At 40.7% G+C, this 288,358-nt stretch overlaps 1 protein-coding gene across 2 annotated transcripts; it reads left to right on the top strand.

Annotated features, from left to right (window-relative positions):
- Positions 1 to 69,455: 69,455 nt before the first annotated feature.
- On the top strand, positions 69,456 to 277,181 carry TAFA1 (TAFA chemokine like family member 1). 2 transcript variants are annotated; one of them, XM_014871751.2, is made up of 5 exons: positions 69,456 to 69,916; positions 72,006 to 72,126; positions 236,172 to 236,312; positions 271,729 to 271,853; positions 276,314 to 277,181. In XM_014871751.2, exons 2-5 carry the CDS (start codon positions 72,009 to 72,011, stop codon positions 276,329 to 276,331), a joined length of 402 nt encoding a protein of 133 aa, XP_014727237.1. In that variant the 5' UTR covers positions 69,456 to 69,916; positions 72,006 to 72,008; the 3' UTR covers positions 276,332 to 277,181. The 2 variants fall into 2 exon arrangements, with proteins under 2 accessions (XP_014727237.1, XP_088027412.1); XM_088171286.1 differs by having other exon boundaries at positions 69,459 to 69,916; positions 236,175 to 236,312.
- The last annotated feature ends 11,177 nt before the right edge of the window (positions 277,182 to 288,358 follow it).

Raw genomic sequence — 288,358 nt, 5'->3', positions numbered from 1 at the left:
TAGACTTTGATATCTGATCATGTCTAGACAGCCTCTGTCCCTGCCTTTTAAAGACAGTCGTCAAATGCTTTGCATCAATAATTTGAAATGCTGCTGTTTTCAGGACGTTGAACATTAATGTCACCTCCCTGGGTCCCAAGCGCCTGCCTATTCCACACTTGTTATTTTTAGGTAATAATGGATAGTTGCTTGTGTTTAGTTTTAATAATCATGCAGAACCAGCAGCTTCAATATCTGAATAAACTGCCTCACAAATTAATCCGTGCAGAACAAAGCTGTTTTAAGTCTATGACAGCCGATAAAGTCGTTTGTGATGCATTATCTCTGCTCCCTGCTAAAGACTAGTGCGAGCTGCGGAGATGGAAGAAAATTTTATTAGAAATCAAATTCTCTGGGACTTTTTGCCAAACTGTAAAACTGGATTTTATACATTATACATGATCATTTAATGTAAGCCTTAAAATTTCAGAGGATTATTTGAGACTACAAGCTTTAGGGAATTAAGAGACAGAGCTGACAATGGAATTGCCCTTGTGATTGGAAGCAGCCCTGGCTAGGTTAGATGCCTTGCAGGCAGTCATAGTGCAAATTTCTCTTACTGGCAAATAGTATCTAAGTCTTTGAACAGAACTGAACTGTTTGTGGTTGAATTGTAATAAACTTCCCTTAGTTCAGCTAGTCACTTGTTAGGCATTTAAATTGTATGGTTGTAGGAAATAGCTGAATTATGTGCAGCAGTTTTGCATCAGCTTATCAATGCAGAAGGAACTGACCATAGCTATCATTAATTTTTTTTCATTTTTTTTATATTGGATATGGAAAAAAAATAGTTGCATATAGAGCTAGCTATTCCTCTTGCTTCTGATTATTCTCATATTACATTTAACTCTATCATCTATCTGTTCAACAAATCTGTGTCCCTAAAGCATTTATGAAAATAGCATGGGGTAGAAGCTGACATATTAATGCTGATAGATATGCAGAGATAGTGAGTGTTTTGAACATAGCACATTGTAGATGTGAAGACCTTAGTATAGAAATGATCTCCTGAGTAAAATCTATGTGAGATATATAGGAGTTGCAACACAGAATATTGGCTTATTGCACTCCATAGATTTGAAACCATCTCTCTTGGATGGCAGTGGAAAACTTCAATATAGTTACATGAATTATAAATGATGTCTGATTCTCTTGTTGAAGTAGGTACTGTATGTTTTTCTAACATAGGCCCTTCAGCCTTTAAAAAGCTCCTTGATATGTGCAAAGGCGAATGATCTGCATTTGGAAACATTTACTGCTGTCAATATCTTTGTGTAAATTTTGTACCCTACTGGAAATATTTTTGTTTTAATTAGGGGTGCCACAGTCATTCCCTTAAAGTCACGGCTTTTAAACAATTAGTTTGGATATGAAATTGATCTGGAAGAAATAATACTCGCAAAGATGCAGTGTAGGAAACCAGAATTGATTCAAGGCGACAATTCCTAAATGGTTCAGACATTTTGGTGCCTTGAAATGAACATCTTTTCTGTCAGCACAGGAATATAATAATGTACAACACGGCAGTTCAAAGACAAGAAATCATCACTTTGCTGATCGGATTCTCAGCAGTGATACAATTTACATTCTTTTAGATGTCTTTGTATTGCTTTTATTGCGAAACAGTGAAACTGGAAGTGCCTATTGCCGGCCTGAGATATTAACCCTTCATCATAATTACAGTAATGACCTCAGGACATGAATAACTGGATAAAATTCTGAAGGCTTTTGGACAGGATCTTTTAGATTCTACAGTGATGATGAAATTGTTTGGAGCATGTGAGGTTCCAGTTAATTCATCAACCAGCAGAGCTTTTAAACTCTGCATGCACTTCCTTAGGGCTGGATCCAGATGACTTTTTCCATAGTGAATAGAGCCACAGACCCTTCATAGCCCAGAGTGAATTTAGTAATTTTGGCATAGTGAGGCAGATCTATGCCTAGGCTGAGAATCTGACTTAAAAACTGAAGTGTTGCACTTGGCCAGAAATGTGCAAGTGGCTTCTTATTAAGTTGAACCCTGAAGATTTTGTCCCTGCATAGATCTCATCACAATATCAGCTGGGGGAAGTGGCTGCTTGCAGAGCTGTATCTGTAATTCCTGGAAAGCACTGCCCTCAATATGAACAGTCAGGCTGGGAATAATGGAACTGGTAGGCAAGGCATTAGCCAAACTACCCTAGCAGAGGTCAGTCAAGGATAAAGGAAGCTTGGCAGACTGCTTGATGTAAGAATTGCTTTTTGCAAAAAGGGCTTAATGGAAAATAGAATGCATTTCCTGAAAGGACAAACTGATAAGGATGCAGTGAAAAGGGTTTTTATGTGTGCCAAGAACAGAAGGTGGCCCTGACTGGAGTGTGCCAGTGGGAATGACTTTTACTATGATTCAGGCCCATGCAAATGTGGGCAGGCTGTGCACAGACTCCAGAAAATCTGAAAGATGTTCACCTGACTTAAAGAGGATATTGTCAGAATTGGGTTGCTCTAGAAACTGTCTGGTTCCAGCCCTTGCAGTGCCTGTCATTCAGCTACTCCAAAATTAAATGTGAATCACAAACCTAATACATTTCCCAGTCTGATGGCATAACTTGAGTCATTATCATTGAAGGCTTGCCCTAAAAAAGTGTGTGAAGAGCATCATGGTAAAGAGTCTGAGCAGTTCAGTGGCAGAGGGCCAGTGTGACAGCACAGGAACATGCCCAGAGTCACCTGTGCAAGGGGTGGCCACTGAGGGACTGAAAAACAGGGCACAGACTTGAAAACATCCTGAGGTCTTCTAAAAGAACCACAAGTTTCAAAAAGGAGCTTAACAGAGTTTGGAAAGAAAAATGGAACCAAATAAGGGGAAAGTTGCCTGCAACATTATGTTATCTAAGCTCTGACAGGGCACTTTTTCATCACAGATCTCAAGACATCTTAAACCTAGAGATAAATATCATTATTTCTGTTGCATAGCTTGGGAAACCCAGAGAAAGAGGAGATTCTACTTACCTATTCTCATTCAAAGCTGAGTCTAAAGCTGGAAAAGATGGATTTCCTAATTCAATCCATGCCTGCTATCATGTGACCCCTAAGTCACAGATGAATGAACTGTAAAATATAGAAGAACAAGTTGATGAATATTAAAGTCATGTTTGAAATATTTGAACTGATATTTTTGCACCTTGATCTCTCTTCTTACTGCACCCAACTGCCTTTCATTTTCTGCTGCCTGTGTGCTATGCTTTTTTTTCATATACATGATATAGTTTAGCTCTGCTAATGATTTTAAGGAAATTGTTCAATTTTTGTTCTGCATTCCTTTGATGATTCTGTACCAAAATCAATTATAAATTCCAGACGATGTTGAGGTTTTATACAAATTATAAGCCAGATTCCATGTTAGAGTAGGCTGATTAAAATGAAATAACTGGAACAATGTCTATTTATCCTATAAAATATTGTTATATTATTATTATTGTTAGTGCCGCTGTCATTTTCAGACTTCATTTCTACAAGTTCAAAGCCTTCATCTAGAAAATATGCCTTTTTTTCCAATTCAAGGCCCTCATTGCTGTCATTTCTTAGTGGAAATGCAGCCTGTTCAGTGCTCCTGCACCCTCAAAGGGAGCTGATAGGAACTGATGGAGTGTTGCAAATGCAGACCCAGAGGAGGTGTTTTTACAAAAGAGAAAACATGGAGTGTATTGCAAATACATTGTCAGAAGATGTTATGTCTTCTTATTTTAGTGAACAGTGATCCCTCCATGTCACAGGCCAACTACCTGTATGTACAGAGAACATGTACCTGGAGCAGTGTGTTTGCTGCACAGCAGTGCAGGGACAATTTCCAGTTCATGAACCTTTAATTGCAGCATGTAGCGTCACCAAAAAAATCTCATCTGATTTTTTTTTCTTTTTATTCTGAAGCAGTTTTTTTATGAAAATAGGAGGAGGGGAAATGGGCACTGTGAGCAAAGGAGCCTCCAGCAGGTTGTTCTGGCTACCCTTTGTGGTGCATGTGTGCCTTCTCACTGATGCTGAAGAGGGGATTTAGGTGCTGCTCCTGAGGACATAATGACAGCAGGAGGCTGGCCCTGGTGCTTGTCCCTGCACCACAGCAGTGAGTGATGAATGTGTGCTCCTGGGAAATGCCCTCCTCAGGGACAGGGATGGTGAACGTGGGGCAGCTGACATTCTTGTTCCACCCTGCTCTTAGTAAGGAAAATATCTTCCAAAAAGCTGAAAAACGTTGACCAGAAATCCCATTTTTCCTTAGGAAACGAGTTCAGCTCATTGAACTAGTTAGAAGACGTGATGAGAGCCCAAATGCTGATGCAGGCAGGTGGGTGCAGCAGTCCTGCATTTTCTGTTTGCTGCAAACACCCCAGAGGGGCACTTTGAGGGAGTTCTGCACTTGGATTTTCACTGCAGCAAAGTGAGGTACGTGGGGCTGGAGTGAGGATAAACAGCAAATCAGTGACCACAGACCCTTTAGTGAGCTAAAGACAGAAATTGAATGAAGGCTTTTGTCACTCTGGAATGCAGAAATACTTAACTGTCTCCTGAATGGGTGAGAGGGTGACTGTAAGATGGGATGACAGATACTTGGAGTAAGCAGGAACATTTGAGTTCTTAAAACAGATTTCACTGAAATCATCTGATATTTTAAGTATGTTATCACTTGGTCAAATTAGAAACAGATTTCTCCCCTTTTTTTACCCTTATTTCCACCAGACTTTTCCTAAGAGATTACAAAATAACTCCTGTCAGGGTCATGTGTTTGTGCGGTGCTAAATATTAGGGAAGTCAGTATTTGATCATAACACTTAAAGCAGCAATTTGTCATTGAACAAAATTCACCTTTTAAAAAAGCAAATGGCAACTGGTTGCCTCTGGGTTTGAAACCTCAGGAAAAGTTGTTAGGTTGAAATTTGCCTCTGTTGACCATGAGTCGATATTTCAACTCTATTTATCCTAAAAAAAATGAGGAAGATATACTTTAGCCTTTTGGGAGCTAAGGAAAGCCATTTTCACTTCTGCCCTCCTGCCTCTGGAGCAGGCACGTTTGCTATCCCTGGTCCATGAACAGGGGATATGGACTGAGTAAGAGGGAACAGATGGAGATTGCACACTTAAAGAAGAGGAAAGAGGAACATTGGGAAGTGCTGTGGTGTGGACAGGAAGAAATGGGGGTATGGTGGAGCAGAACAATTCTTAATTCATTCCCTTGTACACACAGTTGTGCATGGCAGCTAAAGAAATAGGAAATGTAGAAATCCTCATAGGGGGTTCATTCACTAAATATTCCTTCATATTTAAGAACATGGTTTAGAGATCTTCCATTTCTATTGTATTTATCCTTTTGCATTAGCAAATGACTACTTTGCCTTTCCCATTACCTGGTTTGTCATTTTTCAACTAATCACACTATGTTGGAATGCACACAAACTAAGTACAATAAACCTAAAAGTATATAGTGCAGAAAATACAAAGGATCTCAAATAGCTTCACATAAAATAATATCTAGTAGCTTTAAAACTGAGCTGCATTTAAGGCTGGAAAAGTCAGCCTAAAAAGATAAGATTTCAATTTTGTCTTTAATGAATCCACTGAATCTGCATTTCTGATGTCAAGTAGAAGCGAATTCTGTAGCTCTCATGAATAGCAAGCAAAAGCCCTAAAGCTATGAGAATTTAGTATGAATCTTTTATTTTGCATGTCTGAGATTTTTAAAAATATATTTCTTTTCAAATGTTCTGAAATCTCTGTGGATTTTTGATCATACGACTTTCATGGGATTTTATTTCCCATAATTGTCCTTACATACCAAATTACTAAATGAAACATTCTCCTGGAAAAATACTGTTAGCACAACAAATAGCTTTGAAATGACAGCCATGATTCTTTGGAGTAGAATGCTTTTAAGTGGAAAAAGTTCCTTGCTGTACTGCTTTCTCTTTGAAAAAAACCCAGTCATTCAAGAGAAGCTGTGGTACATGTGATGAATGTATATGAGTGTATACTTAGAATTATGTGTCAAAAAAAGAAATACAAATGAAAGATCATCCAGGAGATTTCAGTGCTGAGTCTGCTGCTGTAGGGTCATTAACCCAACTTAGAGTGCTCAGAGATGAAGAGAGGAGAGGAAGAATGATTTTATTACTAAAGTTCAAGAAATCTACATTAATTCCAACCTTTTTGGCATTTTCTGTCCTCCACTGCCAGTGACCAATGTCCAACAGATTCCCTGTCTTCTTTTGTCTGTCTGATAGGCTTCACTTACCAACTTTTTGGGACAATTGAGGTCTCCTTTTCTGTGACTGTAGGGTGGAGCTGAAATTGAGAATTTCCTTCAGAACTGTTGAGTGTAAGAAAATAGATAAATACAGTGATACAGCAAGACATAACACCCCAGACTGATAACACAGTTATTACTATTGCTGTGGTAAACTTCTCTCCCTCCTTCTGCCAGTGAACTCTTCTGCATGGCTGCAATCCCCCTGTGAGCCTATATTGCTGTGACTGCAGAGTTTATCAGAATATCTAAGGTAGCCCTGGACCACCACTGCAGCCCCCAGAACAGGGTTCATTTCAAGCCCAGTGCCAAATCCACTGAGATGGATGGTGCTTTTTGTGACTGCCACATTTTTTGCTCCCTGAGCCAGCTGGTTGAACAGAAGGGGGGTAATCCATTGAAAGAGCTGATGGCTCTTACTTAGACAACTTCATCTTTGCACCACCTGCAGGAGAAAAATGCCAGTAAGGGGCTAAATTCTCTGCAATATTTCATTTACACTTGCATACTTCCATCTATAGCCAGGAGTGCTAGAAAAATAGTAAGAACTCTTCAGTTCCTTGTGTTATTCTGTCCAGAGAAGAAGGAATAACAACCCAGCTTCTCTTGTCCCCCTGGCTGTGCTCTAGCAGGGTTGAGGGGGTTTCAGTGCTTGTGGTGAGGTTTGGGAGCACAGAACCACTGCAGCACACGCCAGCTCTGATCCAGGTATGCACTCTTGCCAACTGTGCTGCCTTGCAGAGAGGGAATTCTGCTCCTGGCAGAGAAAAATATATGTGTCAGGCACATGATTACAGAAGGGCAGATTTCAATTGTCTGGTTCTTCCTAAATTCCAGCAGCTGTTATTAATATTTGAATAATGTTTCTAGTGTGCTTCATGTGGACTTGGCAAGCTCTGTCTTCCAATTCCCTCTGCAAACTCCTAAGCCATGTGCTTCTGTAGTGCCATGTTCAGCCTCCTCTCAAGTCATGGAGCTGAGAGCATGAGAACCATTTCCTGGGCATGGCTTAGAGCAGGCTTGGGGTTTCTCTTCCATCTGTTAGCAGGAGCCTCCAACTTTCTGATCCCACCCCCAGCCCCAGAATAGCATCTGTTCTGGTGAGCATATCCAGTGAGATGCTACTCACCAAAGAGCACTCCAGCCTGCATGTAAGGCACAAACTAGTAAGGAAACATGCTCTGCAAGGATCTACCCTGTCCAGTTTTGCTCCTTGTAAGGGACAATGAAATTCTGTTTCCTTTGATTGCAAAGTCCCAGGAAAGGTTGTAGGTGGGTACAAGAATCACAGATCACAGTATTTGATATTTAGTTTTGATTGCTGCTAGCTGAACTTCTTTCCCTTTTAAAGAGTTGCTAATGATCATCAGAATCTCCTGGGGTTTCCTAGAAATTGTCCCCTTTCCACAGGGAGCAGATAAAGTGATTATAAAATGATAAAAATGATAAAAATGAGCGATCCCTTAAGGGTGGTCATAGATCTGTGGTGTCCCTTGCTCCATCTCCATTCCTCCCAGCACAAACAGTGCTACCATGGTAAATTCACTTTGTGCTTATTCACTTTGTGCTGCCGTGAAATACCTTTGGCTCTCAGGTGCTGGATTGATACCAGATTGTTTCTGGGAGGTCAGAGCTCACACTGTCAAGAGAGATGCAAGTGAGCAAGTACAGCACAGGCACAGATTTATCAGGGATGGTAAACTGGTAATAACTTTCCCTAAACTTTGTACCATCACTTGCTGTTCATCCCTTACTGCTTTCATTTTAAAGTTATATCTGAGTCCATTAGAGTCACATCCATCAAACCCTGGGCAGAATATAACATTTTTCTTCTAACTCTGTTCCCTGATGCCTCAGCCCTAGACTACACCTGCATGGGTAAAACATGCCCACAAGAACCTGAATGTCCAGTGCTAAATAACCAATGCTTTCCAGTGGGGGAGGAAAAAAGCATCCAGCAATTTGTAATCCTTTCCAAATGAGAGTGTGCAGCAGAATCAGGAGCACCTGGGTGGAAGCAGAAGTACCTGACACTGCACCTGGATGGGAAATGGGTTTCCTAGTCTGAAGCAGTTTATAAAATTTTAGAAATAATAATTTTAAAGTAAGATAAAATTGAAAATGAAAAAATCCAAAGTGACTGATCATCTTATGCTATCTTCCTTAAGCTTCTTGTTTCAATAATTCTGAAAATACTGACAGTCTATTAGACCAGGAAATGAAACTTCTTGGCAAACAAGGTATTTGCTAATTTCGGTATTTTGTGTGAGTCAGAAATGTGTGGAGGGAAATATATTGAAACTAACCCTGTCTTGTGAACTCTTTCATATTACATAACTGACATTTGCCAATAAAAAAATGTTACATCATATGGTTTCTGAAAACATCCAAAAGAAAAGGCATTAAAAGCTACTGCAAACACTTTCCCACAGAGCTTTGAAGGCCACTGATCACACTGGATTTTCACAATGGTCATTGTGACAAATGTCTCTTTGTGTCTAACAGCAACTAATTGCAAAATAATCATGTTCATTTATGAACTTAGGCATTTCTGCATAATTTCCTTGATCACAGAGCTACTTTCTTCCATTTCTTTTTATTTCGTGCTTTCAGCTCCTTGGTGAAAGCAAGTTGATGGAAAAATCCAACTCTTTGATATGGGAGTACAGCTTCTAGAAATCAGTAAAAAAGTTATGTTTCCCTTGATAGCATTTTCACACCCACATGTATTCAAAACTCTTAAAATGTTCATTTTGGCTTCTGGAAAGTACTTGTAAAGTGAAAATTATGGTTACAGGATTAGAATTATGGTGTTCAAAATTTACAAAGTAGTCTTATTTAATTACCCACAATTGTCTGTTTTTCTTCTTACTGAGAAATAGTGTGTTACAGGTTCACAGGATTTCCTTTGAGTTATGCTAAAAAACCTTGCACATTACTTATTTGCTCAGTGCATTTTTGAACTGAAGCATTTAATGTTGGAAAATAAGCAGCAAATATATCATAGTTAATTGGAGAAAAAGATTTTGGGAAAGAATTTGAGCTTCTGTGACAGCTTTAAAGTTTAAAGATTTTATTGTCATGATTTCTGTGACCTATGTTGAATTCCAATTATATTAAATGAGCAAAACATGTTAAGAGTTAAGGAAAGTTCCAAGAGACAAAATAATTGGATCAAATGTGTGAGCAATGTGAAGAATGGAAATTCCTGCTTAACTAGCCTGTATTGATAGCAGGTCATTCAAGGATCTCCATGGTAACAGTGAAAAAATATGCAGATATTTTTAATTTTCAGAAAGTTCTTTATTAAAATCAATATGACTCCTGAGAAGAGTCTAAACACAAAGTTCCAAGAATTTGAGTGGGCAGTGAAGAGTCAAGGACATAATCCACTAAGAATTGAATGTCCTTTTTGGAGTGATTCTAGTTATTTCTGGGTCTAGATCTTCAGCAGTAGATCACTGATGATTCAAGGTGTGGAAGCCAGGGGGCTGATCCTCAGTGAAGCAAATCTCTGCAGAGAAAAGGATATTCTTTTGAATTGGTTTCACCCACAGCTTTTAGCTCTGTAACTGGGAAGTTATAAAGCCAAAAGAAATGGATGACGTCTTATTGTTCTGGAAGCTTCTAAAGATATTTTAGTGACAGTGCCTCTAAAATAAAAACTTTACAGTTTCCACTTATCCCATATTATTTTATGTAAATCAGAAGGAGGAGAAGAGATGTGGCATTCTCTAGGTGACAATAAAATAAAGCATTGCTCTGAAATTGTCACACTGATCCCATTTAGAACAAAGTGAAATAACACATTGAGAGCTTCTTTGTGGAGACAGAACTGTTGAAATGAATTGGTTTGGGGAAAAGACACTGAACTAGAAGCTGACCTGAATTACAGCTACAAAGTCAGGACTTCGCCTGGGTGAAAAGTCAGGATGGATGCACAGAGTATTGGCTGGTCCTGGCAGCTTGTTTAAAGTCACAGGTGTGACTGTGGTGGGAAAACTGCCCCAGCTGGTCTGTCCCTCTGGACTGCTCTGCCCTGGATGAGCACAGACACTCTCTTGTGCAGAGGCTTTTGAAAAAGTCAGATACAGATTAATTTTTCTTTTGCTTCTCTGGGGAGAGCTGTAAAGACCTGGTGTTTCCTTGTAGTGAAACCTGCCTAGTCCTGCAGTGCCCTGCAGAGGTGTGAGAGAATCCTGTGCTGGCCAAGGACAATGGACAAAGCCAGCCAAGACTTTCCCCAGCAGTCTGAAAGGAAGTTGGCTTGGAGCTGTTACAAGGATCTTCCTCTATCACTCTCCAAGAAGATAAGAGGTGACCCTGTAGCCATATCAGGTCCTTTATGTGTTTATTTATCTGCTGCTGTCCCACGTCTGGCTTTTGTCCCACAAAGGGAAGCCCTAGCACAGGAATTGTTGTGTGCATTAAACAATGTCTGTGCCCTGTGTATTATTATCAGACCACGGGGCATCTCTTCACTAAATTTTTGGTCCAATAATCATCTTGGTGTCATAGCACCAAATGACACAGAGGAAGACTGTTTTTGCTCTGACTGCATCTTGTGGCCAATCTTCCCACTCTTGAAGCCAGTGTAAAGCCAGGGGTCTGGCAGTCACAGGATTTCAGTGGTCCCTTACTCAGAATGTCTTTGGGACCAGTATGGGGAGAGGGAGGGTGTGTGTCACAAAAAAAGTCCCAGGTCACAGAGAGATAATGAAACAGAGGATGTTATCAGAAGTTAAGGCTGTCTTAGCTTTTCAGCACCAAATGTGGTTTCTTTGTGGAGATATTTCCAGTAATGACACATGGTGGCTGGTAGGTTGTGTATTCAGCCCCCCCAATTAGCTGTCTTTGCATGAGGTCCAATTTTATCAAATTAAATAGAATGAAATTCAAGACAGATGCTACCTGCTGATGAAGATACTGTGGTACAAATCCTACATGATTTCTTTGACAAAACCCCAAAGGCTGAAAAATCCAGATTGTGGTTTAGTTACAGCTAGAGTTAAAAATTATACTCATCTAACTTCCAGTATCAAAAGATCTGTTCACTTGTCCTCTCTTACAAAAGTGGTCACAACCTGGAAACATTCAGAGCTGGTTTTATTACATCTTGCTTCAAAGTCCTTGCAGTTGTTCCAAGGTCTCTTTGTTATTAGAATATTCCAACTTGGCATAGCCCAGCTCATAGTATTTCTATCATCAATAAATTTTCTCTGAAAAAAAAAAAAGGAGATATGAAATAGAAACTATTCTGGACAAATGGGTAGCAAGAATTATGACATGAGTTATTCTCCATCTCATAATTCAACTTCTCTTCAGGATGCAGCAGAGTTGGTGTGGTGTGCCCTGTGGCACCTCCCTGAACCAGAAATTCTCTTTTCAATGTGGCTTTGTAGATGCATAGAGCTTCTGTTTACCTCTGCTGTGAGTGTGTAAAGGGATCACCTGAGCCCACAAACCTGGGAGCTTCTGCCACAGAGGGATCTCAGCACCTGCCTGCCCCATGCCAAACACTGTGATCTCAGTTGGTTTTCCCCTCATGAGTGGGTGAAAAACCAGAAAAGAAATATTACAGTGTTTACAATGGTTGAGAGTTAGCTTTACTAATAAATTAATATTATCTGGACAAATCATGTCCAAACCTTAAAAAAAAAAAAAGTAGAACTTTCTCTAAAGTTTTTTTCAACAAAATGCTTGAAGCATGCATCTCTGTCAGCACAGATCCCCCTCTCCATTGTGTGTACATATGCAATTCAAGCTACCCATTATGTCAAGGATGTGGAATGGAAAGAAAAGTGTGAAGACTGTTTCCCACATATGTTGAGAAAAAATCTGCAGCAGGCAATAAAGAATCTGGTAAGAGGAAAAGTATCTGAAGTTATGTTACAAGGTAAAAGATGAGACTGTGGCTGTGAAAGCAAACTAAAACAAGAGGAGATAAAATACCTTTTTACCAGATAAAGTGATAGTACTGTGATGCCACAGTGTGTTTGAAGCGTTGTGGGAAGGGAATTTTAAGGGCTTGGAACCTGGCCCAGCTGCCTTTGCTGATCTTACACAAATTCCTCTCTCAAATAACCATATAAATGTAATTCTGACCAGGAGAGCACCCAGCCAATGAAAGCCAGAAAGTCTGAATCAGGAAAGGTTGCATTAGCCTAAGAAGGAGCAAGATGTTTTGCACAATGGGATTTACAGGCCAGGGAAGGAATCCCCACTTGGAGCTGTAACACTGGAGAGTTGTAAATAAATACTTGGAGAATACACTTCACTTGGCAATGATAATGTGCTGCCTAAAGTATGTTGGATGGGCTTTAAATATTACATGTGAATCCCAGGCCTGTCTTGTAATAATTTTAGAAAATATCCATAATCTTGTCATTTTAACAGCAGAACAACTTTTCTGGCCTTTTCATCTTTCTTGGTGTATTAGGAGCTGAGAAATGTGGGCTTTCTCCACATAAAAATTTCATTTGCTGTTGTTATTGCTTTTGCAGCTGTGCAAGTAACAGTCGACTTGCTTTCAGACAAGCAAAGTAAATTAAGAAAATATGAAGATCCAAGCACAATAAAGCTACTTTGGAGTCATTACAAGACATAAATATAGAACAAATCTAAGGTCAAATCCCGGTCTGGCATCAACAGTCACACCTCCAGCCTCTACAAGAAATGCCTGCAAACATCAGGGTTAACCTCATCTATCAATCAAAATTTGGATTGATTGGAAAATAGTGTTAGACTTTGGAAAACAACATTAACACTACAACAGAATCACAGAATCATCAGTGAAAGGTTCTTGTCAACATGACTTCCATTCATTTATTCCACAATACAAAAGCAGCATTACTGTGCATGCAGATGAAGGCTACTAGGTTTTGTACAACATATAGAATGTGAAACAAAGCTGATTCACTTTTCTACTTCCAAATTTGCCCTAAATTAAAGAATAAGTAGTAAAAGGAATGCATGGACAGGAAAAACAATTAGGGAAATTTTTTTACCAGGAAGAAATGTGCTCACTTTCAGCTAGTGTCACTGTGACTTTTGAAATATGCTTGCAAGAAAACAATTTGTTCTTTAGATATTAAAAGATACTCAGCCTGTTGCTGTCAACAATGCAAGATGGGCAAGTGACACAATTCCTGCCTGAGCTAAATGAATGGTTAGAATATATATGGATATCTTTTTTTGTTCCATTTATCCCATACCTTTGATATTGCTGCATGGTAAAGGTCATGGTAACAGCTGAATCTTTCTTTTCCTATTATTACAGCAGTGCCTAATTAAATTAATCTGGAGCTGTTCTCTGACAGCAGTTCTTTCCCCCTTAAACTAGGGGCTGACAGATTTAATCTGATCAAGAACTCCAATGATTGTTTTCTTCCTTCCTGACTATTCATTTTATATACAGTTGTACTTACATTTTTTTTCTGTTTGATACAATCGACATGCCATTTATTTGCTTAGCAATCCATACTGCTAAGTTTATCTCCTCTCACTTTGGCTGCAGAGCAGCATTTCCAGCATGAACTGTAACCATCCCATCCCAGCAGCGATGGGGAGGGAGCAAACATTGGACTGGGGGTGGGAAAGGGAATTCTCATGTTAGTCGTGATGCAGTGTGTAACTACAGGCAGGTCACTTCCCCTCCGTGTCCTCCCCTGTTTTATCTGCCTTGACACACAGCTCTGATCTTGCAATAGGGCTCTGTGTGTGTGTTTCTGTCCTGCTGAATGTCCACATGGCAGACAGGTGGGGCAGAGGCTCCATCCACAATTGCAGCTTTCAGCTCCCAGGTGCAAACCTCAGCGGTGCCGTGTGAAAACCGAGCCCTTTGCTGCACAACAGGGACGAAGGAGCTGTGTGAAATGCAGCCTCTGCTTCGTTTTGTAACCTCTGCAGTCGGGTGTGTTAATGGGGGGGTTACAGTCTCTTCCACTCCTTTCTGCTTTATCTGCTCAGGGAATAAACAAAGATGCTGCACACACATCCCCCCAAAGCAGAGGAGATTCTGCAGGAAGCTATTCAGTGTGGAAGCCATAAATCACCCGAGAAATGAGTGTCACTTCCATGGCCTGTGCTATATGAGGGCTTCCTTAGATAACAAACACTCCCAAGGAGAAGGTAGAAATGGCTTCTTATGGCCGAGACTGCAAAAATGCAACATTTTGCTGTGGAAGAGGGGGGCTCTGGCACGGCTCCCACACTTAAATTATCACCAAAGGCAGGAGGGTGAACATGAAAATGGGGAAATAGTAAGGCAGAGAAGAAGAAAGCTAGAAAGAAAAAAGAAAACCACACAAAACTCGAGCTGTTAATCACATCCCTATGTTGATAAAATATTTATGAGATCTCATTCAATTAATTAGAATAAACTATGTAACACTGCAGGAAACAAATTGAAAATTTAATAAAGTAAGTTCACTTCCAATTTCTTTTGAAGAAAGAAGCTAATTATATTTAGTTCTGTAATTATAACTTTAATTAAAATATAATGCAAAATATTTCATAGAGTGAATACAGTTCTGTGATAGAAAATGGAACCTTCAAGACAACTTGCTCCTCAGACAATGATTCATAACAATTTTACATGAACATTTTAATATACTTGTTTTTAAAATCTTTTGGGGTAATTTTAATATAAATCCATCTTAGAAGTGTTCATTAGTGTTAGCTTTTACTTAAAACATAGTGGTTTACCTCCCTGCCTCTCTCCAGAAATGTTTCTTCACTCTGTGTTAGGGATGTGTATTTTACTCACTCTATTTAAACCAGACACATTCTTTATTTATACTTGCCTATTGCAGCCAGCAGAACCCAATTTTTATTTAGAGAATAATTTCAAAACACATTGTAAAGTATATCCACATAGCAGCTGCCTTCACCTGAGCAACAAGGAAAGAAAATGCCTCAGGCAGAGAGATCCAGGCAGCATGAGGAAATTTGGATCTGGCAATATAGAATGAGAACACTGACAAAATGACCTTTCAGTGATGTTTTCAGTGATGATGATTTAATAGCAAGAGAGTCTTCTAGGCTGGTATAAAATGAATTTGTCTTTAGGACTAAAAAATAATTTTACAAATAATTTCTAACACACAATCCCACTCTATTCTGCCCTGGCACAGCCTCGCTGTGAGATTTTGGGCACCACAATATAAAAAAGACATTAAGATACTAGGAAACATCCAAAGGGGGCCATGAGGATGGTGAAGGGTCTGGAGGGGAAGGCAAATGAGGAGCAGCTGATGGCACTTGGTTATCTCAGCCTGGAGAAGAGAGGGGAGACCTCAATGGAGTCTTCAATATCTTCACAAGGGGCAACACCAATCTCTGCTTTTGTGCCCAGTGGCAGAAACCCTGGGAATGGCCTGAAATTTTATCAGGAGAGGTTTGGGTTGGGTATCAGGAAAAGGTGTTTGGGCACTGAACAGGCTCCCAGGGCAGTGGTCACAGCCTGACAGAGCTCCAGTGTTTGGACATCACTCTCAGGCACAGGGTGTGATTCTTGGGATTTCCTGTGCAGAGCCAAGGCATGGACTTTGATGGTCCTTGTGGGTCCCATCCAACTCAGAGTACTCTGTGAACTATAGATTTTCAGTGCTAAGGAAAACTCCTTCTGTTCTCTTGAAGAGGATCAGCTGTAATGAGAGTGAGTCAGTGATAGCAGTGTTAATTGAACAAAACAGGAACTGAAAATAGAACAGTTTGAAGAAAATGCTGGATTGACATATGCTGTTTTCGTACATTTGTTGAACATTATTGAGCATTTCTAGCGCAGTAATGGGAGAGTAGGAAAATATCTGGGAGTGTTTATTTGATGGAGTTTACATTACACAGCCTGCAATAGAGCCACAGCAGCGTTCTGTGATCTTTCTGATCATCCAGTTGGGGTTTTTTTCTCCTCTTTGCCAAGGAAGTTGTTATGATCAGAACTGACCACTGTGTGAGTAGAGCTGGCATTTCCAGGTCTGTCTAATGAACACTGCACAGTGGCAGTGACACCCTGATCCTGTCAGAGTGGATCACAGGCTGTGGCACTATTCCTGAAGGAACTGCAGGGCTGACTCCTTTTCTGAGGCCATGACTGGATGCTTTAATCTCTCACAGTCTTTAGTTTGCTCTGCCTGGTGAGTCAATTGGGGTGCTGGCTAGTCATCCCCTTCACCATAAAACCTTTTGTCCTTCAGTCCCTTTTCATGATGGAATTTCCTCATCTCAAGGAGAATAACTGAGGACACCCGCTCAGAGCTGGCTCACTTAATCCCTCGTTGGCAGGACTGGCCCTCCAGTGACATTTCAATCACCCTGAAGAACTGAAAAGCTAAAGATCTGGGATGGGGGACTCATCCAGATGAAAATCAATACAAAGTCAATGAAAATGAATCAGGACGTAATTTGTATCACCACTGAATTTATTGGAATTGCTGCCATGTCTGATCTTAATTAATCCTTTAAATAACGTTCAAATATGATTACTTGCTGACACATTTATACAGACACAACATTTGTTTGTACCCTTCATCCACAAATAAACTCATTGAACAGGCAAAGCTGTCTTAGGGAAAGCTAATTTAAAAAATAAAAAAAAAGAAACTTAAGCCCCCTATACTTTGCCAACACACAACGGGGTTGAAAAGCAGTGGGGGTTTGGTTTTGAACTACAAGGACTAAGCATGATGAGCAGAGGGTCAGATGAACATTTACTTTGAGTTGGTTAGTGTAGAATTACTTATTGTATCTTTGTCATCAGATGGTGGCATCAGATCCTCCCATACAGACAATAATTTATGCTGGGTTTTTAAGTGATTAGAGAATTAGGGGCTCAGCTCCAATTAATTAAATTTGCAGAAAGATGTGGTTTATATTCTTTTTTTCCTGTTGGTTCTCTAGTATAGCATAGAAACCGACTGTGGGTGAAAATTATCTTCTGCTGGGTGTTATGGTTATGATTTGCAAAGGCCTTTCTGAAGTGTCTGCTACCAAAGTATCATCTTTAATCTAAATATAATACTCTGTGAGTTCTGCCAGGAATCTACTACACAACTGTTTTCCCTTTTTTTTCCCCCATCTCTCTGATCTTCTGCCTGTCTAGTTTACATAACTTCTACACTTTGCTGCAGGAATTAACCTTTATGGTATGTCTATACATTACCCAAAAAAAAGAGGTGTTAATCTCAGTGGGGGCCTCTGGACAGAATTATCCTGCAAGGAAGAATTTAATCTCTAACATGTCTGACCCTGTTGTTTTCAATGCTCCTCTGCATCCAGAGGAAAACTAATAACAAAGAGAAACAGACTCAGTTGTCATAGAGGAGATGTGAATACTTAAATAGCTGTCTGCTCTCTTTCATATTTTTAAGACTTAAAGGTTCATGTTTTTTTTTTCCCTGCCTGTGTTAAATGAAAACATCTTTACTTGATATTCATCATTCTACAATGGCCATTTTATCACCTAGACAACATGAATAAAAGTTATTATTCTTACTCATTAGTCACTCAGTCAGGGAAAAGAGAAAAATTGAGCATTTTAGAACATTTTACTTTTCTGTCATTTTAGAGTAAATGACACTCCTAAATGATGGCCAGTCAAACCTACAGAATCTATTAGTAACTTGATAATAAGTGTGAAGGGATGCTGAGACCCAAAGGAGTCTTAAAGTGGCATTTATCAGGCATGTCACATCATTGCTAGTGGTAATAAAAGCATTTTTGTTTTATGCTGCTGCGTCTATAGAGGATAATATTTTTTGTGCTATAGCCAAAAGTGATATTGCTACATTCATCACACTGTTTGATATGAAATAGCCTAAAAGCACTGGAAATTGCCTATCATTATTTGTTTCTTCCTTTTTTTTTTCCCCTAATCAAGGAGCCTTCTCCAGCGGTGAGAAAAGTTTTCTCTTCAACATGGACACACAACAACTGTAACATTTCTCCATTAGAAATCTGACCCTTTGTTTCTAGCACCATCTTAAAGTTTTAGTGTCGTTTCAAGAAGAACATTTATGATTAACTCATTTCATTTTCACTTGGTCTTTCCTTATGGCAATAAAGTTCAGTGTGTTTGGTTTGCTGTTACAGCCTTTCCTGGCAAAACCTTCACTGGCTGTTGGGAAAATTCTGTGTGTTTGGAGACTGCAAGGTGGTGACTTTGAATGCTGGCTTCCAAGTGCTGAAAATCAGAAAGCAATCAGTTGCCTGTGAAAGTGCTAAAATTATTTGTTTTTTTCCTCTTTATCTGATATTTTAAATAAGATAATTTAAACAAAGGCAGGTCACCAGGGGCAACTGGGAAGATCCCTGTGCTACAGTCCTGGTGTAGAAACCCCTGGTGAAGGGCTGGTGTTCACTGCTTATATTGCTGAAAATGGTTTTCCCTGCTGGCACATAGCTACTGATGATAGAAACTAAACTCTTCAGGGGGCAGTTCCTGAGTTATGTAAATTTTATTTCTGGTCTGAAAGACACAATGAGACAAACTTTTTTTGTGTAGCCTTGGCTGGTGGCACTGTGGGAAATTATTGCTGTGTTGAGAACTCAGTGAATGACTGTGATAGATTCTGTTCTTCCTGAAAAACAAAATACAATGATAGCAGTAACTACATGTTAAAAATGAAAAAGACCCCACCCTAAAACCAAACAAAATCCACACCTAGAAGGTTCTCTCTTTTCAGTTTTCTTCCTTGGCAGTGAAAACAATCCATCAGTTATGTTGGATTGATGGGTCAACCAGTCATGACCTTGTGCTCTGTATCCCCTTTACAGCTGCTGTAAATTTGCATGAGAAACTTGTACTGTTTCCTATGGAATTATAAGACTGGGTAGACAAATGCATCACAGAAGCTCGTTTAATAGCAGAGAGGAAACATAACATTTATCATATTGAATTCTTTCCCTGAGATATTCATCATTTGCATGTAAAAATGCCATCTGATTTTCTCCCTCATAAACCGAGTGTGATGTTTTCCTGTTTTCCTGTTGTTATTTTGGTATGGATTTAAATCTGTCACTTTTAAGAACTTATGCTTTTTAAGTCCCACTGCACTTAAGTAGTAAAAAAATGGGATTTTGAAGGACTGGCGAAGTTGAAATACTCTTTGTGGAGTGTGCTTGTGCAGCACAGTAGATTTTATAATTCCTCGAGTCTGTTCTGGTGTTGGGGTTGCTCTTTGAAGCTAAATTCTGCCCTGACCATTTCTTTCAGAATAGAGGATTTGTCATATTGACTGGGTCTGTTAAGATCTGGCATGTCTTATTAACACCCTTCAGCAAAGCATCCCACTCTTTGTCTGAAGCACACAGCCAGGCAAGGCTGTTAGAGCAGCCAGAGCCACCTTTGCACTTCTTAGGGGCACGATGCTGCCAACACTGTGAATAGCTCCCAGCACTTCCCTCACATTCATCTTATTCTGCCTTTGTGACGTGCTGACATATCAGCTGACTCCATGGGACATTCAGTCCAGTCAGAGGATGATTCTATGACAACTTAGTTCAGGTTTTTAGGAGCTCGTGTAGCCAGACAATAATAAAAGGCATAACATGCAGGAATGTGGAAAGGCACCACAAATGCAGAAATGCTATACCTTTAGTACAGATCCACATTTAGAATGGGTCAACAGCTTATTCCTGCCTTTTTCTTCCTTATTATATAATTATTGCTCATTTTTGCAATTAACGACTGGCAGATGAAGCAGACTGTCACTTTGAGGTGAAATATAATCACTTGTAGAGTATGGTGCTAAGGAATGCCCCCAAACATAAATTAATTTGTAAGTAAGACTAATTTACTGAACTCAAGAACTCTCTGGATGAAGCTGTTCAGCCTTCCAGGAGATATAACATGCCTCAAAACACTGGTTGAAATATCCATCTGTTTAACAACCTGCAGATCACACTGAGAAATCAGACTCATAGAACAGTTTGGGTTGGAAGGGACATTTAGAGGCCATCTAGTCCAACCCCCTGCAATGAGCAGGGGTATCTTCAACTAGCTCAGGTTTCTCAGAGCCCCATCCAACTCGACCTAAAATTCCCACCACACCCATGCCAGTGTTTCACCAGACTCACCACAAAACATTTATTTTTATTTCTAGTGTGAATCTACCCTCTTTTGTTTAAAACTGATACCCCTTGTCCTATTGCTACAAGCCCCATTAAAAGCATGCTCCAATCTTTCATATAAGCCCCCTTTAAGCATGGAAAGGCTTCAATAACATGTCCCAGGAGTTTTCTCCAGGCTAAACAACCCCAATTCTCTCAGCCTTTCCTCGTAGGAAATAAGTTCCAACTCTGATCATTTTATGAATAAACTCATATCACCCTGCACAGGCTCTATTTCTTCTATGTTCCTTTCCCCAACAGTCTGTCTTTCTGAAGCTGTTTCTGGCAGAGATCAGTTTGGTTGGCCTTAGGGTGACTGTTGTGGGTGCTGCTTTCTGCCACTGGCTGTTTTCCTAACCATTCCTTACCCCTTATTCTGGTAGTATTTGCTGATTTATTTCTGTAAAATAATGCATGCACTAGCAGACAGTTCTGTAATAATCATGTCTCAGCAGTTGTCTTTGGTCACCAGTAATGAGAAGAAAGGGATGAGCTTGAGAAAATGCTCTAATTAGTTCCTGTAGATCAGAGCACTTCTCAGCTGAAATAAGCCATGTGTCTTCCCAGAGCTAATGTCACTGCACTTAAAAGTGGGGGTTTCTGGAGGAAAGAAATTGCAGAATGTTTTAATGGACAAACCAATATAATTTTGTTATGCAAAACAAACAAACTGCAGTAGACCGAGGAGAGGAAGTTCAGGGCTTGTGTCTGAAAATCTCAAAATCAAATATGCTTGTATTTATGTATTTATGTTATGTATTTATAGCTCATATTTAGTTTGCTGTGATCTCTGCTCTTTGGCTGTTTTCAGACTGGGTTTCCTAAGCTGTTTGCAAAAATTTTCCTTTTGTTTATTTAATCCTCAATTTCTTACTTGCTGGTTTCAAACGTGACTCCCTCTCTCTGGATTTGAACTAAGTGAAATGACACACTCTTTCTTTCATTAGTAGTTTCCTGCAAATCTTGAGATGTTTGCAAAGGATCCATGAATTTATTGTGCAAGCAATTGCGAGCAAAGACAATTTCTCTATGTGAGCACAGTGAAATTTCACCAGGAGCAAGCCACAGATGTCTTTCCCTGAGACAGCTTGCCATTTGTTAGAGGAAACAGTTTGAAGCTTCTGAAATTCACTCCTTCCAGGAGCAGCTGCCTCAGTCCTGTGCATGTTGTGGTGAGTAAGGCAGGTGTGTGTGCATTGCTGTCACCCCCTGCACACACTCGTCTCTGTGCCCTCACTTTAATTTATCTACCCCTGCCCTCTTTAGACAGAAGAGAAGAAGAGCTGGCTTTTTCCTGCCCACCTATTTCTTGGCATACATTTACCACTTTCCTTCAGGGCTGTTTCCTCTCCCTCTTACCATAAGAATGAGTTGTCAGACAAGGATCATCTACTCCAATCCATCTGCACTTGGCAAGAAACAATACCTGGGAAGGAATATAAACTCTCTTCTCTAAACTCTTGCTGGGAAATACTTTTTCTGATATTAGGTTGAATGTTTTGCTGTTTTTGTTTAGTCTGGTTGAGAGTGGCTTATAAAGTTTGGACATAGCAATATTTTTTCATCCAGGCAAGTGGAGACTCTCTGGATTTGAACAGATATCTGAATTCCTAAGTTCTCCTTTCTTGCAAAACTTGACGTAAGAACTGATATCCTGAAACAGTTTAGCTCACATAGAGTTAAAGCTGGAAAATGAAAATGAGTATCTCTAAAGTCCTTATTTTTTACTGGATGTTTCTAACTACAAGACAAATTTTCCTAACTAAATGGGAATGAAGGATATCAGGTACAGCTTATCAACTATACTGATAACACATCATTGTATTTATTATCCAACTTACAGAGAGTATTCTGTTCACTTGATAGAGAAGAGAGCCAGATGCATTGTGTTCTGTTGAAGTTTTGAGTGTTAAAATGCTACCATCCTTAAAAAGAAAACTAGTGAATGTTTTTGCATGTTCACCAGTTTGCTGCAGTCTTGTATTACTTGTGAAACATATGTGATGGCATTTCTGGGACAATCCTGCATTCAGAAAACTTGGCATTTCCTTCTTCTTGAAGAGGCACATCCACTGCTGACATTACCAATGGTGCATAAACCAGCAGTGATAAATTAGACATTGCATTTCCCAGTCTAACTCTGAATGATTGTTTTGAGAGACACCTCAATTTCTTCAGTTGTTCCTATAGCATCTTTGTACAGTCTGTGTGTGTGTAGCTCCAAATCAAAGCTGATGAAGGTAGGAGGAATGTAGAAAGATGGAAGAGTAATGTTTACAGGAAAAGAGCTGAGAAAAGGAGATTTTCACTTATCTGGACAGGTGGATTGCTGTGGATGGCAATATTTGATGGAAGACCCATGCAAATGTCAGGCAGGAAAGCAATACATTCTGACAGCTCTCAGAGATCTAACAGAAAGATGCCTCTGAAAGGTAAAGTGAAGATCTACAGCAGCAAACACCTTCAGTGCTTTCTGTGGAGATGTGGCAGGTAAGACAGAGTAGAAATTGGATGCTTTGGTACAACATTTCTAAAATCTTTCTGGAAATGGAAAGTAAGGAGGGGAATTGTTAAGCAGACTTTTTGCAGATCTGCAACCCAGATACTTGAGCCAGACAGGAAAAAAAAAAAAAAAAGATACAATTTCTAGTGAATTTATTGCTTTTCTATATTACTCAAAGCTTGAATAAGCAAGTTGTCAACTGTAGCTCACAGGGACAGTGAAGAAAAATAGAAGACAAGGCTATGACAGGTTGGGGTGTTGGGACTGAATACAGAAAGGGAGAACATCTGTGAGCTGAATTTGAACAGATTCCAGGCAGCTGATGCAAACATGTCACCTCCCAATCTCTCTGCACAAAGGAACTTACATGGTCAAAAATCATCTGGTCACACAGAAAAGTGAATACTGCAGAATGGTTTGAAGAAGTTCAGTGTTGTGACCTTTCTACTTGGGAAGAGTGATACACATAATAACTCAGATAACCACTGTTCCTACTGCCTCACTCATTCTTGTATGAAAAACAAGATTCGTGCTTATCTTTCTGGATCACAGTTTATATTCTAGTTGGAAGGCATCTGTAAATGAATCGTGCTTCTAAGACCTTATCTCCTTGTTTAGCCCCTTCTCCTGGGTAAGTAAGAGATGATACAAAGCAGCCCCTGCACCTGCAGAGGAGCAGAGCCTGCTTTCCCAAGTGGAGGAAGAGGGCAGTGTTTCTTTCAGTTCTAAGCTTGCCATTTCAAGGAGAAAGGGGCAGTATGAGTGAAATAGCTAAGATGCTAATTTGGAGGAGGATTTTTATCCCAAGTAGAGACGCTTCAGATGGGATAAGCCAGAAATTCTCAGTCTTGCCCACACAGGGAAATATCAGAACCACAGATTTAAAGGAGGAAGCATGTATCTATCTAAGGTGTGTTTTCTAGCACTTAATTTTTATATCTACATAAATTTCTGGTCGCTTTGTGGGTAACTGTTTGCATCCACCCATCTGACTAACCTTTGCAAAACTCTCACATACAGGTGCAGCCAGGAGGATAAGTATTTAGAGCAGCACTTTGCATCAATTCTTTTCAGCTTAGCCATGAATGAGAATTGTGTAGATACTAAGATATAGGTTATACCCTGCTACTGAATTATATCAGATTTAAGTTACTCAGAGTTATTGCCTCAAAACCTGTGAGCATTTGAAAAACTGATTCTAAGTATAGTGCTGTGTTCCATCTCAGTTTCCATCACTAGACATCCAGAGTATTTGGTAATGTGAATCTCAAAACCTGAATTTTTTTCCCATTTATTCTTGAAGTTCTTCTCCTTTGAAATCCCACATTAAGCAGAGGTTGCTGGTTAGTTTTTTGTTAGGTGAGCTAGCATGTTATTTATATCACTTTATCCTGCTCTGCTGTCCATCTAAATCATCCCTGACTTAAATATCACACATAAATAGTGTATTTTATAACATGAAATGGGAATGATTGCTATCTGGCCAAGTGGAACTGAAATAAAACCCCACAGTTTGTGATAATAGCTTCAGAGTGTGTCCCGAGGGCTGGTAAGCTACTGCCGTTCTATCGATTTCAAGATATTGCATACAAGTTCTTAAAATGTGTTATTAAATAGGATTTTCTCCTGTTATTTGCTATGAATAGAATGTGAAACACCCCCCAAAATGCCATGGCAGAAGGAGAGCTGAGGAGGCAGGTGAGTGCCACTCAAGTCACTGTACTACTGATGATGCCACCTTACTCCAGCAGAGCTGGCTTTGTTTGAAGCACAGCCACAGCAGCTCACAGGTGAACCTCTCAATTTTATTGCATGCCAAGTTCATCCTCCTTTGACTCTTTATTGAGAATTTTAATCCTGCAATTTAATGGAAATGAATTTCAGCCACTGGCTTTTGCATCGCTTTCTAATAGCTGTAAAATTGCCCAGGTTCTTTGGAAATTGCCCAAGAAGCATGAACTACAACAAACCTTCGGAAAATATTGTTATAAGTTCCAGATGCTCTTAGCAGTGTTTCCAACAGCCTTTGGTGATAAAGGCTGGAAGCTTTCCAAAGCTGGTAAATGCATCTAATTCCCTCCAGATCCAGCAGCTACAACATCCTCCCTTGGAGCCTTCAGCCAGAAGCTCACTGCACTTCTGTTGGGTAGCTCAGACTTTCCTTTAGCAGATGATCAGAATGTAATCACGTTAGCAGTGAATTTTACATTAAAGCAATCCCAAAAATACTACCAATCACTTTAAGTTTATGAACCACATCTCTCAGAAATGAACCTGAGTAACAGGAATTGTGTGAGAGTCAGATAATCCTTCCAGCTGCAGAGAATTCTTCTAGCAATTGTTTTAAGATGTTATTGTGGGATGAAAGCACTGCTTCAGCTGTCCAGCAGTTATAGATGAGGCTTTTTCTTACCCAGCACTTCTTTTTCTGGCAATCACCTGATCATCTGTGTATTTTAATCTGATGCTGTAATGGTCTACCTCAGTTTTTCTCTTACTGCTTTTCAGCCCAGAGGCATTTTATATAATTTACTTGCATTTCCTATTGCTTCCCTATTATACATTTCCCATTATGATGATCTCTATTGAATGGTACTTGATCTTAAAGATACTGCAATTATTTTAGCCACATGAATTTCAGCCTTGATGGGGTGCAGTGCAGGATTGCTATTTTGTCTAATAGTAGATTTTCTATGTTAAATTTTTTCATTTGACCTGTGCCACAGAGGATTCAATCCTAATAGCTGCAGAATGTTTGGAAGTGAGCCCATGAGTGGCTGTATCCAAGCTGTAAGAGCCCACCAAGTCCACCTGCCCACTCAAGGCATGGCTGGGGACAGTAAAATCAACTCTGACAGCTAAATCCAATTGGAATATCTGCAGGGAAAACCAAGAGCAAATATCTGTTCAGCTTCAGAGCTCAACTAAGCTGTAGCTGCCAATCTTGAGTCCTTTTTCACGGGATGGGACAACCTAGGCAGACACAGGTTTGTGTATGGACAAGTCCAAAACAGTCAGTAAAGGCTTCAACAGTCATCTGAAGGATTAAATTTGGATTGCAAGTGCACCTAGACCTCCCAGCTCTACCTGATCCTGACTGACATGTTTTCCTTGTCTTTGCAGGGATAGCAGAACATTTTATGAAAGATTGCTAAACTCAATTCGTTTTCTAAGTCAGTGCATTACATGAACCAGTCTCAGGTTTTGTTACAGACCAAACAGAAAACCAGTGAGTGTAGTGGCCATCCAGTTATCCCCACCGTGGTGGCATCTGCCACCCGTGTGACAGGTGACAAGCTGGGGGCAGCTGCCTCTTGATCCCATCCTGCTGTGTGGGGCACAGTCCCATGGTGTGCATTGATGGTTTAGGAGCCTGAACATCTGTGTATACAGATATCCAAATCTGTAATCCACAGGGGATCTTTTCTAGGTCGTGCATTGAGATCAGTTTTCTTCTAAAGGGTTTTATCTCTGTGGTTCTACATGAGATTGTGGAGAGGTTTTCTTACTCCAGATCCTGTTCTGGCAGAAATTTCAGTGCAATCAGATGACCTGGCTCTAGTCTCATACAGATGCATTTTTAATCTCCCCTTTGTAGGACAACTCTAAAAGCCACTAAATGCTAGAAAAGCAATGAAGATAAATCTGTCAGCAAAACTTTTAAGAGATTTTTTTTTTACTTTCACCTGCTTCCAATAACTCATTGGTGCATGGATAATTAGACTCTGAAGCTGTGTACTCTGCTTGTGATTTAGGTTTTAAATATGGACAGGCTTCAAAATGGAGTGTTAGACCGCACTAACAATGTTTTTCATCACACAAACTCTAAATTTTGTGTGTAAAACTGTATTTTCTTGCAATTTTTCTTCAGTGTTTGTGGTGACTGTAATGTCACCATCTGTTCAAGAAGAAATAGCTCAGATGTGTCAGAGACATTAAACCCATATAATGTTCCAAAATTTCACATTATGATAAATCTATTTGTTTTCATTTAATATATGTCTATACTAGTTATTGTTTGTAGTCAGAATGCCCAACTATAGGAGTCATAAGTGAGAAACTCGAGACTGGTTGGATATTTGAGGTGAAATTTTCCAGGGAAGTTGAAAGCAGATTTTTTTCTGACTTCGGTTTGCAATGTTTCTTAAATTAGCTCTAAAAATTACCTGCTTATTTTGGGCCTCTTTAATAAAACCCTTCAGTTCAGAACACACATTGCCTTAGCTGATCATGTGTTCAGCTGTAGCAAACCTCAACCTTGATGCTTTAGTGAGCAGGATGCTTTTATTTTATCCTTGTCTGATACAGTCTGCCAAAGACAGGATTATACCAGGTGTAAGGTCTTACACCTTGGCAAATGCAGTTTTCAAGCCTAGATTTTATGACTAAAAAAATTCATTGTGCATACTGGTTTTATCTAGTGACTTTTGGGTCAGTGACCCCTTTGAAAAATCAATCATAGACCTTTTTTGTGCAATAACTGTTCCTATTCTTACAATATTTATAATGAGAATTATTTAAAGAGATCCCTTTATGTAAAGGAATATTTGCCAAACAGATTGCACATGAAGCAATGTTTATGACATCTATTTGCAAGCTGCTTGATTCTATAAAAATATCCAACAGAACTGATGTCCCCTTTGGAAGCATTCAAACCAAACTGGAACCTACAAGGGGGACCAGATTTGATTACATATTGACAGGATCCTCTTCTGGTGTTCAAATCCACCAGTCTGTGCAATCTTATGGGTTTTAAACCCTTTGATTCAATCTGTGTCTAAAGCACACGAAATTCCTTCTGCCATGAAGAATCCTTCTCTTTGACAGGATGAATTAGAATTATTGAATCCCAGAATGGTTTGTGTTGGAAGGGACCTTAAAGCCCATCTTGTGCCATGGGCAGGGACACCTTCCACTGTCCCAAGCTGCTCCAAGCCCTGTCCAATCTGGCCTTGGACATTCCAGGGATCCAGGGGCAGCCACAGCTTCTCTGGGCACCCTGTGCCAGGGCCAGCCCACCCTCCCAGGGAAGAATTCCTTCCCAATATCCCGTTTAAACCTCTCTCAGTTTAAAGCCTGTCACTACATGCTCTTGTCAGAAGTCCCTCTCCAGCTCTCTCAGAGCCCCTTCAGCTGCTGGAACATCTCCCCAGAGCCTTCCCTTCTCCAGGCTGAGCAGCCCCAGCTCTCCCAGCTGAATGCCTTCCCTTGACAAAGCTCCAGAGTTTGTCACAATGTTCAATATCAGGTAACAGAAAAGAATGAAGCTGTGCTAACGGTGATATTTGCATCAACAAAAGAATGCTGTCAGCTCTGTGCCTCTTGTGAGGTTCTCAACAATTTCTGTCTTCAAAGCTTCATTACAACCTTTCATATTTTGTCCCAAATAGAGTTTCAACCCTCACACTGTGATTTTAATACATTCTCCTGCCAGCAGGGAGCTGCTGCAGCCACTGCAGGTTCAGGAGCAGTTGCAGACATCAGAACAGGGCGTGAAGGTCTGACTGGGGAGCTGTTCAGCCTTGCAGATATTTTTAGGTGGATGAACATCTCACTTAGGGTGATTGTAGAAATACTTTTAAAGAAATTTACATAATAGTTCCCTTCCATGTTCCAGAAGGAATATTTCTCAAGATTAATGTTGCAGAAGTTATAAACAGTGCCTGTACTGAGTACCTAATGATGACAGCCAGCCAGAAAATCAGTGCTCAGATTGTGCCAAGACTCTTCCCCATAAGTGTTCTCTTACCTAGTCTTCTGAATCTGGCCATTATTGGATAGAAAGATTAGGTCTTCTGTAGCAAAGGCTATTTTCCTAAATACTGACATAATAAAAAAAAAGATGGAAAAGACACGAGGACAATAATAGGCTCATATCTAATTAAGACAAACAAAATATTTGCCAGTAATCACCTCACTAGAGGGTGATAGGTTGTAATTCTCCTTCAAGAAATAATTTGAATTTAAGGTTTAAATTTGATTTACCAAAATGGCCAAGCACTGGATAGATAAAGATTTTATTAAATTAGCTAGGTAATAAATCTGCTTAATCTCACTCTAATATAAACCAGCCATCAAGTCCATAAATGCAGTAATTTTCCTTCTGGCAGCCAGGCCAGTTTCTGGAAGTGCTGAGTGGGAATGGATGTACCCTGATATATTGAAATAGTTCCTCAGTTGTGTCTACAGCAGCTATTCAGTGTAAGGAACCTGACACATACTTCAGGATCAGACGTTATTTGAAGAAATAGTTGTGTTTTAGAACAATTTGTCTCACTTTGAAGAAGAATCAGTGCAACAGAAATATTAATTCTTTCTAGCTGGGCAAGAGAGTAAAAGGCAGCAGGTGGGACTCAAAGAGCTTGTAAGTTTGGAGGTCAGGAGTTCTCCTGAGATACTGCATCATGGAAGATTTTGTCAGTTCAGCAATTCCTTTATTAAAACAAATAAACAAAGGGAAAAAAACGATACTAACAATGCTAATAAAGCACAAATCTGTGCGAGTTGTGGTATGTAAAGTTCAAGCTGAAATCTAAAGCAAGCTTCAGCAGTTTACATTAAATGCAGTATTTCAAAATCAGATACTTTAGTGTCGCTACAAAATGAAAGTAGGAGATAATAATCCTCAAAACCCCTAAGGCTGCCTTTTTTTTTTTTTTTTTTTTGAGCAATTTCAACCAAGACCTTAATCAGTACAAGAAAATGGGTGAAAAAGGCTTTAGGCATGTATAAAACAACCCAAAAATCATAGTGACAAATCTCATGCAATGGACAGGATCGGATAATATATGCAGCCCTGTCAAAATCCTTTTCTACACTGACTTAAACGAGTCTCTGGGCATGTGAACTCAAGCATGTGAAGAAGCAAGAAAACATTTCTAGAGGAGTTTAGTTTCTTCATGACCTGTTGAGATTGTTCTCTTAGCTCACTTTAGCATAAGATACTAACAGCTGTCTCAGGTATAAAGTAACAGGTGCTAAAAAAACCATAGAATAATTATAGAGAAGGTGAGATCAGAGGTCAGATCCCTACCTCTTAAAATAGTTTTGTCTCCTGTCATGCTGTCACTCATCTCTCAAGTAGTGGTTGGTACCTAAAACCAGAAGGACTGCATAAAAAGTATAATGGTGTAAACCAATTGCTCCCATATGCAAAAAGGGGGAAAATAGTGTTTGACCCCTATGAGCTGACTGGCGTATGTCTGGAAGTGTGAGATTTAATTAAACAGATGGTAGCATACATTACCACTTCAGAAATGTGATTAATCATTATAAATGTTCTAGGTCCTTTAAAAGAATGACTAGAGCATCTGGCTATGCACACTGAAACAGTGAACACCCACCTGACAGGAATCCATCTCCATAAGGTAGATGATACTTGTGTTTATGTTAATTATTTGGAATCTTTATGCTTCAGTTGAACGAATGAGTTCTGGCACATTCTTTTAAATAAGGCAGATTCATTCTGATGTTAGACTGCATTTAGATTCTACCCACTGGTGAATTTTAGCATCAACAAAAAAGCATGAAGTAATAAAATCCAACCTTAACCCAGCAGTTTTCAAAGATCCTGGAGCTGAAATTTGATATAGAATTTCAGACTCATTTCAAAACAGCTCTCGTGTTACATTACACACACATGTGATCCAGCTTTATCAGAGGTCAGTGATCACAATTGCTGCCTGGCTGAAGTCCTCTGATGTTCATACATGTGATCCTATCACTCCTAACCACAGTCCAGGTATCTCTGGAGTTATTCCTCTTGTAGGTTCTTGGCAAGTGCCTGTCACCTTGCATGTGTCTCTGAGGAGGCAGCATGAACACAGGGAGAGCTTGGCTGCTCTGGTCAGCTCCTTCTGGGTGCCTTTGGTTACAAGCCTGGTGATTTATTTGCTTCAAATAGATATTATATTTTTTAGTCTTCTATATTTATCCACGTTCTGTCATTTAGTTCCATCTGCTGTTCATGGGAAAATGGAGTCTTTATTTTAGAATCCAAACTGCTGTCAGCTTGAGGCTTTCAGAGACTGGCAGTGCTTAGAGCTGGACAGGACCTTTGTTTTCAGTCTGTTCTCTGTTTTTAGTCTAGAATCATGCATTCTACAATTCTATTCTATGAGTCTTTGCCTCTTAGTTCATTTTTTTTTTCTCCAGTTGCACATTGCTGGCTGATATCCAAAGTATGCAGCAATCATGCAGGAGGTGTTTGGTGCCTTGCAGGGTGGGGAGATGCCCATGCAGCTCTCTGGGCTTCCTCTTCTCGGGAATATTTTAATATGCTCAGAGAAATAAGAGATAAGACAAGCCTGAGACTGAATTACAGTCATCAGGTCAGAGCCAGCATTCTAAAACAAGTAGTGTAGGCTTAGTTGCCAACCTATATTGGTTTTCACTTGCTAAAAATCCCAGTAAGAGCCAAAGGTACTCCAACAAGCCAGTTTGCTGTTCCTCTTGCTCAGCAGATCAATGGATTAATATTCTCTCTAATTTTCATAGGGCTCTGAAAGGCTTACAGAAATAAACTTGCTGTAGAGGATCACCTTCCAGTTTCCGTGCATTTATAAATGCCATCTGTTCATATCTGAGAGCTGGGTGTTATGGTAACCTGAGTGCTCAGACTCGAGCTAATTGCAGAGTACATGCCCATGCTCAGGGAGCACAGATGCATGTGGGTGCAAAACGCTGGCACGGGGATGGCACAGGGAAAATCCAGAATATGGGAAGCCTTTGGATGGATCCCTCCTGCCATAATGGTGTGCTTGGAAGCAAGGAGGTCACATCCTCCACTGCCCCAGGAAGCAAGGATGCTTCCTTATATTACTGCCAGAGGCCAGGTAACAAATTGTCTGCTTTCTTTCACAGTGTGGATTGAACTTTGGGGGGAAAATAAGGGCAGGGTGGAGCCTCTGTGCTGAAATTTTATTTTTCATATAAACTTTGAGATGCCTTGTGTGTGATTCAATGTGAAAGTACCACAAGTTCATTCCATCTGTACAAAGAGAAGCTCATGATCACTGTGGCTAGGAAGTGAATTTGAATCATCCTGCACACAACTCAGGGTGCCTTTACTGAATTTCTAAGATTATTCTTCCCAGAAAATAATTTGGCATAGGTACACAGCATTTTTCCAAATGCCTTGTGCTTTTAAAAGTTCTTTCTGCATATGGCCACATAAATCTAATAAAAGTTAATAAAACAATTTCCAAAAGCTGGACAGGTGCACGGCCTCATTCCCCATAGTTGACTCTTGCATTAATCAGTATCCTGCTCCTGTTTTCCTGCTTTGTGCATCCATTAATTATGGATCAATTATTCAATTCTTTAGGAATTCAGGTGAGCCCTGGGCTACTGAGTTGTGAAATTAAAGCAATGCCACAATGAACAGGGAAGAACATACATTTACTTCAGAGCCATCCTCCTTCTGTACTGATATTCCTGGGACAAAAGTGTTTTTCTTCAGTCAATAATTAAGGCAATTGGTGTGGTTGTCCTTTTTCCCCACTCTGCTTCCAACTCTTCCAGCATGTTATTTATCAAGATCTTCTTTCTGAGTGGCAATCTTTCCCTACTTTTTAATGGCACAATCAAAATCTGAAAGCCAAATGCCTGTTATCACTGCAGGCACAATTCACTCAGCCCTGAATGTTTCCAAAACGAAGCATGGCACAATTACCAAAATGACAACTGCTGTACAAAGTGAATCTTGTACTTCAGCAAAATGCAGCCACCAAGGGTCAGCTCAACAAACAGAGCATTAATTTTCTATTTGACATGCTGGAGAAGGTTTCAGTCCAAACGGAGAGCAGTGGCTTCTCAGCTTCTGGGAGCAGGAGGAGAAGCACTCTCCATCACATTGTTCATTTTGCAGTCACCCTCTTTCTTATGACAGCACTTTGATTCCTCCAATATGTAGCTGGTTAAATCAGTTTACCTTTGAGGAGTGAAATTTCTGGTGACAAGTCTTTTGCTAGTAAGAATTGTTTGCTTTTGAGAAATGCTCTCCAGTGTAAGAATCTGAATAAATTTGAAACAAAATATTTACACAAAATCGAACTATGCTAACAAATGAAGATAATGGCCTGTTTTTCATTGCCTTACCCTTTGTTCAGTCATCTACATCAATCAAGTTAATCAATTAAGCAAATTACAGGAAAGATCTAATACTTTATACCTTTTTTCTTTTTTTTTTTTTTTTTTCCATGGAGAAGAAAGGGAAATTAAGCTGATATTGTTTTCAAATATCTGTTCTTCTGCTAAAGTGCCAGGTCTTTATAGAGTGCTGTATTCAATGCACAGTCTCCCTGGTAATAACTGCTGTATTGTAATTTACCTTTAACAATGCAGCAGGAAGTCAGCTCTCTATACATACTGAGCAACGTCTGTGCTGCTGAGAACCAACCTGCTGCTGTCAGAATTCTTTAAAACCTCAGGACAAGGGGAGCAAACCAGTTTGGGCAAAGATTTCCTTCAGTTCCTTTACAAAATGATTCTTCTGTGCTGTGTGACAAAGGATTGATCACACCTCTGACCTGAGGCTCCCTTGGTTATCTCAGTAAAACACTATTTAGAACAATCAAATTCAGGACCCCAGCCTTCCTCTCTTATTAGTGAGAAAACTTTTAGGGCTTCTAGTTCATTTGTGAAACCAAAGCTGGATATGGGATGATGCATAGTTTTAATCCTTACTTTACACTCTGATCTTCTAGATGAACACATTTTGTTGTCTGATTTCCAGAGAGGTCATCATGACCTCCTGTGGTGGGAAAGATTGCCTTCTGTCATATGCTCTGTGCAGCTTAAAGTGTTTATTTTGTAACTTTTTTTTAATGTTGTAGCATTTAAAATGGGAATAAAACTTACTTTAGTGTAGTCACATAGCAATATTTTTTGGATCATGTAACTAGCCTACAACAGTGGGCTATTTAGGCTGGGTTTGTTCACATAATACTTCCAGAAGTTCTCTCTGAGCACGAAGTAATAGCATATCCAGGAATTCAGACAAACTTTTTGGTCGCATGATTGACACTGAGTTACAATATAGAGACTTTTTCTAAATTAAAATTATTAACCTTTGAAAAAACTGTGTTGAAAGTTAGTTTGTCAATTTAGAAATGAAAGGGTAAAGCTCCCCCTAGTCTATTTTGAAAGCTGCAGCCTACACATATTTGCAAGTTTCTCCCAGAAAATACTGCTCAGGTGTAATAGCTGCCAGAGGATGGTGAGACAGTGCACTGCTCTGGTGTTAGTCATTCATTGACAAACTGCCTGCTTTTGCCACTAGATTTATACAGCCATTTAAAGAGAGGAAATTCAGGAGCTGCAGACTAAACTAGAGCAGCATAATGTGCTATTTCTCCATCTAATGGAAATGTCGGCTTCCGTGGTCACTCTTCTGTCTGCCCATGAAATTCTGTGCCTTGAAAGGCAGGCATGTTTTATATAGGACAAATCTAATTAAAAGGGCTTTTTTTCCCCTCCTTCTAAGGGAGCATTTTTTAGGTCCTTTATTATCTGTCTGTACAAGGTTTAGCCCCACTCTCAAGGCCAGACTTGTCCATCCTCACTGATGGTCACACTGTCCATGTGTGGGCTCCCTAGAGAGGGATCTCAGCTTTGTTCATTCCATGCTCTGTCTGCAAGGAACAACAGTAAACTCCAGGCCAGCCTTCTTCAGAGTTCAAACCAATGAAGATATCTGAACACAGACAGCTTCAACTTCCCTGTGCTGGAATCATAACAGTCCTATGGATGAGTTTGCCCAAGTCTGCTCCCAAACCAGAACTCATCTTGCAGTACAGACACAACAGGATCACTTACAGAAGTTGGTTTGTGCAGGAATCAGGGGCTGCAAGCTTAGAAAAGGTGCATCTTTGGACCTCAGTTCAGCAGTCCTTTTAATGGGGCCAGTCATATCAGCTTCAAAAAGCACCTTGAGCAATTTAGATAAGCCATTTAGCAAGCAGTGCTATTAATAGGCTCTGACAGCCAAAGGGGGATAACACTTCTCACTGCTATAAATTAAAGGAGAGTTTTTCCTTTTCTCATGAGGAGTTGGAATAGTGTTAGCAAACACATTTCCTGATTGCTTTTTCCTTTCTGTCTAACTTCAGAATACATCACTTTGGGGACTGTATCACTTCCTGAATTGCTCCTGTTTGCCTGCTCTGTCAGCAGTCTGGGATGCAGCCCGTGACATTTTTCACTCCTTGTCTCAGAGGCACATGGTGCTGAGTCCTGCCCAGATGCTCCTGCAAGCCTTTCTGTGAAGTCTAAGGATAGAGCTGTTCAGCTGAGTGATACTCATAGCAAGAGAGGCAGCCTTGAGAAAGAAAATCAGACTGAAAGCAGCAGCCTTGCCTCAGATGTTGCAAACAGTGGAAGAAGAACTTGATTTCAATTTAAAGGGCACTTCTTCTTTGCCAGTTCTGAAGTGCAGCGTGCGGTAATAAGAGATGATTATGCCACAGAATAACCTGAATATAGTCACTGAAGCAGGGTGAAATTAAAACAGATTTCTTCATATAAGGCATAATGTAATGATTTCTGTCATGCTTACAGCCAGCAATGAAATTAGCAACTCATTACATACCCAAACTAAGCAAATATTTAAGGCTGCAGGTAGTAGATAAGTAATAAAATCAAAGCCAGTCTAAGGACCCAAAGGCTGAGTGCCTTTCCTACTTTACGCATTAGAGCAGAATAGAAGAAAGTAGAAATAAACATCCACCTGCTCTGAGCACCCTGCCAATTATTTCAAACTACAAACTCAAAATGCAATATGAACTCCCTCCTTCTAGCAAAGCACAATACCCACTCAGATATTCCTACCCCTCCTTTCTAACCAGCGCTTGAATTCATTTCTCTTTCTCCCAGTGCCAGGTCGAGTAGATGAATATTGCAAGCACTGCTGATAGATGCAATAGCAAAGCATTCCTTTCCTCATTTTTCAATGAAAAGTAGGGAATGCTGCCTAAAGTGCAATGAGAACATGTTACAGTGTCTGTTTTTAGAAACAGGCTTGTAAATTACCAGGCTTTTGTTCCTTGTTCTGACTTTTCTTAAGAGACTTCTTTTCCTTTTCTTTTCTGTGCTTAGCTACTTGTTAATATTTTGACCTAAGAACTTCTTCTGTGCTCTCTTCTGCCTTTTAACTCCCTAAAGCTTGAGAGGATGAGTAGCAATATCGCTTTTAGCAGGAGGAAAGTATTTGAAAAGCTGCTGACGTTCTTGCTGTTTAACCACTACATCTTCCTCTCCTTTAATCTCACTAGAGGTCAAGTTTGACATTATGTCATGTATTATCCTGAAATAATTAACACCTTAATAGTTAAAATTCTTAATATATAATTTTACAGGTATTGGCACCATTATTTAGATATAAACCAAAAAAACCCTGTTTTTCCCAGACATATAAGAGTGGTTCTGTGTTACAACAATATTATGAAACCACAGATGAAAACCTATCACCCTGGAAATCTATGGCAGAACTTTTAGTGTGCTAGTACTTATACTTTCAAACAAATTAAGTGCCTGAATCTCTTTGAAAAACTCAAATCAGTCACAGACGTTGTCATTACAACATACAGATGGTTTGGGTGGGTCCGTGAATCTCTTTACAGATGTGATCCCACGACAGTGAGAGCAGAATTTAACAAAGGATTGCTGAAAGAATTCAAGAGATTCAGATGTCCACATCCATGATTTCTCCTTCTACTCCCTCTACAAATATTTCCCATTCATGCCTCATCTGACTGCCCACAGCTGGGTGTAAGGCTGCAGACACACATTCTCTTCTGGAGCATCTGTGCTGCTGAAAGAGGTTCTGCCCACAGCTCACACCCATCTGTCTCCTCTCCCTCTTACTCCATCTCTAGTTTTCTAAAGTCACCTCATTCCCTCCAAGCCTTCCAGATGTCTATCCCAATCTCACTGATATTACCAAGAACCACTGAAGGCTGAGCCACAAAGTAGGAAATGTAGAATTCTTTCACTGAAAGGGAAAAATATTATTTTTCCTTTCCTAATTAAGGGAAATAAATGCAAAGGATGAGATGTATTTCTTTCAGCTTAAAGTCCAGGGCAGAAGGTGGATTTCTCATTGGCATCACTTTGTTGTTTCCTTCATTTTTTTATACAACAAAAATCCAGCATGGTGAATGTACACTGTTTTTCAGGCTGTGCTGCAGAGGAACCACCCCTTCTCCAGGGGATGCACACAATCCCCAGCCATGAGAGGATCTCTGTACCTTTCCATCTCCCCTACTCCAGGATGTACCCCTGAGGTTTTGGTAAAATCTATGGTGTGTAAGCCCTGAGCTGCAACTTGATGTACATATTTTTGCTGTTTCATTTCAGGAGACATGCACACTTGGTGCATAAATAAATCTGCAGGTGACTACACCAGATGAAATATTAATAAAAACTCCTCCTTTCCGTTTCTGCCATACCTCTGGTGATTCTTTGCATCCATACAAACCAGGTAAGTGACTTTCTGAGCTGCAGCAGATGCTGCCTCTTCTTTCTGGTCCCTCATGTGTCCCTGCTGCTGCTCTGGAGTCCTGGCTGGCTGCTCCAGTGATTTTGGTCTCTGTGTGTGCCTCAGGCTCGCTGCTGTGCACAGCAGCCTCCTGCTCACCACAGGATGGATTCCCTGAAACCCCTCTCTGGTCAGCTTTAGTTGCTCTGTTGATCAGGAACGTTGTTCCTGATCCCAAAATGGACATCTGGCAAATGCCCTTGCAGCATGGACTGAGAATAAACAGATGCTCTCACTCACGGGGAATGTCTTGGCTTAATCAAAAGGTGTTGTGTAGCCTTTTTCATATTAATAAAATTGTCTTTTAAACATAATTCAGAGAAAGCTTTGATACACAACTTGCCTTCTCTGTTTTATAAAAAGGCTGAAAAGTGAATGCTTCAGCATTTCTAGATTGTTCCTTTCCATTGTTTGAGTTGCAGCAAACAGTGAGGTGTTACTCACAAATACCTTTGTTTGGATGTAAAAGCTTATTTGAAACAGCATCAAGACTTTCTTGCTTGGCCAACGAAAAGGGAGAAAAAAATTATGGATGAGGCTTCTAAAATTCCATACTCAGTGCCTTTTAGTATTGCAATGTTCTTGAGATTCCTTCCAGATATATTGTCAGATTTAGAAGTGAGTAAAGGTGAACTTTATTCAATAAGTTCATGATAATGGTATTTCATAGGTTTGGGCTTGCGATTAATGGATTGTAAATTTATACTTTAAGGCTAGAAGAACATGATCATATAAATTGTCTTATTTGAAGTTAACAGGGCTGTTCTTTGAAGAAAAATGCCACTCAGCAGAACACTTAAATATATGCATAGCTCTAAGCATATGTTTAAGTTCAAATGAAGTCAATCTTTTGGTTTTAAGAGAGCTTGACTGTTCTTAGGTTCCTTAAAACATTTATATTAATATATAGGGTGGCTGCTGCAGTAGCCTTGGGGTGTCATTAATGATTTAAAAACAATAGTCTTTCTAAGCACTCATGAACATTAGGTAAGAGAACTACTATTAGTTGGCAACAAGGTTAAAGCCTTAAAAACTCTGTCTTCTGATATGTTTATTAAACTTTCATATGTATTTTGCAGATGCAAAGGAGAGCATTTAACTCCATACCAGCTGCTGAAGACTGGTACCTGCTGCCAAGTGTTGTAAATAAAAAGTTGCTGGAGTGCAGTTCAAGAATGGTAGTAAGGAAAGGATTTGCTATTGCTAATATTTCTGCCTACATTATCAGGTAAGAAAAGTATTGTGTATTAGCTCTGAAAATCATTTTCCCTGGGTTATTTTGGAATATCCTTTCCCTCACAGACTAATAGTACGTTGTGGAAGGATGGGAAGGAACTCTCTGTGGTCATACTTCTCTGTAGTGACACAGCACAGTGTGATGAAGGAGCATTGCTGACACAGCAGCCCCTTCATCTCCCTTACAGCAAAAACTGCTCTGTATAAGAACAGTTTGAAGGCAGAAATTAATTTATTATATTTCTGTAAGAAAGACACCTGATGTCTTAATTATAAGAAACCAATACAAAACAAACAGAAACATTCTGCATTATTAAACAAGGGTACAGAGGTTGAATGTATTTTTTGCTCTATACACGTAGGAGACTGTATATACAAAGGAAACTTTTAAAGTAAGACTTCTAAATCTGGCTCTCAAGGTCCTTATCATAGGTAATCTATCAAGAAACACAAAACAAACAGCATAGTTAATCCCCTGCTTCTGAAGTGTATCTGCAGGTTACGTGGCAGCACAAAGCAATCACATGCTCCACAGAGCATCCTTTCCCTCACTGAGAGAAAATCAGCCCATAATTTTTTTCTCCCCTTTAAATTCCAAGTTAATTTTTACTCCAGGTCTTTGCATATCAGCAGCCACTCCTCTCTCCAAAACTGAAGGAGAGCACTTCTACATTGGTGTTTGGTGTTCACACCTTAAATCAGCCCCAAACCAACTGATTTCCTTTAGCAAGGAGCTCCATTCACTTCCAAGAGGTGAATGGCAGGTTACACAGCAAAGCTTACAGTCCCTTTTGGCCTTTTATCTTAAGTAAGAATTATGAAGGGCAGAGCAGCAGTGATGATGATTGATCAAGTCTAACCCCTTTATATTTGGGCAAACCTCCTGGTCGTCATTTTACATGGTTTTGTAAATGACCAGGTACACCCATAAAACCATGGAGGGGGATGGTCTGTGAGCAGATAACCCCAGAGCCCTTAGTGGTCATTTCTCACCTGGAGCACGAATTCTGCTCTATAACATTTGTTTGCTGTGGTCTTGGAAAACGCCATTCTCATTTGCACAGATGGGTTGATAATATGACATCTTTTAAAGTTCTGTTCCACATAAATGCACAGAAGTAGTGAGTTCATATCACCAGGCTTTCTGCTGGACACTAAGTGGTGCAATTCAGAAGAAATTCAATACTGCCTCTTTTTTAAAGATAGGTGCATTTTCATGCATTGAAAATAACAAAAGTCCTTCTCTGGCTGTGGGTATTGAGAATTAGTATAATGGAAAAATGTTGATGAAATCACAGATATACTGCACTGGGCAGTGCTTTAATATCTTTTTTTTTTTTCTTTATTCCCTAAAGAGATGCATATTTTAATTTAAAAGCTCTGGAAAAATGAAAAAGAAGACAGTAGTGCCATCACCAACAGAATGTAAATACCAGAGGCCTCATTCAAACATTTTCAGGCTTTTGTACAGCAAAGCTATGAAGGGCTCAGAAATGTACAGTATCAGAAATGTAAGTTTTTAATATTGCTGTTCTGCTCCAGTGAATGGACATAAATATGATATTTATAAAGTTTTGTGTTTGTCACACGAGGACCCAGTGTAAAACCTATTAAGTTCATGGTTAGAAATATGTTCTGCTCCTTTTCCAAATTCCAGTCTGTAATCTGGAAGTCAAAACACATATTTTCTATCACAGGCATTGACAATAAAGATGAAGATTCAATGCCAAATTAGGGCCTAATCAATGCCTCAATACCTCGGATTTTAATGCACCTGCCCAAGACTAACACTTATTTAACAGCTTTTAGGATGCTGATGCAAAGGAGGCAACTTACATTCCCCTCTTACCTTGGACTTGGCTCTCAGGAGCTCAGAAGGGTCAAAATAATTTCTGTTGTAATAGTCAGTAGGATAAGGTGAGTGTTGTCTGAAAAGGACATAGGGCACAGGAAAAGGTGCTGTTCTTACAGCTTCTTTTCCAGCTGGAACCACAGTTTGAGTTGTAATGGATACTCTTTTGTTCTCATACACAAAATTCTCTCTGAGATGAGGTGAGGGAGCTGTGAGCGAGTTATCCTCTGGATATTCATTGATTTCAGCTGGGAAAATAGAACATAGCAGTAGTCCACCCCTACTGAACAGTGAACAGAGCTGTCTAGAATTAATATTTTACATTCATTATGCTATGAGAAAATAAGGCAAGTGTGATCAAGCAATGTGGCATTTACAGGCTTGCTGCTATGAAAGTTCAGAGCTGTTGTGACATAAATGATTTTATGATTTTCCAACAGAAAGATGTAGATATTTGTTTTGGGAGATCATCTCACTGAATATTTGGCACTTCTTAATAATAGTTGGAAATCAACCTTTTTCTTTCTTTTTTTTTTTTTTTTTTTTTTTTTTTTTTGAATTACAGAAATTACAGAAACAATATAAGGTCGGCATGTGAGTCGTCTGGTAATTCTTACAAATTTCTTTTGCTTTCAGTTCTTCCTTGAATTAAAAAAATGAAATTCTGGTGAATGGAAATTTCTTCTGACGGTATTTAGAGAAGCATTTCTGTAGCTGCAGCTTAGCGTGGATGCTAAGGAATAACAGAAACTTTTTAAATTATAGAACTAATTACCCACACGCAGCTGATCAAACACTTTGCACTTCTAGCTGTGAGCACAGCTCCCCACATCTGTTGGCCTCTCCCTGGGTAAATCTGCACTGCAGTTGCTGCTGTGAATGTTATGGAGTGGAGACACACCAAAGGCAGCATTAAACTAACAAGCCTTGGATTTGTTACATGACAACACAAAGCTTAGTGGTGGCTTTTTGCCTGCAGTCCTACCCAGCCACTTGCTGGGTGTTGGAGCCAGCAGAGGGTTTGGGGTGACACAGAGCTGGGCAGCTGCAGCTGCTGCCAGTGCTAAAGGCTAAGGCTGCTTGTCCTTCACAGCCTCTTTCCTCTCCTGTTTTTCGGAGGTTTTTTTGGTTTTTTTTAAGCTGCTTCAGAAAGCTCACTGGACCCATGGATTTGCACTTAATGTTCTTGGAAAACAAAGGGGTGACTGTGAATAGGCACACCATCAAAAAGGGAAAGAGTTCAGGCAGACTTGAGGTAATTTATGCCTCCATGTAAAAGCTGAGTATCCTTGAGTTGTACAAAGTAAAAGAGGAAATCTGTTAAGATAGGCGCAGTGTCCTGTTGAGTACATTGTATTGTGGCTGATATTTAACGTTGAAAATCTCCTTCTCTCACTTAGATCATCAGGACTCCTAGAGCTGCAGGATAGAAGCACAATAAATATCCAATGTTCTCACACAAACAGACTGTATGAAGAGTTGTTAGACTGCAAGAGCAATCTTCCTGCACACACAGAGATTTCCACCTGCAGGGCTGGAGCCTCTGGAACCTCTGTCATCCGTGTGCCCTGGCAAACCCTCCACTCCTGTCCTGTGTGCAGTCACTGCCTTGTGCCACATGTCCAGCTTTATGCACATCCATCATTATAGAAATACGGTGTTGTGTTTCGTGTTTATGCATAAGAATAGTGCTACAAAGCTTTGTGGTGCTCCATATTCTCTTTGCAAGCAGAAAAGAAGAAGCACTAGCATCCCTTTTCTTCAGACTTCTGCCGGTTTTCCCCTTTCAGCATCAACAATCGTCAGCCCGTTGTTTAAAAATCCCTTGTGCTGTTTGTGGTGCCTAAAACTCTTGCTTGCTCTGACAAAAGGTTTTTTATTGATACTTTTTCCTCCACTGAATGAGAGAATAAGGGCTAGCAATTTTTGATTTAACCTCCTACCGCTGAGTTTTCAAATTTTATAGCGTTAACAAAAGGGAATGCATGTTTTCAGTGTTGAAAGCTCTGATTATACTATGGTAAAAATTTATAAAAATCAAAGGCAGGCAGACAATAGCAAGCTAGAGGTATGTGACTCTCTTTAACTGCTGGCCTCCTGTAATAGAAATGGAACTTTGTCAAGAAAGTAAGCTGTAAAGAGAGACTGTTCTACCAAGACTTAGACTGTATCCATTTTTTGATAGATTTAGTTAACCTACAAGGGAACAACAGTATTGACATATATCACTTTGAAAAATGCCAGCTGAACGAGGTATTTTTGTTTCCTGGGTTACGTGCTGAAGCCATGTCATTTGTTCTGTTTTTTTCAGTCCCTGCTAACACATTCTGTTCCTGTATTTTATGATTATATGTTCACTTTCTGAACTACCCCAGAGATATTGATTGCATTTTTTGGAGAATGAACAGTCAGTCTATATGAAATTATCGTTTTTGTTCCTATTTATGTAATATTTTGGACTAGAAACACAATTAGATGAGTAAAATTACTATCCTAAAAATCCTTTAAACATGGTGAATTAATTTTGGTAGGGAAGCTTCTGGTTCCATAGTTTTCCCTCCGCTGGCATAACACATAAGAAAGATTTACTCTCAAAGGAGGAAACTAATGAAATTAGTTAAATTTGGGTGTTGTCCCTGTGGGTTTTTCCTAATAATTAATCACTGCTAGATCCTGTGCCTTTCAAGTCTCCATCCTGGAAGGATAATGAATATTAAGGAAAGTAATCTTTAGGTTTTTTGAGTCTTCATTAAAACTAAGGATACAGCTGCCTGCTGAGACACCTCCTGATGCAGACACAGATCTGGGATTTTAAGGTTCAGGTCTGTTAAGATTCAGAGCATGCCCAGAACACCAAACCAATATGGTCAATGTCACTACTGCTGTTACTCACAGCTTGTTTGGGGAGAAGAGTTTGGGTCAGCCTTGTCAACAACGCTTGATGTGAACAAAGCTTTTACAAGAGAGCTGTTCTCTTTTCCTTTCATTCTCTTGTATCCTATTTCCTACAAGTGTAGTGGACATCTGTGTGGGCAAACTGTTCTGTGTGGTGTCCTGCTGACATCCCATCAAATCTGTCTGCTGGGAAGAATTCTACTGGTGTGGCTCAGGACCCTGATTTGAGCTTGCTGCTCACTCACTGCTCCCTTCCTAGGAAAGCCATCACTTGTTTAGGAAGGGAGCTTATTGTGTTGATAGCAGCACACAGCAGCTCTGCTCCCAGGCCAGTGCCAGAAAACAGATGTGTGATGTGCCCTATCCTTAGCAGATGGACATGCCATATTCCATTAAAAGTGGTTGTCCAACTTCCTCTCACATTGTGGGTGAACAGCTCTTCTTTTTTGCATCAAAGCCTGAAGAGGCAAAGAGTGAGCTCCTAGGGGAGGTAAGGAGCTCAAAGGAAGATTTCCCAGTGTCTCAGCACTGGATGATTGTGGCCCTTTCAGGGGTCTGTCTATCTGAGCTGTGCCCATTGTCTTGGCTGCTCTCACTCTGGGATTACTCTAATGCACATCCAAGGCTGAACTAATTCACTTTGCTTTTCCTAAGGCAGGTTTGGAGCCTGGCTAATGTGGTCATGGAGCATCTGGAATGGCTTGGGATGCATGAAGAGCAAGCTCCCATCTCCATAGAGCAAAGTCAGGACTAACAGGAATCCACCTTTTGTACCACTGACTTCCAGGAGTAGTTCCAGGAGAGCTCAGGAAGGAGCAGAAAGCTGCAGAGCAGCCTGAGAGCAGCTACACACATCACTGATGAGCTGGTTGGATGTCATGTTTGGGTGGGGTGCTTCCAGCCTGTGCTGCAGGTGCTGAACTGCTCCTGTGTTTTAAGGTCCCACTTGGTTCTGGTGCCATGAGTGATGCCATGGAATTTCATGGTTAAATGGTGTCATGGACTATTGTAAAGTTCTTTCTGATATTCAGGAGCAAAATTATTGCCATCCCACGAGCCTTTATAGGAAAGCTGAGGTGATCCATTTTTTATCATTTCAAGGTGTAACCAAAGGAACTAACCCCATTTTGGTGAACAGCTGAAAATGTTTACTATGGGAAAAAATGAAATAATTCTGAGAAACACTGCTTTTATAAAACACTTTGTGCTGAGAAGATGAGTCTGCTAGGAAAAGCACAGACAGGATTTTGCTGGAAGTGTGCCAGAGCAACATTGTCCCAAAATGATTGATTTGACTTCACTGTAAATTTGCTTAATCCAGATGAATGACTGGGCTTTGGGCTGGTTGGTATTTTAGGTGGAAATGATACAAAATGGGAGTTGAGTGGAAAAGATTTGTGAAAAGTCTTCATGGGTAAAGACTTAGACCCAAGCCAGCTCCCAAGGATGGTGGTTTTTCTGTCCCAAGTTATTCAGAAACCCAAACTGCAGGATTGCAGTGAATGGGTTTGATTTTAAGAGTCTACAGCACAATGTGAGACAATGGGCACATTAAAACCTACATTGAATTGAATAATGAATAATGAAACTACATAGAAATTGAATAATGCTGAATCAATACATGAATGGAAGTGTGTGACAGGGGTTGCTATGGCATCTCCTTTATTTAATAAAGGAATAAATAAAGGAATGGAAAGCTTCGTAAATGGTCTCAGCAGAAATTAGAGCTGCTCCTGGTGGCTCTAATATATGCAGTAGCATTTTTTGAAAATTAATTATCTTCCTCCATAAACAAGAAATGGGTTTTTTTGATCATTTAAAAAATTATTTTAATTTGCCTTAATTTATGCCAATTCCAGTTGAACTGTCCTGAAGCTTCACTTGGGGAATAGGGAAGTTCTGAGCAGAGAGCTGTACAAGTGTTCTGTTCAAATTTCTGTTTTGTGCTGGATGTGCCAGAGGACAGACAAAATACACCCCAAAATGCAGTTCCTTGGAGAATGTGGCACCTGAGCCTGAAAGAATTGAGCCCTTAATTTTAAGACTTGACTTAACAAAGAAGGGATAGTAACAGGATTTACTTGATGCCCCTGAGCTGGAAAACTCACATTTACATTCCAGATGAAGATGCCAGACCACATCCTCACATGTAAAATCAGGGCATCCATGGAATTAATTGAATGACACAATTTGAGTGTGGAGAGATGAAAACAAGTTATACACAACAGATTATTAATCTATGAAGTGATGATCTGGTTTTACTTGTCAAACATTCATTTTCTCATTTTGTCTTACCAGGATGTGATGATGTCACACCCATTGGAACAGTTTTGCCTGATCTGAGCTTTCAAGGTATTTAATTATGTGTAATCAATCATGTGCTGTAGTTCATCTTGGACAGGACAGTGCTGAAGATGCACATCACATCTTGTAGGTGTTCAGATATGTAATTTATTGGCAACAGATATTTATATTTTCCCAGTAGCATCTCTTATTGATAAAATCACAATTATTCTAGCAAACATTTCCATGCAAATGAACAGCAAAAGGACATATCATGGAAAAAGAAAATATAAAGACAATTTGGATGAAGCTTCTTGTTTTTTCTTCCCTTTAAAGGTTGAGTGAAGGTTTCTCTGTTCTTGAGCATTTGTTACCCCTTAAATGTAACACACCCACCACATCTACTGTTCCTGGAGAGTGTATCAACCTCTAAATGAATAATTTAAAGCTAAGTTAACTTTTCTGAGAAGGATTTTACTGAATAGATGTAACTGGTGCCCGCTAGTTATCACATTCCAGAGTACTTGATGAATAAATTATCTTTTTTTCCTCTAGCATGAAACAGTCCTAATTTTTGGAAATACATTTGCTCAAAATATCCAAAAAAAGTCAAATGCATTTTTAAGTGTGAAGAGCCTTCACTCACTTGAGTCACAGGCATCTATTTCCACAACAAAATGTAAAAAACCAAATGACAAATGATTAATGTTTTTCTTTTGTTTGCTTGCAGAACGAGACATTTTCATGTGCTTGATTTAAAGCTTATCAGCCACATGAAGGTCGTGCACCTCGTGTAGGTCAGGCAGATGAAGAACCCATCTTTCTCCAGATTTTTGTGAAAAGAGAAAATAGCTCATGGGGATATTTAAAAGTAGCCCAAAAAGTTCTTTTGAAAGGCTCTTTATTTCTTGGAGTTTGTCTGAGTTACAGCTGAGGAAAATGGAGCAGATTTATATGAAAACCCTTCACCCTGTGAGCTGTGGGACTGTGCAGCCTCCCTGTTATGAAAGGGATGCACTTCCAGTTACTTACAGTCAGTGAATTGCTGGAGTTAATTAAAAGTATAAATAATTTGCAACAAGAGGATGAATGTAGCTGGGGAAATTATTTGTCCATGTATTGACTGCAAGTGTATTTTTCAAGTTCTCCATGATCTGATTTTTTTTTCCCACGGGTGGGGAAAAAATTTGGGCCAGATCATTAATTGGAAACTCAGCACCATTTGAAGTGAATTCAGAAGTGCTGGACAGTTTTGCCTTTCTGTAAGTCTGAGGTAAATCAGCAAACAAACTTTGGCAGCTGAGTATTTTATTCTCAGTAATAAACTATACTTGAGAATGCATTTGCCTTCTTCTGTGCATTTGCACAGACACACTTTCCTTTGGCACGACGTCACTTTTCTGCCAAACTGTATTTTGAAATTTAATGAGAGGTTATAGGATGTTTATTGAGGTATTAATTGTTTTTCACTTATCCATTAGGCTGCATCTTTTTGCAAGACATTAAAACACCTTTTGACCAAAAAAATACCCAGTAGGAAAAGTTGTAGCCACCCTGATTCACAAGGAGATTTTACATGTGCCTCGGGTAGGGACAAATAAACAACTGAATTCACTATAATATCACTCCACACAACTTTCTCTTGCCACTAGTTAGGCCTTAATATACTTAGAAGGTTGCTCTTCTAATTTGAACTGTGTGAGACTTTGGCTGGAGGCTACTTCTGTGTCCCAGTGATAAAAGAAGACATAAAATAACCCAGTGCCTGATCATGCTCCCTGGCTGTCAGTGAATCATGTTTAATAGCATCTCCATTGCAGTTTTGGCCAATTTGCTTGCAATGGCATCCTTTTCCATGGGCTTGCTGCTCAGCAGGCCCTGAAGCAATCTATGAATAACTTTCCAACAGATGCTGTTTATGAATTGAAGCAAATGGCTTCCCTGTTTCTCTTTTTTCTCACTTCAATAATTTTCAGTTACATTACGATGAATATTTATAGTCCTATAGCAGTGCATAAAAATGGGAACAAGCAGACCTGTGCATTGTTTCATACGTGAGTGCTGTTCTAATGGCTTTTGCCTCGATGGTTTTAATGTTCTGCTGATGGACTGAAAAGAGAATGCAAATTGCAGATCAGTCACTTCCATTCACGGTTTTAGCAGACTGGGCATTGATGGAAGAGTGTATTAGGAGCAAGTGTAGTGCACCTGATCTTCTGGAAATAATACACCCCCTAACACAAGCCTACAGCACCTTCCTACTTGGCCTCATCTCCTGGAGTAATCCCAACTCTCTGCCTTGTTGAGTGCAGGAGTTTGCATTAGTGCACTCAGTTCCTACTGGGTGTGTGGGGTTTGTGTGGCCAGATTTTGGGAGTGGGGGGCTGCCAGAAGCTTCTCCCATCTCTGATGGAGCCAACACCAGCCAAGGCTGAGCCTAACAGTGACAGAGCCTCTGGGATAATATATTCAAGGAAAAGAGAAATATATCTGTGCAATGGAGACTGCAGCTGGAGGGAGAATATGAGAGAGAAGCAGCTCTGCAGGCACCAAGGTCAGTGAAGATGGGGAGAAGGAGGGGAGGAGGCATCCAGCCCTGGCCAACCCACTACACTGGATTCATCAGGCTGCAGGTAAAATGTTATGTGGCTTAGCATAAAACTAATGGTTAGTGGTAGAAATAGCCAGTGTTTCAAGTAATTCAGTTGGAAAGTGCAAAGGAGAAACTGGTTTGTGATCACCCATCATTCTCTAACAGAACAGTGCAAAATTCTTGTTCAATGCTAAAAAGGCCACTTTACAACATTTTATAATTCTGCAACAGTCCTTCAATGTTGTTTTGCCAAGAAAAGTAGTTAGATTTACAACTGTAGATGTTTATTGAGTTTTTTTCCAAGGGAACTGCTCTTGGTGGTGCTTCATTCATCTCCAAATGTCCGAACTACTTGTCATTTCTATTAAACAATAAAAGGGCTAAAGAAATAATGCTTTTTCTATCAAAGTAATTCCAAGATTAATAAACCCCTCTAACCTATTAGATACACTTGTACAAGCATATTGTCTATAAATCTATGCTAGATACAAAGCATGCATATTTAAATACAGAATATGTCAAATTGTGGCGTTTTCCACTGCTCTATAATAAATTCATTTATACAATAAAAATAATTGGAGATATGAATGACCACACACATTATTCACACTACACATCTTTAACACAGCAGTTTATTCCCAGTACAGAAGCTGGAAACAGGAAACAATCTGAACAATTTCTTGTATCCTAATGTGATGGCACTCATGTGGATTGCAGCTTTTACAGATCCTCTGTAAATAGAGCACACTAAATAAATACGACTGTTGTGCCTATGAAACCCAGACTGTGTGATTTCATCACTTTTGGCTTCCCATAAATGAATAAAAAGCATACACCATGCTAACTTACATTATCAATTGCTGTGTCAGAAAAGTAAACTGGAGATGTGCAGTGTGTCCTCAGTTCTAGGCCATTAAGTAGAAAAATAACACAATTACAGCCATGCCAACCTACACTTCTACACTTCTATTTCTTCAACATTCTGAAGTCTCTTCTAAAAGGCACAGATAGTAGAAGGCTGGACTTTTTAATGGACAGGATAAATTTGACGTTTGAAAACGTGCACTTGTTCCATTTTCCATCAAACCAGTGACTTGAGGAGTTGTCATGTTGGATTATTGGAGACCAGAGTCAGGCACCAGCTTTAGGTGTGGCTGCCCCCACTGGGTGCTGGGACCACACCTGTGGCTGTTCAGAGGTTCTGGCTCCAGCCTTTGACCCACTCATCTTCTTCTCTAGCCCTTGCCATCTGCTGCAATCTCCTTATAAACTCCTGGCACTTCTTTCCTGCTTCCTTTGCACCAGGAGAGTGCAATGTACCACTGTCCTTTCTCACATCTTTGCTGAGGTTTTTTTTCTGCTCTTCTCTAAGCAGTCCTGCATAAAGTATAGAATCATAAACATGTCCTTCCCTCGAGATTACATTTAATTAAGAAAGGTACCAAACCCACAGTAATGTAAAGGCCTAATTTGAATTTTTCTCTTTTTTTAAGAATGAAACAATGCAGTAAAATGTTGACTAGATACTCACAAAAATGTCTTCTTCCTGTCAATCACACACAGTGGGTTTTTATTTAATTATTCCATATAATTTATCTTCACAGTTCTCCCTATAACTCATTTCCACAGCTTCTTGCTTCTTGGACAGGTTATTGATCTAATGTGTGCAGAGGAGGTTTTTTAAAGTCAGTCTTTTAATAATAATTACCTATACACAAAATCAAGGAGTTTTTTAATAGAGGCAGTAGTAAAAATTTGATCAATGTGAGCATTACAGCATTAGGTCTTAAATTAATTGTTTCAGCTCACACTTTAGGTACCTTCGACATCGCTTCAATATCTGATCTTTCCAGAATTTTATCATGTAGGAAACATCATCTTCATAAATCACTGTCAGCTAAGAAAACATAAAACAAAGTAAGTGGCCTGAAAAATTTTCTAGGGGAAGTTGGGGACTGAACTAGATACTGGTCCTAGCTTCCAGGCCCATTATTACAAATATTACAATATTACAATAATTGTAATATTACAATATTACAAAAATACCAGGGAAAGCACTGAAAAAGCTCCACCCAAAACATTTGACAGAAATATTTGTAATGTGTTACAGATAATCTGCCATTGGGACATAGCAGAGATGAGTTATATTGGAAAGCAAGACTGAGTATATCTTAGAACTTTTTTTAGTTCACCACACAAATTCCTACTATTCCTAAGGAATATTACTGGAATATTGGACTAAGATTAAAAGCTTAAAGCCATTGCTCCCCCCTCATTAACATCAAGTGTTTTTTTTTTTCAAATTACCACAAATAATTTATTTTAAAAGAAAATTGAAGTAACATGTGGACAGTGAACTGGGAGGGTCAAGTGTAAAAACATTTTGCATCACACACTGCTCAGCTCCCCACTGCCCCTCAGGGATCATCACTCCCAGTGGCAAATCCCCTTTGGGAGCAGGAATAGCAGAGCAGTCAGTGTGCCCCACGAGACGTGAAGGAAGTGATAAAATGGGTGTTCTTTCCAGGAGGAAGACATAAAATGCACATAAATTCCTCCAAAGGGGTTTAATGGTGTGCACGTAGTTGTGAACTTGTGCACATTTAAACAATCACAATGCTGGGTGTTTTAATGAGTTGTTTATTACTGTGGACCATCCATTTGCCACACACCACGCAGGCTATAAATACTGATCAATATAAATTATTAATAAAATCAACCTCTTTTATCACTTTCTTTCCTGACATAAACTACAATGAGCTGAAAGTCCTACAAATGCTTTTAAGTGGTTCCCCCTCCACCCTCCCAGCACACACGAAGAAAGCATTTGATTTTATAAAGTAGTGGAAGTGCTTTTTCTGTGTCTAGAATAAATTTCCTCAGTGTTTCTATAGTGGAGACTAATAACCAAAGTGGCTTTGTTATTTTGTCATTACCTAACAAAAGGCTAACATGTTTTATCTATTAAAAAAATTGTATCTTTTCTTTTGTGTGTTTCATCTCAGCCTTGTTTTCTGCTATAGTTAATTACTTTTCTCATAGACAAAATAAACTCCATTAGTAGTAACAAGGGAGATCCAGATTAAGGGCTCAGGAAGGCTTGGATCTTAAAGTTAACATTATTGTGTGAGCTGGAATTTATCAATTTGGGATTTAAAATTAAACACCAAAAATGTTTTAGAAGCATGATTCATAGTCAAACCAAAATACTAGAATGTTTATTTGATTCCCTAGAAAAGGTAGTTGTCTTAACTTTATGGGAATTGTACTGGAAATCAAAAAGAATATGTCTTTAACGAAGCTAAATTTGAAACATCATGTGTGATAATTTCTTTTTTTTTTCTTTTTTCTTTTTTGCCTTTTCCAATGTGACAGGACTCAGACAAAAATGGCAGGATAATATCACAGATGTTTCTTTACAGCAGTCACTGGTATTGCTTATCCAAATGATGTTTTAATACAAACACACAACTGCTCCTTCTGTTTTATCATTGTCAAAATTTTGTTTCAAATGTAGTGAATGTGAGCAGATGTGGCACTGACAGTTTGCTTTCTCCACTGGGCTGCGTGGCAAGCTCGAGTCACATCTGCATTTTTAGAATATTTAATTCTGAGCCTTTTCCACCCAGTCTGGCACTCCTCAGTTGGCTGCTGTGGATGGGCTGGGGCTGTGCAGGAGATTTGGACAATTCCTGCAGCTCAGAGCTGGGCACTCAGCTCCCCCCATCATTCTGCTCCTGGCACCTCAGGTACCTCACTGATTTCTTGGACAGCATTAGGAAAACTCACTTTTCCAGCCACAGGTTGCCCCTGCAAGCTTTGATTGTGTTTATCACAGATTTTTCCTGATGTTTGCCATGGTACCAAGCATCCCTGACTGCTGCACCACTTTGGTTTCTGTCCCAGCTGTGCTCTCATAAAGCCAGTGGTAAGACTGGCTGCCAAAATCAGATGGATGGGAGTCTGCAGCCTCTGGGATGTCTGGAATTTCAGAGGAAGGGTGTTTCTTGTCAGGTGGAGGTGTTTGGGGCATTGGTGGAATTTGGGCAGGAGAGTCACTCAGATTCCAGCTAGCTAACCTATGGAAATGGGTAACCTTTGAATCTGGGGACCAGGCAGTGAGAAATCCCAAGGAAGAAACTGTTTCAGTATAACAACAGCTGAGGCCATAAACCACTGTGAAATAAATATACTTTATAAACATAAAGTGAAAAAGTAGTCCCTCACTTACAGTTTTTTATGTGATTTATGTCTTTAATTTATTTAAATCAGTGACCCATCAAATCCAGACACAAAATTAGAAATTCAGAAAAAAATTCAACAGCCATAAGGAAATACTGATGTTTTATTTGTACTCCTCCTGCAGTTGCCTCTCCATGTTATATGAATTTATCTCAAAATGAAGCACGATGAGAAATCATCTTGCCAGAATATTATTGATCTGTGATTTGGGTACCAGGCTCAATACCCTGTAGACACAGATGTGAAAGAGACAATTTACACCCTCTCAACCCCAAATTTTTCAGAGGGTACTTAGTTTCAGATATATAAATCTGTAAGCTTTTCACAGCAGTTTTGTGACCAAATCTATGCCACTTATATTACTTCTGGGATTTTTCAGTGAACCAAGAATGAGTCAGTATCCTTGAATAATCAGCTGGTCATGCTTTGAGAGCTGCTGATATCCGTGCACAGGGCCCAGAGGGTTCCACACACAGCCAGGCTGGGCTGGGAGGTGCTGAAGGGAAGGGGCTTCTTTTTTCTTATTCCTTTCTTTTTTTTTTTTCTCCCATTGGTTACAGTGGGATTTGGTTGGAGCTCAATAAATTCAACAACAAGTACCGGATCTTCAGCTGGTGTAAATTTCACACATTTGCTTCAAAAGCAGACGCTGCCTTTCACAGTGGGAATTTTCCTGCTATCTTGGGTATACACAATTTGCAAGTGCTGAAGTTGGAGTGTCCAGCTCTGTAACTTCAAAAAAGACACTCAGGTTTTCAGTGCTTAACTGGTGGCTGTACAGTAGTTTTCTCCCTGTTTCTACTGGCTTTGTTGTTGGCTAGCAAAATGATTATTTGTACAGACATTTTTCAGAAATGTGGGACCAAATTATGCCCACAGCGTTTGACTAAAACATGGTCCATGTGTCAGGACAAAGCCAAAAATTCACAGAATGGTATTTTCTTTGGCCAGCTCTGCTTAATTTAGGAAAACAAAATGTTTGTAACATTACAATCTGGCCGTTCCTACCAAAATAATCCAACTCTCTTTCAATATTTACAAGGGAAGCTACACCAATATATCAGCCATTAGTTGTTAAAAACCATGTATGAACACAGGAAAAAGGGAGTTTTAATTCTCTCCAAAACTTTGATTTCTTTTGTAGTCTCTGAGAAGTCGAATAAGCTGTTTGGCCCTGCAGTAGCCACTTGTTCAGGATATTGGTGGTGAGGAAGGAAGGGCTGGTGGGGTGGAGTGTGAGTATGGGCACATGGCCTGGATGAAGCCCCTCTCTCCATGGCTGCCTCAATAAAAAGCTAGCTCACTTTTGCAGCTTTGGAATTGCACTGCCCTGCAGAAGCTCTTTTGTCTTCCTTAGAAAGGAGTTAGTTCAGCTCATGAGCATATTTATTCCTTAGGAAGACATCTTTAGGATTAGACTCTTCGAAGTGCAACAAAGACAAGTTGCACTTTCTCAAGGCTAAGTCATTATATGTAAAAGCTCCTTCTGGAGTCTGGCCATTTAAAATATTTTAAAAGTATTCTTTTGTTAATAGGTTGAGCCATAAAGATGAGATAATGGCAGTCAAATATTTGTTCCTGTTCCACAATGATTATCTTTTTACCTTATCCATGTCAAGGAAGAGCTCTTAAATTCACAATGCAGATTTTTTTGCCAGTGCTTCTTTGGAGCTGTGCCCAGCTCCACACAAGGATAGCAGCTTCCTGAAGGATCACCAAACTCTGCTCTGGGACATGCTCATGGGAATTTCTTCCTCAGCAAGACAAGAGAAGGAAACTGAGGATTTCTGCAAGACAGGGAGCAGGATGTGATGCCTATTGTGCCCTCCATACTGTGGCATGGGAGTGGCACCTACTTGCAGCTGTACCTGTGCAGCCACTGCACATGGGCCATGGCAGCTCCACTGCTCTTCTCATTGCTGGGAACAAAATGAGAGAGAAAAGATGTTCTAGTTCCTCAGTTTTTCCAAAATATTAACCAGAATTTTTCAGCTGGTGCTTTTGAATTAAGAAGCTTCAGAAGCCGAATTAGCAGCACCATCAAACCTCAGCTCCAAGAGGAGCTGATAATTCTCTTTCCAATGTCATCTCCATTGACCTCAAAACGAGAGTTGCTTTTGCCATACTCTGTGGAATATGGAGCCCTCTAATGTCAAGAAACTGCAGTGGGTGAAACGTGTCCTCCCCAGCTCAGCTCCTCACCCCTGAGCAAGTTGTGGGTCCTGGCAGTTTCACTGTACTGTGCTGAAACACAGAGTGATCTCCTTGATGAATGAAAGATGTGTGGAATGTGTGCTGGCTCTACATGCAGATTACCACACTGATAACAGCTGACTCCACTGGTACTTCCCCATGCCCAAACCCAGCATTGCATCTTCAAGAAACTGATGTTTTTCTCTTTACAGATGATTTTTTACAACATTCCATCTAGCACCGATGAGAAATGAGGCAAATAAACACTGTGTGTTTCATGACAGTTTTGTTTGCAGAACAGATACAAGGCAAATTTCTGGGAGAAGCCAGGAAGTTGAAGTTAGAAATTAAATCCTGCCAAATCTTTAAAGATGAGGAAAATATGTAGTTACCAAAGAAACAAAGAGTATGAAGAGATAGCCATGGCATTGAAGCTCAAGCCTTGTCCAATGGCCAAAAGCAACAGCAAACTGTATTAATAGTAGAGAGCTTAGCATGTAACAATGAGAAAATCTGTAATAATAGCTTAAAAAGCCAGTCTAATTTTCCATGACCTTCCATAAGCCCAGTAATACTCATTAGTGTCTGCATGAATTTGTTAAACCTTCTCAGCATTGAAAAACATGACTTCATTCAATTTGGATTTGTTTGCATTTAAAACTTCCATATGCTGTAGCCTCCCTGGGAATGACAATAACTTGTATTTGAGGATTAAGGAAACACATAATATATTACACACCTCAATAACAGTAGCTAAATAGTGTAATCTACCAGATTTCAAAAAGCAATCAAATGCACAGATCCCTGCCCTTTTAAGTAAGAGAGTTTGCCTGTAAGAGAAGCATCCTGAATTTCTTAATTAAATGAAAAATGAGATGAATGCGAGTGAAGCTATGAGCTGATGCAGTTCCATTGTAATAGTAGTCTTTAATAGTTATTAATGATAACTGGGATAAACTGTTAGATATCATCCATGTGACATGAACAAATTATTAATACATGTATCTTAAGGAAAAGAACAAACCTTGGCTGAGACTTGGGTGGACTTGCAGGCTAAGAGAGTAGATACAATAAATTACAGGAATTGGGCATTTGCTTTGATTTTGGATATATTGTGTTTGAGCAAGGAACCCAGCATCTCACCAAGGAAAGAGCAAACTTACAGATTTCACAAGCTGTGATGAAATGCCCCTTTTGGCTCAGAATCCTCTGTTCACCCCTGACTAAATCCATTATGCTGCTCAAGCTGACATCGTGATTAAGAGAAAGTCATTCCATTTAATCATTAGGCAAACACAAGATGAGTGCTGGGTAGGTTTGGTAAACACGAAGCAGATCAGTTATTGCTCCTCAGGTGCTGATAGCACCAGCACCTGCCTTGTCTCCTGTGTTATCAGCACCCCTTTCTGCCACAGAGGCACTGCTTGGAGCTGCAACATCATAAACAAGAAGCCTTTGGGTATTTGCTTTTCTCTCTTTCAAATACACATAATTACTCAGCAATACCAGGATGGTTAAATTGCCCTTAGAGCCAAATGACTTTGAATTAAATTTCTTCTCTTAACTACATCAAAACCTGATGCATCACCAGTACCTGTGGAACTAATGCACCAGAAGAAAGGTGTTTGCTGGGGAGATATTTTGGCACCCACTTACAGCCTAAGGTGGATGGAATGCTCATCTTTCCCTCAGATCTGCAGCAGGATGGAGCTTTGCTCTGCTGCCATGCAGGGGTACCACTCAGGAGGTTGCATCTAAATCCTCCTAAAATGGATGTTCTGTCATTCTGCAAGAAACAGCCTCTGAACATCTCTCAGAATAGGAGTTTTGAGAAGCCCTAACTCACAAATTAATATTTTTCAGGCAATTCCTGTCATATTTATTATCACAATTACTATTATTACTGTTGGCATTTTTGCCCATAGTTGCTCATGCATTTTCACAGAGTGAGGATAGAATTGGAACCCAATTAATTTTTCCCAATTCTACTCTCACACCTCTGAAACCCAAGAAAGTCAGCAGTTGTCACCAGCCTGCCTATTATGCTTATTATTTTGTTTCCTGGTTCCCTCCCAAAGAGAGGCATCAAGATAAGGTTATTCTTGAGAGCTTGCTGTCATTTCCCTTTGTTTCCTGTTTGCAAGGAGCTGATGGTTGCAGGCTGGAGAAGGCTCCCAGCACATCAGCTGTCTGGATAAACTGAGGGAGCAGTTTAGCTGGAAATAAAACCTCCCGGAATCACTGGTTTAATGCTGTTTGCACGGCTTTTCCCTCTTCAGTTTGCAATCACTCTGACTTCAAAGAAGTGTTTTACAAGTTCCTACCTTCAGAGCTTTTTGGGTTTTTTTGCTTCAGAGTTTGTCCTGTCTTCCCTTCAGGTATTCTTACAAACAGCCTTACAACAACTGGTAAAGGGGAGGGAGGCATTGTATTGTTCTGATTCCCTTAAAGCAGCAACACCCCGAAAAACTGCAGGTCAATTACAGGTGCTGGGAGTTTTTTGCTATCTCCCCTCCTAGCTTATGTATTCCAGTTTAATACATCCTCACAACCGTGATTTTCCACGATCATAGTTAACATTTTGCCTTTTGAATGCAAAAAAGATGCATTTGCTGGTCTGTCTGGAAGCTGAGCCAGGGAACATTGTTCCCCACTTGGTAACACTTTAATGTTCTTGGTCTATTTGTTAAAATTTTGTTCAAATAAAACCTCAGCCAAAAGTGCTGTAGGGCTTTTTATATTAATCTTTCCAATGGCCTTGTTTAAAGCATGAATTTTCTTCAGGGACACTTGTATTAACTTATTTACTTATTATAAAGGACATTGAAGATTGAGAAAAATAAAGGCAAAGCTGCAGACTGCTGAGCTGAGAGACCCATATCAGTGTACAGTGAGGTACAGAGATTGTGGTTAGGATAAAAGTCTGGTCATGAAAAGTTACAAAACACTCATTGCCTTCGGGAAGATCAGCATTCCTCCAGTGTCTCTCTGCTGAGAACAGAGGTTCTCCTTCTTTGGCTAAACCTTGTTTCTAATTAAGTCACTGATTTCAACCTCACAGTGAACTTCATCTATTTTTGCCCTGCCACTAAAAATTAGACTGCTTTAAAATGAACTGTGAATTCTACAGAAATATTCTGGTTTAGACAAATTTGTCATTGAGTAACTGGGTATTTTTCGTTAAAAAGTCTCTGAGATCATGGCAGTGATTTTACACTGATCCTGAGAAAATTTCCCCTTCAGGCCCCTGTCTGAGTCTCCTGTTGGTTTGATTCATTGCAGATTTTCCCCTTATCGGATGAGTAGCTTGACCATTTGATTTTATTGTTGGTTTCTTTCCAGATGCCAGAAGTACTGAGTATTTAAATATATATCTGAAGTTCAGCAGGAAATTGAAAATTGATTCTCTACAGCAGTTATCTGAGATATGGTTCAAGTTCTCGCTTCAAGTTAGCCAGAGCAAAGAGCTGAAGCACTCTCTGGGGAAAACCAGCTTGACAGATATTCCAGAGTGATTTCTGTGGCATATTTGAAGAGAAATTCAGAAATTATGCTTTTGTTTAAAAAAGTCTCCTGTCGCCTCTTGGTTCTAGTAAATAAGTGCAGAGGGTAAGAAGGGAACAAAAAGGATTTTTAATTCCTTGATACTACACAGGCACCTTTCAGCAGAGACGTGTGATGAGGTGTCAGGTTGGTGATGCTCAGGTCCAGGCTCCCTGTGAGCTCCTTCAGCTGTGCTGGGGCATGGCCACAGGCTGCAGTCAAAGCTCAGACAGCTCTGCTGGATCTCATGGAGAAGGAGGAGGTGACATTCCCAAATATTTCAGTGAGAGTCAGCGTGTTGGGCAGGACCAGGATGACCAGCCCTGGCTGGAGCTGGGATTTCCACAGGGACAGACACGAGTGTGTGGGTGGCTGCTCCTGCAAGCACAATCCTCTGCTGGCTGCTGTTGGAAGCTCGTGTCTCAACCTCTGCCATGATACTGGAATTATCCTCTTTTAGTTTTCTGAGCAGTTCCCAAAGCTGCCTCATCCTGCTGAGGCAGAGGAGGCTCCAGTAGAGCCAAGTGCTTACTGTAAAAGTAAGTGGCTTGACATAAAGTCCTATTTTTACCCATGTTTCTATGAATTTGATATCCTAGCAAAGATGTACTGGCTCAGACTGATGCCCTTTGGCATTCTGAGCTATATAAAAATGAATGGTTAAAACAACATTTGGAAGAAGAGTTTATTGATGTTTTTTTCTCAGCAAAATTAATGAAACTATTCTTGGGTAAAATATTTACAAGACTATAAGAGCGACTTAGATACTTCCCTGCCTAAGTTTAATGTGTCTCCAGCACCACTTGCAGTGGTCACTTACCAAATATCTCTAGGCCTCCAGAACTTGGGATATGTGAGCCCTCAAACCCTTTTATGCTCTGGCAGGAGAGTGAATGAAGCAATGGTTCACTATTACAGGCCAGTGTTCAATACAGATTGATTTGGTTCTGCATATTTTGTTTAAAATGCATCTCCACACAAATGAGTCTGGTGTGTTCAAACGTCCTAAATAATCATGTTACCAAAATTCTCTAATAAATAAATTACCCTCAAAAATCTACTGGATTTACAAATAAATCTGCAGATTCTCTGTTCAGCAGCAGCAATAAATCCTTCCTCTATCACATACAGTGTTTACATTTGCCTAGGGGCTCTAAAACATTATGAGATGAAATGATTTTCCTGTTCCTTGGTGTCTGACTGCCATAGAATTTAAGTGTTTCATGAATTTAATTGTGAAGAGAACAGTTTAACATCTTTCAGCCCCCTGTGGGAAAATGGAAGGAGGAGCCAACTAGAGATTGGCCGGAAAATGATTCATATTTAAAATTTAACTATGATTATGTATCAGAGGAGGTTCACAAGGGCAGCAAATGACCCCATGCCCATTAAAGATCTGTGCAAACTGGCAAAAGAAGGATTTGGTATCATTAGTAGGGCTTAGCTTTCTGCTTGTGGTACAGCTGCATTCCAGGTTGCATAAATACCTTTATTTATGCAATATTAAGCCAATTTCCAGCATTTTCTTGAAAATCTATTAGTTGCTTTCAAGCTCTCTGAAAGGTTTTCTATTTCATTGCAGGAGAATTCATCTGCCATGCTCTGAAGAAGGTGTTTATACCTTTAGGCACAAAAAGTTTGCAAAAAGGCAGTTACAATCTTCTGCTGGAGCAGAGGTAGACAAAACAAAAAGTACTACTGTTGCTTAGATGTAAAAAGAACTCTGTTTTCAGTGGAAAAGATTGTCCTGACTTGCCTTGATTACTGAAATCAAGGAAAATATAACTTCAGTCTATCAAACCGTTTTTGTACCATTTAGGGAATGAAAGAGAGAATTGCTGCACAACCTGGGAAAGAAAACAAAACTACCAGTTGTACCTCCTTTAAACACACAGCCCTTCATAGTTTCATTTTCCCATCCCTATTTTGTCTTCTTGGTCCTCTTTTATTCACCTTTTTCTTTTCAAGAAATTCGAGAAGGAATTCTAATGTATTGTGTATGATTCTTTGTTCTGACTTCCCTGCTTGGTGTACAGAAGTCAAGGTGTGACTTGAACCACAATTTGATGTACAGAGCCTGCAGTGGATTCTTGGATTTTATTCAGGACTAAATGACAACAAAATCTTTGAAACCTGAGAAGAAGGTGGGGTAGTAAAAGGGATGTGTGGGAGAGGAGGAATATAAAAAAAGGATCAAACCAGATAAATTTCAGTTGGCAAGTGATAATATACTCTTCAGTTTCCTAGCATTAAATTTGTAGCTTCTAATGTATTTTAGTGATGGATTCTGCATCCAAGGAAACTTAATGTAAATTAGCTATTATAAATTTGTTTTCTAACAAGGAAAAAAAATTAAATATCATCTTATAAATTTTGGTAATGTGCTTGGTAGTGGAGCAGAATCAGCAGTAAGGAAAAGAATACTGCTGACAATTTCAGCAAAGAAGAAAATCAATCAAGTGTAATGTTCATCATTCCTTATTTGCTGGGATAATTTGATCCTGACATTCTGCACTGTGATGGGCATGGCTTGCTTTGTTCAAGATGTTTCCCATTTTGTGTCTTTAGGAGCTGTCTTCTTCCCTTGCCACCAACTTAATACCCATCCTTTTAACACACATGCATGGGAAACGAGTGTTTCCAGAGCTCCTGATTGTCCCAGCACCTCTCTGTGTGCAGCTGACACGAAGACAAATGAATCTGCTTGCAGGGACACATTGTCTGAAGCATTGCTTTGGTTCATTAAAGCAGTGCCTGAGCAGTGCTCAATAAATGCTCTTTATCGCTGAAAATTAGCAGTGGTGTGAGCAGCTCTGTTGAACTTTGCAGCTGGACTCAGGGTTAAGAACGGCAGGGTCTGAGTGTTGGGAATTGGAAAAAATAAAAACCTGAAATCAGAACAGCCTGGAGACTGGAGCATTCATTCCTGCATCTCTTTTAGGGTGGGACTGTGCATTAGCAGATGGCAGCCTAAAAACAATATGTGCTGAGAGAGCTGGAGATGTATGGCAAGATTTTCAACACCTACGCAAGCCTTCTGAGGAGTATTGTCTGTCAGGGGTGGCTCAGGAATTTACGAGTTGCTTTTGTGTGGATTTCTGCAGCTATTATCTGCACATGATCAGCCAGGAGATGTTGGAGGCAAATTCGAGGCAAATTTTTACAAAATGGAAAACGATAACTAGTCACAATATTAATCCCTAAGCTTTGATGTGAGCCTTGTAAAACACATCTAAAGCAGCCCAGGCCCCTCTTTATTGGTAGATTGTGGAGATGGGTTGGGTTGTGAGAGGCAGCAGAAAATTGTGACTGAAGAGCAAATCATGATCTTGCCATCTGCCTGGAAGGAACTATTATATAGGGTTTGCTGTCAATCAACCAACCTGTTTTGAAGCAAAGGCAGAACAGTATATGATTTTTTTTATCCTGCTCATTTCATGCACTAATTCCCTACTCAAACTCACGATTTCCAGCACCAGCACAGCACTCTGGGCTCTGGCTGCAGCTCCCTGCCCAGCCCAGCAAACAGGGAGGCGAGGTGTGGAAGAGAGTGCTTAGAGTGTTTTTCTTAAATAATGACAAAGCACATAGGTGTGATGAGCAATTAAATCTTAATTGTTTAAGCAATAGTATCAGGGAATATTGGCTGCTGTATGTCACACGCTCATGATAATTCTGACTTTTTTTTTGTTCCAGTGGCAGATCATTCCCCCAAACTCTCATGCCCACCCTCTTTAAGGGTGTCTTTTGTGTAGCTTTATGATTTTTTTTTGGTTGGTTGGGGATGGGTTTTTTCATGAACATAACTGAAGGCAAAAACTGTTGCTGTCTGCCTGCTTTATCTTTTCAAGGATTTTCCTACAAACCCTAGGCTATAGTATTGCACAGCAGTGTATTTCATCCATAACTGCATTTCCTCATGTAACATCTCTAGTCTGAGGATGTCCAAGCATGCTAAAATAGGTGTGTGGAAGCCACACTGTGCCCCTGCACAATCCAGGGCATTTTAGAAGTAATAAACTGAAGCATAATTTAATATAGAGTGATTCCATTTTAAGTGTCCAGACTGCAGGGGACCAGTAGCACAGAAACCTCTCAATTTGCTAATGTTTTTTTTTTTCCCCACCACTGTCTGTATTTATGATCAAGTGGAAGCAAATACATGTGTTTGCAAATCAGCTGTTTGGTCAATCCCCTGGTGTAATGTAAAAGCTGAGATTTGCTCTGCAGCTGAGGCCAAAGCAGAGCTAGAAGACTTTAAAGTGCTATTTTCAGGGTAGCACCTGGACTTAAAAAGTGCAATACTGCAGAGCTGATCTGGCCTCTTGCATTTTCCTTTGGCACCAGGCAAAGCTTCCTTTCCCAAAGAGGTGCTGGGCTATGCCAGGATGTGTGTTTGATGTGCCCTGGAGCTCCCAGCAGACAGACCTGGGTGTCTGGAAAACATTTCACAGCCAGGAGAGCCCTGAGCTCCCTGCAGAGCTCCTGGCACAGAACCACCCTGGCACATTTCCCCCATCAGCCTGGGTGTGCCGGAGCACTGGGGTTTACTCTAACCAAAACAACATTTTGCACCTGATGGTGTTTAGAGCCTTCAAATCAGCTCCTGCCTGTGTTCAGGTGGTTTGAGTTTATAAAAGCTCCCAGCAGGGGAGAAAGACACTGAGAGGAAGAGGAGGGTGGTAGGTTTTGTTGTCTTTGGAGCTGGGGAAGCAGCCAAAAGTTCTTAGAGAAAAACAGAAACAAGGACTAAACCTGCCTCTGGCTTCAGATCTGTTTTTTTGTGTTTTTTTTTTAAGGTGAGTCTTTGGGAAATCGAATTTTGTGGGTTGTGGAGTGCTTTCCTGGTTGTGTTCATGGTTTGGGCTTTGAGCTTTCATGGCTTGTTGGGGAAAGTTTTGCTTCTGATGGTGGTAGGGACTGGAAAAGGGTTGATGTGTTTTTGAGCTTTAGTTTGTGTAACAACATTTTGTATGGATTTGTCTGCTTTTCCTACACTTGAGGACTACTACAGGAGAAGGTGGAAGGCTGGCTGGGCTGGGGGAGTCTGCCATGGTGGAGAGAGAGGGGCTATCAAGCTGGGGCTGACTTGCTGCAATGTTTTAGGGGGAAATTTGTTTCCTAGATAGTCTTGTTTCTGTGCTGATGTCTGAAATATGTCAAATTTGATAGAGGGGGCCTCTTTTACCTGCTGTTGAAGCCTCCTTTTTTATTGCTTCAAGATAATGACAGAATTCACAGAATGGCTGGGGTTGGAAGTAGCCTCTGAAGACCATCCAGTTCAACCCTGCTCCTAAAGCTGCTGAAATAATAATAATGGAGACCTATTTTTTTATTAAGTTTAACTGAAATTTAGGAACATAGCAAGTGTAGAGGGAGTGACTATAACCCAGTGACCATATCTGAGCTCGCCATAGGAAAGTTGCTTCCCAAAGTTTCTAAATGCCTTTGCTTTTCTTGGATTTATTTTATTTATGTTGTAAATATTAATAACACCTGCATCTTCATGTAAAAGTTGACTTTTCAGCAGCAAAAGTTGGTGCTAAATCTCTGTTTGAGGGCTGATATTTGACATAATGAAAGTGATATATTAAATGCCAAATGTTCCCTCTGGCTATAGATGCACTAATTTTCATTTCATGAAGCCTCTGACCCATGATTTGTCCACAATAGGTGGGTCTTGCCTGTAATGTGGTTTTAGCTGGTCTGGAAAAGCAGCTGCAGCCTGACAAAAGGAATAGTTTGTTTTCAAACTGGGAATATTCCAATTGCGTTTTATGTAATGGGTTCATCCTGGCTCATTTGAGAATCAGCTGGAGGCACTGGATTTGTGCTGGGACAAATCTGGGAATCCATGAAACAATTCTGGATTTTCTGATCAGGATGATCTCTCCAGCTAATGTATAGATAAAGTATAATTGTATCACAAGAAGCCATGAGCTGTTATCAGTTCGTGGGATGTTTTAACTTGTGTTTCTTTGCTTTTTGGTATCTCTGAACTGAAACTAAATGGACAACTCATCTCTATTACATGATGGTTCTGTTTGCCTGCCATGATATCCTCAGCACAGTCATGTTTTGCTGGTTATATTTTAAATGTATTGAGTGCTATTGAAATTTTTATTTTTTTACATGTTGATACTGTACTGCACAGACAATTCATCTTGTTAATCCTTAGCAAGTGCTGATCTTGTCAGCTAATGGCAAGTTCTAGATAAGGGTTGAGACTTTTTGTGTGCATTGCCCTACATACTTTAAAAATAACTAGGACACAAACTTTTGTGATATAAACTTCCCTGACAAATATAGATGTGTTCTTTTTTCTTTCTCTCCCCTCTTAGGCTTTGGAAAACTGTAAAAAGCAGAATCACTGCCTCCCAAACACAGTAATTGTGCAGATCAGACATCCCTTTGAAAAGGAGTAGCCACACGTTTAAGGTAGGCTGGGAGGAACAACTGAGAATCCTTCCTTTTGTGTTCTGTTCTAATTTCTCCCTGCTTTTGTCAACATTCAGGCTTGTTGTTTAATTACTTGTTGTTTTCCAGTACAAACTTCTTATTGTGCTTATTGTTGTGGGGTTTTTTTGGTTAGTTTCTTTTTCCCTGTGCTTATGTCACCTTCCTGGTTGGATCTTTCCTGGTGTATTGGGGATGGTTGACAAAGCTGCTGCTCCTGCCAAGCAAGTTTGGTGTGGGAGAGGCAGAGCAGTGATGTGCCAGGAGATGAGAGGGAGGAAAGGAGCCCCCAGCTCTGGGTGCCCCGAGCAGCAGGAGAAGCATCTCCTGTGAGGCTGCTGTGCTGGTGCCTTGGCTGATCCTCCGCATCCACATGTCTGCACCTGGAAACAGCGAATCTCCAACATCCTGGGCTTGAAGTGGGACCAAAACTGTCTGAAGCAGCCCTGGGCTCCCATGGGAAGTGGCTGCCCTGCATGTATTGCTCAGCTCTGCTCTTTCAGGCTCTTGGTGTGCATGGTCTTTGTGTTGGTCAGGGCTGTGGTCACAGCCAGACAAATCCTTGGTGTTTATTCCCTTCATGAAAACTGTTGTATCTTTCTAGCTAAGCTTTTCTTGTTTGCCTCCAGGAAAAAAAAATCACTGCATTTTCTCTTGTTGCTGGAAAAAGTTATTGGACAAACAATAATAAAAAAAGAGCTATAGGAGAAGAAAACCTGACAATACAGACAGAAGGATTTAATGCTGTCATTGAAGACATAGGGAGGGAAAGAAATGGAATAGATTCAGTTTGGTCACTGAGATTGGATCAGGTATCCTCCAAGAGAGGGAGAAAAGTCATAAAGGCTGAGAAAAGGAAGTCTCGGGACAAGGAGGGTTTTCCTGGGAATATATCAAAAGTTCTAGATATAAAGTGGAGCACCTGGCTGAGCAGAGGGGATGTGCACACAGAACATTGCTGCACTCATGCATTGAATGTGGGTTTTTTTTGTCTGGCCCAAACTGTGTCCAGGGTGCTGGAAAACTATGTGCTGTGTCTGTACCAAAGAACTCTTCTTTGTGTTTCCTGTTCCACTAGGGGAAAGGAAAACAACCAAGAGCAAGAAACAGGGAGGCTCAGGGCCTTGGATGAGGATTTCTTGGCTGGTTTTGCTCTGGGCTTCACAGCATTGCTGTTCAGGCAATCACATGTAGGCAGCTCAATTTTCACATGCTCAGCTGCTGGTTTTCCATGTGGGATGGTTCCCAAAGGAGGGAAAACTCTGTGGGGAGGTGAGGGGCCAAGCAAAACTGCTCTGCCAGATTTTTGAAAAAGCTTCCACAAATGTTGTGAACCTAGGACGAGTGTCAGAAATCTGGCTTCTGATGGAATTGAGGTAAAATTTGCTGTGAGACTACACTTGGCTCACCTGGGAAGGAGCATTTAGGTAGGGAGGAGCTGCAGTGTGCAGTCTGTTGCCCAGACAGAGTCTGGGATATGGGAAGGAGCTTTGTAGGGTGGGTGGAAGCAGCTGGGAGGGGTGGAGAGCACAGTCTGTGAAAATCAAAGCTTCTCTGTCCCAGGAACACTAGAACTGAGGAATTTTGCATTTCCAAGGTGGTGAGCCTTCTCCAGACCCTGTGAAATATGAGCCTGGGATGTGTCGTGTTAAACCTCTTGATGGGGAAAAGGCAAGTGTAGGGGAGGAGGAGAGGGAGGCAGAGGAGGCAGAATACAGAGAGCAGAGGCCAGAGGCCCCTGTTTGGGTGCAAGCACCAATCTGCTGTCTGTGTGAGCCTGCCTGAGTTGCATATGCTGTCCTTTTCTGTGTGCTCAGAAAATTGTGATAAATAGAGGTCCAGGCAGGGAAGAGCATTTATTTTTATTTGCCTATTTTTGTCATTCACTTGACACCTCCAGATGAATGGTGGAAGCAGGAGAGAAAGGCTGTTCTTGTGCATGCAGCCCTGGGTGTGGGGCAGATTCTAAAGACAGCTGGATTCCTGCTGACCCCTTGCAACCTACCTTCACCTTGGAAATATCATCCAGTGTAATGGTCTGCTTGTGGCAGCTGTGCCAGCATCCCTGTGGAGTCTTTCAGTCAGAGCTGTGGACTGGCAGTTTCCATGCTCTCCAGCTGGGATAGCTCAGGTGCTGCTCTCTGTCCTCTCCTCTGTCCCATCAGGTACCAGAGTGGGGGTGGAAGGATCTCCTCCCGATACTTCAGCTCCCAGCAGTCAGACAGAGAGCACATAACCCACAGGGTGTTCTGCCCCTCTGCAGGGCATGGATTCATCATGCCCCAGCACTGCCAGGAGCTGCCATTCCGTGGACAACACCTTTAGTCCCATTTCCTTTTTGTCTAGAGACAAATTACTTTCAGCTTTCCCTTTTCATGAGAAAGCATTTTCAAGTGTGCAGACTGCTCACTTGTGTCTTTTTTCCCCTTCCAATTTTCTCTTTCCAGCATGCCAGTGTCAGTAGCCCCAATTCAACAGGGACCCAGGGGTGCTTGTAAAGCATCATCCCCTCCCTGTCAAAGCCAAGTGAGGAGGATGAAGTAAAGCCCCAAAGCATCGGGTGGATATGACACTGTGCTTAGCAAAGAGGGCAAGAGGAAAATGTTTGATGCCTTGTTGGTCCACTGAAAGTTAAAATTGGCAGCAAAGACATCAAAGCAGGTGTGGGGATGCTTCTGCAGGATTTGCCAAGGACTTCTGTGCTCCTGTCTGATGCTGGGAGCCAGGGCAGGGGAGAGGCTGCAAGCACAGCCTGTTTAATATTCTCTGTCTCTCTGATCTCCCCCCTACCCTACAGAAGCAACACGTCCCCTGTTTCTGCAGAGCTTGTCCTGAGCAATAGCAGCATCTGTCAGGGGTTATGGTGGCATTAGCCTCATGGAGCTGGGAGTTAGCAGTGCTTGGCAGAGTGACAGTTCTGCTGTACCTTACATAAATCTGTATCTTGCATAAATCTGTCTCTGCCTACTCTGCCAAGGTGTGTGGTCACCGTTTGTCTGATTCTTCTTGCTGCCCACAAGGCCTTTGTGTAGAAGATCATATTGCTTGAGAACCTTCATCTTTCTTCACTCCATACCTTTTCTCTTGTATCATTCCCACAAAGTCCTAAAAGGGACCTACCTTAAACAGGTGTTTATTTTCAATTAAATACCTGTCACCTGCTCCTCACAGGAACTGTAGAAGTCTCCCTGTATTGTTGTGGAATTGAATTCCTTGAGCCTCCCTGTGGCTTTGGCCCAAACCCCAGCATCCTCTTCCTGCTGACTCCTGCTCTGGGCTGTGCCTCACCCTGGGTACCCACAAGGTACCTACCTTGTTCATCAGTACTTCATGGTATTTTGTTGCCTCTCATCTGCTTTTTTTGAGCCTTCTAGACCCTTCTGAGCCCAAAAAATAATAACTACATCAGTTCTTTGCTGTCTTTCAGTGTCTAAGGAAATTCTACAGGAAAACAAGAAATCCCTTACTAAGCATATCATTATATCCCCAACCATACTTGTTCCATGTGTTTTCAAACAAAGCACCTGAAAAGAAAATGTTGGCCCCTTGAAAGCATCTCTGGTCACATGAGGCTTGGCCTGGGCCACTCTCTTGTCTCCATCTCTGCTCAGGGACATGGCCAGTGATCTCCTGTGTCACTTTGGCACACCCATCTGCCACCAATTGCTTCACTGTGTTAAGGCTGTAATAAAGACCTGTTCTGAGCATTGTGGCAGGCACCAGTATAACATTTCTGTTGGTCTGCAGGGCCAAGTCCTTGGGATGTATTGCCCAATAAAATACAGCAGCTCCAAAGGAGAGTGTGATCTGTCAGGTAAACTCATTGCACCTCTCAGTGAGAGTCTCCACTGAGACTTCCTCAGGTGCTGAGATGGAGGTACTTGAGTGTAAGAATACTTAGTGCTGGTATTATTTATGATTGTTTGGTGTCTTGTGCTGGTGAGCAGTGAAGGTGGCACACTCTTCTACCAGAGGTTATCCAGGGGGGGAAAAAATAATCCCGTACTGTGTTATAGCATACATCCTGAGCTCTTAAAATGGAAGTTTCTGTTTTGTCTCCAAGCCTTTTTTCTTTTGTAGGCAGACATAAGAGCTGTAATACCAAGTGAATGGTATGTACTAAGTCTATACAATGGCTCTTAAAAAAAAATAATTACATATGGTACAAGAGGGAGAGGAAACCACTCCATTCCTGTAAATGGCCACTTAAGATGTAGAGAATAAATAACTGCAATAAATAATCTGGTATAGCTGAGCTTTAGCATTTGGGAGTAAATCAGAGCTCTTTCCCCATTGTCTGCCTCGGAAATGGAGTTGGAAGGAAAGACTCCACTCAGAGTTGTGGCAAGGTGCTGGAGAGCCCCTGGGAGCGTGTAGGAGTCTCCTGCTCTCCCGTGTGCCTCGCTACCCTTCCCCGTTGGCAGGCGTGTGCCGCTCTCCGTGCGAGGGCAGAGACTCCCTTCAGTCTGGCTCTCCTCTCGTGAGCAAGTGCCAGAACAGCGCTGGGGAATCGAGGCTCTGCCGGCGGAGCCAGCGCATCCCCGGCTCTGCCCCTGCTGCGCATCCCTCCATCCCTCCCTCCCTCCCTTCATCCACCCATCCCTCCATCCATCCATCCATCCCCACCTGAGCGGCCGCTCCCCTGCGCCGTGCGGGCTCCGCTGCCGCTATTTAAATGCGGCTCGGGGTGTCTGTGTCGCTTTAAGGCACATGTGATGCTGCTCTCCCGGGCAGGGCTGTGCTGAGATCGGCTCGGGCACGGCAGCAGCAGCCGCGCTCCTCCCGCCGCCCGTGCGGAGCCGGCGCTCGCCGCTCCTCGCCCTCAACTCAGAATCGCCCCCAGACCGCTCCGAAAGGCTCCTCGAGCGGCAGGGCGATGCTAGGGAATGATTTAAAGGTGAAAATGAGAAGGTTTCCACCCCTCAAACCTTGGCCACTTTTCTGACGGCGGTCTGAGAGCTCAGATGTCTTCTTTACTCTGGGAACAGGATTTGTAACGGAAAAGAGATATTTTTTTTTTCTACTTTTAATCCTGATAAAGAAGATTATTGGGACGCTATAAAAGAAATCCCCTATTGTGGTACAGATGGATTTAAAAAAGTATTAGATCTTTCCGATGAACACTACTAGAGTGCTCTGCTCTTGGTTGGATTACTCAGGTAAGGAGCTTCCTCAGGATTTAAGATTCAGAAAGCAGATCTGAATCTCATCAGATAATAAGTGGAAAAAATTCACTGCTGTGTTTCTATACTAGCGATAAGATGATCTCTGGGTAAAATTGTGTGTGTGACAGTTTATTGATGAATGAGTACCTAAAGAAATGTTTTTAAGAAATATTGAGTTTGGGCAAAGGTAGTTTGGAATAGTGCAGTTTGAGAGAGATTTTTATATTTTTGAAAAAGCCCAGAAAAATTAATAATAAAGGCTGAGTGGGCAAAGTAAGTCTGCTGTCCATGTGCTAAGAACATGATACCGGAGGAAAGACACAGGAGCATTTAGCAGGTTATGGAAGTTTCGATCTTCGGCTGGGATTTTTAAAGTTCAGTTTAAATAACCTGAATACCTGAAATTCTCCTGCGTGAGACTCACCTTTCCCTTTGCCTTGTGGTATAAAAAGCACGGGAGCACCAATTATGACAAGAAGGTGTTAATTCCTGAAGACACGGGAAGCCTCCTGGGAGCTCCCTGATCTGAGGAGATTGAACCTATTTTGCAAGATAAATGGGTCTAAAAAGAGAGGAGAAAAAGTGTATTGTATACTGCAAAGCAAACAGTTGGAAATGAAATTAATTATACACCAAGCAGTGCATCAAGCACTCAGTACAGAGAAAGGAAGAGCCTCATGCTGATCAAAATAATGTTTTGGTACTCTCTATTAATTATACTTGTCAGTTTATGTGGTTCATTTCAACTAATTAGACTTAAAAAGCTTCCCAAAGACACTGCTGCTTTAAAACCAGGGCAAAAAAAAAAAAGGATTTATGTGCATATATTTTATTACCACAGCATTTCACTATTTTAATTGTTCATCTTCCTACGGTAGAAATCCCCTGATATTGCATGCAGGTATTTTTTTGGTTTTTTTTTTTTTTTTTGTCAAGGCATGATTTTTTTTCCATGTGAGAGATTTAATCTTTCAAAGTCTTTCTTGCTCTGTGAAAATGATGTTCAGCTGATTGGATTATTAGATAGAGAGCAGCATCCCGTCATTGGCTGAGTGAGGAGAGTGCCTGAAGTTTGATTAATTTGGCCATCTGAAATGCAGCAGAAGGTGCTGTTAAGGGAACTGGACGATGTGTAGCGTAGCTGAGCCTTGCAAACCTCCTGGTCCTTGCAGGCACTGAGAAAGAGCTGCTGAAGTTAACGAGTCACAGGGAAATTCAGTTACTACAGCCATCAACACAAGTATGAAAACACACACTCGTCTGCACTGGATGGCCAAGTGCACCAGCAGACAAAGAAATTGCCTTTTCCTTTTGCAAAGGGAATATTTTTAAAATCTTGACACAATCTGCTTTGTGGAAACATCAAATCTTCTATAGAACATATCTGAAAATCTGTCTGGTCATACTCCAGTCTTGTACATGCACAGGTCGAACAAAAGGAAGCTGATTTCATCTAGGGATTAGAACATAATTCTGAGAAACAATTACTTGGTTTGGTAGACAGAAGCATGATTAATAATTAATGCTTGCAAAAGCAAAAAAACCAAACAACGTACTGTTACGTTCTGGGTCAGTAATAACCTTTTTAGTTTTGGGGATGGAGTATTCTGGCAGTGTCTTGGATATCTGAGGTTGTTTTATGCCTTTCTGCAATGTGTTTAAAGCAGCTTTGATACTGTCTGGACCTCATGTTGGTTTTTCCAACTGCTGCTCTGAATTTTTAAAATTTGGTTTATATTTTTAACTCCCGTGTAAATTGAGCTATGGATCAGAGTGAAGATGTTTTCCAGCTTCTTTTTATATTGTGGTTTTTTAGTCCTCAGATTATTACAGTTTGATTTTTACCACTGAATTATTAAAGTTATCTAGGCTCCTGTGTTGATGTCTCTTTACCTCAGCTGTCCTTTTTGGGCATGACCTTTGTTGTACAACAATTGCATCCTGCAGGGGAGAATAATAACCAAAAGACATTTAGCAAAAGGAGTGAAAAAGAAAAATATAAAAGACACTGTTGTAATGGAAGCTGACTATTCTGCGTGCTGTAAGGCATTGGATAATAATGTGTGTCTAATATTTTGTTTAGAGAATGGCAGTGGTCTCTGCAATGTCCTGGGTCCTGTATTTGTGGATAAGTGCCTGTGCAATGCTGCTCTGTCAGGGGTCCCTCCATCACACTTTCCAGCAGCATCACCTGCACAGACCAGGTAGGACTGAGCTCAGCTCTGGGCTTGCAGGCTCTCTGCCCGTGCTCGTGTCTGTCTTGGTAAATGATTGACTCATCAAAATTCTTTTTATCATTTAAGTTTTATGAGTTGTTTGCCTTTTTATTGCACAGCATCTGTTTTTTTGGTGAGCCTAATGTGTGTTGTGCTTTGCCAATCCAATGTGGGAATATTCATCCTTTAATGTCATTTTCTAACAATTTCCCAAGGTAAGAATCCCATTCTGGTTAGGGGTTCCGTTTCTGTGTCCTTGTTTCTCTCTCCCCTTCTCCCCATTTGGTGAAGTTCTGGAAGCTCTGTAGAACCTGGGCACTGTGACAGCACAGCTTTGTGGAACTTTGGACTCATCTGACCCAAACTGGCCCCGGGCTTGTTCCTGAAACCACCAGCACCAAATCTCCCTCAGTGCCCCGTGTGAGCTGGAGGTCAGGTGTTGGCTTGGATTAAAGGAGACACTCTCACTCTCAGGTTCTCAAGTTTACCTCTGAAAATTGATGGGCCTGCAGAAGTGTGACCTGGGGGAGAATTTTGGATTGTGAATAGAGTGCAGTGCCTGTAAAGGCAGAACCAATCCCACAGGTTAGCAGTGGAGAACACAGCTCTCTTGGACTGCTGGGTCTGCAGGGACAGCACAGCAGTGGTTTTATCGTGTTTTTATTAATAGAAATGGATCACATAACCCCTTCAACTGCTAATTGCACTTTGAAGAATGTGCTATGCTAAAAATTGAGGTGGTGGCATTTTCTAGCACAGTATTTTCATCTGCTTAAAATTAGATGGGCCAAGAATGTCGTTTTGCCAAATATGAATTCAAAGAAAATGTGGGAGAGGCTTTAAGAGTTGTAGAAATGAAAGATGGAAAGTGTTAACTCACAGTTATGAGTCATTTTACAATGTAGAAATTAATATTTTAATGCTTTTTGATTGAATGACATCCCTTCAAAGATAGATTGTCTTGAACACAGGTTTTTAGTAACTTTAAAACTCAAAGTTTTCCCAAGTAGATTTCTTGCCCAGAAGTCATAGGTATTGGCATTGTCTTGGTTTGTTGTAATAAAACATAAATGTTATAGAGGAAAATCCCAAATCCTTACTAGGCCAGGTCTCAGTGCCTGTGTCAGAGCATCAGATTAACCAAGGGTGTTACCTTTACCCCCTGGCACTGAAAATGTAAGAATGCTTGAAGTTTGAGGCATGAGGGACTTATTTGGGACTTGCAGAGATTTATTATAATGCAATTATCAGTAATGCTGCTGGTTATTTGAGTGTGTCCCTAGTGAAGGAAAGGGGAAAAACAGCCCAGCTAAGCAGATATGTAAAAGGAAAATGTAATATCATTTTATGGAATCAGTTGAAACAAGTGACATTATGAGAAAAAATGAGAGCTGGGCAGATCCAGAGCTCTGCAACATTTGCCTAAGCTTGAAAAATCACCTTTTTTATGAAGCAAGAACAGCAAGACACTGAATGCATACCAAATGTTGGGGAAATGTGAAAAATGACAAAATCTTTCACTCAGGGATGTGCTACAGATAGAGTGAAGGTTTTACAGCTGCCTCATCACCTACTCAGAAGCAGCCAAGCTTTCCCTCCTGCGAGCCTGGCTCAGGCAGCTTCTCTGCACCCTACATGAATAAGATTGATGGTGTTCTGATCCCAGGCAGCCAATTTCAGTCTCTCAAGAAATAATCCACTACATTGACAGATGAGTGGAATTTGACATGATGTTCACCTCAAATTCAGATTGTGCTGCACCTGGGAAGTACCAGCCAGTGAGTGTCCTTTAGGGAAACTCTTAGATATTTTGGACGATTTCTGCTGTCACAACAGAAAATCAAGACAGTGTTTTTTTTATAAGGCCCTGAATTTGCAGTCTGCCAACTGAATGTGAAAGGTTGTACATAAAAGGGATGGAAATATGTTAACTAGCAAACTGAGTGATTTTAATGTATTCAACTGCAGTCCCTGAGCACACCCTATTTTTCATATTTATATTATTAGGAATGCGTAGCTTACTTTTAGTTAGAAACTGTGTAAGTAAGATTGAAATGTTCAGCCAAATAAAAGTGAATAAAAAAATGGATGCAGATGAGCCAAAGCATAATTTCAGTAATTTAATATTTTGTATATGAAATTTAAACTTATTGAATCATGACAAATAAGCTGTAATCACTAGTATGCTCAGCATACCTTTTCTTTCAGTTTGTGATCCTCCATTGATAATGAGCTGCTCTAAAATAAGAGAATTTGAGCAGTTCATCATGGGGCCACTTCGGTACAAGATAATTAAAAAGGCAGATTCCACCCCATCTTGTGCTTCTCATACTTGATGAATAGAAGAGTCTCACTGAGCACAGGAAGGTGCAGGTAAAAGATAAAATCCTTTCAGAGTGTATTTAGCATAATAAACTTGAACTGAACACAGTGGATTAGCACAGTGAATATATCCATCTGGACCATGGCAGTTAATCCAGTTTTGAAACCCTGGAAATCAAGGGCAATATATTAAAAGGTTAGTTTATCATCAGAGATTTCTGAGCTTGATCTTTTTTTTTTTTCCCTGAAACTTTCTTAAAGAAGTATCCAAATGGGCTGAAATAGATTTTTACATACTCTGCAATCACAGAAGCTTAAAGCCTCTTTCCAGTGCAGAATATTTTTTTTTTCATTTTTCTAATTCACTACTTCTTTATTCAGTTAGATGACTGAGCAGAAGGTATGAACCTGGAAACAAATGTGATAAACTGCTCTACATGACAGTATTTGTGATTGACTGTAGCTTTATTTTCTGTGAAATGTTGGCAGGTGGGCACAGGTAGTAAGGCCATAGTTAATACTGCTTGCTTATGAGATGAATTATGCTGTATTATTTGTGCCTGTTGATTAATTCTTTCTTGTCTCATTAACACGGTGAGAAGCTTGAGTGCTGCTCTTTAGTGCCCTTAAGTATTGGTGCCTGTTCCTTTTGACCTGGATAGGAGAGGAGGAGACCTGGGAGTAAACCTGCAGCAGCCCATTGCAGTGTAATTCCCCTTGGGCAATACTCATGGCTTTCTGCAGGGTTTTTTTATGCCTATATTTCATTTTCACAAAAATCATGTTAGGCAAAGGATGTGTGAAAGCATTCACAGGAAATAACTTTATGTGGAAACAAATCTCCATCTTCTTTGCAAGCTTGTCATTTCTGTGTGATTTAAGAAGAACAGTGGTAATGAAAAGAATTCCATGCTGGTTGTTTTAGTCTCTGAGATAGACACAGATGTAGGGCTGTTGAATTGGCCTGAGGGGTTAGAGTGCACATGTGATTTGCAGAGTTATCTGGTGCCTGTGATAGTTCATTGATCATCTGATTGACAGGATTGATCCTCCCAGCTGTAGGAAGTAGATGCTGGGATTTGGTGACACAACAAGATATTAGCAAAGTACAGGATTCAAGTTAAAAAAAAAATAAAAATGCAGCCATCGCCCTTTCAATCATGCAAATCTGTGCAAAATTTTGACTTTGTTCGATATTGGATCTGTCAGCTAATCATGGGTGACAACTCTGGCCATGTGTTACTTGGAAGGACATAGGATTCTCCTGTAAGTTTGTGCAAATGAAATCAGGCACTCATCAAGTTAGTCCTGTGTGCAGTGTAAAGATGTAAGGCAGACACAAGCAGAAAAAGGTACCCACTGTAGCAGTGCTGACATCTGCAAATATGTTAATTAAAAAAAGGCCTGTTCAGAGGAAGAAATCATGGACTGAATCAAGGCTGGAATTTTAGGATGCTAAACATGAAGTACTTTTATTGCAACAGTAGTTAATGATGTGCCTATTAAAAATCTTCTCAAGAAGTGATTCTCTGTACTACGTGTTGTGAGATGTTGTGAGATGGAAAAATCAGTCTCAAAGCAATTCTGCATCGACTAACAAGGAACATCAACCTAAGGATGCTCTGAGCGTGTTTCTCAGTAGACAGCATTGTGCAGAAACTCTAGTCTGTGGCTGTGAGCAAAAAATGTCTTAGTTCTGATCTTGGCCTTCCCACTGATTTTTTTTTTTTTTTTTTTAATAGCCTTGAGATAAACTGCATATTTTCACATTTCAAAAGGTCTGCTATTTTCATATGCCCCATATATGTGGCTATTCAGTTCAAAACGGGCAGGGTTTTGAATCTAATTCCTCAGCAAAGTGTAAATAAAATGTCTCTACTTCGTGGAACAATTGAGATTTGGAAGATGAGTTCAGCAGGATTTTTGCTCCTGATGCTGAGAGGAGCAAGTAGTAACTAGGTAGCTACTATATAAGAGTTTCTATGATTAGCAAGAATTGTGTTTCATTAATCACACGGTGTGAATGCAAACTGTTGCCTTCACTATTCAATGTTCAAATTGCCAGGCAGGAACACAGCCAGCTGTGGCCGTGAAAGGCGACAGCTATTGTTTCTTTCTGTGTTAATTAAAATGAGCAAATTTTTAAGTTCTAAGGTCTGATTCAGTTTTCATTGACACAAGCAAATGCCCAGGAAGCACCACAGTGCCCTGGTTTGTTCACAGTCAGAAAAATCCTGCTCACAAAGAGCTGTTCCAGTCACTCACTGGAAAGATCTCCCTGTGATACCTTTGTTATACACACCTGGCCTTCACAGGCTGCTCTTGAAAATGTGAAATTACCAACTGCTAACTGAAGAAATCCAGGTTGTAAGTACCTACTGTGCTCCTGGTCACATCCAAAATACATTTGGATGTATGTGGACACGTATTTTGTTTAGGAAGAGAACTGATGTGACAAAATCAACGCTTAAGCATGAAGTAGGGTTTCTAGCAGCATGATGGCAATGAACTGCCTGCTGTGCTTGTGTGATGGGCTTGTTTACAGCAGCAGACTTGATCAGAAGAATTGCATCCTGTGATTTTGATTTTTTGATTTATTTTTCTGAAAGAATCAAACTTCTGAAACAAAACCAGCGTGGCTCCAGGGTGTGGTTGCAGATAGGGTTAGCCATGGGGGTTTTTGGGGTCTGTAAGCTGTTAGTTGAGACACAGGGAAATAAAGGGGAAGGGATAGATTGGCATTGCTAGGGGTCAGGCAGTGGCAGGAGGAGAAGGGAAGCTGAGATCCTTAGAGCTTGGTGCAGGTGGAGGAGAGCTGTCCCCAGCCACTCTGCTGAGTGTGATCCTTGTTATGATCCAGGGAGATGGGGCAGCTCCATGGGCTGTGAACAGCAGCGTGGGCAGTGGGGCCCTGAGCAGCCCAGGGAGAATCCCCAGGAGCTGCTGGAAGTGTGGCTGCATTCCCTGCGGGTACCCATGGGAAGATGGTTTGTAAGGATAGTGCAGAAGACAATTTTCCTCAATGAATTACAGCTGTACTGATTCAGAGAAGTGGAGACAGCCTTGCCTGCCCAGTGAGGATGGGGATTGTAACAGAGTGGGAGTTATAACAGCTAGTCCAGAGTAAGTTACAATTGCAGTTTGGGATGGAGTTGCTGGCTGTGCTGTGAGGAGGAAGGGACGTGTTTGTAAAGGGACATAAGGTAAGAGATGCTGTGTGAGGGACAGACAGGGTTGGGCAGCTGGGTATGGGGCAGGCTGGGTTAGTCAGTCATGCCAAAGGAAACTTGGAGAGAGGAGAGAAAGAGTCAGAGCTGTGTGGAGCGCCTGAGAGAAAGCAGGTAAAGCTTTTAATAAAGGACTGATGATGGTGTCAGTCCAGTCCATCTCGACAGAATTACTACAGGTGCCCGTTCCTTGGGAGTGCACTCCCGTGGGCACCCTCACTGCACATCTTGTGCAGAGCAGCAATGGCAAAGTGCTCCCAGAGGGATAATGGGATGATGCCTCCTGCACGGGTGTTTTGACACTCTCTGTGCCCTGGTTGAGTCTCCCTGCTCTGCCCTTCCTCCTGGCCACTCCTGTCCCCATCCCTTGCCACTCCAGCTCTCCCTCAGGCATCTCTGCAGGTGCAAATCAAATCCCTCCTGCCCTGGGGAAAGAGGGGCCAAAAATCCCCTTTAGCAGTGCTGGCCCTGGCAGCATCTCCTGCTCCCACTGTGCTGAGCCTCCCTCTCCAAGAGCAGCCTTGGGGCCCTGGTGACTCATGCAGGGACCTTTCAGTGCACACCACCATTTGTAGCTCTCTGTCGTGGTGTTAAAGACTCTGAGAATTCATTCCGCGGTGGTGAAGTCCCCAGGAAAATTTGGCACCTACAAACATAAACCCCAAAGGCAAACTACATTGCTCAGCACTGAAGTATTTCTGCTGATAACATCAGAAATGTGCCTTTAATGATTAGCCTGCTTTAGTCTAAGGCTCATTTATATTTTAAAAGGTAATATTCTAGTGCATTGCTATATAAGATGGACATGTTTTCCCCTATAAGTTTGATATTATTTTATCCTGTACTGTCTATAATCTTTGTATTTCCTTCTGAATGTTTTTCTTTCCACTCAAACCAAACTTTGCTGTGAGCAAGATTATTTTTTCCTGGTGGAACTCGCCATTTTTTGCTGTTTTCAGATGCCCTGTACAGAACAGTTTTCTCCAGCTGAACTTATTCCTTTGCATGGGAGTGATGCTGGAGCTTTCTGTTCATTGTGCCCTGGGTAGGGACCACGAGGACTGCAGCACAGTTGGAATGTAAATTTATGAGACTCAGGCAGTGATGCACAATGAGGAATCGGGGGTGTAAATTAAGCTGAATGAAGTTACAAAGCCCAATGTTTCTGTGACTCATATTTCTACGCTCTATTTAGATTGTTTTTTGACATCTCTCTTGCCTTCTGTATTTCTTTTGGAGAAACAGTTTGCCTCTTTTCTCTCATAGTGGGTAAAGAAAACACTCCTGCCCTTCTTGAAAGGTCACTTCAGTGACAGCAGGGTACAGGATCACTGTTGCTATCATGATAATCAATAACTGTGTCCTTCTATTCCATTGTAATCCTTATTTTGAAAAAACAGCTTAGCTTGGGAGCTGAATTGATGGGAGGAATGGAACATTTTACTAGTTTTTGGATGATGTGAAAATGATTTCTTGAGAATCAGCAAATGAAGCACATGAACCATCTGTTGTCTGGGATGGGCACCCTTGTTGTGGTGCAGTGTCTCTGAGTTCCAAGTAACCCAGGGAATAACCTGCTCTCCATGAGCAGCTCCCTCCCAGCCACACGTGCTGGGAGATTTTTGGAACTGGGCACAAATATTTATTCCCTGAACAGTTAAGTTTTATTTGTATACCATGTACCTTAACCAGGCAACTAAAAACCAGCTTAAACAGTGATCCTTGTCTCTCGATTATCAGGAGAGCTGTTGGTTCAAGTTAAAGAATGTTCTTAATCCATCCTCGTGCAGGATCCAAAGATCCTGCTGGATTAATTTAGTTTGCTGTAGTTGACAAATCTGAACCAAGGACCCTCATTTTGAACCTACCAAAACACAGTGAGCAAAACACGCTGCCAATTAAACTGTGTACAAGTGAAAATTACATCTGTAAAGAACTTGATTAAAACCTCCTATGAATTGACATACCAGTTTGTTGGAAAGTGAGGAAACTGGGACCCTGATTTTTCTGTGTCAATAATGTCAGCAACCAAAGGCTCTGAAAATCAGCCTGGGAACAGGCAAGAGCCTCAGGATCTAAACTGCTGCACACCCTGATAAAACTTCATTTTTACTGTCCTCATTAATGCTCTCCAAAACTGCTGCTAAATATTTCTGGCAAGCAAGGCTTCAGTGCAATTGTACTGTGTTGTTCAGGATTTATTAATTATAATCTTTTCTTGCAGAGTCTATTTATATTTGATCATGACATTAATTGGTTGCCAAAACAAACTAGAGTTAATGGTGTTTAATTAAGTGGTTGAGAGCAAGCAAGGACATTTTATTTGGAAAATTGGTTTCATTGATTTACATGTTTGTTTCCTAAAAGATCATGCAGAAATGAAGGGAACCTATTGGTTAGCACCTCTTTCCTATGTGCTGCCCAGGAATCACAATAACACAGTGGTGACTTTGAACATGTTCAAGAGTTTAAAAGTATCTGTAGTTCATATATTTGCCTGTATAAACACATTAAAAAGTAAGTGTTCACATTCTAAATTTAAATAAAGCTGAAAACCAGACAGAAATGAGATCAAATAACACTGAAACTAGCATTAAGGCCGTGTTCAGAACACTGCATTTTGAAAAAAACACATTTTAGAGAAGATCTTTGCTTCATTTCTGGACTGGCTAAAGGTGCTGAGGATAAGTAAGGTATGGTAAAATACACTGAAATATGACTAGATAGATATTTCCTGTAATTATATTCATAAAAATAACTCCATTATTTTATTTCTGTGATAGAGTAATCCCTACACTTTCTATCGTGTTTAAAAATTGGCTAATTTTACAGCTCAGAAACCTTTGAACACCAGCCTATTTCATGTTTTAAAGCCAAAATTGGAAATGAGTAGGAAACTCTAAGGACTTAATATTTGGGAGTTTTGTTTGTTTTGAAGAATCACTTTCCAAAGTTGAAACTTTAAGAAGTGGTTTGATATCTTTGCGCCTTCTTTATTTCTGCCTTGATATTCCTCTTTGAGGGGAAAAAAAAATTTTCAGTGTAGGTATCAGCAGCTACCCAAAACAAGTCATCATCCTGATAAAGGCATAAATCTTGTCTGGAAGCATAAATTCCAGCAGTGGCTGCCTTCTTCCCAAGAGGAATCAAGACCACAGAGAGTTCAAATTCAATATCAGGGTGAACATGAGGAGGGTCTTGTGTGTCCTTCTGGCTGGTACCAGCTCTTGTTTTAGTTCAGAACAGCTCTGAAATTAAAGTAGGTGTGGTATTTTCAGAAGTTGCCTTTATTAATACAAGGATATACTTTCCATTAAACAGCAGAGATCGGGGGGGGGGGGGGGGAATCTTGCTTTAATCAAAAGCTCTCACAGCTAAGCTAACACAAATGACTGTGACTTTCATTAACGCATTAAATTCCTCTTTTTGGTTGCTTGCATGGGGTGCTTTCAAATTTGGGTGGTCAGCCAGTCAGAAGTCACTGCTGTGTGGAAAAAACCCCAAGGGATGAGTTGATGCTCACAGAGGTTTTTTGAGTTTGTAATTGTTTTCAGTGCGCTGGGGCAGGATCTGACAGAGAATGACTGTGTCTAAGGCAGCTCCCACATCGGTAGTATAATTATTTCTTTAGCAGTATCTCTTTCTGAGGCTTTAAGATGCAGCAATTTTTTTTTTCCCTCCAGGTAATTAGAAACTGTGTTTCCTCAGCTGAAATCACTGTGCTTTCTCCATTAAGTCAGCTGCCTGGGTGGTGTTTATCCTAACCTTGTTTTGAGTTTCTCCAACAAATAGATGACTCCTTTAGTTCTAATTTAGTTTCTCTTGGTATTTCTATTATCTTTTTCTAGTTGGCAGGCAAGGAAATCAGATGTGCATCAAATGAAACCATTTGTCATGGATTAGTGCATGCAAATGCCTTGATAACAGCAGTAGACAAAAGCTGTGAGTGTCTGAGCACTGAGTTAGGAAGAGAAAATTAACAAGGCCAAAGCAGCACTGATAGCTGTCCCTAAATGAGATTATTCAATGCCTATGAGCAGGACAATGCTTCTGTGCCCTCCCTTGACATTTGTCCTCTACTCAAATCTTAATACATCAGGGAAATTCACAGTGAAGCCTGTGAAATGGGGAAGTCTGTGACAGCTCCTGGCTTTCCCAGGAATACGAATACATCAGGACTTTCCCGTCCATTAAAACCCATCTGTAGGCCCAGCAGAGGTGGAGGATGGGACTCACAGGTGGCCAAAAGTAGAGAAAAAACATAAATGCTCCTCCAACCTTGTGTATCCCAATTTGCCACAGCACACTGGGAGTCAGGAGAGCTGCCAGGCAGACACGGTGAATTCTGCTGAGGTTGAATGTATCCTCCTCAATGACTTCTTTGGAAATATTTTGCATTTCCTTCTTTCCCCGAGGGCAGAATTGGGTAATTGCTTAATGCTGATTCCTACTGTTGATAACACGCTGAATTGAATGAGTTGAGTGGTTATTAGATATTTATCTCCTGCTTGTCACATGGTTACTCCAGTTCCATTATGAGCCTGCTTGGTCGTTTCTGAGTCCTAAGAGGTAAAACGTGAGCTCGGGAGTTCCCCACTCAAAGGATGGAGGGAGGAAAAGCTGAAACACTGTTGTAGGAAGGGGAATTTTGAGATGTCCTGACTGGGAGCAGGCTGTGGGCAATGAGCATCCAGGGCACATTGTATTTCTAACCCTCCAAATTCACCCCTGGGAGATCACCAGACACAGAGGCTGCCATTTAGTGCAAAGTCCAAAATGTAGGCAGATTAGCAGCTGTTTTCTGTAGGTTTTTATCCTGTTTCAGTCTTAAATTTCCTTCTCTTTCCCTCTAAGTCAGTTTCCTTTGTTTTCTCTAAGTCTTCTTTTATGTATGCTCCTATGGCTCTCACTTCTGAAAAAGGCTTTCTGAACTTCCTCCTCTTAGTCAATGCACCTTGATGTGGTGTTTGAGCAACAAAATTGTTTGATTTCATCCCAATTCAAGCACCAGTGATATCTTAATATCTAGATATCTTGAAACTAAATAGTTTCAAACAGTTCTATTTAAAAACATCAAAATTGAGCTCTTTGATAGAAAAACTTGAAATTCTAGGAATAATTTCCTACTTCCAGATATTGACAGGATAGATCAAGTGTTTTCTAAGAAAAATGGGGGAAAATATAAATCATAACCTCTTCTACCCGTAGGAAAAACTATTTCTGTTGATAAGAATCTTCCTGTGGGAAAGATTTCTTAGTGGTTTCTGGTGTCTACACAGCCTACATGTGTTTTGATTGGTACCTTCTACAAGCAGTGTGGTATTGAGCAGTTCTTTGTACCAGTCAGTCCTCTGAGGTTCAGGCTATGCAAGCCCCCCTTAAACCCTGTTCTCAGGTGAAATGAAGGATTTCTTACATTCCTTTCTTGTTTTTTAGCCTATCAAAGGAAAAGGTGTAATCTGTAGTGTCTAGAGAGGGAAGAAAGCTACAAAGTAGTATCAGATTTATACTGCAGTCCTTCTGATGAGGACTGTGTGTGTTTAGTATGCTGCTCCCTACATCTGAGGGGCTGTGCTCTTTAACAGGTGAGAAGAGATTATCTCTTAGTCCTGACAGAATCTATGAATCAAAATCTGGAGGGGAAATTAATGCAGAGTTTAGACTGCAAACCTGCTTTCAAATGTAACTATAGTAAAATAATTTTCTCTGTATAATGCATTATATAAATTAGTATCTTAAGTTTCAGCTTTCTTACTCTGAGCTGTGTCCTGTCTGCTTTCCAAGTGCTTTAATGTCCAGATTTCACATAGGAAGCAAAGATATGAACAAAACTCAAATATGCCTTTGTCAGGAGGGATTATTCTGTATTTTGATAGCACATATGGGTCTCAGAACCTCATTTGCTATAAAGGCAGCCTAGTTTTACAGGGACTGTAGCAAACGCTGCCTGTTTGGTTCTTGCTTTTTATGAGCAGCCCAGGGACAGCCTGTGCACATCCAGCAGTGGAACAGCCATCAGAGGGAACAGCTCTCCCCCAGGAGCCATTTCTGGGAGCTGGGATGGAAATAAGTGAGGTTTTGATACTCAGCCTCGTCTGGTGGCTGCCAGATGATGTCCTGCAGCTGGTACCCAGAGCAGGACCCCTCCCTCGTGCTCTGTCCTTGGCATGCCTTGGGCTGCCTGATGGATCAGGGAGCCTCTCAGCTCCCTCTTTTCATGGACTCAAGTGCTTTGCTGTGACCCAGCTCCAGGCTGCCTTAAACTTCCATGGTGGTTCAGCTGTAATGGCTCACACTGCCCCAGCTCAGAGGTGTGAGGAGCTGGTGCTCAATTGACAAACAAGCTGTGTCAGGGAATGTTTCCCTGTCCAGGGAATGTCCAGGCTCTCAGCTGAGCTGTGGCAGGGCAGTGCCAGCTCTGCTTCAATGGTGGAGCTTCCCACTTTCTACTTAACTGCTTCCTTAAAGAGGTGAGAAGATGGGGCTTGTCTCAGGACAGAAAGGCTTCCTCTTTAAATACGTTTCTCACTTGAAACCTACACTTCTCACCTGAGTTTGGTGCCGTGCTTCCAGCCTTTCCCAGGCAGTCTGAAATGGATTCTGTATAACTTGGTGTATTTTTTGAAATGTGTCTGACTTGCTAATATTACCTGCTCACTGTGCCTCAATATTCAATTCTTGCAGGCCAGCTACAGCAACATGGAAACTTATGTCAAAAGAAATGTCATGTTACAAAGGGGAAAAAAAAGAAAAAAACCCATAGACTATTTATTTTGCTATAATTTGAAAAAAAACCCCAAAACTTTATCTCTTGATTGATTCTAAAAACACAGATTACTCTGAGGAAATCCCTAGAAGATGTGCCCCCAAAAGAGGACTGTGCTTTGGGAATCCTGGGTGGAAAATAACCTGTAAGTGTTGTTTTGTTTGGCCCAGCCAAGGGTGTGGGCACACACACTCAGTGGGGACAGGATGTTGTTAAGGTCCTGCATGTCCTTCCCCACTGATGGTGAGTTTTGGGCTGTGGCTGCAGAAGTTTTGCTTCTCAATTGTTGGAACCTAGAAAACCTCCAAGCTGGAGAAAAGTTCTCTCCATGATTTATCTCTGTTTTGGCAGCACCAAAGCTCAGAGGTTTTGTAGCTATTTATCAGCAATTTTTTTGTTTCATGTCAGGACTTTTCTGCACTTTTTGCTGTCATAGAATGAATTGTGTCTCATTTCAGACTGGAGTCACCTGTTTGGACTGGGGAGTCCTGGCATGAGATGCTTTTACTTCTCTCATGCAATGAAAAGGTGACTGAGCACCTGCTGCCCTCAGCCTGGCTTGCAGAAAGTATCTGAAGACTCTCATAAGGCTTTGGGTATCAAACTAAAACTTGATTCCCTCTCTGCTGATGAATTAATGTAAAAAATGCTCATTGTATCTCTTGTGGTAATAAGCTTTCACGTGCTTGAGTAATTGAAGCAAAATTTCTGTTGTGACAATTGTTTTAGTTTGAGGGAATACAGGGTAACAGTCTATATTTTGAAAAGCAGCGTTGCTTTTGTTGTGTGACTAAAGTACTGTAAATAATTGATTTTTTTTTTTTTTATATGACAGCCAAAGCAAGGTATCAAGTGTTGTTTTGGTGCAGTATTTACATTTAGAAATTAGTTTAGAACCACTCAATTGTTTTCCTGACTAAGTGGAAAAGAAAAAAATAGAAAACAAAACCTGAAACATTTGACAAATTTCTAGACACTGAAAGAAGAATGAGGAAACGGCCAGATAAATAAAAAAGACTAGGGATAGTACTGCTTCTTTCCCTAAGTAGATTTAATTCAGAGTATCTCTAATGAGAAGTTGTGTTCTGCTTTAGGGCTGACTCTTCATCTTTCTCCCTAAATTTGAGCTGTGACGTTAAGATATGGCTGGAAGTGAGAATGCATTCCAGCTAAGAGCAGGGATGGAAGAGTTTTGGTGGGCACCTGGAATCCAGCCAGGGTCACCCCACCACACCAAGGGTTTGGGATTTTTGTTTTTCAGCACCCAAAGCACAAACCTCTTTCCAGAGCCTTGTGATGCCTGCTGAAGCCCCAGCCCAGTTTTGTGATGTTTCTTCTTGCTGGTTCCCAGCTCAGTGGATGATCTCTTGCTGTCAAATCTTAGAGCCCCAACTTTCTGCCAGCAGAAATAGAACAGGGTGTAAAACACTTAGGATTTTGATGGCCCTTCATGTGGAATAGAAAATGTAGATTCATTTCATAGCTGACAAAGAGCTGATTATTTATGTTTCTTAGAAAAACAACGAAGAACGGCCAAGAATCTTTTTTTACCATTATGGATGACTTTCCTTGTATTTTCACACAGTTCTTTTTTGAATCATGACAAAGTGAGATTAAACAACAAACAGCTCTTGAGATCTGTCATTTTCTTTCCAATGATTTGCATAGGATGGTGCCCATAAATTATGGAGGCAGTTACTGGATAGTGTGAATGCACAAGTACTTTGTGATATAATTTTGAGGAGCATCTTCTGTATTATATCTGTAAAATATAATTATGCTATTCTATAAAAAAAGCTGCTAAACATTTTCAGGATACTAAACCTTGAGGCAAGGGTGCTAATTTCTTTCTTTAATATAAAGTTGAGTAGTTTTACTCTGGATTATGTAACACTCTGCCTACCTCTCTTCTTATTTATTGAAACATCAAAATTACAAAAATCCTGTGTTTTAGACACCCTCCTTTGTCTGTAAATCCTCCTTCTGTAAATGGGAATCTTGGGAAAGATGCTGTAAGAAAAGGAGGCTTAATTCTGTTCTACTGCAAAGACTCCTTACTTATGGCTGCTTTTATTTTATGTATTTCCCTTCATTACTTCTTGAAGAGGATAGAGGAAGGGGGCAAAGTATCACCTCCCAAAGTGAGAAAGTGTGGATATGCACATGGCCAGGCTCGTCTCAGTTTTTGTTCTCTGTGGCACAGGAATATTCGCTGCCATGTGAATCTGTTCATTACCTCATCTTGTAGTGCAGAGCCCCATTTTTAGTGTGCAGAGCTGGAATCTTCACATCATTGTCCTTTGCTCTTCCCTTATTTGTCTTCTCAGTACAGCCCATAGTGGGATGTTCACAGCAGCAAGGTCCTGATGTCTCATGGGTAACTCAGTGCTAAAAGTTTCTCTTTGCCTGACCAGGTCTTGCCCTCAGTTATTCAAATATTCACAAGGGCTTGCATTCCTGCTGGTCCTGATGAAGAATGAAATGTTTTCAGTCCTGCTGTTGCCGAGAGCATCTTTCCTCATTGTCCAAGTGCCAGTCTGGAACAAGATGTTTCCCTTGGGACTGTGGCTTGTCATGGACCACAGCAGCAGGACTAGCACTGAGAGGAACAGCAGAAAATCCCTGTGCTGCACTGGCCAAGGGAAATAAATGCTGCTGCCTTCTTCAGATTCCTCCCCCCACTCCCTGGGGGAATTCCTGCTGCCCTAGCAGCAGTGCAGGTTTCTCTCAGCAGCTGCAAGGACAAGGTGTGTCAGAGCTGCCCTGGCACTGTAGGAGCCCAGCACATCCTGGTTTTCCATGTTCCTTTTCCCTGTGCCCAGGGCAATCTGGCTTTGCCTGTGCTCAGGACACAGCTCTGGGGGGCTGGCAGTGGTGCTGCTGAGCTGTGGCCCCAGTGGGGAATGCATTGTCCACTCTCCTCCCTCCACAAGGCAGAGACAAAGCCCCAGCTCACCTAGGGGTTGAAAAGGTGCCACTGCAGGCACAGGGCCTCTGCCATTCTTTGGGTAAAATCACTCACTCAGGTACCCTGATTTTTGTTATTTGTTTTGTTATCTGTCTACCTTCCCCTCCCCCCAATAAAGAAGATACACTTATACTATTTTTATTTTACATTCTGTGTTCTGGTGGACACAGCTGGGCAGACCTCAGTGCTCACAAGGATAGGCTTTCTAAATGAAGTACTTAAAACCATAAAGGATAAATGTATGAAACCTGAAACCATTATCAATTACCCCGCCTTTGTTCTTCTCTAGAAATATTTTTGTTATTACATCTTGAATTATGATTCCTGTAACAAATTCTAAAGCATATCTATTGACTCAAGTGCAGAGAATGCTCAAAGTGCCATTAAGTCTGCCATGACTCTTTCTGTCAATATTTCATATTTGAGGAAGTGCAACTCATGCTGTAAATAAAGCCATGGTAAACTGGGGGAAGGTAGTTCTTGTATGTCCATACACAGCTTTGCATCCATAGCTTTACTGTAATCCAACTCCCTTCTTGCTTTGCATTCCCCCCATTCACATGGATTTCTTCCATGAGGGTTTCAGGCACTGTGCCCTTCTGTATGTGTGGCAAGATTGAGAAGCTGCAAATCCATGAAATCAATCCACTTGGTGATCTTCCAGTAAACAACACCTGAGCTGATGGTTTGTTCAGCTTTGTGATAGATCTTAATTTGGATTTAGAGCTGTTTGCCAGCCTGGTGGGCATAGGGGTAAATCTGCTCCCCATGGGAGCCTCCAGCCTGGCAGCCTCTCACCTGTGTGTGATGCTCAGAGCCTGGCAGGGAGAGGATGCTCCAGTGATTCCTTGCTCCCGGTAGCTGTGACTGGGGATTTAAGGAAGTAGCAGGCTTTCTTTTTTTTGCCAAAAATTTTGCTTCCTTACACCTCTGGCGATGATAGGTAAATTAGTTATCATTTTTATCATGTAATAGTCTAGCGCTCTAAAATATCAAATTGTGAGCACACCTGTAGGTTAGGTTTAACTTTTAGTGCTCTTTGGTATATAGATAGATATTATTTCATTATTGGCAATATTAATTCATTATAGTTGAAGAGTTAAATATCTGGATTTTATTATTTTTTTCCCCTTCTACCAGAATCATGCCAACATCACAGCATCTTGCCCAGCTGTTAGTATATGAAGATGTTTTTTCCTTATAAGTCTCTTATGTAGTCACACAATATGAAAGAGTGGAGGATATAAAGATTTCATCTGTATGCTTTCCTGTAATTTAATTTATATTTCTTAATTTTTCAAGGAGGGAAACTTCCCCACTTGTGAGGAGAAAAAAAGAGGTAGACTATGAAACATTGCTCTTAATGGCAGCAATGAAAGTGTTCTGTGATTTGGGATGTTAGAGTAAGTCTGCTGGGAAATGGATTAGTAGGCCAGGAGAGGGTATTGTGATCAAAGTGCATAGTAAATTAATTTACCTCACACTCCAGCAATTTATCACAAGGATATCACCTCTACATGTGTAAAGATATATGAGTATGGATGTGATATTGCTCTAGTGCTTATATCTTATTCCTGAACCTAAATAATTTAACACTCCTGCTTTAACCTTATTGAAATATTAAAACCCTGCTATTCCTTAGATTTGGTTTTGTTACAACTGTTACATTACATTTTTGTGTCATTATGACACCCGTTGGTAACTGCAGCCCAGACAGGTCTTTGGCTGTTTGAATAGAAAGCAAAGCTGTTTTGGGCTGGTAAATGCAAAGAAATTTCATGATGAACAAGGATAGGCTTTGTAAAGCAGGAGGAATGACAGATTCACTGACATCAGGAGCCTTTTCAAAAAGAAGTTTTTCATTTGCTCCCCTTTGCAACTTTTGGCTTGTAGTCATTTCCCATCTCTAGAGCAGTTCTGAGTGCTTTTTCAAGTTGCACTAGTTATGCTGCACAATTAGACTTGGCTGGTAAACAGTTCATTAAAAATATCTACTTCAAAGCAGGATGAAAGGCAGCTTTCAGAGGTTTTGTTGGAGAATGGAACAAAATAAAGATCCACCTATTGTTGAAGGGCCTCGAGGTCGGGGAGTGGAGGTGGGGAATATTCACAATTATGTCCTGGCTGAATTAAGGGGGGGAAGAGTTTTTCTTTGCTTGGGCCAGGGCAAGGGGCTGTGCTGTCTCTGTGCCTTTGACCCAAACCTGCCTGGTTCCTCAGCAACTCTTTCCCATCAAAATCCCAAGTGGCTCCTCCTCGGAAGGTTTCAGCTGTACAGAATGTGTCCTTCCAGGTCACACAAAAATTCCCTCAGAAAAGCCCCAATTATCTCAGTGCCTGTGCTCAGTTCAGTGAGGGTGAGCTGGACCCTGCTGCTCCTGGGCTGCAGAGAGAGAGGATCTTCCCCTCTCCTGCCATTCCACAACCCCTTCCCAATAATTCCTTGGCTCCTGTCTGCATACCCCCACCAGTTTCTCAGAATCCCTTTCTTTCCCGTGTTCCTTTAATTAATTACTTATCTTCAGGTCTTTTAAAAATCTGTTAATTGGTGTATGTAGCTGTCTGTTTCCCCTAAAGTCTGAAACTATTTTATGTTCATCTTATCTAAGTGTACAATCAGCTAAATTAATACTAATTACAGTTTGAGAGGCTCTCTTGAATTCATTTTCTGAAGGGAGAAAAGTTTTCTTAATGTTTATTTACAAGTAGAGGTCATGAATATCCCTGTATTAATCTTTTTTGATTACTAACACCTGATAACTCAGATTGCTTCTTCCTAAAGTATTTTTGGTTCAATTAATTTGCCTTTACTGCTGGATCTAACATTCATTCTGCCGTAGTAAATCACCTGCTAATGAAAGTACATCTTCTTAAATCAGTCCAGACTTGCCTTGTTAGACTTCCATTTGGGGGAAAAAAAGTATTTAAAAATACTTACAGCAAATGTAAATAAAAAATAGTTACTTGGATAATCCATTTTAGTTGGAATTTTTCAACTGAAATACTATGACCCTTATTTTTTTGAGTAGGTTTGACCATCATTTGCATTTTCTTTGTAATTTTTAGCATAGAATTACTAGTGTTTCTTGTAGGTTTTTTCTATTTATTTGAGTCTCAGAACCTGTACTATCAGTAGAAAAATATGACCCAAGGAAACCATGAAGTGTTTTAAGGAGCTCATGGAACAATGAGCTGGTGTAAATATTGTGAGTCAGACTCCAAAACTGTTAAGAAAAAGGGGATGGAAGAAGCTGATTGTCTTGTATAGGAGAAAATCTTTCCAAAACAAGCAGTTGGCTCTCAGTTGAGCTTTCATTTTCCTTTTCCTCCATCAGCACAATGCCAGCACCAAGACCACTTTAATTCAGTGGCATTTTAGCAGCATTTCCCAGAAGACTCAGGGCAGTAGATAACTGGTCCAGGGTTATATAGAAAAGCAGCTTTAGATCCTCTGCCAAATAAAATTCACTGATGGCTCATGGGAGGGATTTCAGATGAGCCAAGTGACCCAACCAATAAAGAAGGGAATGCTTAACCAGGACACTTCATCTTAGCCAGGGCAAAACGAATCTCTTCCACTGAGGCTGGAAATTTGTCATGGCAGCTTTTGTTCAGGTCCTCAAGAGGGAGTGTGGTGTGTGATGGGGTCTGCAGGTGGCAAAGAAGTGTTTGGGTGGTCAGAAGGGAAGAAAGATGCAGTGATCTTAAATAAAGGCCAAAGCTACAGAACAACTTTGCAAGGTGTCAGACTCTTCACAAATCAACGTATGGTGGGATAAAAAAAAAAAAAAAAACAAATTAAGGACTTATACAACTAATAAACTGTAGATATATTTGGATAATTTTTTAGGTTATAATCTTCATTTGTCAGTGTAATCTAGCTATTCAAATCTTAATGTCTCTAGTGCAAATCCTAGTTATGTCTGCACTAAAATCTGTACCTTCTCTCTGATGTCCATGATATCTGGCTTTTTAATCTGATACAATACAGTTAGAACCAAGTTCTTCTCTTGTCACAGCTGTAGCAGGACTCATAAATGGTGTCAAATCTCAGTTTTCAGTGTTGTCCACTGTAAATAATTTCACCCTGCCTGTAACTTGAGTATCATCTTCAGCTTGTGTCTTCCTGGCTGTGTCTGAATCACGCTGCATGAGCCATCTAAGATGCAGCTGTTGAGGTTTATATGTGCATCCAGAAGTCTTATGAAAGTTCCTGTTTCATGTTCTGATTATTTCCTCCTTTTGTTTTTCATAAGTTTTGTTACACTGTGCTGGTGTCTGTCCTTACAGGATGAACCTTTTCTCTCTGTCCTGGTATCCCCTTTTCCATTGTATCAGTTGCAAACTACTTGTTTTGATTTTTTTATAGCATTTTTTGCCTGTTCCCAGCAGGTTTATTTCCTGTGTGTTGTGTTGCACTTGCTTTCCTGTGTGTGCCTTGCTCTGGGCAGGTTTTCATGTTGTTCATTCCCACAGTACTTTCTGTCCCCTGTCCAAGCCCCTTTGGCATCAGCTGCTGTTGGGGTAGGGGATTAGGTGTAGCAATTGGTCTGATATTCTGTAATAACTTACCTATTACTGCAGAAAGATTATCTAAAGAAAGTTTATCTTCAAAAGCCTGTACTTAGGATAACAGGTAAATTATTCTTCAACTCAGGTGGCTTTATCTCATCTCCAAAGACATCTCCTGGCACAGAGTGCTTTAGGTAACCAAACGCAGGTTTGTGCTTTCTGTGCTTTTCAGGCATTCAGTTTAAAAGTTGCATCAGGGTTTCACTTAACTGGGTCTTAGCTCCCTAAACATCCCCCTCTCATAAAATAATTCTAGAGGTGCCCCAGTTGGAGCCTGCCCCAGCTGCAGAGCCAGCACAGGTGCATCAGGACACACTCCCTGTGTTCATTTGGTACCTGCTTCCCAGGCTGGGCTACTTTGTGTTGCTTCAGTATCACATGTGCTGATTGCAAATCTGCTTTCTGCATTCAGGTGTTCAGAATAGCCTATTTTTAAGCTATTATATCATCCTAGGGGCTCATAAGACCAAAATTCAGTATTTTAAGCATTATCTTAATTGCACACATTTGTGCTCATGCTATGTTTCTCAGATTTTGTTAATGAACTAAATTATCAGCAAAAATTGTTAGAAGGTGTAGCTAAAATTTGATATTGATTGACTCACTTTTGCCTGTGGGTATGGAGTGCCCTGGTTTATTATTCTGAACCAAATTTTACTCTCTGAAAGAAGGAAGATGTTATTAAAGTGAAATATATGTGTACAGCAAGGCTATTGCACTACAAACTGTGGTCATAAACCTGAGGCTTAGGTACTCCTGAAAATATTCCCTACAGAGAAGGACATACATTTGTTTATAATAAGTCAGGGACTTAGAACAGGATTTCTGCTGGTGTTTGTAGCCCATGCCCTGGCAGCAGTCAGCAAACTCTTAATTAGCATCTAAACCCAACTTTAGAGCCTCAAGGGTGACCTTCACTAGAGGGGAGCAATGAGACACTTTTAATTTCCTAATTACTGAGTGGGGCTAATGGATGCACGGCGACATCAATTCCACAAAAACTATTCTTGTTCCTCTTGGGTTCCTTGGACTCCTTTGTGTGTATTGATTGCATCTCTGCCCTGAAAAATGTATAGGCAGTGTGAAATAAAGCTATTTTAGCCTGAGGGGCTGTGAGATCAACACTGTCACTGTGTACAGGGTGATTTAAATGTGATATTCCAAACAGAGGGCAAGTTGCTGTGCTCATCTCTACTAAAATAATTATTTTTAACTATGCTCTGTTTTTAAAGAAATAAATGTGAAATAGGGGTTTTCCTCAGCGCTGGAGTGGGCTTAAATTGCTCCCATGAATAGCACACATTATGCCATCAGTTAAGAGCAGCAGCTGAGGTCACTGGGCTTTTTCAGCCTGGAGAAGAGGACATCGAGGGGATACCTCAAAGCTGTCTAAAACTTCCTCACAAGGGAAAAAGTGGAGGGTCAGGCACTGAGCTCTGCTCTCTGTGATCAGTGACAGGAGCCAGGGCAGGTTTAGGTTGGGTATCAGGGAAAGGTTCTTCCCCCAGAGGGTGCTGGGCACTGACCTGGCTCCCCAGGGAATGGGCACAGCCCCGGGGCTGCCAGAGCTGCAGGAGTTTGGACAACACTCTCAGGCACAGGGGGGCATTGTTGGGGTGTCTGTGCAGGGCCAGGAATTTTCTGTCTCTCTTGAGTAGCTCAGCTGCTGATTTATATATTTATATCTAAATACATAGAGTGTGTTCACAGGGTGTCCCCCATCAATGCTCACCAACCCAAGTGACTTAGGGCAGAGCCAGCAGCCTCTGGGTTCAGACCTTGCTGATCCATGGATCAGGGGCCTGGTGTTGAATTCAGAGGCCACACCATGGGTTATTTCCTTTGCAGCACTGGGATATTTCCTTCTAGTTTTCTACACCTCTTGTTAACAGAGCTCAAGCTTGTGTAGTGACCTGGAACCAAGTAATTGCTATGCATTAAAATACATATATCAACTGGTGTAAAATGCCAGTAATTGTGCCATATAGCAATTACACCAATCCAAAAATTGCTCATCTAAATCAATTTGACATGTGATGTCTTCAATGCTTTTCACCAGTTTTGCATTATGAAGAATGGTAAATAAGTGCTTGGTCTTTCCAGTCATCTGTTAATGTTTGTGCTTTTCCCTCCTCTTTATTTGTCCCTGCTGGAAATTTAGTGCTTAAATTGGTTAAGTGCCCTTGATTCCCCTTGCTACTTTTGCTGATCTCTCTCTTTTTCCCACTTTGTCTTTTTTAGGGTTAGTACCTTACATCATACTAAAAAAGAGCAAAACTTAAATATATTCCTTCTGTACTATTTTTTTTTCAAAACTATTATATTTCTAGCTCCAAAAGTGTCAAGTGTTATGGCTGAACTATCTTTTTTTTTTTTTTCCAACCTGACATTGTTTACTTTAGAAATAGCTTGGAGAAGGTACAGCTGACATATGACTTCAAGTGGAATTGCATCTGTTTTGTTAACTCTTGTATCGTTTAATGATTTTCCCCCTTTAAAAAGCAAAAAATCAAACTACAAAAACAACTCAAGAAATCAATTGAAATGCAGTTCAACAAATGAAAATAACAGTTAATGTTGGCCTTCAAAGTGAAGCAGGGGGAGTTAATGCTGGTATTCCCTCCAGAGCCTAGTGCTATTTTTCTTCCTTTGATAATACCAACAAAGTGGAAGCAGCTTGGGCAGATTTGTGTGGGGAGGTGTAAAAGTTGTGGGAGTGTGGAAACAGCAAAATAAATTTATCTTCATCCCACTACAGTGTGTCATTGCAGCTGTTTATTTCAGTGGTTGTTCCACAGAAAATGCCAGAGCAGAGCAGTTTTCTCTGCTGCCTCAAACTGCTGCAGCCCTGGGGTGTTTTCAGGTGAAGGCCAGCAAAGAACAATGAGCCTGAATGCTGCCCATGTGCCTGGGACAGAGGCAGGTCCTGCTTGTTCACCACAAAACAAAACCCTGCTGCCAGGAGCTGTGCCTGTGCACAGCCACAAAAGTGAAAACCTTCTGAGGAGGAGCTTGAGGTTGGAAAATGCTCTTTCCTCTCAGATTTGAAAAGCCACATCCTCTACATTTTTTTTCCCTGTGTCTCTATTTCTGAAGAGAGCAGTGGGACAAATGCTGAGAAGGATTCCCTTGAATTTCTCAGCTGCCTTCTCCCTCTCACTGGGAACGTGCCACAGTGAATCACTTGTAAAACCAAGAGGTGACTCCAGGAGTGTTGCTGTGGTTGTTGACTGTAGAGGAGAGAGCTCCAGTACATCCTGATGAACCAGAATTCCTGTTTTTGCAGGGCTGTGTGTTTTGGCTCCAATATAAATTAAAACTGCTATTTTCTTCCAGGACTTCCATGACACTTGAGGTCACTTTGCAGTGCAACAACTCACCATCTGCTCCCAGGTTCTCATCATACCTGGCCAGAGACAGGTGTGGCTCTGGGTAGAAAGGGGAGATCTTTGACAATTAAATAAATGTAGGTTCTTTGGTGTTTATTAAAGCATAGTAACTCTCATATTTAAATAGGAAAATAACTCTTGCAAATGCAATTTTTTTCCTAAAGTTCATCTGCTGCTATATGTGATTCTGGTGCTCCTATACTTAGAAATGCTTAACATAAATTATGACCTAATTAACATTTGCATGGTAATCTAGACTTCCTACAGCTTATTCTCCTAATTAACACATGACAAATGATCAAGAATTAATATTTCATTGAAATACAGGTTGTCCAAGAAAGCCCATTAATGCTACAAAAAACGTTTCGTTCCCTTATAGTTTTATAGCTGAGAAGTGTTCTATTACAGTTGAAACTATTATATAATTATATAATATTATATAATTGTGCCATTAAAATTATTTGTTATTAGAAAAAAAATATTGTAATAAGGATGAGTGGAGGTGTTTCAGTTTTTTCTTGAGTTGTGTTACAAATAGATGAATACCCGTCCTGACATGATCACCTGGGCTAGTTAGGGCTAGGGGGAGTTTGGGTTGCTCTGTCTTTCCTCACTGGACCACAGTGAGCTTCAAACAGGTGCAAAGAAGTGCAAAACCCACATGCTGGGTTTTATCTGCAGTGTGTCAGCACCAAAGGGCAGTGTCTGCTCTGTGGAGCAGATCTCAGGTGAGCCCATGGAGACAAACCCCAGCACACAGACACCAGCCTGGGCCCTCCAGATGCTGCTGCCTCCTTCATCTGAACCTCATATTTTCCCCTTTTCAGATTTTGGGAGGGACCTTGCTCTGTGTCCTCACCTTTCCCAGGGAGATGTGTTGCCTCTGAAGCATATGAGGATGTGAGCTCTAATTTTTCATCTTAAATGGATGGCAAAGTATAGCTAAAACACAGAGCTAACACTTCAGGAAAAAATACTTTATTTAGATCTACAGAAGAGAGCCTGATGACTTTAGTAAACGTGTATAGGCTTAGGGTAATTAACACTTAAATAATAATTAGCTACTAACTCATATAACCAAGAAACTGAAGTTCTAAATCAAGGTTGTAATTAGGGTTACATGATCAATGCAGCACAAAAATCCAATAAGCTAATTCCTTGAGTTCACAGTGATTAAGAGCTGGCCATTTTTGCTGTGTCTTTTCAAGCATTCCTATTTCTGGGCACTGCTTACCCAAAATTTGAATACAGCTGTGTTTACTTGGGCTGAAATACTAAGTTTGGTTACAGTTATGAAACTCCAGAAATTAAAAATAATCAGATGAATAGAGTTTCTTCTCCTTGAATCCCCATGCAAATAATATCACTAAAATAATAGGTATCCTTTTGCAGGAATGCAAGTCCCATCTTTGTTGTTTGGCCATCAGATACATCTCTACAGGCACCACTTGCTCCATTACTTTTAGATAATGTGTCATCATTTGTTCACTGAGCAATAAATCCTTGGTGATTAATCAATCAATGCCTATTGGTTTCAGAAGGAATCTCAGCTGCTTGTGAAATGCAGGCTCTGCTCTCTAAGGAAGGAGCAGAAAACATGCACATATTAGACTAACATTTGCTTTGTTTTAAAGTCAAATTAATTTTGCCTTGCCTGAAGCTGAGAAGGAACTTAATAATATGGAGAGTCTGTAATAAATCCTGCTTGACATCTGGTATTTCCTTATGAGCTTGTGAGAAGGAGGGGGACAGAGCAGGCTGGGTGTTCAGGGACAAAGGCCTGGTATTTCTGGAGCACCAGCTGAACTCCAACATTTTGGATTTGCTTTTGTACTCGAGCTGTGTGTGCTTTTCCTGGAAAGAGCTCCTGACTCAGTTTCGTTGCACATGGCTGCTTGGCACAGCTCTCAGGTGCAGTGCAGACACGAAGCTGAAAACTCTGCTTCAAAGATTCAGTCAGCTCATCTCCAAGGTGTGAGGTCAATGCTTAAGCTTTGAGCTTTATGGCTATTGTTTTATAAAACCCTGAATACTGACCTAATTATAAATTACCCATAACCTTTTAAATTCAACCAACAGTAAAGATATTTGGGTCTGTATTTTCAGTTCTGAGGTCATGAATATCTATCTCAGCAGTTCAACATTCCCAAACTTCTACAAACTGTGGTCACGATTGATCAGGCCTTAGAGAGCCTGTCACTTATTTTTGCTTTAATATTACAATGAACTGAACGTTGCAGAGTTGTAGGTTTTGACTTTCTTGTTAAGGGCAGCTGTTAAAGGAGTTCCCTTTGTCCAGGATGAGAGTGCAAATGGAAATTGGTAATATTGATCTGCCAACAGTGATGTGTTTTACAGCTGAGTGTGAAGCATATCATCCCTTTGAAGCTCCCCTTTTTGTTTGGCTATTTTTCCTTTGTTCTAGTTAGTTTTTATGTTCTGGGATTGATGCCCACAATGCAAAGAGAACTGAGTGAAAAGACCCTTCAGAAATATAACAGTTCATGCCTGTTTACATTCTTCTGTTCTACATTAGAGATGCTCAGACACATTTGACCCCGAGAAAAGGTTTCCTGTAAGGCTTTTGATTCACTGTGACATATTATGTGTGTCTGCATTATGCAGGTGCCATCATAGCATTTGCCCTCTTCTGTACAGCTGGAAGAGTAAAGTAATAACACAAAATTTTGTGTCAGTCACTTCAACTGTAGGTGACATTTCAGTGCTTCCAAAACCCAGATGTGCATATACCTTTTTTTTTTTTTTTCATGAACTTCATAGGAAATAATAAAAAATTGTTCCTATAGAAGAGTAACAAAGCTGATGAAGGGACTAAAGCACAAATCATAGAGAAGTGGTTGGAGGTGTTTATCCTGGAGAAAAGGAAGCTCAGGGGACCTCACACAGGTCCTAAAGGGAGGTTGTAGCCAGGTGGGGCTGGGTCTCTTCTCCCAAGTAAAAAATGATAGGAGTAGAGAAAATGGTCTCAGCTTGTGCCAGGGGAGGTTTAGACTGAATATAAAGAAAACTTTCCTCAGTGTAAGGGTTGTCAAGCACTGGAATGGGCTGCCAAGGGAAGTGGGGGGGTCACCATTCCTGGAACTGTCCAAAAAACACATGAATGTGGCACTTGAGGGTGTGGTTTATTGGTGAACATGGAGCTGCTGGGTTAACTGCCAGTGGCCTGAATTCAAAAGAAAATATCTCTAATGTCTTAGATATATGACAAAAGGTCAAAAGCCTGAGATGCAGAAGATATTGCACATCACCCGTGGGTCTGGGGATGGCAGAAATGTCAGTCAGGCTCCTGGCTGTTTTGCAGCAAGAGCAATTTTATGTCTCCTGTGGTCCTAAATCCTCCAAATACAGAGCACTCTCACTCTTGTGTCCTTTGATTCTTCAAACACCTGAAAGGTAACTGTGACTTGGCCTACTGAGTGAAAGGAATTGTGAATAATTAACTCTTGGCTTATATGGTTATTTTGGATTGGACAGACTCAGATCTCTATTGGTTACTCTGATTTTTTTTTCCCCGAAGGTTGGAGAGTCAAATACCTTGGAATGATTTTATTTCTTTTACACAATAAACAGCAATGTTTTGTCTCTCTGCATTGTTATATCCTAATTCCCACAGCCCTGACTGCCTCAGAAAAGGTTTTACTTTCTTCCAGCTGCTTGAAGCAAAACCAATTTGCAAATAAACAGGGAGTTGTTAACTGTGTCCTGTAAGAAACTCTGCTCAGAGCAGTGAGGGAGCTCCTCCAATTTGTCTGTCTAAATGCAATTAAATGCTGCAAGACTTGCCATAAAAAAAACCTGCTAAATTGTCACTGTCATCTACGGCAAGAGACACCTCAAGTTATTGGGGGCAGTGTTCATTTCCTGCAGGCAGATAAGGGATCTGTGCTGCTGTCAGGGGCTGTCAGGCAGGGCTGGATGTGCCCGGACTCCAGAGCACACGGACAGAGCTGGGCTGGCACTGGGGCTCCTTCTGTGCTTGGCTCTGCTGCTTCAGGGCTGCGTTTGCATTTCCAGCTTCCCAAAGAGCAACTTCAGGCTCTCACAGGTGGGGGTAATTCTTCAGGGGAAAGATGGAGTGGGAGCAGGAATTTAAAGGGGTGAAGTTATGGCTTTGTTTATTTTTGTGAGACAAGCACAGCTCTGCTCCCTGGCCATGGTGAAGGAACAAGCTGTGGTTTTATCGTTTGGGGTCTGTTTGCAGGAACTGGAAATCACAATGTCATTCTGTTTTCTCCTCTCACACTTGTGCTTTGTAATGAATATCTCGATTTCCACAGACCAGCACAACGTTTAAATGGAGGGAGAGAAAAGAAATCTCTTTTTTATTGTTAAGTTAGCTGTGAATGCATCATGGGACAGTCTTCTCTTGTTGAGAACAGAAGCCTTGTTACCTGAATTTGGGTTCTTTCTCTCACTGAACTGTCACTTGTTTTACTTTTTTCTTCTCATTCCTTTTTTGCAATGGGAAGAGCCCACCAGAGGCTGTTTTCAGCATTAATTACTTGGCATAATTTGAGATACTGAGAAAACTCATGGTAGTTCAGACACTTTATTTTGGGCTACTGGCTCTCTTATTGATTGCTGTTGCTTTTTCCTCACATGCTAATTTAGTGGGGAAAACACACACTTTTTTTTTTCTTCCTGTCCTCTGCCATCCAAAGCACCTGGAAGCAGCTGCCTGTGTGCCAGGCCATTAAAGAGGGAAAGTGTCTGTGCACTGATGCACACACACTTTTCTTTCTGACACCTTTGGCTCTGGTGCTGCTGGAAGGCAATATTTTGGCTGCTGGAAGCTGGTATTTGCATTTAGAGCTGCACTGTCAGTTTGCTTCATGGCTTGGAGACGTGAGGCTGTCCATCCTCAGAGCCAGCACGAGTGGAGAGCCCCTCTGCTCCTGCCCCTTGTGAGGGGATTTCTGTGCAGTGACTCAGGCACTCACAAAATCAAAATGTTTATGGTGTCTGTGTCTTGGCAAGGCCGTCTCCAGTGCCCCAAACACAAATCCATCAAAGAGATTGTTGCAGAGCAGCCATGTGTATTAAGTCTATTTATCAGATAATTAATTTTGGTAGCAGGGAGAAGGGATGACCATAATTTACAATGCAGTTCAGGGACACGTGGAAGGAAGAACAACTCTGTAGTATTTGTAGGCTGCAAACGGGAATTTTAAACACACCTCAGTATCACAGTGAACACACTAAATACATTAGGTATTCTAACCAGAAGGTCATCTTTATAAGAGGATAGTCCAGTTCATGTCCTGTTTCTGGCCAGAAAGAAATAAATTCTTCCTATATGTATGTATATCAGTAAGAGATGGGATTTGGGATTTTATCTGGGATGTTTTTTGGCATTTTAGTATTGCATAAATCTCAAGAGGCACTATTATTGGTTCTCTGGCAGCAGTCATGTTTTAATATTTTTTAAACAATATGGTATTTATAGGCCAGAAAAAAGATGTGAACAATTTTAAGCACAAATTCTGATGTGGAAATAAACTATCCCAGGCAGGACCTGAACCCTATAAGTGTATAACCAGCCCCACTGCTATCTCCTGGATGGATTTTGTTGCTGAATGCCCTGCCAGGGACTGCAAGATGACTTTACCTTGGTTCTCCTGCCCTTTGCTAGGAGAGAAGGAGCACACATCACATCATGTGCATCTCCCCAGAGCACATGGAGTGCTTGTGCCTTCTACCCCTCAGCAGCCATGCAGAGGCAAGGAGAACATTTATCCTGGCTACCTCTTCTTTCCCCTCAGTGTGTTCAGACTGGGCACTTCCATTTGACAAAAAATGTATAACATGCAAATTTTCGCCTGTGTTTTTTCATAATTGTGGTGACTTTTATCAATAGCTCAATAGAGAGCAGTTAACATCTTTTAAATTTTTTTAAATTTTATTCTCCTTCCCTGCAGTTTTCCTCCATTTTCTACAGTTTCTAGCTGGAGGGGAGGGAACCAAACTGAGCATTCAGTTTTATTTTCCAGTTCAGCATCCCCTGCACTCCTGCAAGCAAAGTGCAGGTCACACTCCAAGCACCAGATAAATGGCTCCTTTTACCTCATCTCCGAGTGACACAGTCCTGCTCACTTTTCTTCTGCTCTTACAACGTGTTTGCTGTTGTTCCATTTGCAATATTTGTCACAAGTTCCACTCTGATGACCCCCACAATCCTCTTGGCAATGTCTGCAAGTGGTGCCATTATAGCACAAGAGGGAACCAGCAAAATTTCCTTTATGGCTGCATGACTCTCTGCAGAAATGCCAGTTCATTTGTGGTGCATTGTTAGTTTGCCTTTTATTTTATCTTAGGTAGAAGCACTGAGTGTTGTGAGCAAGGTAAAGGAACCAAAGCATACACTAGTTGGTGTAGGCTGAAAATTTGACTGTGTCCTGGGAAGTGAGACACTTACAAAATGATACCAGAATTTCAGCTGGTTAAAATGTGAGGTTTCAGGGTTTTTCTCTATTTTTTATATTCTATTTTTAAATTTTGTAGCAATTTTTTTAGGAATGGTGGTTCAATATTTCATCATGTCATTTTTTGTGTTGTATCTTCTCCCGTGTTGTTTTGAAAATCATGATTGTCTTGCACTGACTAGATCACAGCTGCCTTTATCAGAGCAAAGTGTCAGCTTTGAGCTGCAATAAGGGGTTTGACACGTACTAAAATCATGCATTAAGACATGTCCATGGGAAAGGAGTGCAGGATGCTACTGTTTCATGTTGGAAAAGGTGAGAACAAGGAGAACCATGTAAATTGTAAAACACAACACATTCAAATACCACACTTATAAACCCCTATTTTAATTTTTAAAAATGCTTATTGGAATACATATTATTCCACAATATCTTCACTGAAGCTTGTATCAAATCAGTAGAATTAGTAGAAATAGAGATGTATTTTTTTAGCAAATACCACTGGATCCAAGACCATATAAACAAGCAATGTATCCTGGAGGGAAAAACCTCTCAAGACAATCAGGTCCTTATCAGAAACTCCATAAAACTGATGCTAAACACATTTTCTATTCTTGCCAGCTCTTTCTCATCAACCTCTGCTGGGAAAGAGAAGGGAAGAGCTGTTCCTTCCTAAAGCTCTTTCATGAGGCTTTGAAATCCAAGACATAATCAAGTCCTTGTGGTAGATGTCAACCTAAATAGATTAAAAGGAATTATTTATGTGCACATTTTTGAGCTTGTAATTTTTGACAGTAATCAGTCAGAAATGACATTTATTTTGCTAAGCAGTGCTCCCCCAGAGACAGGACCAAGTGGGGCAGCTGGGTTGGGGCCCCTCAGTTTGGAGAGAAGATTGAGGGGGACATGGACCTGCCTTGCCAGGAATGTGGAGGAAAAACAACCAATGTGGAGCTGTTCATCATGTCCTGGAAAACTGGAGTTATGAGCATTTCAAAGAACATTTTTGTTCTTGACTGTTGCCAGTGAAGGGCTGTAGGTTTGTAGGTTGTTTACTCCCATGCCAACAACCACAGAGATCAGCTCTGGTTGCCACCAGAACCGGATTGTTACTTCTGAAGAACTGAATGAAATTGCAGTGATATGGACAAATACTTTTGAGATTGGTTTGCAACAGGTTTAACTTGTTTCCAGAGCCACTTAATCTCAGATTATCTAATAATAAAAGATTAATATTCTCAGCTTTCAGTTTCTCCTGGTATCCTATGTACAAGCTTTCTGCAAGGAATGCAGATTTTAGGCTGTAATACCATCATGATGAATGCATGCATAATGTATTAAACTGGCTGATATTTACCAACATTTGCTTTGTATCCAAGCCAGTCTTTTCAGCTCAATTTATATTGATCTTTCAGCCTGATTTCCACCTTTCCCCATCAGGTTTTTTTGAACCACTGACCTTTCTTTTGTCCTCTGGAGCTGTAAGAATGACTGAAGTGATGCTATTAGTTTGCTCTTTAGAAAGCTGATGGTGACAGTGGCAGCTTTACTTCAGGCTCACAGAAGCCTACAAGTGTGTAACTGATATTCTCATATTAGTTCAATCTCTCAGGTCAATTCCAAGAAGAAAGAGCAGTTAAACCAAACACTTAGCCCCAAAATGAGAGGAGTGTATAAAGAAGCCTGTTGGTAGAGCAGACACCTCTGCTGCCTTTTAGAGATTCTTATTTCAAATGACATGGAAACACCAGCTTTATACTCAGAGAGCACACAGGTTAAAATTGGATGTGATTGATCACTGTCCCACTTGTGGGGTAGTCAGGAATTTTAGCTGCACCCTGAAGAATGAGAAGGATTTTCTTGGCAGGACAGCCCCTAAATCCCAAGGCTCATTCCCTGCCTTAGAGGTGGGATTCCCTGATGTTGGCACACATCTTCCAGTTTGGCACTTGTGGCTTTAAGGACTGTGTGAAATATTGATGTTCTGTGCCAATGGCACTGCCTGGCTGCTCTTGGGTACCTGTTGTGCTACAAGGCTTGAACCAGAATTACATGGAGGCTGAATCACAACCTGTGAAACAAACTCCTCCAAACAATCCCATTTTGTTCAAAGAATCTGGTCCTTTAGTTGGAGGCTGGTGGAAACTCCTAATTCTGTCCATTCCCAGAGGTAGTGTGCTTTTGTCTGGATTTGCTGTATCAGGAGAGAGATGAATGCTTGGAAATGTTTTGTGAAAACATAAAAACCACGTCTTGGTTGGCATATTCTAAATTCTTAGATCTGCTCCAGAGGAAAGAGCAGGTCACAAAGACCATCCTGCTGGTTTCAAGATGAGTTTCCCACAATGTAGTTATCAGTTAACTGATGAAGAACCACACTCTGCAAGAATTATTTTGCTTTTTTTATGAAGGGATAATTATCTTTTTCTCCTGGGAGCTGAAAATGCTGAGCATGTCACATGCTATGTTCAGTGCTTTAGAGCACTGGCTCTAAAGGTGGCATAAGTATATATTAAGGTTCATTTTAGGTGTAAAAACCCATGGATAGAGGCTAAAAATGATGACACTGAGATGATAATCTCAGCCCCACAGCTCTCCTTCAGCACCTGCCTGACTTCTACATCTTCTGAGGAAACTGGAAGCAGGTTCACACCTACACACATATATGTGGGTACAGAAAGATGCTAACCAAAATCTCACTGGATGTGTCAGTCTATTTGTAAATGTTTTATTGTTTCAAATTTGACTCTTGGACTTTGGCTCTTCCCTCAGCCTTTCTAAGCCCCATGTAAGATAATCTGGTTTTTTTGGTAGTGTTTTGAGTTAAATTTCTAAATTGTGTTTACTCCTTGGAAATTTTATTTAATTATTATTATTTCATTTTAAAAAATTATTATTATATTTATTATTTATTGTTCATGCTATTAATATTTTCCTGCCAATCCTGAGGTGTTTTCTTGTTTGGAGCCCTGCAAGATCGATGGGCTTCTTGTCATTTGAGACTAATGTACAACTGTCAGTGCCACTTGCTCACTCAGGAATGAAGAGACCTTTAATAATGAAAAATGGTTAATAACAACAGCTTTTCATGTCTACTTATCTGGAATTAAAAATCTCATGAAAGCTTTCACATGCTCTCAAATTGTGGTCGCTTAGTGCCTTTGTACTTTTACGTGCTAGAAATCTAACAGCTATCCCCTCCATGCCTGCTGAACTCACAATTGGCTGATGTGGGAATGAAACCACAAAGATGGTTTCATAGAGCTCCTCTAGCACTTGCTTGAAGATTAATTTTCATTTCTATTACTTGGTGATTCTAATCTTTGTTTTAATTATAGTAACATGCTGGTAATGTGATATCTGGGTATGGATATAAACCAAAATTTATGTATATGTAAATTTGATAGGTAGATCTACCTCTTTAATCTGGTGCAGAAATATTTCCATGAGAATTAGTTGTGTATAAAAACATATTTCTACAGAATTTGCAGTGCTAACTAATGCATAGTATCACAATGCAGGTTTTTGGTCACCTCTCAGTGTGTACACAGAGTTATTTGTTGTGCCATAATGCTGGATGGTCTCAGCCTCTTTTACCCAAGCTGGCATATTTAGATCCACGTACCCAGGAGTTCTCTGGTGCCTCTGTCAGTGCAGAACAGTGGCTGGGACCAGAGGGACAAGATCAAATGCTTTGGATTCATTCTTGGATCTATTGGAGGGCTGAGGTGCAGCAATCAGTGGCTCTGCTGATTAGCAGATTGAAACAGATTTCCTCTTTTCCAGAATGAGAATTCATTCCTCTAAGCTCTAAAGAGCCCATGACACCTACCCTAAAAATAAACCCCTGGTGTATGGGACGTTTAGTGCAAAATCATTTTAAGATTTTTTTCAAGAGAGCACCGATATACACCTGGTAATAAGTTAGCACAGATATTTAGTTGAAGCAAAAGAGAAAATTACCACAGTTAACTTTAAACACACTAGATTTTTTTCACGTTGAAGTATTAGTGTGGATTAAGCACTGCAAGGAGTCTGCAGATATTTAGATGACATTCACAAGTTCCTTGGGAGTTTCCTGTCTGCATTGGAGACATGCTCAATGAGTGCCAATTAAATATTTACACCACCACAAACTATTGCACAGATACAGTGCTCACCATTAGCATCTCAGAATTTGTCTGCAGGTGCTTCATTCTCTCCACAGTTATTTGCTAATTCAGACATAAGCACCAAGAAATGGTGAGCAGAACAAATGGTATTTCAAACAACTAACAGTTGGAGGAGGACTGAAGACATTCATTCACTGATTGTGTCAGTGTAGGATGTGAATTTAGGCAACCACCAGTGTCTCACCAGTCATGTTCAAACAAAAATAATGCAAGGTGTAAAAAGTGACTTTAAAGCTCTTAAGTGATGTGCCCTTTCATAGTTTCTTCTCACTTTGGATTCATAGTTAATGTGCTTGTAGTGAAAATGATCTTTCTTTTAAGTTGCAGTTATTCTTGTGCTTAAAGGGTACAGCTTAATAAAACACAGCTTCTCCTTGAAATGTCTCTTGTCAAAACTAAACATTGGGAAATTTTCAAACAAACGTCAGATGAACTCACTGTAATTGGCACCAGTGTGTCGAGTATGAAATGCATTACTCTTGTAGGATTTGTTTCACTTTATCCAATATCTTGATATGAATGTATTCTGCACACTGAAAATGTTTGGTGGCAAGAAAAGTGGTGAATGAACATGACTGATGGCAGTAATTAAAATGTGTAAGTAAGTGTGTATTCATGGTGCTACTATGTAAACTCGGTTCAGGTTGAATAGAATCAATTTGCAGATATTTGGCTGAGCACTGATAAGCTTCAAGATTTTGTCATGTATTATTGCTGGTTTAATAATTCATATATTTAAGCAGCTGTTAGTACCTCTGGTTCTATGGACCAGGTAAGAACTGGTCCACAGTGGCAGAGCTCAAATTTATCTGCACTGCCCAGACAAGTGCACCTTTAAGTGGGTGTGGGGTATGGAAAGAGTAGTAGAGGAATAGGATGTGGCTAAGAAAAAGCTAAAAGAATCATAGAAGAATCATAGTGGGAAGAAAAACAAAATAAATTGAATTAACACAGAGAGGAAAGAGGACATAGTACTCTAGAGGCAGGCGTATAAGAACTGAAATGAAATGAAATTGCTATAAAATATTACACCTGGAATACCCCTACTGACTAGGCCAAAAAATTGAAATGAGGCTTCAAGGAAGACCAGTGTTGGTATGGAAAAGGAGAAACAGGAAGAAAAACACATTGTCCTGAAAAGGAAAGCTGTGGCATGAACACCATCAAATATTTCCCCTGTTGTAACTCAGGCTTGAGACCATTTGTCCCTTCAGAATGCAGAGTTTGTTTTTTTCTCTTTTTTTTTTTTTTTTTTTTTTTTTTTTTTTTGTCTGAGAGGGGATGGAGGGAAATACCTGGAAGCAATGTAGTGATTACAGTGAGGTATGAGTGAAAAATTTGCTCTGTTGAGTAAAGGACTGGGTCTTTTTTAGGGGAGAATTGGAGTTTTTTTGGTGTGTTTGTGGTTTTGGAAAGTTGCAGTCCTAGTTGCTGTGCATTTGGAGGCTTTAGACCAGCTGATGTGGGGAAGGCAGAGCAGAGATTCCCATTCTGCCCCCTCTGCTCCTGGCTGTGCATTTTTGTTGCTGTGTTGCTGGGGTGAAATCCGTGCTGTGCCCGGGGTGTGGAAAGAACTGGGCTCTCTGGAAGAGCCAGCCATGCTAAAGCTCCATGAATTTCACACTCCTGTTCAGTTCATCACTTAGTTCTCTCAGAACAAAACAGATTATTCTGTATACAGATGTGCACTCGCATTAAAAAACCTCCTCCTGACTGCTGTTTAGAAATATGTCAGCTGCTGACAGCAATGTTTGAAGTCTTTGGCTGGGAAACCTGCCTTTTCATGGTTCTTTTCTTGCTAGAAGACAATATCAAAGCTGCCATCTTAACCTCCTGCTAATTTGCTCCCAGTCAGTCAAATGATGAGTTAAACTACATTCTTTTTCCTTGTATCTGGCAGTTTAAGTCAGCCTCTACCTTTTCTTCATTCACAAAGCCAACACCACAAAAACGCCTCCTGACTAGGTGTGTGTACATTAACAGTACAGTTTCCTAAATCATCTGATCTCTAAAAGGCAATAAAGTCTGCTGCTTGTACAGTTTCTGAATATTTAGTTTAAAAAATGTGCAACAAGGATCTGATGTTAAAAGCTTCTGGAAGTTTTTTTTTAATGTAAAAAAACCCAAAAAAAGATAATAGTTTTTGGGAAAAAAATTGCAATGGAAGAGTGACACAGCATTTCTACTCCTGGGATGAATTCTGGGTTGCATTTGCTGAAGTTGGTCACAAAATCAGTTTATGCAGCTCAAAGCCAGACCTGTCCTTTCCAGTGCAGGTCAGAAATGCTTCTCACAGTCTAATCACTCCAAACAAGCGTGCCTGGAGCAGACAGGATTACAGGGATATTAGGAAGGGCAATCAATTTAACACTGGTGCTGTAAGAGAAGCCAAGCACTTGGGGTGTATTTCAACTCAGAATTTGAATTTCGGGGGTTCGAATTTGAGAGGTTTCTCTGACTGCCTGGAAATCACTAACTTGGTGGAAGCTCAAACCAAGAGTAACTTTGATCATTTTTCAGTGCTTTGAAATGAGGTTGTTTGTTCCCGCTCTACAATCCTGGGCGATTTGGAGGGCTGGGGAGAGGCAGATAGACAGCAGAATAATTAGTTCGCGGTGCATAAAGCATTCACACGGTGAAAGGAGGCAAATGAGTGCCTCGGGGAGGATGTGGGATGCACCTGAATTAGCCTGGGTGAATGACAGAGCTGACCCCAGGCTGGCATGGGGACATTAAACACCCGTGGTCACGGAGAGCTCAGGTAGGCACAGCGCAGTTTGCTCCAGTAAATCACCCGCTAAATGAGAAGCGAGCAGGTGAGCAGGATTTACACAGCCCTGCTATGTCATCCTTTTACACGAATAGGCACTTAGGACGTTTGCTGCGGTTATGTCTTGCTCCCCTGGGAGGCTGGAATCATTTTTTGTGGGGGTAGTTTAGTTCAGCTCTGAGGAGGTTTGTCTGTACCTTTATTTTATGGCACAGCAAAAGCTGCTGATCTCCCTCAGCCTGTCTTGGCTTGCAAGCACTTGCTGGTGAACTGCGTGATACCTCTGTTTCCCCAGCAACTCCATTCATTCATTTAAATCTTTCTTATAAAGTAACTTTTGCTGTCTACCTGAGGATAGAGAATCGTAAGGGAATTACAAAATCAATATACAAAACAAACACAAACTACATTTAGAGAGACCGCTGCCAAAACAATGTGTGTGTGTGTGTGTTTCTTATCTAAGAAAGATTTATTTTTTGCATTGTTCACTTTTATTTTCCCTACAACTATTTCTTTATCCATCATCTCAAAGGTGGGAAAGAATGCTGAAGCTACTGAGGTGTGAGTTTATGCATAAATGTGATGGAACTGTGTTATTTTCTTCATCCAGCCACATCTTAAATGTAGATTCCAGTTTTTTGTAGAATATAAACTGTATGGTGCATTTATATGGATATTTTGAAGAAAGGAATTCTGTATGGATGGACACAGTGCTGGGTGGAGATGCATCCAGCTAGGATGATTTACCTACTCAGTCACTACATTAGAATTAGGAACATCCAAATCTATTGTGTTAGTGATTAACTAGAGGGTAAATATTTCAATTCAGTGGTATTTAGTGGATGCACAACTAAGTGCCTTTGGCTCTGGTTTAGAAAACATTGGCGTGGAAATGAGAGTTTCCCCCCACAGTGCTGAATTCCCACTGCCTGCCCAGTTTGATTCCTTAGCACTCTAAATAAAACCCCCAGGACGCTGGCAGAGTCTTGAAATTTCTTTGGAAGTCAGGAAAACATGAAAAATAATGGGCACTAGCTTTTAATCTATTGGAACAAGCCCTTAAAAATCAAATCCTTTTGCTTTCCAGACTGTGCCAAAGCCTCTTGGGTTGCAAGAGCTTTTCCAGTCCATACCTTCATGGTGGCTCAACCAGAGCCAGGCTTTGAAGATGTGTCAGAAGCCTTCTCATGCTGAGCAGATCCCAGGCTTTGTGTTGTTCATATTTTCTTCCCAAAAACTGGGGAGCAGTGGTCAGGGCACAGCCACCTGCCCCAGGGCAAGTAGAATTTTCAAACATGTTCAATGTCAACTACTTCTGCTCAGCATTGTACAGGCACTTCCAAGGAAAGCAGTGAGGGGTGGGCTGAGCTGCTCTCCCTGGCAGGGAAAGCTGGGTTCTGTTGTCTCTGCAGCCCCTGTCTGCTTTTAAAGGATGAAAATTAAACTTGCAGGAGCGTGTCAGTCCTGGGAAAGTTGTGCACAATCCTATTGCCTGTGGTCTGCACAGGGGCCAATTTCACCCTGCCTTTCTTCATAGCCCAAGGCTGTCAGCTCCTTGCTTTCCCTGAGCCATGAGGATTCAAAGGAAAAACAAGATAAAGAAAACTGCTTTGATTTTTGTATTTTTGCTACCACCACCAAACAGCATATAATTAGCCTTTCTTTTACATATTAAAGCTAGCCTGATGATGCAATATCCATTATAACTCGAAAAGCTTAATCTTAAACAGAGCAAAAAAAACCCCAAAGGAGGATCACATGCCTGGAAATTAGCATAGAGTTTTTTCCTCTTTAGAGGAATGCCTGAGTGCATGGATGCCGAGAGGATGTGACTCACATAGAATGAGAACAAGTTGTTCCTCAGCCTCTTGATATAGTGCCTGGGATATCAAATCAAGTCCAAGCCCTGATTCGAAACTCCCTTAGAGGACCAATTATTAATTGGATGTGAACTACTTTTAATGAAGGAAGGACACCTCTTCTGGTAGTGTATTTATGTGAAAAAATGAAAAAGTAGTTTTATATGAGCAATACCAATCCAGGGCAGCCACAAGCCAGTAAAGATGTTTCCTGACTGCAGGATTCACAGTTGAACCATGACATGTGGAGGATTCAGGCTGCATGTGGCATCTCACACAGGGCTCAGCACAGCAGTACTGTCATGCTGCTCTTGGTACTTTTCACAGAAAACTTCCCCCTCAGGCCAGGAGTATTTTGCCACATTCATGCCCAGGAAAGACCAGATCCACCTGGTGATTCCTCTGTTCAGTGCATGTGAAGAATGAATAACTGGCTGACCCTTTCATCAGACCCAATTTTTCCCATGCTGGCTGTGCTGTCCATTTCACCTCTGCATGAGCTCGTTAACCTCCCTCATTAGCACAGCGTGGAGGTCTTGGCACCATCCCACTGGGGAATGGGGTCATGCATTTGTGACTCACTCCTGTGCAGCTGCTCTATTTAGTAGCTTTAACTATATCATATTTTGGGTTCGTTTTGCTTCAGTGCCAAGGCAGAAGCTTTTAGGAGACGCCTCCTTGCATCCTGCACTGGTACTGAGCAGGCAAAGCACTGACCACCACCAGCTGTAATTGGCATAGAAAGTTTGTCAAATAACTCTTGGGTAATTGCTACTCTTTCTTAGAAAGCAGATTTTGCTGTTTTGTTTTGGTTTTTTTCCCCCTTTTTCCCTCTTATTAACCAGCCAAGTAATGGCTTATAAAAACTAACATTCAGAACATCTCTTTGCTGGGCATAACAAGAACCAATTTGAATTAAAGCACTGCTTGGCAAGAAGAAAAAAAACCCCACAACTTGGCCTTTGCCTTGTACTTTTTACTTTTTTTCAGAAATTATAAACAAGCTACTTGGCTATTTAAATAATCTTTCATTCCAATAACTAAGTCACTACCACAGCCTCATTATTTAACATTGACGGGAGTGTTCTGCTGTGAAAAATCTCACTGCTCTTTTTACCCCTTGTTGTTCTGTCTGAAAACCCTCACACCAATTGTTTTTCTGTCTTTGTTTTTATGATTTAGCAATTTTAATATTCTGCCCTATGCTTTCTGTGACCTGGATGTTCTCACAGTCTTGTTATAAAGTAGCTAAGCAAGGCTCCATTAATAATTTGCTTCTCAGTAATTTTCCTGCAAGCAAAAAGCTCTAAAACAATTATTTTTCAGCTGAAGGTCTTGGAAACTTCATTTGATTATCCAACAAGCCAAGACCTGGTCTCAGGGTTGACTGCATCCACCTTGTTCTCCCTGTTCTCTGCAAGTTTTTGTAGCCACAAATTCACAGGTGCACCTGAACACCTTTCAGTGTGTATTACACAGCACAGTTAAATTCTGGTGTGTGTTTTTCTTCTCACCTGCTCCTCCTTGGAAAGGGAAGTGTAAGCTGCAGTGTTCCCAGGTGGTTTTTAGGTTGACTCATGCAATAGGAACATTTCCCTGAGTTTGTTCCACTCAAGTGAATGGCTTTGAAAAGGAGATCTTGAAGGGTCTGTAGTTCCTGTGTCAAACTGAAGAAGCTCAGCAGCCCCCTATCCGGGCCTAATATTCCTTAGAACTTTTTTTTTTTCCAAACAATGAAATCCTCCCGCACAGGTTGTAATCTGCAGGCACCTTGGTGGAGCTGGGATGTGTCAGGAGAGAGCAGTGCTGGGGTGTTACTGCCTGCTGGGTGGGCTCTCCAAAGCACCCCAGCAGTGCCAGGAAACCATTCTACTGTTTATTCTGGTTATTTGCAGAAAATTGTCATAGGACCATAACTGATAAAGGTATTTTCCCTCTGGTCTAATTAGACTGAGCACTACAGCTTCACACCCTGAGCTAGGTGGTCAGTTGGGATTCAAGAGGGAGTTTGAATCTTTTGGGAATATTGGTGTTAAAACCAGAAGAGTAACCTGATTTATTTACAGTGGAAGCTAAAGGGTTTATTGCAGCTTTCTGTCCAGGTTGGGTTTTCTCTGAACAGGTTCTGCTTCCCAGGACCTTTGCACCACGTGCAGACCTGACAAGGTTTGAACTAAAGTCATCATCTGCACCACTGAGGGGGGTAGGGAAGAACCTCTGTGTGTGCAGACACTTGGAGCCTTGGATTTCTGGAGTGTGTAATACCATGGAACTCTTTCCCAGACAGCAGGACTCCTGAATCCTCTTTCATTTTGGTCACAAAGGTAATTGGTCCAACCAATTTCATTATTTCCTCACTGAGAGTCAAATAGACCTCGTATTAATTGTGACAGTGCTTCAAATTTTCCTTTTTTTCCTATATACTGTATCATCCTCTCATGCCAGTTATTCTTTGTTTGGTCTGCCTCACTGCAGGAATTTATTAAGAATCCTTATAGCCCAGATTTAGACATGCTTAGGCATGATGATTTTTCATTTATTGTTATAGAATGAACATTGCAGAGCAAGCAGGAGGCTAACCATTTAACACCAAGTGTCTTATTAATCAGCTTTTGTTTATTTAATTTAATAAGCAGCTTTTGATAGCTATGAGAGTCTGGTTGTATATTTAATTAGATCAGCACTTACTGCTCGGGTCTGTGGAACATCTGACTTCAGCTTTCCCAATACTTTGCTACTATATATAATGGCCTTTGGATCTCAACAACTTTATTTCAATTTTTTTTCTTTTTCTCTTGAAAATGCAGTATTTTCTCAGTAAGATAATTTCAGCTCATTCTTGATTTTGGGGGGGATGTATGGGGATACAAAAGCCAGGGAACCACTTGCCTTTTGGAATTAAATACAGAGAAATAAGTGCTGGAAATTCCTGTCTTTGAAGTCTGTCTATTCCATTGGGAAGATGTGGAACATTCTTGCCATCCTCCTCTCCTTTCGAATAAATCCCAAACTACTTGAAAAGCACAACTATGTGAGGTGAGGGCCAGAATCCCGCTCTGAGACCCCTCTCTCACAGTCCTCTGACCATACCTGCTATGGGTTTTCTCACACAATTGTTTTTAGAGCCATTTAAAACACTTCCCAACGTGCACAGTGCTGCATCCCTGTGCCTGGCACCTCAAACCTTGTCTCCTTAGGGATCTGGGCTCCAGCAGATGATTGTCACTCTGTGCTCCTCAGAATTCCCCAGGACAGGACTCAGACCTGCAGAGTAACAGGGCTCTGGGAAGCCTTTCTTTACTTTCAGTTGCATTTCATGTAATCATTACTTATTTATTAAGTAATTAATCTGGTTTTATTTTTCTGAACCAGAAGAATGCCATATGGTTTTTTGTCTTCCATTAGTTCAATCATGTCACAATAACAGGATGGGTTTGCATGTGCAGCCTGGATTTCCAAAAGGCCTTGGGCAGTATTTTCATGGATCCTGCAGCTGAAGCTGAACCTGACTGTATTGAGTGCAAACTCAAGAATTCTCCTTAACAGCCAGTGCAACAGAATTCAATAAGATCTTGATAAATTGAGGACAAAGTATTACTGAAATAAATTCACATACCTGTGACTTCTATGATATTCTTTTTCAAGCAAAAAAACCCAACAAACTATTCTATTACTCACAATAATCATATTTTTGCACTTTTGCAGCACTATATTGACATGGACACCATGTATTAAATTGACTATATATATATGTATGTATGTGCCTAATTTTATTCTCATTGCTGTGGGCTACAATACTGTGTTATGAAAGAATATTCAGGATTAAATCTCAACTTCTCAACTCCTCGCATAAATTATTTAAATACTGCGGGGGCTGGGAGGAGAGTTTCAGAAAACCAGATAATTGTAATTGTCTTGGTGACATATATATTGACAACATTAGTGTTTAACCATTTGAGAAACCCTTTGGGACAAAAAAAATCCTGTTTGCTGTAAGTGGCAGATCCTAAAGCACTCTGAGGAATACAGGGATGGACAGGACTGCAGAGTGGCCCCTGCCCTTGGCTGTGGCCCCCAGCACTGCAGCCCCCTACAAGTATTACCACTATTGCACTGTTCTGGCACCTAAACAAGAAGATAAGTGAAGGACAGCTATTCAGTGCTGAAAAGCTCAAGAAAACCCAGCCCAAAACAATAATAACAATAAAACCCCCTAAATCTCTTACACAATTTGTTACATTGGCTATTAAAACCACTCAACCAAAATTCCATGCTTGGCAGAAAGCCAGGGGCAAAGTTCAATTTGTTTTTCAAAAACACGGAACATGGATGTATAAGTAATTAACAAAGCAGGTTTTTTTACCCAATTTAAAAGAAAAAAGGGGGAGAGTTTTGAAGCACATAATCCAGCTCGTCTTTCAGTTTATTGCTATGCTTTCATTGGATTTTAGGGGCTGTTGAGTAGTTCAGTTGTAGTCATTAGGACCCTAATTCTCTTAGGTACTTATTAAGCACTAAATTGCTTGTTTGTGCCAGTTCTTAGTAACACATTGTCCTGGAATGAAAGGAGGGAGAGTACAGATTGACATCTGAGTTATTCTTCCTATTGTGTTATGTGGAAGAACAGTAAAATCAGCATTTTACAGTATTTTGTTCTCTCTGCCCTATAATCAGCACATAAGACACTTTTACCAGTGATGGAAATGCCTCATCTAAATGGGAGAACTGAAGTTTCTACTCCCCTGATCTTTTTACCTTTCCAGGAACAGGCATCCATAATTGATTCTCCGTACCCAGTCCCCTCTGCTTCCAGATTTTTTTCCAAAGGAAAAGATCACAGTACTCAGGGGCAATGGAATGTTCCTTTATCCAGTAACTGTGGGACTTGGAAATGTGTTTCCAAATAGGATCTGAAACAAAGACCTTAAGCCCTGTTGTGGGAGCCTCAGCTCTTCACTGGGAGTGAAAGGGGCTTCGTGTGGAAGCAGCCATGGAAACTTATTTTCCTATGTCCATCAGCTACAAGAATGGGCCATCTCTCACCTGCTATGCCCATGGAGCCGATGTGGATATCTAAAACCCATTTCTGCTGCAAATAATGTCAAAGGGTCCATAGGTTAATTATCTCTGAAGCATTACAGCTCCTTGGGGAGGCATAAGCACAAAACCAAATGCTGCTGTGTGCATTAGGGACAGCAAGTACAGCAATGATGTTTTCGGCACAGAAAATGCCAAATTGGGAAGCTATCCCACTGCAGAGCCTGGGGAACCTTGGCTTTCCCAAAAAACAAGTGGCTATCTGCAAATTAACCCGAGATGGCTCTGTGTTCTAGTGGAAGAGCTGTTAGGCAGAAGTGTCAACAAGTGCCCTTTGACAGAAAAAATCCTGGATAAAATATGTCAAAAATAGTCCCTGGGGAGGGGAATCAAAAGCCCAGGTTGGATGAGGAATCAGCTCTGTACAGCAAAAGGTGACACCAAGCTCCCTGTATGGGATAACAGGCAGGAAATGATCCTGAAAAGAGCCAGGACTTGTTATCCTTTCATGACCTGAAGTGATGTTGGCATGAAGGAACTAGTAAAGGGCAGTGGAGGCAGAGGAAAGAGACTCCTTTTAAGTGAGAAATGAGTCATTTGAGGAATGAGTTGCTTGCTTTTTTTTTTTTTTTTTTTCTTATTTAATTGCTTTTCTTTCTCTCTTTATTAGTTTGATACCAGCTCTGAAAAATGTGCTCTTTGGGCTTCTGGGAATTCGTCAGCAGTATTTCAAGTTTGTTTGTCTATTGTTTTTATAGACTTCTCAGCAAAAATCATGGGAGAGGGAAAATCAGAAAATCTCTAATTGAGTGTAAATCATCAGTTCATTTCCATGGGTATTTCACAATCTTATTTCCACAACATTAAATGTATGTATGCGCTGTATTTTCATTGTGTTTATTTATTAGAAAGCTATGTTATCAATAGAAAAGTGCTTTTCTAAATGCAATCTTGCTGGAATTATAATGTCATGTCTCTGGCACTCTCAGTTATGCCAGTGAGAGCATTTGCTGCTGCCATTTCCAAAAATTAAGTCATAGGATTCTGTTTCCTGCCTTATTCCTGCTTTGGGCTTTTTTCCCCAGTATGGAACTCCTGTGGGAGTTTTGCCTGTCCTCTGCACCTTAGGAGCCCATCCCTGTTGCTGAACAGCCCTAATGAAAAACCCTAAAATTGCCTCTTCTCTTCTGGCGATACCCCTAAAATCACACTTCAGAGCACACCAAGGGCTGATCCAGGATTTGTTCTTCCCATGCCTTGTCTCGTTTATTGTACTCTTTAAAACATTTCATTTCTCACACCTTGCTGTTGTTGCTCTCTTTTTCACATCTCCTCCTGCCGTCTCAAATGCAAATTCTTGTGTTTCAAACCTACTCTGGCTCTCCCTCTGTCCCAGTGGTTGCTGTCCCAGGGATAATCACCCTCCTCACCTCCTCCTTTTTCCTGGCACTCTAGTTTCTTTCCAGGGCAGTGTCTGGCAAACAGGTTTACACCAATTTACCAAAGGAGACAAAATGAATGTGCTGTTATTTTTGTTCCTAGCAGCTTATTTCAGTTTACATCAAAATTGCTCTTGCACTCTGCCATGGTGAAGCAGCACAGAAAAGATTTTTTTTTTTTTTTTTTTTTTTTTTTTTACCACGTTGAAGAAGCCACCCAAGGTGTTTTGCTGACTGATCCGTGCTGGTTTTTGCATAAGGAGATGTGGGAGGCTGTGGACAGGATCTGAGGGCTCTGTTTCAACCCACAGCCTCTCCATTATCCACTGCTTCTGCCCCAGGTTGTTTTCAGGTGAAAGAGGCACTCCCCTTCTGCCCCCACATCTGCTCTGCTCTCACCATGCTTTTTCTCTTCTATCTCTAAATGCAGTTTGCACCATTTGGACGTTTTCCCTCTGAGTGGACAGAATTTGTAAATTACGGATTTTCAGCTTGGTTTTCTCACAATTTCCCTCTTTTAGGAAGAGTGTGGAATGGCAGAGCAGTCCCCTCATGGATGTTAATTGGGTCACCCTTCTCAGCACATCTCCTGACCCATCTTTCCCACCTCAATTTGTGTGCCTGAGCTGGGCTGGCTTCCTCAGTATCTGTGTAAACATTACAGCATTTTATGAAAATAGCAGTTCCTCCTCGCTGGAGTTTCATTGCCTGTATTTTAAGCATAGCTCATTAAGGCTGTAGTTAATTTTTTTTTTAGCTCTTATCATTTAGTTTTCAGCTTAGATACCGTCTACTCTTTATTTTTTTTAACTTTGGTGTCCTACTGCTCTAATAGAATCTTCCTGAGTTTCTAGAAACTGCTGAGGGCTTGACTCTGTCAAGAACCAGCTCCTTACCCTTTTTATCAATCTGATTTTCCTGATATTTGTGACTGTCAGTGGAACACACTGCCTTTATTTATAATGATAACACATACATTTGTACCCTCACCTCAGCTTTGGTGCTTTGTAGCTCAAGAAGGTGATGGTTGTTTCTCACATTTCTCATTCTGACATAGAGGACAACCATTGTTTTGTCTTTAATCCTGGTAGTGAGGAGAATATAGAGGACACCTCTGGGACAGGTGGATCACCCCAGCCAGGACCTGTTTGCAGAATCTCATGAATAGGCTCGATTCCTGCTTCAGCACTAAACACTCACTGCTTCACTGATCTGGGCTGCTGATTGACTGCATTGAGGAGTTTAAAATAGGTATTGTTGCCTTCAGCTTAATTAATTAAATTTTCTAATTGTGTTCTCTTTTTACTGCTGTAGGAGGTGATAACTGGTGAGTTAATTGGGATAATTCAAGACAAAAAAAAGTTGTCTTATTATTATTACTGGGTTGTGGAGTTTATTTTTTTTTAAGGTTTCCTGCAATATTAATACCCCAAATTGTTTGAGGCTGTGGGCAAGTTTCTGCCAAAAACAGCAAAGCTGCTGAGAATCTTGGGTGATGAGGAGCAAGCCTGGCTTCCTAACAGCCCTGCAGCTGCTAATGCTGGACTTCAGTCCACTGCTGGGAACCCATACATCCACAATCCTGTCAGGATTGAACTGTAGCATGAGGACCACAGGTCTTGTAAGTCTGATCCCAATTTGTAATTACTTTATTGTTCTGAAATGGATCTTGGATGAAAGAAAATAGGCCCATCAGGTGTGTTATGATCACAGGGCATGCCCCAGAAACCAAACTTTCTGGTTTGCTTAGCAGATGAGAATACAACAGAAAGATCCATTTGAAGATCATCACATCTCTAAGTATTGTCCCTGTTTTCCAGAGACCTTTCATGAATGGTAATTGCTATTTTGGGGATGGGCCATTGAGAGTTTGTGGGTATTTGGCAGTGACTGGAGCCAGGGGGCTTCAGGGCTTTTCTACACGAGCATGTTAACTGGTGTAATTACACCTGTGCAATTACACACCTCTAATTGTACCCCAGAAATACACCATGTTTCTCGGAATGAGGGTTCATTTATTTTTGTTTATCATGCTTCCATGGTGAAATGTTTTGGGGAAAAGGCAGCAAACTTTGGCAGGGGTGATGTGTCCTACCAGAGTGGTGGAGCTCAGGCTGTGCCAGGGGTTTTCCAGCCTCTGCTGTCCCCACACCGTGTGGATTTATGTGGTAAAACGATGAGGGCTGTGTTGCATGGCCCAGTGGGGTTATTTTGTCCACATTTTATTATGAAGCTGTGTTCCAGCCTGCTCTGTGGTTGCTGTTATCCCTCTCTCCTGCAGGGTGACAGAAAGGAGCTATCCAGCAGGGATGTGCCTTTTTTTTTGGTAGCACAGATTCTGAAATTAGCACCGTGTGCTTTCAGCAAGATGATATTACAGGGTGGCTTTGAACCACCTCAAAAGGATGGCCTGGGACCCTTCTGAGGGATGCAAGAGGCACATCCCCAGTGAACAGTGACTTCAGGGCTGGGATGGAACACTCCCAGCCTCCAGAGCTTTGCTTTGAGGCTGGGCGAGGAGAAAGTAGAGGAGGCAATGCAGGTGAGGGGGGAATTAATTTGCTGGAACTCCTTGCAAGGTGCAGTTTGAAGCTTTAGGAGTCCTTGTGTAACCACTGGTGTTTGAAGAGACAAATCTCTAATTTTGGAGTTGTGTATGTTCAGGACAAAGAAATGTTGGTTCTTTCTGCAAGTCAGCATCAATAGCCAGCTGGAACTTGTATAAAAATGTTTCTCTTTGGATTTGCAATTATTTTTGATTAAATAAAAAAACAGGGACCTCATTTTGTTTTAAGTACACATTCTGCAATATTTCTGATACTATGGGAAAGAGCACACCAAGCACTTACAAATTACTGCTCAGTAATTAACTTCTTTGATCCTAAAAGTGAAAACAGCCCACCTGTGTTACAAGGTGGCTTGCAGAGTCTTTAGCAAAAAGACTTTTGCTGAAAAAGCCTATTCTCTCTGCTGTGTTATGCAAACAAATGATTTTTTTTCATTTAGAAGGAGTGAAGTATGAGTTCTTTTTCTTTTCCTGGCTTGCTAAAAATATGTGATAACAAGTTGACTTCTGTGGGAGTTCTGCATGGGTAAAATCTGAAGGATCAGTCCCCATATTGTATGTGATTTTGCCCTAGTAATTATTCTTCACTTGAACAGCTTCTCCATGGCAACTGCTTCAAGAAAGTCTTGTATCTTCACCTATTTTTAAAAAAGGACTTATTAAGATGTATGTTTTAAATTTTTCCACCCTAAAAAGAGAAACAGAAAAAGAATCAGACACAAGCAGAAACATATGGAGTTTCGCCCAAAAAGCCCTTTCTTCCATGCACATCTCCACCTTTTCTCTGTCCTAGGGGCAAAAAAGAAAAAAAAAAACTTACAGCAATTTTTAAAATAAATTCACTACCTTGCCTTTCCCCGTCCCCTTCCTGAGCCTCTGAGACATTATGACGCTGACTTGATCAATCATCCCACATCCACCCTGGCAGTTTCTTAACACAAACTTCCTTCTTCCCTCTATTTTCCACCACAGTCTGCTTTCAGTCTGGCAGTTAATTGTACCCCTGCTCCAGTGCCACACTTGTATTCTTGTCAGAAGGCTCAGCTGAGGGTCAGGACCTATTGTTTTGTAGCCTCTTGCTATAAAGCAAAGGGAGCAAAATATTCTGTGGCTAGGTGTTCTCTTTCTTACTGGGCTCAGCTGGGTCATTGGTGGTGCCTCTACATGCAGTTCTACTCCTAAAACAGGAAATTCTCTAATTTTGCCAGAGACCAGAAAACGCATCTGTTGTCAGCAATGCAATAGTCAGAAAAAAGCATCCATTTACTTTAAGCTTATTTTCTGTTTTCAGTTTTGTGTGGCAACTGTGCTCTCTAATAAAACTCCAAGAGCAAGGGAGTATCTCTGTCTAGTTTTCTACTTTTGGAGGTCACTGTCTTCTGAAACAACACATCCTTTAGAAAAGTTTTTTCCTGGATTCATTTCCAAATGTGGAGTTATTGTTGTATGCTGGATGTTGTATTTTGTGTTCAGCACTTTATGCTCTGACAGATTTTAAAAACTAATAGGGTAAAATGTGGTCCCACTCCTTTGTGGGCTTTATGACTCTGGACATTTACCTGCACTGGTGACATGATTTTTTTTCACACTCCTGACTCACAGTCTTGCTGGCAGGTTTTCCCCTATGGCTTTCTTAAACTGAAGTATATCTATATCTATATCTATATATCTATGTATATCTATTCAACAATGTTACCTGTATTTCACCTGAAATCCCACATAATGTGGCACACAGACCCTGCTATCTAATTGGCTTCAGCAGGGTTACACTACTGTGAGAGCTGTTTTATCATTTCTAAGGTTGCCTCTGAAAGGTTTTGCAGGTTATGTCTGATTTTAAAATCACTGCTCTTGTGATGATCATCAACCACTGATTTTTTTTTTCCTGTTTTTTAACACATCCAGGCTGTCTGGTATGTGAATTTGGCACTTGGGTATATGGTTTGGAGGTGAACATGGCAGTGCTGGGTTAACAGTTGGACTCAGGTGGTCTTAGAGATCTTTTCCACCCTAATTATTTTGTGACTCACTCTGTCTCTGAGTTTTACTTTCTGTACCTGCTCACCCTGTGGTTATGTGCTGCTCCCATCCTCTCAGCAAAGCACGTTGCTTTTAGATATCCAGTCTATATTATGACCCAATAAAGAGTTTTATCTGCAGAACTAAGATGACAACAAACCATGGCAGAAGCTAGGAAGAGTTTTGTGGAGGATGAGAACATAATAAACCAGCTTTCTCATTTAACCTGATTTATTGCTGTACCCTGAGCCACAACACTCGTGCAAGTCAGCAGGTGCTGCTCAGGTTTGTTCTTTTCTTTGCAGCTCTCAGTGTGGAAAAGAGGACGCATCAGGCAGGATCCCTGGGTCTGCTGGGGCACCATAAAACATTGCCTGGTGTTGTTTTCTGACAATCACAGCAGAGAGGGTGGTTCATAAAGCTAAACCAGTACTTTTCAGTCAAAATGGTGACAGCCATTTTGCAATTGCCATCCTGGCTCTGACATCTTGGGAAACAGCTCAGTAATTAACGTTTCAGTGGAGATTTTAACTGTCTGCCAGTTCTGAGGAGCACCAAAACAACGCCCAAACTCAGTGGATGGAGCAGAGGTACCTCAGGTGGGCTGGACATCAGGCACTGGAGAGCAGCTGTCACGTTTGATACAGTGCCATCAGATGGAAGAAACCCCAACAGAATCTTAAACAGGGTGCATCCATTAAATTTTCATTATGTATGTTTGGCTTGAACAGTTACAACAAGGATTTAATTGTCTTTTGTTGACATTTAAAAAATTAAGCCAGCAATTAGAAAATGAAATAAGCATAACTAGCAGTGAGAAATCTAGGGTTGTTTTTTAATATGTCTTGGCTGTAATAATTGTTAAATAGTGATTAATGGTATGCTGTCAGTCAGGTTAGGAGAATAATTTTATTCTAAAAAGCTGCAAGACAAAATTTCTTGTTACTCTCGGTTCTGCACTACCTGTTTTGTCACTTAGTCTAATACCAGAGTAATTAATTCCAAAGAGCTATCTTTGAAAAACAAATAGCCCTAGCTTCCTGCTGAAAATGATAGATATCACTCCACAGGGAGGCTAAAAAACAAACAATTGTTTATATACATCACAGAAAATTGGACTTTTTAATTGAGAAGTATCTAAATTCTCCAAGCACTCTCTAATTAGTGATTTCATATGTTATGTCTGTGGGTAAAAATGGGTGTGATTTGGTAAAATTCCTCAATGGTTGTACAGGAATTTCAGTTAAAACAGCCCAAAAATGACAGAGGGCTCTCTGCAACATTCACCTTACTGCTAAGCTTTTAATAATAATAAACAGAATGTAAACCTTAATGGCTTAATGTGGTTCTGTGGACCAATGTGAAATGAATACTGGTGTCTTGTGGACCACCAGGACAGGTGGGCCAGCACGTGGGATCCTTGCTGGTGGGATCCTTGTGGTCCATGGAATGCTGCTGCTGACAGTGCAGAATTTCCATGGGCAATGCATTTCAGCAAAAAATCAGCATCCCCGCATTGCAAAGAGAGAAACCTTTCTGCAACAGCAATAAAATGATGGATGGTGCTGTTTTTCATTACATCTAAGTCTTAAAACATCCATTTATCCCATTTGTCTGTCCCATGCAGATTTTAGACAAAGTGACATCTTCTCCATGAGTCTCCTGAGCTCGCTGCTCTCCCTGAGGCAGGGCTCCTCAGTGCTTGTATTTTCCTCAGGACACCCATCTCTTTGCCTGTGTAAGTAGGATGGTGAATAAAGTATTCTTTTGTGGGGAATTCAGCAAGTTTATTGTTTCATTTATTGCTGCGTTTGGATTTTGAGCAAAGCATGAAGCAGAGGGGCTGCACATGAATGCTGAATGGAAGGGCAAGTGATGCAGTCTGCATCACTGGCTGAACCACACTGACCTGGGCAGGGTCCTGAGGGGCAGGGAACATGGAATTATGGACAACTTTCCACTGTTTTCATGTCAGATGTTTAGACCTGACAGCAGCTTGGATAGTGCTTTCTAAAGCTTTTTTGATTTTGCAGCTTTAGCACTCATCTCAGCCCTTTTATTTATGAAAGAATATCTTTAGACACCTTCCCACAACTTTGCTAACATAAATCCTTCTAATCAAAATGTTTTCCATCCAAACTAGACCTGATGTCCCACTGTATTATGGGAATTATGCTTCCTATTTCAGCTGACCCCAGGGTGTGGGTATCCAAATGCTGAAAAAAGGATTGTGCATCAGATCAGAACAGGGCACAAGGGAGAAGGAGAACAGGGCACAATATCCATGGCCAAAAGAGGAAAGGTTGTCATCCCTGCCTGTCTCTCAGATAACAACCTGTTACTCCACCTGTTCCCCAGGTTTCTGGTTTGTTTCCCTGCTCTCCTCTCTAAGCTGTTCATATTTGAAACATACATCTACCTGAAAGGTGGTATTAAGATAATATCAGAATCACAGAATAGTTGGTGTTGGAAGAGACCTTTAAAGGTCACCTTGTCATAATATGGTACATGTGTCTCTGTCAGCTGTTCAGCAGCAAGGGCTATCAGAAATTGGTGGCTAAAACTGTTTTTGTACCATAGCAGGTCATCTTGCTGTCACAATTACCATGTAGCAAACCAGGTATTAGGTCTCTCCTCTTCCTGCTCTTATTACAAATTAATGATACCAGGGCACCAGAGTAGATGGGAAAGACTCAGGAGTCCAGCTTACAATTTTGCATCTTTTAAAGAAACAGACCGAAAAAAGAGGAAAGTAGAGCTTTATGAATGTTAATATCCTCTAAACTTAAAAATGCCTCCTAAATGTGGTAAACTTAATACATGTTCCTGTCAAATTCCATTTCTGGAAGGTGTATGAGCAGATTACAGCTTAATGTTTTTTTCAAAGTATGTTTGTTTAAACTCCATCACTGTGCAACTATGCAAAGTCTGCTGTCTACATATGGCTTTTTATTTTTTATATTTGTGTCCCATGCTTAGATTTAGGTATCATATAAATTTAATTCTATCACATATTAAGCAGTTAAAACTGATCCTAATTTTCAGGATCTATTAGAATGCAAAAGGAGTCATGGCATTTATCTTGCAGACTCATGCTTTTGAGATATAAATGTAAAGAAATTTGATTTGCTGGGTTGGAGTTTCAGGTCATGCTGAATTTATGCTTGTGCAGACTTTTCTGTAGGAGAGAGCCTTTGCTTATATCTTACAAGGGATGTGAGGTAATGGACTTTTACACTGAGACATTTGTACTTCCAGAAAAGCTTTTACTGACCAAGAGCAATGCCCAGCCACTCCTGTGGTTTAGATAAAATTAATTGGTAAAGAGGCATTCCACATTTACTGAAAATGGAAATACAGTGTTTTGACAACTTTAGGGACTTCTTTCCTTCTTAGAATTGACCATTTGAACATGCTGAAGAAGAGATACAGTCCTGTTGGTGCACTGAAATAAATCCTAGGGAAATACATTAGCAGGCAGGGATGCAGTTGTGGATGTGGGCTAAATCAGATGGCTGTGATTATAGATATGGAAGAGAAATCCATGATATGAATTCTGCATGTATCTGTGTCTGCAAAATAAATCTTGACAAAATAACAGTGAAAGGATTAGTGTATGCTGTGAAGTCAGAGTTGAAAAATAGTCCTGTGAGCTGCCCCCTTTTTAAGTAATGAAGACACAGGAATTTTTGTAACATATAGAAAATCAGGACTCTGCAATGTGTTCATTATCCTCCCATTAAAGATTATCCTGGACATAGAAATGAAATATAAGTTAGCTTTATAGGGGATATATCGACTAGACAGGCTGCTAACACAGAGATGAATTTTATTATTTAGAAAGGCAGAATATTAGGATACATGAGCGGTTTTGGTTGTTTTTTTTTTTTTTTTTTTGAACAGAGATGCTATGCTGTCAGCAGTGAAATATTACTGCAGGAGGGTTTTCTTTTTATACACAGTGGTAAGAAGTATGGCTTCCTTTCTCGGCACTTCAGCCACAGATGCTATCGGCGAGACCATCTGTGGTGACAGATTTGTGTTATATCACTTGGAAACTCAGCGAAGCTGGTAAAGCCTCCTACTACAGGATATAAGTAGCTCCTGCTAAGGCTGGGGTATATTACAGGGCTGTCTTTCTTTGGGGGGCAGAGCAGTGGGAGGATTGTGTGGATAGAGGCTCACAATAGCTTTCAATCACCTCCCCACCAAGTCCTGAAGTGCTGGTGTGGATCTTCTGGGGCAACATCTACACAAAGCTCCATCCTCCAGGTCTTGTGGGGGATAGGTCTGGACTCTTCTTGCTCTCTGTGAGGCACTTGCAAGCCAGTCTGATCCGGGGATGTCAGAGGGACTCTGTGTGAGTGGTAATACCAGGTGTCATGTGGCCCCTATCTCCTCTGGGTGCAGAGAGCACCATGTCCCCTCAAAACATCTCCTCAACATTACATTGTCCTAAACATGGTGACACTTTGGCTCACAGTGGCCTTCTTCTTGCCCAGTCATAATTTTTTCCTTCTCCTAATCTCCAAAATTATTTTAATTGGTGATCTGAGATTTCCTAGGCTGGATTGGATGGGGTTTGGAGCACCCTGGTCCAGTGGAAGGTGTCCCTGCCAGTGACAATGGGCTGGAAGATGATTGTTCAGGTTGCTTTGGACCCAAACCATTGTGTGATTCCCTGACTCCCAGGATGACAAGCTCTGATGAACACTGTTGTTAAAAAGTGTCCACAGTGACCTTGACACCATTTGGGCACTGCTGGGACAAAAACCATGGCACCACACAGGGCCAGCTGCCCACACCAGGGGCAGGTTTTCAGCCATGAATAGGCAATAAAGGGATGTTGATGATGCAGAGCATCACACAGCATCTCTGTGCAGAGACTGGAACAAACTGCTGTTTTGGCAAAAGCATTGCAGAAATCCTGCTTGAGCCAAGAGTGGAAACCTCCAGTCTTCACATCTGTGACTGTTGAAAGTATTTGGAGATGTGTTAGATTGCAAAGATATTCATGTCTGCTAAGCATAAAAAAAAAGTGGGTTTAGACTATGAAGCAATTTTTGCTGCTAATAACATTGCAATAGGCTTGCCCTATGTTCAGCATCAGGAGGGCATGCTCAGATACCAAATGAGAACAGTAATTCAACACTATGGAAGCTCTGCAAGTACTTTCAACTGAGATTTACATGTTCCTCAGCCCCACATTCCTCGTGTCAAACTCTAACAAGTAACAAGAGCTTAAAGAGTTGAGCACCTTTACAGGAGTTGACATTCCATGAGCTCAAGGTCCCCACCTACAAAACAGAGTTCATGCATTTGGTCATGTCGAGAAATGGCCATGACTTCTTTCAGTAATAGAACCCATAAAACAACCAAAAATAAAACCATGGCATTTTACAAAATCAAAGTGATAACAAACACCTACTTGTCAGTATAAATTTGTAAAATTGTCTTTCCGTTCTTTTAAAATAAAATCCTACTCTAAGCTTATACTTTAAAGACAACAAAGACACTTCTCAACAGATGATCTGAGAAAATTGTTTTTTATCTTTGTCTTTGGAAATTTAGACTTGCTGCATTTCCTCCACAATAATTTTTCAGAGGGAAATCATAGCAGTGTTTTTCTGTGTGCTGTTCCAACCACCTAAAATTTTCCAGTTGGTAAGATAAATATTGAAAGAGTCATCAAATGAACAACTCTTTTTTTGTGAAGTCAAATATTTCCTAAAGGATAAATTGTCAGTCAGCTAAGTCCCTAGCTGGAAGATACAGCTGATGTATCTTCCATGTGGTAGCTTGTCTCCTCTTTATTCTTTCCTTTACTTTTCCACCTCCTTTCATTCTTCTATGTTTGGACTCTTGTTTTAAAAAGACAGAGTCATGCATCCAGAGTAGCTGGTGTGATTGCAAGAGTTACTGCACGTTTGGCATCTATGGTTGTTACTCTGCCTCTGAGCAAATTCTCCACTCAAGTTCTCCTCTTCATTGCTTTTAAAAACGTGTACTGGCCAATTAAAATCATCCATTTTAAAGCAAAATGGAACCAACAATAAAGACTGCTGCATTTAATTAATTTAATTTCTTTTTTTACATTCTAAAAGTACTGTCTACAATAAATGTGTTTTTAAAAGGAGAAGAAACTGTGAGTGGTTTTACTCAGTATCAGTGGTGGCCCTTTAACTGGACTCTTTTTCATGAGGCATTTGTCAGGAAGGTTGTTGTTTGTGTACACATGATAGGATCAAGCTAAGCTGATTATCTGCAGTTTTAATAATTGTTTTTTTCTTGTTTATTGTCTGTTAGGATTTTTTCAGTCTTCAATACAATAATTTGATGCAGCCCTCCAAAATTCTGCCTTAGCAGGTCGCTGGTGCCTGTGTTTGTTTCTCTGGCCATTGGCAGGGCACAGAGTGATGGGGGATTGCAGGAGCTCTGTGTTGGTCTCCAAAGCTGAGCACTGGTCCATTCCATACACACACAGAAATATTTTCCCCCTCAATGACTCTTCATACAGCTAAGCAGATCAGTGCTGGAATCCAGCTGCTCCTTATCCCTCTGGCTGTTGACTGGGTCATTTACAGCCCTGGTAAGACAATGCTGTGAGGGTGTTTCAAACAATTAGGGAAGCAGGGATGGGTACCATGAGCCCTTGTCAGCTGGCCAGCATCATCCAGCCTGGGTGTGCTGCCTCTGGGCACCTTCTGGTTAAACCCCTGCTCAGAGCCTCTCTGGGCAAGGTCTGAATGTCAGTCAGCATGAGCTCCTAACAAGGTTTGTGGGTGAAATGAAATTTAAACGTACACAGGAGTTATTGCCATAGAAAAGATCCTGGTAAAAAAAAACAGAGATGATCACTGTGCCACAAATATAAACCAGAGAAAACCAAAATCTTTGGCACAAATTCCATTTTTTATTATGTTCTTGTCATGTCCTTGAAGCCCGGAAATCCACCCCATGGATAACTGGGGTCAGAATCCAGACATACAATGACTCTTCTGTAAGAATAATACTTTATTAACAATATGTTTAAGTTATGTCAGCTATCAGCCATTCATGAACTCGTATTGACAGCTAAATAGAACTTGAATGATTTGAGCTTTTGGCTGTCATTCAGGGGGGCATTTCCTTTCAGGTCTGCCTTAACCTGCAAGTCTGTAATTTGTTTCATTTATGGTGCTGCATAGGAAATGAACCTGGGTCTGTAGTGCTCAAAGGCAAATGCAGTAATCATCTGCATGACTTGATTCCTTATTCCAGGAATATGAAAATTGTCAATTATGGATGAATTATGGGTGCTACTGATACCTGTAATTTGGTTCTGCAGTTTTGTAAACATATGCAGCTGCATTTAATTGTATTTTACTAGTCATGTAATTCATTAAGGTACACCTGCAGTCACCTAAGATACAGATATTAATGAACTGAAACACTGTCTTTCATTGCTTACTATTTAGACTGACATTCTTTACAACTGTTTGTTTTTAATCACATATCTGTATATCTAAGATGCTGATATAAAAAAAAAAAGATTGTGAAATAAACAGAGAGCATAGCTAGGCGCTACATTTTTAACTTCCAAAAGTACTCACTAAATAATTAATTTAAACAATTGCTTTTCCATGCAAAGCCCGAGAGTGGAGGAAAGCTGTAGAATCGATTTTTGCAGCAGTTATTGTGGCAAAGATGAATCATTAGATAACTGCTTCCAGGGATGTGAGCTGCTGAAGCCCTTACTCTGTATTTCCATGCTCCAGTGGTGATGGATGTTGTTCAGCTCTGCCCAATACAGTACCTTTACCTTTTAACTTCCAGTCCAATCTCTTGGAGATGTTATCTTCAGATTCGGGAACACATTTATGAAATAGGCATTTTATTTTGCACAAATATGTGTTTAATATTCACAGCCTGTTCCTTCTCTGCTGCTGCTGGATATTCCTTTCATTTGGATTAAAGCAAAAACCAAGTAGATTTATTAGCCATGGAACCAGCCCTTGGTTCAGTGGATTTTGGAGAATGTGCAAGTAAAGCAATGAGAATCCAACCGTACCCCAAATGTGATTTTTTCCTTCTTTCAGCATTTCTCATTTGGCCTATTATTATCAGGAGAAAAACGTTTTTATGGCAGAATCTTGTACCTTCAGCAGGTCTGGGGCAAAAACTCTGGCTCCATAGGGAATTGTGATAACTTTGTGGAGGATAAAGATGGAAAAGGAAGTGACAGAGAGAGCTCCAGTTGCTCTCTGCATCCCTGGGAAGGTTGCTCCGTGGCTGCTGTCAGTATGGGAGCACATGGGGAAGAGTGATGAGCCCATTAGCTGTGAGCTGCTTAGGGAAACACAAACCTTTCCATCAGGACAGCAGCTGTGCTCTGATCTCCTCTCAGTGCTGTCTCAGCCCGTTCCTGCTCTCTCCAGTAGCTCCTCCTGTCTCTGACAGAGTACCACAGTCAGGGACCTTCTTCCCACCGTTGCTTTCTCCTTGAACTGAGTTTTGTTTCCTTTGTCCTTTCTCCTTTTCCTCAAAGGGTTACTCCCCTTTAAGAACACTGTTACAGGTGTAAAAGAAGCCACACCACTGAAGTTAAATAGCATAGTAACTAAACAGAATAAGGTTATTGAGTCCAGGAGAGATGTAGGCTTGCTTAATTGAGGTTACAAATGTTGTGGTTCCCATCCTGAATCAAAGAGATTGTATTTCTTGAGAAAAATCTCTTTTCCTTAAAGAACCTGTTGGTGGATTGAGGAGCATTTCTGGAAACAATTTTAACTTGTATATTCTCTTTTCAATGAAATATTTTTGGTCAGGAAAGTTTTCCAATCTCTAGCTTATTAGAATATTCTTCCTGCCTGACAGAAAGTTGTTCTTCTGTCCTATAATATAGGTCCTGGGACAAAAATAGAGAGAATCATTTCCATACATCTTGACATTTTTCAAGAATGTGTAAAAGTTTCTGTTGCAGGTTGGGGGGGAAGGGTGTTAGTTCCGCATTTCAGAAGTTTCTGTGATCTGTGTGTGTATGATGACATTATGTCAGGAAATATTTTCTGCCCTTATGAGATTTTGTGATAGATGCTTTTGCAGTTACAATATTTGTCACAAAATGGACTAATCCTATCGTTCAGATGAGGTACTTTGTGGCTTGGCATCATTTAACAGCACAGTGATGGTTATTGTAAGAGCAGGCTAAATATTCTTCAGCCTATCTAGGATATTAAGTTCCACCAAGCATCACACCTCCATTTCTGGAGGTGCTTTACAGACACAGTTTCCAGCTAGGAAAATGTCAAGCAAGAAGATGAATTGGAACCTGAATAGAAGGACTTGCATAAGATGACACAGGCTCCTCAGATGGAAGAGGCAGATATCAGGACAGATGCATTCAATTAGAAGGAATTAAAGATTTATGTTGTAACTGGAAACAAACAAAACAAAACAAAGAAAAAAAAAAAAAAAGAAAAAAAAACACAAAAAAGAATCCCCAAAAAACCCCACAAGAAAAAATAATCCACTTATGTCTGTTCTGACATCTGTGCAAGCGTTGAAGTGTCCAAAGACAAGAAAGACAAGAACATTTGCATGGGAACAATCAAAGTATTTGTGTGCTCTTCTTATGCTGGGGACAAATAACAGATGAAAAAGTTAATTGCATTTTTTCTTCTCTTTCTTTATTATGCCCATTAAGGACATTGCAGACAAGTGAAGCAGCAAGTAAAGGGAAAGGAAAAATGACTGTTATTTTTGGGGAGAGGGCTGGGAGATGAGGAAAGGTGGATAGGAAATTCCTGCACATCAGATTGGGGATGGCCTTTTTTACCAGAGAATTCTGTTCAGAAACCTGATTTAACGTGCAACTTGGCTGTTTTGTGATTCTATTCTACTGACTGTATTGAAAATAGATATTGAAGAACAATTGAAATGCAGGAAAATGTTAACAGTAGGCTACATTTTGCAATCACTTTGTTCAAGCTGTGCTTTCCAAGGCAGCATGGAACAGATGAAGCATAGTTCCATTAAATTAATGTGTTGGTTGAGGCATTTCAAAGTCCTCCTTCTGTGTAATAACAGGATTTGTGAGGAAAATGAGGTGTCCTTGTTCCAGAAGTCGGTTCCTTTACCAGTCCTTGTACTTTAGCCATCTCCAGTTAGGGTTATTTTCTTTCTTAGACTCAGGTAAAATCTCCAAAGTTTGGCTTTCACTGAGCTTTGGAGTTGTTGGCACTACTGACAACTTACCCACTTCACTGCGTGAGGAAACACAATTTAGACTTCATCTCTGCCTGCACTCTTCACTTGAAGTTTCCTTTAAATGGGAGGCTCTTCCAAGCCACATAGGTACCTGGATTTGAGATAAAACATCTCAGTCATTAAATGGGTCCTTGTCTTGCTGCATTTCATGCTGTGTTGGGAATGGCTCAATTAGTTCTGAGTTTGCAAACCCATTGATTTTCTGCTCCTTTTCCCTCTGCCAAGAAATGGATGCTGGTTATGACAGCACCTATCTTTGTAAGAAAATTCCACCCACAGAAAGAGGCTTCAGAAATAAATGGCTTTATTACAAACTCATGGAGTTGTATGGCTGCATTTGCTTTGACCACTGATTTGTACAGAGTGAAGTGTTAGAAGAGAGGAGAGCTGTATCCAGCTCTCAGTTGACCAGTAAGTGCCATATCTAATTGATTCTTTTGTGCCAAGTGGAAATTGAGTTTTCTTGGCTTAGAAAAAGGTGTCTCTTTCTGGAGTTTGCTGCCATTAAAACACTCCTGCTTATGCTCATCATTGCTATTGCTATGTAGCATTGTCATTTACTTTTGCTGCTGATTTCTAAGCACACTGAATTAATGAACTTAAGTTTATAACCTTAATGCTTGTTTGTATAATTAGTTCTTGCTACATTGAATGTTTATCCTTATACCTCATGTATTTTATGGCTGAACTCCACTCAAACACTCACTGATGGCTTATCCAGACCGTGGAATTGCTCCACACACAATAGAAGTCAGTCAGTGCTTGGTTTCCTGCAGTTCATATTAAGGTCAATTATCCTAAACTTGGTTTGTCTTGAATAAGGACAGAAATACGATTATTATTGGCAACAAAGAAGTCCAAGGGGTACAAAAATAAAATAATTTTCTCTTTTTTAAACAATATTGGCAACTTCACGATGCTGCAAGACGTGGCTTTTGCTAACCTTAAGCTTCCTAGTCTCTCCTGCTGGTTTCATAAAGGCTCTCAGAGCAGAGCTCACAGTGGAAAGCACACAATGGTTGTGTATTAAACACAGCTTTAATTTGAAAAGAAGTGTGGGATAGTTTATAGTTTAATTGGTTTGTGGCTTCATCTGTCTAGAGGAGGTAGGAAGAGGGGATATAAACTTGCCTCTGTTCTGCAGCTTGCCTGAGCCCCCGCTGCCAGGGAGAGACCAGGAGAGGGTGGGCAGCTCCCAGGGCTGGGTAACACCTTGGCTCAGCCTCCCACACTCTGGGTCAAAATAGCTGAGCCAGCACCTGCTGTTGGGAGGGAATAATTTAGTCCTGCTCCAGGCCAGCAGTAGCTCAGTACCCTTTCCCTCCCACGGGGAGTAGGTGCTGGTGATTCAGAGTTGTGTCTCTGAGTCAGGTGGCCTCCCAGGGCTCTCGTGGGATGCTCGCTCCTGGATTAGAGTGTGGAGATGCACAAGAGTGGATCCTCACCAAAATATCGCTGGAAGGGGCTGATTGCATCCAGTCTGAGGAGAAGGTGTAAGGAACTGCTTTGTTTTTTGGTTTATAGAATCGTAGAATGGTTTGGGTTGGAAAGGACCTTAAAGTGCTCAAACCCCTGCAGGGACATTTTCCACTATCCCAGATTGCTCCAAGCCCTGTCCAACCTGGCCTTGGACACTGCCAGGGGTGGGGCAGCCACAGCTTCTCTGGGCACCCTGTGCCAGGATCTCACTACCCTCACAATAAAGAGTTTCTTCCTAATATCTAATCTAAACCTACTGTCTGCCAATTCAAAGCCATTCCTCCTTGTCCTGTCACTCCAGACCTTTGTGAATCATTCCTCTCTCTTGCAGGCCCTCTTCAGGTACTGGAAGACAATTAGGTCACCCCAAAACCTCCTCTTCTACAGCTGAACATCTCAATTATCTCAGCCTTTCGTTCCTTCTAGACAGTGTCCTATCCCTGAGGTGTTACAGAATGGTTTCACATCCTGAAGCTGAGATTTATATCCACCCTTTCCAACCAGTTGTTTTTTAAAGAAAGTGCTGTGGTGCACAGGAATGTGATCATAGCCTGTGTGCCTGCAGAGATGTCATAAGTGTCTTCTGGTGCCTGCATTTCAAAAAGGCAGCACTTCCAAAGATAAAGGAGGAATCTGAAATAGTTGAGGTGGTAGAAGTTTTCTCACAAATGGCTTTCCAAAGAAAAATGTATCTCTTCACAAATCTGCAAAATGCCTATCACTAAAAATGTCGGCTTAATGCAAATTAATGTGGAAAAGAATATTGGAAGTTTTGTCTGGTGAATCCCTGAAGGCACTCCTGGAGGACTGTAATGTTGCCTTCACTGCCTGTCTGCTGGAAGGAAGGGAACGTGCAAGATTTTTTCCCCAAGGCAGCAATTTCAGCCATGCTTAGAATGAGGGTTTGGGGTTTTTTTTGGTGTTTTTTTTTTTTTTTTTTTTTTTTTTCCTGGAGACTCTTGCTGGTAAGCAAATGGAATTATGTTTCTTTATAGAGTGATTTTCTTAAGTAACTTCTTTTTCCTTATACCTTCCAACCAGCTGAGCAGTCTGGCCAAAAGAGAAAAGTCTGATCACAGCTTTGTTCTGAAAGTGTTATGGGTGACTCTGCTACCACCAGGCTTCCAAAGTCTTTTTCCTAGCTGAGGCACAAGCAGAAGTGTTGGGGTTGCAGTACTGCAGAGGAGCTGCTGTGGGTGAAGAATTTGCTCCTCTGTGTGTTCCTTTCTGGCTGGGGTTGTTTCTCGACTCAATCTTTTTCTGAGATTTTTGCAAATGATTGTGACATCCTCTTGTTTCTGATCACTTCTGCTCCAAGACTAGCAAACATGCAGGAATAAGATTACATGTTTAGAATCCACTCAAAACCCCAAGAAATTCCTTCTTTCCCATTTCATGGGCCTGGTTATTCACTGTCTATTCCTAGACAGTCCGTGCTGTCTCTCTCAAAGGAGCAGTGTTACTATTTCTTGTAAATATATTACTTGTGAGCACTTTATTAGCTAAAATGAAAGTGTGATCAAAACCCTTCCTTAGGCAGGAGTGAAAGCAAATGAAAGAACAGGGGAGATTCAGGATTTTGTTCTGTCTTAACTGACTCAGACTTGTACAAGGTAACTTTTATTCTGTTTTTTTTTCACTCATGCCATGACATACTCATGTCTTGTTCTTTCTGTAAGGCGCCTGGGGTACTTGTGAAAAGGCTGTCATCAGTGCCAGGGAGAGACAAGTGCCACATGAAAAGCGACAGTGGAACTTTTCCTGCTCCACCAGTGTCGTTGCCTTGATTTTTTTTTTTTTTTTTTTTTTTTGGAGCTGTCTGGAGAATAAAAGCCGTAGCTCAGCTATTACGGCCATTCAAACAAACCTGGCTATAAATATCTCTGCTGGCTCCTTGTAGAGTGTAGTTTTTCCCTGGGAGTGTTTGCTCAATCAGTGTCTTCTGACTGTCCCCAAGCATTGATGAGTCAAGGCTCTGCACAGGAAGGGCTGCTATCCATAGAAACACTTCCCCCAGACCTGGAATGTTTGTGTCTCTGCCCAACACTCCTAAAAATTTATGGTGGGAATTATGGTCACCCTCCTCTCCCAGGGTCTCAGAAAGAATGGTTTGCACCTGGAATGAAATAATTGCACTGCTGATTATTGCTGGTACAGGTGTGGGGTACCAGTGGTGGTCCCACATGTGGTTATTGCAGGATTGCTGATTTCCCAGATGATTGTACAGGGGACATGCAGCCCCTTTCCAGGTTATTTAATGGATATTTCCAAATTTCCTTACCCAAGGAAATTATTTTTATCATCTTCTATTACCTGTGAATGAATCCTGTAGTTCTAATCTTCAAATTCAGGTTGAACGTCAGACTAAAACTTCATGGTAATGTAATTGTTTCATATGAGATCATTCCACTTCATAAAAGGTGTGTTCTGATGGTCTGGAAATAATGTTATAGAACAGAAATACCTCAGAAACACTAATGCATTATGGCTAGAATTGTGTTATCTAAAAAATACTTGGAGTGCCTTTCTACTCTGCACTGTGTCCAGAATCAAAATGAGGAAAGAAAAATTTTTAAGATAAATTGGTTTGTGAAAAATTTATGTGCACTTTACTAGTGCAGGCAGGATGTAATCTGCTTTGTATTGAATCTGCTTGAAAAAAAAAAGCCACAATGATAATGAGATTTTTTAAAGGCACTTTTAAATTCATGCTGGCAAAAGACAAATAGTCATGACTTTTAATTTCTATAAACTTAACAGCTGGGGACAAAATAAAGCATTATTAACTTAAGGGGTGTAAGGAAGTTGCTTTTGCTTCAAGGACGAAATAAGTTATTCTATTCTCAGTGTTATTCATCTCAGCTGTCTGTCTGGTCTTTCTGCTGGTGCAGCCAGGCCAGTGAGTGGGTTTATTTATACTGCTTTTACTATTAGCAGTGAGAGGAGGGGGGCTGTAGATATCTTTGGTGATGTCTGTATTCCTTGTCCTTGGTAATGGCTGAGAAAACACTGATTATGGAGGAGCTGTGCTTCAGGAGAAAGGTGCTCTGCTCCTTAATAGATTTCTTGGATTCAAAATATAAACTGTATTACCAAACAGTGAGGAGCTTCTTAACCTTATTTTATTGTTCAGAAAAATATTTGTGTCTTCTGCCATGATAGCCATTAATGATAAAGATGTTTGTCCTTGCCAGACTGAGTTCTTACACCAATTTTAATTACTTTAGGCACAATTTACTGTTATCAGAGGATAAATAAGTTGTTTTTATTAATCATTGTATGTGTTGTATTGCAGCTAAGAACCAACCTGTTTGGTTTTGTCTTTTTTTTTTTTTCATTTTCATTAAAAATTTAGTGGTAATCCAAAGATTTCTATAGTTTCTTTGTACTTTTATGTGCCTGCTCTTTCCTTTGCCCGTTGAATTAAATTGCACTTGTATTAGTGATTTATTTTTTTGCTGTGAATGTCTTTGGTTGCCACTCGCAGACTCCTCCTGTATTTTCCTGGACTTCACCATGGAAGAAGTTGTAGAATATATTGTGTTAATATAAACCACAAGTTCATGTTTACATACCGAGGAGTTTCCCCTGAGTCCCCAGTCTTTACTAACTGATTTGTCATGGAGGTGAGGGGCACAACCTCTGTGTTTAGGAAATCAATAGCAGTTGCCATTTCCATTAAGGAGTCTTGGCTGAAGTTGTTCTGTCTTACATATTACATTGCTGTCAGGATATGCTTGCACTTGCTCATGGCCTGAAGCTAAAGGCAGGGACAGACCAAAAAAAGGTGGAGGTTTTGTTCCTCAAATAGGCATATCATGTCTGTGGGATTGGGAAGGGATGACCTGAAGATGGCTTGAGCAGAGAAGGAATACAGGAAAACTGGTGTGAGTAAATGTTAAAAGAGGGTACTTACATCTGCTCAACCAAATCAGAACAGTTAAAAAAAAATTTTTTTTTAAAAATATATATATAGATAGTTTGACCAAGTGTAGAAAAATGAGCAAAAGTGCCAACAATTCTGAAAGATTGATCCCTCTGCAGGGAAGATGTCTTTGTGCACTATAAGAGTAGCAAACTAATACCTCTCAATAGTTCTTGACTCCTATCTGGTAGCATTCCTAGGCACCTGAAAGGAGGACCAAGCTTTGAAATAACTGTAGGTAGAGTAGCAGCAAGGAGCCATGTTTAGGGGAAAATATATTATTGCTATTGTCAAATTATAGTTCCTGCAAGGGCTTGCTTGGGCTGCAGTCCTTGATCTGTACCTGTTGCTGTTCTTTTTCAATACTTCTGTCCATCAAGACGTTTTGTTACCTTTGAAGTCCAGGCATTCACACACACACCAATGTGATGGTGCCGTTACAAAACCAAATTGCATCCCTGTAAATTCTGGTGAGGAAGTGGTCTGTCAATAAATACTTCTGAAGTCAGCGTGGAAAATTGTAAAACACATCTGTCATGGTTTTGGATTGGCACTCACCATTTCCTCTAGGCAAGAGTGTCATTTAAAAGAGGTTAAAGTGCACATGATGGGGATAAAATCTCCTCCTCCTCTTCCCAGAGTGCTACTCAGAGTTTACCTGCATAATACCAGTGTTAGTACCCTCTCACTGGAACCTTAACTTGATTAGATCCTCAGGTAGGAGTAGAGAGATGCTCATGCTGGGTGCAGCATCAGCACCAAGGCTGCAGGAATCTTGGCCATGGATTCTTGTCTACAGCATCCAACACCCACCTAACAGTAGGAAAAAATTCGTCTCCCGAGGCAGTGCTAAGTTCTCAGCAGACACAGTGGTGTGGAAGTGGGCTTGAAAAAAATTCATCAGCTCAGCTTGTTTTTCATCATCTTTCTGCCTGGCAGAGCCATTGTGCCATTTCTTGGTCTCAGGCTCTCTCTGATGGAATCCAAATATTCTGCCTTTAAACACTGGCCACCAGCAGATTGATGCCAGTGCTGAGTGCTGTACTCACAGATAGGAAAATCTGAGGGAAGATCCATTTCTATCAAAATTATTAAAGGGACATCTGATAGCACTGTTTCAGTTCAGGCTTATTAAATACTCTCCATTTTATCCTTCATTTTCAGGGATTTATAATTTCACTATAAAAAAAATCATTCAACCTTGAAACTTGGCATCCATCGTTTTACTCCACAAGATATTTTTAAAGATACAAGAGCAGAAATATTCCTATTCTGGCGATGGCTTAAATAGATATTAACTTTCAATCCTGCTGCGCAGCACATTGGAAAGTTGAAAAAACTGCTGAAAATTACTACTAAAAAAAAAAAGCCTCTGCAGCATTATAGCTTGAATTGTCCACAGAAATCTTGGTCTGTTTAATGTGATCTGGTATATTTTAGCAGGGCCATGTCCCATCAAGGATGGGCTTTACAGGCAGGGGTGATGCCCACACACAGCATGTCCTGAAAACAGGATGAGTTAGGAATTTTAGCAAGTAGGCTCCAGCTTTGAGGGGTGGGAAGTCCTGCACCACATGAATGCCTGGCAGCTTTGGCAGTGGGCACTGAAACTGTGTGCTCTGGAGAATTACTGGGAAAAAAACCTTTCTGTGTAGACTTGAAACAAATTCCTTAAGGTCGTTGTAGGTTTTCTATCATCAGAGCTCCTGCTGGACAGGCAAAGCAAGGCATGTCTCAGGTACAGAGGGAGAGTTGGACACTGTCACTTGTCCTCCAGCCCATTTTTCACACATTTTTCGTGATAAAATTTGCCCTGTGCTCTTTCTTTCATTAGTGCTGCTTATGCCCTTCCCATTCACAGGTGCCTTGAGTGGGCCCTTATTTCTTAGAATAGAGAAAAAGTTTTTGATCTCAGTGGAAGTCTCCATTTTCCTGTCCTTTTTTTTCTAATATATCTGAGCCTGGTGTCTTCTTGATTTCATTGGCATTTAAACTGCTTGACATCTTTAGCCCTCAAGGATGCTCTGAGCTGTAAAGGCTCCTTGCTGAAACTGCTGTTCTGGAGTTAGAGGTGATGCACAATTGGTTGGCTGCTTCATGCACTAAAGAAATCAAGCAGCGTGTAGCTTCTCCCATTAAAAATTAACACTCTGCAGTAGGCAGTAAAGACCTTCAGTGTTTTGTTGTTAAGGAGCAAATAATGGAAAAACACCACCTTTTGTTAAAGTAGGAGAGATGCTTCAAATTAAGAGCTGTCTCCTGTTTTGTAGCTATTTCCTCCTTGAAACTGGTGACTGGAGAAGGATTTCTGGGAATGTGTGGCTGTGCATGTGGTTTGCTTGGATGTTGTTCCCCAGTTCATATCAATACTGCTTTTACCTTCTAGAGCCAATGTGTGCAATGTGTTAAGAGATGGATAAATACCTGTTAGAGCTGATAGGATTTGGGTACCCATTCATATACTTCATGTAAAGCTTCACACAGCTGCAGATGGCTAATTCGAAAAGAGGCCCGTGGGAAATTTGGCATAGAGCATATTTGTTAATGCAAATAACAATAATTCATGTGGGAAGGAGTGAAAGGATTATTTAAATGGGGCACCGATTCCAAAACTTCCCAGACATCTGTGCATATCCTGGGTTAAGGGGATATTTGGGGCGATTTGGTGTTTGTTTGGGGTTATGTGAGGGTGAACTGTGGGATGTCCATGCTCACATCTATTCTGCACCCTCAGCCTGCACAGGGGCACTTGGCTGGTGCGTGGGGTTCTGTTGCCCTGCTGTAGCTGTCTCAAGCTGCTCCTCACTCTGCAGAGCAGCGATGACTCGAAGCCTGGGAAACGTCCGCAGAGTGGGATGCACTGATCGGAGCAGACTGGTGGAAAGCAGACACGTTTCCTCTGTCTGCCTCAAACAGCATAATGGTTCTGGCAAGGGCCACAGCCAGAGAGATGAGAGGGGGCATTCTGTCCAGCCAACTGGCACTGCTCACGCCCACCTCCCCTCTGCCTCCCTGGTACATCGTCCCTCTTTCCGTGGCACCATCTAAATGCTAAATAGCAGGGCTGTTGTGTGCCTGTAACTATGCAGCACTCTTTTGTTCCACTCTCTGCAGATATCAGATGAGAAAGAAAAGTTGTTATTAAGTAATCTGTGATTTAGGAGAGCTCTGAAGCGCTGTCATGCAAATAAGAGGAAAAAATATGATGTTATAAGAATGAAGCATTTGTCTTGAGGTCTCTAGAGTAATAGGAAATGAAGTCTCTCTATTGAACAGCATTGCAGCAGAGGGGTCCTTCAGCTCATCTGGTATGTGACAGGATATAAAAGCTGGTGTTCAGAGTCCCTGTCTAATTGGGAGTAATTGCAGTAACCAAGAGGTGTAATAAGACCAGCTAGAATAAATGCTATTAATGAGGACCACATATTAACATTGATATGATGGTTGCTGGGCATTGGTGCACAGTTGCTAGTTTTCATTTTAATTTCACAAAGAAATGATCGATTGTCAGCCACTCAGTTGTCCAGTTCAGTGCAAAGACAGTTAGTTAAGACACCTGAATTCAGGCTCCCCTGGTTGCTTTACCCATATTTCACTGTGCTTCTCTATAAATTCTGTCCATAGCCTCCAACACATCCTTTACAGAAGGAAAAGAGCAATGTCACTTTGAGGCAGATCCACAGGGTTTAGACCAACTTTCCATTTCCTCAGTTAATTACCAACATAATCTCTAGATAATCTCTTCTCAAGTCTATGAAGATTGGCTGCCTTTGAATTCAGAGGACACTTGGTCTTTTTGGATCGTAGCCATAGATTAAACTTCTTCAAAGTGGAGATAGCTGTACTTTCCTGCTGTTGATTGAAACATGCCACTGAACACTTCTGAAGCTGGATAACCCCTCCAGAAACACAAACAATTGCTGGCACCCTGTGTCCTCCCAGCTCAGAGGTGCCAAATCCCATTATAACTCATTTCTGTGCAGACAGTCAATCATAGCCTTGTTGTTCAGTGTGTAAGAGATTTTTCTAGTGTTACCGGGAATATTTTATCAGTAAGAAATCACACAACATGAAAGAGTTGTTTGCACCAAATTGGCAAAATCGTGTCTGTAATTGTGGTGATATGAGTTGTTATTGCATCAGCCTAAACAGGGGAATTTTCTGCCTATGTTTTCTAAACTATCCTTGTCTTGACTGAGTTGTTACATCTCCCATGAAAGGAGAGATCTCCCACCTGCAGGGGATGTGCTCCTGTGGCTTGCACTCCTCTGCAATCTTCATTGGCTCTGCAGAGCACTCCCCTACAGAAACCTCATAAGGTTTCTCTGATCTCACCCCTGGCAACTTTTACAGAGGATCAGAAAACTTTCAGAGGAAAATTAAACAACAAGTGGTAAAACCTATTTAATTGAACAAATTTCCTTCTGTATCACCCACATCACTTCTCCAGTTTTGTGCAGGTACAGTTAATGTAAGGAGCCATTTTCCTCCTCTGTGCATGGCAGGGAGTGCAGGATCCTCTGTGTCTCTTAGGAACCACATCAAACTTTCAGGCTTGTGCCAGGCTGTGCCTCAGTAGCCTCTAAGACCATTCCTGGCCCAATTCTTGTGGCTCTGCACTTCTGATGGGCTCACTAAAAAATGCTGAGGGCTCAGAGCAGGAATCCATTTTGTGTTCACTATCAAAGGCTTAATGTATGTTTTCCTGTAGGGCATAAATTTAAATTAAATTTTTCTTTTTAATTGGTCTTATACTTCTAAACTATTTCACATCCAAAAAAATGCAGATACCTGTGCAGTCATTTTAGTGGATTTTGTCTTTTTTAGTTTTAAGATTGTCTCTCTAGCAGCAAATCTGTCATTTAGTTTGCTGATGTTTGTTTACAAACTAAACTCTGCTGGTATCTGAATGTAACACAGTAAATGTCTGCTTGGTTTCAACACCAGATATGACCCATCGTTCAGATATCCATACAGTAATTTCCCATGAGCTCAGAGGAAATCATTCCATCTCCCAGTGGACATCCAGCACCATTTTCTATTGTATTTGAATTTTCTTCGCTTGTGATATTGCATTTCTCCCCCTCCCCAGACACATAGAGTCATTCCAGTTTCTGGTAATAAGTTTTTGATCAGGTTTTCTTTGTACTCTTCAGCTTTTGAAAGCTCACCATTGGGGTAAATTTCCCTTTCATCTTCATGTAGCCTTCTCCTCCCCTTTTTCTCTGAAAATAACTGGAATTGGTAAGGAAGAAAGTTGCAGTGCAAACACAATTTGCTTGTTTTGTTTGAAATTGTAAATCTCCTTTTATAAAAATTCTCCCTACAGTGAAGGAAAAAAACCAAACAAACAAAACCTCAACAGTTATTTTTATCTTTTGACATTAAAATCTAAAGTTTCTACTTCTGAAAAATAAGAGAACTCTCTCATTCACCAGCTGTATGGTTTTTTTACAAATGTCAGGCTTAGTATTGAATGAATGCATGAAAATATAACTGCAGACCTAAATGTGTGCCATAATGCATCTGAAATGATGAAATTAGGGTTGACACCCTTTGGGTGGAGGAATGGTGCAAGATTCATTTCTGCCCTACCTAGGCCTGATATTTTGAACACTATCTGCAAAATACAACAGCTGAAGAGTTTGTTAATCAAATCCTCCTCTCTGCCAAAGTGCTAAAGATGTTACTATGGCTCAAATGTTTATAACTCTGTGAGATGTGGAGAAGTGGGCAAAAAATAGCTTTCAGAGACTGACAGAGATTTTGGTTTTAACAGGAAACTCGGACTTGACTTTCTACTGTGAAATGAATAGAAAATGGCCTTAAAGACAACTTCTGAACCCACTGCCCAAACAGCCAGCAGTGTGTGTTATTGCTTGGCTCCACACCCAGTGGGACAAGAACCAGGGGTGCTGGGGCAGTTATGGAGGGGATGCACTGGTTGCACTGGACAAGATTCTATTTCCATTGCCCTCTATCTTTTAATTCATCCCATTGTTCACTGCGTTCAGCCAGGTGAATGGAGGACAGGGAATAACAGAATCCTAGAATGGTTTGTGTTGGAAGGCACCTTAAGGACCATTTCCTCTGCCATGAGGAGACAGGTTGCTCAAAGCCCTCCAACCTGACCAAAGACACTCCCAGGGAGGGGGAATCCTCCATGGCACACATCCTTCTGCCCCTTGGGTTTGGCTCAGGGTAGGCAGGGTGTGATTCCAGGGGTGTTCTCTCAGTCACTGGTATTCCTCAACCTCCTCACCTCCTCCTGCAGCTCTGGCACTAAGGGGAGGATTTCCTCCAGCAGGAGAGCTGTGCCCACTGCTGCTGGATGGAGCTGGAGCCAGAGCAGGGCACAGCCTGCAGCTGGCACTGATGGGTAGTGTGGTTTATTTTAGCTCTACCCAGGCAGCTCTGTCAGCTGTGGTGGGTGCAGTGCTCACAGAATCCACGGCTTTGTGCTGGGTGGGCACCAAAGCTCCCAGTCAGGCTGGCAGGGCCCTTCTGTGCCATCTGCCCTGGTGACAGCATTCCTGGTCCCCAAGTGCTTCCCAAGGGCTCCTTTTGTAGGTGTGGGAGGGATTGGTGCTGCCAGCATCTGTCACAGGAGCTGCAGGTGCCCACTGCCTCTCCCAGCTCTCCTGCAGGTTGTCCCAGTTTGGGGAAGCCCCCTGCACACCAGAGCACTCTGCTGGGAATTGTGCCAGCACCAGGGCTGCTCTCCTCAGCAGCAGCATGCCAGTAAAAAATGCATAGAAAAGCCATAAACATTTACCCTTGGTCTGTGTCCTCTCTTCCCTGCCACTGAATGGAGCAATCTGCAGGCTGGCAGAATCCCTGTGAGCCTGTTACAGTGGCACAGCTCTAAATTTGCTTTTCCTGCCATGCTCTTCCTTTTGCCAGGCTATGAACAGCGCCCAAAATCCTGTGAGCTGGACCTATTGTGTTAAGGACTGGTCCTTCTGTGTCCAAAAAGAGCAAAGGCTGCAGCACAAGAAAGGGTTTAGGCTCAGCTCAGCAGATGAGCTCTGCTGGCACCGGTGCAGCCCTGTCAAATGCCACCAGATAAAACCTTGATCCAGAGTCAGGTGTAAAGCCAGATGTTTCAGGCAGGAATGCCAGCTGCCTTTTGTTTTCTGAAATGAGGACTGTGAGCAATCTCAAGGCTGCAATCTCACCGGAGTGACATGAGTGGATTTAGTGAGATTTTGGAAAGTAGTGAGCATGTACGAAGATCTAAAAAAAAAATTCATAATTTCTTGTACTGAAAGAGCTTGTTGTCTGTAAAAGCTCCCAGTTCTTATGTGCTTTGTTACACACATCACAGTCTAAAATAGAAAGTGTGTTTTATCACAAAATACTTTAAAAAGATATTAATTGCCTACATTTGGCATAAATAATTTCTTAAGGGAAAAAAATCCTCCTGAATTTTGACACCAAATGGGATCAGATCCTTTAAAAATATAAGGTATCCTTTAAAAATATAAGGATCTCAGCTGATGTAAACTGGTATAGTCTCAATGGATACAAAAGAGTAGTTCACAACCAACTAAAAATGCAGCATGTTTAAACGAGAAAGTTTCAGAAATAAACTGTTTATTCCTTTTACTGTAAAATATATATTGTGGTAGGATATTTTCAGGCGGTAAAAATAAGCAGCTCCCAAAATTGTTAGAAATATAGAAAAGACTTGGGGATTGCTAAAAGGTGTTATTTTTTTTAATGCATGTGGGTTATTACTTGCATAATTGGTACAAAATAGAAAGCAGTTCACAAAAATGGTATTGTTTGCACTTCTGTAATTAAGACTGTATCAGTATTTCAAGGGCATAATAGCCAGCTAGAAAAACGAATGCAATTACAGCATTAATTCCTCAGGAAGTAAATCTTTAGCCAGTTTTTGTGGGGAAAACACTGATTTGGTTAGTGACCAGGTAGAGGAGTCCAAAGAAAATCATTCTGGGTTCCAGCATGGCATCAGCTGTTCTGCATTCCTCACATAATTAAAGCCTAATGTGGAAGAGATGCCTTAACAGACTTAACAAGCAGAAATGCAAATATTAGACCGACTTAGTATGTTCCACTTTTGCAATTTATTAATTGCTGTAAATATGCAAAGGTATGCAATTAAAAGAGCAAATGAGTATTTCTAATTAGGATGGAATGGTAGCACATTTCATTGAAGTAGGACACAGTGTGCTCCTTAGCCGTGTATACGTTTTTGCCAATTAGCCAACACGGAATTCTTCTCTGAACAATTGAGCCTCACGTAATTGGCAAACGAGCACTGGAGCACCAAAGTCCAAAAACAACATTTATATTACCCTGTAACACAACGGGGTACTTTTGGCCTTCTTTGCATCTGGGGAAAGGGATATAATTCACTGGCAAAACCTGAGCCTGCTGTGGGAATGTCCTGGGCTGCCTGAGCAGTGCCTGGCACTGGGTCCCCCAGCAGACCAGGGCTGAGCTGATTCCTGCCCCTTGCACTGTTCACTTGGATGTGTCCTTCAGCAAGTGGCAAGTGTCCCCAGCATGTGTCCCTGGGACACTGAGGGCTGGATCCTGGCTTTCCTGGCAGTCCCAGCAGCATTCCACAGCCAGGATATGCTCAGTGGCTGAATACCACACAGACCTGTCACCAGCACTTTCCTAGAAACCATTGAGAAACAGCCCTGAGCTGGAATTACCATGGAAATATAACCCTAGGCTAAATTAATTTTGATCTGATCTCCTCCACAGAGCTGTGTTGTTGTGGACAAACATGTGGGAGAGGGGGAATTCCACATGATGCCAGGTGTGGGATGTGCCAGGGCTGTGTGGCCACTTGGACCACGGTGAATGACCTGCTGGCAGGCTGGGGTAGCTGAGCACTGTGCTGGGGTACAGCCTCAGACAGACACCAAATCCATCTCATGTAATGGGTGAACAAATTGATTTTCTGGGATACCCAGTGAGTACTCCCCGTTTTGGATGAGGAGGCACTCGGAGCAGGTGTAATTCCTCATAGTTGCTATCCAATGCTCAGTCCCATGGGAAGATTTATGTTTGCTGGTTTAGTAAATTTGGTAATTTTAAGACTAGATATCGTCCTTTTTTTTTTTTCTCTCAAGTGAGAGGAATAGAATAAGAAGGGGAAGAAATTCTGGTTTTGGCTAACATCTATATTTCCTGTATAGAAAAAGATGCTACCAGTACAAATTGGAGCCACCAATATATCAGTCATGATATCGTTTTGTACTGATGTGGGATTTGCAGGAATAAGAGTTTAGTCTGCTTGTCATGAGGAGCTAAAAATCTGGAACAGCTTTGGAAAAGCCCTTGAAGAGGCAATGGAGCACAAGAAGATGAGGAGAGGAGTGGTGGAGTACACAGCAAAGACCCCCAGCCCAAGAGCTCACAGGAGCTGCTTGGAACAAAAAGGTGCCTTGGGTTCTGTAGTGCTCTGATGGATTTGAGGCTGGTCTTCCCTTGCTTTTGGATAAAGTTTCATTGAATTTAGAATCTGTGTTGTGGAAATGCTGAGTTCAGGGGCTTCATTTGGGGAAAGGAAAAGCCATTTTTCTTTTGTATAATAATTCAAATAAACTTAGACATAGGTTGTACTTAAGGAAGTGACTGACAGTTTCTGTGACAGATGAAATAGAACATTCTGGGGTTGCAGAATAAAATAATACAATTCAGAGTGAAGCAGGCAGCCTCCTGCCCTGAGCCATGACCCCTCAACAGATATTCTTCCCATAGCCTCCTGAAATATTCCCAGAGCCTCTTTCATGGTGAAAGGTATCTTGCTTAGTGCTTCTCCTGTGCTCAGAAGGTACAGGCCTGTAACTATAAATAATTACTGACTACTCACACTGCCTTGCACAAAGTTGGGGTTTGAGCTTTCATTCAGATACCTCTGTGCCTGTTCCTGCTTTCTGTACCTGGGAAAAGTTGTGGTTTTTTACATCCAGCCCATTTGCTCCAAGTTAAAGTCATTCTGTCATCTGGTTGAGCTGCTCAGACAGGAGATTACATTCCGAGTTTTTTGGTGGTTTGGGCTTTTCTTCCCACCTTCCTTCTTTTCCTGAGGATAGTTACTAAAACCATGATTTTTTTTCCTCAAAGAAAGGAAGCAGTCACCTACCTCCAGGTCATCAGGGTGTGAGTGTTCAACCCTTGTGCTCCAGGGTGAAGCACAAAGAACTGAGGTCTGCCTTACAACTGCCTTTCCCAGCTCAGGAATTAGGATGTCCCTTGCCCCCAGGGGAGGCAGGGGTGGGGAACATCTACAGGTCTCTTCACAAGGAAATCCTCCAAGCCCTGGCAGCTGCCCCAAAGTGGGACATTGCCTGTCACACCACCTTTGCTGGAAGTCAAGCCTGTGGTGGCCCAGCCATGAGGGATGCTCTCTGCTGGGCTCACTGCAGGAATGGTCCCTCCGGGCTGGGCTGCATCCAGGCCACTCACTGATGGCAAAGAAACCTCAACTTTTACACATATAAAAGCTTCACACAAACCCATGGGGCTGCACCTCTTTCCTTTTCAAAGAACAACTACATTTAGTAATAGCAACGAATGCCTTTTGCATCCTGGCTGAGTGTGATGTGAAGAGCTGTGTGCTCACAGATTGTGCTTCAGTGGAATGAACCATCTTCCCCAGCTTTCAACAGCCCTCAAGGAGTTTTGCATCAGGTTCTTTGATGCTGTTTTTCTGCCAAAAGTGCTTTACATCACTCAAGATCACCAGATGCTGAGCTTCATATTTTGAGTGAGGGTAACTTTCCTGATGTATGGAAGGTGTTTAGTCCTTTCATTTGACCTTAGCTTTAGCTTGCTCATATTTGTCACTGGAGAGAAAGGTGATTAGGAAGATCTATGGCCCTCAGTACTGATTGCAGACAGCAGATATGCAGCACTGTCAAGGTGGGCAATTGCTGACAGAACTGTTTCAAATTCAGCACACTTTGGATCTCAGACTCACATCTCCATCAGCTCTATTTTAATATCTCCTAGCACAATTTCAATATTTACTTCCCGCAGAATAGAGAACATCTGGGATTTATGTGGCTGCTCACAGGAGTAAAGAAAAAAAAAAAGAGAGAAGTGTTTTTGGGGCTTTGCCTGTAAAAGCTTCAACTTTCTGAGCAAAGCTAAATGGTGTTTGGCAGTGCTGTAGTAGAAAATTAGAGAGAAAATGGTGTAAAGACTCCTGTTAATACCAAAAGAACTTGCATTCTGCAGAATTTGGCATAGCAACAACCTTCATTCCCAGAACTCTCCCTATGTATTTGAAAATAATGAAGTGAGAACAAATTGGGTTTGTGGAGCACATTATATGTGCCAACAGGCTTGTTTGTGTGTGCCTGAGATAAATGTGTGTGTGCCTCTGTGTATGGGGAGCAATTGTTATCTCTGAGTGCTGTGAGATCCCCTTTCTCCCCAAATTCACATCACCACTGGATGCTGTGAATAACAAAATCCTGGGTACAGCCATTTCTACCTCTAGACTCAGTTTCCATGTAAAGAGGTTAATGCTAGCTAAGACTGAAATGGTCTTCTCTTCCTGCTACTTTTGAGGCATTTGGGAATATTTTTATATCCTTTTTGCTTTTAATTGCCACTGTCCCTGCTTCATCCTCTCCCTTGTTGCCACTTAGTCCTTGCTGAACTGAGGAAAAGGCTTTTACATGGTGTTCTGTAACTATTGAGATCTTTGATTATAAAAGGTGCCTGCTGTTTCTGCTGCCTTCTGTAACTGTAATTTGCTCAGGGAAGCAATGGTGAAGGCTGCATTGAGGGGGTGGCCAGAGCCTTAGGAAAACCACCAGCATGAAAACGCTGCTCTCCTTTGCACTGGGGGAGGCTCTGTGTCTCTTCTGGCCGCTCAAAGGGGGTTATTTTGGTCAACAAAATAGGGCTTCCCTACAGTGTCAGGGCTTTGTTATCCCAGAGGAAGTTAGCTGAATTTCAGGACAGCACAGTATCTTCCCATACCTTTGATGCTGTGATAATTTATGCTCCACTGACAGCCTGCATCCGAGCTGAACTTCACACTCAGTACAGTGAGAGCCTCGTGCTGCAGTCATTCCTCAGCACTTCCTGCACTGCCATTCTTCTTCCCATGAATCCTGAGTCCTTACCTAGCTCAGGAGAAGTTACTAGCATTGGGCTATGCCCGAGCCTGATGATCTGTGTGAGGTAAAGTTGCTCAATTCAAGACTTCTTGCATGCTGCTGCTAACTCAGAACTGTTGCTATTGTGAATTTACAAATTCTCCTACCTACCCCAGCTCCTGTGTGCATACTTCTGGGTACCCCATGCCAGAAGCTTTTTCTGCTTATTTTCCTTTTTGATCCTATAAATTTTTCAAAGTAAATGTTCTATACAACTACATAGTAATATTTATATCCAGAATTCCTGTGTGTCTTACTGCCACGTGTCAAGGCCAGGGCACTGCAGGTAGGCAGTAAGTCAAACTAACCCTTTAAATGTTGACAATATGGTGTATGCTCTGTATATTTATTGGTGGACCATAAACAAAGCCCTGGACTTTATGAAATATTTGGATTTGCTTTACATGTCTGGAAAGTCAGTCGTGTATGAAAGGGCTGGGTGTACTGCACATGCACAGAGCATCTGTGTTGTACACACACATTAGGAGTGATGCCTCCCAGGGGCATCTGTGTGCATGCAAGAAATGCACGGGCTGATGGTTGCAGAGCAGGATGCTTGGTCTTCCAGGAAATCTTGCTTGGAGCATATTTTGTGTGGTTCCATAGCAATGGGAATCCCCCACGCTGGCCCCTTATTTCAGAGAGGCCTTTCCTGGAGGAAAACCAGCCCCATTTGAAAGAGGATTGGTCACCAGGAGGTGATAAAGTGTTCATTGATGGGGGGAAAGAAAAGACTCTGACATTTCTGTAATTGCTTCACTGCTGTGTCTCATATTGCAGCAGAGTCATTCTGCATGTGTGGGTACCTATAATAGAGAGTGATGGTGTCATTAATCTCAGAGGAACATCAAAACTCTGAACTGTTTCTGAGCACTGGTATAAATCAGTTAAGTGTTGTCCCTTCCACATAGTCATCTGCTCTGCTTTCTTAATAACTCTGATACATCCTTTCTTTATTTTTTTGACACATTTCTCCTTAAGCATAGTGGTAAGATGTACCTCCTGACATGAATCACAGTTTGTGCAGACTTCCATTCTTGGATTTTTAACATCAATTTTACCTTAGGATAGTTACAGGTTGTCACTGTGCCTACTCAAGGTATATTATTTCCATATCATTTTTGTGTGAATGTGGTGGTATTTATTCATCCACAAATAAAGCCAATAAAGCACATAGCCAGTGCATATTTTATTACTAATGTAGCATTTACAGCACTTTATTGTTAACATTAAAAAATGGTACACATATAAAAAGTAAATGTTACAGCATAAATCACCCTAAATGTTCAGCCAGCATGACCATCACATATAATGTTTCCATTTATCAATCAATATGTCAACATGCTTTGATGCTTCAGATGTAAATTATCACCTAAGGTGTCTTTAACTCCTCAAAATGTCACCAGCTGAACCGAGCTCATTCAAGTTCACCTTTTAGCTTTTCCCCTGAGATGCTCAATGTCCATCAAATAAGTGAAGGAGGCCAGAGGTTAATGAATCTTAATTGGACTTCATTATGGGGCAATAGTGCACCTCAGGTGCCTGATTGTGTCCTGGAGTGGGGATGTGATGGAGCAGAAGCCAGGATTTATCATGTAACACTTCATGACTTGTTATGGCTCCCTGCACTGTCCCCACCAGGTGTAAAGCTTGGTACAAACCAAAGCAGCCACATTTCAGTTTTGAGACGTATTTAAAACACATTTGTAAGCGTGCAGACTTCTGAATGACTGAATTATGCTGCAAGGCAAGCCCAGTGCTCTATAACTTCTATCATTACTAAGATCTGGTGTTCTTTATTGCCTGTGATCCAGAAGAGAAATTGTATTCCCTCGCTGCAAGTAGGGCAAGGCAAACCAAAAAAAAATATCCTTCACTCATGAATTTTATGGTGTTAATTTGCCACATATTAATTTTCACGTATCATTTGAGAGCAAACAAAGAATTAAAGTCGTTCATTCGGTAATAAAACTGTTTTATTCAGAGTTGTAATTAGGCTATATTATTTTCAGTTTCCCTTTGGAGAATTGGAGGCCATGAACAGAAAATGATTGTGCTGCTATTTCGTATGTCAAAAACTCTGCTTATGCACTGGCTTTTAACAAAAATGCCTGTAAGATCCTGGCGAGTTAGAAGGGCATTGCAAGTTGATTTTTTTCTTTTCCCCTTCAAAGATTTTTTTTTTCTTTTTTAGGGAGAAACCCAACCATATTTGCTCCTAACATTATCTGTTTAGGCTAAATCTTGTTTAGCAGTATGTGTTAACATTTGCAAAACCAATAAAAATTCAACCTAAAAGATGACAAACAGTAGGACCACTCTAAACCTCACTGCAGTGATAACTGTACTTTGGCTGAACAAATGTGCTGTTTCTTCCTGGCACGGCAAATGGCAAATAATTTTAAATTGTTTCATAAATAAGGGATTTTCAGCCAGCAAAAGGCCACCTTCATTTCCGAGCTGGAGCTGGTAATTTTCTTGTGAACTTGCAGTTGTTAGGGAAGGAAAGGGAGTTATATGCTGCTGCCTGCACCATCAGGTATCCTGCTTTGAATCCAATAACTGAGCTCAACAGCCTCAAAAGGGTATTAAACATCAATATCCTTTCCTCAGTGAGAACTAATCAGTTCCATCTCTCTACCTTTTGGGATAAAAAGAAATGTCTGGTTGCTGCAGGATTTATAATATTTATAGGTGCATTTTAGATTCTGTTTCCGCCTGCCTTTGTTTCCACCTCTCTCATTTGTTTTATTTCCATGGGATTGTGTGAGCTGATTGTAACACAAAAAATTGGATCCAGGGCCAAACCTGGAGGATGCACCTGCCACAGGAAAGGATCCAGAGGTTCCACTCACTAGCAGAGCCTTGCATCTATCTTTATTCCTTATTTTCACTTTATAAGGGCAGGCCCTGGGGCTAAATGGGCACTGTGGGGATTCTTTGTCACAGCAGTGGCCAAGGAGTCTGCACCTCCCTGGAAACTCATTCCTTTGGGCACCTGGGCACCTGGAGAGGGACAATTTACAGTGGTCTGGAGTGGCAGATAGATGAGATATTGGGAAGAAACTCCTCCCTGTGAGGGTGGGGACACAGGGTGTGTGGACAGCTGTGGCTGCCCCTGGATCCCTGGAAGTGTCCAAGGCCAGGCTGGGAAGGACTTGAAGCAATCTGGGACAGTGGAAGGCATCCCTGCCCATGGCTGGAGTGGGATGGGAATGGGGATGGGGATGGGATGGGGATGGGCATTAATGTCCCTTCCAACTCAAACCATCCTGCGATTCTGTGATTGATAACACAGTGGGACCCTGCTCCTGATTAGGCTGTCACAGCACTTTAATGATAACTTTTCTATTTTCCATTGCATCATCTGATAACTTCATTCAGATAAATGATTACCTGAAGAAGATGAAAACAAAACCAAAAACCCCCAGGCATATGTGGTGTATGAAAGCAAATCTCAGCTCCTATTAATTTTTAGGCCGTTAAAAGACACTTTCCTAGAGAATAACACATTCCTATTGTCCCTAAAATGTGAAATATAATACAAATAGCCAGTAGCAGTGAGGGATTTATTTGCTGTATGCTCAGGTAGGTTTCATCTGGTGGAGTTCTATCACATTCTGATGGATTTATGACAGTTCAATCAGAAGCACAACACTCGTGTGCAGGGGCTCAGCACCCGCAGGGACAGCACAGATTTCAGGGAATGCAATGAGCATTCCAGCAACAATCACAATTCAGGACAGCAGTGTCTTCTTGCTGGATATCAGTGGCAACATCTAATTATGGAGAAAATGTCAATGCTTCCTCTTTATTACTAACATTGTGGCTGCATTAAATCTAACTTTATTTGACAGGGCCTACTCAAAATTATTTCCTACAGAAATGTGCTATCAGACAGCAAGAGTATATCTTTATCAAAACAGCAAGTAGTAGCTGCTGTTAAGCAATTTTGCAAACATAGTACCTTCAGGCACATATACTGTATATCATTCTGCATTTCCTGATATGACAATTAGCCTTCAGTGTCAAGATAAAAAAGATTATGGATGCAAATATGGCTATTTCTTTTCTTTGGGTTGATTGTATCTGATTACAGCCAGATACTACTTCTCAGCATGATGAGTTTAAATATATTTTACTCTTTTCTTAAGGAAAAAAATGGAAATTGACAGCAGAGTACTTAACTGCTGAGATTCATATGCTCACTTTATGTATATATGAAATGTAATTCAAGTGGCTGCAAACATTGACTAATCCAAGAATTCAAGCTTATTTGAGTTTTCTGTAGAGAAGCTTAGATTAGATCAAGTTGATGAGTTCTTTTGAGTTGCATATTACAATGTCATAAAAGACTAACTGAATTCATACCAAACATGAGCTGGGCTCCTGTTCTCAGCACCACCAAAGAACAGAATCAGGATTTACATCTTCCCCTCACAGGCAGCAAACCTCCTCTTTGATTATTGGAGGAGTTTTGGCAGATTGTCTCACTCAGCTGCAAAATAACGTGAAAAAGCCTTATTATAGAGTCAGTCCTTGTATGTGGATTTTATTATTGTAATTTTCTAAATGTGAGCTATTCTTCAGCTTTGCAGCCTGGAGGTGGCTTAAAAACCTGTCTGGGAAGTTCAGTAACAAATTTGTCATAACGGCGTTCTGAAAAAGAAATCCTGGAACTATGAAAAACATGCAGTTAAAATTAGTCACTCCAGACTCATCCCTGGTGCAGTTTGACCCTGAGGAGCTCTGCCAAAGGACCAGCACAGCCTGAGCTTGCCCTGGTGCTCCAGTGAAACCCACTGGGTCTTGGTCCTGAATGTGCTGAGCCCTGGCTGTCTCTGCCCTCCTGCTCATGGCAGTGGAAACATCAGAAATCCTTGTGCAAAATGGGCAGTCCTGAGCACAGTCTTCATAATTAGAGACCTTTTCCTTTGAATCTGCACCAAAAAAGTTACTTTTTTTTTCAGCTTATTACCTGAAAAACAGACATAACAGTGGAAGGAGCATGTGGGATAAAGAGATGGAGCTAAATAAAGAGAACAATAAATATTGCTGAGATTAGGCTGTTGGGCAAAGAGCTGAATGCAGTTGAAAATCCAGCAAATAGGTTCAGGAAGATGAAGTTCATTGAGAGCAGGCATCAGAAAACTGTTTCAACCACAACAAAAGCTGAAAAGAAAACACAGAGACTGCCACAGCAGGTGTACTTTATACTTCCAGCTCTTACGAAGCTTGCCAGAGAGAGTATTGACATGTGGCAGCAGAGCATTTGAGAAGAAAAGGAGCATAAAGTTGCTTTGGCATTCACATCCAATTTAAGAGAAAAGCACTGCTTGGATACCAAGAAAATATATATATCCTCCAAATATTTAATATGGAGCTTGTGTGCTAATCAAGAGGACATTCAGGGAAGAAGCCAGTAAACAGCAGGCTTGAGCAAATGCTTTCCCAGCTCCCAAGTAGGAATTATTTTTAATCATAAGATATAAAGCATCCATTGGAGTAACCCCTGATCAGTGTCTTGCTGTCATGTGAGTTGTTTCATTGATTTCAGTGGAGCTATTTAAGATAAGCATGTGCTTAAGTGCTTGGCAGGGTTGAACCATAAAGAGGGTATCCTATTTTAGCAAAGATACTGACAAAAACTCCCCTCATTTGCACCTTAACTCCCATTTCATAGTTCAGTCCTTTAAGAAAACATTAATTCACTCAGAATAAGAGAGGAATCATAGACCCAAACTGCACCAAAACAGAGGAAGGGTGTTTTCCCTGCAGAGATTTCAGCAACATGCAATGACCTCCAACAACTTTAATTAAAGAGGAAAATGCATACAGAAGGGAACAGTACAAAGCTATAGCTGATAATTTAGTTCACCATCAAAAGTCAGCAAAGCAGTGTGCTTCATGAAAAGCAACTGTCAGTCCTTGACCAACAACTACAAAACATGCTGTGATGCACTGAAATATTTGGGGGAAAAAAGGAAACTTTTTCTGACTTCTTCAAACCGGGCAGAGGGTTCATATTCCTTTTAACTACCTGAAGGAATTAATTAATGAGGACAAAAAAACTCACCATAAACCCAAGGTCCACTGGGTTGTTAATTGCAGGTATGTGCTTTGCAGCTCACCTGCTGCTTGGGCTGTTTTTTTCCAGGACTGCCATCTCTAGCTGCTGCTGATCTCCCACTGTGAAACCACTGCACACCCTGGCACAGAACTCGAGGTGCTGCAACCCCGTGTGCCATTCACCTGAGCTGCTTTTCCAGTGATTAATCCAGGGGAAATGATTAACAGAGAGCAGCCACCTTTCCTCTCACATCAGCTGCAAGCCAAGAGAATTTCCATCTCCCTTAACAGGGGGAGGTGGCCGGGCACTGCCCAGGATCCCCAGGGAATGGTCACAACCCAAAGGCTGCCACAGCTCCAGGAACATTTGGACAACACTCCTGGGCACAGGATGGGATTTTTGAGGTGGTCTGGGGTCGGTGATTCTTGTGGGCACATTTCAGCTCAGGAGATTCAGTTATTCTAGGAACAGACACAGGGCTAAGTGGCTTCTCTGACACGAGGTCCCTGCCCCTCCAGCTGCTTCTTTCATTGGTTTCACCTCAGTCCTCTTTAAAGATAGCTTTGTGGACTTCCAGAGGGATGGAATGGCTTGAGCTGGGTGAGGGACACTGTGGGAGTTTATCTTGACCACTCCTTATCAGATCTTGTCAGGTGCCAGTCACAAAAAGCCATGACAGCAGCAAGTCTCTCTTGCCTTCATCTGTAAATGTCTATTTTTCACCTTGAGCAAACATGTCATTCAAGAGAGGGATAGGTCATGCAAATGTTGATCACTTCGTAGATTTTTATCTGATTTTCAGGAAAAATCGATGGCTTTTTAATTACAAAAGTTACTCTGTATTTACATATTGTTTTCCTGGAAACTTCTGTGATATTTTGTGATGGTCAGGACACAGGAGTCTGCCTGGGATGCATAAAAGCCATAAATTTAAAGAGGTAAAGGACCAACAATTTTGCTGCTCTGGTCCTGTGCAGAGACTTCTGCAGGAGGATGGGGAGGTGTTTGCTTGAGTAGAAGAGGATTGGCAGTGTTAAATTAGGGAATTAAACTGCAAGTAGCCAGGTTGGCCAAACTATCTGTCCTTAGTGCCTGAAGGTTCCTGTTGAATTCAAGGCATGTTTCCTTGCTGGCAGGTCTCAGTGGAGATATCCTTTCCAGGCATTAATGTAACTGATAGCATCACTTGAGTGGTGTCAGCTGGAGTGATATTTCTCTTTCCTTCACCTAATAGAGACTGAAAGGGCTCTGAAGTTCTGGGTTTAGTTGTGTGAAAGTATGGGGTATTTAGGAAGGAAAAGGAAGATAAGATGCAGGAATCAAACCCACGACAAAATAAACACAGTATAATTTGAAGATCAGTCACACAGGCTTGGAGCCTGCTCGTAGCAGATCTGTCCAGTCTAGGCTAAGGCAGGAACAAGTCTGAAGGGACACTGTAAAAAAACCCCAAGGCTGTAGCTAGGACCTCTACCTGTACTATGACAGTGCTTAACTACAGATATACAGGACTGAAATGTTCGAGTGTGAACTGGACTTGATATTTTTTTGTTTAAAATTTGTAAATTTTAAAATATGGATGGCTTGTTTGCAGACAAGTAGATAGAGAGACCTATTGAGAATTAGAGCAGGTAACCACACTGACAACACTTGCTGTACTCTGTTTTATTTACAATGCGTGGTAAATTTATTTTATTTGAATGTCTCACTCCCATACAAAGTATGACTGAAATACTTGGCTGAAACTGAACCACCAATAAGGTCATTGAAGTATTTATTTCACCTTTTAATCTACATGTTTTTAATCCATTAGAGGTTACAAATTAAAACATAAAAGAAATCTTTTTATTTCTTCTGAATAAACCTCCAAACCCTGGCTTAATTTCAAGTTTTGTTCTAGTCCCAAGCAGTTTAGTTGAAGCTTCACTAGTGTAAGGATTCAAAACAGATCTCACTGATTGCAACCTCCCTTCCCTGGTAGTCACAGTAATCTGAGAGAAAGTCTTCTGGCTGTTAGTGTGACATCTGTAGTAGTACAACTACATTTCTTGTTGAAGTGTGTTTCATCTAAACTGTGTCATTTAGCAAATAAAAACCATTTAGTGAGATACAGTAGACGGATGCTGAAATTGGCCTATTAAAGATGCCTTAACAAATGGTGTAATGAAATTCTCTGCAGCTGAGGCACCACACTTAATATGACTCAGAATAGATAAAGTAAATAGTGACTAAGAGTAACAGCACTTTATAGAACATAATTATCATTTAAGTGAGGTGCTTTGCAGATGTGAGGAATTTCTGCAATACACTTTCTGCTAGCATTAAAGGTAGTTTTCTCTAGGTAGTGACTCAATATGGAGCAATTTGTTTCATAACTGGAGAGTTTAAAACGTAGTTTGGAGGTTTGCTAAAATGTCTCAGACTCTTCGTTTTGTGATGCTTTGAAATAGGCTGTGTATTTATGAATGGTCTTCCCCTGAGCCTTTATTAACCAACAACCACAAGGCCCCCACATCTTCCAATACAAACTCCTGTGAGTAGTAGATTTTCTTGTTGCCTGTGCAATATTTTCATATGCTGTGAGAAGCTTTACAGACAAAGACTTTAGTAAAATTCTGGCCAAATAGTACACCATATGATTTAAGATTTCAAGTGCAGGGTGGAGCTACCCCTTTTTTTGATTAACTATAACAGTAGGATGAGTGTACTTTGTCTGACTGGGTTACAAATATGCCTGTGCCATAAAGATGTGCCTGTTCCCACTGTGATATAATCATGAGCTCCATAGCCTTGTAGTCTCACTTTGTTAGCAGCTCTTTCAGAAATGTGGAGACTGTTTGCAATTCTGTATGAACCAGGTTTTGCTTTCCAGAATAAAATTGGTTCTGATTTTGGTCTGATACACGTTTCAGGTCAGTGACTCTGGAGTTATCCTCATGTATCAGCAACTCCTGTTTGTCTGTGGATAGCAGGCAACAAAAGGTTAAATCAAAGGCTGTGCTGGTTCATACAGTCAAGCCTACCTAGTCCAAAGCCAAATGAAGTGAGAGGTGCCTCATGAGCTGTTCTTCTCAGTCCTTGAAGACATTATTTTCTCCTGGGCAGGGGGAATACTCCCAGGTAGGACTCTGGCAGGAAAACCTCCCCAGATGAGGTGGAAGAGGGTGGCACACATAAATGATTCTCCCTTCTTAGGATGTGTTCTGAGATCCATGAGTCCTGAACCATTTTTCAGCAGGTGACTTATTTGATTTATTAGTTCGCTGTGATACAAGCTATCCACAAGCAGTTAAAAAGCCTTTCCACTTCATCACAAAGTGTTTTATTTTGCTAGATATTGTTTTTATTTAATACACAATCTATTCAGCAGCTAATTGCTGGCTGATTGCTGAATCCACAAGGTTTTGTAAGTGTTGCTGTATGTTCTAGTAGTCACTATAGTTATTGTAAGGTTTAATGTTCACAGTGCTTCTGAAACAAATGGCTTTTCAGTGTCCATATTATTTTATCATATCAGTAATGAGCTATTACATGAATATGGAACAAGTTTTATGTGACATAGCAGGGAAACAGTATTAATTTTCCATACCATTACATTCTCATTTTGAATTAGCAAAGGTGTGACTGAGTACCATTTCTAAAACACATTGTGCCATATATTGCTGTATGAGGAATGTCTGACAAGGAGTTGCTGCACATAAAAAGAGGATAAATGGAACTTTAGACGAAAATCCCACCTATGATGCTGCACAGGAGAGGCTGACCATGCTGTTTAGATACTGGCCCAGTACCCAAAGAAATCCTGCAGGACCCCCCTGTAAATTTGGTTTAATTTCTCTCAGGCTGAACCCCACTTTAGGGTCACTTAGAGGTCTTCCCTTACCCCCTGATTTCCCCTGCAACAGATTTAGTTTTGTCCTGGTGCCTGCAGCACACCTTGCTTGTGGCTTTCCACCTGGAAAGGGCTTCCATGGCCTGCACAGGAGTGTTCCAGGTCGAGATTAGATTTAGGGCCAGGCAAATTTTTTTTGAGGGATTAAATTATTCACACACAGAGGTTGGAGCCATTCCAAAACTCCTCACTGAGCAGTTAAAATCAAATCTGCTGAATAAAGTATTTCATGTTGAATCCAGTTGTGGGCTTGGGCTGTCAGCACATGAGAACAGAAGGCACTTGAGGAGAAGGGCAGGGGCTGTCCCCCTGTGCAGGCTCCCAGGGCAGCATCCTTCATCCCACACTCCCTGCAGCTCCTGGTGCTGCTCTGTGTGCACAGACACCCACAGACCCCACCACAGCCTCCCCTCATTTCCAGTTTGCATTCCCCTGCACTTCCAGCTGTGTCCCAGCTTAGTGTGGGCATGTCTGACTTCCCTTCCACACCTCAATACTTTGCACTTGTCTTCCATGAATTCTGATTTCTCTTTTTCAGTCTGTTGCTCCAATTTATCAAGATCACTTTTCTAAGTCTGTCCCTGAGAGGCTTCCCAGCCTCTTGTCAGCTGCATGCTCAGCAGTGGGTTCTCTTTTCTAATTACTCTCTGTGTAAAAAGCAGTACCATTGCCACTGATAAAGCACAGTAATCATTCCTTTGCAGCCTGCAGAGTTTAACCAGTGATGCACTTCTGCCCTAGAAGGCTATAAATGGGCTTAAAAATCTCCAGAATGTATATAATTATTTATTTAAATGTAGACATTTTATCAATTCATTTGGAATCCAATTGATTTTATCCAAGTGAAAACCCAGGTGAGTGAAGAATGCAGCCTCTTTGATAAATTAGTAATTGAATGTAATGAATTCTTAATTATGGCTCTTGTTCTGCATTTGGTGACACAAGGTGCAGAAACCCCAATTAATTCCTAGCCATCCCCATTTCATTCAATGAGCAGTTTCCACACCAAATTCAGGTTTTCTATAAATCTAGCAGAGGAATAATATTAGATATACTGTTTGTCCTTCTAGTTTTTATAGTGAACTATATATTTGCAGTGTCTGAGACTTCCTGAAGTTATTTCAGGGTTTTTTGTAGCATACATACTTTTTCCAGCAAAAAACCCTCTTGTATTCCACAAGTGTGACTTTCACTACAAGTGTTCTACCATTGTGTGTAAAGATGTGCATTCATCCACCTTCAAATTATGGATTAAAATAATCATCAAAATTATAGATCAGATATTTATGTAACACAAATTATCCATGGGAAAAAAAAATCCTGAAAATCAGGTCTTGATGGGTGTGTGGGACAGTAAGTGGACAAAAAAAAATTGGTTTAAACCAAGGGAAGCCTAGCCCATGTTTCAGGAGAAATCAGCCAAATGCACTCTGCTATTTCATTCCATTCCAACATCTCTGTTTATTTTACAGCTCCCATTTCCTGCACACATCACTTGTACTCATGATCTTGAGTTACCTTCTTATTGCCCTAATGGGGAGAACTCAATATTTTTTCTGGAAGATGGGATTACAAACAGCACTGCACAAATGATCTCTCCTTCTCTTACCCTGCCTCAGGTACCTGGTACCCCACTGGCCAAGTGACCAGCCAAAGCTGCTGCTCAGTGTCATCTCCTTTTTTTGGGAAATGGTATTTCTCCTAAGTGTCCTTGATCTCGCCATAGGATTTTTAAGTAGAACTACCTCCTTCATAAGATTCTCATTTTTTTCCCCATGAATTATTTTAAAGCAAGATATTCTCTAAAAGGATTTATAACTTACCATTAGAAATCCTCTTCATTGCTTTTTAGCCCTTTAGGATTTTGTCAGGATTACTAACGGGATTTTTATCACCAGGGAAATATGGCTTCAGACATTATATCTTAAAAAAATAAATCTGAAGCATAGACTGCCAATGAAGCAGCCAACACATTTATATTCTCTCCAGAGCAGCTTGTCTTGTAAACCAGAGGATTCTTTAGCAAGGTGTTTTAATTTTTTATGTGTCAGAATAAAGCAGATTTCTGGCTGAGGAAAACCATCTGTACAGATGACAGCTTGGCCATCGTGCTTTCCCAGTTTGCAACATGTGTCTGCCATACAGTTTTAGCCATGTTTTCACTATGCAGCTGCATTCCTCATTCTGGTCCTATACTTAAACATATTCTTAAGTCAAGAACATGCCTGAAGAAATCAAGCAGTTCCTCATGTGTTTTCCTGCATCAAGGCCTCTCTTTTTGTGTATAGAGGACGAGCAAAGAAGGAATTAGGAACATCAGACCAGTGCTAGACCCAAGAAGCTGTGCAGGGTAAAAAGCAGTTCTGCATTGCATTTATCTCTGGGCACAGAGATTACAAAAGACTTATGGGGTAAAAACTCAGGTGGGCAGGAATAGAAGAGGGAACTGTATCTCTGACTTTATTTAATGGTTTGCTAAGTGGGTTTGCTTGTCTTGAGGTTGTTATCATCCTCCTCCCTAGAGGGAGGGTAATCAACGGGTTTTTGCAGTCACAGCTTTGTGCACATCCATGGCACCAATGGAGGTTGTTCACAAGCAGTGTTTATGTACAGACCTGCCCCTGACCTGTCATGTCTCCACTTTCTACCTTGTGTATCAAAAGCTGGGGAATGGGAGTCAAACTGGGAAGGAAATGGGCTGGAAGAAATTGCAGGAAAATAGTTAGCCTTAGATATTGTCATCAGGTATGAAAGAGCTGAAACACAAGCAAAAGCAGATTTTTTCTTCCAGAAATGCTTCCTGGTGATCAGATTCCTTTCATTGTTTGTGAAATGAAGGAAGGAAGAAATAATTTCCTTTCTTCTCCCTCTAGAACTGTCCTCACAGGGTGTGAAGAAGAGCCCTGTGTCTTCAGTGAGCTCTTTCTGCCTGGCGAGATGAGAAAAAACTGGATTACTGTCAAAGCAGAGCAGTTCCAGACTGGAGCAGGAACCCTTAAAATAGGAGATAGAAACTCTGACTTTCTGACAGTGTTTTTCCAAGTCTTTGTTGTGCCCAGGAGGCAGATTCCCATGGCATAGCCCTGGGCTCCAGGTTCACTGAGGCTCTGCATGTTCTTCTTGTAAACTGGTCAAAACCATTTTAGAAATAATTGTTTTATTTAGGAAATTCCTGTGGTTTTTTTTTTCTACTATTTGTTTTGTTGTGGTAGGGGTTTTTCCTGATCAATAAAGAACAGAGTTAATTAGTTAAGATACATGACACTGCAGGGGGTCACATAAATCTTTTAGAGCAGATAACTCTGGGTTTTTTATTCAAAAAAGTTTATTTCAACTTGTGTGTGTGAAATATCAAGGCTATTTCAATTTTATATCAACTATAATTATTTAAATGACCTTTAATCTATTACACCTTAGAAAGTCTAGAAGGCGTTCACAGGGATGAGATCCTGTGAGTACAAACTTTCTAGCCACTTACAGGATTACCCTTGGGAAAAGCGCCGTGTTTTGGAAGGAATGGACTTTCTAAAAACTTCTAGATCACTTAAGAACATGTTTGGATTAATTAACAACAAGCGCAAAATACAGAGGTTCCTGGGAATGGCAGAAAATCCAAGCAGTAATAAGCATGATCCATCCAGATCCAAGTGCCAGGGGCTTTGTCAAGCTGTGACCATATGATGTCCATGAGCTGCTCATTTTATTTTTATAGCAGCTTTTAGCTTGTTCTCCAGCTCTTCTTCATCGCCATGAAGCATTTGAAATATTTTGCAAAAAAAAAAAACCAAATAACAAAACGACAAAAAAACCTCCCAATAAAACACCGTTAATGTTTAAAGTGCTGAGTACAATCCTCACAGCTGGTGGCTCTCTGCTATTTACAGCACGAGTGACCTGTCTGTTTATGTATTTATGGCAGGCCAGGTAGTGATGAATGTTGGGGCCATGGGGGCAGCTCGCCTCAGCAGGCACCTCCATCACTGAGTCCCTGGAGCAGAATCCTCCCTCCCCCTCCTCACCCAGCCCAGGTCACCTCTGTCCCTCCACGAGCTGCATGTTCTGCTTCTGCACCACTAAATTACATAAGTCAGGAATCATGCAACAGGATTAAATGCCTGTGATCTTTGAAAAGAATTCCATGTCAGGTAACTCTCATTTCCATCCTTGGCTTTGACCCTTCAGGCTTTAATGAGTTTTCATTTTCAAGCTCATCTTTGAACCCACAAAGGCTCTCTTGTCAAAGGCGAGATATTATGTCTAATCACTCCATTACAAGAGCTGCGCTTTAAAATTAAAATACCAGATATTCAAGTTCATGGTAAGGACAGGAAAAGTCATCCTTAAAACAAAAGTTAGCTGGACCTCTTTCTGCCTCTTCTGTGCCATCCCTGAGCTCATGGCACAGCCCAGCAGCCAGAGCCAGCCCTGGGCAGCCCTAAGGGACAGGCACAGGGCACCTCCTTTCCTGAGTCAGATTTCACAAATTCCAACCTTGGCAGCTCGCCTCGTGCATGGGGTTTGTTTTAGCAGGGCAGCAAACAGTTTAATTGCTCAGATTCCAGGCCTCGACCTCAACTAACCTTAATTAATTAATTAGATATCGGCAGAAGTCATCAAGCCTGCAGGAGGGGAGAGGGAAAAGCTGCTATTTTGGAGCATGATCTGGGACCTTCATATTGGCTTTTGCCAGAGGAAGGGAGTGAGAAAAGTGCTTTGCATTGCTGCTCAGACAAGACCTGGTGAGGTGAGGGAGATGTGAGCAGAACCAGGTGTTGGGGCTGGAGCAGAGAAAGCTTCAGGGAGACCTTAGAGCCTTCTCCAGTGCATAAAGAGGCTCCAGGGGAGATGGAGAGGGACTGGGACAAGGGTCTGGAGTGACAGGACAAGGGGGAATGGCTTCAAACTGCCAGAGGGCAGGGTTAGAGAGGATCTTGGGAGGAAATTCTTCCCTGTGTGGGGGCTGAGACCCTGGCACAGGTGCCCAGAGCAGCTGTGGCTGTCCCTGGATCCCTGGAAGTGTCCAAGGGCAGGTTGGATGGGGCTTGGAGCAACCTGGGACAGTGGAAGGTTGGGGATGAAACGAGATGGGCTTTAAGGTCCCTTTTCAACCCAAACCTTTCCATGATAACTTTGGACTCTCCTACAGCACCCATCATGCAGGAGTTCATGTGGCTGCTGTCACCTTAGGGTGGCTGCTGTCACCTTGGGGTGCTTGATGTCCATGCCTGGTCTGCTGAACAGCTGAACTGATTTTTTAGAAGCTAAAACCACATCAAGGCAGAAGGGCTGCAGCTGGAAGGAGAGTTGGGTCCTGTCTCATGCAGGAGTTGGTGTCAGGTTGTCCAACAGAATGAGGGTCATTTCAGGCAGAATTAACCCCAGGAAAAGGACTTTAAGCCCCTCTAGGCAGTCTGGACATTGAGGAGGGAAAGGTCCATTCAGAGGGCAATTCAGGAGAGGGGCTTAACCGGACAGAAACCCCTTTTCTTGGTTACAACCCCTCCCTGAGTTACCCTCCTGGAGCACACGGTGAGATGGATGCCCAGGGGGAGGTGGAGCACTTGAGGCAATTCCTGTCATACAGCTTGGGGTGGCTGTAACTCAGCAGGACAGAAGCTTGTTTGTCTGCAGGCTCAGGTTTGGGATATAACAGCTTCCTTTGGGAAGGAAAACACAGCTTCCCTGAATAATTTATGCTTTTTCCTTAATTATTCAATAATACGAGTCCATTCTTTGGTATTGAGATCGCAGATAAAATGCCAACAGTATGTTATGTCTCTAAATCTTATTTTCAGGAGTAGTTTAAGGCCAAATTTTCAAGATTATAAAAGCAACTTAAGATAGAGATAGCAATTTTCAAGACTAGTAATTAAGCCAGGCATCCAATTCCCAGGGAGCTCAACCTCTGTAAGCATTTAAATGTGGCTTTTGGCACCTAATGACCTTGGCATCTTTCTCGAGAACAGAGGGAGTAGAGATGACTTCCTATGCCTGAATCGCAGTGGAAGTTTTTATTAAGTAGCAAATGCAAAAATATCTTCCAGCTTGTTTATTTCATTAGCTGCTCCTCATGATACAGAACAGAAGATGAGACTTGTAAAAAGCTGAAGCAACCACTAATCTTGTTGTTTTGAGGCTGTACAAATAAGTAATGCCATGTTTCTCTTCTGCTTAATTTAAAATTTTGTGTCTGAGCCTATGGTACCAACTTTATATGCCATCATTAGAATGCATACACCAAAAATAACCTTACACTATTCATTTCTTAGAAGTCTGAAATGTGACTAACAAATGCTAAATCTTTTAAGGGTAGTCTTCCCAGCTGTACACCACTACTGCTTGCCTTGGCAGATCCCCAGCATGGCTGGGAGTCCTCTCTCTACTTTCTCTCCTCAAAATGTTTTCTGGATCAGAGCTTTTGACAAGTAAAGGATGTGGGAGTGTCACGTTCAACAGCTCTGAATCATTAGGAAGAGGCTGAAATGGAGTAAATCAACACTCCTGCTCTGACCAAGCTACTGTTATCTTTGCTTTGGTTAGCTGAGATCCCTTAATAAAAAAATTAATTTAGATTAATGCTTTAAAGTGTAAATCGAAGAGTTTTTACATAAACAGTCCATTTTTAATGAAATATTGCCTCGGTTTACAGATTTATCTATATATGGGCATATTTCATTTATTTCATAATCAAATTCATAACTGAAACTATAACGACTTAATGGGACATTTTAATAAATAATAGGGAGTAGTGGAAGAACAGGAATTCTCATAACCCTGGCATGAAGTTTATCTAGCTCCCACTGAGTGTGTGCTAACCATACCCCACTCCAACTTCTGCTGTTCTAAACTTCCATCTTATCACTTACAAATAAATTAAGAAGTAATTATTTACAGAAATTATATGATAAATAATTGTGCACAAAAAATATACTTGTTTAAACGATAACGTGCTTGTGGATGATTCACAAAAAGGGAAAATGGGATGCTTAATTTAGAGAAATTGTTCACTACTATGAAGTTATTTGAAGTGAAGTGCTGATTCTTGCCATATGTAGAGCTGTGTTGAAATGTATTAAATACTTCAAGAAAGAGTCAAGAGAATATTGCATAGCACAGTTAGTGTTTGTTTTTAAGACTCTGGAAGTGACTGCTTGGCATGAAGGTTTTGCTCAAGAAAATCACCCAACACTCCAGACTGTTATTACATTTCCTTTACATAAATCTCAGATCAGAACAGCACTGCTTTGCTAACCTTAAACTTGCATGTGGAAACCAGGAGAAAGGAAATGAAATGAAAACAAAAAAATTTTCCAAGCTCTTGCTTCAGAAGATCATTTCAGAAAACATCAGCTTTTGCAATAAGTTTTTGTGGTGCCCAGACAAACAGCAGCAATTCCTGGTATCTGAACTGCCATGTGTGTTTCTTGACAGCTGTCAATCAACCCCTGTTGAAACTTGCTTCCTTGTTATATGTCTTTTATTAAAAAAAAATATTAAAGTATTCACACAGCCTGAGTGGTCTTCATTAGCATAATGACAGTAATGCAGCACTTCTGGAGAGAAAAACAGTGTAAGGGAAATTTGGCTTGCATTCCATCCCAGTGTCTGCATGGAATGGGAGTTTTCCAACCAAGGAATTGAATCTAACTTCCTAAATCTCTAGACTGATAGTGGAAACAGGAGAGGGACTAGAGAAGGGATTATTTCAAGTGAAGGGTTATTGCTATTGAGACTGAGCGGGACACTTGGGAGATACCTGCCTGACTTCTGAGTTTGAGCACTTCACCTTCTTACTTCTGGCTTAGTCTTGATGAACATGGTTATGGCTTTTGTCTGTGTTTTATTTTACTGAGGACACTTGTCTTGATATATATATATATATATATATATACAGAGAGAGAGAGAGAGAGAGAGAGAGAGAGAGATATAAGTAAAAATAGGTTTATAATATACTTGAATGGTTCAGTTAATATTATCAGGATGCCCAGAAGCAGTACTACAGCCTCTGTGGTATAGATGGTTTTTGTCACCATCTAAGTCAGCAGCACTTCTAAGTTGTTACTTTAAAACCTGTAGCAAAAATAAGGGTGATACCAGAGCCTTCTTCAGGTCAGTAACTAGGGATTCTTCACAAATTTCACCCTGCATGAGCTGGTGTGTGGTAAACCTATTTTTGTAAGGCTTTAAATGCATTGGACAACCTATTTGTGACTTTCCATATTGTAGTCAATATAGAGATATGCTGATTTTCCCCAGCTAAGGACTAAAAACCTAGTCCCAATGCTTTGAAATTATTATTTAATACAAGACTCCAAAGGAAAAGCTTATGATAGGAGGCCCAGCTTTGAAAATATAGCAGAATTCTTTTTCTGTGGTAGCTAGGGAACAGGCTTAAAAATCAAGCTTTTCCACATACATACATATAGAAATGTGTGTATGTGTATGTACATATTCTGAAGCTTTTTAAATATACATTTACGTAATCACAGATACATATTTGTGTTAATATGTTATACATTTAATTGTATATTAAAAATTCAATTCATGCTAAATCATAATTCTTAAATGAAGAACCAAACTTTTTCTCCTTGCACAAAACATAACCTATAGAGTGTGCCAAGAAAAATACCACAGTTTTGTGTGCCAAGGCACTGGAGTTTTTGCTGGTTTAAAGAAGTTAAATATAACTCATTTTGTAAGATGTTGTTTAATGAAAATTCTTGCTTTCTTTCACACTGGTGCTGTTTATTTTTGTCAGACCCTGGCTGGTTTGTTAAATATCACAAAATGATATTTACAAGTTTGCAATGCTCCCACGGACCAGGTGCAAAGACTTTATGTATGTGTCTAGCTATATTTTACATATATATATTCTTTATTATATATAAGCAAAAGGAGAAATTAATGACAAATTCCCACCTACCCATCATGAGGCATGCCACTGCACATTGAATGTCATCTCATTTTATCTCTACTCCGTTTATTGCTCAGGGAAATGGATCAGACAATACAGCCCAGAAAACTGAATATCTAGTAACTATCTATGACATTTTCCAGCAGATTAAGGTTTGCAAACCTTCTCATGGACTCATCTCTTGATTTTACCAGAAACTTCTTCCCAATTCCCAACCCAACACAGCTGCTGAGGTTTGAGTTTCATGCTCTTTGCTGTTCCAGCCCTCAGGAAGGACCTGTATGTATCTCTACTGCAATAGGTCTCCATCTATTTTCGATTACCAGCCATAAATATCTTCTCCTTGCTCATTACTCTTCATTTCTCACCCCTCTGCAGCCACATTTTCAGTGTTGATTTTGCAGTTGGAGTCTTTACCTGTGCTTTGGGAGGCAAGTTGCAATCCCAGACATGGGGTACAAGGCAGGGACCACAGACACCAAGGAGAGTGATGAGATCATTAAGGTTAGAAAAGACCTCAAAGATTATTGTCCAGCCATCAACTCAGCACCACCACCATGCTCACCATTAAACCATGGCCTCAAGTGCCACATCCACACATTTCTTTAACACTCCCAAGGATGGTGACTCCTCCACTTCCCTGGACAGCATGTTCCAGTGCTTGACAAGACATTGTTCAGTGATTTAGAATGCTTTGTCTGGCTCATGATCCTGTTGTCTTCAGCCACTGTCTGGTGGGAAGCTCAGCACTCTGAGTCCTGTCAGCATCACTGCAAGCTCTGTGTCACAGTTGGCTTTTCAATTCGGGTGTTTCCTTTAGGTACATTGGAAGAAAACTGCATTTTCAGCCAGTTCCCTTGGTTGTCCTGAATTATAGATAGAAAATATTTTCCACATAACTTTTCCCAAATTGCCAAGTAAAACTGATGCTGTCAGTTTATAGGATGGCATGAGTCAAACACTAGTCTGTAAATATTTTCAGATGCCAAATAGGGTGAACACAGCCACTTATGGCTGAGATCTCTGCCCTTCCTTCTATGGATATATATTACTGCCTCAACTGCCCAGGACCCCCATGCACATGTACAACTGCACCTGCATTATTTCTGATCGAGCTTACAACATATTATGGGATATATTTATATATATAACACCTAAGAGAGTACCTCAGAGCACATCAGTAACCAGTCTGCTAGGTCAGAGTCAAATTTTTCTGCTTAATTCAAAGCTATTTTGGATGATCCAAAGAGCAATGTATCACATTCAGCACATCACTGAGAAAGTCTTCATTCTGGCATTCAAGTGCAGTTGCTGCATCAAACAGGTTAAATTTATGACAGCAAGTCTAATTCAAGCCATGCTCCTAAGTTCAGTCCAACTGAGCATAAAGACAATTTGATTGATAGGAAAAACGTGTGATCTATGTGTCTCTAAGGTCTCATCTTTTCCCATTGTCCCTTTGAGCTCTCAGTTCTGACACCACTGAAAACAAAGGGTCAGGTTACTGCTCAAAATGGAATGATTTTATGCCACTTACTAATGCAATTTCCTTGTAGGCGAGCCAAAGGAGGATGGAAGAGCTTGACATGCTTTTATACCCCTTGAAATGTGGGATGAAGACCATATTAGCATGAACATATTTGCTCCATCTCTTTCTTCAGATGTATACCTAATGTGTTCTAAAATTAGTCTGAATCAGGTTTCTCATAGAGTAGGAATGTGCTTGTTTGAAATTTTTTTGCCTTGATTTCTGACATTCAATATCTGAGCTGTATTTTAAATTTAGCTATGAATAGAGACAGCTTATTGATAGACAAATTATATCCCTGGTGCCTTATCTTCCTCTTATTTTGACATTTTCCTTGTAATTGGTGATATTGAAACTTGAAAATTAGCAAAATGGAATTATCTGACACAAAGAGAATGCAGCGAATCTTGCAACACTATAAAAGGAGCAGAAATATATCCACAACCATTTTCCTATAATCATTTCAGGTGGGTGTTTGTGTTTCAGAAACTGCAATTTATTCTTCATAGCTCCTTTCATCCAGAAGAAATGGACTACAAGGTGTTTTATAGACTGTGGTAATTTAACTTACAGCAGTAATACAGGCACAACATGGCAAACAGACCTTCTAAACTGGCAGAGCAATTAATTCATGCTGAACATTAAGCACCTCAGTAGCCCCAAGATGAAATCCACTCACAGGCTGCTGACAGGCCATTTTAGTGTTAATCACATGCTTACAACTTTGCTGTATGAAGGACTTCATTTACCAACACTTGAACAGTAAGCAGCTGAAAAAAAAGAGAAAATAGGGAAGACAATAAGGAGTAACTCCCAGGTAAAAAGTTTGGCACTTCAAAGATTACTGAAATGGCCACACTTATTGATGCTTATTGACACTATGCCAAGGTGTGGTTATTTCCATTTGGATTTGTCACTGATGAAAGCAAAACCTTCCTCACTCTTGTCTTTATGGTGAGTGGTCAATCTTGTGGTGCCAGTCTGTTGAATTCTAATATTTTAGGCTCATTCAGAACAGTCCCAACTGTTTCCCACAAGCAAATAAAAAATGCAAATTACCACGAAGGCAGTGGAAAAATGAGACAGAGTAGATTTGGGGTTGTCACCAATCAAAAGCAATGGGGAAAATTCCCTAAAATTATCTTTCTGTTTAACACAGGTAGGTGAGGAAATGAGTCCTTCAGTAAGTGACATTACTTATTGATGGTGTTGGAACTGTGAGTTTGAGTTCAGGGCTTTGGTGAGCAGAGGGAAGGGAATATGGTGGATTGGGACCAGATTTGATCCTCTTAAAACCACATGATGGGAAGATTTCAGGCATTGTGTGACATCTGTGCACAAACAGTTTCATCTGAGAGATTTCTGAATCCTTAAGAGGTTTCAGTGATAGAAAGTGTTTGGGATCTGTTTTGTACCCTCTTGTCTGTCTAATGGGTGTTTTGTGGATTTTTCCTCTATGAGCTTTGGATGACAGATTGTCTTCAATTTCAGTGAGACATATTCAGTCCTCTTGACAGTTCCTTGGGGTTTGTTTGGTTTTTTTTAGATAAACATATACATTTTTAAAGCTATGTAGATTAACCAGTTGGGAAAAAACCCCAACACTTCTCTCATTGTAATGAATATAAGTGCACTCTGAAAGAACAGCAAAATGAAGGATGGAGAGATGTGCTGACTCTATGCTGACAGCAGTGAAAGTTTGGCAGAATACATTGAAACTTCTGTCATTAGAACTATTTTATTGCAGCTGGGAATAACAAGAACTGTGAGAACTGATCATTAGAGACAATAAAAACAATGTTTGGGTTTTTTTCTCCAGATAGGTAAATCACATTTTGAGAGGTAATTGATAAGCTAATGCTACAGAGCCAGCTGTAAATAAACCATCCATCCCAAAAATGATATATATACTTTCTTCAGTCACAATTCTAAGCCTCCATCAAAGATCTAATTTCCTCCCTTTAGCAGGGGAAAATACAAGCCTTTATCAAACAGTAATCCTTTTAACAGAAATGCCAATTAAAGCTACCCTGTTCTTTATGCTAGATGGGTTCTTACCATCTGTCTTGCAACTCTGTACTGTAAATAAGAAGGAAAATAAAAGGATTCTCAGTTTATTATAGCTTTAACTGTAGAAAACAAAATTCAAGCATTCCCCTGATGTCAAAAAATATCTTTCTTGGCACCCAGTGGAAACAGGATTGTACTTCTGCACTTCTGCTTGAATTAATGAGTTTGGGCTTGGTGTTCAGGGTGCAGGGCTGAGAGCCAGAGTCCTGGAACCTGCAGTTTAGGGCTGGCAAGACTTTTCTGTGGGCAAACAGACCTCTGAAACACCTTTGGCAGATGACACAACAGCCCCTAACAGGAGTGGCAGCAGCCAGAAAAATATGCAATAAAAACTGTGGAGGTGGGGGCTGCAAACTGGGGGTTGGAACTTTAAGTTCCCTTCCAACCCAAACTATTCTATGGTTCTATGAAAAGTCTCTTTATATTGCTGATTAAAGATTCCTTGGAACAAATCAGTAATTTCTCATCAACTGCATTAAGACTTTGACTTCTTATTTGGAAATAGGAAGTCTTTTTAGACCTACCAAAGCTAGGAGAAATCTGCATTTTCCTAAGAAGTTGCATCAGAGCAAGGTCCTGAGTGATATTTCAAAGTAAAATCTCTGGCATGCTCTCCTTTCTCTATCATGCCTACAGAACTGTCTATCCTACAGCTCAAAATCAGGAGATGTGAAAATGAAGTTCATCCACACTAATACCAGTTTAAAAAAGAAATGAGAGTCACTACTTCTCAAAGCTACAGCCTATTTTCAGAAAAGTACCAAGAAAATAATGAAAAGATGCTCAACTCCTCTTTTCCTTAATGTGTAAGCCTATTTTAAGTATTCCATGACCCCTTTTTTTTTATTTTTTAGCAAATGATTCACAAGTTTATTTTCATGTCCTGTGGGACTGATATTCTCACAAGCTTTCTCTGTTCTGCCAAAGGCCTGATCAGTTGGCCAAGAGGAAATTGTGCAGAAAAGCTGCAAACCTCCAAATTTACATACACTGATTAAAAATGGCATTAAATATTATTAAGAATGATGTATATTTATCTGGCTTTCCTCCTCTCTACGTTGGTTCTGTTTCCTAGGGGTTCCCCTGCTGTCTGGCAGTGGCACAAGGGGCTGGACCATGGGGTGTGTGGTGGAAAGGGTTTGGTGGGTGGCCCTTGATTAGGCTGTGACATTAATATTGGGTTTTATAGATGTCCCCTATGATTAATTCAGCAGGTTATTTTGGCAATTTTTGGAATTTTTTATGAATTTTCAAACATAGGGGCGGGGAGTTCAGGGAGTGACTGAGTGACAGGTAGAAAACCAAGCATTTGCTCATTTTCAATAAGACAAAATATCTTTACTCAAAATATCTCCTTTAAACACTTTTTTAGATCTAGGAACATAGAAAACATTTGTTGTGTCAGGCAGAATGACAAAAAACAAAGTTGGGGTGTTTTTTTTCTACCTGCACATCATAAGGCAGACACTAATGAATTTATTCAGAATTGAATTAATAATGTTCTTATCAGTGTTATAAATCTGAACAAAATTACCTTTTCTTGACCCAACTTTTCCCCCAGCTTTGTCTCTGCTAGTCTCTTAGTTTTGCAAATTATTATTTCTACTTCAGACACCCCTTGTGCAGACCTAACCATACATCCCCAAATATTATTGGTGGGTCAGCAAAACCTCAACTCCCCTTGGCATTCTGGGAGTGCCCCAGGAGCCTTCCTGCCAAACAACTTCACATCCTTTTTAATAACTCCTTTAACTCTGCCATCTCCACTTTGATGGCTTCTGTTTTACTGCAGAGTGAGCTTTCCTCTTAAAGTTAATGACACCCTTTGGTTTCTAAGTACGCAGTAAATTGGTCCCAAGGTGTCTTATGACTTTGACTTGTTGAAACATCCACCCCATTCCTTGCACAGCTTGTCTCATATTAAAGCATCCCTGCCTAGCTTGTGACAGTGATGGGGTTTCTGTGTACTGCTTTTGATTTTGTCATTATTAATTAACAATTTGCACATCTGCAATGTTGAGATGTGTTTGCTGCTGTGGGGAACACACACAGAACTCCATGCACGTACATCTAACTCAGACAAAAGTTTTAGTAAGGAAAAAGTCATTATATACATCATGGAAATTACTTTCTCGTTGAAAAATTGTAAGAAATAGGAGGAAAAGAGGATAAGTTATTCAACATAAAATGGGATGTATTGAAGTAAATGAATCTTGTCTGTCAGATCATGCTTTCTTTTCCACCACAGCAGCCCAAATCTTACAATAAGCCTGAGGAATATTATGTGTTTTCCAGACAAAAGCAATCTGAAATATCAGATTCATAATCTTGTAGAATTGTGCTGCCTAGGAAACCTAATGGTATATAAGGATCAGTGTTATGTGATCTGGGGTAGCAATGGATGACAATGTTCCTAAGCCAAAAAAAATCCGTGAATATGTGTAACTAAAGAAAACCAAACCTGTGCTATAATGGTCTCAGGATAATATAAAGGATTTCAGTTCCCTTTCCATCCACGTGTAGGAAGGCACAGGTCATCCATGTAAAACGTGAAGCAAAATATTTCCATGAAAAAATATCATAGAATGTTTAAACATGTGTCTTCATATAGGAAATTTAAACACATTCAGGCAAAAAAAACCCAAAAAAACAAAAAAACAAAAAAAAAAAAAAAAAAAAAAAACAAAAAACCAACCAAACAAACAAAAAAAAACCCACAAAAAAAAACAACACAAAAAAGCAAATAGTGCCTTCCAAATGCTCCAACTCTTGCACAAGACACATAGGTTTTAATTTCACAAGAAGTTCATAGCAATGCTACAGGTGCCAATTCAGACAAATGAAAACAGAAATTGCAGATCCTCTGGTGGAGCCTATCCTGGTAAGGCATGCTATTGTCTTGGGCATATCACTTGGCACTCATAAATAATAATAAAAATACAAATAATAAATAGTAATTACTTGGAATAATGTACTATATAACAGGGAAATAAAGCAAGTGGCTTTCTTGCATAATGAATATAAATAATATCAATGTGAGAGTTTTGTCAGTCTTTTTCAGTACCACTTTCTGAACACTTTTCTCTGAATGGTCTACTTGGCCTGTCATTCATGGGGCTTTTGAAATCAAACAACCCTCCTCATGCAGGCACTCAGGGTAATTACTGAGGCCACTGCTTAAATAACTCTGCTGGAGTGGCTCCATCTGTGAACGGCATGAGCCCACGTAAAATTATTCACTACACTTGTAAAGAGAAAAAGAGATACACACAGGAACACTGCAGATTACCTCAGGGCTTGGCAGTAGGTCTACGACAATTAAATAAAAGATTTTCTGAAGGTGACCCTGTGGATGTTCGTTCCTTACTCCTGTCAACAGTGGACCATGATGACAAGGCGGGCAGAAGGTGGTAATGAGACAGTTTGATTGATCAGTGAATGTCAAATTAATTCAGCTGAAAGCTTGCCAGAGAAAAAAAAAAAAAAAAAAAAGACACAAAACTGCACGGTGGAATAAATAGAAGAGTGGATTTGATACTTTGGCTAGAACAATGCCCTGAAACCATCAAAAAGATGTCTCAGGCAAGAAAAGTTAAAAAATGAATTCTGTAATGAATTATTTGTCATTCAAAACAAAATTCGGTTTTACAACAGAAGATAAAAACGAGAAGCAAATCTTAGCAGGTTTGCCAAAAGGAGAAGCAATATCTTAGAAAAATGTTAGTGGGACAGATGACAAATATTCATTTGTCTTTAGGCAATCTGAAAATTCAGCCTTTTAGATTAAAATCAAAGAAACTACTCTGGACTATTCAGTAATTTAAAACATAAGGGAAAAGGGCTTTTTTTGACCATGTTTTATATGTACAGGCATGTATCATTTTACAGAGCTTCTTCAAAATCAATCTTCAGAAGGTTGGTCTATTAAATATATTTATTTGGATTTGATTGCAATAATTTATTAAATGTTTATGGCATATATGTTGTGTATACACAGATGGGAACCCTGGCTTGTTGAGCCCGTGGCAAAGCCTCCCTGACTTCACAAGGTTCTGCTACATGTGCAATTGTTCCTCCTGAACTCAGATTTTTATCTGATAATTAAATATAGTGGCTATTTCCCAACTTAATTCAACCCATTTTACTCCTATTAGCACAAAGCCAATATTCACCTCAAGAAGAGGTTGAGAAAAGGTCTCCACAAAACTTGTGCCTCTAAAAAGTTCATTGTTGCTGTAAGGCATCTCACTTTCCTAGTGTGGCTGCACATCCAGAAAACCTTGATCATTAAAATTACTTGTGTTTGACATAATGGGGCTCGGGGCAAGGGGTAGGAAAACCTTCAGCACAGCCCTGTCAGCTGTAGCATCCCACCCTGCTTTTCCCCAGAGCTGTTCCCCAGGGATCCCCATGCTTTTGTCAGGTGCTGTTTTTACAATCAGTTTTCTTAAACCAAAAAGCTGGCCCAATAAATGTGGAAGTCTGCACAGTAGTTATGCCAGCACAGAGTTGTATCAGCTGCTGGCAGCCCATAATTACATAGCTGCACACTGTTAAATGTTCTTTTTCACAACACAAGTAGCATTGTCCTATTTAGACTGTAAAGGTACTTAGAGCAGGTACTTTTTGATGTGAACTTATCCTTGAGTGGGAACTTGCTGCAGTTTCCCACAGGTTTATGCTGCAAGTTCAAGGCAGCATAGAAAGATTTCTGACTGGGCTTCATTATCAGCCCTTTATGCATCCACTGCTCTGCTGCTGGTAGAAGAATTTTCCTTCCAAGTGTAATGCTGATGTTGAAAGCACAGAGAGAGCTCATATAACTAGGGTTAGTTCAATTGCTCAGTGTCTCCTGGGAATTTTCATGCCATCACACTTGTAAATTAATTTCCTTTGGCTATTCTGTGCTCCACTTGTGTTAATTTTCTATGAACATTTCCACAATATGGTTTTATCAATTAAAATATTCATAAAATGACTGTTTCTAGACCAAGACATATTTGCAAGGTCAACTCTGGTACTCGCTCGTGTACTTATTCTGAAATCATGAAGTGCTCTTGCATTATGTGTAAGAAATCTTTATTTTTAAAAATACTCACTGAGAAGACTGGAAGATGAGTGAGAAATATTTCTCCAGTGTTAGAGTCTCAGGGCTCCAAATGTACCTGCTAACAGCAGGAAATGCTGATGGTAAAGTTCTTTGTGAAGTCACAACTCCATCACCCTCAGTGGATATACAATAAATCAAATTTTGTATCTGGAGGAATAAAAGTAAATTCCTCCAGGTGAGTTTCCTGGGAGTGGCCAAACCTGGAATTTTGACACTGCAAAGGTTCAAAAGCTGGGGACTCATTCTGCACAGTGCAGAAGGAGCAAGAGGAGAGTGCACAGTGGTGGGACAAGGTCCTGTGGATTTTCCCCACAGGCACCACTCACAAATCCACTGGTGTCATTCTGTCACTACAACAGGACTGCTGTGAGCACATCTGGGCCTCGTGGCACAGACTGGAGGGTGGATAAGAGCAAGACATGGGAATTTAGCCACCAGCTTCAGTGGAAAACAGATTGAGGTGGTGTCTTTTTATGCATTTATCTGCAGTGATTAATTTTTCAGGGAGTCAGGGCAGCCAGCTGCCACTGAGCTATCTGTTCTGGGCTCCAAGTGTTCAATAACTTCCCAGCTGGAGAAGCCTTTGTCCCCACCTCATCTCTTTTTTGGTCGTTTCCATTATCACTTGATAAATATCTCATGACCTGATGCTCTGTTTTACCCAGGCCTGCACCTCAGAGACTCCCTGCAACTTCTGCCGTCCCAAACCCAAGAATGTAATGCATCAATAAAGAGAAATAATGACTTGATGTGACATGAAGTGAGACCTGCAATACCCTTGGTATTGTGTGTTAGACACATTGCAAACCATCACAGACTGCAGGGTTTAATGGCTTGCTACAGTTCTACTGAAAAACTTTACTTTTTTCATCTGAGTAGAAATTTGTCATATACTGTAGAATAATAAGTCAGCCTGATAGAAGACAGAGCCTCTTGATGTGATCTGTATAATTATACGATGCCTATTACATTATTTTCTCACTGTTTCTGCAGCTGTAAGGGTATCAAAACACTTGTTTGGGCACTACCTGCCCTTGGTGAAAAAACAAACTCCTGGGTTTCTGATAGTGGTCAGCACATCCTGTTAGGGCAGTGGAATAACCCCGGGGTAAGAAGAAACTACCATACAGAAATTTAGGCAGCCAGTTTGAATGCCCCGAGTAGGAGCCTGATCTCTGATGGGCTGAACCACCCCCAAGAAATGCCAGTTTCTTTCCACCGTGAGGGGAAGCTCAGGAGTCATTTGGGTGCCTGAGCAAAGTGCTTAAACAATGCATCCTCTGCAAAGGGCCAAAACGATCCCTAAAACTGCCCAGCCCATCTCTCCTCCAGGAGCAGATATTTGCACATTGATAAACCTCACCTGACTTAACTTTGGTACTGAAACCATCTCTTGATTTCAGAGATGCAGATTCCTACATGAGCAGGGAAAAGCACAATACCACAGTTAAACTTCCAAGAATTTCCACAGAAGAATGATCACTGAGAGGTTTGGATCTTTTAACTCTCAAGGCAGGAAACTTGCTTCTTTTCAAAGCAGGAATTGTTTTGGTCTGTGTTTGCACCTCTTGCAGTCTATCATCAAATGCAATGGGAAGGATCTCAGCCTAGCCATTGCCTAGAAATTCCACCTATTCTTTATTGGAATAAAAATAAGTATGTTTCTCTCCACTGTGATAGTGCTACTTAACTCTCCAGTTCATTTACAATAATATCGCCCTCTAATATTCATTGTACGTGTCGAAAATTTTTACTTGATCTTCATTTCCAGATAATGTCCTTATGCCCATGTGATAATATTTTGATTTTCCAGCTGATGTACATTTCTCAGTAATGCAGCACTTGAATGCATAGCCATGGCTCTGAACTTTGAAGAGGTATCATAGGACTGGAATGAACCTGAAAGTTGCTTTAAAAGCCTCTCTTATCTTAAAACACTTCATGCAAAAAATCAAGTGCAAAGCATTCTATTGATTAAAGATTATTTAGCATGTTTGAATAGCTTTCCAAAGAAGCCCCCTATCTAAAATTTAGTCACATCTCTATAAGCCTGTGCTGGTGTTTCTGACATTATTTTTATTAATATTAAAGGGAGGAAAATTATTTTGATTTTTCCCAAGAGAAATAGCAGATTTTAATGTGGTGAGAGGACAAGCATTTGCTGAGATTTCTGTTACTGTGACTCATTTACTTATCCCACTCTTTCAGTAATTAGCTGGGATGATTTCTTTTTCTGCCACTTGGCATTCCCAAAGCATATGAGGGAAATCCTGGTGGTTTCTGTTTGCAGCAGCTGAGATGAGAAGGGTGCTGGGTGACCCCTGAACACAGTTTTTGGCCCCACTGTGCCATCAGCAGGGTGGGTACCTGTCCCCTCACCCCCCAGCTAATCAAAGTGTCAGCTCCCAGCAGATGGAATTGGAGGTGGAGTGCTCCTGCCAGGGATGTGGCATCTCAGAAGGGTCACCTTTGAGGAGGGAACATTTAAAAACATATGGGAGGAAAATTCCACTTGGGAGGGCTTTGACACCTTGAGTTTCTAAATTGGCAGTTGGATATGAGGAGAGATTACTGCACAGAGGTTTCCCCCTTCTTCCGAAAAATCCTTTGCTGCATTTTGCAGTACAAAGCAATTTTTAAGTGCAGGGAGGATGAAGGGAGGGAAGCATTGAAGATAAGGATTATATTAAGGGAAGTGGCCAAGTTGGGAGCCACAGCAGCGTGACAAGATTGAGGTAGAAGAGCAGAGACTGATTTTTGATGTGGGATAATTTGACTTAAGACCGTGACTATCACTCCCAGTTTTACATATTGTAATGAATGCAGGCATGCAGCAAGAACAGTTTGGGAGCATCTGATACATGAAAGCATGAATATGATATTAGGTGCTTTTAATTGCTGGATTTTTGGTGTCTTAGGCTCTTTTTAAATAATTTCCATTGTTGTTCTTTCTTAAGAAGCTATAAGGGAACTCCTTCGCTCTGCAGAGCGTGTTGGATGTGGAAATGTAGAAAGCAATTGAATTGTTTCTATACTCTGTGCTAGTAAACGAGTTATTTTGTACAAGAGCAGCTTTTGTAAAGCCTCTCCCTAATTAAGCTACTTCAAGCACTCTTCTGAGCTCAGTGTATATTGGCCCAGGTTCAAGATCTGCTCAGTGCAGAGGAGGGGCACCAGGGAACCCATTACAGGTCTCAGCCACACAAACCCATCTGCTCCTGCCCCGACTTCCACTACAGCATCTGGGGGAGCTGCTCCGAGTCTCCCCCAGTTCCTCTGTGGCCTCACAGACTCCCAGCTGGCTGGGAACTGGGAAAATGGAGATTTCTACCCATTACACACATTGTTCTCAGCCAGGACCATATTTCATCCAGATGTGGTCTGTTAGTGGTTGGGATGAGTGGGAAGAAACTGTGGCCCTTTGAATATAATCCTGCTTCACCAGTACATCTGTCTCCTCTCAGCAATAGCTGCTAGTCCCCAAAAGCCAAATACATGTGAGTGGGTACTGCTCTCCCCAGACTCCATTACAATTAAGTAGTTACAAATTGTATGAAAATTTAGTCACGATGCTGCAAAAGTTTCCTTAGGATATTCTAAAGGAATTTTTTCATGTGAAGCAGAGAGGAAAAAAGTGGTAGCTTCACTTAATTCAAATGGAGATCCTTGATGTGTTGATATTCTTGGAAGTTTTCTGTCAAAAGCTTAAGTTCAGCTGTAAGTATTTCTGTCAAAAAAAAAAAAAATTGAGCTGCAGTGTTGAGAAGACAAATACTCATCCTGGGACTTCGGGAAGATGCATTTATTGAACAAATGTTTATAAAAATTAGGCACAGGGCAGTTTTCAATAAATCTGATATCTGCAAATATCACATTAGATTAAAAAAAAAAGGGAGAATTTGTTGTCCGTACTTAAGTAAAATAAAGCAGGTAGTAGGATCCCCCTTTGCAGCTCATTTGCTGTAATTTGAGACATTTAAACTCACCTGTGAAAGATTCTGGCCAAAAGAAGGATTGCACTTGAGCAGCTCTGGAAGCAGGGCTGGTGACTTGAAATTTTAAAATTATGAGAAAAAAATCTTCTTGCTGGAAGAGTCAAGGACAAACCTAGAGTTAAAGGGAATTGAATCAGAAATCTTTTGTAAATTATACTCCCAGGCTACTTAAGAAGAAAGTTTCACAGACATAAGGAAAATAAGTCCTTGATGCTCACCATTTCTGAGATAGCTGGTGAGCACTTTTATTGTGACTGTGTTTGTGTTTTTATGAGTTGTAAGGAGCTTCAAATCTTTGATCTAGTTCAGCAAAATACAATCACAGCAGAACAGTGAGGAAGGTGCAGGAGGCCACAGGGGAGCTTTGTCAGCCAAGGTGCTCTGCTCCAGAGGGTCCCTGCACAGGCTGCACAAAGAGCAGCTTTGGGAGCTGGGAAACTTCCAAACAAACATCTCCTTCTGATCTCCAGAAATGTGCTTTTGGATAGGGCTCCCAGGTCTCTTGATAGAATTCCCCAACATATTCAAGAAGAAACATCCAGGTTTCTGATGGAGTTTATTCTGTATCTTAATACTGACAGATTATCTTTGCCACAGTCATCTCAGACCTGAGCATGGGAAAAAAAGCACACATCAAAATGGTCTTTTTCTCTTTTTCTAATAATCTTAAATAAAATAAATGAAGGCTACTTATCGTAAAATAAATCACTAGGAAAATAAGTTTTCAATGCCACAGTACCCAGTTCTCTACCATTGAAATTCATAGAATGATATTCAGCTCTAAAACACAAATGTTAATGTAAAAAGAGGATCTTAATAAAAGCAGCCTTTTTATATTTGGGTTGTCTTTTGGTTTTTTTCTTCAAGTTGCAGAGTTATTGCTTTGCAAAAGCCATTATAAAGCTCCTGTAACTGCACTCTCTGTTGGAGAAGGATGTCATGTCTAAAAATGTTGTCACCTTCAAAATACTGTGAAAGTCAGGGCCAAGTTATTTTAATCAGGCAGTGCTGGAAGTTGTGGGTAGAATCATAATGGGAAAAGCAACATTTACCTTTACATGGCCAATGCAGTAATCCTGGCTTCTCTGGGGAGTCACTCAGAATTATGTGGATGGTGAGATTAGTGTATTACTAAAGCATTTGACAGCAACAACAGCTACTGTGTTGGCTCTCTAATGCATTAATAATACTTAACATTTCCTAGTTGTAAAGCCCCTTTTTTACAGGCTTCTTGTGCCCGTGCCTTCCTTACAGGAGCCAGCTCAGCTGGCTTGAGACACAGAGGAATAGGAAAGCTTGCTCAGGAAAGTGATTGATTGAGGTGAGGTTGGGGCTCCTTCGGGAAACAAAGGAGGCTGCCAGGTTCATGCTTTGGAAAATGCCTCTGAACAACAAACAGCGTGATTTTTATAAAAGAAGAGACTTTCTTGTTTGGGGGAGATTTGACATTGTGCAGGAAGAACCTGATGGTGATTCTCAGATGAAAGGTTAATAAGAGAGTCATTTTGTAGCCAACGTAAAATTCAGCTTGCATTGATAACGTCTCCATTTGGAAAGCTCTTTTTTTTTTCCTTTCCTGCAGGGGAAATCACAATAGGTGAGAACTGGAATAAAATAAGTTTCTTACCCGTTCTCCTCCAACTGACCCCAGGCCTCACAATTTACACCTTGTGCTGCTTTCTCTCCTTTGCTCCATTTGCTGTCCCACCAGCTCTGATGCCAGTTGTTAAACTGCTTCCCACCAGGGCTTCTCACAGGCTTTATTTTAGAGTTTCACTTGCTCATGGAGGTTCTGTTCCAGTTACCACATTTACAATTCCCTTCACTTAGTTATTTATTCATAAAAGCTTCTTTTCAGCAAAAGCTCAGACCTGAGCAGGATGTTCTGTGCCATGGGCAGCATTTTCCCTCAGAGAAGGATTGTTGGGATCAGAGAGCACAGCTCACACAGTGCTCAGGGGAGAGCTCTGCTCAGGTGGGGTTTGTTTGCAGGGCTCCATTAACAGCATTCCCATCCTGAGCCCTGTTTGCCTCTGTGCTCCTGACAGAGCCCCAAGGAACACCCTGTACTCGCCCAACCTTGGTAATTATCCTGGCTACCTTGGCCCCTGCCTCCCAAGCCAAGGCTGCCAATCTCCCTTCTGTTACCAGCCAGCTGAACTGGCCTCTACAGTCCTGTTAATTGACTTTTTGGGAGAGCTGGAGTTTACCTATTCTGCCTGGCTGATCTGCTAACAAGGCTCAGCTGCCTTCTCTGGGCCTTGACAGGCTGGAGAAGGATTTTCAGGGCTTGGCTGAGTTCACGGGCTCTGCAACAGCTGCCAGTAGTACCTGAGGGCTTCTGTCACTGGCTTCATCTCTCCTGTGAGAGCCTTCCTGTGCATGTCCAAAATAAGCACTTTCTCACTGAAAAAAAAATGTGCAAATGCTCCTTCACCATCCCTTAAACAACCTCTTCCCCTTTCCTTCACTTCTCACAAACTTATCCAAGAAGCAGTGTGAGGCACGGAAAATAATGAACCTGTATGTGGTATTTTGCTGCTATTTTCTAGCCATGTATACTACGTCAGATATATTGAAAGGAATGGGATTTATAACACCGTTATGGTTCTGATAGTTGGCCCTACCTATGGCTAATCTCATTTTTTCTCTGAGCTCTCCTGTCCTTTGTTGCACCCTGATTTGATTATTTTTTTGTAATGTAGTGATATCAATCTCTAGGCGGCAATGTTCTTCACAATTAGAATTATTAGATGGCACTATTTATAAAATGAGGCCAAAGTGACTAGATAGTTATTTCCTTTTTTTTTTTTTTTTTTTTGTAGTTATAGACTCATTAGAGGAGCCTCATCCACTTGTGGCAGGCAGGTCAGAGCACACCTTATGAGTGTTTAGTAGGAGAAAATCCTGGCAGGAGGCACCAAAGGTTAGTTACAGATGTATTTTGTGTAAGATCTAAAGCTCTCTATTTTAACACTTGCTCTAAAGTAAAGCTGCTGAACCATGGCTCTGTATTGCAGTACATTAAAATGCAATGGTAATTACCCTCATGATGAAAACATCTCCTCATATCTCTTGAAATACTTGCTTAAAAATGTGTTAAGGAGGAGCACACCAGTCATGCAGTCCACAGAATGTGGGGGGTGAAGGGTAGGAGTGCAAAAAATACTTTATGGACAGCAGAGGTGATGAAGAGATGTCCTTCCCTGACTGAATTCTACTGCAAAATGCCATCTCTCAGAAAAGGTCTGAGTCAGAAGTTTCCTTTGTCCTCTCTGGAATCATTTGGAGAGCCCCAGTGGTCCTTGTTTGCCTTATCCAGCCCTGGTGTAGGACTGAGCAATTAAAGGGCTTTTGTGCAAGTGTGTGCTCACCTCACACTCCCTTTTGGGAGTTTTGAGGTGACAAAGTGAAAGGTGGTTTAGCTGGAAGCAGGACTCATTAAAAGTCAGGTCTGTGTTTCCAACCTGGCCATGCACACAGGGGAAAAACAGTTCTTGTGCCAAGTGTGTAACCCACAGGATTTGGTTTGAAGAGCTGTAGTAGCCTGGAGACAAAAGAGGGAAGCCTTAATTAGAAATAAAACAAGCAGGTTTTCAGCCATCCTGTACTTGGTGGGATACAGAAGAGCCCTTGCAGTAAGAAAACTCTTTGATCTACTGAGTTTCCACAGCTGCCACCTCCTAGAAAAGCTGTTCTATTGAGTGAGAGAACAAAAACAGGATATATCTCCCCATCCTGAGCAGTGGCAGTGTGTTCTGCAGTGTATTCTTAGCAGGGGACAGCAGTTTGATAAGGATCAACATCTGATCCTTACAATGCTGTGGAAAACTTTGCTGACATTTCCATGCCTTGCGGTTTGCTGCTCACTCGGAGCCTCCAGGAGCTGTATGAGCTGAAAACCAGTCAGCTGGGTAATTGTGGTAATTAAAAGAGATGTAAACTTTGAAAGTAGCTGACACTTAGTCATTACACCGAGCTGTCATGCTTGACTGAGCTAACGTTAATTCCAATATCCCATTATATCTTGCTGATATCAGTTTAAAAGATAGCTGCTGTGTTTCTTCAGCAACTTGCAGCTACAGTCATAAAAGTATTGATTGCAGTGGGCTTTGACAGATGTGAGATGTATTTAAGAGAAATTGTGCCATAGATATTCTTTTACCTCAACTGCTCAGTGCTGTATGGATTCCAGATATATCCTTCTGGATTTCACTGGTAAAGTCCTGTGGAATCTGCCTGAGAGGTGCAAGATTGAAGAAACACCTTCTCCTGAGCTGTATTTTTAGTTTTCCTAGCATAAGATCTCTTTGATTTTTGTACCTGACTACAGAGGAGCTCGGGAATGAGAGAAAAAGCAGATTTTAGCCAACTTAGCCATTTTCTTTGAGGCTTCCCCACATGCTAAGGTACAGACCTCAGCCGAAGTGAAGTCTTCTAATTGACTTCAGCAGGCTTTGATGGAGGGGCTGAGCACTGAAGTTTTCCATTCCCTGGGAATTATCTACATATTTAAAAGTTATTTTATCTTGTCTTCTTGCTGGCATCCCACTGATTTCCCGGTGGTGAACTATTATTTTTAATGCCCTGTTAGATTTCTATAGATACAGAAATCCCAGCCAGTGGAAGCTGCTGGGAGCCATGTAGGAGCTATGGAGAAGTTCTCAGTTTATATCTCAGAGGATAAAAACTCTATGGAAGTGGCAAGTGGGGTGCTCACAGCAGCTTTGTGTGAGCTGGAAAACATGAAGTTTCCATGTTCAATCCCTAAAGGATTTTTATTTTCATTTCACAACTATTCCACCCTTCTTTATCTTGCAAATGAAAATAAGTTTTATTAGGCAATAAATTCCATTTCTTCTCTTCTTTATGCAGTTTTGAACCAGTCCATGTGCCCACACTGAAGCAGGAAAAAAATACTGTCAATTGTCCTGAGATAAGAAAACTGAAGAAATTTTTTTGTGTTTTTTAAAAAAAATCACTGAAAATCCAGCAACTTGAAAAACTCAATAAGCCTAACTAGTGACATCTCTTTCCTTAAATTCATATACTAGCTTACAACATGGCAGGAAAAAGAAATTGGGAGCAGTCCCCCAACCTTGCATGAGAAGTGGGAATAGCAATATGAAATAGTAAAAGATTATTCATAGTTTGTTTCTCTAGTTTTGGCCAAAAAAATTGTGATTCTGTGGGCTTTCATGGAGACACATGAAAAAAAAAAAATAAATTTCAACTCTATCTAAAGATTCCAAAGCTGTCATCAGATCAATGCATGCCTTAGAGTGGAGCTTGCAAAAATCATTCCTCAGCTAATATTCTCAAGGACAAGATGTAGTTTGATTTGACTCTTCCAGGAGATATTCCTGATTGCCTTGGAAAGCACTATTTTAAAATGAGGGTGAGGGAGAGCGGTGCAGAGTTTTATTTTTAAAGCACTTCAAATCACAACATCAGTCAGCCGTGAGGATGGAGACTCTCCTTCTTTCCTTAGAAAATTCATCTTGGATCTTCTGTTTTATGCCTAATTGGGAATTGTTTTAATGAGTCTATGGAAATCAGCCTGCCTTTCAAAATGCTCCAGAAGTTGCTTTTGTTTGGGTTAGTGCTTCTGTTTGTTGGTTTCTATACTGCAGTATAGAGGAATTTTGGACCTTTTTTTGTCAACATTTGCATTTGATTCATATGTAATAGACCCTTAATGCTGTGTAAATGGATAAGCCAACAAATCTTATCAAAAGATGCATGGAAACATGCTGGAGACAACAACCCCATAACTCAGTGTTCCTCTACTGAAGCATTATGAATACCAGCAATATTTTTTTTTTCCTTTCCCCAAAGATGATTGACAGAGAAAATGAAAATGGTAAATAAATGTTCATTCTAGTTTATTTAAAGAGGTGCACAGGCTTTTTTGTGCATTCCACAAGTTATTTAATAAGATTTGTGCACGAGGCTCCCACACAGTGCTCACCCCCCAATGGGCAAATAAACATAAAAATAAATAAAATTACATGGCCACTTCTAAATGCAGGAGCCTGAGAGGCCCAGTGCCTATTTATTCAGTCAGCAGTGCCATTATAACTATGGAAGGAAGGGATCTCACGTTTTGAAAATCCAAAGTTTTCTCTCCCACCCCTGCTATGGCAGCAGTAGCTCCCATGAATCCCATGCGAATAATTGCTGATGGAGGAGTAATTTCTGCTTTTAAACCCCTCAGGAAAATGATTACAGGCATGGTTTTGCTCAGGAGACCCCACAAACAGCACTAAAGTAACAGACAGACATTGCAGAGCAGTGTCTTCTTTCTTTTAGCCTGGTTGGAGGTGTGGTCAGAAGGCAAATTCAGATGTACTCACAGTTAATTTCATTCACGAAATAAAGTATGGAAAGGCTCTCAGCTGCCCCATGCTTGGCTCAGAAAGGGAAGAGATTTTGTGAATTTAATTTAAAGTGTTCTACAGAATAACCTTGTGGGTAAAACTAAACTAGGGACAGGTTCTGAACACACCATAAATGGCTGCTGATAGTGGGAGAGCTGTTCTTGGGGCAGGTGTACACATTTTTATTTCTAGATTTATTACCCTGAGTACTTCTGCTGGTCCCTTCATTTGGTTTGCTCTTCTAGCTGCTAATTTTAGGGATTATTTTTGGTCTTTGGTTTTGGTTTGTTTTTTGTTTTTTTTTTCCCCCATTCATGGGAGAAAGCCATTTTTCTCCAATTGTTCCTTCTCAAAAGATGAAACGGAAAATATCTCATAACTGGAGAGTCTGAAAGCTACATCCAGTGTGCACAGCTGAACACCAGCACAGGGAATCAAAATGTGCAGGTCCTGAATAGCAATCCTGTTAATCAGTTGAGATACTGATGGACTGTTTTATAGGGACTGGGAAATCCAAATTTTCAGAGCTATCCGTGTGAAATGCAAAAATAAAGGAAAGAGTGGGAGAGAATTCTTCTCTTCACATGTGTCAGTATAAAGCCTACCCTGGCACAAATCAACATTGATTTTTCCATCTCTACTCTGAGGTGGATTTTGTCTGCCTTTTGGTAAGATGTGGAAATTCCTAATTGCTCAGGGGTGTAAATTAGCATGGGAAGTGTGTCTGTGAGAAAACGAAACATGTTTTTAATGGCTCTGTTTCCTATAGGTACTTGGAATTGTATTTATTTCACTTAGTAAAACTTTGAAATGTCTTCTATTCTGGCAAAGTTGTGTGTCAAGTTCATCCATGGAAACGAGCTGGTTTCACCTCCAATCCTGATTTTGACAAATTACATCAGGATGTATTTTCCTGAGTCCCTGGAGTTGTGTTTTTGTCGCTCTGTCACCAGGCATGAGCTCACAGTAGTGTCCATCCTACTGTTGTTCTGGTTAAAGAAAAAATTAACCTGGCATCCAGCTCAAAGATGTCAAAGACACTGAGAAGAAGAAAATTTGCCATTTAGCAAGGCATGTTTTGTGTTTACAATCATTTTTGCAAGTGCATCTTCAGTTTGTTGCTTTAAAGGATATTTGTCCTCCAGGTCCTAGTGCTTCATCATTTACAGAAAGGAGAGAAGCAGGCTTATAAAACTCGATGTAGTTTGAACAACGATACAGCCAGCTCTAAAATACACAGCCTTAAAGACATGGGAATGTTTCATGTAGTGTGCCAGGCAGTGATGCTGGCTGATGGCTGGAATTGTTTATCACTCCTTAACATGATCGATGCGGGCGTTAACCACAGCGCTGCCTTTCAGTGCCATTGATTGGAGCTGCTCCCTCTGACAGCCCCTCCGTGTACACCACAGCCAAAGCTACATACTAGCATGACTTCTGAATGGCTGGGGAGATTTAGACTCAAAGGATGCTATTCTTCACTGATTTACAGGCCTTGCAGTGCTCCTGAGGCTACGTGGAATGTAAATCAATGGAGAAGCTGGCCTAGGTGATGAACTATTCCATTACAGAGAAGCATTTCCATTTTGGTGTATTTACAGTATAATGCACTTAGATCCTCAGCTGTTACCTCTAAAGCAAAGCAGGGGTGCAGCATTGGGAATAAAAAATAAAAAGCCCTATTTGTTCTTTGAACACACACACTTAGAGTCATTACTTGCCTTTTTCCTAGTGACTGAGTCAGCACAAAAGCACAAATCTTAGAAAAGCAGTTCTGGCAAATTCCCTGCAGTTTGACACGAGTTCACTGTGTGCATCTCAGGTGAATTCACTGCACTTGCTCACTTTTAAGTTATTGCCTTGGGTACGTGTGCCTTAACTTGGCAGGTTATTGCCAGGGGTGAGCTGTGAACCCTCCTGCTCAGATTCCTGCCATCCTCCAGCAGGAAGGTCCTGAGACAGACCAAGGACCAGTTTGCTCTGAGCAATTTCAACCTGCACTTGGGCAAAGTGCTCTCAGCAGATCCATCCAAGGGTAGGAGCTTGCAGGAGTTTGATGGCTGAGGATGATCAAAGCTGCTTCATCTGCTCTGTTCTGGGAGCAGATTCAAGCTCTGTTCCCCCTGGATCACAAAGCAGAGTTACATTCTGGAAGCTTAAAAATTTATTCTGTGATTTTTATTTTTATTTCCTTTGGCAATGAGTATAAATATGATAGTAACTTCCATACAAAAAAAAAAAAAAAAAGGATCTGCCATTACACTCTCACTCGAGCCCTTCCCATTAATCAAACTGAAGGAATGGATGGTAATGGCTCAGTTGTTTATTGACAACCATTGGGTTTCTCCTCAGCCAATTCATGATGCTTGTCTGGATTAGTGTTGGAGTCTACCAAATAATCTATTAACACTTTAGGCTATTGACAGACCACCTTGAAACACTTCTAAATTGTGTTTGTGGAAGTCAGCTTAGAAAAAAACCCAACTACCAGAGTGGAGAAAATAAGTGTTCCTCTCTAGCCCTATCCAATATATTTGGGGTTTGTGCACTGGACAAATCAAAACAATCAGAATAATATTGTGATGTGAAATAGGTTTGTGCATGCATGGCCCTACCAGAGTCTTGGTTTGTACAGCCTGCATTTATAGGGTGCCATTCTTAGCCATGTTCCAACAGAGTTTTCAGCTGACCCACATGTTGTCACCCAAAATGTCACAGTACATCCCCTCTCTGAACCCTGGAAAATGCAGCTCTTGCACCACCTACAGATGTCAGAACTGGTAGTAGGGAGAAAATGGCTAAGATTTTGTTGCCATTGTTGCCACCAATCATAGAGCAAATATTGAGATGTACATTTGCCCACACCATGGGTGCTGATGCAATCATGATTCCTATTTATTGTGTGCCTTTTCAGAACTGGTCCATGCCAAAGTTACAGCCATGCTGTGCAGTGGCCTAGAGCATGAAAAAGCAGTAATCCTACATCAAATGAGTTTTGTTTCTGTTTTTCTTTTCTTTATTTTCTCACCTCCTCAATCTCTAATCACAGGCACAGAGATGAAATCTGCCCGTGGCTGTATCTCGACTCCCACTGACTTGGAGTGAGATTATACAGTGGGACCTAAAACCAGAGGTTTTGCCTTGGTTTTACTTTTCATTCTGAAAAAGAAAAACTAGACAAGGGACTAGTCAGAGTTCAGAATTGGAAATTAGAGTCCCCAAAGAAATTATTTCTGTGCACCTACACCTTGAAAATAGGTTGTTTTCCTACTTCTTTGTGTTGATGTCTCAGACACTAATTGCCTAATTAACAAGCTGACATGATCTCCACTGCTGAATAACTGAGCAAATTAGGCTAGTGCTACATGTGTGTTACTTGAAGGACATGCTTCAGCTGGGATTTCCTTGAGCATCACGTATCTGTGGAAACCTAATGAAACTGCTTTGTATTAAGTGCTTGTGATGATGTTTCTGACCTTTTGTGCTTCCTCTCCATTCTTGGAAAAAGCACCTGCATTTTCGGCCAACCTGCTATGCATGTAAATCACCATAAGTGGTGAAATGACTTTTTCTTGATTTGACAGAGAGCACTAAGTATTGTGCTTTTGTTCCCTATGCTACTGAATACGAGCTGGCTAACTATCCATACTGTGAGAGCTATTGTATCACGCTGTTAAAACCTAAGGAGCTTTTTATTGGACTTTCATGCTAAATAACTCCAAAGGTACCACCTGGTGCTTTTATATAAATTATAAATGTTTTAAAAATACTTCAGGAAAAATACTTTAATAGCACAGTTTCCCACTGCAGTGTCTCACGCTATGTAAACTTTTGGTTATGGCTATTTAGCCCTTCCCCCACCAATGACAGTCTGTTACATAGGATTCAATTACAACTATTTATTCAGCTTGAATAAAAGGTTTCTTTAGATATTTGGTCTTGGAGCATTCATTCTTGTTTTGTAGGTTTGGTGGGAAACACCCACAAATACAATTTTTGCTGCAGTCCCCCAGATAGCAATTGTGAAGCACGGCATAAAGGCCATCATAAAATAAAACCACTGCAGATTCAGAGAGGGACACAGAGTTTTCCATGAGTTTGATCTTGCTTAGCTTGACTGAGAGCAATGGAACTCTCATCTCTGATATTCAGAATTGCAGGAATATCAGGACTGAAGCCCTGCAGCAGATCTGGAAGGTCAGTTCTAGGTGATGTGTGCAGGGAAGACCATGGATGATGCTCTCCTGTGTCAGATGCTATGTGAGGCCAGTGTTCAGTATTGTCCCCCTTAAACAGGGCTGAAGTGCTGCTATGGGGTAAAAGTTTCTTGCCTCTTAAACTTGATTATTTAACCTAGGCAACCTTTCTTCCTCTGCTTTTCTGCTCTCCTCATTAACATTGACTTCAGGATGTTCCCTTGTACCTCTTCTAATGAACGATTGGTCTTTGATACAAAAGTGTTCACATGTCTTGGGGTTGGGTCTATAGACTTAGCTGCAGCTGGTGATGGAGCATCAGCTTGGAAGCAGGATGCTGTGACCCATCATTTCCAACATGGTCCATAGCCTCTGGGTGAACTTGGCTGCTGGTGGAGCCAGATTATTTCTGTTCTGCTGTGTTTGGCGGTGAGGTCACTGGTGAATAACAGTGATAAAACTGGAAAACAGAGAAAAGCTTACTCCCAAATATTTGCATAACACTGGCCAAGTTGGTCCTGTGAATTTCAACAATAAAGGGGACCTGCAAGGTAGCTGAGTGTTTGATTCTAAGCAAAGGTTTTTCCTAGAATAGACACTTATTTGCTGTACATAACTCTGGTGACCATCAGCTGTGCGTGGGCTTACAGTACACCACAGATCAAAGTATTATTTCTGCTGGCCTTGAAACTGCTGCCTGGAGTGAGATAATATCTGCAAATGATGCATCATAACTGTTGACACGGGAAAACTGTTTTGCAATCTAGTACAGCAAAAATAAATTAAAAAAGCAATTGGACAACTTGCAAATGTAACAATCCTGCAAATATTATTTCCTTTGCCTTCCTATTTATTCATACATTTGTAAATGCCAAAATGTCTTTTATCTGCCCTTTCTCAAGGGCAGATCCCTAGTGCCATAGTAATTGAAAATTAAGAATTTACAGTATCATAATTAAATTCTACCCTTTGAACTCATGTAGACTCTAGCTGCATATTAACAATTTCCCACGCAGATCATGAGTGGCAAGAAGTATTTTGAACACCAACTGCTGCAAGATAACATAACAAGCTCTGACAGCTCCCTAATTACCAAACTACCCACTAGTTAAAAACTCTTTCATACTATAGCAATTCTCTTCCTTGCACATAAGTCAAAAGGTATAACTAATTTGTCCTTTAATTGATATCTATATTGCTGTTTAAATAAAGGGCACATTCTCCCCCAATATGCTTAAATATTAATTTGTCACCTATGAACTGAATTTGGGAAATAATTGGAATGACTAAGACTTTTTTTCATTGATTTTTACAAATTTTACCACAAAGCTTTTACATCATATTTGATCATTAGTCATGTTTAGTGATTGGCAAATCATATACAATGATCCTGAGCAAAGCTGATGTTCAAATGCTACTGTACACATAAAAGATTCTCACCAGTCCAAGTCCCAGTGCTTGTGGCTGGGTACAACAATTTATATAATTAAGCCTTTAAAAAAGGTTGCAGAGTGGGCAGACCTGGCACCTGGACAAGAGCAGAGGGAACCAAGTCGTGCCTGCAGCTCAACACCCCCTTCCTCATCGTAAATTCATCAGGGTTGTGCTGGTTATACTCATCAGCAACTTCCCCACACCAAGGAGAGGGTGATGGCTCTGCTGGCTCAGCTACCCCAGACCCCACCAAAACTGGCTCTTGCTCAGCACCCAGTGCCATCTCTCTCCTTTTCCTGTTGCTGGCTATAATTAAGGGGAGAGAGGAAAAAGGAATAAAAAAGAAATTCTGGTGGTTTGCCAGATTGGAAGGAAGAGTGGGAAGGTGATATGGAAGCTGCTGTAACTACATTTTCTGCACAGACACCAAGAGTGAAATCTGGATGGGTCTGAAGGTGGAAGGGGGTAAAACAGGGATGTTCTGCTCCTAGGAGAGCAGTTATTTCCAGAGGGACAAGGACATCGGGCAGATGCTCCCAGGAGTGCTGTGCAGCCCCTGTGCAGGAGGCAGGTGACCCCAGGAGTGCTGTGCAGCCCCTGTGCAGGAGGCAGTGACCCCAGGAGTGCGGTGCAGCCCCTGTGCAGGAGGCAGTGACCCCAGGAGTGCTGTGCAGCCCCTGTGCAGGAGGCAGTGACCCCAGGAGTGCTGTGCAGCCCCTGTGCAGGAGGCAGGTGACCCCAGGAGTGCTGTGCAGCCCCTGTGCAGGAGGCAGATGCTCGCAGGATCCGCAGCCGCGGTGCCCGCAGCGCTGCCGGAGGAGCGCGCATCGCTCCGGGGCTGATGATGGGAGCGCCTTGGGGCACTGAGCAACTCCTGTCCTCCTGCTCCTCGGCACCTGCTGAGCCTGTCATGACTGAAGCCTTCCCTTAAACTGCAGCCAGAGGAGGTGGGGGACCACTAATGAGGCTGGTTTTGGGACATTCCTCAAGCTGTGTAAATACCCCTCCGAGAATGTACTGCAGGCAAAAATAGTAAACGCTGGTTTCATTTCTGCTTTTCTCTTTTGTTCAATACCTGGCATGAATTTAATAGGAATGCTGCCTTCGGTACATGTAAATGCAATGGGATATTTTGATGTCGATGACTAAGATCCCCTACATTATTTAGGTAGCTAAAGATGCAGGCAAGTGCTTCTGAGAGCATCGCTCTGTGCCTCACTCCATCAAGGCTCGAATGAACCCACATGTACTGGCTGTACCTTATGTTGCCACTCCATCCTTCTCCTCTGTCTTTCATGATGCACAAAACAGACTCCATTTCTATCATGAACCTTCTCCCTCCAACAATACCACGTCCTTTGCATGCATTCCTTTAATGATCACCACTGAATTCAAACTGCTTGCACTCGTTGGTGAATGGCACAACAGATCTATGCTCTGCACAAGCAAATCTGAGGTCTCTGAAGCACAAAAGAGGGCTCAAAATGTTTTTCAAAACTTTTTTTTCATGCTTCAGGTTTTTTTAAAATGGCAGGGCAGAACATTATTGATCTCGCTAAGAAGTGTCTCCATAGCAGAAAAATAACAAGTTACCCAGAACAAGAATATGGTGACCTGAGTTACTCAAGAGAATTATTAGTTAAAATTTTAAATTATTTTAGCAATCATTTTTTTCTTTGTAAGGAATTTCTCGGTCATACTTTTAATTCTGGCCAAAGCAGAATCAGCTCAGTGAGGAAAAAAGTAATTGATAAGAGTGCCTGATGAGACCAAAAAAAAAAAAAAGGACATTGAGGCTCTATTTGTCATAAAAATATTTTTAATAAGCTGCCTTGCTAGTAAGAAATACCTTTGTGCATCTGCTTTTCCACTGAAAAGAGAAAGAAAATATTAGTGCAATGTAACAGAAGGAGAATCACTGGCAGTCTGAGAGATTTTGGCAAATATTCACTTGTGCCAGGTCCATTTATGAGTGAGTCAAATGTTGTAATATATACCTAACCTAGATGACACTGTGGAGAGGAAAAAGGACATGGTTACTCAAGTGACAGACCTGTATGTGCATATTCTGGGATGGATATTATCCCAAGTGGAACTGAAGATAGATCCACTCATTACTGCTCTGGACAACTTGTGTATGATCTATGTAGGGACCAGTCCACTGGTCTGATTACAGAACATCCAATGAAACTCACCTCCACGCTTCCCAAAAGAAGGAGTATTTCTATAAAGTTCAGAGCAGAAAATTTATATTCATGTGGTTTTCCCACACAATTTTTTTTTGTGTGTATGTGTTTGCTTTGAACCTATTCAAAGTCTCCTTCCTTCTCTGTGCCCCTGTGGATGGTGTGAAGCTCCTGATGTGGAACGTGTTGCCTCCATGCCTCTGTGGGGTGGCAAGCTGGTCATGGCCCATCAAAGTGACTCTCATCAGAACAAAACTGGTAGAAGCAGGTGGAGGGAGGGAAGTGAGCAGATACCACGAGTTTAATGAAAAAAACCAAGTCTCTCTACTTCTCTGGGTAAAACCGCCTGGCTTTTTGTATCGACTGCTGAAATTTTCTGTAATTGTGTAAAAGGGACCTCTAGACAGAAATCTATTTTTTGTTCCTCCTCTCCTTTGAATTAAGTGAGCTTTTCTGTAATGTTACTTTTTATAGCCTATAATCATGGTAATTATGTTTTGTTGAACCTTTCGCAGTAGTCTAACATTTAGTAACATTTATCTCACTGTGCTGGGACTGGAAATCTTCCCTGCCATCAGATGCTAATTCTGTTACATTGTTGTGGCAATATGGGAGCTGAGCCTAAACTCAGTTGTTACTTGTTACTGTTGTTACCTTTGGCAAATTACTTGGTTATTACGAGTAGCTGCATTTGGAAGGTCAGTATTAAGCAAACCATGAAGAAGATAAGAGCAACACAAACATTTAAATATCCATATGAAACACAGAATTGCTGCGTTGGTCAGCATCCAGCAATCAACAGTCCTTGCTTTCAGCATTGTGCTCATTGAAATGATTATTTTTTGTTGAAGATCCTCTCGCTGCTTATTCAACAGAATGTACATGTGTCCAAAGCTAACTCAACCAGAGACATTCCCCTAAATGCTAACATTAGTGTAGTCTTACCAGCTTATTTCTATAAAAGCTGGACTAGATAGCATCCTTGTACAGTCAGATCAATAAGAGGAGGTATCTCAAGGGACAGAAGTTTGGAGCATTAACACTGTGTTTCTGTGACATACTCTGGAAAAGGGAAATGCACATTCCTTTTTCTCCCTGCTCGCTTGCTCTCCCACTTTACGATTGGTGCTGAACTCTGTGCTGTAAACCATCACCATTAAACTCAGCTGAGGCGCTTCAAGACAACAACAGAACTCACACCAACTTATTTCTCCTTATGTTTCTCCAGCCTGGCTTGCTGTCATCATTCCAACGCAATATCCTCAGCTGGCAAAAACCAGCTAAGTAAGTTTGTGTCAGTCGGTTTGCACCCTGTAATAAAGGTACTTTTATGAAATGTCTGTCGGGTTGTCATGTGCTTGATGTGATTGTTCAGAAGCCACAGATCCTGGATTGTCAGTGGGGGAAACGTGTTCCAAACAGATCATGTTTGCTGCCCATAGCCCAGTAAGTTACAGCAGGGATCTTAGTGGGTTTGTGTTGATCTCAGGCCGCAGTAAGCTGGAATAAGACTGATCAAATGGCTGATATTTAGCTAAAAGCATTGCTGCTGCTTCTCTGGGTCTGGTACACCCTTTCCTCGGATGCTCATTAGCTGGGAAATGCAGTCACTGCAGTCTGTGCCCCGAGGCGAATGCTGTGATACACCCGGTGCACTTCACAGGGACAGATCGCTCCAGCAGGAGAGCAAAGCCAGCGGTGATGCTCCTGCCTTAAGTGGGATGACACAACAATGCTTCAGAGCATTATCGTGCCGAGCTTTGTGGGGTTCTGTGGCAGGACTGGAGCCTCTGTGAATTCGATTTTCTGTGTTTCCACGTGGCCACAGCAAGTCGCCAGTGCACCCAGGAGGGGTGGCCGGAGGACAGCTCCTCTTAGCCTTGCAGAGCAGGGCCAGCTGGGACTCAGAATGGCACAAAAACCCACAAGGGGCTGACCTGACATCTCGTGTCATTGTAAATTATATTTAAACTTCTGTAAAGGTAAATGGGTGCAATGAAGGCAGTGGGTGGCATATGCTGTGTCATGAGTGTTTAAGGGTGAGAATCAGAGAGAAGAGAGTGTCTCATCACCTTTTGCAGCTCCTTCCAGGCATAAATTGGCATCTCTTCAACAAGGGGTTGCTTCTCCTCCAGGTTTTTATGAACTTGTCATCCTCTCTGTCTGGAGACAGCACCACTTCTCCCCACAGGTTTTAATTTTGACTCAAAGAGAGGGAAAGTGAACTCCATGTTTCCTGTAGCTACTGTGGGGAGCACAATGCTGGCAGCAAGGTGATGTTTGGGATAGAGCTCTAAGGAAACAGAGCAGAGTGAGCCCAGAGATGCAATGTAACTATAACAGATGATTTTATTCTTTTGTTAGGACATTGCTCAGCTGCCACTGTTGCCTCTGCTTTCAAGGGCCTGATGGTGCTCTGGGATATACAACTTTCCTTCTCCTTTTTCCTTGGCATGAAATGTTCCAGTGCTCTGTTCACCAATAGAATCCCCAGCCCATAATTTTTTTTAGAAGAGCAATGATTGCAGCATCTGCTTGCAGAGCTTTGTGCTGCAACAAACTTAATATAAGAGAAGTCATTATTGATTTGTACTGTTATTTGAGTTTCTTTGCCTCCCCACCACTCTGCTCCAGTGCTTCTGACAAGCAATTGGCTGTCAGGTCTAGGACTAGGAACCAGCAAGACAAATCCTATGCAGGATTTGAGCATCAGTGTAAGGCTTGGGCAAAATTCAGGTTTCTGTGCCTGGAATTGCAGCTCTGAAAGCTCATCCAGCTACCTGCTCTGGGAATGCCTAAATGCTTGGATTTAACAGCATGCCTCAAGTGGCTGGATAAAATGTGCCAGTATTTCTGGAATCCAGGGCTTCTACCTTTCCAGAGGCAGTTATCAGATTTATTGTTCTCTCCACTACCCAGCACTGGGCTGCTCTGCCTATGATTTAGTGACCAGGGTGCTCAGCAGAGGTGGTGATGAGAACATCTGGGTCTCTGCTCTGCTGGTTGAAGGTTTTAGCTACAAAACCTCTGTGAAATGAAAAGGAAAGTGCCAAAGCCATCAATTTTAGCTTTTTCAGCATTAAAAGTTAAATGGCTGATTGGAGCCCATGTTCTGATGCAAAGGTTGTGGATGTGTGAGTTCAAAGAGGCCCCTGGGTGGGACCTTCCCACAGAAAAATTTTGGTAATAGTGCATTTGGAAGTGAGGGTAAAGTCTTACACCTGACCCACATCTGCTGATGGGTAACTGGACAAAAGTAGAGATTTCAGGTACTCTGGGCTCCAACCATGAGATGTTTTGTACCCATTTGGAGGCACTGTTTAAGAGTAGGAATTATAACACCAAACTACTTTACTAGATCTGCTCAAAAATTTATTATATTTTCTTGCATTTTACCTAAGAAATTTTTTCTCCTTTCATGTTTTCTCCTGGTACTTTTAAAAACATTTTTAAAAGGAAAAATATTAGCCACCTATGTATAATTGAAGGACAAATGCAAGTGGTAACATCAGCTGTAATTATTCACTTGTGTTCCTTGAAATGCCATTTTTAGCCAGTTTTGCACATTTTACAAATGTCTTCCATGCCAAATCATCCATGGAACGTACAAATCATCTCAATTGTTAAATTCATTAACCTAACAAACTGTGGACTAAAAGCCACATTTAAAGCATGCATCCTAAATAGTATTCTCATTATGTGGAATCAGATTAGTCCCTAATCAAATTTGATTTGGAGCTTGGAGCAAAAGGTAATGGAGTATGACCCCTGATGTAAAACAAGGATAGGTGAAGTGAGTGTCTAGCACCACGATACCTCCATTTTGTGCTGTGCCAACTAATTCCATCCTTTCTGAGCTTTTTCCTAATTTTGTAAACAGATTTGTACTTGTTTAGCTCCTTACCTCAGCTTCTTACACACACACGACATCTGCTAAGAAATTTGCAGATATTTGTCCCAGCAGCTTGATGTTTTTGCACATTCATGTCACTGATGTGACTTTAATAGCATGGTCCAATAATAATTATCAAGTCTATTATTGTTTGCCAACAGGCTGAGCCTTGATGGGACACTGTGGTTTGAGACACAACAGAGACAGAACAGGAGAACATTTCTGCTTCAGAAAGTTTAATGTATAAATAGAAAAGTCAGGACAGGGTAGAACATGCAAACAGAAGAGGGAAAATGCTAAATAGAGGCAAATGTTACAGTGAATTATTTCTCTCCCAGAAAACTGTAGAGAGATGAGGAGTGAGACTTGCTATAGAACGGAGAGGAAGGTCTGAAAAAGACCATATGCATTGGGATGGTGGATTTTTCCCAGGGATTTCCAAGCACATCTGAATGATGTTCCTTAATGAGGATTTAGGAAACTGTATTTTCCCCAGTTGCAGTCTAGTTAACCCAGTGCAATACCCTATTTATTTCATGCAGGAATATTCAGTATGTTTTTGAAAAATCAAATCTGTCCCACAACTTTGATAAAGTACCTATATACAGAAGATAAACAAAGGTTAATATTGGGATTCTCTATTGGGTTTTAAGTTCTTCCTTTTTGGAAAACTAGACTTTCTTACAGCATCCTTTGAAACTGTCCCATTTCATGCACTGCCTCAGGAAATTCTTTTGTTTGCCATTGGCTAATTAAAGCTGTAGCTGTTTATAGGATAAATGAATACCATATCCCAAAGTTGCTTTAGCCCTTCAGTTGTGTATCAATAAGGAGGAATGGACTGCATCTACAAATACAAAAGAAAAAAATACTTAATAAACAATAATTTTAAAAATCCTTCTGATGTTCAGAAGCCCCAGTGTCAGCTCTTTGGAAAGCAAGAGAGAAACATTTGCAAAAGCGTGGTCAAGGACATGACGTGAGGTTACCACAAAGCAATTTAGCAGATAAGAGTGTGTGTGACAGCACTGAGGTCATTGCCAGCCTGCTCATGAGCTGCTACCAGGCTGATTTGTGACCAAGTTTTAGACACCTGAGATTTGTGTCTGTCTGTTTGCAGCAGTCAGTGCTCTATCAAGGTCCTTGCAAATTTTCCTGCAGCAGGGCAAAATATGGTTCCTTGTTCTACCTGCTCGGCTGGCAGTGTAGCACCTTCATTCTGTGATCCTAAAACCATCTCAGTGGGAAGCTGGGTGAGGTTTTATTTGTCACAACCACCCCCAGTAATCTGGTGCAGACAGCAATTATTGGTAACAAATGGGTAAAAATTAGTTAGCGAAAATTACAATGGTTTTTCATAACTTGAACCTAAAACTGAGATTACTTTTCCTTTGTTTCACTACAGAATTAAGAGTTGTCCATTTGCTTTTCCTCTTTGCAGGTGGTTTCTTTTCTTCAATCTTCTCAAAAATTTTAGAAGATAAAAAAAGCTCCTTAGACCATACTCTTCAGAGAAACCCAGAAAATGAATGGGATATCTGGTTCTCTTGTAATTCTCCTTTTTAAGCCACAGAAGTTTTAGATTTTTAACTTTTGACCCTTTTAAGTAAATTTGTAAGGAGTAAGGAGTTTTGATTCTCACTTCAATAAAGTCTGTCTTTCTTCTGCTGGAAGAAAACGTGGTTATGTAATTTGAACTATATTGAAACCTCTCTGCTTGCTAAAATAAAAGACCCTGTTTCTGCCAGTTTAGCACCTGCCCACAAGTAGTCTTTGTGGAGATTCTGGAGTGTTATTTGGTGTTTGGCTCCAACAAATTGCCTTGAATTGAGAACCAGAACCTGAGGATGGAAAAATGGCAGGGATAGAAAATAATGCAAAACCTGGGCAAACATAGCTTAGTAGCTACTCTGCAGCTCCTGGTACAACTCCTGACCAAGATCCAGTTTGCACCTGGAATATCTGGTTCAATTATCATATCTACAAGGAGAAAATTGTGGGTTTCTTATCTCAAACCCATGTGTGTTTTGCCATTTAAATATGGTTATTCCCTCCCACCTCCTCACCCAGCTCACGAGAAACTGATGTTTCAACACACAAAAATTCATGGGAATTTATTGCCTGTGCTGCAAAGGAGGATGCACAGCTCCAAATCCGAATCAGAGCCTCCTGCAGGAGGGCAGAGCAGGAGCAATAATATGATTTCATAACAAACAGCTGGGTTTCAGCACATGCACAAGGCATAAAAACAGTCCCTGCAGGCAGACACAGGGTAATTTGTCATAAATAAGAGAAAAAACATACTTAAGGCATAATTTGCCTATTCTATGGGCCCCTTCATGGGAAATCTTTTGAAAAATAAAAGTGGAGTAAGAACAGACTTCTTTTTCCATGCTCTCCATTTTTGAGGTGTAAGAGGTTTTTACTGCTTGCATTAATTAACTGAACTTATGCTGCCTTTTGGTCTTGGCCAATACTTTACTGGACAACTAATAAATTATGTGAAAAAGAGGAGCTAGCTGGGGAGAAAAGAATTTGGGTCAAATCTTATAAATAGCTCCTGATGAAAAATATAGGAGCAAGAGAGAATTCAAAACCAGTTCATGGGAAATGCCAAAATGTTTCTTTTCAGCATTTTAATGATCTAACTTCTGAACTTTTTTGCTTCAAATCAGCATTTTTAGTTTATAAAAAAAAAGCTCTACATACTAAAAAATGAAACAATACTTTGTTCTGGAGTTAAATAAACCGAAAACATAATAAAATATTTTTTTTTGTAGGTTAAATGAAGCATTTTGGATTGTGGCTATGCTAAATGCAGTGGTTTTCTTGTTGTTGAAATAGCATATATATTTTGACCTAAACCAATTTCCTTCTCAAGCCCAGAATTGGCTGGAAAACTGAAAAATATATTTTTCCTCTCTCCTTCTCCCTGTTCTAGCATTCTTGAAGTCCTACATTTCTTTGGCAGACTTCTTGAGTGTGGACAGGCTTTCCTGGAAGAAAATATATTTACCTGTGATTAGAAAGAGAATTTCTTCTGCCAAAATATTTTTCCTATGTGTTCTGAGACAGACTCTTGCTGAAAAATACTTTGCAGAACATTTTCCTTAGACATGTATTCAATAAACAATTATTTCATGTGTACTTTTTAAAAGCTTTGATTATCATGGCAAATGTAGGAGTTAAATTCCTGTAACATTCTGTGAGCAGTGGAAACATCCTTTCATTAGACTCAGGAGTTGATTTTTGTGCATCTGCAAACCACCAAAGGCTGGCACGGGTTAAACAGGATTGGTGTAGCACCCCTGCAATCACATCCATGTCTTTTCCAGCCAGGTTGGCTCCTGGTTGGAAAATTGACCTCTAAAAGCTGCACTGATGCTCTCAGGGATGTCCAGACCTATAAAAATATAGTGCCACACCTGGGCACCAATCTTATCTCTCACTCTAGTAGCTCTTTAAATAATGTAAAAAAAATTCTTCAGGACTGTGAAGAGCAAGGAGTGGGATGAGGAGAGAAGGCAGGATGGGATGGTTTTGCTCAGGACACAGCTGTTCAAGTGGCTGCCACATCCATTACTGTTTGCTCTGTGTAACTGACATGCTCTGAAAGTGGAGGAAGAAAAGCAATGGACATCTACAGACACCTTTTAAAGTGCTCATGATGGCAGAGAGCAAGAGGTGGAAAGGAAGGCTGGAGAGCCACAAAGCAGGCAGCTGCTGCTGGCCTAATTACCCACAACATTTGCCTTTAAATTTCCCCCTGCCCTGGGGCTGAGTGCACTGGGGATGTGATGAGGAGAAGCTGGGGTCACCTGGGTCCAGCTCACATCCAGAGGGTCTGACTTGAAAAGAAACATGAATTAGCCCCAAAACTCTAAGGAATGTCAATGATCCTGTCTGCTGCTCTTCTCTGGCACAGCTGAACTCTAAAATACAGACTGTGGCTGGGGTGAGTCTTACCTGGGCATTCACGTGTCCTCACAGAACAGAATTCCTTTCAATTCAGTCTTTATGCCATCTTGCCATTTTTCTGTTTGGGAAGAGACAGCTCCAGAGCTTAAATCAAATTTCTCTTTGCTGTTCTGCTGAGATTTTGAGTATGGGGAGAAAAAAAAATCTAGATTTTTGTGGTATTATGGGGGAAGCATATAGGTAATTTTCATGAGAGGAAAAAAAAATATTTGTGTGAACTTACTGTAAGTTAAACATTTCATAGATGTGTGGGTGTTATTATCTAGATCAAGAGTATTATATGAATATGCACTTAAGTTTTGTGCCTAAATTTCAGTTTAACTTCTGCTAAGTCAATAGAAGAGACTGCAGTGTGTTGAATGGAAGTGAGATGTAGGTCTATAAAAGTGCTTTTCTTTTCACTGGGGACATTGCTTTGCTATTTGTACTCTTTGTTTCTTAGGAACATCTCTCAGAGGTCCTCCCTCTTTCATTTCTCTCGTCAGAGACATGTGATTAATGATCCCTTTTTAAACTTTATTATTCAATTCAGCTCACTAATCCAGTACACATGTGCATAGTTCTGAAAACCTGAATTGTCACCCCATTCATTCAGCCTGGTGTATGTAGACTTGAAACTATCCTGGAATCTGACAAACAAAATCATTTTAATGAACCACAGCAAACAGTTCATGTTGAAACAGCTGTAAGCACAGTATGCAAATCATGTTTACTGGTAGCTTATGCTCCAGAGAAATAATCTCTATATGACTGCTTTATTATTTACAGGAGTTCCAAAATTTAATTTTAGTCAACATTGACAGATGCCATCCATGTTAATACTTGGGCTGCTATATATGGAAAATGCTAAGCATATGCAGAGATCTCATGTTTGTGAGTTGATAATGTGGTTGACAAATGGGTTTAACAATATCCACTCCTTTCTGAGCAGTCGGCTAAAATTCACCTGAGGTCTGTGGGAACTGAGTGAAGAAGAAGGTCAGAGGAATATGAATGAAGACAAAATAAAAGAATGACTCCAGAGAGCAGTGGGTATAATAAAAGCATGACAGAGGATGATTAATTATATTTTAGAGTCAGATAATTCCCAGAGAATATGCGTGCATGATAAAACTTTCTAACCTTTTGAGTTGTAATTAAATGAGAGATACACTAATCTGACCAAGTAGAGACTATTCTATTCCTAAAACAGCATTAATGCCTATATTAAAACCGTGTTATTTTAAATAAGCAGTCCTACCTGCCATGAATAAAGTCAGAGGCTATAAATGCAGAAGACAGAAATGACAGCAAAAAACTAAATTAGAAGAAAACTAAAGGAGATTTTAAGATATGAATGCAATGTGTAAGATGCTATAAAATGCAAGGAGCAGAATTAGTAAGAACAACCATGGCTGGAAGATAAGGGTGAAATCCTCCAAAAATTTTCTTTACTTTTTATCCCATGTCCTTGTTCTGAAGATGCTCATTTAAGCCTTTGCACACTTGCTGTCGTTTAGTTTGGTGGCTCCATCAGAAGCATCATGAACTTAGCTTTTGAGTGGTTTTGGGTTGATTTAGGACAAAAACTCTAAAAAGACTTGAGAGTGTAAACTAGTCCATATATATCCAGCAAAAGTGAGCACAGATGAGGAAGAGTATGGTTTCTCTTCAGTTGCTTTTTGCAGTTCAAAAAGTATCTGAAAATCTTGCTGGATCCTGGCATTGGCAGAGCTGCTCCTTTAGGTGAAATCTTGGAGCAGGTGGGCAGGAGCTGCTCTGGATTGCTTGGGGATAGACCTTCAGATTGCAATTATTTTCCACTTAACTCTATTCCTTAGTAGCAATTACTGAGGTGCTGGAATCTGAGGTACAAACCTACAGTGCTTTAATTTTTATTTAACCCAGAAGGTAGATCTTAAGGACAATGAGCCGTGTCCCCCTGTTTAGTGAACTTCACCCTGGGAAGAGTCAATATGTTCATTTATACTTAATTCTACAAGAGCTATTGCAACCCTCCTTTTCCTACCTCACTTTTAAGAGCACACTCCTGAGTGCCATCACACTGCACATATGACACAACCAGGGACCAGACCCAGCCAGCAGGGGTGTAGGAAAGGCAGGTCCTGATCTCCTCATTGGTAACACCATAAAAGAAAAAAAAATACAAACATAATAACCCTGAAGAGGTGAATTTGAGAAGGAAGGTATCTTTTTTAATAGATCTGGAGATATCACAGAAGCCTGGGCATAGAGCAAGCCTTTATGTTCATGGTCTGCTTAACAAGCCCATGGTTTAGTATTAAAGTTTCAATCTGTGAAATGGTTAAGTGCATGTTTAATCATAATGGGTTGTGGACCCACTCATGTATACCATCTTAACAGTTTTTAGCTTTCTAAAGTCCATTTTCCCTTAAGTTTTAAGGTAATAATGCAGTGAGTTGTGCTGATTTCACCCTGATCTCACATTTTTAACTTTGCAGGCTTGATCAGCAAATTTTAAATCAAAGCATTTCCTGTGGCTTCTTAGATTAAAGCAAGAAAAATACAGCTCAGCTGTTTATATACAAACATGCAACAGTTATAATGAAAGAATTACCCACAATGCCAGTGTAACTATAGTAACCAGCATTCACAAAGATCTACATTTCAGGGTGGTTAAAGCCAAATACATATTTGTTTCACATAGACAATATTATTCTTGTAGTGGAACACAACAGCACAAAAAAGGATCTACAAATGCAAACATTAGCTGGGTGGGAAGTCTCCTACAAAATCAACTCTGCCTTTGCTAGTGGCAAGAGTACTCCCAGGCTGCTCCAAGCTGCCAGAAGACAGAGGCATACAAAGTGCTATTTTAGCACAAAGTCAGCTGAAAACCCATTTCCTGAACCCTCATCCACAGCAGTGTCCAGTGGCAGAGATCCTGCTCTGCAGAGTGCCACTGCCTTCAGCAGGATGGTGAGGGACAGACACTCCAGCCTGCAGCAACTCCTGCACCCTCATACTGCTGTAAATACCAAAAATAAGGCATTTGGTTGTGGCAGAGCTGACTCTAAGTGATGGGAAAAGAGAACAGCAATAAACAAACAGAAGGGAGAGAGAGAAAATAAAAATAACGAGTGGATGTACACTATAATCAAAGGCCACTTCTTGTTTTGATACACTTTATGATGATGCTCTGTTAAGCAGAGGTTGGTTGGGGTTTTTTTTCAACTCTATGGCTGATTTTAAGCTAAAATAACTAGTGATCAATAGAAACCTCCACTGGGAATGGAACATTGCCTGGAAATGATCTTAGCAAAACTATCTGGCTTATTGCTGTGCAGGTTTATGCAACTACTCCTTCACAGCTGTTTTAATTCCTCTTGTATGCAGAAAAGTCACTGCTAGCCTGTATCCACTTGTGCAGCCTGGCAGTTTCAGGGAGTGTGAGGACACAAAAGGTGACTGGTACCTTTACTTTGACTGCTCTTAAACAGTATTATTTTGGTTTTGTCCAGATATCCCACACTGAGACTGCAGAGCATTCAGGGCAGTAACAGGGTGTGATGGGCACAGGACAGGGAGGGTTGGGAATCCAGGCACTTTCTGAAGTGGGAGGATGATCCCAACAAGAAAATCTCACCTTTCTTAAAGAGAAAGGCAAACCATCCTGCAAATCTTGCAGATCTAACACAGAGGGGGAAAAAAGTCACTCCCAGCCCAAAACCTGGTAAGTGGGGAAAGCCTGAGAGGCAGAGCCTGGATGTTGTCTGTGCCACCTCCTTCTTAGTCCCAGCAGCTCCTCTTCACAGCATGGCTCCCCACTGATCTTTCAGACCAAGACAGGGTAAAATCCTCAGATATTCTCCAGGCAGTTGTTTGCTTGATACAAAGAAAACAAAATAAGTGTGACCAGGTTTCTCTCAGATGAGTGGTTTCAAGCCTGAATATACTATACAATACAATGCAAAACTGGCCAAGGATTCTCAGGACTCAGAATATTTCTGAGGTGTGTTTGTTTCAGCCAAACTTAAAGCAATGCTGTGTTTTTCACAGGACCCAGCTGCTATAATATTATTTAAATAATGATAGCTGTCGTTATTGATTGATGTGGAAGGAAAGTTAAAGGTTGACAGGTGGAAGTTCATTAGTGCATTTCTATCAGATCCAAAGGAAAAATGAAAAAAAGTAAAATTGAAAATGACATATAAATAGAGAATTGAAAGTAGCAAAGTGAGAACAGTCCAGGCAGGATGGAATACTCCTAATGACATCTTCACAACATAGGACAGAAGTTTAAAATCTTGTTCCTAAATCAATGAAGAATTAAAAAGTGGCATACTTTACTCCTGTCAAATAACACTTTGATCTTCAATTTCAAATAAGGCAAAAACAGGTTGCCATGGCTACTGAGTGCTACTGGGTGGATTGGTGTCTGGATAATTGCTGAATATTTGTAGACAAACAGCTGACGTGCATCTTCCGCTTTCACTTGCAAACTTGGAAGCTTAACTAGTTGTTGATGTGAGTCCCCTGGTGTCTTTGTGAATAATTGGCTCAACACTGAGATACATTTATCTCTATCCAGACAGGAAGAGAGCCTTTCAAATATCCACATCAGGCCCAAATGTCATTGTGTGTTAACACACAGTGAAGCTCAGTGTTACAGAGCTTCCCCGTTTAGATAAATCAGGGCTGCTGACATGGCTGACATGACTTTATGAAGCTTGGCTGTTTGATCTTTACTTCCAAGACTCAGTAGCTTTTCACAGAGAAGTGGATCTTTCCACACAGCTGTGGAGTTCAGGGAGAACTGTCGACTTTTTTGGGCTTTTCAAGGACCTGTTGTGGGGCTGTTTTGTGCTGCTCTTCCCCACAGTGTCTCCCTTTCTGTGGCTGGGTGGGAGATGAGATCCAACAGGAATTGCTCGTGTTTTTGTTGTTTTTTTTTTCTTTTAAATTTGTGCTGATGATTTCAGTTAAACTGTTCACATGTAAAATGAGATGTGGAATTTCCTCTGTCCTCATATATTATGCATATATACTTCACTCTGTTTGTCTGCTAAATGCAGCACTTCCCACTGTCATAGAACTAATTGGTGTTTAATCCTGCATAAGCAAGCATTGCCCCCAGTGAGGCTTTCAGACACCCATAAGTTTCAACAACACTGTAAAAACTAACTTTTTATTAACTTGTAATAATCTATAAGTGACCTGTGTAGTTTGTACTTAGGCAAAGCATTCAACTTTTTCTTTTTCTTTTTTTTTCCTCTTCTTTTTAATTTTTTTGGCATGCATTAGAGAATATCTGGTCTTAAAACTAGATGGAAAACACTTGAAAGAAAAAGAAACCCTTAGTAACTTCCCTGCTTCTCACCCGATTCAAAAGTATAATTAAATGTTAGGGAAACCAAAACACTGTTACTTCTCTCTCCCTCTTCTTTTTAACTACACCTACATTAGCACAGACATGGCAGTTAATAGCAGGGAAGTGGTCTGGAAAAACAGATTTTGTATTGTTGGACAGTTCTCTCTGTATTACAGCACTACAAAAAAATTAATATGGCACAGGATAACAGGGCAAAGTTCTGTAAGGTACTGAGAGCTTTAAGATGAAAGTCATGGAAGTCAATCCCTAAGAAATAAATGTATGTGAAAAGTAAACTCAGAAGGAATGTGGAAAATGCTGGAATATTCTGGGGATCTATTTCCCCTGCACTCCAGTAATATGTGTCCTCTTCTAGAAACTGTTGTTCTTCAAACAGAACTTTTGAAGCTGTACATGTGTTTCTCACCAGCAGTGAAAGCCAGAGAGTTTTTTACAATCAGCTTTTATTAGAAAAATGACAGAACTCCAAACCAGAGACATCCTAAAACTCCTGGAAGCACCTAATAGTACAGATCTGGATCAAATTTGGCAGCAACTCTCTTGATTCACAATTACCCAAATTCCAGCTTAGACTGTACCTGGTTCTGGAAAATAATTTAACCATATATTGAAACCTAGTGGTAGTGAAATTATTACCAGTAGTTTGATTTATATTAAAAATAATTAATTGAAAATTGTTAGCCTAAAGTCAGAAACTTTATTTTCTTTCCACTATCTGTACTAGGATGGGTCTAATTTATTTATTCAGTACTTGAGATCTGTATATAAATCAAGTTTACACATTGCTCTATTTGCATAATTTCAATCAACCAGTGGTTGAAAAGAAGTGCTGCATGAAAGTCTTTGGCCTTCCTACCCAGGCTCATTATGCCTCTAAAGAGCACTCAGCCACTCCTCTAATCACTTAGATATTTTCTGTCAAGCTATATTAGTCTCTGTTCAGGTTCCACTAGACTTAAGGTTCTCTTTCTTGGAGTTTGCTTAATTGTATAGGTGGAATTTCTTTCCCTTTGCAGAGCCTTTGGAGAATGCTGCACACCTTCAGTCTCAGCATAAAACAGCCCAGCCCCCAAGTGATACATATTTTGTTGCTTCTCCAACTGCAATTCTCTGCTTTTTGTATTTACAACCTCTCCCCTTTCATCATCGAGCCCATCCACCCCTCTGATGTGAGGCAAACAGTTCTTTTGAAGAATAATTTATACAAATAACGTTCAGATTTCTGTATTTTTCCATGACCCTGAAGGCAGCACCTTGGAGAGCTCCATGGATATTGTGCCTTCCATGCGCCCACACCATCTCCCAGTAGCTCTGAAGGCCTTTGGAATATTTTTGTTGCCCTTTTCAGGCCACAAGGAACTCAGTCCAAGTCCATTGAACCTGGAGCTGAGCTGTGAAATCATCAGCCTTGGGCACCACTGTGTGTCCACACCAACATTTCATACATGTAACTCTGGTGTGATTATGGGGGAAAAAAGGGTTTTTTTCCCAGGCTGTGCCAAAAATGTCAAACACTTTTCCAATTTTTCATAGTAAGTGGTCTCTGCTATTTAATTTTAATATGCACAATTTATGGTATTTCAAAGGGTTTTTTTCCTGTTTTATACATTGGCCACAGTGAATTAGGTGCCAATATAATTACATTGGACTTTCGATATTATCTCCAGTGTAGATGAACAATGGGAAAAAAGGAAATAAGCCAGAAAAAGAGAATACATGGAATTAATTCTTTGAAAGTCCACAGACTCAGCATTTCAAAGATGTGTGAAATTTCTCCTTTTTTATAGTTATTCCATTGTCTCAAAGATTTTTAAGGTCAGAAAGTGCCTCTAGAATTGCATTCTCTTGTGTAGCAAAGGTCACAGGATTTCATCCAGCTGTTTCAGTGCTGAGCCTTGTAAACTCTGTTGAATAAGCATATTTACTGAGGCAGAAGTCAATGAACCGAAGAAATGAACTGAGCCTGCCCCTCTCAACCTGTCAAATCCCTTCTGTCCTGTTCCAGTTTTACTCCAAATGCCAATTTTTTATGTAGAAAAGTATTTAAATACGGAGAGATTATGTCACTTCTTTGGAAGTGCAATCCAATGGTTTCTTTACAGAGAAGAAAATACAAATGACATAGTCCTCTGAATGCAGATGTGCTCACACACATTTATCTCATACTGCTTTCCTACATGCTAAATGTCCCTGAGAACAAAGAGTGTTGGTCCTGCAAACATCTGTAATCCCTCCTTCGTGATCACCTCTACATCAATCATGAATTCAGTTTAGACAGTAGTTTCTGAAGACAGAAACTTCATAGAAGCTTCATAGATCAAATTTTACAGGGTGGAGAAAATTCTGACTTATTTGTTATGGAAAGTGTTACTTTGTATGTGTGGTCTGGGCTTGTTTGTATAATTTTCTGGGTGCAAACCTTTGGCAAACTCTCTAGGATAGAGGCTGTCTAGAGAGGACTGTCTATGGAATGGGCTGCAGTGAGGGCCAGACCATGCCATGAACTCACAGGCTGAGTTCAGCTAAGGCTGGAAAAGCTGACGTCAATGCTCAGCACTGATTTTTAAAAAATTCTTCTCTTGTGTTAAGCATAAAATCTTGTTAAAAATAAGATTTTCCATGTCTTAATTGTAATACAGAAAGTATCTTTTATTCTTCCTATGCTTGAGATAGCAAGGTAATTTCAGAACTGAAACTGATTGTCTCAGACACTCATGACTCAAATATTTAATCTAAAGAGTAAAATTCCCAGAGTACTTCTCTCATCATTCCTCAGTTCTTTAGAGAATAAAAGCTTCAACTTTATATGATGTGATATTATTTCCATTATTGGTATTATGCTGGAGGCAAGAATCCTTCAAAAAGCAAAATCCACTTCCCCAGCACGCAGTGAGTTGTGCACCACAAAGGCCCAGTCCCTCCTTTGCACTATGTGCTGAAGATGCCTTGTAATCTGCTGAGAATTTAATCACAATTATTTTACTTCTTGTAGTGAAGAGCCTTTAAGATGTAATATAAAATATTCATCTGAAATCTGATGTCTCCAGATTTCAGGGGTGATTTAGGACTGAAGGATGCATTTTCCAGCTAACCAAAGATTTTATGTAGTAGTGCCTCTATTTATGTGCATCTGTGTACCTCTGTACATGGGTGTGCAAGGGCTTCCTTTGGCACCTCTTTCATTTACTGTTCTAATACATGCACAGGCTGGGATAAGTATTATCCTACTCCTAAGTAATTCATACATTTTTGGAGCCCTGCCTCAGGAAATGAAAATAAAAGTAAGCATTTCCCTATATGGTAAGCAAGGACATGGAATTAATTTGTTCCAATAACTCCTCAAATTTTTTATGTCCTTAATAACACCTCCAAGATTTTCACACAGTCTGAATCCAATTCCTCTCATCTGAAAGTGGTAAGAGCTGCTAAATAGGAACTTCTAAAGAGCTTGCAGTGTAATATGACAAAATGTAAAATATGCTGGGATTGCAAACAGTGGGTAATACAATGCACCTTATCTGTAATCCAGAATAATAATATCAGAGAAATTCTTCATGTCTTTTTTAGTTCTTACTGAGCAGAAATCCCATTGACTTTATCATCTTAGTGGGGCTGCAGGATTTTATCCACCCTGTCTGATAGCATAACAACATGAATATGGATCACTTTATTTATTGTAATACAAGGAAATATGCCTTGTAATTATGCATAATGAGGCCTGTAAGGCTGAGAGCTGTGTGTGTGTCTGCTCCTTAGCCACAGACATGCAGGCAGGAGATGGATGCAATTTCTCTGCTATCGATCATGTCTAAACATCAAAGGAGATGGCAGGGGAGATTGCTTCCTGCAGCTGCACAAAGCTGTGCTGCTCCTACAGAGGGAACTTGTGCAAATATGTGTTTTCTTGGGGGAAAGAGTGAGGACTAGTATAAATACATGAGAATTCAGGGACACACGGGTGGTAATTGTATAATAGTACACACACGGAGCAGCAAGATCAAAGACTAGACTGAAACACTGCAGCACACAACGTCTTTGCATCACTGAAAGTGATTACTTTCTCTATCCAAAATACCTTTGAAAAACATTATTTCCTGCATGTGACTGTCATAACCAATTTGTAGATGACACAGTTGGGCTTTGATCAAACAAGAAAACAAGAGAACTGAAGACCAAGAATAAGCAATCATGACTCAGGACTGTGCAACAGACTGAGAAAAGAAAAATCACAACCTGTGCCCAGAGTGCAAGAATTAATGCACGCTTAGTCTGAATTTCCCATGGCATCCAAACCAGGAAAATAAGAATAATTCAGTCTAGATATTTAAGAGTTGCACAAATATATACCTGTTATGGCCATGAAATGGGACATTCATTTCACAGTGATTTGAAGGTTAACATGCAAAATTCACACCTGAACTCAAGTGTCCCCATGCAGTGAAGAGCTTTGCATGATCTAATACACAGAACTCTACTGCCAGGCAGCAGATGCTCAAAAATATTGATAAGGCTGTGTAGATAACATGTGACAACAAATAAGCTGCATAAGTTTTATGTATATTGACACACTAATACGAAGGCCTAAGCGACACCAATAAATAAGAGAAATACCAAAGAGTGTTAGAAAAGGGAATCCTTTTTCAGGAGATGATGCATTTAGTTAATGGAAATGTTAGTTTTGGGAACCAGATTTTAAAACATTAAAGTCAGATCAAGTAGACAGATCAAACAATAATAGCTATGATGGTCCACATTAATTATGTTTTCATTTCAAGATTCTAATTTTGGTATTTTCAAAGAGTAGAAAACAGAAAAATAATGCAATAATTTATTTACTCTGATAAAGTTAATTACCACAATAGATCAGTTCTACTATCTGGATATATGTGAAATCAGGATTCCCTGGGTGAACTGGGGTTATCACCAAAATATGATATTTCATTGTAGAAAATGATCTGTATATGTATTTTTTTTTACCCTAACTTGCAAATAGCTAGTAAATGTCAGAATATGGCAGATGACATTAAGAAACTTATTCAGGCAAAGATGGTTTAAAACACTTACTGAGTGCCTGTGGTGCTTTCAGATGGAGAGTAGAAGGCATCACTCACTTTCCTCTTGTGTTCTGAAAATAACAGCAGGTAAAGGCAGAGCAGTTGTGGGAATGCACCTGCAGCTATCTGCTAACTGCACATATCTTTCAAGATAGTCAGGGACTCCTGAGGAAAATGCAACTGAATTTTAAATTCTGAGTGAGCTGAACTTTTATGGGTATATATGTTTAAGAATGAGTATGTGCTTATACACATGCACAGAGATTTTGGAGATATTCACTCTGAGGATGTGCAAATACATCCTTAACTGACATTATAATCTCAAATTAAGTGCAGCATATGCTTTGCTTCAGAGTCAATTCATAACATTTCTCTCATTCTCCTGTATTTGCCTTTTTCAAAGTATGTTGTAGGAGTGAAGTCACACGCAGTCTCAGATTTCATAGATGAAAATAGATAATATAATTTAACATTAATTGAGGATCCTTTTATTATCTATTACTCTGTCTTTTGAGCAAACATAGTACTGCCTACTGCTCTATGAAAGTCATAATAATAATTGCTGTTTGGAGACTAGAAAAGGAGTTCCTCAGCTTTAGAAGAGCTGGGATTTTGTTACTACTTAGATAAGTTTTTACTTTATTTATTTATAGGTATTTTAGTTTGCATTTATAGCAGCTACTCGTTGCATTATCTGGATTTTGTAGGCACAAAGACTGTAGAAAACATCAGATTCAGGAGCAATTGTAGGATAGTGAAAAGATTGAAAAAGAATTAGCAGAACAGCAAGAAAAAAAAAAACAAATAAGTAACAAGAGTCAGGAAATAGAATTGCCACCCATGATGGGAAGAAGGATGATATCCAAATGCTGTGTCCATCTGGGAAAAAAAAAAGAAAAGGGGGGGGCTCATTCTGATTTTATTTGATGAATAGGCTCTACAGTGGCTGCCACCCTGGAAATTATGCTAATGAATGAAAAACTCCTAATTGGTGATATTACAGGAAAATGTGATGAAGTTCCTGGGAATGGGACTGTATTAGTTATGCCAACGTTGCATCTCTATATTTTGGTGAAAAGTCAACATCTCTTGCCCCTCTGGAACTTTCCAGAAGGTGCTCACAGGGAGTTTTGGGGGATTGGGAAGCAGCTCAATTTTCCTAATGGAAAACACAAACGGCTAAAGAGGTCCCACCGTGGCAGGAAAAGGTTCTGCAGAGCCATGTGAAGTTTGAAGGACACCTTCCAGGTGATGCAGGGCATCCTTTAATGAGGCAGAGCTCTTCCTCGGGCCTGAAAATAAATGGCTGAGCCACTCAAGTTCTTGTTACTCTTAGTTACAATATAATGATAACTTTAACAAAGAGCATTTTTGGGCATGTTCTACATGAGCTTTCAAAAGTCAATTTCTAGATCTGACAAGCAGTGAAAACAACTTTAAAAATCCAGTTTTTAACACATTTTGCATTATTGCCCAACTCTTGTAATGGAAAAAAAAAAAAGGGGGGGGGGAAATCTGTCATCCAAGCTAAGTGTAGGAATCCAAGAATCAAATACTTTCTGAAACTCTGTTTCCTTTCCAAAATAAAACAAGCTGTCAAGTAACTTCCAGTCATTCTTACTGTAGCAATAACCTTTCTCAAATAAATTGATGCACTATTGTTTGTTAACTCTCCTAGGTAGAAAACTATCTCCAGCCAGCCAAAGACCCTCTCCTTGAAAAAAATACACTGAATTTAAACATAGAACAGGGAGTTTCTTGGCACTCTCTTGTCACAATAGATCCTAGGAAGAGGTGATATAGCTGTTCATAAAGCAGTTAGTGTTGGGTAAGTGTGGTATCCACACTGCTAAAAGTGCTTTTTCCAAGGAATGATCAACACTTGTGGCTCTTGGAGATGTGATGGAGTTCTTTGTGCAGGGATGAGTACAATTCTACAATGTAAACTCTAGATGTTTACATAACATTTTTTCTAATGAAAATTAGACGTAAGGGGTCTAAAGAGAAATGTTCCTGGTGTTCATGATGTGTTACTCAAAAAAATCTTTGGAATGATAGTTGCATAATTTCATCCAAATATATAAATAAATCATGTAGAACCAAGGGTTTCAACATTTTATACCTCATGCCTTGAATTTTCTTAGGAAAACCACACAACACTGTCTTTATTAGAGTAGGTTTTTTGTCTGGATCCCTTCCACAATAACGTGGTGTGTTGCTCATGTAGACAATAAACCCACCTAACCCTGGAGGTTAACACATGCAGAAAGATATTTCTGTGTGACAAAATTAGTTAAGAAACACTTGTATTTCTGGGTGTGTGGTGGGTAAACTTCAGAGACTTTCTGATAATGTTCTAGTAATTGAACCATTTACAACCCAGAGCAGGGGGGAAAGGAACCAGTCCACAAAATGCACTTTTAAATTGCACTTATCTTCTTATTCAGAGGCTGGAATCCTTCACCATAGGCTAGAGATCATCTGCACAGATCAAATGAAGGCAACTCTATTTCATACAGTCCACATCCCGTAAACAAAGCAGTTTTCAGTTTGAATCATGAAGCAGACAGAGTGAAATCCTGTCCACATTTGCCAATTTCTTCTGTGGAACCATGATTTTGCCTTAAGATTTTATGTTGTACGCAGGGACCAAATTTCCTGTCAACTTTTGCACTCTGAGCTGTCCTTATGAGATCATTTTCTTTTCAGCTATGTTAATGCCTGCAAAGCTTCTTGGAAAGGTGCTTTAGTGGATTTTGTTACCTACACTCAGAAAAGCTGTGGAAATTCAAAGTGAGCCAAAGACAGAAATGTGTACTTAATTCAAATTCCTGTTACTCCAGTGTTTGTACTTCAGCTTTTTTTTCCTCAGTTCCACTTCTCTATGTTATTACCATCTCATTAGTTAATTATTGTTACTGATTCTACTGTATTATCAAGAGAAAACTTTTCCCTTCTGCTTTTCCCGTGAATTATGTTTAGACATGCAATAATTATTTTGATAATAGTGGGTATAAGGATGAGGAAATGCCTCCTCCCTTAGCCTGAGATGGGGAAGCTGAAGCTGAGTCGAGCTGCAGGTTTGTTGGTGTTGCTGTTCAGTTAAACTGATGTGGCTGTGACCCTCTGCAATCCAAGGAAAAATCACAGCGGACAGAAGCTTGTTTGTGAAAAGAATCCAAGTTTAAGGTCATTAACCTGCTATCACGTTTGGGAAAGGGAATCAACATCTCTTATCCACAGTCTAAAGTAAATTTTAAAAGCTGGACGCACGGGTGAAGGCGTTTTGCCTTTTCTCCAATTGCTCTTTGGTGATTGGCATCAGGAATCAGGCAGGGTGGTAGAAAGACCTCGACACATCCTTTAGTGACTTCCAACACCTTGCAGGCTTGGCTGGCATTCACGAAAATTGGCTTTCCATGGATAAAATTGTAACACTTCCACAGAAAGCAGCTGATATCCAGTGTCTGCCCTCCACCACCTCAGCTGTGATACACAGCCTCCCAACAGCAGCCTCGATTCACAGCTCTGTCTGAAATGTTGTCACTCTGGCAATTAAGTTTGCAAAGCTCATGGCAGTAGTAGTAAAACAAACTCTGCAGTACACAGAGTTTAATGTTACTGAACAAAACTGTTAAGAGTAGCCTAGTGGAATTATAGATATGTGGGCAAGTTTGTGCATGTATTTAATGAACTGAGCTAAAAATATATGAAACATATTTTAATGATTGGAAAAAAAAAGCAGAAAAATGTACTGCTCATCTGTAATGAATGATTTTCTGTAATAGGCCCTGTGCCTATAACATGGAAAACTCTTTATATCTGCACACAGACCCGAGTCTGGCAGGCTCAGCACAGACAGTTGCAGACATGGATGGATGCTGATGTGCACAATTGCCCACCCTGTGCATGTGCATCCAGAATTTTCACAGGCTGATGTGCACAGCCACTGCTAAAAAGTGCATGTGGTTCATGGCCCCTGCTGTAATCTAAAATCCTCTCTCGCTGCATGCAAACTAGTATTAAAATACAAACCACCTTGTCTTTAGGGAGCCAAAACAAAGTAAATTTAAACAATGCTTGTGTAACAGTGTGTGTACATGTGAGGATGTATGTGCAAATAATGGAATTACCATCAGTAATGCCTTTAGTGTGCTAACACTCTTTTAAAGCACTTCCAAAAGTGTACAGAAATGTTTGTTACAGTTATATCTTATTTTTAATGCTAATTAATTAGTACAAATATAATATTTACCATAAATTAGATCTACCAAAAGTTTAGGCAATGATCTGGAACCTTTAGAGAAGTGTGGAATAAAAAATTTTTATAAAGTACATGTAAAGACTTGACTTAGACAGAGAGATACAGTCTAGGGTGATAGAGAACATACCAAAGACTCTCACAGGGATTAAGAAAACTGGATGAAAACTAGGTGAAAGAGGTATATAAGGGTAGATGATCTGAAAAAAGTTGATAAAAGCAGGAGAAACAAAACAAATGTTTACACAGAAAGAAAATCACAAAGGATAATTTTAGCCTTGGGGCATTATTCTGTTTTTGTATTCAATGGAGGGAGATGTGCATTTAAAGGATTTACAGGATTATATCTGGGCTACAGGCGGTCCTTGTGGATGTCCCTCAGTACAGGGCTCCAATTAAATCCTAACCACTGGATTCAAAGACCCAATCCTTCCTCCCGAGCAGAACATCTGGTTCACAACGTTGTGAATTGAACCTGCGACACGGTTCACAACACAGTGCTCTGCAAATGAATAATGGATCTGTGACGGATCCTGTAAGGGAAGAACGAGGGGAGGTGATGTTGTCAAGATGTAAACGGCAGAGAGACAAGAGCACCCCGGGGAACGAGTGCTGAATTGTTCCCGGGCATGAGCAGAGATTTCAGCACAGCATAAACGGAGCTCAGGCCCAAGAGGATAGGAAGAAAATGGAGAATGATTTGAAAGCAGAGCTGGAGATGACCCAGGGATGTGACACCCCCTGCCCTTGGAGTGGTGAGGGAAAATCACCTATCTGGAGGGTGATTTATTAGGAAAACATTGGCTATTGGGGAAAAAAACACCAATGTCAGGGTGAAATAGCAGTGCCCAAACTGGTGACTACTGAAATGCTTGCTCCAGCACACCAGGATAAAAGTGGGAAATAATGTATTGAATGCTGGACTCTTGAATGCCATTATGGGTATTTAAGATGTGTCTGCTGACAGATTCACATTGCCCCTTTTATCATCAATTTTAAAGCACCAGTGAAATCTAAAATAAGAGCCACATTATATATTTGAGAGATGAGGAAATAGCTTTATATGAACAAAAATTGACATGTAGGTGACCATACACAAGAGAAAAACTCCTGAAGAGGCATAAAATGGAATGCAGAATAACTGTTATATTTGCTGTCTTTTTGATGAATGAATGCAGATACCCAAGAAATTTGTAAAATTGATGTTGGGAATGAGGTTTAAAATATTTATTAATATAGAGCACAATGCATGTGAAAGGTATGGCACACCAATAGTGATAGGGATGTATAATAATATGTGTATTTTTCTGGATCATTTGAACATATTAATTTCTCTAGCATTAAAAAAACTCCTAAAGGAATAGGAGCTCCTATTCCCCAGAAAATAAGTGTGTAGGCAGCCTATATTGCATTTGTCCCATTTATGGGCTCCTTTAACATTCCTTTGAAGCCCTTTGTGTTTCATCTGTCACGGGGAGTGCAGAAGAGATGATGGACAATTGTTCTGATCTAGTTTGGCAGTATTTGTGTTCCAGGTTTGTATGTATTTAAGAGGCATTTAGCAGTGAATCTGGGACGCTCAGAAATCTGAGGATTTCTCAGGCACGTGGGAGATTCATCCTTAGCTTGAAGCCCAAGAAGAAAGAAGTTTTGGAGAAGGTGTGGCTGGCAGCAGAAATCAAAGAACTGGGGAGTGTGCATGACAACTTTGACATTTCCTGCCTTGTTCAGTCCTGTAGCAGTGACTCTGGACAAGGCTCTGCAAGGCAGGCTGTCAGATGGTGAGGAAATAAATAAAAGTTTAGGGTGTACTTGTGATGGCATTTCATAGCACGGGCTGGGGAAGGAACGTCAAAGCTGATGTGATTTGAATATAAAGAGAATACAGGAGATGGAGATTTGCCTGGATAAGAGTAGGAGAAAATGGAAATGCAAGACCTGCAAAGGGATATGAAAGTCCCAATATATGATTTATGTTAGGAATATGTGTCCTAAATAGCTTGGTGATACTTTCCAGTGCCTTACTATTTTCAGATGACTAGAAGAATGACCTCTGGGACTTTGGGACCATCTCTGGGAATTTAAAAACAACCATACTGGGTCAGGTCAGGAATCCAATCTTGTTTCCAGTAGCAGTTGCAGCACATGCTAAGGCAGAGCACAGGAGTGATAAACCAACAAGGAGAATTTCCCTCTAGGCCTTTCCAGTTTTCAGCAGTTTGTGATGCAGGTATTGTGTTTAATAACCCCTAAAAGAATTTACTTTTCTAACTGCTTTGTGAGCTCATGGAAAACTTTCATCTCATGTGACTTGTGTGAGATTTTTCCATTATTTTTTTGAACCTCCAATTTAATGTTCTGCCTTAACGCCTGGATTTAACATTGGAAGACAGTGAAAATTTGTATTTTCCTGACATCTATCAGAACCCTCACTACTCATTGCTCCAACCACTTCTCCTGCTCATTGCCCCAATAATATTTTTCTTCAGAAATGCTGGTTAGAAACATTTATATTTTGTTCTTAACTGACATTACTTCACTACCATATTAAAATTTATTTTGTCCTGTTGGGTATCAATGAGTTACAGTTGACTTTTTTGTCCTCTTTGCTTTGTATTACTATTTTAATGAGTTCTGTTAACAGATATTTACTGGCTTCATTATTGGTTTTATTTTTTTTTTTAATTGACAGCCAAAACTATCAGGAGAGGTGGGATGGTTAATCTAAATGTTCTCTTTAAATCTAAATTTCTCCAAGAAGTTTCAAAGTGCAATTTTGCACTTACCTTTTTTTTTTTTCCTTTATTCTGATGCCCAAGTGCTTACTCTCCCTGTCCTGAGGACCAGAAGCAAAGCCACAAACCCACGAGCAGTTGACTGGAAAGCTGTATGTCAGAAAGTGGCCAGAGGGAGCAGAGCCACCATCAGTCCATCATGCTGATGGCCACTGATGAAATTCACAGCACGATAAAAAGAATTTCTTACTGAGCGAGGGTCAGTGAGTGAGCAGCAACAGCTGAGAGCTTGTTTGTCTTGGGCATTGATCAGTGCATATTTTCAATCATCTGAAATATCATCCCATTTGAAGCAGTCACAGCCGGGAATTTATTTAGGACACACAACACCCAACGTAAACACGGTTGAATCCTGGGAGAAAACTAACAGAGACAGCAGCTTTGTGCCATTTCTTTTGTTTGTATAATTAATGTTCAACATTAAGTGTTCACTGGGCTGACACATCCATGCACCAGCAAAGTAAATTCATTCAAATGCAAACAGTTTCTCTTGTATTGTTTTTGGAGCTATACGGTACATTTGTTCAGCTCCCTGGTAATACTTTAAAAGCTAATTAGTTTGAAAAGTAAACAAATATGCAAATATACATCAAGAAGTTACAGTTTGTTTTCTCTGATGTTTTGGGTTGAAAAAACCCAAGAAGAGAGAACCATGACATCACTGAATTACCGACAGCGCTGTAGTTCCTATTTCCTGTTGATACTTTCTTTCTCCAGACTAATTTTAAAATAATTGAAACCAATACTTCAATTTGTGAAATTTTTCAGCTGAAACAAGTCAACAAAGCTGGGATGTTGGGGAGGAGCCCACAAGTGCCCAGGTGGAATATTTATGCACAAGGATAAGACTCCTCATCTTACTTACGTCAACCAGGGATGAAAGGTCTGAGACTGCTGTAGTGAAAATAGGAACGAACAGAGCAGGAGAGGAGAATGGGAAACCAGGGCAGCTCTGTCCTGTTGTGCCTCTTCCCAGCCCAGCTTGTGCTGTGCACTGAGAAGTCTCAGGGTCAAAGATTCCCTCCCTGACTCTGTCTCTGCTGCAGATCCTGACCAGGAGCTCCAATGGCACAACCCAACCTCCTTTCTGCTCCATGCACTGCACCCTGATCCCAGCTGTGAATGCAGGGATTCCTCGGGCAGCTGCAGGGATTTCCTCCTCAGTAGTTGTTAATTTTCCCAAATATTTCAGACCTTAACTGTGCCATCAACACCTCTGCACTCAAGTGCTCTCACCAATTTTGCTTGGGTGCAAGAGAAGGTGAGCTCAGCTTTGTTCCCTGCAGGACCTCATCAGGACCTGGGAAGCAGAGCTGTTCCTGGAAGCTGCTGGTGTTCCATGGGGCTGTTCCCTGGGAATAACCAGTGAGCAGGAGGACAAAGTTAAGGCCTTCCAGATCTAGCCAAAAACTTAGATTTTTTTCCAATGATAAAACTATACACTTGACACTTTAGATATAGACTCAACAGTGTCCAGTAACTTATCAAAGGCAGTAATTAGTGGTGATTGATGATGATAATAACAATAATTAATTAATTAATTAATTGCCTTGATATAAGGGAGCTCCCAGTTCACGTTTCTAAGGGAACAGTCAGACTATAAAATCCATAGTCAAAATTAATGTCAGAGGACCTCAATATTCTCTGACATGACAATTATTTAGCACCTAATGCTATCTCACTGAATTAGAAAGTTTCTCACAAGACTGCCTCCTGGTCTCAGAAAGTCCTGCCATTAGATTTTTGTTCCAGAATCATTAATTCACTGTTCTGTCTCTTAGCATGACACTGAGCTTGCACATCCATGCCTTAGAATGGTCTTTTAGTCTGAAATTGTGGTTCCAGCTTGGCTGAATACTGCTTATTGATGTGAAGAAAAAAAAAAATCTGATCCTGAAAGCATTAACATATATATTCAGGTATTGAAGAGGTGACTTGTCCTACAGAGAGAATTATGATTTTTAAATAAGAGAAGGGCTGCATGAGACTGTGAGGTGATTGCAATATCAAAAGATGAAAAGGGAAAAAATGAACTTTCCAATTATTTTAGCAACCTTCCTCACTCGATAGTATGTAAATGACTGTAATTTATTTAGATGAAATTCATGTAAGCAAAAGTATTTTTCTAGGTACATTCATTGATCAGAAAAAGAATTTCTGTGAAGTTTCCTGAAGATTTCTTTTTGTGGTGATTGAAACAAAACCCACGTCCTAAAGCTATTATTGTAGCAACAAAGATTTTCTGGCTGCATTACTTGTTCACAGATGGTTAGCCTTTGACATGGCAATGAGATTGTTCACTTCTGCAAGATGTTAGCACAGATCAATAAGAAAACTGTCTTACAGAGGTAGCACCTGTTTGTCAACCAAGGCTGCCTTAAAGGTATTGCTGATATTACATTTTTGTTTGTTCAGTGGAAAGTCAGTAGTTTTTCTGGCTGCAGGTTAAATTCCTCCTTTGTTAGTGTGCAGTTTGATAGGAGGAGGCCCCCACTGGAACAAGAGAGAAACCCACATTTGCAGTGCAGGATAACTTGCTAGGTTGGGCTTGAAAATCTGCTCCTTTTACTCCATTTAGGGCCATGGATATTGTGAGTGCTAGTTTAGTTTTCTGCCAAGCAAAAAAGCATCTTTCAGGTTTTAAAAGAAATATTTGGGGATGGCTTTATACAGATTGTGACTCACAGGAAACAGGGCCTCTGCCAATTTACCAGTGACAATAAAATATGTGTAACAACATGTGTCACTGAAGTACAAGGCTCATAATAAAAAGGATCAGAAAATCTGAAGGCCCAGGAAATTATGTGAGTGTATCTAGAAAAAAAAAGTGAACTAATATACCTGGGGAAAATAAGTATTCAAGCATTAATGCTGGAAAATTACCAGCTACTATAGTGGGGATGGGAAAAATAGAAAAGTGATGGCATTTTCTCCAAGAGCAGGAGGTAATAGTGTCTTTCCTTGTTGAGAACACTGCTGGGAAGCACGAAGCACCATTTCAATTAGACATGGCATTCCTCTTCCATCTCAGACTGCTGGCTGGGGTTTCTATTACAGAGCATCTGTCTCTGTTTCTGCACCCTGCTTTTTATTCCTTGTCCATCTCCACAGTGCTGGTGTGCCCAGGCAGTAATAAATACCAGTGTATCTGGTAGTTTATACGCTGGTGATCAAATATTCTTGAAACTTTATTAACTTGTGCTGATTGTCTATGTTTTAGTTAATAGTACTGAAGAGCTGAGTAGGGATTAATGCTGGATTGGGAAAATAGGGCAGATTTTCTCTCTTAAATGGATATAATAATACTGATCCAATTTACAGCACAGAATTTCTATCACTTTTAATAATAATGTACTTGTTATATAGTGGAATTTTAAAAGCATCAGTGATGTCAATGATGCTGGCAAGAGCCGTGGACATCAGTAAGGTGATGGGGACAGGCTCATGAGGAAAGATGAAGAGAAGCAGCAAATGCACATCTTGTCTAAGTGGTGATAATGATGATGGGGGATGTGATGGCCATCTGAAACATGTCTGACATCTATAAATGTGGAACAGGGAATAGTTGTGTTCAGTTGGTCATAGCATCACAATTAGTGTTAACGAGGAAAACTGAGCAAAAGAAAACAGAGCATTCTTTTTCTGTTCAGCCCAATGGCAGATCCCATTAAACACTAGAATGGCATCTTCAAAGGATCCCCTGTTGCACCAGCAGAAGTCCAATTGCTTAAATAATGTGAAAATAAATTGAGCAAGATGCTCATGAGTGTGTGGAGGGAAACATTTTGATATTGGGCAAGATGACCTCTTCTGCTACTAATTACCAGCACACCATTAAGGAGAGTTGGCAGAGCTGTCCTATTTCTAGTTTACACGCCTTCTTTTTTTTTTTTTTTATTTTTTTTATTTCTAATGAAAACTCAGTTGATAGCCAACATTATCCAAAGCTTTTAAGACTGGAAATGCAGGCAGCTGAACTGGGGGTCAGAGCATTGGGGTCATTTCTCTGGTGGGGCTCACCTGGAGCTGGATCCTCATGAACCCTGTGGGATGGCACTTAAACCTGAGCTTTCTGAAGAAAAACTTTAGGGTTTGAGTGAAATGGGGCTTTTCCAACTAGCTCAAAAGTGGACTAATCTGGACATGGATCAGGACAAGCCTAAGAGCTGAGGGAAGAAGGACCCTTTGGAGGCAGTGCTGGAATTAGCACAGAATCTGCAGCACACCAGAGGGGCTGCTTCTCCTCAGGAAGCTGCAGGACATGCACAGGACACATGCATGTATCTTTTTCTTTTTGCATAATTTCCCTGGAATAGATCACTTGGATTATTTTGGAACAAAAGTTGATTTTTTCTTTTCCTTAATGTAGAATGGTTTCTTTGTGACTATAAGAGACACAGCTCAAATAATTCCTTATTTCCTTCTTTGTCTGGACTTCAGCTTTCAAGACCCTTTCCCCTTTTTGGTGATGATGTGAGTGAGGTGCAGTTTATTGGCTGTAGTACTATATAGGAAACTGGGAATCATTTACCAAAAGTACTTATGTGAATTATAACACACACTGAGACAGGGATTTTATCTTGAATTGAAACTTGTTGACATTGGCCAGTGAAATGTCAATGTTTTTCATCAAAAATATTTTAGTTTTTAACGAAACTTGTTTAAAAAGAAACTTTTTATTGAAAAATCGGGTTCCAAATTCTTAGATAGCGTTTGGATGAATACTTATCCTCACCAAGGGTAAACAGGGGAGAGAAAAATGAATGTGTTTTCTGCCCAGCCTCTTAGGTTCTGCAGAGCTCCCTGCATACACCTACTGTTTAACTAGCAAAAAATAAATTAATATGAATTTCAAGCCAATGTTGTAATGTGTCACACGTTGCTTTCAAAGGAGGAAATTATTTGCTCAGTAGACTTCCTGTATTTCTATATGCAGCCCTTTTTATTCACATTATAAAGGAGCAGAGTGAACTGGATTGCACAGGTATTCAAAGGAGAAGTACAAATCTGAACAGCAGCCAGGTGATCAATTATTAGGAGGCAGTATTGCATTGTGTTGTTCATCAGGAGTTTCCAGAGAGAAGAGAAAGAAATTGTCAGAGAGAGAAACAGTCAATGCAGTTGAAAAAAAGGTAAAGAGGGAGACAGAGTAGGAAACCAGAATAAATCAGGGTTACAATTGTATGCAGACAACTGGAGTGAAAATCAAGGTGACAGGAAATAAAATATTGCTCATCACCAGAAATAGGGAGGAGGGAGACATCAAAACATGGAGAGTCACGCAAAAAGAAGCAGCTCAGGATAGTGACTATGGAAGTATGGAAAAAGAGAAAATCAGCCAAACTTGCTTTGTTTGAGATGAACATCACCAGAACAAAAACAAAAGAAGAAAATAAGAGGTGCCGAAAGTTACCATGAAATTAAATATCGCCACTGTCCCCTCCCTAAAAATGTCAGTGAGGAGAAGGCAACCGCCCTCCCACTGAGGCTTCCCACAGAATTGGCTGCACTGATGAGATAAATTTTGAGAAAAATATGGTCTGAGTCCCACTTCTTCCTCTGCTTCCCCCTCTTCCTCAGCCATAGTTTGGTCCTGACCAGAAGTAAAACAGCTCAATCATGCTTAAGTATGGAGGGAATAGATCATTTTGAGGCAGAGTTTTTTAATTTGCCAATTCATAACCACAGTAGAGTAGCCTGAAAGTTAAAAGAGATTATTTTGAGAGAGAATTCCTTGACTTGTTAATTCATAACTGAAGTATAGTAGTCTGAAAGTTAAAATATTGCTGCTCACATACCCAGTACCTAACATTTACTGAAGTGCTTGACTGTGCTTGAAGCTAAATAAGGTTCAGAAATGAGTGTGCTAAAAATTCCTTAGGCTGGAGACTACCATGTTCTTCTGCTATGGATAATGAATGCAGTGTAAAATGCTTTCCATGCAAAAACAACTGATTGCTTCTGAGCCTTTGGTCCCATCCTCTGTCCTTCTGAGCCATTGTGCAGCCAGTTCCTGGCAAAGGAATCATTTTCTGCTCAAATGCAGGACCAGCTGCTGGCGGTCACGGCATGAATAATTCTAGAAAAATATGGGGTGGGATAATGGGCACACTTGTCTACTGAAAAATGCCTGGGAAGTGATTGCTTGGCATTGCTGAGCTGCTGCAGAGGACAGGATTTACTGCTGCTGCTCATCACACACAGCACCTTACAGTGACTTCTGCTTGCACGTGCTGTAACTTGCAGTCTTTGTTTTCCTTCTCATGGATTTTGTAGGATGTGGTCAACCCCACAGATGAAAATGTTATTGCCATATGGCAAGTCAACTCATCTGTAAGAGATCCCTTTAGAAACATCTTCCCTTTGCCATCACTGACATCTCAGTTTTATACATTGGCCAAATTTGTTTAGAACCATTCCTTCCTGTTATTTTATTTATTGCCATTCACTGGAAGATTAATGCAGCCTCTGCACTGGTTATAATTCTCTCTATCAGTCTGTCTGTAGTATCTCTGCAATCCCAGCTCTTCATCAGTCTGCATTCTTTATGGATCACATTATTTTCACCACCCCTTATCTAACTGCTTCATAAAAGCACCTCACACATTTATAAAGCATGACAAGAGCATTACCATAAACTGTGCTACTGTGCTCAGCAAACACATCATAGGCTCTCCATAGGCTAATCACCTTAGTGGATAAAATTATCTGGGGATAAATTTATCTGCAACCATCATATCAAAAGATGAACTGTATAGAGCAACATTGTTTTGCTTTTCCACAAGAATTTAAGATCCCTGAATCATTTTGTGATGACTCAAATGCTGGATTTGAAAGTTGGTTTTTGCAGAGCTGCTTTGTAATGAGTGGATTATTTTATAAATATTTTTTTTAAATCCTAAAATGTGACATTTTCATGTACCATATGAAAAATGCAAAGGGTGCATCATGAGCATAATAAGAAATTTTGAATCTCTTTAAGGTTGAAGAGAAAATTAATACAGTTTCCCAGTTTAGAGTAGTCTGGAGATGAAGATATTCAATAAATGTATTAGGCAGTTTTAGAGATCTTGTGCTTGGGGAAAGCCTGTTGGGCAAAAGTGAGACTTTGGCAGGACCAAGATGTGCTTGCATAGTTGACATAGAATAATTTCTAAATCCTTTCTTAGTAATCACTCCTCATGCACATTTCTATATCGATTTCTCATCAGCAACTGTGACTGAATCACTTATTTCTTATCAACTTAATTATTCCATCCAAAAAGAGAGTAGTCCTGTCTTTCCTTCATCACGTGCTTTTCCTGAAACTTAACACTGATTCTTTGGATGCCTTTTGCTGGCAGCATTTAGAACAACATTTTGAGGTTCCAAGAACAATATTCTGTGGTTCACTCAAATTTTATTGTGAGGGCATTTTCAGGCCTAATTTCACTTTGGATTTTCACTATTCTCTGGCGAGGAACTAGAGATGTCAATATTGGAAATGTTCTTTTCTGTTCAGCAGAAGAAATGTACATTTCTCCACAGCTTTGATACCGAGAAAATTTGTTCTGGGCAAGAATTGTGCAGCTGCAAAGCAATGATCAGAATAGCACAGCAGGTCTTTTTAATCTCTAGTTTATACTGCTGCCTGCAGTTTAAGTTATAGGAGGAGCACTGCTTCAATGCAGGCATATTACATCTATTTTGTCCAAACTCGTTTTTTTAATCCTCTCTGACATATCAAATATTAAATTTTCTAAACCACCCAAGTGACTAAGAGCATGATTTTTTTTTAAGATACTTACAAGATTTTATGCTCAGCCTTAGTGGCATACATCATTTAGACCAAGACATCCTATTTACAAGTGATATAGACCTCTAGGACTGTCATATCTCACTGAAAGTCAATGAAATTTAGAGTCATAATGCTTATTACTTTTTGATATGGAACTTCAGTTATTTCTCAAAAGTAACATTCTTCTCTTTCTGAATTAAGTCCTGCCTCTTCACACACATCTCTTAATGGCATTCCAGAGCTGTAAATCCCACCAAGACTTCTAATTTCTAACCTCCATTTCTCAAAGTTGCTGTAAGTTGGCCTCTCTTTGAAGAAAAAAAAAAAAAATCTCATTAAAAGACTGAAGATCCCCACTAAGAGAACATTGGATTCTTGCCTGCCTCGTGAGTTTCATGTCTGGGTTTTGTAGTTCATCAATACCAGAGTGCTGATAGTCCTCGTTACAATTCCCTTGCCACGCTCCCTGTGACAAAAAGCAATCAGTCCTGTGGGGAGTGGCTATGGCCCTGGCAGGGACAGCTCCACACACAAGAACTGGGATTTTATCATTGATTCTGTCATGCTGGGGGCATATTGTACACAGGCATGCAAAATCCTAATTAGAACTACTCATAACCCTGCCTAAATAAGAACTGGGAGCAGATTCCTCATCAGCATTCCTCTCCAGCCACCCTTGCCCTGTCACCCCCTCGCCTTCCTCAGCCTTGCTGGTTGTTCCTCTGCCTTTGGAGCTGCAATGTGCCAGAGGCAGGAGCTGCTAGAAGGCTGCCCTGTTTTTCTGGAGACCATTTTCCCTTTGATTCATCTGTAAGAGATTTTTTTTTATTATTTTTTTTTAATATGCATAAGAATAAGGTCCTGGGCAAATTTCTCAGGAGATCAATTTGCAAGGCTCTTTAGTAGAAAAACCTATTCTCTGGTGTGTATATTGGTTTGATATGGAAATCCACAAGCCAGCCCAAGATCCAAGCACAGCTCACATGCTGGTGTGCTCTGGGTTTTCCTTGTAAATTCAGGAGTAGAATCCATACTATTTCTCCTCTACAGAAAATACCTATTTTTAATTTCTGTGAATAAACCAGTTTTTGAGGATCAGAGTCTATCCTATTCTGGATATAAGAATTTGTAAATCTCTCAGATAGAAAGCTTCCTGTGGCTGATGGCAGAGAGCACTAATAGAAAATTGTAAAAGACTACAAATCCTTGTGCTAATTAGAGCTTTGCATATCCCTGCTTCCATATTATACTGAATGGGAAATAAAATACAAATGGGAAAAAAAAGAAGTTAATATTAAATTGAAATATTAACATTCTGCTGAAGAAAATATTTTAAAGACATAATTTTCCTCTAGAAGTTCTTTTGTTTTTCATTTTTGCAGAAAAGTTTGATTTCATTAAAATGGACTTTTTGGCCAAGATTGCTCTTAGAAATTTCAGAGTTGCTAAGATAAATAACGAGAGATGTCTATGAGAATGCACATTGCCCCTCTTAGCCAGGAATCCTCCAGAATCTATCAGAACTTTGGCTGAGTGTGAAATGAATTTTCACAGGTAACTGACCTGCTTCATCCAGCAGCTCTTCTCCAGACTCTGACCATGGGCCAGCACAAAGCAAGACAATCTCATTATTTATCTTACTCAAAATGGGGGTGCTGTGCATGACCCAGGAACTTGTTGCACCATCCCATGGGCTCTCAGAGCTGGCACCTCCAGGAATGCTCTTTTTAGTGACCTGGACATCAGAAAAACCCCAGTAGGGTTTCAGAGTTTAATACAAGGTGCATTTCCGAGGGCAAAAAAAAATCACTAGCCACGGTTCTCTCGTTCTGGTCTTTTGTAGAGCAGCAGTTTCTTTAAGGGGGTACCCAGTGTATCCAGAACCCTTTCACAGCAACAGCATTTGAGAAAATAATATCCCAGCTCAAAACTTAATGACCCACAGTGGGAGACATTTATGTTGCTGCTATTGCATAGAGTCTTCCCAAAATGAAAATAATAATATAGATCTTGCATAATGAACAACTAAATACTGAATATTAATGAAAATATGAATAGAAATTTAGGAAACAGAGGACTGCAGTCTATTCTGATCCACTGGGTTAAAAAAAATACACTGTGTATCAGGGACTTGCAGAGCATGTGTGGAGCATTCCAAATTCCTGTGGTTATGGTAATTCCACATATAAAGAATAGCTCATCAATTTATTTGTATCAGGTATCACAATGGAAAATAATTAAGTAAGGAATAATGCTAATGGGTTATACTTAGGTCAATTTTTTGATGGCACCTTTGTGTTACATCAGGTTTTTAAGCCAAGTTCAGCTGTTTTGTGACTTCATTGCTGGCAGTTAACCTTGACCTTGTGAAAATGAGTGCAAACCCTAAGCCTTCTCCAGTTGCTCTGAAAATGCATCCTGTGAGCTTGATCCTCTCCCTTCTGGAGCAGATACACAATGTCAGTAGATTGTAGGTAAAAGAAAAATTGGAGTGTAATTGCACTGTGGCTATGAGGAGTCTTTTATTTGTTCACTTGTGAGGTGGCTCATGGTGTAGCATGGGACTTTGTTTTTCCATCTGTTACGTATTCCTGTCAGAAGAAAAAATGTTGCTTTGTAAGTTCCATAGTAGTGGCTTATTATTTCTTAAGGTAAAGTATAGTATTTTCCCCTGCGCACAGTGTAGTCTGCAGTTCTGGCACATTAGCTGGCATAAACATTTTGATTAAAGCTTATGAATGTATTAATTACACCTGGGAAGTTTCCAAAGCTTATTCAAACTGAAACCTCTTTAAACTGCAGCCCCCAAACCTGAATTCCTTATAGTACATGTAAAAAAAAAAAAACAAAAAGGTTGTCACTGGGTTGTTTCTCCTTCCTCTTGGATGTTTGTATAAAGATGTGGGGTGGTGAGGGTGCAAATTTCTTTATCCATTAGTTTCCGTGAGCCCTTTTTAAGCAAGTCTACAAGTGTCTGAAGAAATTTTGCTATCACATTGTTAAACATTTGCTTGGAGTCTATAGAACTTATATTCTCTTCTAAATTTTCTCAGTTCTCCTAGGTTTAGCAGCAGCATCTGCATATACTTAAGCATTTTCAGAATAACATATGGGTCTATGACCTTTGCAGGCTGATAGCACTGGCACTTAGACTGGCTACTTGAAGCTGTTATAAATAAATAGAGCTACCATAAACCAGCTATAGTCCTAATGAACTGTCTGGAAATGTTGATAAAATTGGTCCATGTAATTTCTTTTGCTTGTATTCCCATGGTGAATTACCAATGGTGTAACAGAGGCAGAATTTGGCCAGCACAACCCATGATGTTTTTTGGGCACTGCAATTTTTTTGCAAGTAGCACGAACAGGTTCTTACAACAACCTTCATCTGGATTAGGCTGTGAGGTGCATCTGCAATGAGCTAGAAGCAAATGTAACAGAGGATGTGAATTCTAAAATCACTGGGCTTATGACCCCGAAAAGAAAGGCACATCTTCTCTGTCAGCCGTCTGTGCCAGAGCCAAACAGCCCAACAAGTCTCACCAAAGCTCTGCTCTGCTCATGCATTCATGCACACACGCATTCATTATGATTGACCTGCCCTAGGAAGGTCCATTAAGTGGAACTCATTTCAAGCACAGATGGTCCTGAATAGCTTAATGTCTGTCTGGTGGCCAGAATAAGTGAATTCTTGATGGCCTTAGACTTCTGATCACATCCATGCAGCCAAGGAGGAAATGAAAACATGTTTATCATTTTGATAAACAACCTCTCTCATTGCTGCAGGACGCTCCATGTAACTCAGCAGAGTCAAATACTATTAAATTGTCATCACTGTCAAAGAGAGAGCGTGTAAGTTTTGCTACCTGAGTCATAGTTAATGACTTCCACAATGTATAACACAAATCAGTAGTGCTGTTTGCCTTTTTTATGTTTGTTTACTGATAAGTTCAGGCTTGGCTGGAACGCAGAGGCAAGTTATAATTTTGAAGTGCAAAATATGCTTTTATTATTACCTCCTAGCTAGAGGTATAAAAAACAGAGATGACTAGAAGATGGCTTTTTGGCTTCTGCCAGGCATGCACTCAGACCTTATAGGTGATTAGATATTTTAAATCACAGCCTCTCACAGCAGAATCATACTCATGATAAAATATTTCACTCTGCAGTGTGTAAACTCAAGGTGGCTTTATAACGGAAGCAAAAATGAGCATTATTTTGGGATTTTCGTGTTCTCCAATTAGAACTAAACCATTTTCAGGGGGAACAAACAGTTGTCCTTTTTTTACAGTAAGAATGTTGTATTATTTCTACAGTTTTCTATTTTAAGTCTGTGCAGAACAAGGATTTCAGGAAGGTTAGGGAATATGAGCAGAGTCACAAGGACACAGACATTTGCCATCTTCAACAATCCAGGATCCTCCCTGGCAGGCAGTTCTGTCCCTCTTGCTTTGGTCACATTTCCTTCATGCCAAATTGAGGGTCTCCTGTGAGCTGAGTGCTCAGAAAGGATCAGCTGTTCTCACTATCAAGTCCTGCTAATGTTTGATGTGGAGAAGACATAAGTCATGATAGGACAATTCATTTATCTCTGAACCTTCTGGAAGGAAGATCAATTCTCCTCCTGATCTGCAAGTTCCAATTCCATTTCTAATCTTCTGATTTTCTTGGGGCAGAAGGGAATTATTTTTTTAAAAATGTCAGGTGGATAAAACAGCCACTTCATGAAATGCAACTGTCAACATAACATTCAGGAGATGCTTACTTTGAGGATTTTAGGCCTCTTTCCTCTCCTTTTAAATTCACTGTCAAATCCCTTATTGACTTGAATGAGTTGGATGAGGTTATTGTTGAGGAATCAAAGCCAGAAACTACTGTAGCTCAATAGACCATAAACTTCCAAACCCAGAAACATTTGTAGGGTTTATGACAAAGATTCAAACTTTTGCTGCACTCACAGCCTATCAGGTCAATAATTCACTTTTTTCTCAGGACTCTCAGCCATGTAATATCTTGCTGGGTCTTCCCATAATCCAGATGAACCATTGAGAAAAAATAATGGCTCAGGAAAGTCATCAGATATTGAATTAGAGCATTCCTTGGTGCTCTCCAACCCCCTCCCTCAAAAGAAGAAAGCTGGAAATAAAAAATAAAAATCACAGACTACAAAGGTATTTCACATATCCATCTAAACACATTGAGTGGTTTTCAGTGGAAGCTGAAGATGGATTCTTGTTCCTCTCCCCTCTCAATTAATTTCCTCATTTATGCAGCTGAAGTAGATTTAAATAGAGCTGCCCACTCTCAATAAATTTGTGGAGTATATGTTTTTGTGAATGATGTAGTAAGGAGTATGCTTTTTCAGTGAGGTTTTTTTTCCTATTCTCACAGTGTCCATTCATATCTCTCTCTATACCCATTTTGTATATGGCTTTTTAAAAGTCTCCTCTGTACATGCCTGGCTGGTAAAATTCATACCAGTAAAATACATTGCATGCAATGCTACCCAGTAGGCATCTATAGGCTAAACATGCTTTAATGCAAATATCTGATCCCACTTAGCAGATTTTTCAAGAAAACAGGCTGTATAATATGCAGAATTTTCTCTATGTGAGGTGGATTTTTTCTGTCAGCACTGGAAGGAGTTTTTCTATTATAATTATTAATATTTGCATACTTTTATAGCCTATGTAGATAAAACTTCCAATTAATGTGTGTAACTGTCTAGCAGTTTTTCATTGCTTTTATGGTTTCATTATGTTTTGCCCCTCCTAAACAACTACACACTTTGAGCTAAATTCTTTACTGCTCCAGCAACTTGAGCTTCCACATAACAATTAAAGGTGTTATAAAGCTCTTCCACCACAACCCATTATTTTGAATAGATAACCAAATAAGCAAGTCTAGATCATGTGGTTCTGACTACTCATACAGCAAATTTATAGAGAAAATTAAGCATTTAGGTTATTCACAGATATTTACCACAGTCTATGTAGTCTAAAATTAGAAAAGCTTATTACTGTGTACATTATCTTTATTGTTGAAGTTGTAATCAATAAAATCACAAATCTCTCTTCTCCTAGGGCATGACCATAAGATGGATTAAACCAATGAGAATCTTTTCATTGCTTTCAATATGATTTGGATAGGGGAACAGGGAGTTTGTGTGAAGGATTACTTCATAGAAAATGCAAGCATTTGGGGCTGAGTTGATTATCACAATTCCTCTTACTCCTCAGAGACAATTCAGACCGTTTGTCAGAGGATGGCTCACTGAATTGTTGGGATCTCTCTTTTTTGACACCTACTGGCTTTCCAAAAGCTTGTCTCAGCAGGCCAAATGCACCGAATAACCAAGAGGTGCAGCAGCATGTCTCTCCAGATGACTTCAGTATTTACTGCAGAGTTCATCTCATGCCTGCAAACTCCACCATACGAACAACATCAGGCAAGGGAGAATCCTCCCTGCCTGCCTGCCCAGTGCTTCACTGAAAATGCCACATTTGTAGAAAGCCCAGGTACCAGGACTCACTCCTGGTAGGGAGATGCCACTGGACTCTCAGACCTCTACCAAAATCCTTCGTTCACAGCCAGATGTGGATCAGCATCCCCACACTTCTTATTCTCCTACCTGGCCACACTGTATCAAAAGTTTTCAATATTCTTTCAAAAAAAGTGAAAGCCAAAGATATGAGTAATGTGGTTTATGCTGTAGTAAAAGCACTGTGCACTTAGCAGCTCTTAATGGCATGAAGAAATAATGCTCTTCTAGAAAATCTTGCACATCCTGCCCTTTAGTGGGCAGAACATGAGGTTTTATACTAAGTTGAAACAAACCCTGCCGAATTTATGCTGCAATTTCAGAAAGTAGCCAAATATCTGTGGGGAGCAGCCTGACAGCATTAAACACTCAGTGATTATGAGCTAAGTGCAATCTGAGCTGAGGAATGGAGAAATTACCTGGGCAGGGCATTAGGCCACTGTGGTGTTTGTCTCCTTGCACTGCAGAGCAGAGGTGAAGGGGAATGGCACACCTGACACTTCATTTCTGTGCTCAGCATATGGAACAAACACCAAGCATTCATCAGCCCCAAGCCACTGTGTATCTGTGGCTCATTCCTCTCCTTCTAATAAAAAGATTGCAAATGTTCAGATAGAACAATTAGAGAGAATTGTGGTGATCTCACACACGATGGGAATGTTTCCTTCCTTGAAACTGCCAATTTAGTGGGTGTGGAAGCACAGGGAAGTGTTGTTGGGCCACCCTGTAATCTGGAGATACTCATTGTCATTCCCTAAGGGCTGAGTACTAGCCCACAGTCAAATATTTGGAGAAAAATCTTATTTCCAGATGGATTCCCTTAGTCTTTGTCCTTATATGATAAAATACTCAGGGAAGAGGCCTCCAGTATTATGAGCATAAAACCAGGCAACAGTGGTTGCACATTTTCTGTAGTATTTTACCTACATTTCTTCAGGCCCAGACATTGACAACATTATTTTTAGGCCAAAAATTACGTGGATATTCTAATATAAGAAAGGCAAGGAAACTTATCTGCATTTTCTATTAAAAATGTAGTATAGCAGTACCTGGCTTATTTAGGAGCACACAATAAGATAGAAATAAAATTGTAATCCCACCTGTACAGAATGTGGCACAGACAGGAGCACGCCTCGGTGCTTTGATTAGCCACTGCTGCTCTTCCTAATCAGAGTGTCAATATTCTCTTTTTTCTTTTTCTTTTTTTTTTTTCTTTTTTTTTTTTTTTTTTTTTTTTTTTTTTGCCAGAAGGAGGAACGTGTGAAGTTATAGCAGCACACAGATGCTGTAATAAGAATCGAATTGAGGAAAGATCACAAACAGTAAAATGCTCCTGTCTACCTGGGAAAGTGGCTGGGACTACAAGAAACAGACCTTCCTGTGTTGATGGCAAGTAGCTCCTCCTGTGTATATGTTTTTCTTTGTGTACCATCCAGTAGAAAGCTGTATGTCTATAGATTGTGCATAGGAATTTTCTTGTGTTCTTCATTTAACAAAATAGTAAAATCCATAAACACAAATATTTTTAGACCACTTCTTTGCTACTTTAGTGCACATGGGTCTTGTTAAGATTTACCTGAAAACTGTGAGAATATTGCTCAGTACGGATGCTTTGATGAGTATATGAGATTTATTATTGATAAATATCTGGACAAAATTATCCCTTGAGTCACTTCACGGGGCCCCTTCGGTGCCACATTAATTTTGATTCATAAATATTTCAAAGGATAACTGCCATTCATTTTGATTTAATTAGTCATTTGGAAAGTCAGTGGCAAGATAACATAAATAAATGAATCTTGTATTCTACTCCTGAAACAAACATTACAGAAAGCTGAAAAAAATCTTTGCCTTTTGAAATCACTGCTGCAGTTGCTTGTCATGGGGATTTTTTTAAATTTATTTTTCTTGAAGGAAAAGCACCATGTTATTTGTGTCTGGGTTTCATATGAGGTTTAGCTCCACAGGGTGTTTTCCTCTCTGGGGCTCCCCTGCCAGCACTGCAAGGTGAAACCATGCAGCAATCAGGGAGAGAGCCAAGGCTGGGAAGTGCTTAGGAAAATACAAATCACATAAGAAGATGGGGAGTAAGTGGTACTAATCCCATCAGTTACCCTTCCCAAACAAGCTGCTCTGTGCTGCAGAATCCCTCAGTGCAGCAGCTTTGTGGAATGGAGTATCTTGTAAAAATCCCTCGCTGCTCTTTTTGGTGAACCTTGTGTGCTGATGTTTTTACCAACCCACAGGTGCTTCAGGGAGCCATGGGTTGGTTTTGTGCAGCACTGTAGGCTCTGTGCTGGGCTCTCCTCACTCTTTCCATCTTGGAACCCCATGGCAGGTGGTGTCTCTGCCTGTTTTGGAAGCACCCAAAATTTTGTCTATGGGTCTGTGTTTGGCACTCAGTTTCACCCCAAGCAAGTGAAAGTGGGGAGCTCTAAAAGCAAATACTGGAGAAAAATGTTCTCTTCTGGGTACCTTTCCTCAATCCCAGGCTGTCAAGGGATTAGAATGGAAGAATGGAGCAGGGAGTGGTCCAGGGTAGCTCAGAGTTGTAGTTAGACAGGAATATTGGCAGGTGTTGTGGAATGGAGAATTGTGCAGAAAAATATCATTCTTGCAAATTTGACACCAAAAAGGTGAGAGATTAGGGACTGCCTTAGAGGAATGAGAACCTCGTGTTTTCTCAGCAGGTATTTCTGGCATGTGGATATCTGGTTTATCTATTAAAGATACAAAAAGAAAATGTTTTATTGTCTGAAAAACCCATTCAAATTTTTGAATCATGAAGCAGTGTTTCATAGCTTGTTACACTGGGAATGCAATTCAGCTTCTGAACTCATGATTAAAACCATGCTATGAATGCACCTGTGAATGATTATGCTTTAGTCCACATCCTGTCATTCTGTTATTGCTTAATTACCCTGATAAAAAGAAGCTTTCCTTTTCCTGCTAAGCACACTCATAAAACGGTAGGTGAAAACTACAGCTAGTTGTAACCAAAGATCAGCTGTACAAGCCTTGAAGAATTTCGTGTTCTTCATCAGGTCATGAAATACAGAGGCAGCAGATAGAGCAGAGACACCATTAATTCAGCTCTCATAACTGTTCAGAGAAGAGAAGCTCAAAGAGTGCTGTGTTAAGAAAAAAGTCGGGTGCAGGTGTGGACTGGAGCCTAATTGCTCTGTCAGGATTACAATAAAGAGAAATGTTATTGTCTGGAATTTTGAAAGGAGTTAGGATAAAACAATGGCTAATATGAAAGTGTAAGGCAAGTCCCATTGAAGTCACTGGTAAGACTCACTGTGACTTCAAAGCCAAACGTGAACTACAAAGGAATGTCTTCCCCTTTCAAGTTGAGTTGTTGTAGCCAGCCCATAGCTGCTTTTGTAGATGGCTGGAGAACAGTTCAAAAGCCCAATATGCTGCTGGTAAAAATTAATCCAAGGGACATTTGCTTTGGCCTTTGTTTTATCCCAGACTTTGCTTTGTGACTTTTGACATACTCATCTCGTTTAAGTCAAAACTTTTTCCAATTTGTTGGTTCCGTTCTTGTTAAGACAAACTCCCAAAACTTCCCATGGGAGTCCCATTGACGTCAGTGCTTTAACTCCAAAGATTTGGGATTTGCTGTTTATTTTGTACATGAGAACATTTCTAAAGGTCACCTGCAACTTTCTACCTTCTTTATCTACCATATTGAAAGGACTAAAAACAGTTAATCTGACACTAGGTTTTATTTACAGTGGGTAAATGTATATCATGTCAAGCCATAATGTGTCACTAAGAAATCTTGCTTGGGTCCTAATTAAATATCCACAAGTGATCAGGTGCAGCAATGTACTCACACCCAAAGAGAAATATCAGCTCTGAGAGATGACAAGGATTAGGAGACCCTTGTGAGCAGCTTGGTTGCTGGTTGATGATCACCTTGAGCCATCTCCACCCCATGGCTATGTACTAGTGTGTCTAAAACAGCCTGAACCCCAGTATTGCTCTGCCAAACTGTGACTTCATGGTATTGGGATCAAGCTTTTGGTGTTTCCCAGTTAAATTTCATCAGAAAACACCTCATCAAGGCTGCTGCTTTGACAGTTTGAGTTCATGTTGCAGAGGAGAGATTGCATTGCCTCCCACTCCTACCAGCTATTGCTCTGGGGCACAGCTGGGCTGTGTGGAGAGCTGTCTGTGTTTTCTCTTTCAGAGAATACAATTATAGGTAGGAGTCATCTTAACATTTTAATAAGTATCAGAGGTGATGAATGGTCCTTTTGTCCCTTTTGTTGTGAGATCTGATCATGGGTAGCACACCATCCCAGTGCACAGGGCTTGGCATGCAGTCCTGCATGGGCCAAAATTGAGGCTGAGGTGATTTGTACTATGAAGGGCATGAAGTTGATGTGTGTTCCCAAGTATCACTTCCTGCCAAGTCCAGCAAACATTTTCTTTGGGGTCTCATCTAAATAAAGTATAGTGAAGCCAGGCTGTGGCAGCCTCAGAAGTCATAAATTATTCCTCGTGGCCCATTCAGTAGCCACTGTCCTAAAAGCTGCCTCCATCACCAGTGAATTATGCAGTAGCAGCAGGGGGAGCAAACAAAAGACAAACCTTGCCATGAAACACAGACACCAGTTTCTGTTTCTTTACCTATTCTGTTGCACATTTCCTTTCATGATTCTCTTCACTACTTCAAGGTTTTTTGTTTGAAGGATGGTTTGAAATGCTCCCTTCCCTCTTTATAATTTTTCTTGCCTTATAATTTGACTTGGCCACAGCATATACCACGGGCATCAGGCTGCTCAGTTCTTTGTCATGGATATTATTATTTTCTTCATTTGCCCAAATACCTCTCCAGAGCAAGTCCCAGGTGAATTTACTTCATTATTTGTTACAGGAGTTTGAGGGGATCCCTTTTTCTGGGGAAAGCAATGTCCAGCATTTCCAGTGGGCTCCTGAAGGCTCTTGATGCCTCAGCAGAAATCACTGACAATGCTGCAATTTCTCCTGTGGGCTGAGGTTTTATTCCTTCGTCATATCATTACTATATTAAAAAAAAAAAAAAAACTTATAATTTTAATACTGTCACTTTTATACTGGGATTATCATGCTTTGTACCATATCCTTGAAAGTGGTATTGAGCCACCCTGTACAGTCAGTAGGTGGTTATGTCTGTGTGTTCTTCAAGGCTCCTGAATAATATATAATTTGTTCATCTATACTGGAGTTTACTGTGTTACAGTCAATGCTCTCAGACACACATTATTTTCAATGTTTCATTTTTCTGTTCCCTTCCTTTCAATCTTCTTCCAGGCTATTTTAAACTCTTTCACAGGCAACTTCATATTTCTTGCATAATTATCTGTGAAATTTGTTGGACCACAGAGTATGGAATAACAGAAAAGCACCTGCACTGCCTTTTGAAATCAGCCACAAAGGGACTTTCATGCAGGTTGTGCATATTGCCAGTGCTTTTAGGAAATGAGGTGGGTTTAACATTGGTGAAAACCAATGAGGAAAAAGGAGGGTGCTACTAAAATCCTTAGCAGTATATATCCCTCTAAATTGTACCTGCATGAAAGGCCTCTGCACACATGTGAGGTGATCCCATTCCATGTGTTCTGCAACACAGGATTTGAAGTATTAACTCTCAGGCAGCAGGATTAGTGGTTTAGTCTCCATGGTTTGCTCTTGTCCTGTTTTATACCAGTCACGCATCAGTGGAAAGAGAAATTATGCACTGATACAGAAAAATAAAATCAAGCCAGAATTTTCATTTTTCACAGATTGATTTTAGACCACTTCAAGTTTCAGATCATTCCACAATGTATGAAATACTAGCATACACGTACATGATTTTGGTTAGTTTGAGGATCACCAGCCACCATGTGGTCCTGTGAATTTACATCACACTTCATCAGGGCAGCACTGCCAAACCAAACATGAGTCTCACTGACCATTGGGAGCAGCCTGACTTTTAATGCCTCTCTGGGCCAGCACCTCACACCTCTCCAGTCCTGCTGTTGGATGGTTGGTGCTGCTCATCCTTATTTTTCCAGGAGCAGAGAGGACAGCATTCACAGCACACATCCCATTTGCTGGTGTTTGCCCTTTGCTTTCTCTCGCCCAGGACCCACCAACAAAAAGCTCCCATCTGGTCTATCACTCCTTAAGCAGACAGTAAGTGCAGCCACCCTTGTTGACATCAGTTCATTTATTTCTATCTTTAAATTATGGGTAAGACATCGACTGTGGAGCAAGCATCCATAATTCAGGAGTGTTCCTTCAGGACACAGGTGCAGCTCAGCCCCTCGTGCTGGTCCTCAGCCTCAGCATCCTCCCACAGCCCTGGTGCCACCCCAGCTAGCACCAGATGAGAGGTGACTGACACTTCCTGGCTCTCCCTGGAGTGAAAGCAGGATTCAAGCCTTGTAGAGTCAAATGAAAGACTCCTATTGACTTTGGGTCAGGTCCTTAGTAAATGCTTTGTTAGAGGTAATCCTGTATCTATCAGCACTTACATCAAGTGAAAACAGTTCACAGTCACAAAGCCAATAGCTTTCTATTTATCTAATGTGTACTTTAGGTGGTATCACCAGAAAGCCTTTTTTTTCCCCACTCTGTGAAAATACTTTCAATCAATTCTTATTTCTTGAAGAAAGGGGGGAAAATGCTTTTTGAAATCCAAGGAGTCAGCTTCTCATCCCTCTAGCTGTGCTTCGGCCTAGATAAGGAGAGATCTCAGGGTCCCATATTATTAATTCACTGTCTATATGAATAACGAGCAGCCTTGGTGAATTATTCCACACTCCTGGGAAAATCTATAGCCCTGTCCTTCTGCAGCACCATTGGAACCAAGCAGTAAGCTCATATTTATTTTTATTTGGTGAATTCAGATGACTTCATTTGTAAGGAGGAAAAAAAAAGTCTCTCTTCCCCACTGACATCCATTTAGTAAGCTCAGAAAAAGTCACAGAATACTGCATGTACCATCGAAAAAAAAGAAGAGGGGGGAGAGAAGTCTAACTTTACTGAAATATTTTAGGCTCTTGTTTTGTCCAGATCATGTCTTCTTGAAACGCCCTTGCAGCCACCTTGAAACCTCAGCCAGATCCTGAGAGGTGCTGACTTCAGAGGGAGCAAAAGCAAAGCTGGCAGTGGCCATGCAGAGTAATTAATTCATTTACCCAGGCACAGGAGCTGTCATTACCAGTTTGCCTTGCCATTGCAGGGCAGAGGCTGAAGGGAGCAGAGGGGAGGGTTGTGCTGACCCTGGGTGAGATTTTGTGTCAGGGCACAGCATGAATCCTGAACTCAGACCATCAGTGAGCAGCCTGGGGAGAGCAGAGAGGCTGAGCTCCTCCCTGAGCAAGTGGATGTGCAAACACATCTCTGTGTGGCCATATGGATCTATACTATGCACATATATATATATATATATATATATATATATATGTATGTGTGTGTGTGTATTTCTGTGCACACACTGCACCTCTCTGCCATGGGTGGTGCCTTACAGCACCCAGAGCTGCTCAGACACACAGGGATGTTTCTCTGTGATTGAGTTACACACAGGCAGGCTGCTCAAGGAGCAAACCTGCAGCTCACCTGAGCCATCCTGCAGTGAGGGCTGCCCAGGTAGGTGCTCCCCCATCTCCCAGCGAGGGCTGCACCATTCCTGCTGGATGCAAACTGCACCAGGCCCTGGGGAGAGGGGAATGGATGGTCCTGTCTTCCTGCTGTGAGCATGGTGCAGCTACTGGGAGTGGCTGACTGTGGGTTTGTGTGAGTGCCTCTTCATCGCAGCTATAATTTGTCTCCCCACCTATGTTTTATATTTCTTTCTTTTTCCAGTGACATTGTGGTTTCCTGCACAGCAAAGCAACCATCCTTTTTAATATCAAGCTCATACAACAGCTGACTAATCCACCTCTGATGAAGTGCAGAGAGCTCACTTAAATCTCAATTTCCACAGGAAAAACATTTTCTTTTTCTACTTAAGAGGGGCAAAAAAGAGCCGTAAGTGGTGGCACTATCTCCATCTGTGTGAGGAGTGGTCGCTTTTCCAGGCTCCAGCTGGCAGATTTCAGTGCTGACACAGAGGGAGCAGAACCCTCACAGCCAACCAAGGTGCACAAACAGCATCCCTATGGTGAAATTAGGGAATGGCATGGCTCCGGAGCAGTGTGAAGACACACAGGAACATATAATTACTTCACCTCCATACAGAGGAAAGTAACCTTTTGCTCAAATACTTGCAATAAACCCACTAGAGGCTAAATGGAAAAACAGTAGGAGATTTCTCCTCTGATAGGTAGCATTAAGTGTTAATCACAGCACTGGAGGCTGCAGGGAGGGCAGCCTTCCACACCAGTGTGCCAGGCACTAGAGGGAAAAAGAAGCACGAGCTGGAAGGGAAAAGAGAGTCTGGAGAAAATTCCCTTGCAGAGATGAAACCACAGGCAGGACCATGGGTTCAGGTTAAGGACTGGTCAGGCTGCCTGGAGAGCACAGAGAAAACCAGGACAAGGGTTCACTGCTTGGCAGACACAGATCAGGAAACTCAGAAAACTCAGCCCCCTGTGACCCATGTGCAAATACACAGATTGTAGATCTAGGGGCAAAACCAGCTACAGCAATGCTAAGGAAGGCTTCTCACAACAATCGTTCACCCAGCAATGCTGAGGGAGAGATTTCCAAACATCAGGAATGTACAGTCTGGTGTGTGTCTGCCCTGCATGGCAGCAGGAGAAAGAGATTTGCTACCATTTACTGCATTGTGTGGAGAGGTGACCCAGCTGATGGAGGATGTGTGGTATCTTAGGAGCAAGAGGGTTAAACCTTTATAATCTGCCTTTAAACAAGCTTTGGGTTCGTCTTTGCCTTGTGTGGCAAAGCACACATGCACAGCCCAGGTGCAGCATCCCAAAGGCTTTCAGAAAGGGGTTTGACACCCAGATTTTCAGCTGGTGTAAACTGGCTCTTGAAACCCTGAGAGACTTGCTAGTTTGTGCCAAATGAGGGCACAGTTTGTAGAGTTTAGGAAAATGAACAGGATGGTGACTGGCTATTAATCCTTGCTCACAGTCCTCGGGGGATGTGTGGGACCAGTGTCCAGCTAAGCCATGGCCAAGGGGAGCTTAGGGAAACATTAGGGTCGGGTTAGCATCTGTGCTGTATCCTCTCACACCAAATCCTGGCAGGAATTCTGATGATAGTTCATCTCTGCCAGGGAAAACCATATTATTAAGTGGCTAATTCTGCATAAGCTCACGCCACACATCTTTTCTGCATCAGATACTGTGGTTTTGGTGCACTGTGAAATGCTGTGTGCCTACAGGTGTCTCTAATACACTATAGAAAATACGTGAGTGGAATATTGCAGAGCAGGAAACCTTTTTTTCTTTTCTTTCAAAGCTACCTTCCCTCTATAAACATGGAGCTAGTTCACGAGGCTTGAATGTGGTTTGTAGGATTAGGGTTTGAACACAAAAGAAGGGGATGATTAAGAAAGAATGAAAAATGCTCCTCCACAGTGAGCTCTCTTTAAATTAATAAATGAGAACCTGAAGCTATTACACACTGAAATTTTAAAGAGGCAGCGACCAAATCTTTGAAGGAAGCAATAACATCATTTATCCTTTCACTGATGAAGACAGTTCAAATAGGACTCACAAATTTTACACTGAGAGTGTCTGTTGTATTGAACTATGTGAATTAATCTGGCAACTGCAACTAGAAGCAGGCAAGGCAACAAGTGTTTAATTGATTTCAGAGGATCAATTATATATCAATTATCAATTATATCAATTATACACAATTGACCACAGACACATTTAGGGTTCCTCCTCTCAGAATACAACCAAGTCACTGTAGGACCCAAGCCCCTCAGCAGTTTGTCAGTCTATAGTGTGCTTTGGGAGATTTTTATGCATTAATATTGCAGAGTTGTCTTAAGTTTAAGAATCAAGGAAGGACATTGTAAGCAAGGAATTTCTATCAAAATCTATCTTAGACTTTTTGCTGAGGAAGTGTGCTACTCAGCATATAAACAGCCTTCAGAGATTGGAACAGGTCTCCATATGTAGGTGTCAAAAAGCAGTTTACTAAACCTGTATATCAAAGAAAGCATTATTCCTCTTTGGGAGCTGCTTTCATAGACCATTCATTTTGTTACAATAACTGCTCAAGGTTAAGCAAGATGGAGGATGGCAAATTTTAATATTATTTGAAAAGTGCTGCCTCTCCCTTTTGAAACCATCATGCAAAAGACTGTGGTGGGGAAAGGAGCTGCGCTCCACAATTTAAGCATTGTGCCCTATGCCATTAGTACATAAAAACTGTTCTGTAGGCAGATGGATTGCTTTTAATATGTGAGTTGTGCAATCATTTCCTTTTGATTACAATTATTAGGCAGCAACCATACAGCAGAGTTTCCAAGATGCATGTGCATGGTCAGTACATTTTTTTTTTATCTTCCAAATGTGCCGAGAACTCAGGAATAGCAAGGTGAAACATCAGCACAAGCCATCACTCAGGAATGAAATGGAGAAGCAAATGACACTGTCTTAACTGAGGACAAAGGCAAATCTCCCATTAACTCAAATAAGAGTAGAAAACATCTCTCTCTATTGGTTTTCTTATTACAAAATGCCCTCTCCTTTTGCTCCAGAACCCTCTACGAAATACCATCAAATATGGTTCTGTGTGATATAGTTATGCAAATAACAAATGAACTCTATTTCCTTTAGAGGTTTCCTTTCCTCCTCTTGAAAATTGCCAACTGGATGAACAATTTTTAAAGCAAGAGCACCTGTAGTTCCTGTTATATATAAAAACCCAGGTTCATTAGTGCAGTACCTGTACCACATTGGTTATCCAATGTGACACAGGTACCCCTTGCTCTGAGCAAGATGGGGGACAGGACAGGGACCACTGCTTTCCACCACAGAGCAAGGGGGCAGAGCAGCAGAGGAGAAAACCTGAATTGTTTGGGACAGGTTGTGTTTCCTCTGGGATTCAGCTCAGTAGCAGAGGCCCAGCCTCATCATTGCACTGGGGCTACTCATACCCTGGTTTGTCTGGTGAATTTGGCTGGTCTGAAGGTCAGGCAGGAAATCAGGTGAGGTGTTTGTGGCAGAGCTGGAGAATTGGAGTGTTTCCCTCTAGCACTGGGACTGCTTCTTTCCTGGATGGATGTGAATTAACTGGTGGGGCCAGGTGTGGAGAGAGGCTTTGTCTGCTCAGGAGAGCTGGCAGCCTCTGGTGAGAGAGAAGAGTTGTAGGGCAGCAGAGCGAGGGATGGAGGAGCAGGAATCTGCTGTCAGAGCAGGAATCTGCTGTCAGAGCAGGGATGGAGAAAGGCTAAGAGAACAGTGGGGGTTTAATTGATATAAACTCCCCATCATTAAATGTAGCTTGGAAATTAGAAGAGTACTACTAGCTCTAAGACAGGCTTGGCTTCCCACCAGGGATGACAGCTGGTTTTGAAGACTTCCAGTGTCTTTTGTCTCACTCGCAAAATGCAAAGTAATTGGTATTATTTGATCAAATAATACTGCAGCATACTGGTGAGAAATGGGTGGATCATAGACACAAAAGCCAAGACAAAATGCTGTACAGTAGACTCATAAAATTCATTTTTATGTTAGAGACGAAAAAAAAAACCCTCTTGAAATCTTTAGTTACAGTTTGGCTTTATTTGATACAATCATTTTTTATTGTTTGGTTGACCAACATTGGTATCTTTTTTTTATTCATTTATTTGCAATAACCTGCTGATAAATCAGCTTTAGCAGTGGAACCAATTAATTCTCCATTGTAAATATTGACTTAGATATTTTTAATCTATTCTGTTTGTCAGAGATGGCAGTCCTGGACTTCCCTGGATGAGCAATAATGAGGCAGCATTGCAGAATCCTTTTCTACTACTCCTCTGAAATAGCCCTTGTAAATTCTGTGTGATCATTGCAGAAAAAGACCCCACAGCATTTTCAAACACAAATTAAGTAAATTATCGTTTTTCTACCTGGCTTGTACTCTACCAATGACCCCTGGTGCCCAAAAGTGGGGATTCTAGCAAAATGTATCCATTTCAGTTTGTAGATTTCCCAGCTGAGCTGCTCATTAACACATGGCCGATGGAAACTGTGATCAGAAAAGATCTGTGAATACAATAGATATGGTCTAAATGTGTTTTGTGTAGCCAGGTTGGACGAATAAAATGAATGGGAGAGGTTTTGAAATTCTTACAATTTAAACCTAATTGCTAATCACCCAGGTCTGTGTTTTACTGTTTCATGGCACCTTTTGAAAGCTGATACAACTACCTAATAGAAGGAATAAATTGACAAACCAGGTTAGAAGCTTAAGCTCTGGATATAACAACCCTTATTCACAGGTCTTCAGTGAAACCTCCTGCAAGTGTGTGCTGAATCCTATCAGTGTATTTCTCAAATCATCAGGGACACTCATTTGCAGCTAGCTTTGGCTTAGACCCTTTCCATCTGAACCACTTTCATTTTAAACTCATTATTTATGGTAAGCATAGCCACACTCTTCATGCATTTTGCATATTCAATTTTCAAGCCAAAATATAGGAGCTGCGTTAGCTTCAGTGCTCCCAGCAGGTAATCAGGCTCCTGCAATATCAAACCTTATGTCACCACCAGTAATAGGCTGAAATAGTCCTACCCTCATAAGAACTGTGCCTGCCCAGCTCCTATTAAAATTAATGGGCACTGGGCATCCATTCCCTCTAGGCAGCTTTGGAAATATCAGCCAAAATGTAGTTGTAAGTATTAACCTTTAGGAAGTTAGTGTTGGCAGCTTCCCACTGCTCTGCACTGTGCTCCAGCCCGGGTGGCTGTGCTGAGCCTGAGCCCAGCCCCGCTTTGCTGGGCTCAGCTCCTCCAGGCTGTTTTGGCAGCCTTGGGCTGTTTTGGCTGAGCAGAGCCCGGGCAGTCCCGAGGGGAATTGCCAGGCTGCCCTTCCCCTCTCCCAGAAGCAGCCTGCACTGAGCCTGGATTTTTCCTGGTCATCACAGGGAAAGGCAGCCCAGTCCCACAAAGGTCAGTAAAGGCAGTGTGAAAATGCTGCTCTGACTCAATGTTGAAGTCTGGGGCAGAATTGCCAAAAATATTGCAGGCTAACTGTTAAAATAAGCGTATTTGGTATAGAAAAAAAAAAAAAAAAAAGTCTGTGAATATTTTTATATATTAGACCTTGTAAGGAACTTTGCCCTGCTGGTTTAACATTGTTTAATTAGTTGGGTTTTTTCGGGTTCTTTTCCTTTCCTGTCTATGTTTGCAAAGAAAAATAGTCTGGCATTTTAAAAGAGAAATAGGATTAGAATAATTTATTATTGGATTACTATTAAACTAATAGAAACAGCCATATAAATTAATTTATATAAACAACCTCCAGGTCTCAGGTCTAATCCATACAGGTGGTGACCTGTGAGGAAGCAGTGTTCCAGGAATAAATTTGCTGGTTTAGACTGGAGGGTTTCAACCCAGCTAATAAACTCTCAGTGGTGCATGACTGAAATGTTGCTGCAGTATCTGGAGAGCAAACTATCCCCCATTTCACTTTTTTTTTTTCACCAAATAGTTCTAAAATAACCAAAGTGTAATCACCACACTCAACTAGCAGATTGTTCATGGACACAAAATACAATCCTAAATCAAATAAATTGCTAACTGTGAAGCATTTGCTGGCTCTGCTTTGCATAGTATGAGATAAGAAGCAAATATAATGCACTGGTCTCTATTACTAAATGCTGCTAAAAATGCAAAGTGATAAATGTGCTCTTTCAATTTCAGTATAGCATCATTAGTAGAGAAACCCAGTAAGGATCACCTGCATCTTAATGAGCTGCATCTTCACCACCATTATGAATGCAGCTCTGTGCTTTTCCTGGGAACCTGTGCCATTTTAGCAAGTATTAATATTATTTTTCCAAATTCTGTTACATTTTTTGTTCTGATGTTCTTACTTTTTTACTTTCCCTTCCTAAATATGAGTGTCTAGTAGTGAGAGACCCAGAGGAAATGTGTAGCCAGGGACATCAGCAGTGCTGGCAGATCAGAAGGGCCAGCCAGAGCCCTTCCTGGCTCTGCTGAGTCCACAGGTTTTGGGCAGAATTATGGGCGAGGCTTACTGCAGTATCCCTGTGCTCAGGGTATGGATCATGCACTTGTTCTGCCAGCTTGTCCTGAAATATTAGGCCTTGCTCCATGTAGCTTTCTGTAGAATACAAATCAGCTATGTTGGTGTAGTGTCCTGCTTGTCCAACAGATTTTGGCTATGTACCCTTGTATTTGCTCACTTCATGGCATGCTACAATATGTCAAAGAATGTAGATGCTGCTGCTTCCTATATAATTTTTCAGCAAAAAAAAAAATGACAGGCTCCTGGAATTATTACTGTGTTATTTTGGTTTGGGTTTTTTTCACTAAGAAAACAACACCATAGATATTGAGAGGTTCTTCCCAGGAGTTTTGTAGAGACCAAGGGGCCTATATTTGCACTCTGAAATCTAACAAAAAAATACGATCTACTATCTTATGCTGTGAAACAAGGCAGGCATCCAGTAAGGGCAGGAACACAGGCTTCACCTAGTGAGAAGAAAAATTGGGCTGTCGACAAGACAGGAGTGAAGAGAAGGCACACTGCAGAGTGTCAGCAGACTTGCTGTGTAGCTAATACTGGATGCAGTAAATAACCTCAAATATTTGGATTTTTTTTTTCTTGTTTTTGCAACCTGAAAGAATGTACAATAAAAAGATTAAAGATGTGCAATGTTCAGATCAGTGTTACTGTACCTGTGAAGGATGAGATAAGAACAGAGGATGGGGGGCAGTTCCACAGGGTCATGATTGACAGTCAGTCTGGGGAAACCATAAGGTAAAAGGAGGTATTCCTACAGCCTGTTTTTCATTCCCATCCAAAAATACCCTTTCTTCCAATTTCTCTTTGGTGTCAAAATAAATGAAAATGTTTCATAGTGATTAATGGTGTGCTGGCTACACAGTGAATGCCAGTAGGGATGCAGCTGATCAGCAAAGAGGATATTTTCAGAAAAACTCATCATATTTTGTTTTGACTTTGTGCTGACACGTTGAATTTTGCCCAAAAAAAGTGATGCAATTCAGCGAATTGTACAGGCAGGAGTGTGAGCACTCAGACACCAACGGGGAGAGTCAGCCCCACGGTGATTCCCTGGTAGGAATGACTCTCCTGAGAAATGCTCCATCACTGGACACATGCTGGGCTGCTGGATTGTCCATGTGCACCTGGATTGTCCTCCCTAGGGATGCAGGACAGGATTGCAGGACATCTCTGTGGTCTCCAAGACCACCCAAGGCAGCGTGGCACTGAGGGACCCAGCACGTGTCACCTCTGAGAATAGAAGGAGGTGAGAAATGTCACCACGTCCTTGTTTCCTTTAGGAAACACTTTAGTTATTTAAAAAGTGCTTACAAGATTTTGGAGGAAGGGCCAAAAAACCCTGCAACCTAATGCAAATTAACTCTGTGCTTGTAGGTTTTGATGGATCTGGTTATACATAAAGTCTGTGCTGTGTGTATTCACCTGGAGACCTAAACTATTATGTCGAAAAAAGAACAACAACAGCACAATATTGTTGCTTTCACTACCATTGATCTTTAATTTCCCACTTCAATTTTGCCTTCTAGGTTAAGGGGGTGTTTTTTGTACTGCTGTGTATGTGAGATGTTTAAAACTTGCTTGAGATTTCAATTTCCAGAGGGTTCTGCTGGCTGAGTTTGTAGCTTATCTAATATTTTGACAAAGTCCAAGGTCTGTGCTGTAAAAGTCAATTTAGTTTTAAGCTGCTGTTTTCACCACTGCAGTGAATAATCCATTTTTTAATTATTTTTATGGGGTTTTTTTGGGGGGGGGGTGGGGTATTATTTGCTGAAAATTTAGTTGTTTGTCATTACTGTAATTTTAGTGGAAGGGACATTGGAGAAACCAAGCCTCACTGGAATAGATTGTTATCCAGTGTAATGTATTGATCAGGTCGGGCAGTAAATTAACAGGAGCAGAACACCATTAAATTTTGAACTTAATTGCCTTCTACTCTTAATTTCTATTGGATATAATCAATAGGTGCCAGAGGAAAGTTAAAAGAGTTATTTAGCAAGCTGCTATTTCCTGCAGCATAATGGAAAACTAATGTTTCATCTTCTAGTTGATGCAAATAATTTGTAATTTGAGTGTGGCCACTTAAACATTTCATCAAAGACTCACTTTTAGTTCTGTCTTGATTAATCTTCATCCCTCCAAGAAAGAAACATGATTTAGTGACACGTTCTGTTTTGGCTTTACTGCCCCTTTGGTCTTTGTTTCCCTGGAGGATCTCTCCAGTCTCTATTCCCATCTCCAGCCATGCACACCCTGAGTGTTTCCAGGGCAGGGTTCTCAGCCCAGTACCTCTCAATAGAATTTGCTTTTCCAGGGAAATGCTGTGCCACAGCCAGCAGAAATGGAGACCATAGCCTTGGTCTTGGCTCTTCTTCTTGGTTCTTTTCCCAGCTTGTTTGGGCAAGTTGCTCATTTCTCTTATTTTTCTGCCTGAAAAACACCAATGTAAACAAGTGCCTTTGCCAAAGGCTGGTGTCAAGATGAAGTGTTGCACTTTCTTGCTGGACTCCCTGTGCTGATGATACATTTTGTTCTCCTCTCCAGCCTCAGTTTCTCACTCCCTCTGTCTCACATTTCCCTCTATAGTATTATTTTAGAAACCTTTTTTAACTCGCTGTTGAATTTCAGTATTGCTTATCCTGCTGTAATCTAAACCCAGTCCCTTATAAATCAATATCTCAGTGCTATGATTATTTTACACCTCTCTGAGCACTCTTTCCATTACCTGCTCTTTTGCTAATAAAATGCTGCAAAGGGAACGCCGTGTTTCAGGTGGCCCCACGCCAAAGCCGTGTGCCCAGTGTCACTGCCCTGTGGAATTACAGGGACATTAAACAGCCATTGAATAGAGGATAGACATCTGATGCAAATTAGGGAATTACTGCAAATTTTGGTGGGCCTTAGAAACTGTATTACTGAGGCAGCACACAGAATAAAACAGGCCAAGGCAATCATACCTCAATATTTTACAACGGTGTCGGTTCTATGCCAGCAGTGCTACTCCATATTTATAACTTTATATTGGCATGAGGAAATTCACATTCAAGCTAATGGGAGTTTTCCAGGAGTGTTGATGCAGGTTCCTGATGAGAAATGAGTATAGACCCTTTTGCTCATCTTCACAGTAGAAATAGCTGTTAGAGTTGAGAGGAGTCTACTTGAGGTTTTATGAAGTGGAGCATAATGATGCACCAAATGAACAGACCTTCATAGAAGTCTCATTTTCTAAGAGGGTTGGCCTATACTCAATCTGAAAACCAAGTATCTTCGGGAGTGGCAAGTTACCCACCTCTAAAATAGAGTGACAATGAGTGATCCTTCCTCTAAAATCTGGACATACATCTGTCCACAACTGTTTCCATTATAAAATATGTATAACAGGTACTTTCCTGGGAGCATATTTGTTTTTATTCAAGTCCTATATATTAAAAAAACACTGCTTGCTGCCTGCGCAAATTCAAAAACTACCAAATCATCAAAAGAACTGAGTATGAATTTACCACTTTGACAATTATTCCTTGTCACATTATTTTGGTTAAGAGGGAATTCATCACAGTGGAGAAGGCAAAAATAAAGCCTCTTGACAGTTACAAGAAATTACCCATGCTTACAATAATATATTTTCCCAGGGAAGGCTGGAGGGCAGAGTTTGAAGCTGTAGCACCTGCAGTGATGTCCTGTGACCATTTAACCCTTACAGGGGGAAGACTTGTTTATCTGTGTACAGACCAGCAAGAACTGTGGAAAGTTCACAGTCCCAGCTCTTGAGAGAGGCTGAAATTCTCTTGTTTTGGCTGTTCCACTGGTGTCCATCACATCACTGGCCTTTATACTGGGAGGAGACAAAGCTCAGGTGCCCATGGAAGCCAATGGCCAAACAGGAAATTGGACATGGGGCTAATTGAGTACCCCTGGCCAGGAGGGTGTCAGCAGCTATAAATGGCATTCCCATTTCCCATGAAGATCTTCTCCTTGTGTTTCACTCTTCTGCCAAGAAAAAGATAAAAGGAGATTTTTCTCTGTCCCACTAAGGAGAATCCCCTTTTCATCCAAATGAATTATGCTGTCTTTGAGGCGCCAGATTAATCTGTCTGTGATATCCCTCGTGCATTGCTCCCAGACTAACACATTATCTCTATTTCTTCTTCCATGATCTGCTGGTACAGATGAAAGCTAACACACATGGTAGGCTGGAAAGATTGCTGCCCACGGCCATGGAAATCCCTACAGGAACAACTCTGCCCTGCTGGAGAAGAGAGGTGCATAATAAGACAACATTTATGTTAAGGTTGATTACAAGGACAGTTTGGTGCAGTTGAAGCTCCTTCTCTGACTTGCTGTCACCATAAAAACTTTGTGAACCATAGATTATTGCATTTTAGGTACCCACAGCAGGACAGGCAGACAAGGTAGGAAGTCTGAGACACACATGAATTAGGATTAAATGGAGCAAACTAATTCTCAATCAGATCTATTCACCACTAAAACAAAGAAGATGGAAAAAGACAGGATCAAAATTAGTGAGCTAACAGATTTCATTTCTGGTTGGAAAGAAGTCCTGGGTTATGAAATGCTGGTGGATTTAATGTTCAATTCTACCCTTATTTGTCGTGCACATTTGCAAAGCGTATTTGCAGTCATCACCTTCCAGTTCAATCAGGGCAGAGAGTTTTGGTTTTTCAAGGAGTGCTGGAGGTTTTATAGCTTAGCCTCAACAGAAATCTGCCTGTGGAATACACAGTTCACATCATGGTTAGGATGGGCACTGCAATTGTTGCTGCTCTCTCTATTCTCTGCTGTGTTTGTAAAAGGATCAGGATTGGAGCTGTGAGGTTTTCTTCTGATCCCTAAATCCAGAAGTGTATTTGCACCATTTTTATCCCCAGAAAGTTATCCACTGCTCACCACTTGCTTTCCTGAGAAACAGTCAGACAAGACATTTTGGAAAGTAGGATTTTTTTGTGCATGCTCTTTGCAGTACTAAGAAATTTTTTCAATTTATGATCCAAAACCTCCACACAACAACAACAACACCCCAAAACCCAAAAGAAAGAAAAAAAAGTATCTTTCCAAAGAGATCCAGCTCTTCAGAAGTTTTGCAAGGTAGTTTTGGGGATTCCAAGCAATAATATTTTCTTTGCATAACTGTTCAAATCAAGTGTATTGATTTTATGCATAAACTGTTTTCAACTCTTTCTTGTTATTCAGTCTAAAGAGTGTTTTGGTGGCACTTTGGAGTTTCTCAAAACATTGGTAGTGGCAGGTGTAAGACCTTTGGACTCTGCTGAAGGGAAACTTCAGTTTCTGGAAGAAGCTTTGCCATTAGTCTCATGGGCAGCAGAATTAACAAATGATGGCTGCAGAAAAATTGCATAACAGGTTGACAAGGGGAAGGACTTCATATGGCATCACTGGAAATATTTGTGAAACCTTGCCATCTATTTGCACATATTTTCCAAGAGTTTCAGCAAAACAAGATTTCCACATCTTCGTCCTGAATGACACACAAGTGCATTTTATAAAGATATGTTCTGCACTGCCATAAATAACAATTTCTTTTTTTTTTTTTTTTTTTTTTTTTGCAAGCCATCATCAGGATGTGATGGCATCACCTCCTCATTCCTAGCCTCCATCTACCCACAGAGCCATGAGAGCATGCATGTAAAAATGCATAAAAATGTCAGACTTGCAATTTAAATGTCAACTCTTCAATCTTATTCCAGTACATTTAGACCCTCCTTTGCATACAGGGTGGCTGACTTCTCACAATTCTAGTTTTCTTCAAAATTATAGAGGAGGTATCCCTGGCCCTTTCTGATAATTCCATTTGTTACTGTCCCCTTGCAGAACACAGATGTAATGCAGTGTGCTCTGCTGAGAAACCAGTCCCAGGCAACCCCTTAGGGATATTAAATACACAGTTCTATTGTCTTTGTGCTGATCTGACTCCCTTTTGCTTCACCAGAGTTTAGCAGGCTCTTGCTGGAATGCTGCTGGGATTTGGCTTCATTGTGATATCTCCCAGCATCCCTGCATGGGGGGAAGATGCTGCAAAGCTGTGTCCCTGTTGCCTGTCTCTTTCAGCGCCCTGGAAAAAAGAAAACAGGATTAGACACGTAGATCTAGATGTATATTGGTGTGTAATCTATTTCACAGCTGTGTCTAGATGTTTTTCTTTCCCATCCTGTGAAGTTTTTTCAGGTCCACATCAAGGGGAGCCATTTGGCATCCTGCTGAGTGATGTTTTGGTGGGTGCTGCAGGCTGCTGAGGAACACAAACACACCTCAGCTGCACTGCTGCAGCTGCAAGCACAGCCTGCTCCTCCCTCTCTTCCCCTTAGTGCAAAATGGGAATCTAGAACTCACTTTCAAAGACTGAGGACTTCCAGTGAGTTACCTAAATTCTGTGTTTAGGCACCTAAACAACTTGCCCTCAGTGGGTTTCAAAAATAAATATTACAATTTAAAACAAAAATAACTATCTATACAATTAATTTTCTTATATTTAATCCATTTGAGATTAAGGCCAAATACAATGAGTGTAAAAAATAAATTTACATAACTTGTTAGCTTTTGAAGAATTTCCTCCCAAACAGTAATAAGAAATGTACATGTGTACATTAAGAGATTTCTCTGGGGTCAGATTTTTTTTAGTATTATTCTTATTTAGTGAGATAAAATTTTATGGCCATTCTTAAGGAACTCATGAGCTCCTTTCTATTCTGCTGCTCACAGAAAGTGGAAAGGATTGCCTTTGCTTCTCTCTCGGGCAGAGAACAGAAATAGAACCCAACATTTTCACTGAAGGATCAGGGATTTTTACCATTTTCCCCCGTGTCCTTCAGAGCAGTTTGTACAATCCACAGTGATCCAAGAACAAGAATATGCTTTCCCTTCTACCTTGGCAGGATTTTACAATGTCAAGGTAGGGCCTGAAAAGTGCTCTGAGATCCTTGCAGTAGAAGTGTTGAAAAGGCACAGGGAACTGCCCTGGTGCGATGAGACACCAACCTGACTGCTGCATGAGCCTCCTCATTACTACAGAGGACTTTGGAGGTCAAAAGCTGTCCTAATTTGACTATTTCCACTTGCTTTTTAATAGAAAGAATCTGATAGTGTTTGAATTATTCATTGATATTAAAATACAAAATCTTGAAGCACATCAGCCACTAAAGACTCCTCCTTGCAGAAGCCCTTCTGCATTTCTCTGGCCAGGGCTGCTTCTCCCTGCAGGGCAGAGCTGGAAAGTCTCCCCATGAGCTCCCAACACAGAATTGAAGCCTTGAACGCTCCCTGGCCACAAATTGAAGCTCTGAATGCACAGTAACTGAATATTCATTTTGTCCATTCTTTAGAAAAATAGTTACAATTTGAAGCACAAGAATAGCTCCATTCATGAGCCACGATGTGAGCAAAGCCTCTGCCACCGGCGCCGTGTCCGCGTTTCTTAATAGGAAGCCAACAAAGCTGATGTATTACCACATTTAAAAATAATGAAAAAGAGATATCCAGGGAGAGAAATTATGTTTTTGTCATGAAGTGATGTGGGTTGATTATAAGCATAGGTGTTATTTCCCTCTGTTGTTCACTTGCCTGCGCAGAGCAGGACAATCAGGACGTGGAGTTCTGCTGCAGGGCTGGACAGTATCAGGGTTTGTTTCAACATTTGGAGGATAAGATTCTTAGGGCAAAACTTTCCCCTGATTTGAGCTGAACTATTCATCACACACGTAGCTGTCATTAATCTTACATGCAGAGCCAGGCTTCTCATATTTCAAAACCTTTGGAGAGGCAGCTTTTTAATCTATATTTGGTTCTTCTTTTTTCCCCCTCTGAGATTGGTTTCTCTTTGCATATAATGCTGCAGTAGTTTCAATTTAAACAGAACCCTGAAATAAAATACTTGAATTTAAATCCCTAGCAGAGAGAAAGGAAACAATTATCTTGAAATTTCTTTTTTTATTTTTTTGGAAGTAAAAAACTTCAATGACAGCACTGCTGACTGCTAAAATTGACATGTGTTTTAACTTCTGTTTCAAGCAATGCATTATCTTAATCACAACAAGAGGGCAATACTCCAGGATGGAGCCATAAATTCAATTAATCTCAGTCGTAATTTACAAAGCAATTCATTATAATATAATGCAGCACCTTGAAGTATCCAAATTACAGCAGCTAAAGATGCTTAATGGACAGAGGCAGATGCAGAAGCTGCCCAACAGCTCCTGGTGGCAAATTCTAACTTCTGCCTCCTCTCTGACACACCATTCCAGACAAAATGCAGATCTGCTCCTATGAGCCAGGAGAATGAAGAAAAAGGAAAAGGAAACAAAAATGTCAGGAAAAACAGGAGGAAAAGCAGATTTCCTGTGAGGGCAGCAAGTGGCAGGGGGTTGAGGTCTAAGCTTATTCTCAAAAATACATGAATTATGGCAGGTGAGATTATGAAATATTTCTATCAAAACTTTCCGGTGACCAAGTGCAAAATTTTAAAGTGATTTACATATCTCTCTGGGTTCTTGAGATAATAATATAGCTACCTGCTCATTTTTTTGTATGTCTATAATACAGCTCATACTCTAAACCCTTCTGTCCTCTAATACCCAAACAGGATGTTCTTGGAATCCCAACCTCTTTGCCATTTTGCAGAGCAGAATCTGGACACAAAGCATTATAAATTCAGCACTGTGTGTCACTATGGGAACTGTTTCTGCTGCCAGACAGGGTTGGGAATGAGCTGGGAACTGGCTGCTCAGGCACGTGTGAGTGTCTGTGTGTGTGTGTGTCTGCCAGGCAGGCACACACAGAAACATTCTAATGCAGATATGGAAATTCTACCATTAAGTGTTTGCACCTCTTTGCTTCCCCATTTCTTCTTATTTTGCTTCATTTAGCATAGATTATCTCAGTTAGTCTGGCAACTAATCAATTACTGAATTCCTTTCAAAGGAAGGGAAAAGGAAGATTACAAAATTCATCAAGCTAGCATAAATCACCATATCTTCTCCACCTGAGGATCTGACCCTCTAACAGTAGTTCCTTTCTTCTTTATAAAGGTAATTATTCTATTAAAATTAATAATAAAATGGCTACTGCTGTGACTGAATTACATGGGATAAGCGTGAAATACTGTGATCAGTTCTGCTATGAATTAGTAATTACAGCGTGCCCAGTGAAATTTGCATACTTTGCTCTCCTTCCCTGCTATCTCTACCTTGGTTTAGTTGCCAGTGCTCTCTGCAGGGCTGGAGCTGGAGATTGCTGGTGCTTTATGCAAAGAGGAGGTGTTTGCAGAACATAGCACCCCTGAGTTTTAAGATAGCAGAAGAAGTTACAAGATAAGCTCGGGTTTATTTGGTGTTTGAAATAGTTGTGATTGCCTTTCTAAATGTGATGGTGTGAGGGGTTTTTAGTGCTTACATAGATGAGCTGAGGGGAAAAAGAAGGGGGGGGGGGAGATTCTGCCTCCTTTGCTCCTCCTATTTCTGTGTGGAAAGTTTGTGTTCGTGTGACTTTGAGCAGTGAGAGTAGCTGGTATCTCAAAGGGATGGCAGCTGGAATAAGGGACAGCCAGAGTAGGAGGAGCTCGTGGACCTGCTTCAGAAAGAGCTGTGTCCAGCTACTTCATGCAGAGTTTAAAGGTGACCTTGAAGAGGATAAATTATACCAGGATGGAAGGCAGCCTTTCCCACACACATATTGAGAGACCTGCCTTGGGCCAGCAACAGCAATTACTTATCAGCTAAAGGATGGAATGTAATAATCCCTAATTTTTTTATTTTTCTTTTTGGTGGTGCTATAAAGTTATAGGGCAGAAGTCAAGTGTCAGGTCCAGGCTGGTTTCTCAGGAAGAGAAGGCAGGGAAGATCAGCCCTGCCATGCCAGGATACCTGCTCAGCTCAGCACGAGCTGAACACCCACATCCCAATGGAACAGGATCTAGGGAGAAAACAGATGGAGAGAGAGTTTCTCCCCCTCAACACTCAGTGACTGGAATCTGACATCCTACAGGAGCTGTGTGTCAACTCAGCTCCAGAGGTGGAGAGAGGAAATCAGTGATGCCCAGGCAGGCTGGGAAAGCTCTAACTGGCTGCATTCCTGTGAGGTAATTGCTTTTGTTAATAGGATTTTATTGTTATTATCCATATTAGGATGATCACAGGCTGGTTTAGATAGCATATGCTCGATTAAATAATGGCCTGATAAATGCAAACATGTTCCAATGGATAAAAAACTTGTTTCTCTTTCCTGAAAATAGTACGTAGCAACAGTTTCTCAAAAAAAGAAAAAAAAAAAAGAAAAAAAAAAGAAAAAAAGAGGAAAAGGACACTTATGCTGACATACTTAACGTAATATATTTTGTTTCTTTGGATAAGCTTTGATCTTGAAAATCCCCAAGTTAATAGAAATTTGTTCTTTTTCCTCCCTAAAATAGCCCGTGTAGTGTGCAGCTTATCCAGATCAATAGAAGCATTTTTTCACCCCAGGAATGCAACCTTAGACAACTTGTATAAAGGTCATATAAACTTTTGATGCAAGTCATTATTTTTAATTCCTGTGGTCTACCCGTGTTTCCTAGCACCTGAACTGTCCTTTCTGCAAATTACATTCCTTTTGTGAATATAAACAGTTTATTAAAACTCCTGTATTAATTATTTAAATGAGTTTATAAATATTTGAGGAAGCCCATGCAAAAGGCGCTCATAATAAATTATTATATTCTACCTTCATTGAAAGCTAAATTAAAGAACTTTTGTGAGACAGCCTTTTCAGCTGCCTGTCATCACAAGGTCTGGGACACGAGAAATTTGTCAAAGGACATAAAAATCAGCACCTAAAGGTCAAAGTGAGAGAACAAGATTTGTACCTTAGAGTGTTTGAACTAAATGTGACACAATCGAGTGTGGGACCATTCCTTTAGCTGTGCTCAGTGTCTCATGAGGGAGCATCAGTTTCCAGCCTCAGCTTTGGGATCACAGGTGTGGGGACTGAATTAGTGACAGAAGGGGAAGGATTGGTGCTAAGGAGAGTCCTGAAGCAGGTGAGAGGAGAAATCACTCACACAGATCGATTGATCGAAGGGGAAGTCAGATACTCTAAGTGGTGCTGGAAAGAATGACAACCCTGAGAGTCTATGGCAGATCAGCCTCAGCAGTGCACAGGGATTTCTTATATGAAATGAAATGGAAAAAATAAAATTATATTAAAAATGGCAGCAGCAGAATAGCAAAGACTTCTCTGGATAAACTTTTCTGGAAATTCTTTTCTGGATGGAAGAAAGCTTCCTATTGGAGCTCTCAGTTTTGCAGTGTTGGTGGGTAAGGGTCATTTTGTGGACATTCCCATCTTTTGGGTCCCATTCTTTTTGTACATGTCTGGCTGTCAAGGACATTGCACATTATAAACGCCAGGTGCCAGTCAGGACAGAAGTGCTTCTGCAGAATTTGGGTAATGGAAAATTAAATTGATTAAATAGAATGAGATGTCTGGTGATGAACCCCTCCACCCTGTGCTTCTTTCTCAATTGTCCTGTGTTCGAGGAGCCTCATGAGGTGGGCACAAGGATCCCACGACAATTTGGTAAAATCAGTTTGTGGTTGTGCAGGATGGACCAGGATGTAAATCCTTAGAGTGTGACCTGAGATGATGGTTGATAAAACCAGAGCAATTTTAGAGATGGACTCAGCTCTCCAAGCAATGACAGCTCACATCAGTTGCACACAGCCAGTCTTTACTCCCAGCACTTTTCCACCAACCTGCTTCTCTTGTTCATCCACTTTCTCATCTATTGGAGATCACTAATAAAGCAGAAAATCAGAAATATGAAGTCTAAGGACTGCAACCTAATGCCCAGAATTAAGCGGATCACTAGGCAATTATATTTTCTATTTGATCAGGTATTTTTGAAGATTAATATTTAGAAAGAAAACTCAGCTATTTCAATCTTGTTCTGTTTTAGTGCCTTGAAGGAAGGGACTATTGCAAAAATAAAAAATTATAAAATCACAACATTTCATCTAAAACTTTTTGTTCAGTGTTCTGGTAACTATAGCAATTCCCAGCATCTTTATTTAGCTATTTATCTTTGGAGGGCTCTTGCTTGCATACATTTTGCAACTGGCAGAGCTGAACACATTCTGCAAAACCTTTTCCACTGATTCATGCTCATAATAGTAAAGAGCTTGTGCTGGGCACGCTCAGGCTCCACATACATTCATTTTGTATGAGCATTAATGAGATCAAGTAGAACAAGGACAGATGTTTGTGAAAAACTCTCTTTTATAGTGATGAGAACAGAGCTTACAGCTTCATAGCTGAGAATCACCTGAGCAGAGTGGGCACAAGGCTCCTGGAGTATCTGGAGTCTGAGGCTCACAGCTCCTTCCACCTTCTTATTTTTTCAAGAGCACCTTGTGCATCTTGACCATCTTGTGCATTACAATGGAAATAACGATCTTTGTATAAATTCAGGATTATTCACTCTAAGGACAACAGGGTAAGGTCATTGTATGAATTATTAGTAGCAAAAAGTTACCCAGAAGAACTGAAATCCAGGCCTCTTTCAAGGTAAAAAAAAAAAAAAAAAAAAAAAAAAAGGGGGAAAAATATCACTGTGAATGGTAGTGAATTTTTGATCTTTAGTACAACTCAGAGTTAAATTGAACAGAGGCAAAAAGACATGAGCTGTGCCAATAGCAGCGTGGCCATGAAATTTCAAGTGCCCATTAAAAGACTTCTCAGCTCTGTAAAAGGTCTCAGAGTAAATAAGCATTATGAGCACTGAAGGAAAACATAATTTCAAAGGAAAGCTTGTCAGTTAAGGTCAGTTTAATATCCACACATGAATTTCACTGTTTGTAAGTCTTGCTGATAAGCTTTTATAATTGAGTTACTTCTCTTATTCCATGCATATTGAAGCAGTAATTAAGCTATGATATGAAATACAAAATACTGTGTGCTCAATTCATCAATTTTTGTTCAGTCTCACAGTTCTTGTTCCAATTGCATTGGCATTGTTGCACTGAAATATCTCCCAATCTATCATGTCAAGATTATGCATGATGTAATTTGTAATAGCAGCTAGGGATTTGTTTACAAAAAACAAATGTTCCTTTAATCTTTGAAACAAAATTAGGCTTGTCTTACATCACAGAACAAAGATAGCTGAATGAATACAACACTTTTAATAAATCAGTAATTACCTTGTGTAGTGCCAATTGGCTCATTTAACTTGACCTTTGAAAACAACTTCCTCCACACAGATTTTAAAATGTGCTCTTCTGGATTGTGGAGAGATGAATGCTGTAAAGCAATTCCCAGTTCATGGAAGAGAATTTGGACCTTATTGTCTTTTCCCAGCAGGGATAATTGCAAGTTAACTAAACTACCTCCTCAAGAGATGTGCAGGCTCTGCCTGGGGTAGCCCTGTGCATAAAGCAGCAAACACCACGTGCAAGTTCAGAGTGCCATCATTAGAGCAATAAAAGCTCCCTTCGTTTTCCTTTCACGTGGAATCATGCCTGCAATGAGAGCACAGGGCACTTGGCCCCGTGCAGGGTGGGTTTGGGTTTGGTGGAGGTCTGAATAAACAAATTTCTGTAGCTGGACTGAAATTATCTGCTGAGTACAGACACCAGCAAAGGGCTGCTCCCACCCTTCCTGGGATTTTGCTCCAGGAATCTTCCAAGTCTGATTATTATCCTCTTTTTAGCCTTTTTAAGGGGACAACAGCAGATGGCTTAAAGTACTTCACATCTCTTAGGAGCCTCTTTTCCCAAAAAACTCCTTGATATCCAGATTTTAGGAGAACTATAGAGTCATAGAATCCCAGAATGGTTTGGGTTGGAAGGGACCTTAAAGCCCATCCTGTCCCACCTCTGCCATGGGCAGGGACACCTTCCACTGTCCCAGGATGCTCCAAGCCCTGTCCAACCTGGCCTTGGACATTCCAGGGATCCAGGGGCAGCCACAGCTGCTCTGGGCACCCTGTGCCAGGGCCTGCCCACCCTCGCAGGGAAGAATTTTTTTCTCAACTACTAATCTTAACCTGCCCTCTTTCACCCGTTTACTGCTCAGGTTCTTTTGCCACTTTTCCTGCCCTCTCTTGCTTTCTCCAGCACTAGGCACCCATCTGTTATAATTATATTATATTATAATCATATTATAATAGCCCCCACTATTGCAGAGACACTTGGAAACTCAGCCACATATTTCAACATTTTCTGAGTTTGGAGTTCCAGCCACAGGTCTCTAAAGCACAGAGAACTTAGTATTTTTCACAGAGGATACGGGCTTGCATTTCAAAAAGAAAGCCAAAGCAAAAACCGAAAATCAATCGAAAAGAATACACAAAAAAAACCCCAAACCAAAACAAAAAAAGATGTTTTTCATTGACTAATGACACATAATCACATTACATCCTATTATTTTTTGTAGATTAGATGGAAGAATTGTCTACGTGTATTTATTTATATATTTATTTATTTAAATATTTATTTATTTCTCTGTTAACAAGAGTTTCTCTGGTAATGAGAGAAACACCACACAATTTATACCCAAGTGGTACACCAGAATTTAATTTCATAACTGATAACCCGCCAATATATTATGCATGCTTTGTTATGCCTTATAAATGCATTGCAGTTATATAATTTATTCATTTCCAGTTTCATAGAGTGTTTTGCTGCTAGGCTGTGATTCTGGCACCACATTCAGTCAAAATTTCACAATAGACTTTCAGCCTTCCCAGCCCATTCCACAGCTTTTCCCTTCCACACCCCAAACCCAACACCAAGAGCACAGGGACTCAGATTTGAGCAAATGGCAGCTTTTACAGACACCAGGTTTGGTCTGAAGTCTGCAAAACCTGAGGGTTTTTTTCCCCTGTTTCTCCAGTAACTGTTGGATCACACATTAAACACAGATTGTTGGTTTACATACATGAATATACATATACATATACATAGACATTGATATAGATATATGTAAACCAACATGATTTAGGTTCCCAGCAGCCACTGGAGGAAGCACTGCAAGGCCACCCACAAGCCTCTGTGTGCCCCCCTAATCTTCATCTCACAGCCTGGCCCTTCTCCCTCTGCATTTCAACTCATTCATTTACTTTATTAATGAATTAGTATTCCTGAAAAATTACCACTGCACAGAGATATAATTCTTTGATGGAACACCAGTCCTCAGCTCTGGTCTGAAGCATGTCTGTGAATATTTATAAGTGATTTCCTATTGTCTTTCCAAATATGTATAAATATGTTGCATTTCAGAGGCATTTCATTAAATATAGAACAATAATATTAAGCTCTCACTAGGTTATCTGAAACCACTCAAAGAGGGTGTAAATAACATTGCCTCATTGCACAAATATTTTAGCAGCTTTCTCTCAGCCTAGTTCTGCAGGGAAGGGTTCCAAACTTCAGTAATAAATAGCAGCAATGAGTCTCCCTAACCTACCAAGGAACCCCAGACAAGCTGGGAGGGGGTCCTCAGTCACCTGCATTCACATCAGCTCCCTGAATATTGGATTTCATGTCCTCATCAGCCTCATCAGCACTCATTAGTGCCAGCAGGATGCTCTCAGGTTGCCCCACTCTTTGCAGAGAGGTTATGTCAACCACCAGTAAACTCACACACATTAAACTATAAATAAAGTTGGCCGCTTAATGCTTGCCTTGGATATATGTTGCTGTGCAAGAATTCAGGAAATTCCATGAAAAAATATAAGACTGTGTTCTAGCACTCTGGAAGGTCATAGAGTACAGTATGAACTTTTGGGGAGACAAGTTAATCATACATGATTTATTTTATCATTTCATGTCCTTTCTCTCTGCCACAGATATCTGCAAAAATCTGTTTTGTCGAGGCTTGCTCTGCCTTTCCTTTGCAGAAATCAAGTTTCCTGATAGATAATGTGCTGAGGGCTCTGTTAGAATATCAACTATGATCCATGACTTTCAGAGAAAAAAGTGTCAAGTTCAGTGGAATGTGGAATAATTACAGCTTAAAGAAGCCTACCACACTTTATGAGTACAGGATTATCAAATGAGATCAGGGCTGGGAGCCAGCTGCCAGCACAACTGGCCTGGGACCTGCTGGCATCTCCTGAAGGAATGCCACAAGAGGCCTCCCAGCCTGACAGCTTCTTCCTGGCTTCATTTTTGTACTTCCAAAATTCCCAGACTTTGAAAAGGTCTCACAAGTTGAACTGTGAGGGGCTAAGAAACATTTTGATTTATTTTTCTTGTCGCTGCTGCTGAGATCTTCCCGACCCAGAAAATGGTTATGCAAACTCTACAGTTCTCCTTAATCTCTGGGTGCTTTACCTGTGTGCCCAGATAATAAATCAGTGTTTTACCCTGAGCAGCTGGGCACACTTTACAGGTGCCCAGAGGAGCTGGGTACTGTCAGTGGGCTCAGGGAAGTGAAGATGCTCCTTCACTCACCATGGAGGTGCTGCCCAGGAGGAATCCTGGCCCCACCTCTGCCCCATGCCTAAGCAGCAGCTGTTTCCAGAGCTGCAAAGAAAGGGACATGGAAAAATGACAAAGCTGCAGCAGCTGATGCTCCCAATCTGAGCAGCATTGAGTGCAGGAAATTCCTTGGCAAAATCTAAGATTTTTGTGTGAAATCTGCTCTTTAATGGACCATCTCCATTCAACTCAGAGTCAAGAATGTGCTTAAGGATTTTCTGGCAGCACTTCACATATTTTTAATATTATAATTTATTTTCATAGTACCTAAGAAACCCATTCTTCAAGCTGTACAGTTGGAGAAAAAACGTCAGTCCCAAACTCCTGCAACTCAGTGTTAAAGTTCAGCAGGGCAGGAGAGACAGAGGACGATGTACAAGGAGACACGGCAAGAATAACTCATCCTCTAAGTAAATAAAATTGCAAATGACAAACTGGTATAGCAAGGAGATGATTTACCTGTAGAAACAGAGCAAGTGAGAAGCAGAGCTGGGATTAAACAAGCCTTGGGAGTTTCTGCTTCTCAGGCCATTAGGCACCACCACCTCCATTGGTCACATTGTTACCAGGGAAGCACACAACGTGTTTATGTCATTTTTCCTAATTTACCTAACAGTATGTTAGCTGCTAGGAAATGGCAATGGAAGTGGTTTTTCACTAGGGAGTCTTCCCATGCTGTTGAATTAGCACCCTTCTTTGCTGGTTTATGTGGATCTTCAAAGGAAATTGTTCATGGAGTCTTTGCATTTAATCTGCCCTTTCATATTTTGTGGTACAGCCCACCGTCATGTAATACACTCTTAAAAATACCTTCCTCTAGTTGCTGAATATTTTGCAATGGAGAATCAGGAATTCTGAATGGGGGAAAAAAAATTAAATCTTCAATTCTTTCAATTCTGCCAGTGAATTAATAAAACATTTCAAAAAAAACCTCGAGAATATCATAAAGATCAGAGTGTTAAAAAAAAAAAAAGTTTAGTATGCTGATGTCTTTTTAATGTTTACTACGATTAAAAAATATTAAATTAACTCAGCAAGACTGATTTTGAGGCAATTAGAGATATGAGACACCACTTACCAGACTGATTGCACTGTGCTTGTATTTTAAACAAGAGAAATGTCCATTTTCCCAGAGCTATGAGAGGTCTGTTATCAAAGCCTGTGAAGCATTGCACTGCAGGAGCATTAGATTGATACTTCTAAAATTGAGTAAGATTGAATTAAAAGCAGAGAGTTTGATAGTTTGGACTCCCTGTAGGGAACATCCTGCATTTCTCCCAGATAGCAATATTCAACCTGAGATCTTTTGTTTCGGATTTGTATTCTTTAATTTATCAGATTACTTCTCTACAGCTCCCAGAGTGGTTGCTACCTCAGTCTATTTATGAAATACATAACCCTTCAGATGACACTTTCTTTCAGTCCAGTTTTCTCATCCTCCCAGAAAGTGTGTTCCCACCCCTGTAATTCATTCTGCTCCCCATGACACTCCAATAAACTAAGAGAAACTGCATGTCTCATTCAATTCTCTGAGATTTTGTTGTATAAGGAATAGGTGAGCACAGGGTTACAGTTTTTCTCATTCTAGTTTATACCCTTAAAAAAAAAAGTGACAAACTACTTGAAAGATTTTACCCACCTCTGTGCTGTTGCTATTGCCAAAATCTCCATCAGTGCAAGAATCTCTCACAGGGAGTTTGAACTTTCCTTTAATCTAATCCATTTAGAAAATGACTCACAATATATTGAATAAAGTGAAGAAAATTGATATCTTTTCATTAAGCTGACAAAGTCTTTTTCACTTCTGACATCTGTGAAATGTGTTCTCTATTTAAATTTTATTTATATCAATCTTCGCTGGTGGAAACGAGATTAAAACGGAATGCTCTGTACTTACAAGGAAAACTTCCCCGTCCTGCAATGAGTGTCACACTGGCTTTGAAAATGAGCTTCTTATTCCTTGCAGTAACACGATACCTATGATCAGGAGGAACCACAATCTAACATCTCCATTCCTTTGTATTCTATTTCTATATAAACAAAATGTGTGCACTTTATCACAGGCAGAAAGAGAGAGCTGCTGTGGCTTTATAATGGCAACTGCAGAAGCAATCTTGGAACATTTTAATACATAGCATGCTCCCTCTAAACTGTTGAAAAATGCATGATACTTTTCTTGTTTTCATATTTCAGGGTATTCCATAAACATGAATTAAAGTTATTTGTTACTCTGTGAGGATGGTCTTATTGTTACATTGTTAAATATAATGTCTTTATACTTATTGCTATATAGACTCTGTCATATTGTTAAAGCAATTTCCTAAATACAAAGGCAGAGAAGTTAAGGAGAATTTTATCTGCAAAATAAACAAACAAACAAACAAAATTTGCATTTTCTCTACAGACAGGAGCAGCAAAAATGACAGAAGCAATTGCCTGTGAGTGTCTGGGCTGTGTGTGCACATCTTCTCTGTCCATGTCCTGTTAATCACCTGTAAAAGGTTTTTGAGGAACTGAGTAGCCTCGGTTTAATGCAAGAACTTGAAGGCTGAGAAATGTGAAACATTATAAATTCAGGAGCTTCAACAGGAAGCTTTAATCAAATGGAACGTGTGTTTTTCCCAAACTTTGACTCAAGAGGAAGATGATTGAATAATTAGTGTTTCCATGTTGATTTATCTTTTAGGTGTAGATATATGAAGGTGTTCAGTGGATTTCTACTGCCCCTTAATAGAATACGTTGATATTTTGAAATTCAAGGGGAAAACTTCTCCCCAGCCAGATGCCTTCATGCATCAAAACTTTGTGCTCCAGATGATGCACAAGAGCAAATCAAAGCATGGGCACTACCCTTGTGCAACCTCCAAAGGGTCTGGTGAACTTCGAAGGCTGAATCCCACTGAATGCAGGCAGTTCCCTGCAGCCACCTAAGGCTTTGGGCATTATCTTTGGGAACAAATGTATTTTAAAATGCAATAGAATTGTGTAAACATGAGAAAATAGAAGCTATTCTATTGGTTTTTCCCTGTATTCTATCTGATCTTCAGATTCCTTATTTATAGTTTATTTGTCTAGAGCCCGTGATTTGCAATTTCAGCCAAATACTTTTTGTGTGTGTTAATCCATGCAGACTAAATACAACAAAAGTTAAATATTTTGATCAAAATTATTCTATGGCTTTGCAAACAAAGTTTTTTAAAAATTGTGAATTGGGCTGAAAAACAAACCTTGAGAATTTCCTGAAGAAAGTTGCTTTTTCCCCCAGCTCCACTGGTGATATGTTAAGAGTTAAATGTTTAACCTAGAAGGTGATGGGAAAAAAGAAGAAAAAACAAAAACACTGAAACAAAACACAAGCAAAGCAGGAGTAGTCAAGGCTCTTCTGTTCCACGTCCTTTTCCTTTCCCCATGGCAGAGGGATCTGTCTCAGTTAATTCAGCCTTGCATGAAGAAACTCTTGTGCTTCATGTATTCCCCAGACAATGAGAAGAACACAATGAGAAGCACTCCAGAATGCTACAGGTGTGTAATTCAGCGTGATGTGAGCACTCACAGCCTGTGTTGCCTGGTGATTAACAGGAATCTCTAATTCTCACTCACCATGAGTGGTTCGGGTCACTGAGAAGTTCAGGCTCCTCGGGGGCTGGGAGTTCTTGAATAAAAACCACCCTGAGGGGGAGCGTCTTAATTTGAGCAATTCCCTCTCTCACCCCACTGCCTCAGCTCATCTCGAAGTGACATAACCTGAACAGAGAGAAGCTGCATCCTTTCCCTGGGGAAGGTTTCTCCCCTCCTCCTACAGACTGGTGGGACCAATCTCAAATGCTGCGAACTGTGATTCATTTTAAAGCTTTTCCCTCCCTCTTTGAACAGAGCTGGAGGTGTAAAACTTTGAAATCAAGTAGAACTCAAAGGATCAGCAGTACCCAGGAAAAACAACCGGTCCTAAAGATTAAAAGGCTCTTAATAGAAGAGAAAACCTATAAACACAAGATTAAAAGAAAATAATTTTTCTTTGGGTTTTGGACGCCCCTGTCATGGTATGGGGCTGAGGACTAGACCACAGTGAGCTTTGTAGTGCTTCAGACTACAAAGGATTTTGCCTACTTACATATTAGAGACAAAGAGGAGCTTTTCATCTGCAAATTTCCCCCCTTAGTTTCCCTCATTATAAAAGGAGCCTGGTCTTCAGCCCAGGTGAGGGTGCGCACTGATGAGCACTGCGATCACAAATCAATAAAAATATGTATGTATATACTAAAACCTATACACCACTCCATGAGTCAGTTGCCATTAAGGTTCAGCACTGACTTTGCATTTGAGTATTTTTCAAGGTCAAGATCTGAATACTTGGGCTGTATTTAACAGCATCAATAAGTAGTGAGATCATTTTAATTGCTATGAACAGCATTGCTTCTCCATGCTGCCTCTCAGTCTGCATTCACCTCATATCTCTGTTTTACACTGTAAACTGCCCAGGCTCAGGCTTGTGGGTTTTAGTACCTCACACCATAGGATCCTTCTCCGTGGTTATTTAATGCTTCAGCACTGCTCCTAGTAAATAATGATGATCATCACTTTTGATTCCATGTCACAGGATTCTTCTCACGCATCCTGAGGATGCTCTGCTCTGATGATTGCTGTGAAGGCCAGTATTTAGCAGGATATGGTTTTTCAGTTTGCCCACTGCACAATCTATTATTAGAGCACAGATTCAGCCCCTCACACCTTTTCATGCATAGCAAAGAGAAAGATCTCTTTTCACTGCTGTTAGCAGCATTAATGATACCCTTATGAAAAAGGTGTGTGAATAGCATCATTAAACTGCCTTGCCAGCACAGGTGTAAAGAGCTTTTTTCTGTCTTGTATATGTGGATAAATGATACATTATATGATAAAAATCAGATACAAACCATGGGAAGAACCAGGAAAGACAACACTGAGAGCCATATGATCATTGTAGGGCCCCTCAAACTGAACTATTATATTCAATTTTATGTTCAAGAATTTAATGATAAGCTCTTTAATGTCCTTAAATCAATGCATGCACAACGGGGCATTTTCCAGAGCTGAATGGCAGTCAGCTGGTGTATATATATATTAATATGTATGTATAAGGTAGGCAGTTGCTTCAAAGGTATTCTGAGGGCTTGAAGCAGCCATGAGGGATGACATGAATGGGTTAAGCATCTCTCTTTGAGTGACTGTGCAGAAAACTCTGACAGGCTTCCTGAGTGCAACCATGAAATTAATTCTTGCCAGAGAAAGCAAACCACAGAAAGAGCCACTCATGAGCCAACTCGTCACAGTTGCAAGGTTAGCTAAAGTTTATCAAAATCCCCAGACAAAAAATGTCATTAAGATACAGTTAAGGATACAGTCAGATACCAATTCCCAGGCAAGAAACTTCATTAAGGTACATTCAAGGTTGTAAACATATGTGCCAATTAAATTCAAACAACTGGGTCCAAACACTGTCATTATTTATGATGTTAAATATTTATAAATTAAAAGTTACTGTTAGAGATAATATGGTTTCTATAAAATTCATAATCATATTTCAACAAACAGCTTCTGCTCCTGTTCAGTGTTACCTTACCCTCTATTTCTACTTGTGGTGCTCCCTGTGATGACATATTGGGAAAGCTAAAAGTCTCCATGGGTTCAAATAATTCTGAACAGATTTGTGGTAAAAAAAAAACAAAACTCCAGCTGTAGGTCCTGAAAGCAAAGCAGACATAATTTTATGTGGAGTACACTGAACCAGAAGCCCTGAAGACCTGGAGAATATTCTGAGGAAAATCTCTTCAGACTTGCCTTGTTCTTGTAGACGTCCACGAAGATCAGGTTGGCACTCGGGGACAGGGGCTGTTCCTGGCTGCTCCTTTGGTCTGCAGCAGAATTGCTGCCATCACAGCATCCCCTGTGCCACAGCACAGGAGCAGACGAGATCTCCTGTGTGAAGAGGCTCTGGCAAGCAGTGCACTGTCTTAGGCAATAGAGGATGCCAAACAAGTAATTAAATATGAAATCCTTACAACTAAACTCCAGTTGAAGGGACACTCTGCCTTTTAACTGCAGCGTTAGACCCTTGAGACATTATTTAATTAGATTTGGTCATTGTAACATAGTTGTGAACATTGTCTTTTCTCTTTTAGCTTCTATAGTGATTGGGAAATGGTGGTGTGAGATGGAGCCCTGCCTAGAAGGAGAGGAATGTAAGACATTGCCTGATAATTCTGGATGGATGTGTGCAACTGGCAATAAAATCAAGACCACCAGAGTAAGTTTCCTTTCTGTCTGCACCCAGGAGGTCTTCACAGGAAAGGGAATCAGTAATGACTGCTCACCCACGGCTTTTCCATCATCACGCCTGATGTAAAAATCTTAAAGACCACAGTCATGATCACCCAGTGCTTGTGGCCATAAATTTAGTGAAAATTCAGATGAATCAGGCTGTTCAGCTGGGTCCAGGCTTGGTAACCAGCAGGCTGGAGCTTCTGAATGGCCAGGTCACTTTCTTACAGACATTGCCACCCCAAAATACCCCTAATTCACACCTCTGAGTCCCTTTCTGGTGGCTAAAGGGAAGAATGTTAGCTCAGAGGGATCTGCTGGATCCTGTGTCCATTCCTTGGCTGTTCCAGGCCACATCTGGATTAGCAGCTGTACAAGTGTTTTGTAGCAGAGGACTCAACTCTCTGTTTGCACTGCAGGTCTCACTTCAGGGCAGCTCCAAGCCCATGAGCTCATTAGTGACAAGCTCTTGAGATGCTGCAGGTTCAGGTAACACAGGCCAACAGGTGACAACAGCTTTCACCACACCCTGCCAGGAAAAGGCAGAGACAGGGCTGCAAAGAGAGGGTGTGAATGAGCTGCCTAAACTCTCACTATGAGATTACCTTGGGAATAAAAGTGTTTTTCAGAAATAGACTCTAGCTTTTCTTTGGCATTGTGCAACTGTTTCACAGCCATTGTCTTAAAATTGTCACCTATATCTGTATTCAACAATTTTAATTAACTAATTTTCATATAACAATTGATTTTTTCCAAGAAAATTACACGGTTGTCAACCCAAAATGCTTTATAAATATATAGATTTTCATTTTCTGCGAATTGGAAAATGGCTTTTGAAGCCTGCTAAATGAAAAAGAATGTTCCATATTTTTTTCCCTGTTTGATAAGAAATTCTACATACTCATGCCCAGCTGCTAATTCACAGGAATGTGCAGCATCGTGTCGTGATTTCCTGACTTCTTCCTTTCTCTCCAATCCTAACTCCTGTCATTTTTCATGTCCTCAAGGCCTTCTGTTGAAGGAGGAGATTTTACCCTAATTGATCCCCGTGCCACCTGAACCCTTTTCTTTCCCTCCATAGGATCTACCCCAGGATGAATGATTTGTATTGCAACCCTCATTTCTGGAGCAGAGCCACAGCAACACAAATCAAATTATCAGGAGACCTGCTGACTTAGGAGGTTTTCTTTGTAGGAAGCAGGAAGTGGCCCTCAAAAACAAGATCCATATGATCTCTTTGTCACCTCCCAGAGAAAAGGAGGAAGGATGGAGGGAACTGGGATTCCTTGGCTCAGTTTCTTTCTGTGGTGCGGTTCGTGCAAATCTCTCTGTGCCCACAGCTGATCTCTTCCCACTGCAGCCCCACTGGAAGGCTGTTTCCTAATGAATGTGCCTTGCAGTGAAATTTAAACATCTCAGACCACAGACTCGCTACATGTCCTTTCCAGTGAGGAAAGTGGGGAGTTAAAATGGAAGAAAGTGATGTAGAAGAACTAAGCAGCAACATGAAGCATCATATACAATAATTCAACCCTTCTGCAGTCTGTCTACAAGTTATATAATTGAGGGATTGCATTTTCTTTATTCAGTGAAGCTGTCCTTCTCTTAAGTCCCCCAGTCCTCATCATATAAACTAGTTTTAGGCGATAGAAGTGATTGCTAGAAATTTAGAAGCTTCATTAATATGCAGATGTATGGTCCAATCTATTCAGTATGCATTATTGTATTTCATTTGAATTAAATACTTGCAGAGTGAGTGCTCATAACTGAAAAAATATTTCTTCATTTACCCACAGGAGTTATTTTAATTAGCATGTGAGGAGAGTACCTTATGGTGCTGCTTCCAGTAGAATTTTGCTTTGTTGCTTTAAAATATCATTACAGAACCCAATTGACAAAGGCAACATGACATGATGCACTCAGCAACTGTTTCTTGCATTTTCTAAGGAAAAATTCGACTTCTTAGTCCCTGAAACTTTGCTGGAATCTGTACCACTGCATCAAGTCTGGCAACGGGAATATAAAATAATGGAAGCAATCAGATCCTGAAACAGGCTTTTTTTCTTTTTTTCTTTGTTTTGCCATTTCAAACAGCAGCAGAGAATGAGATTACAATGTAATCTGCCCTGACTACAATACAGGTTCCAAGATTGGGCTGTTTGTGTCTTACTTGAGTAGTTAAGGAAGTTAAAGCAGAAGAAACAAGACAAATCAGTCAACATCCCAGTTCTCTCTGAGGTGATTAGGCAGAAAGCTACAGCAGGTCTCCATAGGCTGTAAACTGTAAACTGTTTTAATGAAGGCTTTTCCTTACACTAAAGACATTTACATTAGGCAGCTGCTGTCCTGACAAGGAAAACATTCACATTTATGACTCTTGGGATTAAGATACCCATTACTACATTCTTCCAGGCCCACAGGAAATCACATATAAGCATGTATATATATATATATATATACACATATACACTAATACATGGATATAAGCAATATATAGAATTTTCTATGGTAGTTCTAAGCTTCATGGTTGGGTTTCAGAAGTGGTTAGTACTGATTAGTGTCACAAGGAGGTGGACAACAGACTCAGTGAAGTCTTTACCAGTACATTCTTCATTCCTTCCTTTTCATGCATTTATTTCTGTGTTTAGCCCTTTAGCATAGCTCACTAATTAAGTTTTTAAAGCCAAAATTATAAAGCTCACAGCTTCCGTAAATTGATTTGTTTACTATTGATGGTCAGGCAGGTGACAAACACTGGAAGGAAATCATTTTGACATTCAATTTTTGGAGCAGTTTCAATGTTTTTTTAATCCCTCGTCACTTTTTTTTTTTTTTCATTTATTTAAGAACTTTCGATGCTTTCCTTAAAAATGTGAGGTCCTTGGAGCTGTACTAGGACCTGCTGGAGGTCACATTGCCACTTTCAGCACAGCAACTGGCACCAGTGGAAATAGGAGAGCAGCATCTCAGGCTGGATGCTGCTGATATTCTGGAGCATGGAAATTAATATGCTGGTCAGCTGGAAATGGGCAGAGGAACTCAGCTCAAAGCTCCTCCCCAGTTTCTCAGCCTGTGCCTTGAGTTATAGCCTGGTTTGATCAAGTTTAACCAGTTTGAACAAGTTTTGACCCATCTGAACTAGTTCTGACCACTTTGAGCCACTTTGAACTGGCTTCAATAGGTTTGATTTGGTTTGAACTGGTCTAAACTATTTCTCCCTTTTTAATTTCTCCCTTTTTAATTTCTCCCTTTTTAATCCTGTTTTGGCCAGTCTAATCTGGTTTGAACTGGTTTTGATTGGTTTAATCTAGTTTAAACCATTTGTTTCAGTTTTAACTGGTGGGATTCAGTTTTATTCATGTAAATCTCTCTTGCTCTAATATTTAATCACCTCGTGCTTAGATAATCATCTGTAGCCCTGATTTAAAGGCCAAGCCTGATCATATTCAAGTTTCAAGTGAGTTTCATTGCTGACCCAGGCTCCTGGCAAAGGGCTGAACCCCTTTGGTGTTCATCTGGGTGCACCAGTACAGGAAAGAAACAGAAGCATCTCCTTGAGAGCACTATTTTTGCTGTTGGTCACTTGTTCTTATTTCAGCATCTTAAAAAACAACTCCTGGGCATTGGTGTTTCCTCTGGCAGCACTCAGATAAATTTTGGTGGTAGGCACAGGAGGGATGGGTTTTGGTCTGTTGCAGGGTGTGATATCTCACCCGAGGTGAGTAGATGGAGCAGCTGCTATGGCCAGCCACTGCCCTGCCCTCTGGGTAAGTGGGTTGGTGGGGTTCCAAACAAACCTGAAAGGTGGATGCTCCTGCCTGTCTTGTCACTGGAATCACTCTGGGAAGGGGAGGGTGGAAGGCTGGGGTGAGCACAGCCCAAAGCTGTCCTGGCATGTCCTTACTTGAAGGGCTCCTACAAGGAAGATGGAGAGAGACTCTTTACAAGGACATTAGGGAACAGCACAAGGGTGAATGGCTTCAGACTGACAGACAGTAAGTTTAGATTGGATATTAGGAAGGAATTCTTCCCTGTAAGGGTGGGCAGGCCCTGGCACAGGATGCCCTGAGCAGCTGTGGCTGCCCCATCCCTGGAAAAGTCCAAGGCCAGGTTGGACAGGGCTTGGAGCGAGCTGGGACAGTGGAAGCTGTCCCTGCCAAACCAGGACATTCTATGATTCTGTGATGTCCAGCACCACCAGCCCAGGTGGTAAATGAACATCCAATATCTCCCAAGGCAGAGGCAGGATCTTGCTCAGGATCTGTCTCTTGCATAATTTTTACACCCCTGCAGTGCTAAAAGACACACACCCCTCTAGTATTGCATTGAAACTCAGCTATATCAATCAGCTATATCCCACAGAGCCTGGGTCTTTCTTTTCCAAAAGACTATATTTTAAAAATAACATATTATGCATAACTGACTCTTTCCCATTTCTCACTGCAGATCCACCCAAGGACTTAACAGAGCGCCCACGTCTGCACGGAGACAGTGAAAGCCCTGCTGATTTATGAGGACAAAGTATTGAAAGTTTAAAACCATCTCAGCATTTACAAGCCAAATGGATTTCTTATTTGCACTTTGACTGTTTACCAGAAAACAACAGTGGCTTTACTGTGTGAAAGAAAGGATTCGGTGGAAATAATGGCCCTGATTTTTGACAGCTGAAAATAAAAAATGAAGAAAGTGGTTCCTTTGGTAAAGTTTCTGAGATTGCAAAGTACAAGCAACAGTATAAGTTTGGATCTACAATTTACTTTATACCAGTTAAAGTATATATATATATAGAAATATATATATATTAATATATGATATTTTGAAATAAAAGCCTCTCTCTTCAAGAAATTGAATAGTACCACACTTTGCTGCAGCTGCTGTATTTTTTTTTTCCTTTTTTGCAATGGTCTGGAAGTTCCCTACCTGTTTGAGAGAGAAATGTGGCAGTGAAGAGGCAAAGCAAACCTGCTGTGGTACAAGGACGCCTAAGAGCTCCACGAATCCTATCGATGCAGCATCCAGAGCTTCCTGTTCCCTTCGGCAGAATTTTGAGGGCATTTGTTGTTCCACTTTGTGTTCTGGAGGCTTTTCCCCTTGTGCAATACTAGCATGCTGGCTTTGCTTCATTAACCATACTTGATTGATATATAACAATGATAATTCTATCCTCCTCCAAGAAAATATTTTTAGAGTTGCTAGATATTCCATGAAGAAGAGATGGACAACTACTGAGTGAAGTACAGTATGTATTAAAAGTTCATTTGGCAGAGTTTGGTAGACTGTGAGCTCCCTTCTTATTAAAGATGTACTGTACGTACAATGTCTTCAGACTTTGTATAGCTCGTAGAGACTCCAGTAAAAACCCAGTAACCACCTCCAAAGCTTTGCATTGTTGGCTCACTAATTCTTTGAAACAACAACAAAGCTATTTCTTTCCAGACCAAGCACGTGAGGGGAATTTTTCATATGGTTTGGTTTTTCAGGAGCCCATTTGCAATTGGTGAACAGGCACCTCAGCATAAGCATGCCTCTGTGGACACCTGGCTGTGTGCTCTTATCCCACAGCACACATGGTAGAACTACCTAAATTTAAGTTTCCCTCATTGCAGGCCAGGCTAATCCTCATTGAGAGCATTTGCCACCAGCTAAAAGCATACATAAGCAATTCTATGGCATAGCAAATGCCCAACAGTTTGTGGCAAGCACAAACTTGTGGCTGATCCCTGCTTTTGCTTCGGAATAGTTTCCTTTGGTTTATTGTCAATCTGTTTCTTGCTATGGTGAGTTCAGCTGAGCTGAGATGCTCCTCAGCAAGGATGTGTCCACAGAGACCTTGACCCAGTCGCTGAGAGCAGTCTGAGCTCCCATTTCTGGCTGAGCTGTAGCTGTTCACCAGGCACTCTGGCCCTGGCATTGCTGAAGAAAGATCAAATCTGAGGGCTGAAATGTGCAAGCCTAGTTCAAATTCCCAGGCACTTTTGTGAGCAGTCCAATTAATTTCAGGGGGGTTATTGGTGTGGAAAAGTGTCTTGCTGTCACGCATAAGTCTGTGCAATCTACCCTTCAGTCTGCCTAATGCTACCAAATCAAAGAGGAATAGGGAATTGTAAAACTAGTTCTGTCCAGTCCAGTTTCATTCCTTTAATATTTCCAATTTTCTTTCAGCCTGCTTACCTGTCTCTCACAGGATGCCTTTGGCCATGCTGATCACTTTTAATCCAATGCAAAGGAAGTACTGCACTTCCCATCCTAGATTTGGTTGAAATTCTCCCACTAAGTTTCTTTCTCCTTCAGGGTAACCTCTTCAATCCTGATGCTTCAAGAGGCAGAAATTGTCACTGTAATTACAGTGTAGATTAAAGCTGCTACATGACGTGTCACGCCATGTTCCATGCTGGCTTTCCATGCTGGTCTTTTCCCAGTGCTCACAGTGGAAATGGATAAGCTCTTTCCAAGTACTTCTATTATCTCCCTGCAAAAATACTAGTGAAGAGTATCCAGGGAAGAAACAGACTACCCAGAAAGTGGTATAATCACGATCCCTGGAATGTTCAGGAAAAGGCCTCAGTGTGGCACTTGGGGACATGGTTTAGTGGTGCAGATGGCAGTATGAGGTTAACAGTTGGACTTGATGACTTTAGAGGTCGTTTCCAGCATTAAGAATTCTGGTTCTGTGCACAGAAAGGAGCGTGAGCCTCACCATCACTTGTGAGTGATGGAGACCACCCACTCTGGTGGCTCAGCTGGACAGGCCAGGCATTTTCTGGGGACAGCCACCTGCCCAAACCACAGAAGACACCTGGATCCTATTCTGTATTTTAGATGTAGTCTGCCATGGCCGTGTGCCCCCAGTACCATCATCTCAGTAATGGGTTATAAGATCAGCTCCAGGCTCAGCTGCCACTAGTAAAGAGAAACTCCTCCAAAATAAACCCCAAGCATTTCTGAATTTTACTCAAACAGCACTTTATAAACCCCAAGTCCCTCTCAAGCACCCCTTGGTGCACTAGGAGATAGACCAGCAGGTAAGTCCATTCAAAGCCAGGACACGTTATCAGCCTTTTACCAGCTGGAACTGAGGCACACAAAGCTAAATGGCCTCCCACAATCACACTGGGGAGCTGTGGAAAATCCAGCAAAAACTTAACTTTGGTTTCCTTATTCCCAGCCTACTGATGTTCTGTTAGAGGAGCCCCACAAACAAATTAATGTGTGGTCTCTTGTACCCTTGCCAAAGCCCAAGGTATCACCACTGGGAGGTTTTTACCCCACAGCAGAGCAGCTGCCATGGCTCAGTCTGTGAGTAGATAATGCTGCTTGTGCTGTGCCTGTGAAATATGCCTGTTGAGATTGGGAAATATTAGACTTGCTAAAATATCAGAAGGAAATGTTGTCATTACCACAGGAAAGTTTCTTTGAGATGTTTATGAATTTTTCTTTGCCAGTAGGCAGCCTCAAATACCACTCCCCCAAATTCAGTAAACATCTGCGTCTCTTTGAAGTTGCCGCAAAAATCTGCTCGTGAAGTGAGGCACTGAGAAATTGCTGTTTTAATTAAAATGTTTTAGAGGGGAATTAAGGCCTTTGCAAAAATAATGACTAATAGAATGTGAGGTCCAATTAAGAGTCGGATGCAACTAACCTTCATTGTTTCAGGGAACCAAATTGAAAACAATAATAAAAAGGAATTCAACAAGCCCAGAGTCACAAATATTCTGCATTTCAGGGATATTCACAATAGCACAGTGTGTAGCAGGAAGATGTCAGAGGTACTTGTCCTGGCCAATGGAAAGCAGATGTGTTTCAGTGGTGGAGTGAATGGTCCTCATATCCTCATGGCAAAGTGACAGTCATGCCATTCTCTGCATGATGTTAAAAGGTATTTATGTTAACAGAGGAGAAAGCGAAAGTTCCTGCTTTTTGGCAGAAGTGTAGACAGAGACACTTCAAGAAATAAAAAAAAAAAAGAAAAAGAATATTTGTAAATGCATCAAAGATAAATTTAGATTTATGTCAGTGTTCCTTCAGATGTGTGAAATCAAGTTCTGTAAATCTAAAATGTACAAGTTGGAAAAAAAAATGCCAAAAAAAAAGAGTAGCTACCATCTGCCTATTAATTCAGAAAATTTAGATTATGTGGTTATGTCCAAAAATCTCTGGTAATAAAAAGCTCAGTGTGGTATGACTTGATATTGTTTTGAATATACTATATGCTATATAAAAGACAAAAACAAAACCTTGAAGGAAGTCCACTCCTATGGCCAGCATCAGGAAGAGCATGATGTGCACCCATACTTGGCACTACACAGAGAAAGGACCATGAAAAATTGCTGAAGGTGAAGCAGTTTATGATGAGTGATGCTCTTATCAGACCTATTGATTGACCATTAGCAGAGTTTGCAGGTACTGTCAGTGGTGTACTGCTTGGATGTTTTCCTATTATAAAATAATTATTTACATTTCTAACTCTCCTCATTTGCTACGTACCTGATTCACTGGCTATATATAACTATATATATATATATATGTATATATATATATATATATATAATTATAGATCATAGAGAAGTTGTGGAGGAGATAAACATACTTTGGCTTGGCAAGCACATCCATTTCATCTGAAGGTGGCAGGCTTTGTTTCTTCTTCAAGGGCAGGATGAATATTGTGGCCTAAAATGAGCTTCTCTTTTATCAATACCTCAGTCACATCCCAGTAAGCAGGGTTTAGAGCTTGCCTGACAAAGAAATGGGTCATGCTTCTTTGCTTGGTATTCTATTTTTTTGTCAGAGAAAAATAGAAACACATTCCACAAATAATCTTTCAGGTAGACAGAAGGAGATGTGTGTACAGGGCAGTTGGTTTCAGGCTGTCAACACTTTTTCTAGTTCACTGGTTTGAATTCAGATCATAGGCCTGACACATATTTATGGTTTCTTTTCTCAGAGGCTCACACAGTCAAAGCACTTAACTTCACAAATATTTGTACTTTATAAAACCATGCTGCTCTGAGGAAAGAAACTGAATCCTCTGCTTTCCAGGCAGGAAACTGAAATTCATAAGACCTGAGACCTGCCCAAGGTGATGCTAAAAACCTTCAGCAGACCCAGCAGTAGAACTGAGGGCTCCTGGATTTCAGGTCATCGTTGAGGATGGCTCATCTGTGATTAACATCAGTGAAACTTTGTGGAAAGCAGCCCCTGGATTTGAGCTTGAGTCACAGAGAGCAGAATTTGGGGGCCTGCAGTCAAGTGTGGACAATCCTGTGCAAGCACCAGCTGACCAGAGCTTGTGCATCTCCCTTCAGCTGGGATTTTCAAACCACTGATGCCTGGAAGATCACCACCAGCTCTACTCCAACATCTTTTGCTCCCACAGGGACACAGTCCTGCCTTAGTTTGGTTTCATGGCTCCATAGCAGAAGCTGCTCTAAGCCTTTCAGGTGAGAGCAGAGATAGAAAATGGCTAAGCCTAACCATGACAGGCTGAAAAAAGTGACCAACAGTTCTTTTGGAGGTCACGAATTTTTGGAGACATCCATCTGAGAGAATGATTTTCATGTAAAAGCTGACTTAAAGGAGAAAGCCCACATTGCCTTCCACCAGAAAAATGGTGAACTAGCCAATGAGGAGTACAATTAACTTGGTCTCACCTGAAAATGTGAGCACCACTGCCATGGGAGAGGATATTATGCAGAGCAATTAAGTCATGGGAAAAAAATATTTTTGACAAATATTCCTGTGTGGGTGCACTTGGCAGATCTTTGCCAAACCTTTTACTGTTGTTTGATGTGTACCTCTAATTCTTGTGTGCAGCTCAGAAATGTGCAGAGGTTTTTCCCACATAAGAGACCTGGATATGGCATCTTTTCATCCAACACTCATGGTTGGATTATTTTTGTTTTCCCACCATGAAGCAATATGATCTAATTTATCTGACCAGAAACAAAATACATGTTTGAGCATCAGGTTACTAACCTGTTTCCCATTATTTCTCATCTGTTTTATTTCTCAGATTACTGTCCTTGATTCAGTTAGAAGTGAGGGCTAGAGGCCCACCTAGATATGAGGCAAACTACCCATAACCTGAAATATTACTCAGGGGAATATGTAATTTCTTCCTCCCACCTGCCATTCTTCTTCATTCCCTGTTTCATTTCACTTCCATTTCATCTCACCCCCTCTCTTTCACACTACTCAATTACATTCATCCATCTCTATTAGCTTTTTATCACCACTACTGCCCCACAGACTAAAGAAGAGACCCCTTTCAGGGACCTGTCCCCCACAACAACAGCGATTTATGTGATCTTCTCTCTTTTCCTTTTCTCTGTATACTTTGGAAGGCGAGATGCCAATCTGTGCCAGCAGCTCCCTGTATTTCACTGCCCAGACCAGCAATCCCCAGCTCAGGGCCACAGGGTCCCTCTCAGGTGTGTCCTGGGTACAAAGCAGGTGCTGCAGCTCCTTGATGTGCAGCAGAGGAGTTAAGTGGCAGCTCCTCACCCTCCCTGATCCTGTTCTGTTTGTTGCTTTTCCGAAGGTCTCCTCTGCCTTGACCAGATCTGAGAACTCAGCACTCCAGCTACTGGGGGCTTGCCATCAGTTTAAGCCTCTGCAGGAGGAAAATTTATCACCATTGATTTGATCAGACTCTTTTTCAGACTTGAAGTAAAAGGTGAAGAACTGGCCAAGCCACTGTGGAATGCACCATGTGGGATACAAGCACAGACATAGAATCATTTGGATTGGAAAAGACCTCTAAGATCATTCAAGTCCAGTCATTAACCCAGCACTATCAAGTCCAGAACTAAACTGCCTCTCTGAGCACCACAGCTACATGGTTTTTGAACAATTCCAGGGATAGTGATTCCATCATTTCTCTGGGAAGCCTGTTCCAATGCTTTTTCTGAGCTTTTTTTTCCCCTGGTGCTCTTTCAATTACATTTTTCTCTCTGAAAGACTCTGCTATCTAGACTAGTAGAGCCTTCATGATGTCCCATGTAGAATGGTCCAGAGTTTTTACAGATCTGACCCCAGGTCTCTAAAGCCCTCAGTGTCTCACAGCAGAGAAACAGTTAGGAAATGTTACGAGCTAAAGACAATGATCTCCGTGTCCTTCCCTGCTTGAAGAGAATACTTCCTGAAAGTATTTTGGAAATTGAATCCCCTTTCAAGCATTCTGCAACCTGAAGAACCTCAGTATTGAATTAATGCTGAAGATCAGCTAAAAAAGTCTTAAAATAAAAAGTGCACTTGGCTCTTGAATTCAAGCCCTTAGGCAAATCTTCCACCAGCTTTACTTCTGGAATAGGAACTGATAGGTCACACTGAGACCCACTTAAATCTCAGTAATGAACGTAAGCAGGGAAGGAGACCTGTCCCAAAGACGTCACTGCCTTGCAGTGCTACCTCCAGGCACTCTACAGCTTTTCTTTAATTCTGCCACAGGCAAGTTTATCATTCAGCACTGGATCCACAGTAAGCAGATTTGTATTCCATCAACTTTCCCTGCTCTTAGTCTGGTCTGGATTTGACTGATGAGTATGTGTGATAACAGCACTTATGTCTTCACAATACAGCACAACAGTTTAAATAAAGCTTTCCTTCTGAGGAAGGCATTTCCTCCTCAGCTGAATTACCTGCTCTTTGAGCAGAGTTTGGTGGCATCTCTGTTCAAAACTACTCAAGAGGAACAACCAGGCTGTTATGTTTTTCCTCAGCAGCTTGGCCCTATTCCCCCATTCTATTTGGCCACCAGACTCTCAAAGACACATCAGCTAAGCAGCAACAGGCAGTGCAACAAAGAAGTCTCAAAGTCTGGGTGTGCACCTGCCAGAGGCAGCTTCCATGAGCACTTCACTCATTTGGATTCATTTTCTTCTGACTTCAACTCCCAAAATCTTACAGTCTCACAAAAGAACAGTGACTGCATGGAAAACAAAGAAAAACAAATCATAGCAGTTGTTGGTTGTCCCAGAACTGCTTTCTCCTCATCTGGAATAGGAGAGAGGGAAGATTCATAAACACAAGGACAGGGAAACTCTGGCACACAAAGATGCAAGACTCTTACAAGAGTGAAGTGATATTTTCTGCTCATCTGTGCTGTGATTATTATAAGAATATCACAATCTCAGTTAGCTTTTACAGTCTCTCAGCACCTGATTTCTAAATGTTATTATAGCCTATCTCCCTTTCAGCTCATCTCTACTCTGTCTTTGTACAAGGCAGACAAAATTATACTCTGCTTACACAAAAACCTATTATTTTACTTGGCACACAAAACAAGATGAGGGATAAGAGCCTGTTGGTTTTCTTCATCAAAACTCTCATCATTTGCTTCATTGTTGGATTATAAGCAGCATTCCAATCTACTCCCATAACTGAAAGATCTTTTTTTATATCAATTTTTGTTTTTACTATCATCAGACTACTTTGATTTGTTTACAGCTCTAGCTCATGTAACCTGTGTCTATTTCTCTGATTTGAGCAGAATTGAATGCAGAATTGAATTAAAATAGTGGGCCTAATCCTACCATTTTCCCCTGCAGATGTGGTATCCATCTAACCTGCAACTTCCACCTTATAAGGCTCTTTCCAACAGTGCCTTGTTACAGTCAACACCAAAAAAACTGAAACAGCCAACTCTGAAATGATAGTCTAGGTATTCATACATTAGACAAATTAAAATGAAGGATAAATTGTTTCATAATTTTGCTAGTTTTTATCCTTTAGTCACTGACCTCAAGGAGAGCATGGCAAAAATTTCACCAATGCCCAGCAAGGCAAGGAGAAAAACTAAGACAGAATCAGAACAGAAGAGTTGCCCACACACATTGTACCTGCTGCCTAGGAAGATTTCTGGGCTGAAATTTCAGAATTCACCCCAAAAGAGTGGATAGTAAGTGTCAATACCTGCTCTCTGCAGGTACCTCAGTTTCCCTCATCACTGGATCTGATCCATAATGTTTGCTGGTTCATAATGTTGCTTTGCAGCCCCACTGCTGACTTAAAAATATTTTTCCTCCCAATACTAATTTAATTTTTACTTTTGTGACTGCTCATTGCACATGATCTGCGAGATCCTGGAGTTAAAGATGTCCCTCAAAAACTCTTAGAAGTGTCACAATGGCTTTTCTCAACAATATCATCTCCACTGTGCATCTAGCAGCAATCTACAAAAAAAAAACCTGACACAAAACATCCCTTTTTCCACCATAGAAAGAAGCTGCAAAGGAAAATAAGAGTGAAAAGATTTCTTACAGTCAGTGCTGTTGAAGTCCTGGTAAAATTAGGTAAAATTGATAAAATTAGAAAAGCTGCTAGAATGGTTTAGCCCCAAAACTAAAACTGGTTTAGCACAGAGCTGTCATTGATTTCTAGTCCTCATGACCTTCCTTTAATATCTTCTTGGAGACTACAGCAGCTCCACCTTTAAGCACCATTTGTAGCTCTATCATTTGAAGCCTTGAAAATTGAAAAGGAGCCCCAAAAACCAACCTCACAGAAATGAGTGTAGTCCTGCTCTGTGTGTTGCTGTCTCCCTTTCACCTGCTGCCCTTCACACCCAAGAGAATTTTACCAGAATAGCCATGAGAAAGTTGCTCTTCCCAAATTTCTGTCAGACATTAAAGTCATCTTGTGCCTGAATAACTGAGGCACTCATCCCTACCAACAGCCAGGCATTTCTGTAGCCCTCCTCAACTCCCAGCAGCCCTGTTTAAACTGATCTAATTAGATCCTTGCAATCAAAGGTGGTGGTTTGGGCAGAAGATTTAAAATATGGGACTTCACAACTGGTAAAGTTCTTGATAAGGATTATTGTAATTTTTTAAAAATCAAACCCAAAGTTTGCATAATGAGGATTTCTGGGAAGATAGGGTCTATTACACAGAAAACCAGCTGTTCACCATTAATTGACTCCATCCTTCTTAGACACTTTTTCACAGACATCTGGAATCAGGGTTTCTGAGCACATACAAGCCTAGCATTAAGTTAAATGAAAATTGAGGAACTGACCTGAAAGCAAAGATTACCAACCTTAACTTTCAATTTATCAGGACCTTGCCATGATTTAAACACAGGCTGTTCTGCTGAAATACAGAGAGTTTCTACTTGAAACTCTCAACTCTTGATTTTCTTCACTGCTCTACAATGCAGAGGTTAAATGTAAGCTGTTGCTGCACACCTCTGAGGTAATTTTCCTCAGCAGTTAGCACTGAAACACCCTCAGACACAGGGGAGCCCATCAAACATAACCTAGAGAAAATCACAGAATCATTAGGGTTGGATCAAATCCAACCATTAACCCAACACTGCCAGATCCACCACTAAACCATGTCCCTCAGTGTCACATCCACACGTTTTTTGAGAACTTCCAGGGCAGGTGATTCCACCACTCCCCTGGCAGGCTGTTCCAATGTTTGCCCAGTGATTGATACCAGCAACTCAGTTTCAAGTTTGGGCAGCAGAGAGGCAAACCAGACTCCTGGCAGGAGCGAATTGGTGTGAAAATCCTGGCTGGGCAGCAAAAGATCCACATCTCACTCAAGACTTCCATATAAAGTGAGTCTATACAATGGCTGTGCTGATCATTTCCTTAGGTTTCAGAGAAATGAACAACTTTACAGACTTCATGGTTGCTTGATCTCACTACAGTAAACAGCCCCATATTTTTCCTTTTCATGTTTTATCCTGAAGCAACAGAGCATTACATTAATTGACTTGTCTTATTAATTCAATAAGCTGCTTCCAAGATGAAATGCTTAGCTATGCTTGCTTGTTTTTGGCACTTTTTGGTTGTTGGAAAGAAAGCTTTAAGGCTAGAATTGCTCTGATGTTTTCCACAGTTCACTGAATAATTTTATGCACTACTGAAGATTTGCCACTTTTGGAATTACTGCAAACTGCTACTTTTTCATCATATTATAATTTAATTCACACTTTTAGTATGATAAGAAAACATTTAACAGTTTGCATATTTGAGAAGTATATTTGTTCTGCTATAAAGTTATGGTTAAGAATTCATTATGGGTCACTCATTTCTAGGATTTGTAATTTGGACTTAAGATACATTTAGAAGATTAAAGATGACATAGAAGCCATCCCATTCAAATGAATTATATGCAAGAAATCCAGGGAGAAAAAATTGACCTTGTTGTAAATACAGGGCAAAAATAATTTATTGCGAGCTTGAGTGAGATTGAGAAATTTTTACTATTTCAGCAAGATATTGGAGGGGAGGTGAAACTATTTTAAGCTTTAAAAAACAGAACCTCGACATTCCTTAAGGGGAAAATATTCATGTAACTATGTGGATTCTTAGACTTCAACTTCTTTAGGAAACATGAAGTCTTGGTTTGCCTTTCAGCTGGTCAAAATGCTGATTTTTTTTTCTTTTTGTTTCTACTGGGTGAAAATGAAATTTCTTTTTTTCACTGAGTTTTTTCTTTTTCAAGAAGTCTGGCCAGGGGCTGGCAATGCATTTACCTTTCCATCCATCATCCAAGGTTGTGCCTGCTCAGGGATGGCACACACGTGGCAGTGACACAAGGGTCATTCCACTTGTTAGAATCACCCTCAGCAGCCATTGTTGGTGTCCCTTAACCCCTCTGTGTCCTTTGGAGGGTCTTGTCACACCATGGGCTGTTGTCCTAGACATAAATATTAAACATCTCTCTCCATTTTATTTCTTGGAATGGAACAGCACAGTGAAGTCTCTAAGGGGAGGTCTCTGCAGGGTAGCTGTGAATATTCTTCTCCCTCTGCCTTCCCACTGCCTCCACCCTCACAGGTGGGAAAATGGACTGAGAGAGAAAGCACCTGACAAAGCTCCTGGAGGAATTGCTACAAAAGGAGTCAGAGCCTGAAAAAAACCACTTCAGCTGCTCCTGCTCCTCCTACGGTAGGAAGGCATGGCTGAAAAAAATGTCCTTTACACTCCTTCTCACCCCAGAGCCAGGTACAACCCCACTGCAGAAAACCCAACCTGGTAATCACAAGGTTTTCAGTTAAAAACTTCCCTTGCAGTGAGGTCCTCTTTTCAAATGGAGGTTATTGATCAAGTTTCTGGCCTTAATAAAAGAAATCAAGATGTAATTTATGCTCAGAGTGACCTGTAGGTGTTTGCACAACAATTAATACCCACAGTTATGGTAATGCAGCTGGAAACAAGGCAATTGATCTTTTCCTTGAAACTTTTTACCCTTACAGCCACTACCTCGAACTCCTCATTATGTGTCCCCATACTCATTGCATTTCAAAATTATCACACTAAGCAAAGCTCAATGCACTGTTTAAATGAGTAAGGAACATCTGGTGAGCTGAGACTACTGGGACTCCACGGACAGATAAAGTTGTAGCACTTTTCCTGTGTATATGGCAATGCATTGTAAATTAAATCTGCAAACCGTCTGAAAAGGGACAGGTCAGAAAGGAGGTGGAGAAGCACTATCATTTGTGCCAAGGTCAAATTCCATGCAGCTTAGCTTAAAGCCA

Source organism: Sturnus vulgaris, chromosome 11 (genome assembly GCF_052056855.1).
Source record: "Sturnus vulgaris isolate bStuVul1 chromosome 11, bStuVul1.hap1, whole genome shotgun sequence".
Lineage (NCBI taxonomy): Eukaryota > Metazoa > Chordata > Aves > Passeriformes > Sturnidae > Sturnus > Sturnus vulgaris.
This window is presented reverse-complemented; position numbering and strand designations above follow the sequence as displayed.

Excerpts from the sequence above, each read along its gene's own strand:
- TAFA1 (XM_014871751.2), top strand. The coding sequence starts at position 72,009 with ATGGCAGTGGTCTCTGCAATGTCCTGGGTCCTGTATTTGTGGATAAGT. Across the intron at positions 72,127-236,171 it reads GCATCACCTGCACAGACCAG|AAGGAGGAACGTGTGAAGTT; the intron begins GTAGGACTGAGC and ends TTTTTTTGCCAG. Across the intron at positions 236,313-271,728 it reads CAGACCTTCCTGTGTTGATG|CTTCTATAGTGATTGGGAAA; the intron begins GCAAGTAGCTCC and ends TTTCTCTTTTAG.